This window comes from Drosophila pseudoobscura, chromosome 3 (genome assembly GCF_009870125.1).
Source record: "Drosophila pseudoobscura strain MV-25-SWS-2005 chromosome 3, UCI_Dpse_MV25, whole genome shotgun sequence".
NCBI lineage: Eukaryota > Metazoa > Arthropoda > Insecta > Diptera > Drosophilidae > Drosophila > Drosophila pseudoobscura.
In genome coordinates this window covers 9513221-9790116 of record NC_046680.1, presented here as the reverse complement: position 1 = coordinate 9790116, position 276896 = coordinate 9513221, and the positions used below count along the sequence as shown (strand labels likewise).

The window sequence follows — 276896 nt, the reverse complement described above, 5'->3', positions numbered from 1 at the left end:
TTTCCCGCCTTCCACATCCAATCCGAATAAAAGAGGAATTTGAAATGTAAAAATATTTAAACTCCAGTGTATTTGAAAACGCTGGCGTGAAATAGATAACTTCCAATGCATTTTTTATCCTCGAAAAAGTAAAAACCAACAACATGAAAGTCGGAAATGCGGGCTAGTCGAAACCGGGGATACTCTGTCAAAGGGATTTGCTATACAAATAATAGAAAACTAATTTTATTCATATTACTTTTCGCCAATTTTTTCCGCTTTTTCAACTTTTTCCACTAGAAATTAAAAACAGTAATTCCTCTGACATTCGCATGTCATCCTGCATAACAATGAATGACATTCAAATATAAACATTGTGCACGAGTAAGCTGAAAAATAAATTCCCTTTCAGCCAACAATTTTTGTATACATGTTACACGCCCTCCCAATGGCTGCTTGAGGGAGTACTGAGGAACACCTATGACTGGGGTCAGGGTACATTTCTAGCCAGACCTTTGGAAAAGCGAAGATTAAAATAGTTGCGCTTTTACGGGTTTTTGAATCCCAAAAGTGTGGAACGCGCAAAACGGAAAGAGCGTGTAAAAGCTGTAAACAAATATTGCCAATTTGGAAAATTGGGGAATTCTAATTCGAGTAAATATCTCGAAAAATATCTGAGCTTTGCCCGAAAATAACTAATTGCTTGATTATTGGGGCAATTAATAAATTTTAAGCCGATGTGGCAGAGAATGAATGCGGAGCTGTGGCAAGTGGAGAGCGGAGAGGGCTGTTTGTCCCGTAATAAAATATATGGTCCGGAATTGTTGGCTTTTAATTACTTTTGAGCAGCGTTGTCTACCAGCATACATCCACGTGCCAGGCGAATACGAGCATGCGTATATCTCTATATTTTCTTTAATGTCAGGGCGGAATGATAATAAATTTCCTCATACAATATCCTGCATTTAAATAACACTTCCTGCACCACCAACTCTAGGCCAAGGCATCCGTCGACGTAGTCCTCGCTGTCCATACGTCAGCCGCCGATGCGAAGCCCGACGTTTCCAGACAGTGAAATGAATTTATTTGCCAGTCGCACCAGCAACGGCAACAGCAACAGAAACAACAACTGCAATCTGGACTCCGGGACTGGGAGGGACTCAAGGACCAGTTGATTTCGCGCTGAATGGCGTGCGAAGGCACTTTGCTTCATTACTTTGTGTGTATCCATCCCCCCCATCCCCCATTACCCAGCTCACTCTTAATCCGGTACCCCGTATCCAGGATCCTTCGTATGCTATTGACGAGCCCGAAACTGTGCTATGGATTGTTGTTTACTCGGGCCTTGGGCCAGACTCCCCTACGAACCAGTCTAGTGATGATGCGAATGGTGGAGCGGGGGGACATCTTTACCACACAATAAAAATTTATGAGCCTTGTGCGTGTGTCCCTTTTTCGTGTGTGTGTGTGTGTGTGTATGCAGTAGTCAGCCCACTCCGCCACAACATTTGCGAGGTTCGCATAAATTTTATATGTGCCACAGAGCTTGACATGCTTTTTGCACAGACTACTACTTCCCCGGGCCCCCAGGCCCCCTGGGCCCCTGTTGGATGCCACTTGCCGCCGTGTTGCAGGTAATGCAGCAGCTGCAACACTCGGCACTCATCTCCGCCTCCTTGCATTATGCATGCTGCTGCCGTTGCAGCTTGCATCCTACAGTCGAGAGTGGGGCTGTGAGACGGTGTCAGGGTGTGGCATACCACTTTCGGCACTCCTCAATCAATTAGTCACAAAACTACAGCAGCCAGGTGGATGGAGGGGGTATGGAGATGAGCCCCCATAAAGGGCACACAACCCTTCATGCAACTTAACCGTGCTTCAAAAGATCTGAAGGAAAGTGAAACCCGAGAAGAATGTTTAAAGGTGCGCAAAATTTGGAAATCATTAAAGGCACATACACACTCTCTAACAAGTATAGTATGTACATTGTACATACAGATACATACATATATGTATGTATGCATGGTGGAAATATTGTTTATGTACAGCGGTATGTACCCCCGGCAGAGGCATGCCTCAAAGATTTGTGTGTCGGCCACGTGTGCGACGTGATTTCTTTTCTCATGCAAATAAACGTGAAACGAATGGAGGGGCATCCTTCCACCCGAATCATCGATGGGGTGGGGCACGGCCGGAGAGGAAAAGGGTCTGTACTCTGTACTCTGTACTCTGCACACACTGAATGAAAGTCAGTTAACCTTGGACTGTTCTGATTTTGGTTCAAGTTTTCACTATATTATAATGTCGTATGACATCAAAAAGATATGAATGCGGCGTGATCCAAAGCAGAAGATGTCAAATCTGAAGTATCTTGAGCTCCGGCATTATTTATTTATTTTTTGTATTCCCTTACAACTATGAGCTAATGAAAGTCCCATTGAATTCCTTACTTCAGATGAGGGACCTTCCGTCCTTTAACTGGTTAATATTTGGCGAGTGAAGGTGCAGGCCCCCTGAAGGGCCAGTTTGTGTGGCTGTCTGCCACCTGACATACGGACACAGAGCCGTGGCCCGACCGCAACCACTTCACACAAGTTGACGCCAGGCCGAGGCTTTTGATTAAAAATTTATTAATATCAAACTTTGTGAACGCTTCGTCGGCAGGGGGGAGCGGCCGCGGCAGCGTGGTGACCCCCCACAGCATCAACAATGTCCGACTAGCAGCTACTTTGCATAATTGCAAAAATAATCGGTCCAGACGGTGGACATTTTGGCGGATACAGGCGGGGCGGAAGGGGAGGATGTTGCAGGCTTAAATGAAGTTGTTAATATTAATGAGGAAAATTTTTGCCCTTCGGCAGTCTGATGTTTGATTTTCATTTTGTTATTAATCAGCTTTTAATGTATTTAATTAAGTTTTCTCCTCGGAGGCCATGCTAAATATGCTGAATATTTCAATAAACAGTCCGCTCTGACTCGTGCTCCCCTTGAGAGTAGGCACAGATTCCATCTCCGTGCTAGATGCGGCTAATAATCATTATTGAAAATAGCAATCCAACAGATTAAGCGAGCCAGCGCCCCAGGACTTGTTACTGTCGGTGGCGGGGGAGGAGGAGTTAAATATTATTACCATAGCGACCAAAAAACTTTTATCGACATTTAAAGCGTAGCCCAAAGTTTTCGGCTGAACCCAACACCAACCCCAGCCCATCAAAAACAAGAGCAGGAGAGAAGGAACAATATCTTCAGATACCCTTCTATATCCATCATCCTTATGGCCGCTACGAGTACGAGGCTTTAACACAAAAGACCATACATGTACATAAATATATTGTGATACGATCTGAGCGGCTTCAAGTTAGTTTGTGTGGAAAAAACAAGGGTCTGTGTCTCCCCAGCCTGAGGAAACAGTCAGAAGAACATGGCCATATCCTCGGCGATTCTCATCAGGAATAGAAATATATACTCTCTAGGGTCTTAGCTCCCTTCATCCCAGCATGGCATAGCAAAAATTTGATGATAATCGTAATATCCTTCGGAAGGGTATGAAAAGACGCAACGGGAATGGAATGGCAAAGTTTTTGCTTCGAAGGAATTTTTTTCAATTTGCTATTGGGGAATTTCTTTGTTGTATTTTATATTGCAAAGTTTTTGTCGAGAGCTTCATTGGCATAACCCTCAGGCGGACACCCTCCCCCGAATCCGCCTGTTCCAGTGCTCGTCCATATGTTTGACACTAACAGATGGGTGGGGGAGGGCGAGTGAGAGGAGGAGGTCCAGCTCCAGCTGCTGTTGGCTTCGATCATGGACGGTCACTTGTCATCTTGAGTGGTCGCTCATTTGTCTGCAGAGCTTTTGGAAATTCGCACTTTATTTACGCAACATGGTGTCCAGGGTGCTCTGGGTCGACCACTCGACGACTCCTCCGCTTGTGCCTCCTCCCCGGCCGCACACACGCACACAATTTTTCATCTTTGTCTTCCTGGCAGACCGTTTATCTTTTGATTTGTGTTTTGGCTTCCCTGCCGCCTGGTGGCTCTGACTCTGCCTCCGATTGACGTGCCCCGTGCCCCGTGCCCAGTACCGAGTGTTTACAAATGATTTTCTGCTGTCTTGCTTGTTATACTGTTGGATTTCAGGTTTTCTTTTTCTTTCCGTGGAAAACTTTCACAGTAGCAGGCACACCCAGACTGAAAGAGGGAAAACCCAAAATGGCTCCAGTGAGTTGCGCTTCCGGCTGTTTTGCAGCCTGTTAGCTTTGAACGTTTCAATTGAATCGACTGACTGAGGTGTGAACCCAGAACATGCCACGAGGCGAATCAGGCGCGAACCCCACTCATTTGCATTCGATTGAAGCTGGAAAAACGTATCGTTTTCCCCCTCGTTCCAGTGAGACGTTTTGGCCAGCTTTAAGCATACTTCTTGCCGCAGGGAATGGACAGCGCAAACTGCTTTTGGGACCCCTGCCAAGAGCGGGCCCCAAGTCCGAGTGGTCCCTGCCAAATCGTGGACATCAAAAATGTAAGGGCCTATAGTGCAGACGGTTTTGGCCTTCTTCCAGCCATTGTCATCTCATTTCATGGATGGAGACAGCCGGCGTCGAATGGTGGGCCTGGGATAAACCGCTTAATGTGGGTGCGCTCATGTTGACACTGGCGATAGCTGCCTGCCTGGAATCTGGCGCCTGGTGCTCGTAAAACCAGAATTGGTTGCACTGTTTCGCACAGCGGGTGGCGGGGAGCTGCCGGACTCTGGTGGGCTGGAGTGGGTGGGGTGGGGTGCATTTTGTGGCTGTGCACAATTAAATAAAATCGACTTGTGCATCCTCCTAGCCAGCCCCCATCGTCCAACCCCATCGCCCAGCCCCGATGGCCTTGCCTTGGCTTTGGTTGCCGACGGTCCTCCGTTCGTTGCCATACGCTTCCCTCAGGGTAGCCTAATTATTCCCTTAAGCCCAGCCAGGCACAGGCGGAATCATTTCTTGCTTAGAATGCCTTTGTCCTTTTACTCAAACTTTGTTGTCATTTTTTGAAGATAAGGAGTATACTCGGTTCTATAATAGCGGTAGGACCCTTCACTCAGTAACATCTGACGCCCTGATCGGAACGGCATAGCTTATAGCTGTTGTAGAAACGATCCCCGAAATCGTCGACCAATCAGGCGGTTAATTTTTGTTTGCTAGGATATTCCAGTCAACATAATGTAGTTATGGCCTGTACCGGACTTTCTAGGGTATTAGAGCCTTCAGGACGTCGGTGCTGGCCTTTACTTTCGTGTTGCCTTTGTTGTTGCTGCCTCTGCCGTTCAGGCTCTTGCCACGGTTCTGCACTCAATGTTTATGAACAGTTGCGCTCGGGAATTGTCGTTTTTACTACCAATGCCATGAAGTTTTAAGAGGCAGCCATTTGGATTGCAGTTGTTCTTCTGTTCGTTTACAAGGGGAGCTCCAACCCAGCCCTGGCCGAGTCCCAGCATGCGGTAAAGGGCAGGGTGCATATGCAAATCAATTGCTTGAGTCATGAGAACGAGTCCAACAATCACTCTGTTTGGCTTTCTACTCGTATGCCTCTTGGCAATGGCCTTACCTTAGCATATTTTCAGCCGAAGTTCAAGGCATTGATCTATGCACATGTGTGGGTTACTGTGTGGGTGGGTTGTGTGTTAGCCCGGCCAACAAATGGGAGCATGATGTGCGAATAAGTGTTGCCTCAAATGCGAATGGCCAGAATGGCAAAACAATGAACGTCCTTATGCCCGTTTTCATGGGGCGAGGTGCGATTGCTATTTATCTAGAGATAGGATAGGATGCGACAGATGTTATCAACTGTATGGGCTGTATGTTATCCGTTATCTCTTATTCTTTCGAGACTTCTGCTATCGACACATTGTTTTTCGATACATTTAATCGACTGCCGGTTAGGACTTCTGTCGGCTGTCGGCTATCCTTTTCCGGGTTCTTCATCGAACACCGCCACCCTGCCAATTCATCGAACGACTCTCGTAAAAAATTTCTATGCAGGCTCTGGTGTTTTATGTGCTAAACAATACAACAAAAAGCACACAGCTACAGTCACAGGCACACAGCACACTCATACACATACAGCCACACGGACATACACACCGACAAGCAGCGAAGCCATAACAAATGAAAAGCAAACTTGTGGCTTGACATTGATGAATGCACGATGAGATTTATGCTCTGTCCTGTGTCGGTATCCGCATCTGTATAACTGTATGCGTGTGTATCTCTGCTTATGGATGGATGTATGTGTGCGAGCACTCATTCTCGCACTCACCCACACTGTCTGGCAGAAATAAATGTTAAGTATACGCATAATAAGCGCTACACTATGTTGTTGTTTCATCGTAGTGCCCCTGGCCGTGTGCCCGATCCACCACTATGCGGCCACCTCCACGTCGCTCTTTGTCTGTGTCTATGTGTGTAGGTGTGTATTTTGCTCATTTACGCACTTAAAGTCCCCGTCTCCACACATGAGTGTGCCTGTGTGTGAGTGTGGGCTCCACTGTTATGTTTACCTGCCCGTCGGAGCCACTGGGAGAAGCCTGGAGAAAAAAACTACAGCTATAGAGGAAAAAGCTCTCATGGAAGCAAAGTATAGCAGAGCAGACACAACACTCATACGGCACGTTGACTGACATTCCTTCGCCTTCCCAACGCCCTACGCTATCCTCACCAGAGAGAGGGGAATAGTCGGGCTCAGTGACTATTCCGAGTGGCTTTGTCTGGCGATAAGCGTGGAATTACTGTGAATAGAGGCAGGAACTTTGCGCTAAGGGTATAGCCACTTCGTTGTGGATCTGCAGGGGGATTTTCCCCTCCTCCGAGTAGTTTCTGTTCTGGCGCTTTTCTTTTTAATTGTTTGTTTATTTGCTCGACATGGCCGCCGGCAATGGCCGTCGAGGATTGGGCTGGGAGACAGACAAAGAGTCGGAGAGCAGGCAGGGAGTGTTTTATTCTTGGCTTTAGCCAGCTTAGTGAATCTGCTGTCCTCTACTGGTCTCCTACTGGTCCTGTCTCAGGCCCTGGCCATTGCCACGTTTTAGGTTCTGGCTCTGATTCACCTGCTTATTGTTCTAGGAACTGCAACTGTTGCTCGAGCACTTGAACTGTGGCAGTTTTAATCGCATTAATGAATGTCGAATGTCAGGACCTTGACCGACCAGGTGCAAGTCCAAATCCAAATGGAATTCCTTGTGTTTGTTTTGTTCTAAAGGCCAATGAGAAAAAATTTTGCAGTGGTTTGGCCTGGGACCCGCCGCCTGAGATTAAAGTGGTTCTGTATTCGCATAACATTTATTCATGTTACGTAAACGATGTGCATTAAGAGTGCCTGCTTGTTACCTGGCCAAAGCAATTACCGCTTCTGCAGCTATTACATATGCAACAAATAAGTACACACAAGTGGAAAGGACCAGAAATTAATTAAAATGTAATTAATGCGGCACCTCCCCACTCCTCACGGCCCACTTCAACTTGTTTCTTTTTTAATGGTTTGTTTTTTAAAATGGCAGACTGCCAACAAAAACCCGAGTATAATTCAAATAAAATAGTAAAAAGAAACCCCGAGAAGGAACAGGGAGAGCCGCCCGACCACGAAGTGGTACTTACATTGCGCATACGCTGCGTATGCCAGTCGCTGAAGTTGGCAACATTTATTTGCATTACATTACCTGCTTCAGCTCCTGCTCCTGCTCCTGCTGCTGGTGTTGCCTCCACCTCCCCCGCACATTGGAGTGCACTTTGCTTAATTGATTATGCTGCTAAAGGGGGACTACCGCACAAAGTGCGAACGAATAAAACTGCGAAGCGCAACAGGGAAAAGGGAAAAGAGGGCACTCTCTATGGATGCTGGCTGTCAGTGGATGAAATGTTGTGGGTGTCAGGACTGTACGCTGTTATCCCTCAAGGATTTGGGGGTTAATAGAAGATGATAGATGCAGGATTTTTTTCTCAATGATATGATCATTCGATTTCCAAGTATCCCACTCTCCTCACAATCGAGGGTCACATCGTTTCGTTTTAGTTAGAAGACTTTCTTGTGCACCATCCTGAGTAGCTGTCCTTTAAAGGAAGCCTTCACTGTACTTTGGCTTTAATTGCAGCTGCCTCAAAGGGGTTCTCAATACGGGAACTCTTTCAAAAGCCACACAACAAATCATTTGAGTCGCACACAAATAAAGGGTTACAGCAGCGTCAAGGGAATGCGGCTCAAACGGAATGGCATGGGTGGTTAAAAGAGTGGGGACTTTGGGAGGGTTGGTAAGGTTACAGGCTGGATGGATGGATGGATGGATGGATGGATGCTGGGTGCGGATTGACTTTGGGCTTCCGTCATAAACAAGCTGTCCCCATTGAAGTGATGAAGTTGGGGTGTGCTTTTGAGGCTCTGTAGCTCTGGGGCGGGGCTTAGTTTTTGGGGCATCCAGCCTTTTGTGCTATTATTAAAATGTTTGCCTCTTCGTTGGTTTCATCTCTCACTCCCCGATCCGCGCTCTGTCTGTGTGTCTCTCACTCTTCGCTTTTATTTGGCTTAACTTCTCCGTTTATGTCAAGCAAACATGCTTTATGTCTTATTTTTCTCATGTGTTTGTGTATGGCGAATACATATACAAATCTGTGTATAGCTGCGTGTGTGTGTGTGTGCATTACGCGTATTTTAGGCAAACAATTCAAGCTGTGAGTTTTCCCTACCATTTTGGGTATATTTTCAGCTCGACTCTAGGGAAATTTTTTGCCTTCAGTTCCATGTTTTTTATCTGTTTTTTGAGGCTTCCTTTGATTATGTGCTCTGTGCGATGTTTGCTCTGTGCTCCCCGTTATGGATTATGTGGCCGTGGGGAGAGATGACTCGCTGCCGTCTCCGACTTCGACCCCGTCTCCCGTCTCCCTGTGAATGCTCACTTCTCACTTCGCTGTGGGGTCGCCAATGGCCGCCTGGGACCGCAATGATCTCGTTCCGACGAGAAACCGTCTCAAGTGCAAATACTTATAATTAAAAAATAAATTTCCGCCATTCTCCAAATGCCTGCGCCCAAGATATTCAAACACTTTGGAGCATTTCGACAAGTCAGCAAAAGAAAGTGAAAAAAACCCCCACGGCGACATCTCGGAATGTGTATTGTCAGGTGGGGTCTACAGGCATCTACAGTGCGAGGGGTGGCCTGTGTGCATGTGTGTCTCTTCCCCATTGGCCATAAAACGCAATAATAACGCACATGAAGCATATTTTACACATGTCTTTGTCGCATTTATCACAATCAGCACGGCGATGCCGCAGTAGAGGGGCTGCCGAACTCGACACCTACCCCTAGAGCCTGCTACGTCGCACTCTCTCGGCTCCATCTCCTACTCCTTCTCCTTCTCCTAACTGAAAAATACTTAAGCAAACACGTCGCATTTTGGGAACTTTTATTACATTTTTTAAGCCAGCCTTTCAAATGCTGCTCTTGCCAATTGTTTGTCCCTCTCCAGGCACCAGCCGGCCTCCTCTGCTGCTCTTCGCGTAATGTGCCAAAGTTTTAATAACTTGGCCTCTGTGTTCACGCACAGGTGAATAATAAACATGTTGACAGTCATAATGTCTTCTGAGGGGGCAACTGGTCGGGAGGGTTTCGGGTTCAACACATGTTGACATGTCACCCGAAATGATATCCCCAATGTGGAGCCAGAGGGGCCTTCCCATGTCAATGATCGAATGCGAATGGGAATGGCTTTTGACTAATCATAATCATAGTTAATGAATTTTCGCTTGAGTGCCTTGAGAATTGTTTCTCTGACAGGAGAACAGAAGAGTGGATTAAAGGAGCACATTAGAAGTGGTTGTTTGCTTGTTAGAACAGCTTTTCTATAGCTATTGCTTCTTCAATGAATTTCCATCTCAATCTTGGCTTATGTGCAGGATGTTTATGCATATTGAAACGATTGTCGACGGACAGATGAAGTTCTTGGCCATCGCATTTCGCATTCCCTAGCATTGATTGAGGTTTTCAATTCCCCTTAACACACATTCTCTCTCAATCTCTCCCCCTCTCTGTATGTTTCTGTGAGAAATCAATTGCAGTCAATGGGAATAGGCACGCACCCCAACACACCATGGACACACTCACGTGCACAGAAATTGCTCATACGCAACGTGTTACAGCCAATGGCCGGCTATGGCCGAACGCCGACAAACGCAATTTGCTCTTGCACTCTGATGCCGGGCTACATCTCAAAACGTATGAGTCTCTGCTATGGCTATATCTGTGGCTATGGCAAGTGCTATGTGCATGCAGTGAGGCCATGCAGTGAGAGATTGATTAGTTGCGTTGCCTGGAGGGATGGTGAAAAAAAAAGAGAAAAGAGACCGTCTGCCCCTGTGTGCATGGTGAAAGCACTTGGAACGCGTAAAGCAATTAACACGCAATTACCATTTCCACTTTGCCATGTCACAGTGTTGACATTTCACACGATTCACGGTCTGTCTATCTCCTCCCCTCCCCTTTTGTGTGTGTGTGTGTATCGTCTCCGCCGCTGTGTGCGTGTCTCTATCGGTGTCCTGTCTGCCAGTGTGTCTGGGTAATTGGCAATGTGGCTGCGCGGAAAAACGTTGCGGCCACGTTGTCGCAATACAACGAGCAAAAAACCAAAAACAAAATAGTATGGCGAGAAAAACGCTTTTGGTTGTAGCTATATGTCAAACTGAACAGATAACAAATGACAGAACACTTCCTCCCGCTGCTCAACCTCTTGGAGAGCCAAAGAGTGTTGGTCAAAATGATTTGCTGCCTCTCCTTGTCTGATTGTCCTGGCTCTGTGGCTATGTGGCTGAGTGGCTGTGTGTTGTTGGCCAAAGTGAAATCACTCAAATTGTCACTTGCCTCAATAATTAACATTAATGTGTGCCGCTGACGACCCAGAGGAACCTACATAAATAAGTTAAACAAAAGGCGTATCGCATCGTCGACATTTTCCAGCTGCTGGCGGGGCAGGAGAATGGATATATGTACGAGTATGTGGCTCGGATGGCATGAATGGAATGGGGCAGAGGATGATGGCCAAAAGCCGGAGGGAGATCATCAGCGTATTTGCTTTTTAATTAATTTGTTTACTCGCAGCCAAATCGAGGCATAATTAACTCAAATGTCTCCCGACTGTCGGGGCAATTAAAAGCAAAACTTTTCCCTGCCATTCGGTTCCAGACTGAATGCCAGACTTTGAAGTCGGACAAAGTTTCACCTGATCGAAAGCCACGCTCTGTGCCACTTGTTTAATGCTATAAATTTTGATTTTCCTACCCTGTAACACATAAAACGGGAGGGTGCGACATGTGGAAGGATACCAAGTAAATCTTTCAATTAAACATCAGGAATATACATTTTTATGCTAGGTAAATCCTATTGAGGATTCGGAAATGAAGAAGAGTCTATTCTGATAGCAAAACAATGTTTAGTTGAGCCGTTTAGCATGCTTCCCTTCTTGAGCGAGTCGTAGACTCCAACTAAAACGGGTATCTGTACTGTCGATAACCATTCTCTAGGATAACTTCGTTTCTGGTCTGCGTTTATCAGCCATACTTCTGGCAGGCCATAAAAAAGCGTAAAGTTTTGTTGACCATAAAACATCGTGGAGAAAGTTGTGTGTGCGTCCATAGAGGAGGACTAGAGGAGTCGGGCTCTGGCCATGATTTCATGGAGGAGCAGCCTGAGGAGACAAGGCTTTAATGGATGCAAAGGTAATGATGCCACAACCGAAATGCCATAGAAAAGATATGGTTGATGTGGCTGTAATTTGTGCCTCTAGTTTTGTTAATTTTATTGCTCCCCTTGGTCTCTCTCTCTCTCTGGATCTCTGTGGGTGTTGAGACCATTAAATTTTGACATATGCTGCAGATAGATGGAAGGTACAGCTCTCTCTCTCTCTCTCTCTCTATCTTTCGTTCACTCTCTCTCAGTCTTTGGACTGCACTTTACGAGCTTTTTGCTTTTTGGCCATTTTACATTTGGTAAAACAAACACGTTTCCATTAAAAAGTCTGCGTTTGATGCCAAGACAAGAAATTTGTGGTATGATGACGATGATGAGGTCTATGTAGGCGTTTGCCTTTCAAAAGGCGTGGCTGCACACACACATACGAGTGCTGTCGGTCTCTTCAAGGTTGCAAGCTTATGTCTGAAAATTTTCCCAAAATTAAAGATGGAACGGTGCTGCGAGGTGGTAGCGAGGTGGCTGCGAGGGGGGTAGCAGCTTTAGAGGAGGGCGAGCAGCACTTTTTGCATTTTTGATATGCTGTCAACGTGTGCAATGTGTTTCATCTCACCCGCACTAGATTTACCCCCCCCTATCCGTCTCCCTCTGTCACTCTTTTACACTATCCTGCTTTGAGCTTGTCCCCGCTAAAAAATTGATGATGAAAAATGCTGTGCATAGAAATAGGAATAGGAATTGCGGCTGGCGATGCCTCGTCCCTGAACAGGCGACAGAGCCACGCCGTCCCCCAATCTGCCACAAGAAGTGCTGCCTGTGCAGTTGTGTACTGTGTACTGGTGGCAAGCCAGGAGCACAGCAGCAGCAGCAGCAGCACTGCATAATACAGGCAATTACCTGTTGGCTACAATTAGACCTGGATTCGTAATCACCCCTATCATGTGTTCCCTCTGCTTCCCTTTAATTGGGAAAATCAATTATATGTACAATGTACGAGTACATACCTAATCCCGCAGTTAACTAATTGGGCGCTTGGCTCTGTCTTTGGCTCTGGCCTTGGCCCATGCTGAAGATTAACTTGAAGGAACATGGGTCAGCCGGAGGAACTCTTTAAAGAGGGCCCTGCGAAGTGGGCAACACTTTAAATTATGCATGAGAAATTCACACGGAAACACACCCACACAAATGCAGATGTCTTGGCAGCCCGCCGCTTGGTATGTGGGCGGGAGAAAGTCAAGACTTTGGACAAGTTCAAATCGCAGCAGATCCGTATTGAAATCCGCCTTTTCAGAGCTCTCCCCTGGCCATGTTTTCCTTTTCTTGTTTGGCACGAAGCAAACTGAATTTATTTTGTCATTTTGTATTCGCTTCTGCAAGCGTGTGTGTGTGTGTGTGTGTGTGTGTTTCTGGAGGTGATATCCATCCATAAGGTTCGGGTTAAGGCGTTCTCCGCATATTTCTCTGCAACTCAAACAATGTGGCCAAATGTTTGTCTGAGCACTTGACGAGAGTGCCCAAGAAGATGGGATTCTGACTAAGATTTGCAACTCGAATATTAAAGATTATCTGGGGCACTCTTTAGGGCATTCCAGCTTTGACAGTGTTTGCTGTAAAATGATTTTACTTGCCCTGGAAAATTATACGAAATTGGAAAATTGAATATGGCCGGGAAAACAAGTCTCTCACAGTCAGAGTTAGAGTCAAAGTCAAAGCAGAAGCAGAAGCTGCAAGAATGGGCGTTGCGGATTGGAAAATTTAATTTGCAACGGCCGAGGAAGTTTCTACAGCAACGAGAGAATAAAAAATAAAATACGGAAAGAAAAGGAAAAAAAGAAGAAAAAAAAAAACAAAATCAACTGACAAATCTCACAATACGACGACATTGTCATCCTGCTCATTGCTTTCGGCGCGATTCCCTCGCTCTACGTCTGTGTCTGAGGTTATTTCTTGAGGTTTTTTTTTACCATTCCTTCTTTTGGGGGTTTTAAAGGCTCGGTCGCCTCTGTCTTGTCTTGGCTCGGCTGTGGCCATCTTGCTGCTGCTCCTTTTGTTCTGGCATTCGTTCTCATTTGGCCAATTTTTTCATGGTTACTGCCGCTGCCACGCTGCTGCCGCAGCTAAACCAAATTTCAATTATTTTGTTTGTTGCCATTTTCATTACGTTTCGCCTTCATAGTTGCCGTTGCCTGTCAGCGTGTAACAAAGCGAAAAGCGAAAACTTCAAGAAGCAGAACTAAAAAGGGACAAAAAATGGAAAATTGCTTATATACAAACACACACACTGGCACAGACTGGCCAACACACTGGCATACACTGGCCAACACTCTGGCACAGGCACAATGTGGAGCGGAGCGGCCATTGTCCGCAGCCAGAACCCTTGCGGCTGACTAGGGGCAGGGCCTCTTCCCATTTTGTCCACATTTTGTGGCTTTGTTTCGCGCTGTTCTGTGGCAGCTACTCTTTAAACGACATTAAACTGTTCTAGTGGCATAATGAACTGAATTCTGGGTGCTGCTTGCTGCAGAGAGACCAGCAACAGCAACAGCAGCAGTAGCAGCAGCAGCAGCAGGACCATCGATGCGTGCAGCCTGTGCTTTTGATGTGTGTGTGGGCCAGCGTCCTGGCCGAGTTCCATGTCCTGCCCCGGCAGGCTGCCTCCTGTCAAATGCAGCCTTTTGTGTACATTTCGCTGGCTCTTTGTTGGCTCCTCGTTCTATTTCTATTTCTATTTCGCTTTCTGCTTCTATTTTTCTGTCGCTACTCAAACTCCCACTCACACTCCCGCCGGTCCTCTCTTCCAATTCGCTTCGAGCTTAGCTGAAAATTCCAGACACTGCGAGGTTGTTTTCACTGGAAATTGAAACTTGATTATGTACTCACAGTATCTCGGCGATAGTACTGGTCCAAGCACAATCACAAGCCCCGCGACCTATTCGCCTCTTCGCCCTACTGCGCTCTGCTGCAGTGTAAATATTTTGCTTAGCCGCGCTTAGACACCAGCTGACACGCAAACGCCCCGCCGGGCACGCAAAAAAAACAAATAAGTCGCAGCTTTGATAAACTAAGCTACACGAATATATTTGCCCAAATCCAGTCAGCCGAAGGACCCTCTTTAAAGTCAGCAAGGAAATGTGCAGGAAAGTTGGACAAAGATACATGTTCCGTTTCCACCTTTCGGGGGTGATAGTAGAGAGACTTTTTTGAGAGACTGAAACTCTGTAATTTGTTTATATTGGAACTGTCCGATTTTGTTCTCCCGTGAAACCTTTCCAATACACTGACATCTCTCACAGTGTTTACAGTGTTTTCGCTTTGTGCAGATCCCCAAGAATGGCTGTCAGTTTCCCCGCCGCCATTCACTGACTAAATACGCAACGCAGACAAATCCTTCTTAGAAAGGATATCAGCTGGAATTTCATATTGTTGGCAGCTTTTTCAGCCCGCTGGCTGACTCGAATACTCGTAAATTCACGTTCCAGTGTCAGTTGTTCAGTTTGTTCTCCCATTGCCACGCCGACAGCTGCCTTTCAAATGCAAAATATTATCGTATTTGTTCGCTTTTCGCATTTCGCATTTCGCATTTCTTTTTTTATTCGACTCTGTTTTGCTACTGCATTCAAATGGCGGGCGGACTCGGCCAAAACATTTATGCAAGAAATGTGTTTTTAATGAAGCCTTTAACCAGTCAGCTGGCCTGGCCAATAAAGAGTGGGTGGCGGCCTCCAGGCAGTCGCTCCGTGGTCGTCAACTGTTCGTCGTCAGGTCGTCAAGAGGCCGTCAGCCTTCGCAGCTCCGCTTTTGTTCAGTTTCGGTTTCTGTAGCCCTTTCCTCACCGGTGGGTCGGTCGGACGGGACTCGCTTTTTATGGCTTTTCGCCGTTTGCTTTTCTCTTTTCAATAAATCGCAAATGGCGAATGTGTCCCCGCCGCGGCAGAGGCAACTGGCTTCCAAGGAGTAGAAGCCTTGACGGCCAAAGTTTATGCAAAGTAGCTTTTAATATGTTTATGACTAAACATTTTTCGGCTGTTCCTGCTCCTTCGCCTGCTGCTGTCTCGCCGTCGCTGTTTCTGCTGCATGAGGTTAATGTCTGCTCTTCATCTGACTTCCTCCTGCCCGGCTGTCAGTCGGTGTCGCTGCCCTTTATTACACAATTTTTTAATAATTTTTCCCCATTTTAAAGGCAGAAATATAAAACTTTACGGCTGCCGGGGCACATTTTGCTGGCTGGCGCAGCCATTTGATTGTAATTTATTTCGTTGAAGTGGCTCCCAAAATTTGAATGGAGCACCAGCGAAAATTAAATGTTAATGGAGTCGGACGGCAGGAGATACGATTACGAGCAAGAGCAACGGCTCCAGTATCTTCTACGCCTACAAATGTTGACAATATCGTTTCCATTTCCACTGCCGCTCACACTTCCATTTCCTTTGCCTCTTCTGTTTTGGCTGTTTTCAAAAATTAATTAGCATTTAAGCTGCTTAAAAGCTTCTCAGGGCCAGTGCCAATTTTAATATTTCATATTTTCCATTGCGGCCACGGGGATAGCGACTTATGTAGCTTCTGTCGATACTTGAGAGTGGGCCCTGAGCGACGGCTCAGGGCATACTATGCGTATGCGTAATGTCCCGCTGGTCAATCGCATGGCCGGCAATTGTTTAATTTATGCCACAGCTTGTGGAACGAGAGCGTTTGATGGCTGCAGGGGCTTAATGCAGCTCTGCCTAACTGACTTACTGACATCCAAACGGACGGACGGACAGATCATAAAACTTGGCTCATTGCGGCATCTGCTTGGGCAATAAAAAATGTTTAAACCCTAAATTATGCGCATTGGGCCCTGGGCCCTGGGCCCATGCATTAGATTTGCGACCCGAAACCAGCGAAACTTTTAAACATTGTTCGCATATTATGTTCGGGTGAAGTGCGAAGGAGATGCGTTGGGCGACGCGGAACGCGGAACGTGCCACATTGCCACTTGATGTTGAATGAAACACCTCGGGCATGTGTGCGTCGTTGGCTGTACTGTGGCTCGGGCTTACGCTAAGGTTTCGGTTTCGGTGTCAGAATAGGATCTGCCCCCACTCCAATGGTTTTATGGGGCTCACTACTTTGAGCAACGTTAATCTTATTTGCCACGGGACGAGCCGTTTGGGCAGGGGGGCGGCACGGGCCGGGTTAGGTTGCGTGCGTAAATAAAAGTAACAAATGTCGCCCAGAAAAACTTAGCGCCAGAGGCGCATATTTTGTCTACTAAAAGCATGCCAGGGATTTGCCCATCTCCGTTTCCATCTACCAATAAAAGCGCTGTGGACCGAGCCAGAGCCCAAGCCAAAGCCAAAGTCAAAGCCAGAGCCATTGCCAGAGACCAATCCCAAGCCTTAGCTCGAACCAGAACCAGGGCCGGGGACAGAGTTCGGCTCATGTGTGTGTGGGCCAAGTTTTGGTGCGTGGATTGAATGCAAAACTCGAAAGTTAAATATTGCACGCTTGGCAGCCAAGGAAGGAAGGCATCATCCGGAGGAGGAAACTTTCCTTATTTTCTGTTGGCAGTCTCTTAAATTTAATTAAAGAGACAGCCCAACAAAATGCGATTACATCACAGAAAACTTTAAACTTTCATCCTTAGATGGGATTGGGAATGGGTACGGGTACGATAACGACAACTGCCAAATCTGATTCGCACAGTTTGAAGGATTAGCAAGCAGTAGGCAGTAGAGAGTATGGAGTAGCAGCTACTGGAGGTGCCTCCATCCATCCATCCATCCAATCCATTTCAAATCTGCGCCTGCAGCTGTCACTGGCTCACATAAATCTGAACATTCTCATGTTCAACACGCTGGCTGGCATGTCAGAGGCCGCCTGGTGAGATGCTACCTGTCCTGTCGCTGGCTGGCTCGGAGGTTGAGCCCTGTACAACATATCTTTGCATACTTGATGGCGCATAATGGCGCAAGAAATTCTTTGCATGCATAGAGCAACAAAAAATGATTTGCATTTGCATAATTTTTGACTTTTCATCTCGGAACGGTACGCATTTTTCTCGAGAATATTTTTTCAGACGCTGCTTTCTGCTTGTTGCTTGCTGCGTGTGCAATTTGATGGAAAAATTTCGTGGAACGAATTATGCTGCTGCTGCACAGAAAATGTATTTTAAAAACCAAATTAAAATCCATAAATACGAGAATATAGACGGAATCACAACTAAGCCCAACGAAAACCATAAAACCGTCTAATTAGCTGAAATTCTTTTGCAAAATACTCACTGATTTTTGTTGTCTCTTGTTTGTTTTATGTTTTCCGCAACAAATGGAAAACTTTGGGTTAAAATTTAATGGTTTTTTGTTGGGGATTTTTATATGAAAGTTTCGATGGGCTACGGCTACGGGTACGGGTACGTATTTTATAGTTGGAAATGCCGCCAAAACTTTCGGGCACCGGGCTCGTGCATCACACGCGTTGACAAGGGAGCGGTTCAGAGTTTGTTCGAAACACACACACTCATGATCGCACGCACGAACACACACCTCACACTCAGGGGCACACGCACGCCCACAGATGCACAACTGAGTCTCTGGTGGAGCACGCGAGTCGGGGCTGTTGGAGTCTCTGATCCGGGAGTACGTCCTGTCGCGCACTGTTCCATCGACACACTGATGATAAACGAAAACTGTTTATCAGAACCAAGCGTTGGCCAGGCCAGAAGCTCGCTGTCGGTGCCGCTGCCGGTGCCGCTGCCGCTGCCGACAGTGGCCGAGACTGCGGCAGAGACAGAGCCAGTAGCGCCAGCTTCAGCGTCGACAGAGTCTACGTCATAGCTGAGACCAGAGGCATCGGCACGAATTCCTCTTCGTCGGCTCTTGGCCAACACGAAGCAGCAACGTCGACGTCAGCTTTCTGCGTCTGGCGCTCTGTTGGCCCTGTGTGTAGAGTTTCGCTCTTGCTGGGAGAGCAAAGAGAACGTGGCAGTGGGCCTTTCTCTTAACCGCCTTATCAGTTGTTGGGATAGGCCCAATGGCCACTGATAGGCCTATTGACCAGCCAAAACTGGTTGAGGCCTTTACCACTGACCCACTGATAAAGCAGGGGCGGATGTCCAGTAACAGTCTCTATGCAAATGCCTGCATCCGCTCACGAAATTTCTTTTCAAAGGAGCTCCTTTTGGGGGTCTGGTCTGTCAAATATGTTAACAATAAACTAGGGAAATGCACACAAAGAAAGTCAACAGCAATTTATTAAGCAAAAACCCAGAATGCCATAAATAATACACATAAATCATAATGGAGTTAGATATATTTATACTCGTATGGGAAAATATCAGGAGAGAAGAACACAGAACCAGACGGCCTTAAAGGCAAATTTATATCTGAAAAGATTTAGTAAAAACCTAACACTGTTCCGTCTTGGTTCCGGGATGGTTGTGGAAAAAACTTTCTTCCTTTTCTTTTCGGTTAGTCTTTATTTTTGGCAGCCAATTGCTAATTGTGTTGCCAGACATAAGCTTCCGGTAGCCGTCATTTACTCTCTGGCTCTTCTCCATCTCCCGTCTCCACTTGGAGCTAATGGGCAATAACTAATTCATAATTTCTGCTCAGTTCTGTTACCCTCCCAGCGTCAATTCCTTCGCAATGCTAAAATATATAAAAACAGAAATCAAATAAAAGGGAAGCCAAATAAATAAATAGTGTACAATTTGGTGAGAGCGTGCCCGGAATATCTGGCATGCCCCATGCACCAGGCCTCACGTTGACTTATCAATTATGCCAACTGTCAGAATCAACTGGAAAAGCGGAAAAAGCAAGAGCGGCATGGGAAATTTTAAATTTAAAAAAAATATAATTTTTTGGCTACCTTTTCATCGGCTCTCTGCCATTTCTCCCATTTCATTGGCTATCAAAATAACTTTGACATGAACTGCATTTGACGGGGTGGTGGAGAGAGGAGACAGAGAGGAGAGGAAAAGCGGAAGAGAGCAGATGATGGAAGTTGACCATTTAAAATATGCATAATCACCTGTCCCGTAGTGGGACCCGGAGCCTCGCAAGGAGCAAGTTGGGGCAAATTTAATTTGTTGTAATTTGCTGCACTGACCAAGAAAAAGGATGAAGAATATGGCCAAGGCAGAGAAAACAGCAGGTGGCGTGGAGAAGAGAGAGCGAAGCAGACGTTGCCTGGCATCTTCATGAAAGACAAATTAAAATGCACTTAGCGAGCGCCAAAATGGGGGAAAAAAATGGTGAGAAAGTTACGAGCCAAGTCCCGGACCTGTCGGAAGTCCACAAACTGATGTGCGGTCACAGCCAAGTTGAGTGAGAGAGTGCTGCCAGTGGCAGAGTAGGTTACGTGGCAGCTTAAGCATTTTCCAGCCAACCACTTGACATATTTCTTTATTGAGTTTATCAACATTTGATGTCTGCAGAGAGGTGGTTCCGTAACCACCAAGGGCACCAGCGATCACGGCCAGACAAGAGCAGGCTCCTTCATATAGCAGAATATTAATCTGGGAGAAACACCTCTGACGTTCCAATGAAAACTCATTAAGGGGCCAAGTGTTAAGTTCTCATTGTGCGATTATTAATAATAATCGCCCCCAATAAACAATAAACAGTCCCATCCAGGCATACAGATGGAGAGACACAGGAACTCTGCTTATCTCTAGCTGGACGACAAATTCCCATTTAAATGTCCTGCCATTGAGTCAATTCAATGCTTGTGCTGGGTTCTGGCCAAGGACTGCGAGTGGGAGTGGGTGCTGTGCGGTTGGCCTGCACAGTAATCCAGCCAATGGTATTATTGTCGTCGTTGTGTTAGTTCTTCATGGTACAGTAAATAATGCTTAGGACCTGGCTCTCTCTCTCTCTCTTGCCCGCTGATAATCTTTGTTTATGCATGCAAATCGTGAGGGTTTTCCTCAATGGAGCTTGTTAGGGATATCCACATGGTCATTACGTATGATTCCTTGTGTCTGCATTTAGTTATGCTCTGTAAATTATTCTAGACATTCAGATGTTTATAGGCACTGGTTACTGTGGCTTGCGATTGCTCTGAGAAAATTCAATTTCCACAGAGACTACGAGGCAGGTCACTGGAGGCACTGGAGCTCAGACTCAGATTCTCCCAACAAATGGCCTTTGTATTTGGATTAAATTAAACAGCAGACTTGACATTTAATTGTTGTTTCCCAATGTATCTGGCTTCCAGGCCCCGAAAGTATGCCTGAAAAATGTGTCAATGTTCTATCGAAGGGGTGATAATATGGGGGAGGTAGTAGTCCTACTTGCCATACTGTCAGAACTGTATTCTGCTCGGCCCGCAGCAACATCTTTCAATTTGTCCTCTACAATGTGATTTATATGCCAACTGGTTTTTCGGGCCAATTTGTAGTTGTTGCTGTTTCGAATCCTGGCTGTAGCTTCAGTTTCTATAGATGTTTCTGTGGCTTCTTGTTTCAAGTAGAAGCGAGTTTTTTGCTGTTCGTGTTTTCGGTTTGTATTTTTGTTTTGTTTGTCATGCATGCATGATGGCACGCTGGTATTTGTTCCGCCTTGGCACTGCCACTGCCACTGCTCCGCTCCTCTGTTCCTCCTGCTACTTTCGGGTGTGGTTTGTATTGTGTGATGCGTGATGTGTGTATGTGTGTGTTTGGGTATGCATGCAAATGACTTGCCAGCTGACAACGGCAACAAGCAAAATTGCTGACCATGTTGGGGAGTGTATCTACATCTACACTCGCATTCGCATTCGCATTCGAACATGTGTGCGTGTGCGTATCTAGCCAAACCAGAAATTTGCACATAAAGTATCTCTGACAGCAAAGTTTTCACTTGTAAAACTTGCACGCCACATGGAGGCATTCTCAGGCTATTCATTCTTCTCTAACCCTGTCTTTTGCGGTTCTACTTGAAATAAATTTGACTTTGGAAACGAGTCAACAACTAGAGCAAAAACAAATTGCAATGACTCAATTATGTGCCACACTCAGGCGCACACAGTGAGGGGCACTTACCCCCCCACCCCCGCATCAATGCACCATCAATTGCCACTACGCATCGATGCCTCCTTAACAGGAACCTTCTTCCATTTTGTATAGAACTTTAAAGTGTGATCTGCTCATTGATTTTCCCCATTTTCAGCGTCTTTTCATCGCCACTTTGGCATGCAAAATAATCAACGTTGTTTCTGTAGCTCTTCGTGCTTATCCCTTCACTTTGCGATGTCTCTCTCTTTCTCTCTCTCTCTCTGTGTGTTTGTGTGTGTGGCATGCAATCGAAGGTGACACTGGAATTTGCATAATGCTATTGTCACATGACGCATTTTCCATGCACTATAGCCGCGAAAGGGCAATTCAGCGAAAAAACTGCCATGGATACAATCAATCCATAGAAGGGCATGAACAACATACGCTAGAGTCCTTACAAGCCTGGTAAAATACGAGTCGTATGGAATTTTAGAAGGTGTAACCTCATATATATCGTCAAAGCAGCTATCAGCAATTGAATTCCTTTAACCGATAAAAAAGGAATCCGAATTTGTAGTCCTGAGTTTATTTCTTTACTATTTAGCAAGAATTTCCGCCGCATATCTATCCCTTCAGACGTGAATTTAATGGCTTCTTAAAGCCATGCTGCCAGCAATCCTCCATCTTCATCTCTTGACGTTTGCTGACTCAACAGTTCAATTGAATTTGATGTTGTTGCTGCCCTTTGACTATGAAATCTAGATTACAACTTTTGTCAACAACTTGTGGCAGGCATAATTACAAGCTGCCAAATGACAACCATAACGTAAAACCAACAAACAACAACGACAGAGTGGCAGACAGACCCAGTGACTGACTGGCAATCTCCTGGCAACGTCTCGTCTTTGTTGTCCTCATAATGAAGTCATAAATTTTAAAAGGAAAAAGAGATTAGCAGAAGTGGTCGTGGTCTCGGTCTTGGTCTTGGTCTCGGTCTGTCCAAGTGTCTTGAATGCCGACTTGAAGGGCTTTCTCAGAATGTGTTTATTTATATTGCCTGAACTTAAACCAATTATTGAGACGCCTCTGGGGGCAACTGCGAAACTTCCTGCGAAAGTATGGCAAAAGTTAATGCACTTTCAATGCTGGCAGGGCCGTGGCATAAAGAGTCGAAGTGCTCTGCCCCAATAGCTGTCACGAGCATTTATTATTTACACTTTTAAATAAATATATATGTGCTGTTCCCCTGCTGTTCTGCTGCTCATGTGAATGGGGCGGGGGAGACGAAATGAGAGGGGTCACTTGCCCCAGAGAGTGGCACATACATTCACATTTACACTCCACTTAACACCCCAGGGATAGAAGTAGCAGCTACGCAATTTTCCGAATGCTGCGTTGCACTTTTCTACTTGCCACACACACACACACATACATACGAGAATCTAATGCAGTTTATATACACAGATTGTATACATAGATTTGTGAAGCAAATTTGTATTTATGTTGTTGGCCAAGCCCCCATGACACCCGCTCTGTCGTTTGGTTTGTCTTTCAATGCTCTTTCGACTTTCAACACATTATGTGCCCCATTTAATGTCTTTGTGTTTGTGACACATGCACACACACACACACGAGTCACGCACAGCGTACGTCAAGTGGCAATTTACATTAGTTTTATTGTATATGAAATTAGCAGCATTTAGCATCGACATCAGCAGCAGCAGCAGCAGCAGCAGCCGGCAAAACTTTTGCCTTTTGGATCCAATTACTCCGAAACCTACTACTACCGCTACGACCACTGGATATCCATGGGTGTGTGCGTGTTTGTTAGATTTGTTTCCTTATATGACTGCACTGTCGCACTCGGCATATCAATTTCGCCTTGGCAACGTGGCCCCAAACTCCAGCTCCTCTGGGACATTTCAAGGTAGACGGGGCCAAAAGCGAATCGATTTTCTTAATGAAAACGAAGGGAAACTTCAAGGGAAAATAGAAGAGTCGGGCCAGCAGGAAGGGGGCTCTGGTGAAGTGTGATACTTGCTCGAAAGTAACAGTTGCCAATCTCCATGATAATGGCATTCCTGAAGGTTTATTATGCAAGTTCTCGCTCTATTACCCGCTCGACCCTGAGTTCAATGGAGCAGCCTGAAAGTATGCTGCAAACATTTGCGAACACCTTGGAGGAGAACTGATTCCGAAGATTCCACCTACCACGTGCCACTTAATATGGATCTACGGATTGTTGTTGCATTTGGATATTTTCCAAGTATATCCCAGTGAATGAATTGTATAATTATCCTTCCCCATTCCACCCATTCAGTTCTTTCAATTTGAATGAATGCGTACGTTGCTTTTATTTTTTTCTTTCTTTTACCTTTCTACGCACGTATCCGATAACCTTTGTTGGCATTCAAAGTTTTGATACAAAAAACCGAAAATAATCTTCAAAAATATTTCAATAAATTGACTGACCGACAAAATTCCTAAACTAAACAAAAAACCCCCAATAAAAACTAAAGGGAAAAAATGAAAAACCTAACAATTTAGTTGCACCCCAGGCGTAAATCGAAATCTTTGCTACCTATAAACCTAATGTCCTACCGCTATACCTCGACCTAGAGATGTACTTATACAACATGACACTGCTCGACAATGACCACGTCGTCGTCGACTATTTTGCCGTTGAGATTGGCATGATGCTCGTGGTGGACGGGGCAGGAGATAACGATTTCGTCCTCCTTGCGGGTGGGTGCGACTGCAGCAGCTTCCTTGGTCTTGAGGTCGTCCATCTTGGAGGCATCCAGAGGCTTGCTCTTGTTGTCCTTCTTGCTTTTCTTATCCATTTTGTTGGCTTTGCCGTTCTTGGGTTTGTCCAGTTGGTCATCACTCTCGGGGTCCAAAGGATCCTCTTCGTCGATAGTTTCGCGATTGGTCTGCAGCGACAGCTCCACGGCGCCGTTGAGGAATTGAGACAAAGGTGAGTTCATGTGGCTGTTGTGCATCTTTAAGGCTGTCTGCAACATTGCGTCGGGCTGCATCAGTTGTTGCAACAAGTCTAATATCAGCGGGAGAGCATTCGAGGACTCGTACTCCGGATAGTACTTGGACGGGGTCATAATGTGGCCGCGGTGTGGTTTGCTTTCGGGGGTGTTCAAGAGGAGAGCTCCGGCCAAGTCCTGGTCCATCATTTCCGCTTCAGAGTCGAGTTCCTGCTGCACGTCCTCAGTAACCATGTTGGGGGACACCAGCTCGAAGTCCTTAATCTCGAAATTGCCATCCGGCGAGACCACCTTGTTATAGTACGCAAAGGGCGGCAGCAGAGGAACGGCGTCACCTAGAGAAAGCACAGCCGCAGCGGGGCGGTATTTGGGGCGAGGGTTAGCCGAACGAGGCTTTAGGGCATCATTCATCAGCGATATGCGGCGCTTGGGGCGAGTCAGCTCGGATAGTAAAGAGTCTACCAGTCCAGTCGATGGCCCCACGATTTTCGGTTCGGATCTGTGTGTTATGGTGGTGATTTTAAGGCCTTCTATGACGCCAGCTTTGTCGTTGTCCACGGCAGGCTCTTGTCGAGTGGATGATTTGACCACAGTTGGAGGATTAGCCGTGCTAGCGACTGTTGTCATTGCTTTGGCGGTTCCGGAAGTTGTGCCGTTGCCTGCTTGAGTTGCCATCAATGGTCCAGAAGTGGATGCCACAGCTGTAGCATTCAGCTGGACAGGCGAGCGCTTGATGCGCAGGCCCTGCCCCATCCAAGGCTGCATCAGCATCACGGCACCTACACCCACCCCACAATATTAGTTACGCTCATGAACAACTTCCGCGGTACCCCCATACTTACACCAGAAGATCACCAAAACATTAAACTTGGACATTATCAAAGATCAGGTAGGTTGTTATTGATTGAAGGCAGCTCTGCAAATAAAAGAAAAGAAAAACCAACTTTAATTAAAAGTAACGACAAAATTTTGACAGTTTTTTCACAAAATATTCCTCAAAACTATCACAGATTTTTTCAATTTTTAAATTTTTGTTTGGTTCTCACTTTTATTTTTATTTGGGACTGGGATATGTGCTCGACACAAGGTTGAACATAGGAATGATTCGAACTGCTTCCTGCCTCGTAGCGGCGTTTTGACAGGCAGCTGGGGAGCCCGGAAAAGGTTACTGGGAGTCGAAAAACGTAAATACCGATTTTCAAATTCTTTTTTCTTTTCTGATCAAATTTTCCATACGCGAACGCACACACGCCACTGCGAGGGGACCTTTTCAAGTGCTGCAAATGGCAGAAAAAGCAAAAAACAGAAAAAACGGCAACAAAAAAGTTTGTTTCGTGAGCCGCAAACAAAAGCAAACAGTGGAAAAAGTTTAGCTTATAAATTTCCAATCAATTTTTCGTGCAAAATTCAAACGCACACACAAGCAGAAACAGACACAGACACAGCGACGGGCACAAATACGAGTACGAGTGCTCACAGGCGGGTAGTCATGTGTGGATGTGTGCTGGTGTGCTGCAGTGCGTGTGTGTGCGAGTAGCTATTACTTGATTAATAAATATTAGCAGCTCATATCTCAAAATTGGAAAATTCTCAGCGAAGCGTAAAAAGGCAAACACAAAAACGGAAATGCGATACACTTTCGAAATGGCTGAAGAATTTTTCAAACACTCGCACCCACGCAGCAACGCACCCGAAAACACAATCGTACTAATAGTACCCCAATAGTAACGTCTTTCTAATTTTCATACTTGCCAACCTTCATATGCTAGAAGATGGTGGCACGTTGCATTCGTGCAAATGCCTCGAGCTATTTCTGATTAGGATGCGAATCGGGTACATCTGTTGTGCGTTTGTAGAATCATCAGCCCAAGAGGGCTGGGCTACTCTTCACAGAGATAGGATAAGTTCCTGCTTAAGAGATATGGCAGGTAATGGGTAACCAATAGTCCGTTCGATTGCGTGACCCGTGACCTTGATATTGGTGCCTTTTTCTTGGGCCTCTGTCGCCTTCGGCTGGAGGCATTAATAATGTAAAGTGCGTGCGTCAAATGTAAATTCCTTGCTGCCAGCTCACGCGATTTCATAAACTTGCGACATTCTGAACAAACAATTCTTTCGCCCCAATGTGTGTGTGGCGCGTATGGGGGGCAGGCTTCAAGGCGACTTAACGCTCAGGTGTGGGAGGGGGGAGGGCGAAGGCACTTTTGCTTATCAGCTTAAATGTAAATGCCAAGCGATTGCAGTGGGCGGTGTTCGGGGGGTCAGCTATAGGGGGCAGAGGCGGGATCTGTGCTGGGGCAGCCTGTGGGGCAACTGCTATGTGCTCTGCAGCTGCTGATGCTGCATTGGGGATTTGCACATTTCCTTTCGCATCTTGCCCCCCTCATACTGTTTTCCTCTCCCTTTTTTTAGGAAGTTGATTTTGCGAGTGTATTGAATAAGTCGATTTTCTCCTTACTGGATTTGCTGGTTCGACAAGGGTCTTAAATATTTAATATACATATCCCTTTTGCATATGCCAAGGAGCTGTCTGCTTCTCCGTCTCCGTCTGACTGTGTGTCTGCCCCACGATTACTCGTATCGGGGAGGGAATGCCTAAACCAATGCCTGAACTCCTTCAGCTGCCTTTGATGTATGCCTGGGCTTGGGCCCTGTCTTGGCTTATTAGGACCAACCCATATCCACAGTGCAGCGGCTGAGAGGGGATTTGCATGCAGACGGCATCTAATTGGCTCAGAAAAACATGCAGTGGGTCAAGTGTGGGCAAAGTTCGCTAGCTCTGGATTTACCCGAATTGAGCTTTGATCTAGGCCAACATCAGGTCTAAATCACTTACTGCGAACATTTATTAAATGTTTCGAATCGATTTGTTGGAGTTTCGAGGGAACGAGGGTCGGTTGAGAGCCCTCCACGCCTCCCCTTGGAAACTTTCATTAGCTGCCTCGTTAATATTCCAATTGTTGACACACAACAAGTGGCAGGGAGCCAGGGAGTCGCTCCTGGGAGGCGTCGTCTCTGGCTTAACCTGTGTATAAAGGAATTTAATTAATAACGTCCTTCGTTCTTTCAGCGTGTGCAGCGCGGCGGAAACTTAATTAAATGCGCAAGTGGCAAGTGGCAAATGACAAGTGGAGATGCACGAGCAGATGGGGGCCCGGCACGAGGCGATGGCAAGTAAAGGACGACAACATCAGGTGGTTCAGGAGCAGCATCCAATACATATGCGATTACGTACCCTGATATTCGTAGTTGTAAAAATGTGGCTTCCCCATAACAAGTCGTGGAGTGCCCCCCAAGAACTAGGGGTGTTCGCGTTTTACGGCTCGTGTTAATAGTGAAAAATGTGGCAACAAAGGAAAAAAATGATTGCCGACGCTTAGACAAAACCAGATGGCAATTCTCGTGCGGGTCGACCCAGTCAGTGCCTGTGGCAGCCATAAAACAACGAGTTGTGGTTCAGCGCCTTTAATGGGTTGCCATCTTCACGAGTTTTTAGTGCGCGGGGTTTATAACCTGTAACTGGGGGCAAAGTTTATTAAGTTTATGCAAAGTGCATATAATATGCAGACATTCCATGGGTCGGGCAGCGGGTGGGGGGCTGTTTAGCTTAACATAATCATTGGCATTGCTTATTGGCATTGCGTGGCATGCCAATCAGTCTTTGTGTGGCGTCAAGTATACGACAAGCTGTACGTCAATTTTATGAAACTTTACGAGTACTCGTACGGCAGTCAGTGCAACGGATAAATCAGTACAATATTTGTGCCAATTAGTTTCGTTATGAATACGGATGGCTGTCGTAGGTCAATCAGAGCTCAAATTGATATCAAATTGTGCAGAGCTGTGACATTTCTGTATCCCCTTATTCGGGTTCACCAGCATATCATATTCTGTTCTAAAGTGTTTGTATTTTCATCTCTTCCTTTCCCTCTTCCTCAAGTTGCAAAGGACATATCAAGTGTTGTTTTGCATTCGTGCTTCTATATCGGTCAGCTTCCATATCGGTGAACTTCCTCTGAATGGTTTTTTTTTTAAATGTTTCTCCATTTCGCTACATATCAATCAGATTCTTTCCATCAGAGCAGCCCCAAAAAGTCAAATGTCATATGAGAACTTTTTTCTTCATATACTCGGATGTACAGTATGTATGTATGTGTATGCCAACTTAAGCTGCAGTACTCACTCTTGCAGTCAAACAATGGTACTCAATCGACATACATTTTGGACTGTTTTCGCTACATACATACGTTTGACAGTCGACTACCGGATAGAGTGACGCCCCCGCCTCCGGTACTACGTAGACGAACGCGGCCATGCTGGAACTTGAAATCAATTTCAGTTGAACGCCTTTTGCCTGCCATTGATTTATGGCCACGTCAAAAGAAACATCTACTCGTATAACTGGAAAAATAAGAGCTGAAGAACAAGCAGGTAGGGAGGTAGGGAAGTAGGGGAAAAGATGTTAAAAACTTTTTGACAATTGACTTAAAAACTTTCTTCAGGCTGCCAGAAATTGACTGCCTTTTGTATACAAATAGGCCGAAATCTGCCAGGACACTGAAGGCCGTACCCACATACACATGACCGCGGAGGGGGGGTGGCAGCTGTAGGGCAAATGGTGCCGCTGCCATGAAGCGGAAGTAAACACATAAAACGGAAATGAAAATTCAATTATTTCGTTACGATAGCTCAACTTTTTTGTTGTTTTTCTCCAATATGTGTGTGTGTGTGTGTGTGTGTGTGTGTGTGGGTGGGTGGGTGTTGGTGTTCTCTTTTCCAAAGAAACGGAAACTGCCAGAAAAAGTTTAAAATTAAATTAACGTGCAACTCGCTCCGTGGGTCAGCAGAGCATGCAACTTTCGCTCGGTTTGGCCAAATTCAATTTAAGATGCCTTTTTTTGTGACATATGGCCCGAAACCGAAACGTTGTCCCAGCGGAAAAGCGCGCGGGCAGAGCGGTTCCGACCGAGTCGCGCATTTAAATCCGATTGTCCGCAGTTTCTTTACGCACAATTAGCCCAAATGCAGCTCGTCGAATCGATTCGCCCTGGAGGCCTCTCCTCGAATGGTCCGATGGTCCGAGCTCTGCCACAGTGAAGCCAAAGATGCCGAGCAAAGAGGTGGTCTTCTATGGCCTAATGGCTGCCATTGCCTGCGTGACGACAATCGTCACCCACCACAGACTGGCGGTGCAGCTGTTCGAGATGCAGTGGGCGCAGTCGGTGCATTCGCACACGGTGCTAGATACGTTTCACCAGCGAGTGGATCTTCGGTACTTTGCCGGACATGTGCTGGTTATCGTGAACATCGCCTCCCAGTGTGGATTGACGGGGCAACAGTATGCGGGCCTGACTCAGCTGCTGGCGAAGTACGGGGAGCGGGGCCTGCGAATCCTCAACTTTCCCTGCAACCAGTTTGGCCAGCAGATGCCGCAGTCGGATGGCCAAGAGATGATGGACCACCTGCGTCAGGAGAAGGCGAATATTGGTGATGTCTTTGCCAAGATCGAGGTGAATGGACCTGGGGCCGCACCGCTGTACAAACTGCTCACCCGAAACCGCAGCAACCTGCGGGGCGGAAAGATCGAGTGGAACTTTGTCAAGTTTCTGGTGGATCGTAGGGGCCACGTCTATGCTCGCTACGGGGCCCAAGCGGAGCCATCTGCACTTTCCGGTGACATTGAGCGGCTGCTGGGTGAAGGGTCCAAATAAATAACGCACTCTTTCGGGAAAAACTGACAATGTCGTGCGTTATCAATGGGGATTACTGCTGCTGCTGTTACTCTCACGTCCTGTCCCGATGTTGATGCTGATGCTGATGCGCAGTGCACATGCCAAGCGATTTTTTATTTTTCTTTTTTCTTTGACGTATGTACTTCCAACCACCTGGCCTTGCCAGTCCCCATTCCGTTTTGACTTCTGTCATCTCTGAATGCCCGAAGGCCAGCGACGGGGGGACGGTGGCGCGGGGTGGTGTCAGAGCGTGTGGGACGTCCTTTCGCGTAGCTGCGCTTGTCACTTCGCTTTATCAAATTGCAGTTGCAGCTACGCAGTTGCGACTTGGCCGAGGTCTTGTTAAGCATTCGCCCCCTGTGACACCATCGAAGGGGAATGCAGCAGTCAGCACTTGAACCCCATGAAAGCCAATCGAAGAGCGACACGTCTTCGAGAGAGCTCTCGCTTTGGGGTACCACTACATAAAGCGCACTGGAAACCATTAGTTAGCTCTGGTGTCAGTGAAGCTTCAGAGTTTCGTCTAGAATCTTCTTCTGAAAGTTAGCCACATATTTGTGTATTATTTAAAAATCTCAAAGATGACAAAGAATTCTTTATTAAAACTTCATAAAAATGTATGCATTCCTACAATTTTCACAGAGAAATGCACAGACTGGAATTTACTCGTATACTGGCTCCTGCAGCCCACTCCTGCGTCTCCGCCTCCGCCGTCAACTTCGACCGCAACGATTTCTATCCTCGGCTTTCCGGGTTTTTGCTCTTGGTTTGTCTGACGCTTGGTGGCATGCAAACAAGCCCTCGTTTGCCCCCTGCTGTGCTGCAACATAAAAACGTGCCGCTGCCTGCACATTTGCCACATGCTTATGCCCCTCTGTCCCTGTATAAGTGTGCTGTGGCAAGTCCGTGTCCCTCTGTGTGTCTGTGTCTCTGCGAGCGTGTGTGTGTGCAGCGTTGACAGTAACCGAAATTGCCACAATTTGCGGCTGTGTACAATTTGGCCACGCATCAATCTGTGCGCATGTTAACCAAAAAACCATTACAAACAAGGCAGACAATATCATGAAGGGGCAGTGAGCGAGAGGCTGGCTGCCAGAGAGCATTTCCGTTTCCGCTATCGCATATATTTCCCTTTCTGCGTGGCCGGGGGTGGGGGACAAGGAGAGCAGGGTGTAGTTCTTCAGGATGGAGAATCAGCTGGGTAATTTTATTTGATGAGCGCATTACTTTTGCATTTTATACGCGGGGCTGGCATGGCGTATGCGTAATAACTTGTGAATTGCTTCCCCCTAAACAACCCCCCGCTACCCCAGAGTATACCAATTTAATTTTTTAACAGAAGCGAACAGAAGAGAGTCGTCGTTGGGGTCCTCCTTCGCTCCACGCTCCACGCTACACGCACAACGCAGCGGAAAAAAGTTGGTTTGTTAGTTGGTTTGGCATTTGTTCGGTTGCCTGAGTTGAAACTTAATTAACATTTGATTGATAAAGGTTATACTCACACACACACTCATATAGAGTATCTATGGTGTGTGTGTGTGTGTGCGTGAGATGCCTGTCTGCATGCAAATGAAAATTTTCAATGCCAGAGGCGCATTCGACAGTGATTATTTATGCGTGTGTTTGTCTCTGTTTGTATGTGTGCGTGCTCCAAATTTTAATTAGTATTATAAATTATTGCCAACGGTGTAGTAATTAAATGCAGATGTGTGTGTGTGTGTGTATATGCGAGTATTTTGGGCAGCAACGAAGATAAAGGAGAATTTCAGCCAATTAAACTTGTATGACAGATACGTTCCCTCATCACACTCGTCCCCCTCTGGCATTGTCTGAACTCTGGGAAAATATTTCGCTTAAATTTGCATAAAAAAAATCAGAAAATTTTAGTGGCATTTGTCTGTGATTTGGCATTGATTTGACTTGATTTGATTTGGCAAACGTCAATTGAATTGGGCGATGTCTTTGGTTCAGCTGTGGCTAAGCAGCTTAGCTAAGCATGCCCCCCTATCACTTTCCCATTTCTCTTTGTTGCATATGTCTCACTTTCTCGGTGTGTGTGCAGTGAAAATTGCATTTTTCTTATCTGTTTTGCTAGCTATTCAAATGGTAAATGGCAGATGGCAGAAAGCGTGCAGAGGGACTCCCGAGTGGAGCACAAAGGGCACAGGCAAAGTAAAGCAAAACTGAATTCAATTTGTACCCGTATGCGTGTGAGTGTGAGTGGCTGTGGATGTGGGTGCATTGAAAGTGCTGAAAAATGGACAAAACTGAGAGGAAGAATGGCCGAGTGCCACAGCCAACTTGATCTGGATAAGCAACCCGAACTCAAAGCTCGATTTCAATCATCATTTGACTCACTTTATCATATTAAAAATTTATTGATATTCACCCAAAAGACCCATAAAATACTTCAACACATTTGCCGCCGAACCGACAAGAAAATCGAACCGTTGAAGAAAATTCAATAAATTGCTTGGCTCCACATAAAATAATGCTGCATTATAGACTTTGCCCGCCTGCGGGCCAAGTAACCGCCAAATGTTGCCCTGGAGAGCAACCAGCAACCAGCAACCAGCAACAACGAGAAGACAACGTGAAACATACGGCAACCTTAAGGGAGAAGTTCGAGTAAATATACCATGCTTCAATGTCTTTGCGAAGGATCCATTGGCTGTGTCAAGAGCTAAATTCGCCAGGAGGATCAGGAATCCAGTGGATTTCTGCAGAGAACATTCCACAGCGGCAGATCAACTTCATCTAAAATCATTGCACGAATATTTCCAAGAAATCTATATATGTTCTAACCAGATCTGTTTGCTATGGATAGCTCTGAGCTTACTGTACCATCCATGAAAATGGAAAGTGTATGCCAGCTTCACTAGGCTGCCTTCAATTTTTCCTTTATCTCTGCTACGGGTAATTCAAATTGTCGCCGACGAAACAATGACAATGCCGCAGTCTGAGACTTCTCCGAATGGGTCTCCGACTGGGACTGGGACTGCTACTGGGACCCCTTCACGAATCGATTTTTATTTATGTTTTATGAGACGTAAAATGATTGAGCCAAACGGAAGGCGGCAATCCAAAAAATGCCAAATAAAAGAGTCTGGAGGGGGGCCAGTGGAGGTGGAGGTGGAAGTGGGCCCGAGACAGCTGCAAAAGTTTATCGCCAAGGCAGACCGCATTAAATGCGGGACACACGCACATTTGGGCACTCTCCGTACATCCGCAACTTGACGTCAGATAAAGGCGTATCCGTGGCCGTGGCCACGGCTCCTAGGCTGGTAGGATGTCCGATATCGGGAAAAGCATTGCCTGACGTTGATGGAGGGCTGGGTTGGAAAAGCGTGTAAATTACATCCTCACTTTTTTGTGTGTGCGAGGCTGTTGGTGTGTGTTCCATTGTGTTTTTGGGTGTGGTGGGGAGGGGAGGGTAGGGGGCTCCACTTCTTGTCTTTGTATCTTGAAAAGTTTGGCGTGTGTTGTTGTCACAACGGCTATCATCTTGGCTTGATGTGGTGTTAAGGATTCTTCCTGTTGTTGCACTTGAAATGATGAACTGACATGTCTCTTCATCTACCTCATGCTTTTGTCTGTCGATGTGGCTTTAAGTTGCCTCGTGGTGGGCTTTAATTTGCCTCTTATGCTTTATGCTGGAGAGCTATTAAGCCCCGAAATCGTAATTGAAAATTCCGTTCCACTAATTAATCTTAATTAGTTAGTTCTGCCATGTCCTGTCCACATTCATCGATCAAACATTTCGCCCCCATCCGCCCACACATCCGACTTGGGTTATTGTAACGCTAATGACTAAATAATTGATCGAAAAGTAATCCTGTCTGAGGCAGAGGAGGAGGCCAGGAGCAAAGGAGGCGCCTCTGCCTTACGCAGTGCAGCATTTCACTTTGCTAGACCAAAAATGCCGCTAAGCGGCTTATGGCCCTGTATCCCGGCTCCAGGCCCCCAATTGAATATGTCCCTGCCTGTGGTGGGTCTCTCTCAGTGTGTGTCAGCGGCTAAGTGAATAAAAATCTTTCTGCACAATTCATTAAACGCAAATTATGCCCCAGAGATGGCCAAAAGGGAATGGTGTGAAGCGGGTGCATTGTTATTGCCTTTGGTTGGCTTTCTCTCTTATACATGTTATATTTTCTCCCGGCTGAGGCGAGGCACACGCGAGGCATACAAATTTAATGCGAGTATGAACCTCCACACACACACACACACACACACACACAGACAGACAAAAGGATTTGCACCCACACGCGCTTTTTTCGGTGTCTGGTCAAAGAGACAATGAACCCCAAAGGCAGCAGAAAAAGCGTCGGGAAAGGAGACTGGAGAGAGGAGTGAATCAAGGTAATAGAGTGCCTCCGGCGCCTAACAAAACTTTCACTCGTGCGCGCCCAGGAAATGGCTACGGTATACATAAATGTAGGCTGACAGCGCGATTTATTGTCACACTTACCGCAGCGGCCATTGTCATGCAGAACAGCTGCAGGCAGCAGCAGAAGAGACAACTTTTTCGCATTGCGTATACGCAACAATCGGAACGCATTCGCATTCGCATTCGCATTGACGTCACGTTGCAAGCAGCTGCGGGTGCCACGAGCAGGTGGCAGCTACGGCAGCTACGGTATCCGTTGAAGCAACAGTAGCTTGTGCTAGTCATTGTACGTACCCGTATACCCGCAACGGGCATTGCATCGGGCACGTGCTGGTGATAAGGAGTCTGCTCTGACTGGCAAGGACATGCAGTTTTTCTCTTGCTTTCTTCACTCGGGGTCTGTTCTCTGTGAGAAAGTGTTTGCTGAATCGTTTTATTGGGCACAAGCTGTGGAATATTTATAAGCTGATTGCTGGCAATCATAACCGAGAGAGTGGCCAGCAGCCGACACAATTACGCGAGCAATCCTTCACGCTGGCAGCTTCTACTCGTCTCCTCGGTAACTATTCTTCAACAGGTAAATCTTACCTGTCGGTGTGGGTCTCTGTGTGTTGTCTTTGCCTGTCAAAGGCGAACGACTGGGCCAAAGATACAAGATTAAATTGAAATTCCAATCGGGTTCCAGCACCCGGCATTCTCTGGATATGCATTCGCCATTGGTTTGCTTTTTTATGTACGAGTTTGTACGTATTCCTCCTTTTTTGCTGCTCTTGTTTATTGTAACAGCGGAGCAACAATAAATTTTGTAGCGCATACTTCAAATGTCAAATGCGGCAGCGATAAAAATTTCTTTATTGTACAAGACACACACAAGGAGCGCGGCAAGAATGGCCAAGAACAGGAATGGCTTTGGCCCATTGCATTCCCTTTTGGCCAGTCCCAGCCAAGCCAGGGCAGGCCAGGGCCGGACTCTGACTCCGACTCCGACTACCACTCCCACTCCCGCTCCAACTCGTATTCGGACGTGAACTTTTGCTGCTTGGATTTGACAGTTTTTGCAATTTATATTTATTTCAAGGGCTGCACAAAACACCGCATACGCATAAGTAATAGTACGTCCCCTACGCCAGACCGGACCCTGCATAAATTAAGATAATCGCGTTTAGTTTGCCTCGCTTCTGCTTCGGCTCTGGCTTTGCCCTGTTCTGCTGTCAGATACTTGGCTGCATAATTTATGGCCCCCGGGTAGTGTGCCGAAGCCTTTCAACTGCCCCAACAGCTTTAAGTTCGTGTAATTGAAACTCCATCCCACTATCCGGCGGTGGCTGTGCCATCAAAGTCTCCTGCATTCCATGGGCAGGCTGTGTGCTAATGAGTTAATGGCCAGGCGCCCCGTGGACAGCGAACAGCTGTGGTTCCTCAGGACTCGGAGACCGGAAATGATATGCAGTCATTAAGGTTCTGCTGAGCTGAAGCTACAATTCGATCATTTAACGAAACTTTGGACACTTATTAGCCTCATAAGAGCCAAGATTATTTGCATAAGTATGTGGCAGAGGCCACATGGGTCCGAGTCGAGTTGGGCGAGAGTCCTTTGGGGCACGTGCGACTCATATTAAGGCACACACAGGCATAGACATTGTACACTCGCCGTTTGACCTTAGCCGAAACTCTGCCGGACTCTGTCTGGCTTGGTCTGGTTATTATTTTAATGGCCATTTGAAGTTCCTGCTGCCTGTGGCTGTGGCTGTGGCTATGACTGCTGTTGTTATTGGCAATGACCAGGCCATGATTTTAATGCCAATTTAATATAATTTTTATGCCTGGACCTTGGCCAGCTCTAAATACGTGCCAAAGCGAACCAAATCGAATTGAATCGCTTCGGAATTGCCGCAATGATTCGACATATTTACTCGTAAGCCCAAGGAAAATGCTTTCATATCCTTTCCCCTGCTATTAAGCGGAAATCGATCGATGCCGATGGACAGGCAGGCAGGCAGAGAATAGAGAAAAGCCAGACAAGTCACACCCGATGAGCATTGGGTCAATCCAGACTCTGGTTGGTCTGTTTTATTTTTAATTTGCAAATTAAACTTTTTTCAGGCCTAATTTATGCAGAAAATTAATTTTTAAAGGCATCATTTTTGTCGTCAAGCAGGAATTGTCCCTTTTGCCTTCGGCATAAACCTAATTAAATGCAGCGAAAACAGATGTAACGTGGACTTCCCCGGGAGAAGCCGAATGCAAATTGACAAACTTTTCAGAAACTTTACAAGTGGCAACGGATGGACTGGGAACAGGGGAAACATGTGAAAAGCGGCATTTTTTAATTAAAATTATTTCACATAAGGGAAGGACTACGGCTGCTGATGATGCCGCCGTCCGTAGTAAGCTTTTACTATAATTAGTCGGGCTTTTATTCAGCAGCGATCCTCCTCCATCACAGGGTAACTTCTACGAGCAGGGACCTGGTTCCACAACTTTTCCACTCAGGCTGTAAGTATCTGCTCGTCAGTGCCATCCACCAGTCTCTCGTAGCCACTGTACACCACGTACATCATGCCAGACAGCACAGCTGCAATGTACAATCATATGTATGTATGAACGGGGGTTCCCTGACGGCCGTCTCAGACTCTCTGACTCACCTGCCGCACCCAATAGCGAGGCGGTAACTATGATCGATGTGGCGACATCTATTCTGTAGAACATCCAGAAACCCTCAAACATGTTGTAGAAAAGGCCGGCGACAAACAATAGGGTACTGATCAACCAGATCATCATGATCTTCGACTTGTGCAGATCCCGCTTCTTCATCAGCCCAAAGATGAGTAATCCCGAGGCCGTCAGCTCCAGGGCCCGTACAATGGCCAGTACCTTGGTCTGAACTGCAATGGGGGAGATTCTTCAGTAAAGGGCGGCAGACAGCTCCAATCCAGTCAACGCCTACGATTGTAGGGAATTCCCATTGTCGCCGAGGACACAATGATTCCCATCAGACCGATGGTAAATTGTACAAATCGCGAATTGAATATGGCCCTCATGTCGATTTTGCCCTCGCTCGCCTCAATGGTTCAGTACTAACTGACGCTTGCCGACCATTGAGTGATGTTATTTGTATTCTAATCTAATCGGCTTTCCTGATAAGGGTCGACGTTGTACACTTAAAGAAATATCTTCTGATATATATTGACATGCACACATTAATGTTGAACTCAAAGCACTTACATTTTTGTTTAGCAAAATATATGTATTTATGTGTATTATTTTTTAGGTGCACACATTTTTATCTCAGATTCGATAAGGTCTCAGAACCGCTCTTTGTTCGCAAATCCGAAAGCTTCAATAGCCGACTATGAATAGCCAAATCTATATACATACTCGTATAACAGTGCGTTTCATTTGCTTAGGACAACTGTAGATTCGTTTATTGGAAATAGCATGAAGAATGGATGTAATATACGAGTATTATATTGCCACCGAATGAATAAACAAATATAGCTCTGTTTCCACTCTACACTACCCTGACCACCGAGGCCTTTTCGTTATGTAGCGTTGGCTTTACAGTTGCTTCTTCAGGCGCCTCCTCCTTGCCCATGTTTGCCCGGTAGGTCCACAACACCGAAGGAAACATCACAGCTAAAAGAGGGCCAGATACCTTTGCAGTCATAGAGCATAATGCCCAAGTAGACGCATAATGCCCCTGTGCTGCGCCTCGGCCATGAGGGCCCCAAAGAGGAGCACCCCCGAGGCAGAACGCGTCCAAATTGCAAGCAGCTCGATGTTGCAAGAAAAGAGTTCTGTACCGATCCGATCTGGGGCACATACTTACCAAAAGTAGTAGTATTCAGGAGCTAGCAAAGAACATTAAATCTCTTATGCAAAAGGCGCCAACCTCAAGCCCTGGAAACTTGCCTCATATGCCAATTCATTTGACACCAACTGGCCACAAAAACCTATGAAAAGTTCATCAAACAAAATGAATGCATAACTAATTTAGACACACACTCACTGTGCATTCATGTTTATCTGATGTATGAACTTTTCGACACTTTGCGCATTTAAAACTTTTAGTAGTTTGCACTTTAGTGGCAATTATTTTTAAATTTAACCAGTTCGGGCTCTAAGCACTTCAGTTTCTGGGCCGAAAACAGGTACTGGTTGCGGATATTCGGATGGAAATTCTTAGGTTAAAAGTTTGCCAACTTGGAGTTTTAATTAAAATTTGTTTCCCCCCACTAGCACACCGAGCCGCAGATGGACGGACAGACACCAAATGCATCGTATAAGTCATAATAAATGAGGTGTGTTTTTTGGAAATTCCGTTTGAGCATTGAGTGGATAATTTATGAATATTTTGTAATTAACAGCTGAGAAATTTATCATAAATTTCCATCTAATTGCATTTTTATGGCATCAAAGTTGGGCCTTATTCACATTGCCATCATAAATAAGCGAAACGGTTGACAGGTGGCTGAGTAATTTGGTAACTTTCGGCTCCAAGAGCTTTCCGTTCTGCCATCTGCAGGTCACATCGTCCACGACCATGGCAGGGCATTTCCACTTCGTTATGGAAACTCTGCTGATTCCCTTTCAGTATTTTCTGTACGGGTCCACGGGTCCCGAGGACATATTTGATTCAAAAATTCCTGCCAAGACCTCCGCTCTTTGCAAAAGACTTTTCCACCGAGTGGTGATTGGTGGTATTTGTTAGTCGGGACATGTCCATCCAGCGGCTTCTTAATGTTTTGTTTAAACTTGTAGTGCAATCTTCTGCCTTTTGGCTGATTGTGTATTAATTTGGCAGTTTATTAGGCGTGAATATGAAAATAGCACGCAACTTTGACCATTAGACCAGAGACACAGAGCGAGAGGGAAAGAGAGATACTTGCTGCATGATTCACGGCCACAAAGTTCTAGTCACGCCCACTGCCGAGTGAGGCTGATGTATATAATTTAACCAATGCTGCCGCAAAGGCAAGGCCAGAACAAAGAGTCTTGTTGTCGGCGGCAGAGTGAGTGAGTGTCGTGAAATGTTGCTCATTTATTTCATTTAAATGCACATTTAAATCTATTTAAAACTCCACATGAGCCATTCCCAAAGCCGCACAGACACCAGGCACACGGCCCGGAGAGGAATCGGAAATGGAAACGGAGAGGCAAAAATAAAGGGCAAATAAAAGGCACGGCACGGCAAGGGACAGGAAACAGGACACGGGACACGGGACAGGACATGACATGAGCTCTCTCTTTCTCTATCTTCCAGCTTCTGCTGCCGACTCCGACTGGTATCTGTTTCTCTCTCTCTCAGCATGATTTAACGATAATGAAGGTATTTACGAGTTTAGCCTTAGCCTGAGTCCGGGTCTGGGTCTGGGTCTGGCTCTGACTCCGACTACGACTCTGGGCCCCTGTTTCGGGCTCAAGCTCGTGCTGGGATCGGGGGGGCTGGGCTCGTGGGCAAAAGTAAAAGCAAAACTCATCATAATGCCGACAAAAGGTTATCCAAAACACACACACACACAGACTCTGGGGCACTTGTTTCTACATGTGTCCCAGCACTTGTAAGATGCTTTTGCAAAACATTTTTGTTGACGCCGTTGATAAGGACAACGACAGCGATAACTACTGAAAGATGCTGCCAGCTGAGCCTCTGCCTCTGGCTCAGGGCAAAGATTTATATATATCGAAGGGTGTACTCGTGTAGGCTCTAGGTGTACAACTAGGCAGGGTGTCGGGGAAAGCCTTTACTTCTCTGCTATCCTCTCGACGCACATTGCATGCTAATAAAACTCAATCTGCCATAAAATTGTTTCACAGTCAACATAATTACATCAGCAGCAGGATCGCATCGTAGCCGCATAGCAGCAGAAGCAACAGCAACAACAGAATCAGGAGAATAATGAACTCCAGCCCGACGATGAATCTGATTTTCCAATTTATGATTAACGAGGAAACAATTTTTAGTGCCTTTTAATGGGTGTGTGGGGGGCAGGGGAAGGTACACAAAAATATGAATACCTAAGCGGGAAAATTAAATTTCATTTCAATGGCAAACACATTTCGTTTATGGCAGCCCCCTCATCGCGCTGTCTGATTTCCACTCACTTGCACTCACTTTCCAGCTCTCACCTGAGATCCACTTACCACAGCGCGGATTTTACTGTCCGACTCTGGTCTGCCCTTCATCATTCGAGTGGCAAAAGGTGAGTGGTAAAGGCCTGCTGCTAGTGGGCTAGTGGGCTAGCGGGCAAGAACAAAGACAGCTTAACCTGGCTGAAATCGGATTACACAGTGGTTGACTGGCGCTGCTTGCGGACGCTTTCGTTTCCACCGCTCCTCAAAGTGCACCTCGTCCGCAATTTGTCGCTGGAGAAACTTTGGAATTATGAAAGTGAAGTGGCAAGGGTCCGCAAGCGGAGGAATAGTTAATTGCAAGGCCTTGAGATGCACTTTCGATCGAAGTTCGTCCCTGCCACGGGGAGAAGGACTGGCAGCAAGGCGGCTGAATGAAAGGAAGTGTTCGTCGCCCTTCAAAAAAATTGAGCGAAAGATAAAGACAATGCGGCATGCTGGCTGTTGGCCAAAATGCATTTGGGCCAGGCAATCCCCTGCTGATTGCGGCTTGTATTATCAAAAATAATCGCCGCCACCTTGTTGGAGAGGAAGCTGCGGCTGGATGGATCTGTATCTGGGAATACCTGGCGATACGGGAGCTTGCCCGACCCGCAAGTATTCCATTCCATTTGTTTGTTCTCCGTCCGTGGCGCACACTTTCAATTATAATTATTAACAGATTGTTTGCTGCCTGACTTTGTGGCGGGCGCTGGGAAATTCTTTCTTTTGTGGTGTCTGTTTGTTCTTTCTGGAAATCACCTGAGTAATGCACTTGATGCCTGTGCAATTTCCTGCTCCTTCATCTGCGGGCCGGAACTGGGGCATCATTGTCCTTGCGTGTTCTTTTTTGTCTTTCAGTGTCCTGTCCTCCATTCTCCATCCTCCATCCTACCCTGCCTCTGCCGATGGTTGTAGTGCACTTGTAGTTTTGCTGCAACTGTTCGCCGCTCGCTGTTTTTCTCTCTATTTTGCCAAAGGCAACTTTTAACATTTAATGATGCTGCTTTGTGTTTTAATACGCTTTGCTTGCTTGCCAAGCTCATAGCTGCCACATGCCCCATCGCCCCCTCGCCCCTCGCCTTCCCTTTCTATACCTCCCTGCCACTCCGCACTGCTCTTCAGCCAGCACGTGCCATAAGCAGCGCTTTGAAAACTTTTAAGTAGACAAGCAATGTCCACCACCCACTAACCAGCCACCTAGCCACCCATCACCCTTCACCCATCAGCATGGCCCACTCCCAGTGTCCTCCTGCTGCCTGGAACATCTTATATTACTTGTTCTGCCTTTTGCGCTTTAAGTTGTCTACTCAGTTCCAATTTTTCCCATCTTCTGCTGCTTGCCAAGGTGTTTGAAGCAATTTGTGTCGCCCAGTCTCTCTGCCTCTCCCTCTCAGGCTCTGTACCTGTTCCTTTCTGTTTCCTGTCTCTCTGCTTAGTCCTTTTCTGGTCACCCATGGTCATGACAACTGCTCGGTAGAGTTTTGACTCTCTTACTCGTTGGCAACCAACAATTCTGGCCCGCTTCGTGGTGGCTTTCTCGTGGCGTGCGGTGAGCAGATTGTGCCAATCTAACCTGTTGCCTGGTACGGCCTGTTCTGGCCATCCAACAATCCATCTATTCTTCCATCTGCCCAGCCTGACTTGCTCATTTCCAGAGTGGCAAAGTTTCTGTCGCCTTCTGCTGTGAGCAAAGTGCAGCTCCCGACAGTGGGCGGAGCTTGCTATTAGGCGGAAATGACCTGCATGTGCTGGGCCTGCTTTCAATGCAATTCCAATTTAACTTGGCCACAGTTACCGTGCATTTCCAATCACATTCGAAACGGCACCCAGCCGAACCGAGCCGAACCAAACGAAACGAAACAAAACGAAATGAAATGAAAAGAAAAGTTTCGCTGCCACTTTCAAAATCACAAAGTGCAATTCGTAGAATTGGTGAACAATTTACGAAATTAAGTTCCGACAAAGTTGCAAAGGCTTTGCGACGCCCAATGGGGCGGACGGAGGTGACTTTCCGATGGGTGGTAGTGGAAACTTGCCGGGGCTTCGGCAACTTTCAGGGCAAGGCTTCATGGGAGCAAAGTTGCAAAATCCCGCTCATCTCCGTCAGCTGCTAGTTGGCGGGGTGGAGTGGGGGAGTGTGCCTTCTGACCTGTTTCATCTGATTGCCACTTGGCTGCTCGGGTCAATCTGCATCTGCAACATAAAATGAGGAAAGACACCCAGAAAGAGAGGCAGGGAGGGAGAGCGAGGGAGTGTGTGTGTGGGGGTGGCAGCTCTTTCGCAAATGCAAATGGCGCTGCATGGGACACATAGTCATTACAAATTAATTTCACACGTGAGCAAGTCGAAGCAGCAGCAGAAGACGACGAAAATCAGCCAAGACATCCGTGCAGAATGGCACAAGCCCGAGGGGAGCCTGGAGAGGGGACAGCTCACATAATGTCAGTCATATGACATTCAATTAGGGAAATTTGTTGCATCTTGATGAGTAAATGTGCCATGTGCGCCGCGCCCCGCCCCCCTCCCCATATGCTGCTGTTGCGTGTCTTGTCGTTGTCGCTGTCGTTGTCCTTGCCGATGATAGTAACGATGGATCTGTTGCACAAGTCAAGAAGCTGTAAAGTGGTTCGCTGGGGAACTAGTTCCTCCATGCAGCGTGACCAGCCCTCGCCCTGGCTCGTCCGCACTTCCGCTCACAAATCAATGGCGCTCAGGTGTTAGAGCGGGGAGAGTGTGTGGGTGGGATTGTACGGCATACTGGACAATGGCCGGTGCTAAAGCTGCTGGCAAATCTGCTTCACTCTCCTAAATTGCAAGAGCACTGGTGTCCTCCGGTTTTTCTCCTACTCCTCCTCCTTCTGTCCCATCGACTGTTCTGCTCCTCCTCCTGCTCCATCCACTTTTGCTGTGAGACCATTACAATGGCTGCTCTGTGGGGTGTTGGCTGGTAGCAGTGTCCTTGCTGAAATTTAATTGTTGCATTCGGTCAGGGACAGGATGTGCGTTAGTTGATGGCCAGACACCTGCTTAGCTGGCACTTCATCTATTTTGTACCCCCCCATTGCCACACCCTTCTGGTGCTGATGCTGCTGCTGCAACTCTCCTTCTGGCTGCATTTTGGCTCTAGTTCTGGCTCAATCAACTGGCAATTTTTTGTGTGCTGCTGCTGCTGCTGTTGGTGCTGATGAAGGGATTGCCGGGCAAAATGAAAATGCCAGGAATATATCCTCTCGTTAAATATTACACATCAACAGCAGAACGTACCCCAACCACACTTGCAACAGCTCCAGCTTCGGCTTCAGCGGAATTTCCAACCAATGAAAACAACGCGTATCGTTTTTATTAAAAATTTCATTTTCATTTGCCAAAGCGAAAATGGGAAAAGAGAGCAGGACCGAAAGTGTAGCTGAAGCAGGCGAAAATGTGGCAAATATGAAATATGAGCAATAAATGGGCGAACGTCCATCAGAGTCCTTGAGTTCTCTACTTCCATCTCCTTGACTTGCTCTTCAGCCCCATTCCATCCTATTCGATCCCCTTCAGCTGAATGGGACAGGACACCACTTGCAATAATGCTCTTGGCCGGCGGCTAAAAAAATACGAGCCAAAAAAGATAACGAAAATAAAATAAAGACAAATAAACGTTCAAGTTCGAAAAATTAAAATTATACCATTCAGTCGAAGAAAAATATGCGAAAGTTAAGGCCCAGTGGAAAAGAAAAGAGCAAGAAAATGATTGAATAGCAAAATAGATATCCAGCAGGAAGTTCTGGCCTCTTGATCCGCAGCATCCCCGGCCAGCAGGCCCCATCAAGGGCCCAAGGCCATAAGGAATTCGCACGAAATGAAATGAGCAAAGGGCGAGAGGAAAGCAATGGATCCGAGCTGAATCCTTGGCCAAGCAACTATTTAATATATAAACCTTAAATTGGAATAATTGTTGGAGTACTTTCCGCTATCCCCCTGCTAATTCGCAGAGCCACCGCTTCAAGGGTAGCTACATTTCGCCAAAGAAAGTACTATGGTAGTACAATTTTTGATTTATTTCCAGCTTCGGGGAGGGCACAGCTTCCGCTTCTCGCACACACACACACACACACACACATACACACACAGTACACAGTACAAATTCAGAGAGAGTGAGACAGAGTGAGAGAAGAAAGGGAAACTCGAGTGAGCTCGAAGCGCCAAGCACCGAGCACCGCGCACAGCGAACAGCGCAATTAGCCCCACAATGGACGAGCGCGTCGGGTGAGAGTGAGTGCCGCGGCAGAACGTCGCCAACAGGTAGCTACCGTCAGTCAATAGTTACTGCCTCCGTCCGGCACCATCACCAGCACCAAGCCCGAGCCCAACCCCATCCCAGAGGCAGACCAGCGTGGCACATACTCGGGCGGCACTTAAAATTTAAAGCGTTTCGAGTGTAATTGCGCGGTTGCCGTTAACGAGCCGCTTGTTTAAGTCCGGCCATGCCCCAAAAAAAGACGGAAAATGAAAAGAAAATGCTTTCAAAAGAGTGCGAAATATGGGGCACTCAGTTTTGTCTCAGTACCCTGCAGTTCTTCTGAAGATGGAACTGGATGGATGGACCAAAGGCAGACCCTGCTGCTTTTACTCCTTTTGCTAGCCTGCTACCCTGCAGAGGATAAAAGATGCTGGAACTGAGTACCGCTTAATCAGCTTTAAGTGGAATAAAGTGCATCGGATCAGGGCCGGCATCCTTTGGGGTCATTCAGAATTCACCTGGCTAACGGTGACCATCAGCATGGTCATAATGGCCCGCTCCCAGGCTTGGTCTTGGCGCTGCTTTTGTTGATGCCGCTGCTGCTGTTCTTTTCTGGGCATTAATTAACATTTAAATGGGTGGACCACCGCAGTGGAAGAATAATTTCATTGCATTTAACAGAACGACCTTAAAGTGGGGGCCCAGGCGAGCAGGCACGTGGAAAACGGGAATGAAGGAGCAGGGCAGTGCAGGCAGCGCCTCTGCGCATAATTCAACATTTTTTTTTCTGAGTGGAACAAAACCTCGGTGCGGAGAAGGCGGAGGAACGGGTAAGGGTGGGTAATATGAAATTTTGGCGCATGCAAGCCAGAAATGTGCAAGTTCAACGGAAACGGAAATTAAAGCACGGAGCCAGAAGCAGCTCCGGTCTATCTTCACTTCCCTCTGTCTTTCTTTCTCTCGCTCTGTCTCCCTCTTTCTGACCCTCTTTGGATGTCTCTTTCTGTGTGTATGTGAGCCTTTTTGTGCGTGTGTACTGAGTAATTCACAGTAATTTCACATATGAAAGCCACAGACTAAATGAAAGTGGAAAAGAGAAAAGAACTCGCACTACAAGGTCCGACTATTTTATACTCGTATAAAATAACAGGCAGATACACAGAGAACAAGAGAGTGACAAGAGGGAGAGATAGAAAAACTTGTGCGAATTAGTCACAAATTGGACTGGCTAATTGACACCTGGCCACATCAGAGCCCCGAGCAAAGTGCTCACAGGACAGCAGCCTAAACAAACAGAATATGAGACAAAACATTCGCCACAGATCCGGATAAAAATGTACAATGTGCAGCAGCATCAAAGGGTGCAAATGGAAGGCAAACAATGTTTATACTAAATCAACAAGGGTCTGGGTCTGGGTCCCTTGTCCGAAAGGGATCGAAGGGGGATGACGGAAAGATCAGCCTAATCGGAAGATTTTAAAGCTAGAGACCTGTGCAGTTGATTGATTGGCACATTGATGGATGCTTGAGTCGAGTGGAGTGGACTAGAGACACATTTATCCGAGCCCGAGAATTATCCCGCAGAGTAATTAATATTTACCTCTGTCATTGTTTGCCCTTTTCCCTTTTACTCCTGACGCCTGCCCCCAGCCTGGCTTTCCACTCCGGTGAGTTTTCCTTTCAACGCCTTTTCTTTTTTTCGTTTTCCTCAACTTACAAATTACGCACTAATTAAGCAGCGTTCTCCTGCTCCTGCAAAGCCGCGCCCATTTTTCAAAGTCATTCGCGCACTCGACGCGACATGGACGGGGGACATGGGGGACATGGGGGACTTGGGGGACTGGGACTTGGGTCACTCTCGGGATCAGCCTCTCCTCTCCTGTTCCACATTCTCCGAATGAGAATCAGTCTCACCTCAGTCAGAGAACTGGGAGCGCATTAAGCGGCAAAAGTTAATGTGCATAATTAATTCGCTTTTGCACTTTGCTCAGCCCTCATTTCATTTGTAGCGGTTTTCCTTTGTTTATCCCCACTCACACTCTCTCTCACTCTCGTCCCTCGCATAAATCAAATTGAAATGAAGAAAGTCGACAATATTCAAGGTCAGCGGCAGCGGCTATACGCCGAGAACAAATTATTCATCATTCGCCGGGTGTAACATTTTTTAATTGGCTGCGAAATGAAATTGGGTTTGTTCTTTGTTGCTGCTCCTGAAGTTTACACGCCCTCAGGGGCAAGGGATGCAAGGGCTGGGTCTCTCCCCGTAAGATGCAAATTCAATTGGCATAACATCATGCACAATAAACAACTTAATTTGCAATATTTACCACCAGATAATTGAATGGCTTCCACCAGAAGACGGAAAGAAGAGCGACAAGGGTCCCAGGCAGGCTTCACAGGACGAAGGCAGTGAGCAGGGGGCAGGGAGGCAGATGAGGCAGCAGCATCCCCTATTCACATACGCGACGAGTCGTCAAACATGCAAATGCCAAATTCAATAAACCGAATGGCAGGCAACAAATAGACCAAATTATTACAGAGCCGCACGCACAAGCACACGTGGCCGAGGAGAAGTCTGAAGAGTTGGGTTTTAGGGGCTGGCATTACCGGGCACCGACCCCCCATTGCGACAAGCCGCTGAGCTACTTAGGAGCTCCGACCGCCACACAAAAATGAACCCCACGCTAGGGAAAGCCAGAATTTTCCGAATTAAATTGAACGACAAAAGTGCGTGCAATTGGCAGCCATATTGCGATGCTTCCACCCCCCCCCATCCCTCCTGGAAGCCGCCCTTCGCTGAGTGGAATGTACTTCTACTTATTGCGGCCATAAGTCGCTGGGGTCCCATGCGTGATATGAGTGTAAGCAAAAATGGAAACAGAAACAGAAACCCCAAAGAAGTTTTCCTCCAAAGCCCCCCTTTAAAGCTGAATTCCCCCAGGGGATTCGATCATCAGTCCCTAGCAGATGGACCTAGATACAGTGCCCCTCCACGTACGCTCCCCTCCACATCAACGTGCAGCATCATCTATTTTTCACTTTAAACTCACATTTTTTTTCGTTATACTTATGGTACGGTGTGTCTTTGTCTCTTCCCTGTCTTTGCCTTACATTTCATTGTGGTGATTGCTTTTCTTTTGTTTCTGACCTCTCCGGGGATGGGGGCCATTAATAAATTTCTCAGTTGGGAATTAACATTTACAGTTAGCTGGCGGAGCAACTTTTGCCCGACAAAACTTCAATTGTGTGGCATTTATCAAGGGCGTGCGCCCCTCGGACGTCGTCATCGGCTGTTTAAGCATCGTCCAGGGAATTGGAGCCCGTTCTGGGATTGCTCTGATTTGTATACATACATATATACCTATATATGTACATATGTATATATTTATATTATATTATATATTATATTATATTATATATATATATTATATATATTTATATATCGAGAGTGGGTATAAAGAGAAGGCGAGCCCTGGCCTTAAGCTCTTTTCATGTTTTGACTGCGGTCGCCGATGCTGACGCTAACACTGTTGTTGCAACTCATAAATAATTCAAATAATTTACACGCTTACTTAAACGTTTCACAGCTCTGCGTATGTGTGCCTGCGCGTGTGCATGTGTGTGTATGGCACAGAGTGCCGCTGTGTTTGTGTGTGGGTGTGGGTACGCCGCATTATGTGGTTCATTGGTTTGGGCCAAAAACTGCAGCCAGCCACCAGAGCAATCAACTACGTCCGTTGCTGATGTTGCTCCCGTTGCTACTGCTCCTCCTACAGTTAACTAAACTGAACTCGACTAAACTTTTCACTATACCCACACCCACACCCACACCCACATACACACGCACACAGTAGCACCAACACCATCAACATATACTAGATATGGTGGTGTATGCATATATGTATATGTATGTAAAGGACTCTTGGTGGTTACTGTGGTTTGCATTTTCATATCGCTCTCTATAATATTTTACAACAAAATTCTGATGCTGTTGCTGTTGGCTTTTGTTGCTATTGTTGCTCTGGCAAATATAAAAAAGACAAGCTGCTGCATTTTATGCTGTCACGTTGGGCTTTAAGTGCCCCAAAGGGGGGCGATGGAAGAACAGGCACATGCTTATGCACATGGATATGTGGACACTAATACCAGTTCTCATCAGTTTATGGCTAATGCAAGCAAAAGAGAGAGAAAGGCTGAACACTTTCTTTCTTTCTCATATGTTTTTCCGTTTTAATTTTTGATCTACTAAATTTTAGAGCGAAAACAAACTACGAGTACTCCAATCTGGATACATATGCTTGGGCATATGTGATTCATGACCCCAAGGGGGGATCTCAGCAACCGATAACAGAGTTCCATGGAACTGGTGGTCAAGTGCGCGTGCCTTCTCTCCGTTCAGTCATTTCCGAGCTGTCGAGGCGACCGTTGCCCAAGATGGATGAAATTTACTTACAGTTTCTGCTGTGCCAGTGCGTGCTGAATCGGGCCGACTGGGGTCTGACCATTGGCTGCATCAATGTGATGTATTCCTTCATCCTGTTTAATTTCTGGGGAGTGGAGCTAGCCAGGACCTTACACGGTGAGCATATACGCAAATTCAGCTGATAGACTTATGCAGAATCGATTTCCAGACTACCCCGTCAAGTGGATGGTGCTGTACGGCTTCAATATCATGTTCAATATTATCACCATGATGCGTATCGTGAAGCGAGAGAGTATATCGGTCTTCTACTGGTTCTGCGAGACGGCCGCCCTGCTCTTGTTCCGCCTTTATTTCACGTACGCCCAAGCAGATTGCTTTTGGCTGACGGACAACCAATTGTTCTTTGCCCTCAATTTGGGAGTGGATGGTAGGTTGGACCGCAGATCGATGCAGTGCTACTTTTGTTGTTGTTGTTCTCCCCTAATTTCAGTTTACATATTCCTCTCGCTGCTGGTCATGATCTATGTGATGTGGGGTCTGCATTTGGAGCAGGCTCGACAGTTTCCCAAGGAGCAAATGCGTAACGATTACAAGTACGATCCGGAGGCGGCTGCAGCAAAAAAAGCTGCTGAGGAGAAGAATGATAGACTGGAGAGGCAGAGGAAGCGCGAGCTGGAAAAAGAAAAGCAGCTGGAAAAGGATAAATTCAATGAGGAGATAGAGATGGAGACAGTGTTCACGAATGACTGTGGCCACGAGGAGGAACAGGCTTACGACCCAAGCGCCCCAGAAGAGTCGAACCTCTATTCTGTCGCCATCTCCGAGCACAAGGTGGAGCATCTGCGTGCCCCTACCGCCCCTAACGAGAGCACACTCTTCATGGGTGACTATGCGTGGAATAGATTTTTTGAAATATACTTCGGAGGATAGATAGTACGAAGTAGAACAAGCAGTGCGAGTCTTCGTAGTGCGTAGGCGGGTTCCATTTCCGAACTGGCATAAACAATCCAAATGAAAGTAAAGAGCATTCTCACTTGACCCGAAAACGAGTCTGGCCGCAACTTTGGTCAAAGTCGGCAACAAAACCCCAAACTAAATAACAAACAAACAGATGAATGGAAGAGGAAAAACTTGACTTAACTTTGGGGGAGTGTGGAGTGTGGAGAGTCGGTGGGGTTCGGGGTGGGGTTTGTTGGAAAAGGGATTACGATCAAAGCGTTCGATTGAGTGTGTCAATAAATTCCTGCCAGTCGACCGAGTGTAGAACATTTGTCCAGCATCAGCGATAAATAGTTGCCACACGCTCGCCACACACCCAGCCCTGTCTCTCGGGAAAGAGGGATCGGATCCCTTTTGGCCAAAAAGTTTCGTGTGAATTTAGTGCGGCTCATTAAGCCGGACAGTGTCAGTCATGTGTGTGTTTGTGTGTGTGTGGCTGGCTGTGTCTGCGCGAGCGTGTGCCAATGGATTTTCATTCAAACTTCATTAAGTTGGAATTGATGAAGAGAGGAAATTGCTGGGGCCATTGTCATTCGCACTGTCATTGCAGCCAGAATTTTCAGTGCCTAACCATTGTTGTTGCCTCCATGTATAATAACGACCCGACAGGCATTTGTCAACGTTTTTCAGGGACCAGAACCAGAAGCGGGTTCAGGACTTGTACCACCACAACTAGGACCAAGTTGGTCTAGGCTTTAAATGAGCGCGCTCATTAAGAAAATTAATGTTTGGGATTCATTAAAAGTGTCAAAGTGCGCACATTAAAAATATATAAAATCCCAAGGACTTTTCCGGCGGGAGGAGCAGTGGCATAACGATGCCAACGTCTTTGTCGTTCGCCGATTTTATTAACAAACAAAACATTAAAGGCTCATAAAATGTTGATACAGCATGGCAACAGCCGCAGCGTCAGGATGGTGGATCCAAGGCTTTATTCTTGGCTGCTCATAAAACTGTCTCATATTGGCGGCTCAAGGACTGACATGCAGACACCCACATCAGTCTGTGTATATACATATGTACATATATGTATGTTCATATATTGTATATCTTGTCGGAGCATCTCATAAAACTAAACCGCAATTCATCAGTAAATTCTTTACTTCTTCTATTCTCTCTTTTTTTTGTTGGTCAGGACTCCGTTCATCCGCACGATGGATGTCTGTGAATATGCTACAATTTTATGCGCCCATAAAATGCGTAAAAATTGTTTTTATTATAATTATTATGTTATGCATGGTGACAAGGCAAGTTTATTGCACTGCCTCATAAAAGTGGAGACCTCTATGAAGTGATGATGCTGTCGAACTTTAGTCGCTTGTCGCTCACTCCCCCCAATGCTAACAGCATAGCCATTGCCGCTGCCGTTGCCGTTGCCGTTACCATTGCCATTGCTCGTTGCAGCTTATCTTTGCCACATTTATAATGGAAAATTATTTGAGATTTTCGCTTAACTTTGTGCCATTTGAAACAATGACAGTTCGGAGTCAACTGCAGAGTCAACAACCTTCTCCGCTGCAGATGCAGCCTGGCCTTGCCTTTCCTGCTTCGAGGGGTTGCATGTCACGCACTGGCAAATGCTTAACGCTCCCCAGCGCACATACACACACACACACACACACACACTAACGCAGAGAGAGGGAAAGATAGAGCGATGCACCATGGCAATCTTATGTGCTGGCAGGACGCAGAACGCTGGACGAGTCTCCAGTTAAAGTTTCTGGCTCATTAGTAGAATGCTTAAAATATATTAAATGTGTGCAACTTGAGGGTCCTTCCACGGTCGGTTGAGCCACCGCTTAAAGCACCATCAAGATAGTTCCAGTTATAGATATAAATTGCAGCTTTTGCTCACCCTCGTTGGCTGTGTTAATTTCCCAATCAGAGTCGTATGCGTAATGTGAGGCTGAGAAATGATTATGTACTGGTCATGCTGCTGCTCTGCTCCGGACAAGGCCTAGAAATTGCAACAATCAATATTTTATTGTTGTACAAATATAGAAGAAAAGGCGGAGTAGCTGATGGAAGGCGGGTGATTCATGCCCCACCCGCCATCCACATAATCCACATACCACAAGCCACAAAGGCAGCAACTTAAAAGGCAGTCGACAAAGCCGTAGCGTCGAGGGCTGGCCAGAACTGGGCAGAGCAGAGTCGAGCCAAGGCAAATAAATGAACGCCGTAATTATTGCTGATGCCGACGCCGGAACGGGGCCAAAATGTCACGTACTGGCAATAAACCGCTGCTAATTTACGATGCCCCGGACTGGTCCTGGTCCTGGGCCTGGTCCAGGTCTTGGTCCTGCTCCTGCTGCCTAGTTCGGAGTCCTATGCCTGATCCAGCGACATAACAAAAGGCAACGGAAGTCAAAAGGCAAACGGCAAACGGCAAACGCCTAAGCAGTTTGACCAACTCGAGAAGTTGTTGGCCGGACTACGGAATGTTTCACATTACGGCAGCTGCATAGAAATGGCCATCAAATTGAAGGCGGACCCATCGAAAATGCCAATAAGCAGACGCAGAGGAGGGCCTAATGCGCATTAGCCGAAAGACATCGTGTCCGTGCCCCCACCGCCTGCATTAGCGATATTAAAATGGAGCAGATCTTGCATTGTTCGGATTTCCCTTCGTTGTTTTGCATCCATTAGTCGAGCATCAGAAGCTCACTGATGCGGAACGAGCAGCAGATTTCCTCTTTTCCGTTAATTTTGAAAAACTAATCTCGTTGCAAACTCGACACTCAACAGGCAGCAAAGAGAGCCGAACAACGGCGGCTCTCTTAGCCAGCACGAGTGTAGACTTTCCACATGCCGTATAAGAGAGCAGAGGGAGCCGGCAAAGGCGCCTGCGTCAGTCGGTAAAGTCTACAAGAAAATCAGCTGCTTTCGGTTGTTCCTTCTGCTCGAAACGGCCACATTGAAGCAGTTTGTCAATAGTTACGCTTGGGTATAGGTTCAAGACGCGAGGCGCCGCGACTCGCGTGCCGCCAGTTTAAAGAAAAAGACAGACCCAGACCAGACCAATTGTCACTGAAATATTCGGGAATATCAAGACTGGATAGACTGAAAGTCACAGCCTTCCGATCCATAGCCGAAAGCTTCAACGATTCAAAGATTTTGAGGAAAAAGCACATTCCAATACTCAACTGCTGTTTAAAGCTGAGAGTTCTTATTTTTTGTGGTATACTCGTAATTGAATAACAAAAGTGAGCGAAAAACCCCGCATAATTAGGACGCAAACAAGAAAACCCCCCGAAATAAAAAAGATAAATAAAATCAACCATAGAATCCCATACAAACAAAACTGCGAGACGAAGGAGGCTGTCATTGTGTGTGCTCTCAGTATCTGTGTCTGTGTCTGTGGCTGCGTGTCAAGTGGGGGGTGAGAGACCACCATCATCATCATCATCCTCTCCAGGTCCAGGTCCGGGTCCGTCGCCGTCGCAGTCGCCGTCACCGTAGCTGTTGTCCGGTTCGTTGTCGTCATCGTTGGCGTTGCCACAACTCGGTATAAATATTCATTTTGACGAATCTACCTGCGGCTGAGTGGCGCTAATGAAGCGCACAAAATGAAAATGAAAGGACATAATTATGCTTATGTGTGAGTATAATGAATAAGAATTGTTCCATTCCCCCATCCACAAGGTCAGTCGTTGCTGGTAGACATGCTTTTTACAGTTCTAGCACACACTGATAATTTTGACAGTTTAAACACATACAGTCCCATTTTTGTTTGTGCAGTTGCATTGAATTGCTGGAGAAATACTTGTTATAGTTTTTGGGACTCGTTTTGGTCCTGGTCCCAGCCCACATCCTCTTCCTGTCTTACTACTGGCTCTGTTCTCGGTAAATCGTGTTGCCGGTTTCATTTTGCTGGCCTGTTTGGCTGCTGCTGCCTATTGTGCACTCGTCTGGTGGAAAATTGAATTGAAAATGTGACTCACAGCTTGATTCGTTCCATGAATGACCGTCCTACAGGCATGTCGACCCCAACATCGAGAGCAATTATAGTCCTGCATTAGGTTTCAGATTCCATTGTTACGGAAAGTTGCGCCTTGAGTGCAGACTGCTGTTCGATTGGCGGGTGGTATCATCTTCCTAAAGTTTCGCCCCCATAGGTCTATGAACTCCATCCATCCATGCAGGCATGGTTTCGGCTCTCCCGCTAACTGCAGGCCACTTACATGTATCCTCTGACAACTGGTAAAAGAATTATGTTGCAGAACATTGAACTCTTCTTCTAATTGGAGCATTGTACGAGTTTTCAGTTCAGCACTTTACACCGCTGCAGCGCGCTGCACTCTAGGCCAAGGCGAATAGCATCCAGATATGCTGGAAAGTGGGAGAAGTGAAAACGGAATGGACTAGGATGATCAAAACGAAATGTCTGCCAAAAGATTATGCTGACACAACGGCAACAGCAGCAGCAGCATTGGCAATGGGAATGGCAACAACAAAGGAGCCAGGCCAGTGCCAGCAGCAGACATTCAACAGAGCTTTTTGTATATTTATTAGAGTATGAATTAATTCAAGTATGTGTATGCGTGTTTGTGTGTGCATCTGTGAGATTGTGTAAGGGGTAAGAGTCGAGCCTTTGGGGCAGATTCTGATTCAGATTCGTGTAGGAAGCAACCGCAGCTCGACTCGATTTTTTCTGTCCTTCCGTTTCGACTATGCTATCCCCCAAAGCGAACTGTGATGCCGACGTTAGCACATATTCCTTGCCTCTTTCTTATGGGGCACACCCAACCCCTACCGACCGTACCCCGTATAGAACCAAAACAAAACAAAAAAAATGTATTAAAGCTCGAATTTTCTTTCATAATTAAGAAGACTAAAAAAGCTTCTGGAGTCACGAACGCAAGATACCACCTAAGATATATTCGATTTGGTTTATAGCCCCGTTTTTTTTTAATTATTTCAAACCTCTTAGTTAATGGATCCACAAACACAAATATTCTGTGGAAGTCCTACAGCTATACTAGATAGCGTGCATTCAAGATTGTATACACATGTACGAGAATGTATGCTCCAAGAGGGGCGAGGTACAACTGGAAGAAAATTTAAAAACCGAAAAGGAAAGCGAAACGCCAGAGAAAGGAACCCAGAACATTTTTAGTGCATTTATTAATAGCAAGGCGACGAGGACTACGACTACGACTATGACTATGCCTTGAGCTAGGCGGCGAACAGGGAAAGGGGCGGGACGGATGACGATTACCTTGACTATGAAAATATTTCTCACACATGAGCTGCTAGAGCGCATTGCATCGCATCGCTTCGCTCTTCCTCTTTCCGCTTTCGACGTTCTTATTAGCATATTTGCCAGTGTTCTCCGGGCCAAAACCAGCAACAGCTAAAACAACCGCAACGAGGGCTGCCCCAAGCGTTTCGGAAGGGAAATTGGGTCGGCGCTGGAGATAAAGTTGCCCCACCCATGGCTCGCCCTCTGACGGCTATCTATCAAGCAACCTTCGCCGTGAGTCGGGCTCTCCAGGCAGGTGTTGGCCCGAGGGACTGTTTCAGACTGGTTAACTGTTTTCACCTGGGTTCCAGCCGCCGTGGGACACCTTGACACAGACAAAGGTCACCTAATGTGTTGCAGTCTGTGTGTGGGGGCACGGCACACAAAGGCCAAGAGCCAACGACTCAACGCCCGACCAGCCCCATTCTCTGTGAGTGTTTGCTAGACGAGAATGGAAATTTTCAAGCTTTTCGCTTCTTTATTGCATTTTTCCCTCTAAAGAAGCATACCATTTTGCAACCGTTAGGCGGTGGGGATCTAGTTTTCTTTAGAAGATACAGAAACCAGGTTTTACTAGTGAACTGTTAGCTTTGATTGTTTCCTCGAATAGCAATTGAAAAGTGATCTGAGTTTAAAGGTTTAAAGGTACGAAAAACAATTTGTAAAAGAGTTTGCCCGATGGCGATGATTAATTAATGGGGGGACTCTCGAGGTAAACTGGGCGCAACGAGACGAAAATAATTAATCATGATGCGAACTCAATTTGCTGCACATATACTAAGTACATGTGAGTGCTGTCTCTCTAGAAATTGCAGTCTTTTGAGGATTAAATTATTTAATCTTAGCTGGAAAGCATTTCAGTATTGCAGTATTCTACGGTTATCGTATAAGTAAACACATTTTGTAAGGCTAAACCCAATGAAAATTAGATTAATATATTGAGAAAATTGTGTCTTCAAGGGTATCTAAAGCGTCGGCCTTGTAAGCGGATGAAAACTCCATTTTGATTTTGCTTTTGGTTAGGTTTTTTCATCGCTTTTGATGTGCTGCTGCCATTCATCGCTGACTACCCCTATTGACTCTCGAACCGCCCTGTATTTTGCAGTTTACGTGTTAAGTGCTTGGCAAGCACGATTAAGACGGTTTATCACCCGCAACAGCGGCAGCAACACGAGCGACAATCACAACATCAGCAGAGCCAACATCAGCGCCAACAGAGGCTACGGCAACTGAAACAGCAACAGAATCAACAGCAACAGCTGCGACGGCAGCATCAGGAACAAACGCGTTAGACACACTGACACGCCCCAAACAGTGTCACACAGATACACACTCACACATAGGCCGACACAAAGATATACACAGATATATTCACATAATGCTGAAAGCAATGACGACACCAGCTACATTGTCAGCAGAGTTCGCCGCTGCCGCTGCTGCTGCGATGGATGACGATGTCCCCACGAGCATTTTTGAAATAGAACTGCCTGCCATTTTGCTCAACGAGAGCCTCTTCATCGAGCTGAATGGCAATCTAACCCAGTTCGAAGGCACGACCACCAATTTGAGCCAAATCATTTGGAATCGCAGCGATGACAGTAGCAGTGGCAGTGCAAACGGAAACGGAAACGGAAATGGAAGCCCCATCTTCGGTCTGGACGAGCAGCGGCGGGTGGTCAGCGAGCGTGAGGCGGCCGAGTTCTGGCTGCTGGTCAAGATGATAGCCATGGCCGTCGTGCTGGGCCTGATGATACTCGTCACCATTATAGGCAAGTACTTAATCAAAATCAAATCCAAATTTAAATTTTGCTTCCCCCAACACAAACACAAACGATGGCGAGCAGGGCAGACAGTGCCAAGGGGGAAGGCATTAAATTATTCTCAAATTTATGCCGCTGGGATAAGAAAAGGAAAGGCCAAAGTTTCCATATCGCCGCCGAAGTGAACTGTAAATGAAGTGAAATTTATGATGCAGAAGATTTTTATTGCGCCCTCTTGGTGGATATTTATTGATTTTTTGGGGGCTTACAAAGATGATTTGCTGCCTCCACTAGGGGAGTGGCTGGCGGGCTGGCGGGCTGGCTGGCTGGCTGGCTGCTTGGTGGTGGTGGCAGATGATATATGAGGAGTTCCTTGTGCTGAGACGTTTAAGACCTCAACTGAGGTGGCTGCTGCCTGGCACAAACAATGTTCTCCGAAATGTCTGTGGCACGTGAAAAGCTATTAAAAACGCGCCAAGGCGTCAAATGGAAATTACGACAAACACACGGATACTCCGTACACTCGCACACAGATGGGAGGAGCACCTAAAACACACACACACACACACACGCACACAGAGATAACAGTTTGTCTACATTTGGTAGATGCGACGTAAACGCAACATATCCTTGGCAAGGCATATGCAAATGCAGTTGCTGGCATGGGCCAAGCGACGACAAAACGTTTTGACAACCTGCAGCCAAGACCGAGCTGTCTCAGCCGAGCCATAAGAGGAGGGAAAGTAGTGGGGAAACTGACGTGGTGTCACTTTTGTGCCTTTGGGGAGGTGTAGCAGAGAGGGTGCCACAGCGGCAATTACATTTTGCCAAGTTGCATGCGCTTAATCAAAGCCAGCAACGACAATGATGATGGCGACGTTGACTCTGAGCAAGCTGCCAGCCAGCTCTCATTTGCATCCCACAGAGAAGGAGAAGGAGCAGTAAAGAGTAGGAGACCTGTTAGGAGACAAGTCCCGAGGCTAAGAGCGCGAGGGGAAGCATTCCTGCTTCCACATGCACCATTGCCAGCAATTAGGCAAATAGCTGGAAACTCCTTTGAGATGACGCTTCTGCCACTGATTGATTCTGTCGAGCTCGATTTACTGTTCCCCGAATCGGCACCCAAAAGTTAATGACTCTGACTGGGGCTTGTGCTTGAGCTAATCCTACTCCTAATCCCCTACCCATTTATGCATCGTTTGCTGGATCAACTTATATCAGCGTTCATTCCGAGAGCTGCATTCTGAAATGGTCTTCCTTTTGTGTCCACAGGCAATGTGTTCGTTATTGCCGCCATCATACTGGAGAGAAACCTGCAGAATGTCGCCAATTACTTGGTTGCATCTCTGGCAGTCGCTGATTTATTTGTGGCCTGTCTTGTCATGCCGCTCGGCGCCGTCTACGAGGTAAGTGTCCATTATCGGTTCCATTGTGGTTGTCTCACTAACCTGACTACCCTAATGGAAGTCTGTGCGGAAAGTGATTGCCAATTAAATTAGGCGCCAAAGAGTTGGCTCTCTGCTGAAGTGCTCCATGGCTAATTGTTTCAATTGCATCATCACTGGCAAACAATGTGCTATCGACTACTTGTACTTTTCCTTTTCTTTAGATAAGCAATGGCTGGATATTGGGACCGGAACTTTGTGACATTTGGACGGCTTGTGACGTCCTTTGCTGCACAGCATCCATATTGCATCTGGTGGCCATTGCGGCGGACAGGTGAGTGTCAGAGTCGCCTTTCCCGGAGTGACGGAAGCAATTTCGCTTTTTTCCCTCGAAGATATTGGACGGTGACCAACATTGACTACAACAATCTGCGGACCCCGCGGCGCGTCTTCATGATGATATTCTGCGTCTGGTTTGCCGCCCTGATTGTGTCCCTGGCTCCGCAGTTTGGCTGGAAAGATCCGGATTATCTGAAGCGCATCGAGGAACAGCACTGCATGGTGTCGCAGGATGTGGCCTATCAGGTAAGAGATATTGATGGCAGTAATATCCAGCCATGGTCAATGACTTCCTCTATCTCTCTCTCTCGTTCTCTCTTTCGCTCTCTATCGTTGTTGCTTTTTCTCTTATAACCCATAGATATTTGCAACCTGTTGCACCTTCTATGTGCCTCTGCTGGTGATTCTATTTCTGTATTGGAAAATCTACATAATTGCCAGGAAGCGCATACAACGACGCACACAAAAGTCCTTCAATGTGACGTTGACGGAAACAGATGTAAGTGCAATCGAAATTTCCCCTCCACATCCACCTATTCCCTACTTCTAATCCCAGTGATAAATGTCAAGTGTCCACTTGGCCAGCCTCGTGGCAAGAAATAGTCGAAAAATTACGCATACGCCCGTCCTACATATGATGCTATTCTATTCAGTCCCCCTTTATTGGAGGGAGGCTGGCCGCGTGGATGTTGATGCTGCTTCAGAAGTGTATTTGCTTGCCTGCCATAATGAGTATGTCATTAGCAGAAACAATAATGCGAATGTGAATGGGCATGGGCGTGGGCGTGGGCGTGGGCATGACAGAAGTGGAGTCCTCGGCTGCTCATTAGAATGCCCAAGTGAGCACTCGATGCGAGCCCCAAGAGCCAAAAGCCAAACAAATGCCAACCGAGATTTATGATCAGTCCAATGTGGCCGTGCCTGTGTCCGTGTCCGTTCCCGTGCCCGTGCCCGTGTCCAGGGGAGTGGAAAATGCGTGGCATATGGGGAGTGCTAACTGAAATAATTACAGTTCCAGAGAAAGTTGATTTGATTATATTTCGTTGACAAGACACGAGCCAAATGCTGCTCAATGTTCTGCCAATAATTTGCCAAAGCACTTTTCATCGAGTCCATAAACAAACAAGCCATAAATAAGTCGAGTACCAGCTTCTCCCACCTCTTCGCCTCATTTCCTTTTCCCAGTGCGACTCGACAGTGCGTGAGTTGAAGAAGGAGCGGGGCAAGCGGCGCGTGGCAGAGCGGAAGCGGCAAGAGGCTGGCGACGAGATATCCGCTGGCGTAACCGAGCCGCAGGTGCAACAGCGGACGCGTAAGCGAATGCGGATCTGCTTTGGCCGCAACACGAACACGGCCGGCATCTGTGCCGGCTCGGAGGGAGCCGTTGCTCGATCCATGGCCGCCATAGCCGTGGATTTTGCCAGCCTGGCGATCACGCGGGAGGAGACGGAGTTCAGCACCAGCAACTACGACAACAAGAGCCACGCGGGCACCGAGCTGACGACAGTCTCCAGTGACGCGGACGATGTAAGTGCGATTAAACTCACGTGGCGGATGAGTAGCCCACCGAAGGCGCTAATTGTTTGCACACCTCTTTGTTCCACCTAATGGGGCCTTTGCCTTTGCCTTTGCCCTTTCCCTCGCAGTACCGCACCAGCAACGCTAATGAAATCATCACGCTGTCGCAGCAGGTGGCCAATGCCGCGCAGCATCATCAGATAGCCTCCCATCTGAATGCCATAACGCCGCTGGCCCAGTCCATTGCAATGGGCGCCAGCCACCTTACCACATCCACGGCTGGCATTCGGTCGGAGGAGGGCGCAGAAGCAGTGGGCGGAGGCAGCAGCCCCGGCAAGGCCGTGGGCATTGGAATGGGGACTGTGCTATCCAGCATTGCCAATCCACACCAGAAGCTGGCCAAGCGCCGGCAGCTGCTGGAGGCAAAGCGAGAGCGCAAGGCCGCCCAGACACTGGCCATCATCACAGGCGCCTTTGTCATCTGCTGGCTACCCTTCTTCGTGATGGCCCTGACAATGAGCCTGTGCAAGGAATGCGACATCCATCCGGCCATTGCCTCGCTATTCCTCTGGCTGGGCTACTTCAACTCCACCCTGAATCCGGTATGTAAATCCATGCGAGAGCACCGAACGGAACAACTTTTCTTCCTTTCTTCCCAAAGGACGTAACTATAGCCCTCGGTACTACTGCATCTCTTTCTCTATATGTTATTCGTATCTTTTCAAAGGTCATTTATACCGTGTTCAATCCGGAATTTCGAAGAGCCTTCAAGCGGATTCTCTTTGGCCGCGGCAATGCGGCGCGGGCTCGCAGTGCGAAAATTTGATTTCAACTGAAGGCCAACGAGGACCAGTATCTATAGTTAAGGTGAAACCTCATAAACAAAAGTCTGGCAGAGCCGTACTCGTGCTCGCAGGAGGAGAGGTCAGTATCGACATGCTATGGAATTGGCCCATCTATATAGCATGTAGATGGAATATGTTTTAGCAGCGACAATCTAAACTAGTTGTAAACAACCCACACACACACACACACACACACACACACCCATGTGTCCCAAAGACAAGAATCAGCAATCCGATGCAAAACGAAATTGTAGTCTTAAGTCAATGCTTCTTAGCGGATATACATATGGCATTATTGTAGATGATAGATACTCAGTAAATGTAAATTATGTAAATGCATATGCATATGCATATGATAGATACTTCTAGTCTTCCCTGTGTCTTAAAGAAACCCAAGTGAAGTAAAGTTTAAATATTAGCGCCCTAAGTAACCAGGTTGGGAATGATAATGATATCGGGGTAAGTGGTAAACAAGGCTGGGTCCAAGGAATTCGTATTTCTGTGTTAGTTGAATGTGTTTCGCTCTAGTTTAAGCATAATGCTCAATTATTTCCATCAGAATAGCTATAAGTCTAAGTGTATGTATCATGTGTGTATACAAGTCAATATCAAATTTTAACGAATTTACACGGCAAACATAAATTACTCTAGAGGATCTCCGCCACACATCAACAACATTGCATTGTATGTATAACAAGATAAAACCCAATTCACATGACACTCAAAAAACGCATCTAGCACGGCTTATAATCCAGGAAAATGAACTCAAGTGCAGAATGGAACGCTGAAACTTTCCCCAAAAGCCCCGTCTGCCCCGCAGCACACAGCACAGCACTTCTAATTGTTAACCGAAACCGCAGAACAGCAAAGTTGAAAACCAAAGCAGTTCTGGTTGGATCATGATATATGAGCTATACTCAAACGCACGCATACCATGCATACACATCCTCCAGTCGAATATGAGATATATGCATATGCATATGTATGTATGTGTGCTCATATACGAGTATATAGTGGTATATTTATGGTAAATTTTTGAAAAGTTTTCTTGTTAATAAATGGACTTACAGTTTTAGCAGATAGTCAACCAGAAACCACCCGGCAACAACAAAAGTAACAACAGAAACTTAGAATACTATATATGTACGAAGTAGCCATTAAGTCAATGCTTCAGTTGAAACATAATATTCTTCAAAGTGCAATATACATATGTGTTTATATATATTTGTGGGTGTATTTATGCAACTTCTCGATGTGTATTTGATGTCAAAATTATTAAAATTGTGTTTTATCCAAAGCGGTTGACCTGCCCTCGATATATTACATATTCATATTACTTTCAGATGCCGGTGGGGTGGTATGGGAGAAATGGGTGTTTCGTGGTCGGTCTCTCCTGTGCATTGGACAGTTTGAATGTTTCCTCTCACGTCGAAATTGACAAAGTTTTCAGGCCAAAGCAGGCCGCACGCACTGGCGTCTGTTTTGTATGTATTGTAGCTTAGCAAACTGGCCGCGTATTCAAATGTCAAAGTTCAAGTGCACACACAGAGAGCCTCATACGACAACACACTGCCTATGCGGATAGGTCGAGTGGTTGTGGGTGGTATAGTGGGGCTGGGGCTGGGACTGGGACTGGGGCTGGAGATGGATTACGCATTGGCATTATCAACACCGGAACAGGCAAAAGCCGACAAATGGTCCTGAATGGGCTGGCGCACTCTCCCACAGTGAGAGAGCGGAAATAACAACAAAAATCGATACTTCAGGCAAAACTCTGATACTATTAAATTTTCACCCTTCTCTGGAAGGAGACCATCAGACCCATTCTTATGTGCATTCTCTGAGGCTGCAGCCTAAGTGTCTCAAAACTGGCTGACTCCATAAACAGCTAATTACATTGGCCACCAGGAATTTGGGTCAAATGGGAACGCTTTCAGCTGATACAACGCCCTGGCCTCAGTAAGTCTTTCCTTTGTCATTTTTCTGCTTTCTGGCTTATAAAAACGCACATTATTTGCCAACACTTTTAATTTCCTGTTGGCCCAGGGGCTTCCACATACGAAAAGCATTCACAGAAATAACATTATACGGCTCCACTAAAAACGACACAAATTTGAGTAGAAAAGTTTTTGGGATATTGGCAAATTAAATACATAGACCTCTTGAGCAGTCAGGGTATGTAAAGAGCAATATTAAACCACTCGGTTTTTAAATGAAGCAAGAGTCGTCGAGTCATCCCGAGTGAGTATCGCAAATGTGTCACATCATTGATAACCCAATATCCATACATACATATACGTACATATATGCACATGTGTGCGTCCCTTTATTGGCCTAGTAGCATTATTAATTTCCTCTCTAGCACAGCAAAGGCAATAGCTGCAGGATAATGCCAATAAAATTCGTTTTATTAAAAAATTCTTAGGCAAAAATTCCATAAATCGAATAAATATCAAGTGGCACTCCACCACGATGGCTTGGTACCCTGCCAGAGGTAGCATCGGAGAGAGAGACCATGAGTGGAACAGGCGGCAGGCAGGATGGCAGGAAGGCAGAAAGGCAGGAGCAGGATCCAGCATCAGTTGGAGTATTAAATCCTGGTTTTGTTTGCTTGGGCATCAATTTTTGAAGGCTTCTTCAGCCACACGAAACGAACTTTTGGGCAAGCAATTCAAAAGGTATTAAAAGTATTAAAACTGAAATGAGTGTGGCCAAGCATCTATCAGTTGCTGCCCCAGCATCTACTCGTAAATCTCTCTATGTGTGTTCGGGGGTAACTTTTAATTGAATTGCTTTGGATGTGTGCAAATTGCTTGAAATGATTAAGGGCTTAAGGCATGAGTGTTGACTAACATCGAAGGAGCACACACGCAGCTCTGTTGGCCATTGTCCAGCTCTCCAACTCTCCAGCTCTTAAGGTACTTATAAACCAGTTGAAGCAGTGCTCTGTTCATTAAAGGACTTCACGCAAGGCAACTCGTAAAAACGCGTTACTGGAACCAAAGAAATGAAAATGAGGCAGGGAAAAAAACTCAAATAGAGTTGGAAAAGCAAACAAGTAACTTAAATATTTATGGCTCTGGCAGGACGATGCGATGGCGGCAACAAACTCATTGCGAAGTTGTTTAAACCACTCTCCCCTGGCCATTCAATGGACAGGTCCGAGCACAAAAGGAGACAGGACACTGGACACTCCACTCACGGAAGTTCGACTTTGTAAAGACTTTTTGCAAATTGCGGCCAAGTGCACTTTTCGTTGCCTTTCAGTCTGCTGGCGCATTGTGGTGACTTCTCCTCCAAGAGAAATGACAGGTCCAACAGAGCGGACCCAGCAAAAGTGTGGAGGGGCATTGAAGGGCAGGGGATGCTTGTAAAGCGGCACAGCAAATTGATGCCCGTCTGAACTAATTACAAAATAATTTAAATTATTATGTAAGCTGAGAGCACAATGAATTTAAAGTTCTGACGGGGCCAAAGTGCAGTCTATGGCCAGTTGCCGCTGAGCAACTGCACCTCGAGAGCCGGTTCCGAGATGGTATCCCGCAACAAACTGTACACTTTTGTGCTGATATCGCTAGGGGAGATTTGAACCAAGTTTGTTTCAAGTCTGCTATCGTGTCTGTGCAGCTTGTTCTTTTGGCCAGCAGCTTTTGGCGCTGACAACTAGCGCAAAATGCCAAAAAGGACACGTACACGTACGTAATGAACACAAACACGTACGAAGCGACGGCGACAACGTTCGAGAACAGATACGACCGGGCTTAAAGTTTCATCTCGCAAAGTTGGTGCAACAGCACAGATGAGCCGAGGGCCAGCCCACGGCTAAGAACGAAAAAACCATCTCCAACTTGCTGCAAAAGTTTCCCGTTGCAGCGGCTCGAAGGGTGTCCAGGCGTTGTTCGGCAATGGCCACGACGAAGGGTGAGGTCTTCGCTCAGTTTTTGTGGGATGTGCAGCCGGCGTGACGCTCAACGCTCAGCGGAAGTTGCCACCCCCCCGTCCTGTTGCATTTTCGGCGCTGCGAGGCTCGGAGCTAGGAAGCACTTGTCGTGTAGTTGTTGTTGCTGCTGTTGTTGCAAGTTACAAGTGCCGTTTGCTTAATTTTTATGCACATGTTGCTGTGTGCGCCAGAGAGTGTATACGAGACTGGCTCTGTGCGAGTGTGTTTGTGTAGTGCAGTTATTGCTCTTGTTGGTTTCTGCACACTTTACTCGGTGGCGGGTCGCAGAGACAGCAGGACAGCGGGACAGCGGGAGCCTAGCAGACAGAGGGAAAAAGGGAAAAACACTTGCGTAAACGAGGCTAGGACTCGGCCAAGTTTTCGCACAGTCGAAGGGAAAAGTTTTCACCAGGCGCACGGCCTTGGGTAAGTTCAGACACTGACATTGTGACTTCCTTGCCGCCGTGCCAGCCGCACACAGTCACGATAAATGAACATGAAATTGAAATTTAATGTACCATCGTCATCAGCAGCGGCCCAAACAGCAACATCTGCATTCGTTTGATTTGCATATGGTGCCCGGAGGAGGTGGATGCGGGTCCCAGAGCGAGTCGGGATCTGAAATTTTCTCCAGTTGCACTCTGGTGCCTCTGGAGCCATGTGGATTCAACAAAAGCCAGCCAAAAGCGCATAGAGATTAGAGCCGAGTACGTACATGGATTTACAGAAGTAAAAGAGGAAGTTTGTAGGCGCCCAGGGAGTACAAGCGAGTCGAGGAGTTACCAGCATGATCATAGAACCCTTTGGCAGGCGGAGCATGATCTCATGGCGGGTAGTGACTGGTCGTGAAACTTATCTGATTGGAGCACTGCTCCCTTGCATGTCGCGGCCACCTTTAACCACCACGCCTTTTTCGCACCTTTCTGGCTTAACCTTTTCCCGGTGCCGTGGCGTGCTTGTAACAATTTTGGTTTTCCCTTCGTTTCGGTGTCGTTTTCAGGCGGGTTCCTGCTTCGCTTCTCTGCTCGGAAAACTCTACACACCTAGGTTCTTTTCCTCTTCTGACTTTCTCCTTGCCTGTGGTTCTGTTTACCTTAGAAAGTGAAAATTATTGGCCATTTCTCAAGCCATGCCTCGCCTTTCCCTTGGGTCTTGCTCTCTCTTATACGCTTGCTCTTATACATTGCGTATACGCATACGAGTTCTGTAGAGTTTTTTGTAATCTTATCAGTTAGAACGGAAGTGCCGCTAGAGAGAGAGAAAGGTGCGTGTGTGTGTGTATGTGTAAATGCATTTTCCGGCTACCTTGTGGCGTCACGTTTATTTTGGCATCGACTGTAGCCGGCTTCCCTCATTATTACTAACTCTTTTCCTATCAAGTGCCTTTGGTCGTTTATCTCTTTCTCAATACCGTTGGCACTGCAAGTAAACTGAATCGAAGCACTCTTTCACACTACATATCGTATGTAGTCTGCGTATGTGTCTATCTGTTAATTAACAATTGGAGCTAAATGAAATGAAATTCTTCAAAGCGCCACTCCAGTCCTCCCTGTCGTTCGTTCACAGTGTCTGTCCTTCTGTTTCTACCGTTTTTGCGTTGGGTCGAGCGTTAATTAGCGGCTATAATATTTCTACGCGACTGCAGCGGACCAGCACCAGAGCAGGGCTGCACTCGTTTATTGGAATTTATGGCGTGCCACAGTCCTGACTTCTAACCAGCCCTGCCCTGCTCTGCCCTGCTCAGCCCTTCCTTGCCATGCCAGCAATCGAAATGAAAAGCAGAACTCGCACGCCAACTCCACTGGCATTTCCGGACAGGTCATGTCCAGCAGCAGGACCTGTCCAAAAATACACCCAGGCCATGGCCCGCGTCTGGCTTGGGCGTTGCGTGCCATTTAACCGAAAGCTGTCATTTTATTGTTAGCCAAATACAAATCAAAGTGCGCTAATAACAGTCAACAGCAGTGGCAGTGGCAGTCGCAGCTGCAAAGGCAGTAGGCGTGGTACCTCGTTCATGGCATGCAACTGAAAGTCCTCCTCCCCTGCCACACCCCCTAGTATATAGGAGGTGTGGCCGCAGCTCGGGGCGAGCTAATTCCTTTTGATTGCAGTGCAAAAGTGTGAAATCAAAATTCAGCGCGTGCTAAGCCCTCTGCTTCTCACAAACACAAGCACACAGGACTAGTTCTCTCACTCGCATTGTGTTTTCGGGCTTGTGTCTTGTGTGTTTTTGTGAGTGTTTGCTTGTTTTTGTGTATTGCTAAGTGGCACGACGGCCGCCGCCGCCGCCACCGCCTGCTGCTCCAAGTCCAGTGTGCTTCGTCCACTTTTTGGGAATTTGTTAATTTTTGGCACGTTCTCCGAGTGCCTCGCTGCATTTATCTCTTCATTTTTGGCTGCCACGGCCGTGCCATGGTAATGAAGTGACTAATGGCTGCCAAAGCGAACTTCGGGTGTCAAGCCAAATTGAAACAACAGCCAGCCAAGCAGCCTGAGAGTCAAGAGGTGGCGAGGGGGGGGGATCACCCACAGCAAGTGATTTAATTTCATTTCTCTCTGTGGTGGATTTCTTTCAACTCTAAGTAAAGAAACATCCCAATCCTTCAATCGAACAATTCCTTCAGCTGCAGCTCTCAATCGTGGAGTCCTCTTTACTTGATTATCGTTCAGCTAGAAGTGAAGACGGTTTTCCATATTTCATCTGTGCTTCAACGCAGCAATTACACATACTGAAAAATAAAAGAGATGGAAAGAAACCCAACCACACGCAGACATCTAGAGTTACAAAGGAATCCGACGGCTGCAGCTGTCGAGTGGGCCCCTCGCCAATATATCAAATGTCAGTTGGGCTTTGGCAGCATTTGAAATGTCCAGAGAGTTCAGAGTTCCCAGTGTATTCATAGTATCCAGACAGGACACACGAGTGCACGAACACGTATTGTATCTGCATGGCTCTTGCTCCCTCTCCCTGTCCCGTTCTCCCTCGTACCTCCTCCTTAATCCTGGCGAGGTTTCTGGTGTGATTGTGATGAATGCGAACAGGAGCGGCAGCAGCAGCCGCAGCCGCATCACCAGAGAAAGTATCATGTGTATGGCAGTGGCTGGGGCAAGGAGACACCAGGCTACCCCCGCCCCCGGGTAAAGGCAAAACAAATAGACGCAAAAGCCCAAATTAATTTGCAATGCTCGGACCGATCCCGGCCAGGTCCAAAGCCGGAGCCGTAGCCGGAGTCGGGCCTGGCCAGGCACATTTCTTGCACAATCAGACGGCCTAATAAATGGCAGTGCATATATCAGAGCCACACCACACCACAGGCCTCCTACTACATCCATCCATCCATCCATCCGGCTAATAAAATGCCCTCATTATGCAGGTAAACGGAGCGGCTCGAAGCAACGGCCCAAGTCCTTTTGATGTTTTTATGCCAGAGCATTTAATATCAATTTTCAGCTTAAACATGCAACAGGACTGAACATGAACCGGAACTGACCCCAGCACTGACCTCACCTCAAGTGTCGGGCACAACCTATGCCTCTGACAATCTGACTTTACCCCCAACTCTACGGGTACGAGTACGTGTGGCAGTTTCAATCGCTTTCGTGCGTCTAATCGCTAAATGGCCAAAACAAAGTAACAAAAGCAGAAATAATGCCTGCTCCAATTGTTGCACGCCACTTACATTACATTCCAGCCCCTGTTGCTGTTTCTGTTTCTGTCTCTGCCATGTCCACCTGCCACTGCACACTTGTATCCCCACATTACTAGCCGGCCAGCCACGCCCTCAAATTGCATGCTCTCACGATAATACCTTACTTTGCATACAAATTGTTGGCAGCGCCTCCAGCAGGGGAGAAGGAAGAGCTAAACGTAAGCCCAACCAAACCCAACCCAACCCAACCCAACTCAATCCAGCCATGGTTCAAAACTGCCACCGTCTCGTGCCAAAGTTGGCTATAAATTTGTAGTACATGCCAAGAGGCAGGCAGGGAAAAGAGGCATAGCTTTGGGACGGACAGGAGAAGGGTTACCCCTTACTTCGTACCTATCAATGTGTGTTCTACCAAACCATAAATTATGTCTGAGGTTATATTCTCATAACCGAAATATTGACAAGAGCTCGTAGTCTATTTTAATTGTTATGCATAACCAGAGGCAGTCCTTCCCTCTGGAATAGAGCCCACTGTGGCCAAGACCAAGATTAACTTCCCGCCGCCACCGACTAATGCAAAACCAAGCGGATTTGTCTCTGGTTAAAGTGCTTTTTAACTTATCGCCGGCGCCACGACCACAGAGCGAGTCAGAGGACTAAGCCGCGCCAGAACGGGGCCAGGACACAATGGGGAATTTCAATTTAACACCAAAGAACGCTCTATGATAAATTGCGGCAACGGATGCCGTCGATACAAAGAGTTATGAACACGGGACGACCTCCATGGCCATTTAAATATAAATCAAATGCTCGGAATGATCCAATGAAGATGGGCAACTACGGGTGTTCCTTCCAGACAAACGACCATTGTCAAGGTCATAGATGTGCTACTGCTCCTGATGTTGTAGCTGTTTCGGGCTTCCTGTTGCCGGCTGTCTGTCTGTTTTTATTAACATAACTAAAGGCAGAAACATGCCCTACGTGGGGAGTGGCGCTGGCGCTTTGATGAATCGCTGGACCCCGAAAATGGAAATAAATATCAATGCGATTTCTCTTCTGATTTGCACGAGCCTTTGTTTTTGTGCAGCAACAGGGGATCTCTATCCGTATTGGATTCAGAATCATAGCAGCAGTCGGAGTCGAAGACGGGGACGGAATCGGTCGTGTGATAAATGGATTTCTCGTGGCGCATGATAAATGTTAATTCGTCAACAAAAGCCAAGCAGCTGCTGCTGATACATTGACCTTTGGCAAATGCCAAATTCATGATATAGGTTACACACACAGGACCACATATGGCACGCATCGATATCGAGGCCAAGACTTTACCGCACTTGTGGGCTGGGTTGATGAATGTAATTACATAATGCAAGCCCTGAAAACATTCCCAGCCCATGGCCATAGATTGCGTAACTGCATTTTCAACGGCAGAAGCATCTTCTCAAGTAACTGAAGTAGAACAAGCGGGAACGTTGTGAGTCGCCGCAAGGGCCGCGGCTCTGCTTTTATAAACGGTTTTCAGTCATTCAGTAACTCAGTGAAAATATCTATTGTATATTCTATAATGACAATGGATAGGTGTAACACACATCCGCATCCCCCCAAAACCAATACAATTGTTAGCAATATTTTAGAGCTTCAAAATAATTGCACACTTGCACAATATTTTCTAATCCCATTAACTGCATCAGTAATCCTGCTAAAGATTTGAAATTGGCACTGGATGGATAATGGATGAAGATTTTCGTTTATTACAGAAACCCTCACAGGCACAGAATGTCAAAATCCATTTAATGCTCGAAACTGTAAGCAGCTTTTAGTTTGAAGTTCAATCTGCTCTTACTTTGATTTACACAAACTAAAAAGTACTTCACAATGCACCACCCACATTGCCATTCCCTACTCCGTACTTATCCGAAAGCTGGTGTGTGTGTGTGTGTGTGTGTGTGAGTACCTTCTTATCTGTTGCAGCGCTATTTACACAGGTTTCCCCCAGAGCTGGCTGGCACTACCTTTGGGGCCAGTGGAGCCTTTGTTCGAGGATTTCTGTTGTCAGTTCTGGGTGCTGCAAGTGTGCAGGCTCCAACTTCTGGTAGTTGGCGCTTGGCTATGACTATCTTCACTTTTTCAATGGGCTCTAAGCTCCAAATTTGGTGTGATTAGTCGAGTCTTTGGATTTAATTCTCTATTAACTTGGCCCATATGAATTTAGCTTGCCATTCTCGCACTCTGTCTAGGAGTGTCACCCCAAATATCAGTCGATTGGGTGGCCTGGTGGCCAGCCAGTCCCCTGACTGCAGGACAAATTGTAGCAGCTGTGGCCACGACTTGAGCTGACCATTTTATTTATTAAAATATTTATTCAAATGCATCCCAGCTGCCGGCTGAAAAACTCCTCTCCCGACTCTCCCACTCCAGCAATCTTTGTCCATGAAAACAAAGCAAGGTCCAAAATGGAAATAATAAAAGTTAAAACTTTACGTTGCTGCTGGATGCATATAAAAATGTCTGACACGTTGCTAAAAAACAACACGAAATATGCAAAAAAATGGAAAATAAAACAAAAAGGAAACTGATGGGCACAGGGGAGAAAAACTAACAAACGGCAGACAAATGGCAAGGCTAAGTCCAAATGAACACAGAAACAAATGCCGGGCACACACGACCACTGTAGCACCCACACGCATACACATGCATGTACACGTATACACGTATGTGCACTCTTCATTCTCACATATACATGTATGACTGCCTTGCTGGCCACGGTGGCCATAAAAAGTCACTCAAGTGGTATTAAATGTACCACCAAGTGTAGTCAGCATCGGGAAGTGGCAAGTGCCAGTTGAAGAGGGGGATACCCGAGAACAGGAGACGGGCAATGGACTACGGGCAACGGGCAGCGGGGTACAGGAAACAGGAAACAGGATGAGAACTTCGAGGAGCACCTGGCACAAAAGGTTAAGACCCAAGGCTACCCACACACACACATACACACACACACAGGCACTCCCTTCAAGTGTGTAGGATTGTGCGGCATATTAGAAATAGAGAAATCTTTTTGGTTGGAATCGAAATTGACTTTTTCTGTTTGCCGTGTAATTTTTTATTGAAACTGAGTGGCCCTTAGCCCTCCGCTACCGTCCACCAGAGCGCACTTCAGTTCACCTCACTTTCCACTCTGCTGGAATTCAAGATCTTATTTATTTGGAAACTTTCGGCCGAGAGGACAGTGTAGTGGAGCTGCGCCACTTCTGTACTCGGACTGCTGAAAGCACTAGGCATTCTTTTACACTTAACTGCCAAAAAGGTGTCCAGCTGTTGCTTCTAACCCACGGCCAACCCACGCAAAAGCGAAATGCCGAATTATGCCCCATCCCCATCTTTTTTCCATGACATTTTCGTGTGCAAGGGCACATCTACACACACACAACAATGAAATCAAACCCAACGGGAACTGCTGCATTCCCGCCGAAGAGTACCCTTACCAAAAAAGCACAAAATAAAAGTAATAAGCGAAAAGGGTTTTTTACTTTGGCCAACAGCAGAACGCAGCTGCCACCGGCAGCAGGGAAAACAACAATGAAAATGTTTTGAGATATTAAACCAAGACAGGACTATTGCGGTGCACCGAAGCCTGCAACGACCCTCAAAGGGTTGAAGCGCCAAGGGTCAGAATGGGAAGTGAAAATTGAAATACGTTCTGTCTGGGTACGACAGTCCCTAACTGGGTCACTACCTAACGTTGCTACCCATTTCTGATTCCTCAACATCAGTCGAATCGAGAATTCACGATTATTCATTTCTGGAAAGCAAACTAATTGTACAAAAAGTAACCATACCTACTTATCGGTTTCCTTTTGTCCAAACTATTGCCATTAAATGGAACCGGCAAGGAAAAACCAACAATGGAGGCAAAACAACTGCATAAATAATTGATTCTTTGGTTAATGCCTTTTAGACCACTAAATGAAGGATGCTTTCAGACTTGTTGAACAAGTTCGCTGTGTATATTTGCGGCACTCTGAGGCTCGTCAGTCTAGTGATTTATTCCTCTTCGGATTCGGCATTTTTGATGTGTCCATGCTAAATTTCTACAAAAATCCATTTCCCATTCCATTTACCATAAATATGCAACTATTTGGCACAGAAATGAAAGCCAAAGCCGAAAATGTCTGGCAAATATAAACAAAAGCGGCGCCCCTCCATATCCTGCCAATGCCCCATGCCCCTAGCCAACCCGCCTGCCCAGCACTTCAACAAATTTCCCTTTTATACAACTTTCATTTAAAGCGTAAACACACACAGAAAGGGGATGCGGAAAGGGAGGGGCTACATAAACTTTTACCAGCTCATAAAACGCTCAGAAACAAGCGAACAAAATCGAATGCTCATAAAAATTGCACTGCGGGGTCAGATTCAGCGCAAAGGAAACACTTCCAGTGGCAGCTGCACAGCCGGAATGGGGCACAGAACCCCTAGTTATATAGCCAGTTGGTCTGGTCTCTGCCACGTTGAGATTGTGTGGTCCAATGGATTGATTTCTTTTTCGGCGGCACAAAGAAAACGGGAACAGGCCATGGTCAAGTGCTGTCTTGATGCAAGTGCAAAAAGAAAAGCAAACGATAACCAAACACGGAGAAGTGAAAATCAAAAGTAACTGCTTTTTGACGCGGAGTACCTTCCAATCTACCCCACAAACCAGCCCAACAATCCTTTCCAAAACCTCGCACAGCGATAGTGAAATAGTTAAGCTTTGTCGAAAGTTGCCAGGCTTCCTATTCTCGCTCTCACTTTTCGGGCAGACTATTGAAAGTTTTCCAGTTTTCTGTTGCATACTTTATGGCCTCCGGGGCGGCTCCTTCTATGGCGTGGAATTCTTTTGCGGGACCTGCCATTTGGCTGTCGTAAAATAGCTGGCGGCAATCGCTTGATGGCAAACGTGTTCCAATTAAGCGAGATCCTACTGCCACCCCTCCAAAGTGTAGTTAATTTAAATGAAATTTGTAAATTTCTGTTGCAGGCACGTGACACATGCAAATATGGGAAATAAAAATTACATCTCATAAAAATTTACTTTTGCACAGCCACGGTCCACGTCATGGAAAAGAGCGACGAAAAAGAGCCAAAAGGTTGCTACTTGTAGCTATTTTCCAGCTGCCACGCCCATGCGAGAATGACAGGCAGCAATAAAATTGTGAAACAAAAAAAAAACATGAAAGGAAGGCTAGCTGGATGGGACGTCCTTTTTGATACCCTCGAAGGTGAAAGATTCGTGATTCAGGGGTCCATAGAGATGATTAAGAATATATATGCATATACATTATAGAAGGAAAATGTCTCATACATTTGCAAGAATACAATATACCCCTGAACTTTGGCAGTACTGAGCATACATACAGGAAGGAGAGAATATATGGGGCTACTTTAAAAAATGGTTGCTATGCCTTAAATTCTGCATGCAAAGCACACACATGTGAACACACACGCACGCACAAACTCGCGGTTAAATGTTGCGAATCCATGTTCCAATGAAGCGTAAAGTTGATTAAAATGTTGCAATTCCTTGCCACATTCATTGACCTCTAATTGAAAGGCAAAACTGTCGCATTACAAAGGTAATTGCCGCGCGAGGGTTAGGCATTTGGTTGGATGGTAGAGGTTATGCATTTCGCCTCATCGAATTTACTTCTAGTCAATCAAAGGTTAATTGCACATTGTTGCAAATCAAAGAATTTTATTATACACGCTGGCAGGGGTAAGGATGAACGAGCTGATTCAGAATTAGGGGTAGATATTGTAAGTAAGCCATAAACTTTCATAGCAGCTCAAACGAGTCCCACACTCACAATCACCCAGGCCCAGGCCCAAGCCCAGACCCCTCGCAACTCACATGCATTTTAATCACATAAACCCCACTTACGCTGGCAACATTCTGCGTAATTTGTATGAGCAAAGTGCGAATGCGATAGAAGGAGACGATGAATAAGGTAGGTCGGGGTATATCAGCTAGATATTGTATCAGTCAAACATCGAAGGGAAAGGATGCTCCAGTCAGTCTTTACCTCAGCAAAACGAAGTTCGAATGAATATTTTATAGTACGTAAAGAGTATTAGGACCGCCCAAAGTTGTCTTAGAGGATTTCCTTTTGCTTCTTAGTTTTTTTTAGCGTGCGCACATTTCAGTTGGAGTATGTGTAGTACATACATGGCGTATGCGCAACATTTGCTAGCAAACAAATTTATGCGGCAACATATAAATCCTGTAACAGTAGCTGCCACAGTTGCTGCCACAACGCAGTTGCCGGAACACACGCCACACACAGCTGTGAGCGGGTGGCAAATAGTTTATGCGAAAAAGCTTCCAAAAAAGTTTCCAATTTGCTGGCAAAGAACATCTTAATTTAATAAAGTGCCGGGGCCTCCAGAGGGGGGAGTAGGCGGCAGCAAATTCGGAAATTGTTGGTCTGCACACAGATAAATCTCAATTAGGCAATACTTGAATGCAGTAATAAACAGTTGGGTTCCCATTCAAAGGGAATGATAGAGGCGATGGACGGGATGGACCGGACTGGAAGTTGAAGAAGGAAAATGCGAGGTCTTTTCACTCAAACTCTGACGAGTTTTAGCTTTTTTATTCAAAGATTTATCTTTTTCGCTCTAATTTAACAAAAAGTATTTCGGTTTTCTTTTACTAATTGCTTTTTAGTTAATTGACAACATTTCTATGCATAGAAATAAAGACATTAAATTATTTGGCACTCGAAAGAAATGATAAATTCATTGTGAAACTTAAACAAAAATTAAAAACGAAATTAAAGGGAGATAATGCAAAGGACGGTTGTGGCCATGGCCTATTAGAAGACTTGGACACGATGATTCTCGCGATCGCAGACCAAGATGTTGCCATTCGACATGATGGCCACGCCCTCGAGTCCTTTGAACTCCGAGTCGCCGGAGCCCCAGGAGCCGAAGGTCTTCAGGAAGCTGCCATCCGGATTGAAGATCTGTATGCGATTGTTGCCCGAATCGGCCACAAATATATAGCCCTGGTCGTCCACGGCCACTCCGCTGCAGAAGAGGTTCAGAACACAAACCAAAGTTACCGCTTTGTCAATTAAAAATTGTAATTCGATTTACTCACCGTGGAAACTTGAATTGACCGTCGTCAGAGCCCTCGCCGCCCACCGTGGACAGCACCTTGCCGTTCACATCGAAAATCTGTGTGTGTGTGTGTGTGTGTGTGTGGATGGGGATGCGGATCCGGATGCGATTGGCAAAGGAGGAAGAGGTGACAGTAGACAGTAGATAATATACCAGGAGGGTCGGACAAGCCGAAGACGGAGAAAGAAGGTCAAATAAATTCGAATGAATCTCGACTGCGAGCATATTTTAATTAAAATTGTTCACATGGCCAGACAGCCATGAAGTTGGTTGCAGGAGGCATGTGATTGCGGATGGCTACGAGGGGTATTGGCTTACCTGAATCCTGTGGTTATTCGAATCGGAAACAATCACACGATTCGTATTCGATACGGCTATATAATGCGGATGCTCAAGTTGTCCTTCACCACGGCCGCAGGAACCAAATTTGCCAACGAAGGAACCATCGGATTGGAAAACCTGACGAATGCGAATTCGAGTATTCGATAAAAGTTGGCAAATTGAAATGGAAAAAGGATTCGCAAGAGGACAGCCAGAGGATTGGACGAGGCAGCATGGGCCAGGACCAGTACCAGAGACCAGGACATGAGCCTGGTGTGATGCCAGTAAAAAGTACACAAAAACTCGTCCATTGCAGTTAAGCTCATGAAAATTGTGGAGGAGGAGGAGGAGTATATGGTCACGAAGAGGCTCTGTACCAGCTCAAGTGTGACAAATTGGGCAAGGCTTCGCCTCTCGACCTCACCAGAGGAATATAAATATTTGCATGCAAATCGAGATGGTGGATGAGGCCTCACCTGCACTCTGTGGTTTTCCTTATCGCACACGTAAATGAAGCCGAGTGCATCGGTTGTTACTCCCCAAGGATAATTGAATTTGCCATCTGCGGTCCCCTGCGAACCAAATGCGCGCAGGAACCGTCCTTGCGGATCGAGCACTTGTATGCGGTGATTGTATCTGGAAGTAAAGAGTAGTAAAGAAGTGGATTAATGGGCGGGTGGTTCAAATGGCCAGCGAACGCATATTCCCATGTTAATTACGGGAAAAAAAGGAAAGTCGAGAGAGCTCTCATTATCCGGAAAGTACATTTGGGGGGCGGACCAAAGCTATTGCGAGGCGGTGCGACATTGAACCTGGCATTCGGAGTGGGGTGTTCAGTGTCGGGCTTAAGTCTAAGCCGCTTAACGTGCAAAATCAAAGTTGACTCACACAATGAGTCCCTGCCACCAGGTCCCTGCACGCGGTCTTCATCTCCCTGCCCGCCCCCTGTGTGCTTAACGAGATTTTGCGTCAAACAATGACAGCGGCAGATGGAGGCTGGAACTGGGATTGCTATCTAGATTGGCCATATGAAAAGGCTGGAGCAGAGCTATAATACGAGTATGCATGTGCTGAAGTAGGAGCACTGGCACATGTTTCTCATTAACGCGGCTATTATGCGCTTAGCCGTGCCAATTAGAGGCGGGTCTAAGTCCGAGAATTAATCATGCGCCTTTTGTCTCGACTTAATTCAACTGCAGAATGACCAAATGACCAGACGTTCGGACTCGCTGTACTCTAAGCCCTACGTTGTAGAGGCCTTGGAGGCCACTTACCTATCGGCAATGATGTATTGGCCGATTCGATTGACGGCCACGCCGGCCAGGCAATCGAATTCTCCCTCGCCGTTGCCATACTCTCCGAACTCCTTGACGAAGATGCCATTGGAGTCAAAGACCTGGACGCGATGGTTGCTGGAGTCCGCAACGACGATGCTATTGTCGGGACCGACGGCCAGGCCGCGCGGCCACGTAAAGGATCCGGGCTCGCTCCCCCGGCCCCCCAACTGGAACAGCTGCTGGCGCTTGCGCAGATACACCTGCTTAGGGATAGTACCTGCCACTCCGGTTATACCGGCTGCTGCCACTGCTGCTGCTACCGTAGGGGACGTAGGGGAGCCTAGCCCGTTTTTTGACCCATCGTCGTCGGAGGAGGCCAGCTCGTTGGCCTGCCGTAGCGGTAGGCCTAGGCTGAGGCGTCTCGACACCTCGCTGGCGGTGCTGCGGCCGCTGCCGCTGCTCCCAATGCCGTGCGCATGCGATGACGATGCCGCCGTGGAGCTGGTGGCATGCGAGTCGCGTGCACTTCCGGCACTGCTACTGGGCGTGTCCTTGCTACTCTTGTTCCCGTACTTGTTCTTGAGATAGCGCGCCCACGAGCTGAGGGCCTCCCCGTCCTTATTGTCCGTGGAGTTGCTGCCCAGCGCTCCAGCACGAGAGGATCCCGCACTGCGATCGGTGATGGGCGAATTGTCGCGCGACTTTAAGGCGTGCGAAGATCGGCTCCTGGACAGGTCGCTGCTACCATAGCCGCTGTATCTGCAAGGCAACAATTTCATTAGTGATCCACAGAGCGGAGGCTTGGGGGCTGAGGAGCTAAGAAAGGTGGAGTTCTATGGCTGATTTGTGCTGTTCTGATGGATGAGGCGTTCTACGGATCTAGATGGAACTGTGGAACTGTGGAACTATGGAACTGCATGAGAATTGGCGGTGTGGTGCTGCTTATGTACAAAGAGAGATAGAAAGAGAAGTGGGCAGTTGTTGTAGTTGGGAAATTTTGTGCATTTCCAGTTAATTTCGGTTAATTTCAAAACCCGCATAATTTTGTTTTTCTTCTCTTACCAATAAAAAAACAAAACAAAATATTACGGAAAAAAAAATTAAATTAAACCATTATAAAAAAGGTCAATTTAAAAAGTTGAATTAGTGTAGAGTGCAACATTAACGAGAACGAAACTTCGGACGTAGCACGCACAGGAACTCAACGAAAAAATAAAACTCACGTCAAATAAATTAAAAAGAAATTAAAAGGAACAAGGAAAATCATATAAAACGATTCCTCGGGACAGCACACGCACAATGAAAGCGCCCAGCGCACGACATATTAGAGATACTATGTATATATGTATATAGCGAGAGATATGTATATACATCTGATTACTGAGATTTCCATCTATGTATTTACAAAATTTTGTGGGTGTTCTGAAAGTTCTGGTATAGCTTTTATCGATAGATTTCTGTTATCTTTTTTAATTGATTATTCTTTTTGGTGTGCGCACCTTGAAGCCAAGTAAGCGGATGGCGAGACCGTGGTGGGGGATACCGGCTCATCCAGATCGTCGTCCTCGTTGCCAAACTGATGCGAGGAGCGACTGCGCGCCAGCCGGGTGCGGCGCTCCTTCATGGCCAGGTAACGGGAGCGGCCTGTCCCGTAGCGACTGTCCGAGTCGTCGCCCGTTCCGTTGGCGTCCTCGTCGAAGGAGGCGGTGGGCGTGGATAGCGAGGGTTGCGTTACAATGGCGCTGCTCTTGCTCTTGTTTAGAAAGCGGCTTGTGTAGCTGCAAAAATGTTGATTCGGTTCGGTTTGGTTTTTGGTTTTGTTTTGGTTTTGGTTGGGCTTGGATTTGGATTTGGATTTGATATGCTTTTGTTTTGCTCTTTGGTTATGTGTTTGTTTTTGTTTTTTTTTTCTTTACTTTGCTGTAGCTATAGCTGTGGATGTGTGTATTTTTTTAATTTTCTTTGTCATTGCCTTGTATCTCCTGTACCTGGTGTTGCTCTAATCCCATCCCATCCCAACCCCATTCCAACTGCCTGTGGAAAATCCGCGACCGCTTAATTAACTAACTTTCGACTAGCTTAAGTCCTTCACGCTGTTTCTGTGTGTGTCTGTGTGTCTCATTTATTAGGCAACAAAATTCAATTAAAATACACAGCGTGGACGAAAAAAAACAAAGCAACAAGGTTTCGGCAGAAAAGTTTCTAATTAAATTCACATTTCACATTATCGAAAGTTCAGCAAAGTAGTTGCGAAAAGTTTGGTTAAGTACAAGAAATTATGGCGCCAATTGGCGTTCACCTGGTGGGTTCGTCGTGTGTGTATGGGTGTGTGTGTGTGTGTGTGTATGTCAGTGTATTGGCATGGGGTTGGGAGGGTTAGGTCCTACGGAAAGAAGGGGCAAGGCAACATCGACAACAGCTACAACATGTACGATTACTCATACAAAAACAAAAATATACACGGAAAAAAACACATGAATTGAACGCTTACATGCTAAAGTGAGTAACACAAATACAACGAGATTGAAAAAGTTGAGAGCACAGGAGCGTAGGCGGGAGGAAGAGTGGTGGGAGAAATTGTGGTCATTTCTCGCTTTTCCCCTGCCATTGCAGGAGGTAAAGCCAGGCGTTGCACCATCTATTTGCACTGCTTAATTGTCAAAAAGAAAAAAGCAAAGCTTAAACAAGCGGAAGTGTTACAGTCGACGGCATCGACCATTAGCTACCTACTAAGCATAAATGCCTCCCTGTGGAACTCTTCCGAACAGAAACTCCAACAAAGTTACAAAGAAAACAGACCAAGAAAAACGGAGAATCACAGTCTCTCAAGACAGAGGGTTCCTGTTCCCTACAGAAAACGGACAAACGCCAAAGATTCGCCTTCAGTTCCTCATTGAAGCCGAAATATATGCAGTCTGAAATCCCCATCTCGGCCAGTGCAGCGCAGTCAGAGTCCATCCATTCATTCATCCTCACTTTCGAAATATCATACAAATAGCATAAATAAATACGAGTGCTCGCCGTACTGAATGGGAAATTCAGTAAGGATGGAAAACAGACGGATGGATGCCAGCAAACAGACTGATAGCAGATAGCAATTAGTATTGTTCCAGAGAGGTGAGAGAAGGTAGCGTCCGCTGTAATTACATTACGCAAGATTTGTTGCAGGCTAGGAAAAGGGGTGCAGGGGCGCCGAAAGGGTTCAATATTTGTTGTCGTGCAAAAGTAAAATTAAAGAAGTTTGTGTCGCCCAAGCACAAAGGCATTCAGGCCTTGAGTGGGCCGCATTGATCCCTTTGAAAAGGGTATTGACAGACAGGCGGACTGACGGACAAAGGGAGACAGACAAACGGTGAAGTAAAGTTAATTTCCAGCCCTTTGAGTGGCTCTTTGAAAGCAACATCATCGTCAACATCATCATCATCCTCCTCTGGAAGGAGGAGACTTCTGTAGCAGCTCCAAGTACTCAAAAATATGCTATGAAAGAGGAAGCTTGCACAGGTTTTTTTTTTTGCTTTCGTTGAAATATTTAAATATTTAATCAATAGTTCTTATCACTAATGGATTAGTGTTTCGATTGATTCGGAAGTTCTTTAGTCGGTTAGTGGGGAGCCGTGGGCCAAACTCAACTGTCGTTAGGGTTAACAAGTAATTGAACTATGAATTGAATAGAATTTCACATATGTATTTGTATATGTGTATATGTCTGTATATCTGGCTAGACATCGGCAAGACGCTTTCGGTAGCGGGCCCGGTTGGGTCTGCTTATGTACGGTATGCTAAAGGGCAGTGCACTGCAAAGATCAACACAGAGAGAGAGAGAGAACACAAAGAGAGAGTGATAGAAATGTGTAGAGTGTGTGTGTGTGTTTACCTATCTGGGGTTGGGTGTATGTCTTTGGTTTCTTTCTTTGGCTTATGTGAAGGTTATGAACTTGACAATTAGACGCCACACGAGTCGTATGAGCAACAAAATGGCCAATACCAGGTTAGCGCCAGCACGGAGCAATTGTACAAAGCTGCAGCGGCGGGAGCAGAGAACAGATACAAAAGAGAGTCGAAATAAGCACACATTAAAAGGCGTTCAACATGGGGAAGCTCGGGGAAACTCGGGGACTTCGGAACACAAAACGTGTTGCCTACTTTTCAGGGCAATGTATCGCAAACCAAAACCAACATGAAATCCATTATGCATTTCAATTAAAGCCAATCTGTGCGAGTATATAGATCTATTTCAAATTTAAATTATTGCAACAAAAATTAATTGCAGGCAGTTTGGTTAAGTGTAATTCAATTAGTTTTGACCCACAAAAAAACAGTAAAACAAATTACCGACCGAACATCAACAGCGATACTTGACACACAATCTATGCATGTTTATTCCGTGCTCATCAGATATGTATCTGTGCGGAGCGTGTATCTTTGTATCATCAGTAGCATATAAGCGTCTAGATTCAAGAGTGTGAGTGTGTGTATCGTGTTTGTGTCCTCATTAGCCATGCAAATTAGTCCAGTTATAGAAACTACAAAATGGCGGAACTGTGGCCCCCGGGAAGGAAATACCTGCTGCCAGTGCCGCTGCTGCTGCCATAACGGTCCTCGCTCTCTCCCGCATGATGTGGCGCGGGCACGGTGCGTGTGCGGGCGGTGCTGCTGCTCCCGCTGCCATAGCCGCTGCTCGAGGGCGTGGCATAAGTACTGCGCGATGCCGCCGCTAGCGCACTGTCGTCGCGGGAAGCACGCCGGGCTTCCAGGCGATCACGGTAGGAGCTGCCGCTGGTGGAGCTGCCGGTGGCCGCCGTTGTCGAGCTGGAGGCGCTGCTGGGCGTGGACTTGCTGGCACTGTTGCTGCTGCTGGTCGCACTGGCCTTGGGCTTGGTCTCCGGCTCCGACTCTGACTCGGACTCCGAGCTGGTCTCCTCCTCGCTGCTCGAGCTGGATTCGGCCTTCTTCTTGTCCGCCGTACCATTAGCGGTGGCCGGGGTGCTGTGCTGCGGCAGGAAGCGGCTAACGAAAGGCTTCTTCTCCGGCACTGCGGTGGTGGCTACCGAGTCTCGGGCACTCGAATGACGCGCCGTGCTGGGCGCCTTCTGCTGACTGCTGCTGCTGGGAGCCGCTGAGGCTGTCGCTGCTGCTGCAGCTGTGGCTGCTGCCCCAGAGCTGGCAGAGCTTTCGGTGGAGGCACTGCTGTCACTGCTGCCCGATCTCTGGGTCTTCTTCACGGCCGCAACTTGGGCCGAGACGGGCGGTTTCGACTGTTGGGTGGTAGGAGGAGTGGGAGTTGCATCAGAGTCTGTGGCGCTGGCTGTCTGTTAGTCGAAAGGGTCAAGCAACGAACGCAATTCAGATGCAGACAGAGAGAGAGAGAAACATGACGTTGAGGCATATGATGAACATGAAGATGATGGGAATATGCGTGTGACTGGATGCGAATAGGGATGGTTAGGCGGGAGTGCGGGCAGTGGAGGAATGAGGGAATGGCAGGCAAAATTAATTCCATTCTCAATGCAACATTCGATATTACTTTTCCCTCAATTATCATCTAACAATGTCCAATGCCCTTCATAACTCCGTCGCTCACTCATCATTGACTCGTTTTGTCATTTCCCTTTGATGTTTTCCTAATTGATCGAACAACCTTATCCTATTTCTTTCGGTAAATGCCAAAAACCAGACAAATATGCAGCTACTGTGCATATGTCCCTTTATAGCTCACACACACGTACCCGTCCTCTCACACAGATACTCCCATACTCACACTCATACATATAGAGAGCTGGAAACATTGTTAAACTGACGGAAGCAGCCGCATCGCTGACAGTAGCATGATTGTGAATTTTTCGCCATTGAACCCCAACTCAGGGTTGGCATTTTGTGGGCGTTTCGGGTGGGGCCAACGCAACAATGTGTCAATGAATGGGTGAATGAATGAGGGTACAGCAGAGGATGCGGGTGTTAAGAGGATAGAAAAAAAAACAGAAAAAAGATAGAAAGACATGTACAACAGAAATATTTACAGCGGACATCAGAAATTGAAAAACAACGATATAGCAACGCAAAAAAGGAATGAAACAAAGAATAAATATTCAGAATAATGACAGAGAGGCACTGGTAACAACGCGAGAGAGAGACAGAGGGGGTGAGAAAGAAAGACAGGAAGAAATGTCGCTTTGGTTGATTTGGGTCTGTGGTTTATGCAACTCGACAGCAATGACCAAATTTATTTAGTAAGATTTAAGCAAATTAGCATCACTACCACATCGCTTGTACACTTGCAAAAAGAAGAGAAAACAAACAGAGAAAGAGATAGAGAAGTAGGGTGTGCGAGAGAAACAGAATTGTAGGAAAATATTTGTTACATCCAAAACGAAAATTTTGTAAATTGATTTAGTTGTTTTATTCGTTGTAACCGCTGCCAGTCTCTAACTAACGATAAGGTAATAGATGTTAAACTACTAAAATAAAAAAATATATATATTTCTATATACGAGTATACATATACGATACATACATACATATATGCACACATATACATATAGTGATGAATGTCTACAATATTGTACAATTGACGATTTCTGATGTCCGAAGTTTTGGGCCGAAACTTTCTGCCCGGATATTCATGGGGACTTTCAAGCAAAAGGTTCTGACCCAAAACAGCATTAAGTGAAAGGCGCTCACGAGACATTAAAATGGGGGAAATGGAAAACAAGTACAACGGAAAATGGGGAAAACAATGAAATAAATGTAAATAAATGAACACCACAACTTAAAATACACTTAAACAAAAACCAAACAAACGAAATATGTATGAACAAAACATAAAGTAAAATAAAACAGAAAAGAGAGGAACGGAACGGAAAGGAAAATACCCAGGGAAATGTTTTGTTAAAGGAAATGGTAAGATTAACAGTAAGAGTAACGATAACAGTTAACGGTTAACGGCAAGTTTAAGTTTGCCCTCTCTGTTTCGAACGGTTCGACAAACACTTACGGAGCGGAGGGGAAGTGTGAACGATGGAGCACAAATAAAGAACGAAGCACACATGGCGTATACGTAATTAATTCTTTTAAATTTTCTTTTTTTCATTGGGGGATATGCAAACAGGGGAAATACTGTGCCGGAAAAACAGTGACAGCGAGATTTTATAGCGATTATCATGTCTCTTCTTCTTCCTGATCCTCATCCTCATCTTCTTCCTCGTCATCGGTCACTTCTATCTCCTCTTCTGTGTACTCTTCTTCGTCATCTTCCTCACTCTGATTGGATGTTAAATCCTCTTCTGGTTTCTCTGTCTGAACTTCATTTGGATGACTTATGATCGCGGCAGGACTTTCGTGAACTTTGCTGGACAGCTCTCCCTCTGGAGGCAGGACATTGATCACTGGCACCTCCTGGGGCTCTCCCTCAGGTACGGCCTCGACCACCACATCCTCTTCTTCATCGCTGCTTTCGGTGACTGTTACTTCTTCATATTCCGATGAATCTTCGGAGTCGTTTTCGACTTCCTCTACCTCTGCCTGCTGCTGCTGATCTTCCTCTTCTGCCCCCTGTTCCTCATTCTCCTCGTCTACCTCGCTGTCACTGCCACTGGCCACGCCTTCTTCTTCTGTATTTGCCTCATTCACACTTACCTCGGCTCGCGTCGCTGCTGTCGCTGTACGCACTGGAGATGACGCCTGATTGGAGCCACTGCCGTCGCTGTCCTCGCCACCGCGGGGACCCTTGAGGGTCGCCACCCGCTCGCTGTTGGGTCGCTGATCCTGGCCAGCCTCACTGGTGGCCGCCGAGGTGGCTGCTCCAGAGGAAGCAGCACTCTTGCGTTTCTGGCGCGCCAGTTCGTCCTCGTCAACTGCTGCCGCTGGTTGTTGGCTCTTCTGCTGTTGGCGCTGCATGGCCGCCTTCTGGGTCTGGATGGCTGCCTGGACGGCGGCCTGGGCCGCGGAGGCTGCGTCCGACTTCTTGTCCGACTTCTTCTCCTTGCCAATGTCGGCCAGCCGCTGAACGACGCGGGAGCAGTCGCTGAGGCGAATGATACCACTCAGCTGGCCACGCGACACATCCTCGCTGTCGAGGACGCGGTCCTTGCGCTCCTTCAGCTCCTGCTGACGCTGCTGCTGCTGCTGCTCGGTGTCCGAGTCGTCGTTCTGGTGCGAGCGAACAAAGCGTGACCGGAAGCGCGAGGACTTGCCTGTCCGTCCGGAAGTGGGCTCGTTCTCGTAATCGTTCTCGTAGTCATAGTCCGAGCGGCCGTAGCGGCTGCTCTCGCCATAGCGATCGCTGTTGGTGGCACTGCGCTGGGGACGCTCTCCGAACTTCCGGCCGCCAAGGACGGGCTCGTCGTTGTAGCCACCACGCTCCTCCTGCTGCCGGAACTGGGTGGCCAGGCGGTGGTCGCTCTTGGAGCGCATTAGTCCGGGCTGGAGGCCGCTGGGAGGGGCGAGGTGCGAGCTGCTCACCGAGCCGCCCGGCGTCGAGTGTGGCGCGATGTTGAGGTCGCCAAAGGTGGCCAGGTTCATCACCAGCTGGTTGGGATCGATGGAGACGAGGAATCGCACACGGCGACTGTAGTCGTTGTTCTCGTACTCGAAGTGCCGCAGGAACTCGACGGTCTTCAGGAAGATCTCCTTGGTGTCCATAAGCTCGCAGTCGTCCCACTCGACTGTTTCGTTCATGTACTTGTCGACAATGTCACAGTTGCTGCCGATGTTGGTGATCTCCAGGTCGAGATTCTCCTTGAGTGTTGTGAGGTTGCGCAGCTCCACGGCCAAGTAGCGGTCGATCTCGCCCTTTAGTTGGTCGGAGCGATCCTTGATAGCCTTGGTAATACGATGGTAGATCTCGTCGATCTCCTCCGTCACACTGATCGCGTTCGTCTGCAGACTCATGGTGTTCTTCTCGATGATGGCTAGGGAGTCCTGCAGTCGATGCAAGCTGCGGCGGATCTGAAGAGGGTATGAGGTGCGTAAGCAAAAGCCAATTGAAAGATCAGGTCCGGACTCACCTGTGAGTTGAAGCGCGTTATCTCACGGCGGAGTATGTCCATGTGGGCGCTCTTGCAGTCCTCGCAAATCTTCTTCTCGCAGTGCGCACAATGAGACAGATAGGCCTTCTCCGAGCAGACGCCACAACGTTCCATGATTTGACCTACGAAAGGAGAGACACACAATTATTAATCAGCTTTTTCCTCCCCCTATCTGTCTTCCGTTTGTAGCAGTCCTCCCAAAATACGCTTCCAAATGGGGCCCCAAATGACTTCCTGCCTGGCTCCCTTGAGTTGAACAATAAAATGCCAGCCATGCCAGCAGCTCATCAATTTGCACTCTTGGCAACAAATTCCTTCCACATTCCGTGTCTGCCATGCTGTAGGGGGGCAGGGCCGAAACAGACTCCGGGCTGGATGTCTGTTGCATTCACTAATGCGATTTCAAGAGCAAGAAATCAACTGCACCTAAGCGCCTGTTATGGATGTTTGTGTACATTATACACTTCTCAAGGAGGAGACTACTTACTCTCCATACTCCAGAGAAGAAGGGATTATGGATTAGTAGGATCTACTAACACAGAAAAGTAAATTGGGTATCTCTGACCGTTTATCAATATAAAGTTTTGAGAGTAAGTTTTGGGAGGAATCGCTTATCTACTTCGAGCATCCTATATTTAATTCGAAGGCACTCGCTATGTGCATAGATCAGGCAAAATTTCTCAACTACTGGCCACTATGGCTATCAGATGAGTGAAATATAAACTACTGTCTCCATGCAAAGCTCACAAGGGACACTTTTATGTGTTTCTTCATCATGCGCTCAGATATGATTTTAATTCTATTACTGGAAAAACAATTGAGGGTATTTATAGTTTCGTTGCTCCAGCAAGACCTTCCCTCTTGTTATCTCTGGGTGTGTGTGTGTGTGTGCCACATCCTTTGCCAAGGCAGTCCTGGCTCGTTGTCGATGGCTTGACTGTTGCAATGCAAATAACGAGCCGCCTCAGTTGCCTCAGTGGGGCAACAAAGCAAACACTGCGAAGATGTCGCTACTGCTGCACTCTCAGCTCGACAGCGTCAACTTTTCTGCATCAATTGCTGGCATTGGCAATGCCTGATGAACACTCCCCGCCTTACTCCTCAGCAGATCCGCCGGCCTGACAATAACTTGCCACTGAGGGGCAGACAGAAGGGCACATACATAGAGAGATATGTATGCATGTACAATGTACATAGAGCTGCCAGAATGCTGCATGCCAATATTTGGCTTCTGTATATTTTCTGTGTAATCATATGGAAAAGTGAATTTACAAATTCCACATGAAAGTTGTAGTCGTTGTCCCTGCCATATCCATAACACGAAACGAGGAGCACTGAAAGCCAAAAGGAATTCTTTTGTTTCACACATTTGCATACCCAAGAACCAAATTTATCCAAAAAATAAGAAACAAAAAAAAAAGAAAATACGAATGAAACCAAATGCTTTGTCTGCCTTATTAGCTCTTACCCCATGCCCCATGCCCCATGCCTCGTACTCGACTTAATGCTGATTGCAATTGAGAAGTTGCAATGCATTTGCATATTTCACTCACTTCGACAACTATCAACCTTGCCACTTGGAATATATATGTATATATTCTGATAGATACGCACAGTCATGCTGACAGCCCGATCCGCAATTTGTGGACCGGCAAAATGCAAATTGCTCAAACAAAATCAATTTGGCTTTGCTTAGTTTTAATTGCTGTCAGATGGCCGGGGAAAGTTTCTGACTTTTTAATTGGAAACCCAAACATTATGGCGAATGGCAATTTTTGTTCGACGAGCATAGTCGTACATTCGGCTGGCATACCCATAGCTTTTCCCATTGTTTTCCATTTCTTTTGTTTTCCCTTTTAGCGGAATTTAATTAAAGTTACACAAACGATTACATGGCAGCATTTTTTTTATTAATAACATTCCTTGCTTGCCTCTGCCGCCAGGATTTCTGATTTCTGATTTCTAATTACTGATTTCTGCACTCAAAGGATTCTGTTTTATTGCACAAATATTTTTGCTCAAATCGAATGAAGCAAAAGGGGAAAATTGCAGTTTGGAATTTGACCTTTTATATTAAATAAGGCGAGAGACCCTTCAAAGGCTTCTCCTCTATCGCTTTTCAGAGACTAGTAAAATCATTTTAATTGCTTGCATTCCTTACCTGATGTCGGATCGGGCAGCTCTCCGGTGATTTCGATGTGCAGCTCCAGGAAGCGCTGTAGCGTTACATTCGTTGGAAAGGCCTGCACGCCGTTGTAGGGTATGCGATGTTCGGCACGGCATTCTGGGCATTTCACCTGAGGATTGGAGGGTATTATCTGGATTAGTCTTGCTTATTCGCACGTAGAAAATTAATTGCATTAATTCAAAGCTTAAGATCAGATTTAATGAATGATTCTTTGAATCCTTTGAGCTACCTTAAGGCTATCGAAGGCTACTTGGCTCTTCCCCAACATTTCACTAAGATGTTAGTTATCTTTAATTGATATGCCTTAATCTTCTTGTACTAGCTGTGCGCAACCTTAAAAACCTTTCACATTTGTCCTGATTCATGTGAAGGCATCTTGAGTGCGTCTTTTCGTGAAGTTTCTTCATCTCCTGTCAGCCTTCAGCCACAAAAATCAATCTCTCTTTGCGGCTTTTGCAATTCGCATGACAGTTATTGCAACTCTCTTTCTACCTATCTATCTATCTAACTATGTACGAGTATCCGTGTGTGGTTGTCTGTATTTTACCGAGTAGGGCCAGCACAATGAAAATGCTTACCAATTATTTGCGTGGCGCTGGCTGAGAGCCAAAAACAGAATTTATAAATACACGCAGACAGAGACGTTCGAATCTGCGGAGACTATAAGTAGCGCAGTACACGGATATCTGTATGTACGAGCGTATATATAATTTTGTGTCTTTATGTATAATTTTTCAACAAGATATCTACGCAAATGCGCCTCAGGCAACGCGATAAATACTCAAAAAAACATTTTCGGGGGCGTCTTGCTGGGCGCCTTTTTGTTTTCATTCCCATTTCATCTGATTTTGCTCATGAGATTTTGTAGTTAAGCGGCCGCACAGTGATGTGTGACGTCGGCGAGGCATTAACCAAATTGCCACAGATACGAGTACATATGTATGTATGTACATATGTATACTGATTTGAATGATGATTAATGATGATGATATCCTTACCTGACGTCGCACATAGTCCACCAGTCCCTCCATGCAGGGCTCCATGCAGAAGGAGTGCTGACATGGCAGCAGCTTCGGTATGCGATACCTGTCCAGGCATACGCAGCACGTCAACAGCTGCTCAAATTGCTCCATGGCTCACTGTGTCCCCAAAAGGAAGCGAAGACACACGCACACATAGAAAGATAAAGGAAGAGAGACAATCATTAGACCTGATTCGATTAGACCACAAAGATGCTGTCAATTTGATATTCATATCATTATAAATTCACTTTCTCTCCCTCCTTAAGCTCATCATAAGACAACAGACAGAAAGACAGTCAGTCAGTCAGTCAGCCAGACACACAGTCAGGCCATCTGTCAGTCGGTAAGCTCGCTCCCAAAAAAATCCACGCCAAAAATCCGATTGGCAGGAAATTCTTGCATTTGAATGAACACAGCCGTGGCAGCCCCCAAAAGTCATACAATAAATTGACCATTTCGTTGTCGTATTGTAAGTCGCGGGCTGCCATCGGAGCTTGCCCCTCCCTGTCGTCGGGCTTCATTTGGCCCGGCCAAAATACACTAAGCCACAAATCTTCTTATGGCTGCTTCATTAAAAGCGGCTCCGACAAGTTTATTTACAAGAGACCGAAATTCTGCTGATGTTTCGGGTTGCGACCGGTTTAATACGCGCAGGAAACCTAATGCAAGCTCCACATACACTTTTCCACAAATAATGAATCTTACGACCCACTCGTTGAAATTGGTAGCCATAGATATAACACTTGAGAGACAGTTGCATTTCCTTTCAATTAAAACACATTTAATTTTAAATTTGAAGATAAACAAGGAAATATGAAATAAATACATTGCCCCGAAATCCTTTTTCAGGGCATATACTGCTAAATATGTATGCACCCTTGTTATTCTCTTTTTATTCAAAGCTCCTTTATAATTTTTTTCGAGCTTTAAGGCAGACAAATCCAGAATGAAGGACATGGCGGAGTTTTTTCTGTTACCTCTGCATGAAATTTACCAAGTTCTTCTATATTTATTTTCGGACAATTTTCTCAGGAAGCCCTTAAATTCATTCCTATGATATCGCTCTTCAATAAAGGATTTCCCCTTCTCGTAAGCTACAATTCCTCATAAGCTCGAGTGCGCTTTAGCCATGTCAATTGCTTTTAATACGTCTCTTCCTGCACCTCTTGCGTTGAGATTTTAATAATAAAAATGACACACATTTCTTAGAGAGAGAGGCAGGCAGCGCACAGCAGAGAAATTCTGCTCATACTCGTGTATACATATAATGTATAAATATAAATGCGATTTTGCGCTGACTGCCGGGGCGATGGGCGATATGCATCGCGCATACGCCGCGGTTGTCGTGCCCAAACCAGTGCGCACTTCCTGCTCGTAAATATACGTATGCTATGTGCCCAGATAGGGGTATTATTATGGAAGCATCTCTTTCTCTATTTCCCCATATCCATATCCATGTCGATGTCCATGTCCATGGCAGCCACTGCTAATTGTCGTGCGCCTGTTTCCCATTATTGTTGTATGTTTGTTGCTACGGAAATTTAAGTCATCAATTTAATGCGGCCAAAAGTTCAAAATATATGTGACACGCCTCTGCCACGAAAATTGTTGTGCTTGTATCCATACGTCCGACACACGGACATATGCGAAAGCTGTGCAATTAACTGGAAAATGCGCTTAAAATCAAATTGAATAGAAATTTTGTCGCTAGCACAAATTGTGCGTACAGCAGAGCGGGTCCTGAATAGAGGGTATACTGTGCGGCTGGCTGGGTAGGGAAGCGGAGGGGGGGATGTGTGGCAAAACTAATTTAGCCATTGCATTTGTGAATGGCCGCTGAAAGGATTAAAATGAATAGAGCAGAGCTCTGCTCTCCGGCATAATGGAAACAACCAGCGAACTCTTCTCCCGCCGCACTCTGGCAGACTCGAGCTCTGAGTTAAATTTTTCGGCGGTTCCCCCAGCTATGAAAAGAGTTCAGAATAGAGGGGAGGTCAGCTGGCATTGAAAAGCTGAAAGGTCTCCCATGATGCTCGTCTGTGGCTGAGCGCAGCCCGTATAAGTGTGTAAAATATCTGATAAAATTCCGTGCAACTCCAAAATGCTTTTAATACGCATCAAATTAGGCGGAAAGTGGATAGCGGACGACCGCAATGAATGTGTGGCATTGGATGACAAACCAAACGAATAGTTCCTCTAATTAGTCTATAGATGAACTTGTTTTCCTTTGTTTTCCTCGAGAGATTGATGGCCACAGTTGCTGGTACAAGAGAAAACAGCAAGAGATTCATTAACCTTGGGTGGGTTAAAATTAAATCGAGTTATGTGAGCAGTGTGTGCGCGCACGGTCAACGGGAAATGGAAAAGCGTTAAACGGTAGACACGAAACGGAAATGCGGCAAACACTTGACCCTCAACAAATTGGCATGGCTCACAATGCGCTGCCAAAAGAAAAACTGAAACTGACACAGACACAGAAATGGGTCAAACTCTTGGCGTCGAGTGACAGCGGACACAGAGCCATCATCACCATCGTCAGGAGCAGCAGCAGCAGCAGCACGCAGAAAACATTGAAAATTGAAATCAACACAAATAAATTGAAATGAATTCGATGAAATTTGGGTCACACTAAACCGCAGCCAAACAGCCAACTCGTCTAAAAACCCCACCAACAAAAAAAAAGAAAAGGCGGAGAAGGATAACTCACCAATAGAAAATGGAAAACTGCTGGGCAAGCGTTGCTGCTGGTGCTGTCAAAGCGGCACTCGAAGGCAATCATAAAATGCAATTGGTTTTTGGCAATGCGCGAAGCCTTAAAACTCAGTCGCTGAAAAATCGTTGCGAGTCCTCGTTTCTCGATCCGGGGCACTTTCATTAAATGTGTGCGCGACTTCCGATTGATTTATATTTGCTTAACTTTCAATAAATCTATATATAGTATATACAAGTTGTTTTCTTTTTTTTTTGGTTTCGTTAAAGTTTTGTTGGGCAACGCGCCTCGTAGAATTCGATTGGAAATGTAAAAAGCGACTGAAGGCAAGTGAAAATTGCCAAGCACATGAGCCAAGCAAAACAAGAGCAGTCTATAATATTTTAAATATATACAAATCGTCTCTCACTCGCTCTCACTTTCTCTCTCTTTCTCTGTGTATCTGCAGACGACCATGTATCCCGATATGAGAGAGAGAAGCAAAACAAAATGTGCGATCGTCAGAGAAACGCAAAAATATATATTCTTGGCAGCAATCGCCCCATGTCTTCGTGTGTGTATGTATCTGTGTATATCTATAGCTGCAGCCCATTAATGAGATACAGAAGATACAAATACTTTACATGTAAGAGTGCCTCTGTGCGTGTGGCTTGCGGTTTGTGGATTGGAGATGAAGTTCTCTCGAAGAAAGCATTTCTAAGTGCGGCCAACTTATTTGCTTATCCGTCGGATACCAATTGGTCCAACTCGTAGAATCTATGTACACACCGCTGGTTGACGTCATGAAATGAGCGTGTATTAATTTGGCCACACGCCGGCATTTTCCATCTATCCCATAGCTGCGGAACGGGCTATTTCTGCGTGCGCCTCTGTATCTCGCTGTAACAGGCCCTAAAAATAAACTTCATTGAAAATTGGAGCGAGCATTGGTCGGAGAAAATGCTCTACTCAGCATTCCACTTGTGCCACATACTACTAATCTCGAGTTGGCTAATTGAAAAGTTTTCACTTTCCCCGACACTTTCCCAGCACTCCCTTTTCGGGAGCAGGGGAAACCTTCGTTGAACAGCACAAATGTTGCTTCTCAAGGTCGGAACTTTGTCACGACTCCCGCTGCCAGTCTCCCTTTTGGGAGTGGAAATGTGTTGGCTAAAAATAGAAGCCCGCTAGCCCGGAATTCACTGGCTGCAGATTGCAGAGGGGATTCCAAAGATAGAAATGCAAAATATTTTCGTGCTATAAATAAGTGGAGCAGACAGATCCGAGCACAGATGCAATCGAAACTTCTGCAAAGGAGAAGAAATCAAGTGAAATTTCTACTCTTTGGATAACTTTAAATATTCAGAGCCGTTCAAATGGAACGATGGTCATCAACAATTACTTACATTTTCTGCGTTGTTTCTGCTTTAGCCTCTTCTTCGACTGGGCTTCCGGTATCCGAGGCGCCCTTGGGCGGGGCCCTGCTGTTTGGCTGTTAGCTCTGCTGTCTGCCAAAAAGAGAGAGGAGAGAGTGAGAAGTGGAACCGAATTAAAGCGATTGACAGTGCCAAATTTGATGATTAATCGACTGAGCTCTTGGCCGATGCTGTGCAGGAACCGAAACAGAAACAAAGGCCTGCTTCTGAATGATCAGTTCCATTTCGCCAATAATTTGGTACCTGCCCATTGATATGATGGGCATAAGCCGCATGGTGCCGACTTAATTATATTGCCACAAAGGCAGCCACAGTCAATGCGATAATGAATGCGTGTGGATGCGCACTGCACAGCGGTGGATTGTCAGCGGGTGCTCTATGAAAGTGCATAATGAAGTTGCGGCTGTGCTCAAAGCATTGTGCAGAGTGGCGGATAAGCGCCTTGAATGCACCCATGAATATGTCCAGGTTAATGAGCAAGCGACCAATGCGCAAATTTCATTCGCAACAATAGGCGTACAATCGTAGCAATGCCCATATGGCAGGTGTCATGGCGCCAGAGATGAGCTTAATTAACACCCAAGCAAAGGAGAAGGCGTGTTCAATTAAAGACAATAATGGAAGGCCGTTTGCAAGCTTGTAATACACTGCTTCCATTCTCCGAGGCACAATTCAAAAACAGATACATTTTGAGTCAATAATTTAATTAAAGTTCCGTTTTGGTTGTCAGAAGATTACCAAGAAAATTGAGAGAGTAGTTCTCTAATTTAACCCACAGGTTTAATCGGAAGTTGGCCAGCGACCTTGAACTTCCTCAGAAGCCATGACAACGAAGGAGAGAGTGGAATGAAAGAGGCGAGTGAGTGGTCACACTAAAGCATAATGAAAAAGCGTTGCCTGCTTTTCGGCTACCAACAAAAATCCATTGCCAAATGGCATTTCATCTTTTGCTCTTGTTTTTTACCTCTCGAAATGAAAAATGAAATGCAATTGCAGATTGCTGTACACAATTCATGGTGTATACTGAAAAAAGCGACACAAAGATATTAAAGGTGAAAATGAAGCCACAAGCAAATGGGAAATGGGGAAAAAGAGGGAACAGTGAAACAAAAGAAATCAAGACAATCGATGATAAGAGAGAGAAAGAGCGCAAAAGACAAACACAAAACACAAAACAGCAAACAGCTAGCGCAAAATAGAATCAGAAAAGCTCTGAAAATGTCGCTGATTGAATCGAACTATAAATAAGGCAACAACGCGGCGTATGAGCAATGTGGTGTCCCTCCCTGTGTGTGTGTGTGTGTTTACTCGTATCTGTGTGGGCAAATTATTGCTATGCTTTTTGATGAGCCCACTACACTACAAACACACACGCACACACACAGGGGGATCCTCATATAGCCATAGCCATCTATATATGTACATTATTTTGTCGAACTTAATAAATTTCAACGGCTACAAAAGATAGAAATTGCCAAGAACGCTACTGAAGAAATATGAAAATAAATTCTGACAGCTTTTCACGAATGTGGGCGAATGGTTATTGGCAACCAGGTGACATTTTCACGGCTTTCGTTCTCTATCATTCACACTTTCTTCATCCTCTCTCATTTGCACTCTTTTTCACTCGTTTTTTACATAATCAACGGGCATTGAATGCGCTCAGCTCATCTCCATTTGAATGGTTCTCCAAGAATGGTTTGGCATCAGGCATCAGCCATCACTCACTTGGTTTTCGCACTGCAATCTGAGGATGTGTCTCGTAACTTTTGCAAATTTATTCGCATGCCTTGGCGGCACTCTCCTTCGGGGTTGAAGAAATGCCTTTCACTGGCTTTACGTTCAAACGATTTTTGATTAGAAAAACACTCGCGCTTCGATTACGAACTATATTTTCACAGAGAGGTTGCAACCTCTCGCACCACGCGACAGGTGACAGATCTATGGATAGATCCTACCACCTCTCTATATGTATGGGCTTATATATGTAGTATATATAGAGGTATATCGAATTGGGCTATATCTATTATCGGCGTATCGGTCCGCACGTCCACTCGCGAGCGTGCCAGAAATGAAAATGAATGTTTGGCTCTGCGATGGCAAGCTCTCAGCCGCCAGTTGATGATCAGCCGTTCTTGAGGTGAATCTTTATAAATATAACCTGCAGAACAACAGCAAATATTTCTGTGTCTTCTTCCCACTTTCACACAGATCATTTTGTTGTATTTCAGCTTCACCCGACCCCAACGAACCTGTGTGGAAAATCTATATAAATTCTCTGTTGCTTCAGATACGCCAGCGCCTGTACAATAATTGTCTGTAGAAATTTATCGTTTTACAATGTCGCGTAGAAAGTCCAACAACATATATACATAAGTATAAACATGTAGTATATATATGTAGGAATGCAGAGCTCATTACTTGCTATTGTTCTGGCTTATTCCGCAGTTTCTTTCCTGACGACCATACCATGGAAATTTCTCTTTCCTGGGTCCAGCCACAGCGTCCATCCGAGCCCACGCACTCTCCTCAAGCATGAATCATTTTAGCAATTTTCATAAATATTTATAGAAATGAAAGGCATTTATTGATACTTATACGGAGGCTGGGAAAATTGATTCGCTAACGAATATATTGCGAGACTTATACTCATGCCGCAATTGAATGCTAATTGGTACAGGTATAATAGGATCATAGGATAAAAAATGAAATTAGCGAAAAGAAAATATCAGTTTTTTAGAGGGAAAAAGTGTGTTTTTATATTGTATTTTCCCCCTGATCAATATCGTATGGCAATATATTTGAATATTTCTCTCTGTCAGCACACTTTTTCTAATTGGTCTGCACTTTCTGCAGCTTTTTTCTTGCCAGACTGCCTGGTCTTTTGTCTGGTCATTCGCTTGTCCCCCACGACAGTCCACTGTCAATCAAACATGATGAAGCGAGTATGCGGTACAAAGATTTTCCGCCAACAGCCACGAATAACAGAGAAGCGCAATTCAAAAAGTCAAATAATTGCAATTTATGAGTGGACCAGGCGAAAGATGTCAACAACTGAAGCTGCTGATGGACTCTAGGTCATCCAATATCAACAGCATCAGCCTCAGCCTGCACAGCGTTCCTATTTCGTATTTCCATTTCCCACTTTTCCATTTCCATCATAGCCAAAATTCACGGCATTCAGTGGTCTCTTTGGGCAAAGCTCGAAGGTCTAATTGGAAATGAAATTGCGTTTTCGATGGAATGCATCGAGTGGATGCCACAAAGAACTCCTGAAACCGCCTGCCACATGCGACAATTGTCTCATATCCAACGAGACCAGCACCGTTAGGAGAGTGGTTGGATTGCAAATTTGAGAGGGAATCATTAGCCCGAAGCATGATTAATGACAATTCATGGAGGGCCAATTGACAGATGGCATAACGAGCGAACAGCCTCAAGGACCTCTTATTGATGGACATGCATGGAGATAGGGGCAGAGCCCAGAGTCGGACCAAGCCTGAGAGGCACTCCAGAAGGAGACACTCGGCATTGCCAGCCACGCCTGGGCTAATTGCCGAAGGCAGCTTAAAGGAGAGCCAGGACACGCGGAGAGGCGGAGGCGGAGGCTAATACGGGCAGATGGTGAATACAAGTTTCGGCAACGTGGTAAAGTGCCAATAATAACGAATTAGCAAACAATTTCAAGTATTAGACAGCCACAACTAACTAAGAGGGTGGCCACAAGAGTTGGTCAAAGATGGAAACTGCTTTAAGCTTTAAGGAGGGTTCCATTGTTACTATGTATTTTAAATTTTCAAGAACACAATTATATTTGTATAAGGTATTCTGTTGAACTTACCCTGGAGTGCCTTGGTAAATGATTTTGAATGCATATTCATTAGATCCAATGAATATGTAACATACTCAACTGATATTACGAGTTTTCGTTGTGCAGCTTAATGGTAATCACATCATGAGCCTTATCTATGTTCCCTCGGGTATTTCCTGGTACTGGGAACTCCTTTGGAACATCTCTCTAAAGGCAGGACTACCATTGGGGGGCAGGACAAACTATTGCCCGTCTGACAAATGGCGTTAAGCACATAATAACCAATTTCTCTAAATACGGCCATAATTATGAACGCCTACACACACACACAAGACACACTCTCGTCCCAGCACACACACTCACAACCAAGGATAGGCACTCGTAAGTGTTTTTCTTGTTGTTGGCTACTTCATTTGGGCGCGTTTGTTCTCGCGAACTAAGTCGGCCTTCAGAGAAGGAGTGGTAGCAAGAATGAGAGAGGAAAGGACGAAAGAGGGGGAAGGGGAAAGGGGAAAGCGGAAAGCTAGAGCGTTAAAGTAAAAGCGAGAGCGCTGTCTGGGTCTGGGGCAAGGATTTATCGTAATTAGGCATGCATGAGCATATGCTGTCGTCTAAGCTCAAGGATGACTCTGCGTCTACCTCCTCTCTTTTGCAATACAAACACAGACGGGGGCAAACACTGGTGAAAGAACGAAAGGGATCCAGGCAACGGGCACAGGGCAGAAGGGACGGGCAGGGACGGGCAGGGCCTCCCCCCAATGTACATAATTAATTGTGCTGCTGCGCTGGCAAACACGCGGCCGCCTCAAAGTAGGCAATACGCTTTTTTGGCCAAAACGTTCCGCCATAATTGATTGCCTCCTCATGCACGTCACAGCCAAAGCCAAAGCCAAAGCAATGTGTGGCTGTATGTGTGTGTGTGTGGGATATATCCTTCAGAGCTACAAGTATTTTTAAATGAATATATCTTTAATTAGTTCTCCGTTGCTGCTGCTTCTGCGGCTCAAAACGGATCTTGCCTGCCGAACTTCTAAAAGGCCCGGCCACAAAAGACTTGACCGCAAATAATAATGCACAAATGCTGCCACACCGCAAGTGTTTCCCAGCAACACACACACACACAGTAGAACATTTTCTTAAATTAACATTAGCAACATTTGGAGCTGCCATTAAGAGGGTCGGTTGCCTGGCTGCCAAGGCCAGAATCCCCTTTGGGCTCACTGCGAACTACGTTCAATGACCAGGCGCCAGGACCAAACAATGCCCTGGTCCCTCCTTTAACTGATGGCCGGGTAGAGCCAAGGACAGACCTAAGCAAACTAACTCCAACCTTAACTTTGGGACGGACCACTAGCAGTCACTTTTATTACCTGGCGCCAGTCAAATTAGCACGAGCATACAAAATTACGTATACGCCGCCCGGCCTTTTGGAACGGAGCCGACGCACGTGCTCATAACCCGTTGTCGCTTATGAAACAAAACGTCAAATGTTTCTGTAATGGCGGACATTAACATTTAACCTTGAAGCACAAATTACCGGATTCTTGTCACCTCCACACGCACAAAACAGAACAGAACAGAACACAGGGAAGGGAAGGGGAAAAGTAAGAAAAGTTTGTTTTCCACAACTTTCTACCTCAGCAGGCAGTCGTCGGACTGGCAGGGTTGGCTGGCAGGCGTACCCATAAAAAATCCTGTGGAGAGGCATCAACGGCTGCGAAACATATGCGCCTTCCCGGAGGCGTTCGAAACGCTCCACTTCTGAGGTGATAAGAGTGTGGCAGCCTGGCATTCTGGCACCGTGGCATCCTGGCAGCACCGCAGCATGACGTCGTTGTCCTTGTCGTCGTCGCCGACGCCTTGTGATAAATAGCTTGATTTTAAGCGAAAGGCGCGGGAGTAGATTTATGACACACGCATTTTCCGGGACTCTCCATCCAGCATCCCTCCCAATGAAAGTGAAAAGTCAGCTCTGTGTCGGGTAAAGAAAACACGAAGATCGAATATCATGCAACAGGCGGAAAGGAAAAGTATGATATCAAATAATATTCGATTTATGCCACATCACACAGTTTACTTGCATTTAAAATTAAATTTATATTTCTTTCCATTCTTAATCAGTATTTTATATCTGAATTTTGTGAAAAGCTCCTATGTTTCTCATTATTTTTGTTTAAATGAAACATAAAACCAACAATTAAATAAATAATGTTTAATGTTCATTCGAGTTGCGCATTTCATATGCATATGAAACTGCTACCTGCTATCTTTCATTATAGTTTTTAAATGCAATAAATAAGTTCACTTTAAATGGCAGTTAAATTTTTCATTGAGGATGCAATGCAGGATTTTCTATTTTAGTTTCCACTAGTTATACATTTGATTAGTCATCTTCCTCTGGCCCGTTTTATTGCCAAATTTATTTAAGCCATTTGATGCCAGAGATGCAGTCAGTGAATATATTTGTACTCCTAGATGCCATGACCATTTTATGGCCTTTTATCAATTCAGACCAGTCACCAAAGAACTCTCTAGATATCTACTAGCAAATGTACCTTTAGTATCTATCTGGTATGTGTGTATGTGTGAATGTTTCGAAAAGTTGCCCACAAAATTTAAGACGCGACAATTGTGCTGTGCGTAAGTTGATCCATTGCCCTGGGGCAGAGCAAAGTTTTGATTGAACATTTACAGAGACCGCGCGTATCGGTTGGGTATCGGGTTAGCGTCAGGCTTCGTTCTCGTCTCGCACTGCGATGGCATTTGTGCTAGCAATTTCCCCCACAGCGACAGCAGGCTGAAGGACTGTGCTGCTAAGCTGCTTACGCCCTGCCGTGATGGTGGAGCAACCTCAACAATTTCAACATCCGGCTTCCGTTGCAGTGTAATGGAAACTCAAGGCGAGTGCCGTGCCGCCATGCTGTGCCAACATATTAAAGTTGGCAAATGCCGAAAGCACCAGAACCAGCAGCAGAAACAGTGAAACAGAGCCGGAACCTAAAAGCGGAAGGCGGATAGAATCCAAAGGAGCTGGAAACTGACAAAGTGTCGGGTGCGGAAATCTAAGGCAGGAATAAAAACGAAAGTGACACATTGTGCAGCTGGATATCGAAAGGGATAAGGATAAGGTATACGACGCTCAGTGGAGGATGAAGGGATTGTCCGGGCTTTCTGGGCAGATGGCAGTGGACCTGATGATGGGTCTCGGGGGCGGCAGGTGGCCAGGAGCACACGGAATGGCGCCTGGTCACCCACATAAATCAGGGCCAGGACCAGGCCAAAAACCATTTCGGTTAAATGCGTTCTCATAACTCCCAGCACCGCATATCATTCAGCGGTATCCAAAGGGGATGCGTCCCTTGATTAATTGCTCACTGCGGCGAATGTGGAAATTATTTTAATTTTCCATCGCCTTGCGCATAATTTGAGATAAGCCCGAAACGAATCCAAGCTGGAACTCTCAACATTTACACGGGATAATTCGACGGCCCGTGTGGAGGGGGGGATGGCGCTAGGCGCCATGCCAATATATGAATATTTTAGGCGGACCGCGAATCATTTTCATGAAAATCGCATAAAGGCCAAAGATGATGGCGCCGGCGAAGGTAACGGGGCGTATACTTGATATCTGAAACGTTTAATTCAAGTCAGCGGCGCGGCGTAATTTTCAACTCAAACTTAAATTGTGGCAAGGAAACTACTTTTTGGTGGGATCCCTTTCTCCTCCTCTCCATCCTCTGACCATCTTGCCACAACTTGGCAATTGCCTCGCACGCCCCTTGGCCACACCTCCTTCTGACGCAACATCTTAAAATGCAATGCAAACGGAAGGAAAAAGTTTTGAAACGTTTCGCTTATATTTCTTGGGCTGCAACTTACGAATCCGTTAGCCGGGTGTCAGTCAAGTGGCTCAGAAAATGGAGGAGCAATGGAGATGTAGAACTGCGCTTGGTATCAGAAAGGGGACTGGCATTGGGATTGGGATTGGATAAGGCAAACCGAGTCAAGTCAGCAAGTTAAATAAAAAGTTTTTCGTCAACATTACGCAAATTAGTTTGTCAGCCGAGCAAAGGAAATGCAGCCGACGAAACCCTAATGACATTTAGACTAAAGGATAACTTTTCAGAGAAGGGATAAGTCGAAAGCCAAGGCCGGAAACTCCCCACAGCTTATAGAGTGAGCGATGATGAAGTCTCTCTCTCATCTATGTATCGTCCTTTTGCAGTGCGGGATCTCCATTAATGTCTGAAGTTTCCTTCGGCCGTGCTCCAGCTCCTGAATTCTAATCCTGATTTCCAGAGCCACGAAATGTCGAACGCTCAACGTTCTTAGCTTCATTCGATATGCATTAATGCTCCTTTGTACCGTCGAAATCATAAAATCAAATATGCATTGAATTACCGTGTACGGCAGGACAATTATATTATACCTTCTGCCAAAAGGAGCAGAAACCAAAGAGAAAAAATGAAAAAAAGGAATATTTAACTCAATTTGCTGGCCGTAAATTTGGTACCACAAGCAGCTGTGCCACCTGCCCCTCCCTGCTGCACGGTCCGACCTCACCAAACCCTAAATCGGCCGCATTTTTCACTCAACATTTTGCTGCCATCAGTTAACACTCCACACAGAGGGTATGGTAAGTTCTCCCAGCAGCTTGTCCCGCACAGGAGGCAGCAGTGCTAATCCTCAAAGGTACGTATCGTATGACTGGAACAGTATCTAGCATGATCTTCAGAGCTCAATCTGTTCTTTGCTGGAATCTACAAATTTGATTAATGTGATCAGAAATCATACTTTTCAACAAGGATTCTGATGATTGCAGATTATTATAATCCAAACAAATGTAGTTCTTTGGTTTGTTGTTGGTTTGGCTTTAATTTTCATACTTCTTTACAATAGTTTGTCAAATTACAATAATTTCTACTTGTTTTTCAAGCATCAGTCTTCGTTTACCATGTCTGCTTTTAATTTTTAAAATTTCAAATGTAAGTTCTGTAGGTAATCCCATCATATTTCTACTTGTTCTAGATAATCGTTTGACTAACTACAATTATTTCTGATTCTAATTTTGTACAAAATGTCCTGCAGGGGATTACCTGCAGATTTCATTGAGATTGAATTAAGCGAAGTGTTCGCCGAAACTGAAAGGGTATTTGTACATCGATGGTAATCGGTTCTTAATTTTTTTTTTGTTTTGTTCAAATTTTTTTTTTATTTCTTCTCTCGTTTATGCGCAAAAGTGCGTGTAATTCAATTTTTCATGCGCTGCCAACCAGCCGGGGCCCGGACTCGACGCCGTGTGACATGGGATAGAGGTGGAGCGGGGGCGTAGTGTGGCAGGAGCTACCTTTTTATTCTCGAAAAATTAAGACAAAGGACCGTGCCGTGTTGCGAAGCACAAAATATGCGTTGGAGGCATATTTGGTACACCGTTTTCTATGGTTCGCCCTTTTATTGATGGCCAATCCGTTTTCAGTTATCCAATACCGTCATGGTTACAGTTGCCATTCGGATGGGCGTTATCAATTTTTGATGAAGGGTCCTAGAGCCCTTTGTGCGTATTAATAATTTGGAATTCGTAGTGTTCGTTGTGTGTTATAGTATATGGGCTATTGCGAAGCAAACGAGATAATGAAATGTAATTATAACCAAAGATCGGGCTAGTCCCGACTGAACCTAGGAACTGCAATATTGGCCCAAGCTGCCTCGTGGTCAAGGGCGCCTCTGCGCGTGCGTCTAATAGAACCCGTAGAAGAAGCAGAATTAGCCAAAGTCCTTCGAGCTTCCAGCTCAGCCCGAACTGCCATCCAGTTCGGGAGCGTTCCCGAGGGCTGCGATGCCGGAAGCCAGCGCTGCAACCGCATCCGCTGACGATTGCCACCCACATCCAACACGCTCCTTGCTAGGGCCTCCTGCAAAGCAGGGTCCGAATGCTGCTGCTGCTGCTGCTGCTGCTGTGGCTGCTCTTGTATTGGCGACAGCTGTTGCGGTTCGGGCATCTGAGCATATCCAGCAGCCACCGCTTCCGAAAGGCCTATTAGCGCGGGACTGCTTCTCTGAGCCCTGCTGACGACCAACTCGTCTATGGCGTAGCAATCTTCTTCCTCGAGCTTCAAGTCCGCGTCGAAGCTAAGACAGTCATCGTTATTCATGCGAGTGGCGAACTCCACAAAGCTATGCCGCACTGCCCTCGCCTGTTCCTTTTTAAGAGCCTCCGCCGAGGTGCACGGCATTTCCACATCATTTCCATCATCCGGCACATCGTGCACAGCGCGATACTTTACGTTCAACTCGTAGGCGATGGGATCGTCGTACGGCGAGCGGGCAAAGTTGATCAGCTCGTGGATAAACTGATTTGTCTTGGGCCCAAAGAAGGTAAGCAAAGTGTTCTGGAACTCGGGGCTCTGCATGCTGACATGCGACAGCATGCCGTGCACCGCCTCGTAAGCTTTCACCATCTCCGCCTCGCTGCTGCGTACGACCACAGATGTATCGCGGTTCGCCCAGTCCATGATGCGATGAATCGCACACGGATCGTTTCTGTTGGCAAAAGTTGATCAAGAAGGGTGTCATTGGTCGCCATGGCGGACACTTACCTGAGCGCCTGAGGGCTCCACTCGCGGAAGCTGCGCGTCTGCCGTGGTGGCAGCGAGTACAAAGAATTGGCATACACGTAGATGCGCCACGAGATCACTTGACGCGTAGACATATTCCTGGCAAAATTCTGCTATTTGCTAAACCGAACTTTGCTGAGTCGATTCTCGATCCAAAGTGAAAAAAGTCTACTATTTTCTGCTGATAATGCCAGCTGCAGCTGCGCTTCCAATGCGCTTCTCGGCTTAAGTTCCACAAGCCTCTGAATCACAGAAGGGTAGGATTTATTTATTTATCCAGCGAAAACAACACACAGCCAGTTTACTTCAGTCTTCGCCCAGAAACAATTTTGCAAGTACTTGATTTCTTTTTTTGACAAGAAAATGGTGACGGCTTGTTCTTTAGTAATTAATTAGATGTGTACACACTGAAAATACCAGATATGGTGCAGTGTTGTCAAATAAAATGTAAATGTCTCCTTTCAAGTGAGTTTTTTTGTTTTTGAATATGTAGTACCTGATCTGATAGTAGATCTGATCTTAGCGGTTTCAAGTATACAGCAGGAACAGTGAATCCTGTACACAGTGCACACAAAATACCACGTTCCGGTTTTACTGTACTGCCGAAAAAAATCACTTAACACTACAGCCTCGAAAAAATTGATTTGATTATTCATTGATTATTCATTGATTATTTATTAATCCGATACGGACAGAAATAAACTGTGGAAAATCGCTGACTGGCTGGAGACTAGTTTACATTAATGCAGGTAGACAGATGCCACCGATTATTAAGAAAATATTTACAAACATCTGGAGAAACTATAGGCCCTTGGACAAACAACCCATTGCTCAAGAAATGTGAGTAATTTGACCCTTTATAACGACTCTTAATTCGAAACGACACCCGTCAAAATGGGAATAAATGGAAAATAAATTCATCCGTCCGTCCGTCTGTCCGTCCCTACTAGCGCCTAGTGCTCAAAGACTATAAGAGCTAGAGCGACGATGTTTTGGATTCAGACTTCTGTGATATATCACTGGTACAAGAATATTTCAAAACTTCGCTCCGCACACTTCCGCCCCCACAAAGGGCGAAAATCTGTGGCATCCACAGTTTTAAAGATACGAGAAAACCGTAGAGAATGGCCATCTCTTTTAGACTGCAGAATCTGAATTGGATCGTATCATTATTATAGCCAGCATCCACAAAACAATTTGATTTTTTCTCGCCTTGTCTCTCTCTAACACACACGTAGCACAGCCGGCTTTGCTTAGCGTAAAACATTAGATCTCAGAGGCTATAAAAGCTAGAGCAACCAAATTTGGTATTCACACTCCTGATATATCGGAACTTGACGAGTTTGTTTATAAATTTCGCCACACCCCCTTCCGCCACCGCAAAGGACGAAAATCTGGGGGTATCCACAAATCTCGGAGACTATTAACGCTAGAGTAACTAAATTTGGTATCCGCACTGCTGTTAGATCTCACTATAAAAAATAAAGGACGAAAATATGTTGCATCCACAAGAAAACTACAACCGCAGAATCATAGATAATGACCATATCTATCAGATTGCTGAATCCAGATTGATCTGGATCAAATTTGCAGTGACTACGCAGCGCCCGACGACACGCTCAGACTGATTTTCTGTCTCTCTCGCACGCACTCTTTGTCGCGTCGCTTAATATTAGCGGCGTTTGCCGGTGGAGAGCCATACTGACCAAGTATCGTTTTACAATAAATCTTTACATTTATTATTTGATTTTGTATTATAATTAATGTTTGTTCTTTTGTTTTGAGTACTAAATTTCATATCCGGCCACGCCATTAGGGGCGGGGCTTGTATCCAAAAACAATTTAACACTGTCTCCATATGATGCCAGATGCCTGTGTGCCAGAGCGGCGTTAGTTCTACGGTTCAAACTTTGAACTTTAGTTATTGTATGTATATAGATATTTTTAGATCCTCTTAAAAAACAAAATGTACAACATGTGCGGGGAAGGCTTGTGTTGGGTAGGGGACAATCTTCGGGATCAGGGATCACATATCGGATGGAGGATCCCATTGGGGACTGGATACATTAGTGGCGTGGGATAACATTATACAAATGTTGCTTATGCATAGGTAGGTAGGTAGGTATACAAACATATATGTAAAATAGGGGTATAGGGGGGGTTTAAATATTTACAACTTAACATGGCAACCTTAGGCCTAGGATAAAACTATTTGCTTACATTACAAATTAAATATTATATTATAATATATAGGGGACAAGGTCAACATATTTAAGGATTCAGAATAGGAGAAGACCATAATCTTTAAATACACTTTTCGAACAGTTTTTAGAGTAATAAACTGTTGAAGCTTATGCTAGAGACGCCAACGTCAAGGCAGCATCGAACATTGTATCGTTGCTCTGCTCCTCTCTCTAATCTTGCTAATCATCATCATCATCATCATCATCATCGTCGTCGTCGTCATCGTCGTCGTCCTCCTCATTGTCGTTATCATTGTCATTACCCTCATGATCATCATCGTCGTTCTCATAACATTTTAATAAATTTAGCTTATAGATAGGTAGGTTGGTATCATCATCGTCATCATCGTCGTCTTCATCCTCATCTTCATTTTCATTTTCATCATCATCATCGTCTTCATCTTCCTCCTGGTCTTCGGTGGCTGTGGCAGTATCCGCATCTGCTTCCACCAAAGGTTCCGCCCCAACCACATCGATGGCCGACTCCATCCGATATTGACTCTGTTCGTTGCTGACTTCTGCGTCCACGTCCGAGTACAGTCCCAGATGCACATTGTCCTCTAGGCTATTGGCAGTGTTAGGCAGAGCATGGCGTATAAAGCTAATCGCCTCCTCGACTCCACTCGACTGATCATTGAACAAGCCTCCACTGACGCCTCCGTCCACGTCCACGTCCACGTCTGCCCCGTCCCCGGCGTTTCCTTCATGCGTCAGCGTGGACAGTTCAATCAGTGAGTGGGCTATGTCGTGCACGTCGGTAGTGCCACTGCCCCGCACCAGAGGGTCACTCGCATAGCTCGTTGCCTGCCAGTTGAAGGAGCTCAGAGCCGAGCTGGAGCTGGCTGTGGTGCTGCTCGCTACGCTGGCACTGTGGCTGGACAGATTACTGTTGCTACAGCTGCGACGACGCTTCGGCGCACTGCACTCTGGCTGCGTTTCCTCCGACTGCTGATCCATAATCCCCTGTGGCACCTGTGGCGCCTGTGGGTGCTGTTCCTGCTCTCGCTCCTCCTCATGCGCCATATGCAGCTCCAGCTTGAGCGGCTTTCGATCCTCCAACACTGCCTCCGAACGCAAAGCGGCCCGCAAGGCGCTTAGCTGAAGATTTAATTCCGGGCTGCCATCGTCCGAGTCGTCACTGCTACTCTTTTTTTTGGGTTCTGCAAAAGATTTAACAGTATAAATATATATGAGAGCTAAAGAATGTTACTATTTGGTCAACATACCACTCGCTTGGCTACTGTCGCCTCCCGACTCATCATCGCTTGAACTATCATCGGAACTGCTTTCAGCCTCAGCCTCGGGCTCAGCCACCGGCTGCTTCTTCTCTTCCTCCTCGTCCTCCTCATCCTCCTCCTTTGGGGGACTTTGTTCCGGCGCCTGCTCCACCTGTCGCCTGCTGCGCTTTCGCGTTGTTCTCTTGAGCTTCTGTGGAGCCGGACGCTTGCGTGTAAAGGCTTTGCGGAGTCTTCTTTTGGCCTCCGCCAAAACGATTTCGCTGTTGCCACTGCTTTCACTGCTGTCGTCGCTGCTCGTGCTCCACTGGTGGGCACCCATTGGTGTGGCAGTGCTACTGCAGAAACTGCTGCTGCTGCTGCTCGAACTGCTGCTTTGGCTAACTGGGGGAATGAGACGAGGAGGATTGCTGGTGCGTTTGGGTCGTGTGGAGCCAGCGATGCGTAAAAGATCCTGACGACGTGCGTAGTCGTAGCACTGCTTCCAGTTTTTGCCTCTGCTGGCGGCAGCGCTTGTACTGGGACCCATGTATAGGCCATGATTGGCCGTTTGAGCCTCGTTCTCTTCCGCATCATTTACGGCTGCTGCTGTGGCTGACGGACGCTGGGTGGCCGACGCACTCTCATTCTCTTCATTCACAAATACAACGTCCGAGTCGCTGTTCGAGTCGAGGGTCACCTGCTCGGGGGTCCGCAAATGCGGCGGCTTCAGTTCCAGCACAAAGACACACTCATCATCCTCGCTGGAGTTGCTGCTGCTTTCCAGCTCAATGTGGGCACTAATCGGGATGCTGGCGCCGGCTTGGCGCCTGTTTGTGTTGCTGCCATCGTTGATCGCGGCCACCTCGGCATTGGCAGCGGCATCGCCGTCATCGATCTCGATCACTTCCGACTCGCTGGCCGGACGCCGCATGCTCAAGTTGATGGCCACCGTCTGGGAGCCGACGTTTGAGGTGGTGGCACGCCGTACTGAGATCCCTGGTAGCTCGCTGCCATCGCTGTCCATTGTCACGCTGAAGGAATGTGTGGCACCGGGATTGGTCACTATCACACTGGTGGACGGACGATCGTTGGGTGCGTTCCAGTCGTTGGAGGACTCGGCGTTCGCAGTCTCCCCATCGCCAACCTCCAAATGTAAGTCACTCTCGTTGGACGACTGCGTTTCGACCATGTCTAGCAGATCCACTTCCACCTCCTCCGCAACACGGGCCGAGTACTGGACCACATGATCGTACCCAATCATGTCGAATGGGGAGCGAGCGAAGTTGAACAGCTCGTGGATGAAGTGACTGGTCCGCTCGCCCAAGAACGGTGACAATCGGCGCCGGAATGTGGGTCCCAGTATGTTCGTCAAGGGCAGAATGTCGTGCATCAACTGCATCACGGTGCTGACACTGTGCGCGGCATTTCTCAGCAGGCACACAATGTCGCGGTGTATCCACGGCATCAGGCGATGCATCTGGGCAGGATTGTTTCTACAAGGATAAACTAAGTTTAGCCGCACTGTCTCGAGGCTGAACAGACAGTGGTTCTCACCTGTAGAAACGAGGACTCCACTCGCGGAAGTGGCCGGTGAGGCTATCACTGACTGGCAGAGCATATAGCTTGCGATCATAGACGTAGCGCCGCCAGAGCTGGCTCAGGGAACTGCCCGAGATGGCGGGATCCTGGTCGTGACGATAGAAATTCATCAACTCCATGCGGTACGGTTCGAAGCGATTGTACGAGTGGCGGCCACCCGACGATTCAGCAGTGGGCAGGCCATCCTGTGAACCATCACCAGCCGCCGCGCCGTCCAGGTCGTTCGTCATCGACGACTGGTTCTGCACCAGCGGCATGAACCTGGGACGTCGTACAATTTGAAAGCGCAGCGCTGGATGGTGATCTGGTATGGGCGGTGATGAGTTCTGAACCGGATAGCTGTCGAAGTCATCCAGTGTACGGACGTTGTGGATGATCGTCTTGAAGGGCTGCTTGCACAGCGGACACTCGGCTTTCACCTGTTATCAAATGTTTATCAAATTTCGTCCGCTCGCCTCTCCTACCATTACCGGCACAACTCACCTTGCTCCATTCGCAGAGGCACTTGAAGCAAAACTGATGCATGCACGAGTCGGTGAAGCATTTTCGCTTGCAGCGCGACAGGCAGATGGCACAGTTGGGCGGTGGCGAGGTCCGGCCACTGCCCGATGCACTGGTGCCCGGCTCCCCGTTGCCGTTGCTGTTGGCGTTGGCACTGCCATCGCCTTCGCCTTCACCGTCGCCGTCGCCACTTTCGCTGCCACTCTCTGTGAGATCGGCGAATTTCATAGCTGCCGGTGGAAGGGTTCTGCCCGTGCCATTGACAGTGAGGGGCAATCCTGTTACAGGCTCAACAATAACAGAAGCACCGACATCGTCCGCATATGAGGCGGCGGCTGCTGCGGGCAGCTCCTCTACCACCTCCGCCATATTGCGCGTTCAATCAAAATTGTTATCTTTTGAGCTGCTGACTCGTTCCGGATGAAGGGCGGAAGGTGAGAGCTCGCACCAGTTAATAATTTTGTTCGGAAATGGGCTCGGGCCCAGCACTAAGTTTTGTGTCTACTCTGGCAGTCCGTCGACACTTGCTATCTCGCTTGCACACAGACTATCATCTGGTTTTATCGCTCACAATACATGGTAAAAATTCACATGCGTCTTTTTTTTCGTCGCTTTTCCAGGCCAATGGCCGTATTCCACAATCTCCTGACTATTGCTTTAGGCAGCCAGAAGTTTGATGGTGGCCTTTTCACTGAAATTTGTTCTTAAAATGCACTTAAACTTTAATATTTTCAATATTTAACATCAAGACAAGCAAATTTGTTTGTCCGAGTTTCCACAAAATGAAACTAGTTTGCTACATGACGTACTACACAGCTATGTCATTATTAACAGAGCCACCTACTGACGAAACCGGCCAGAAAAGTTCTCAGAAAGTACTTCGTTAATTTTTTATCAAAGTGTTTTTTTTTTTTTTAAATCAAAAGGATCTGTAGCTCGATACTGATCTTGAATAAGATACTTATTCGATAAGACCTGTAACATGCCTCTTAATGGCATTTAGATATGATTTCTACATCGGGCTGGGTCTAAAAATATACCAAAAACTACTATTCAAACTACTATACATTATCTTAAATTATTTTAGCATCTACCTCAGATACATAATTAAAAGAATATTATTGATTTGATTTCATAAATTTTAAATTATGCTAAAATTTGATTTTTCGTATTTATCTTAAAGATAGAAAAACATCAATCTTTTCGACATGAAAGATGCGAGACAAGTATCGATAGTATCGATATCTTCGCGTCGTATGCTGTGGCGTCAATTTTTGTTTATATTTTGGAATTAAAATATAAAAACAAAAATATAAAAGTACACAGCTCAATGGCCAGACGAAATAAGCGCACCTCCTACGAGCAGTACCAGATTTACCTGAACATGATGGAGTCCAATCCTGTTTTGACAAACGGCAGAGCGACGCGCTACGACGACATCATGAAATGGAAAGAATTGAGCGATCAGCTAAACAAATCCAAAACCGGGCCTTGTCTCGAACCCGAGGAATGGCGAAAGGTAATCAGAGTTTTACTTTGTGTATCAAAGGCACGACTAACACTCTTCCCGCCTTTTGCAGCGCCTGAACGATTGGAAGAACACGACACGGTGTAAATATAGACGCATCATGTTGTCCCCGGGAACTAAGTTATCCCTCTCGCCACTGGAGACCAGAGCGCTGAGCATCTTTGGAGAGGTTTCGGACGTCGGTGCATTGGTCTTCGACGATAGCGCCGAATATTTAGAGGAGCACATCGATCAGGAGGAACCAGTGGATAACTATGCGGACTACCGCGAAGATCCGCCGCCGCCAAAATCTATCCGCATTAGCCCGCGCAAAGCTAAGCAGGTGACAGCGCAGTTTCCAGAGGAGTACACCGAACGTCCAGCCACCAAGATCATCAATGGACAACTTCCCGTAAAGCGGGTTCGCGTGCAGGTCCCCGAACAGCTTTATGAGGGTGAGTTTCATACATATGCCCCTTAAACTTTACACACTTTAAAGGTAATAATTCCCCCATTTCTTCCTGGGTTTAGTCAAGAGTTCACTGCAGCAAGACACAAGCGCCCAGGAGATTAAGAATCAGCTGGAACGAATCGCGGACATCCACAACGCCAGCCTTCAGTTTCAGGTTGCGTGTTTCAAGTACAGTAATCCCGGATTTGAGTACAGTCCGCCGGAGCTATAGCGCCATGGAACAAGCGAATTACAAGGAATTGCATATCGGTATTGTTTGTAACATATTATAGAATCATATAGGTCCTGTTAAGTTAAGTTTAAAAAGATATATCTTTATTAAATAAACTAAAAACAAAAAAAAAGAACTATCGTTTGAATCAATACATCGGCTCAATGAGTTTCCGCCAGATGTCGCTGTGAGTGCAACCCTATGCTTCGCAGTCGAAATTGCACTGAAAAACCCCAAGCGCGTTAAAATTGTTTGTGGACACTCTTCGCATTTTTGTGGCGTCGGCTTTTAAAATTACGATTTGCGTAAGAAAAACAATATCCAAGGCGCGTATTAACGGTGAATGTTGGGCAAAATGGACCGCAGAAAGAAGCGCACATCCTCTGAACAGTACCAGATGTACATAGACATGATGGAGGCCGACTCCATTTTCGCCACTGGACGGGTGCCGCGCGATTATGATCTTAACTATTTGACAAAAAAATGGAAGGAGCTTTCCGACAGGCTAAACAAATGCAGTTCGGGTCCCACACTGACGGCCGAGGAGTGGCGGAAGGTAATCGAAGTTTTATTTTGTAGATTAGAGTATCCCCTATAACACTCTTCCCGCCTTTTGCAGCGGCTGAACGATTGGAAGAACACCACAAGGTGCAAGTACAGACGCAGCCTGATGGCCACCGAGAAGGACATTTCGATGACGACGCTCGAGAACAGAGCCCTCGATCTGTTTGGCAAGGTGCCCAGCACAACGGGCGAGACGCTGCTGAATCTTAAGTCTGAGAAGGACGATGGCGATGATGAGATTGAGGAAATTGGACAGCGGACATCGGCCGCGTTTCAAAAGGAGCTCCAAGCTGCCGTCGAGGAGGCAATCAACGATGAAGTAGATGACGTAGATGATATGCTCGAAGAACACGTCGAACAGGAAGATATTATCGATGATAATCTGGCCGACAATAGCGGCGCCATGGAGAGTTCGAGTGCTGCCACAACTGCTGTAAATACGGGGGGTGGTACTTACCGCACAATCGTGGTTGACAACACGTCCTTTGAGCACGTGGAAGATCCGCATCCCGTTGAGTTTGTGACCGCCCGTCGTACGCCCGCTTCTAGCAATTCTAGCGTCCATGCAGTCATTAATTCCGGCCCCGTCGTGGAAACCAAGCTCATCAATGGCGAACTACCCGTGAAGCGATTACGCACCCAGACCCGGCCTGATCAGATCATCTACCATGGTAAATATATTCGTTGTTTCTTTGACTGAAGAGATTCCCCGACTTGTGTTCGTTCCGTTTTCAGTCAAGAATGCACCGAGGTGCATCTCAAACATACAGGACGTGCCGCCTCTGCTCAGTACCAAGGTCGAGAGAGATACCACAACATTGAGCGCCGCCCTTAGTAGCCAGGATGGCCAGCAGATAGCACACCAGCTGAAGCGTCTGGCCGACATCAACTACGAGACGCTGCAGTTCGAGATCGCGCGCTTCAAGTTCAACAATCCTGGTTTCCAATACAATCCGCCGTCCTTATAGTACTCCATGCTGGAGGAGACAGCAGTGACGGCTCAGGAATCCAGAAAGCCCCAGCAGTAGCCAGGGAAACGGCAGTTGCAGCAGTCTCATCCGTTAGTTGCCCGAGTCCCAACTCGAATGGCGTAGATATCTCTGACTCTGCTCTGCCCATCCGTGACAGAAATCAGCATAACTTATAGTAGCCACTTTAGATTAAAATTTATATAGATTTCTATTGCAAATATACAATATCATATTTCTCTTTTCAACAATTAAAACCCACACGTGTCACGCCCACGAGAGGCGTGCAAGAACTTAATTGGACAAAGTTATTTTAAAGGTGTTGTATGTATGTAAATGTAAAGAATAAAGTTTACCAATGATAAATACGCTGCTCAATGGAATCTGTATTCGCCAGCACCCGTGGTCGTGGTCTGGAGCAGAGTCCCATTCCCTGGCTGATGTTGATCTGCCGATGCCCATGTCGATGCATTTTGTTTGGTTTATTTATGACTCTGATGGTGAGGCGCGTTTGCTATGCCATCGATTGTAACACGAAAACTCCATTAATCATTTTTAGAGTCTCAAAATGGATGGCGTCGACAACGCAACGCAACGCATCGCATCGAATCGCATGCATTGTGTTGTTCTTCTTCGGGGTTCTGGGGTTTTGGGTCATTTAACCTGACCGCGAACTTGTGGGCGCACTTTGTAACTGTCAGGAGGGCCCTGCGGGCATGGAGGCGAGGCGGCTGCGCCAGGCAGTGGAGAGATGCCACATCCAAGGCGAAAGAAATCACTTTTAACTGTTATATTGCTGATGCAACAAGTGCCGATCCGATCCAAAGGCCAGCCCAAGCCTCTTGGGATAACTGCAATGGGCAATAGATCATTTGCACGCCGTGCGCTGCGAATCATAAATTACTGGGAGACCTCTACCCAAGTTCCAGGTTGCAGGCCCAATGGTCTAGGCGTCCATGTTTCGGGCTCTTATAGTACTTGCAACAGTCGACGACGCATGACGTTCCGTTAGGAATCATTGCCATCTCTTTGCGGCTGGCATTTCGGGTCGATGATAACTGCCAAACACGTCGTATGCTTAATCTGTTCTGCTTTCTGCACCGTCTACCCAACTCCCCAACTCCCCATCTCCAGAGGTTCGAGCTCCAGGCCTGGCAGCGTGTGGGTGCCGCTCGCTCTTTGATGAAAAGGCTGCCAGCAAAAGCTGATTAACGTACCATCACACAGGCAGACAGACACACTCGGTCCCAACCCGCGGATATGTCTGTCCGCTTGTACGTCAGCCCGGGCCCACAGATGTCTTCTTCTCACATGGCAATGAAACTGATGCGGCTGGAACTGAAGCTGGGCCTGAACCTCTGGACCAGGGACCTGGAATCTGGCTGCGGCCATGGCCTAGGCCGTGGCAGAGCAGAGAGTGCATGCCAAGTCCATTAAATAGTTCGTGTTGCACTCGTTTCGCGGAGCCCCAACTATGGGTCCATTGGATATGGCTATGGGTATGGGGTATGGGGTATGGGGTATGGCACACATGACAGCGTGCAGAATTGACCCCATAGGCGGGTGCTATAAAAACCCAGAAATAACAACAAAAAATGACTCGAAACGAAAGAGATCTGCAAAGGGTCGAGACTATAAATACCCTGCATTTAGGGCAGGACTTCTAGATGTGATTTTTGTGCGGCTTCTGGGGATCTGTGGACAATAAAAACATATGTTTTTATTCATTTAAATATTTGTGTCATAACGATTATAAGATTAGCTGAAAAGAGCAGGCCTATTAAGACCATCCCCTGTAAGTAGCTCCAGTCTTGTCTTACCAGGTGGCCAAACAGAGTTGTCTAATTATCATACCCCCAAGATGGGTATAAAGGTATGCGAAGACAAGAGAGTGTGAGAGACTGAAAGGAATCCCATCAATGTCCTGTCCCCAGGTATTGTATATTGAACGCATCAATGCCCTATCCCTTATCGAGTTTCAAGTACTATGTTCGACTCGTAGTATGCCAGACGCCACATATCGCTCAGTCTCAAGGATAACTTATATAATCTTACAGCTACCAATATACAATGAGTCGAATTCATATTATAATGCACTGTCCTGGCAAATCCCCAACCGATTTTCACTACTTCAAATCAAAGCCGCTGCGAAAGTTAAAGCAAGCATATGCCGACATCCATGGGCTGTGCCTGGACCGCCTAGTTTTTCGCGCTGGAGGGGAATTGGCTGGGGATAACGCTACGGCCAACAGCTTGTCGTTGCGCAACAATACTGTCATAGATGTCACCATTCGAGACGAGAGTTAGGACTCAAATATTCTCAATTTTTGTTATCCAAGCTAAAATGTACCATATCGTATGATTATATATAAAAGGCGGCACATGTGCTATACTGGAATCTGGAATCTGGGAACTGGTAACCCTCTTACCTTCCCCTTCCCCTTCCCCTTCGTTTTGGTTCGTTTGGGGCGCAAAAGTGCAAAGCGTTTTTATGCTGGCGATTATTACGCTTGATCCTGAAGCACCAAAGGGTCAATTGATGTTTGTGATGACGCTGAATTGAGCTGATGTTGCCCCCTGTCCGCTGTCCGCTGTCCGCTGTCTGCGCTGTCTGCTGCTACATGCAGCAACATCAACAACATTGTGGTTTGTGGCCCGCAATTTGCTTCGGAATTTTAAGCAGCACGGCCATCGTCATCCTCGTCATAGGCGAATATTCCCCCCTCCGCGTTTCTCCATTTTTTTTCCAGCATTTTTTTCTGTGTTTATGTTTTTGCTGCTGCTGCCAAAAATTGCATTTCTTTTGCTGGAAGCGATAAAGCTTCAGCTGCAATGCTCCTTTGTGGTCAAGCCATTTGATATATCACTGCACTGCCGCAGAGAGCCCCGGAACCCCATTTGTGCAGCACGGAACGGAACGGAACGGCACAGAGCCCACTCTGTGGCCTGGCTAATCAAGGCTGGAGCTGTGGGGCTTCATCGGCTGATCGGTGCGGTTCTCATGACGCTTTTGATATAGAAATTATTACAAATTTTGGAGGCTGGCTGGGAAAGTGATCGATTGAATTGATTGGAGATGGTAAAAGATGTCAAGAATTCCATATAATCCCGTGTGTTGCCCAAGAAAGACGCTTCTTTTTTCAAGTATTATAAATCAGAATCTTATTATTGAAGATTCTTCTAAAAATTAATGGTAAGTAAGTACTCAAGTTTATGCTATGATTGCTAGATGATTGTCCCATAAAATTCTGTACAATTCCAGGTTTAGTATGCCATATCGGCATCTTATTATAAAAGATAATACATCGCAAAGCAGAGAGTGTACCATTTTGTACAATTTAGGTACACTTTTTGCTGTCAGCAGTCGTAAATCTAAAGAGCTTTTGCTTAAAAGCTTAATTTCGATCAATTACCATCCATGCCCCCAACCTATCTTTCTCCATCTCTCTCTATCTCTGTCTGTCTGGCTCTGGTGTACCAGCGATCTCTTCCTCATATCATATTTGATGGGACCAGGCATTGGAGCTGGCCATGTTGCTGCTGTCCAGCATGTAATTATATTAGCATGATCTATGCCATTATGCACATACACATCCACATCGATATAGTGCAATTAGTGCATCAGCAGGAGGGGCAGCGAGGAGGAGCAAGCTGAACTATCGGCTAAAACAATATGGCCAGCGGGCGTTTATGGCCAACGACAGGCTATTATTGACGCCACTCGAATGGACTCGAGTGGACCAAGTGGATGGACAGGCACTGGCGCTGGCACTGGCACTGGCACTGGCGCTGGCCCTGGTCTAGGCCAAAACGGGACGCACTGGCCATCATCGGCTGCGTTGCGGCCCGATGTGGCTGATGTTGCATGCAAATTGTGCTGCAGCGTGACAGGAGGCTGATCGGGGCCAGAGGAGTGGCTAAAGTACAAAGAACATTGAGCGTTGAAATGGCGCCCTCTCCAGCTAGCTAGCAGTCATAAACACGCACTAATTGCAGCCATGATTTGTTGCACACTACATTAATGGCGCTCGCAGGACCCGCAGCAGCAACAGCAGCAACTCAAATCGAAGCCTAATTGCCTATAAATGGTAGCTTTCGTTGCAGCAGCAACAAAATGTGGCGACATCAAACGTAAAGCTTTCAACATCAAACAGAACAACAGAAGAACGGAACACAGCGTTAGCGACAGCCACACGAGCAGCATGTTGGCGACACCGCAGCCACATGAGAGACATCGGCCGACTGGGCAAAAGTCCGTTTGATTTACAAACAAAATTTAGCAAAAATACACAAGTTGAGGCACTACTCGTAAAAGTGATGTTGCTGCCGCTGTTCTCCACCGATGTGCCCATTGCTGCTGCTGCTGCTGCCACTGGTCTCCTCCAATGTTGCTGATGTTCCTTCTGGCCATACAATTAGGCGCGAGATGAATGTCTGGCCCTGTCCAGGCGGGGTGGTCCTCTGTGTCGCCAGCGTGGCGATCGATGGATGCATTGATATACAAATCGATTGCTTGATCTCTCACTTGCAGCAGCAACCGGGGCAAAAAAAAAGAGAGCAGCTCGCGTGGTCAGCGCCAATTACTTAGAGCATACTCGTATCAATTATATTACAGCAATGGATTTTAAAATAAATGGCCAGAATGATAGCCCGAGTCTGGCTCCAGGAGCCGAGTTCCATGGGGTTTTCGTTGCTGCACAGAAAGAAACGATTCCATAACCATATACCAAACCAGTTGTAGATTATGATTTGTTTGGATTCTTCTACATTTAATGGAAACTCGACTGAGATCTTCATACATACATATATGTATATTTTGTTCAGTGTAATCGTACTGCTGTAATTGAACTGCGCGTATTGCGAAATTATTATTTTGTGCATTTGCGATTGCCAGTGCCTACTGGAACTCCACTGCACTCCACTCCGCTCCGCTCCAGTCCAACTCAATCGAGCCCATCTCTGGCTCCTGCCCTACGAGCATACCATCCCGGGTCCCGCCCTGCGCCTCTGTTCATATGTTTTCATTACTTTTTTTTCCCCCCATTATGCGTGTACGTGACGCACAATTTGAAATTGCCAGAGCTTATAAGCCGGATACCGAGCGACCGAATGCACACAATTCCAACATTGACTTGCACCTCAGTGGTGCCTGCCGCCTGCTGCCTGAAGCCTGCAGCTTTGGCTGCTCCTCCATCTCCATCTTTTGGTGCTGCTTTTGAAGCTCCTCCCCAAGCCCGGTACCAGGTCCAACCCAGCCGTGGATCGTCGCGCCGTCTGTTTGTGGCTTTTGTTTGCTGTACAAGTTTACAATTTTAATACACTGCCACTTGACTGTTGACAGTGGTGCAACACGCCGGGCCGGGACGGGCCAAAACCAAAACGAAGCCGGGCCGAAGGCGAGTGTGCTGGCTTATTGATTTTATGCTCTGTACGTGCACCCAACCTTGCCGGTAGTCGCCCCTGGTGATGTTGCTGTGGTGGCTGCTGCATTTAGCCCTCATTTCGCACATGCCCCAAATGCATGTTTTAGCTTTCTGTGGAAGGAATCATCAGAGTGGAGAGTAAACGCCGATTCATAATGTCAAAGCATGTACAGGATATGCATTTAGATGATGGAGATACAGGAACCTCTTCCAGACTAAGATTGGATGCCACAACACGGGATGAGATCTTAAATTAGATAAAAATTTCAACATTTTCATTTTCTAATTAGACAAAAAGTACCTATTATTTTCAAAGTTGGCGTTGGAGTCGGTCGTTGGTCACTTCTATCTGATTGACCCACACTCCATTGCATTGAATCCATTACCCCGATTCTGGTGGCCCCCAAAAAAGGGCTAGCAAGAGATTCCTTTGACCACGTCGTTCGGGTGCAGCAATTGCGAGCACCTGGATATGATTGAAATTGAAGTACTCGAAGGTAACGAGGCAGCAACGAACATGGCCTCCATATCAAACGGGCATCAAACAATTTCAAATGGATCGAATGAGAAATCAACAGAGTTGGCCAATTGCTGGGATTGCTGTTGCTGCAGCTGGGATGTTGCTGTTGTTGCTTTGCTGCTTTGCTGCTTTGTATGCATGCAATGAACGTGATCGGTTGCAATTTCAGCGACTTGAGAACAAAGTGGGCAAATGCTGTTCCCGAGTCGATCGAGTAGCAGAGTGGAGCGGACAATGTTGCGCAGACGCACAGAAGCAACAAACAGCCTGCCGCTGAAGCTGAAGCTGACGCTGATGCCCGAGATGCTGCCACATTTCACTTGGTCCCCGTACCGATGATTGAAATTCTAAGACCAGGGACTGGTACTCCTCATTCTCTGGGACGATGACGGTGACGGTGACGGTGACGCGGAGACCGATTCGAAGACCAAGTCAAAGTCAAAGTCGAAGAGCAAGTCCAAGACCAAAGTTGTTTGAGGTTGAGTTGACCTTTTCGCATGAGAATCATCGATGATGGATGCACTGCCAGGCCAACTTGATCTGGACCTCAGAAAGAGATAGATAGAGGCAGTCTTGGTTGAAAAAAAGAGACAGCTTTAGCTGTCAGTACGTGCAAGCACCGTCATGGGGCAATTTAAGTGGAAGGAAAGTTTGTTTGTAGTACTCGTATTCGTCGTCTTCTATTTTTTGGGCCTTGCATACACATCTACACACATTCCCATCAATCGCCTGTCATGCCACAGTACAGTGGTAGCCCAGAATAGTGAAAATAACCTACAGCTAATAATGAGCATCAAAAAAAGCACACATTCCAATTGGTGGACTGTCAAAGGGCAGCGGTAGCCTTTACACAATATATTACTGTGAAATCTGCGTTTCCATTGAGTGCCCACTGTATGCACCACGCGACAGATAATTGCGATCACCTAGGTAGATTGAGAACGGGAGAGGGAAGGCAAAGGCAAGCCTGGAATCGAACTTCGTCAATGCTGTTCGTCGTCGTCGTCTTCGTTGTCGTTCCATCGTGGAATTTCACAGCAGAGCATGGAAATTTGTTCGATACCTTGTTGTCCTCTCCTCTCACCTGGCCCCTCCCCCTCCTGCTTAGCTACACTACGCTCTTCTGTCTTTCTACTGTTTGCACTTCCCTTCCCGATCACCTGATCAATCTTCCCTTTGCATTCTCTTTCCCTCGCACTGCTCGTACCCCATCGGTTTCTGTGTTTGTTTGATTTGGATTTGATTTGATTTCGCCAGCAACAGTTCTTCCTTCTTCTTCTGTTCCTCTCTGCTCCTCTCTGTTCATCTCCCCCTCCACCAGCCACCAGTGGCTTATTCAAATGCTCTCTGCACAGTTTCTTGACCTTTTCGCGTGCCGTGTGACGTGGACGCAGTCGTCGTCGCCGTCGCCGTCGCCGTCTACAATTGTAACTGCACATGCGCGCGCCTTGTTCCTCTGCTTCCTCTATTCCTTCTGCTACCTCTGTTCCGTTCCCGTTGCTGCTCTTCCTCCGCCCCCAAATTGGCAATTTTGCTGCTTTGGCAGCGCGTCCTTTCCTTCTCGCTCTCGCTCTCGCTGCCGAAGCTGCTGCTGTTGTTGCTGCTGCGGGAAATGCGATTGACGGTAATTGGTTGACGTTTGTCTTATTTAAATTTGTTTTCTTTGGGATTTTTTTCCCAACGTCGCTGCCGCTGCCGCTGCAGATTCTACTCCCGCTTGGTTCTTGCACGCTCTCATGACTGATGCCCTACCCACAACTGAGCATACCGATTTTTATAGGCTGGCTGGAAAGGAGATTAATCTGAGTTTCACATATGATACTAATTTTACAGAAATTTAACGATTGCCTGTTCAATTAATAATTCCATTTACATTCACACTGCTCCCTAGTGTAGCGCATCTAGTAATCGTTGTGGCTGCCAGAGTTCTTTCGGCTATTCTCGTTTCCTTTATGGACTCTTCTCCCGAGCTGCTGCTGCTCTCTGCTCTCGTCTGCAGTCCGTGGAGCGAGCGGCGTGCAGCTTTAATTGAAATGAAATGAGTTTCGTCGATTTGTGTTCTAGGAATTTGTTTTTTGATTGTTTTCTTGTAAATTTGAATGATTATCGAGGCAGTTGTAGCAGTTGTTTCTTCTGCAGTTGTTCCTGTTGCTGTGTTTGCAGCAGTTGCGCAATTGCCGCCGAAGAGAAGTAAACCAAACAAGTCGTTAAAGCACCCCCCCTCCCGCGCTCGTAATTGCAGATCAGATGGATCAAAGACCCCTACACACAGAAAAGACACATCATTGCAGGTACTATGTGTGAGTACAGTACGTCAAGAAAGTGTTGTACATATAATTTAGTATACTTACTGGACACACTGTACAGATAAACACGTGTAATTTGTTTGTGAAACTTATAGAGATGTCTCTTTTTCTCAATATCCTCCTCTATAGATTGCGTAATTGAGCGGCGGGAACTTTTAATTGCGGAAGCGTTTTCGAACTGGGCCACGATTTACCCAGAATCAAAAGAAGACAAAGATTAAGAGAAGCCGAACGCTGCAGCAGAATGGAAGGCAATTTGTTACCGCTATACCGATATCGCCACGCATCCCGTATATCGCGATAAAGCTGCACGCTAAACGAAGCCACTTCCTCAAAATAAACATTCGCTGGAGCACAGAAAGAGAGGGGAAACAGAAGAATAGCGAAGAGCAGCATGCAAGAGAGACAGAGAAAACACAGAGTCCATAGCTCTGGCAAGATTGAAACCGAAACTGATGCGTAGTTTAGGGCGATTTACACACAGTTTAAACAGACATCCAGATACAAATCGCCCAGAAGAGATCTTTCACAGGAGTGTTGGTATGGGGCAGCTGCTTGGATGCCGGTCCGGGGCCAGATGCAGTCTTCCTGGTGCCATAACTGTAGCAAATGGCTGGGCAACATGCAGGTCTCTTCCCGTCAGAGCCTCAGACAGAACCCGAGACTCTGTGGGACCCAAAGGTCTATGGCGTAGGCGTCTGTTGTTGTTATAAATTGCACATTTGATGAGCAGAGAATCGTTTATGGGTTGGTTTTGTTCTCCCTGCCCCACACCCTCCCCGACGGACCGCAGGCCCACAGCTGTGCGAGACGATCCACACTGTGTAGAGTTTGCTCTCTGTCCTCTGGTGTCCCTCTCCCCGGTTGCATGCGGCTGATTAATTGTGGCAACGTCATAAACGTGATGATATCGCAATGTAAGCGCATTTTTCATGTTATTCAATTCGTTGCCCCCAGCTCCAGCTCCAGCTCCAGATACAGTTCCTGCCACAGACACAGACACAGGCACAGCACCAGCATCAGCAAAAGCCCCAGCACCAGCATCGAATGGAGACTACAATGTATTTGCATATAGCATTACGAAAGATTTGAACAACGAACTCGCCTGCCGGAGTGGAGTCTCTCGATATTGCAACTAATTACGAGTATTAACGCAATTTGGTCTTCATAAAACATTCGGTTCCGCATTGCCACCATCCCCCCAACCCCAACCCCTACCCCGGGCAATTGAGATTTAATTTGATTCTTTGCCCAAACCCGGACAGGTGTCTATGAGGCAGGTGTTTCGCCTCATTGTCTCGGCCAGGAAGCATTTGGCATGCGTTCATTTATTTAAACTGATTTTGTTTTTCTCTCTACTTCGCTCTCCTTCGGATTTCCTTTTATTTTTAGAAAACTGCGCAATTTTCATTGATTTTGGTCAGACCGGGTCTGCTTTTTGTTGCTCAGATCGTTTACGACTTGGTACAAACAACAATAAGTACTATACAGAGTTATGTGTGATCACATCGTACAATATATTATAGAATTTCGTGTCGGGAATTTATAATTTCCATTCGCTTAGATTCTTTGAGCGGCAGGCACGTTTTGTAACCGAAAATCCATTTGATTTCAAATATTTATGGAAATTCCTATAGCTTTTTTTGGTGTGTTGTAAAGGTTTACCACCTTTGAGTGAGTAGGGGGTGATAATGCTGTTGAAGAGGCTTCTATGGTTTGAAAAATAGATCCCAAATCGGTTGAAGTTACTGTCTACCCTTTTTCTTCCTTTTTCACCTTTTGTAAGCATTCCGTAACACTTTTATAGCTCTTCAAATTTGATTCCAATGGGGTTTAATAAGTTCCTGTTTATAAGATATTCTTCCAAATCGGTTGAAGATACTATCTACCCCTTTTCTTCCTTTTTCACCTTCTGTGAGCATTCCGTAAGCCCCTTTTCAAAATAGATCCCAACGGGGTTTAATAAGTTCCTGTTTGTAAGATATTCTCCAAAATCGGTTAAAAATACTATCTACCCTTTTTCTTCCTTTTTCACGTTTTGTAAGCATTCCGCAATTCCCTTTATAGCTCTTCAAACTTGTTTTCAGCTCTTTGCACACTCTTTGAGCACCGTTTACATTGTTTTTCCATCGGTAAATGATAGAAATTCCCCTTCGTAATCGTTTTCACCTGCTGCTTGGGTCGCACACTTATGGTCCGATCTGGTAATTGTCGACTCGAATGGATTTCCAAACCATTTACCTTTCATTGGGGATAGTTTCGCCCGCCCACACGCCCAAATGGGCCTCGTATCCAGAGACAAGTCAACTTTCAACGTGCTTTGCTTTGCTTTGCATATACATTTATTTATCTGAGACATTTATTTAGACACAAATACAAGTTATATTTCTATAGTATATTGTATAGTATATGGTATTTATGGATACGCTCTATTTGTAGGCCATATAAGCTGCTGTTTGAATACAACTAAAATGTACAGACTAAACGACTAAGACAATGCGTTTTGCGATTTGCGATTTGCCAGCAGAGTGTGTGGTAAAAAGATGAAACTAATTGCTAAACGAGAGCTATTCGATTATATGTAATTGTGGATTGCATTCGATCAACAGTTTGCACAACATCTAAATTATGAGGAGGAAATCGATTGCATTAACTTATAAATTCATTTTAGCTACATTTTAGGTGTGTGTTTGTTTTTTTTCCACTAAATGATTACACGGTTATAATCGTAATCGTAATATTTCTTACTTTTTAGTTACACATTGACATTGCCATTCGGTTTTATACACATATATATCTATATATATATATATATACTCGTATATATAGTATGTTTAATCTTTATTTTGTGGCTTTTTTTTGTGAAATTTTCTTGTGTTTTTTTTCTCGTATTTGACTGATTTGCATGAATGGCTTTTCCATAAAATTAATAAAATTGGTTTTCCAAGTAATTATTAAATTAAACATAAAATTAAAATCACAATTTTATAGACTTGATGTGTGGGTGTGTGTGTGTGTGTGCGGTGTGTATATTGTTGCTGTGTGTTCTGTCAGCGTTTCTATACGATTCTTCCTTCAAACTCTCCTTTCAGGGGCTTCCTTCAATCATTCATTTAATCGTTTCTATTCCATTTAGATATATTCTTTTTGAATATTTCATTGGAACTTCGGTCGTTCTTGGGGCATAGCAGGGAAAGGCACAATTCAATGTTAATTAAAAATTGCTGCTGCAAGCTATTTAAATTGGTGAAAGCTGCCACAGAGAGAGAGGGAGAGAGGGAGAGAGGGAGAGAAATATTAGTTTTCCCAGTTTAATATTTGTTTAATTCAAGTCTCTAGTTTTTGCACGAATTTAATAAGGAAAAAAACAATCAAAACGCAGCACGATTTGCATTGCCACGCCTCCCCAGCAGCCGCCCACCCGTTTGGCACCCACCTGCAGGAACACACACAGCGTTCCAAATGATTGTAGTTTTCCATCTTATTGTTGGTTGGTTGGGTTGTATTTTGTAGATCTCTCTGTTGTTGGGGGTCGATGGCAGCTAGAAACGAGTTGGTAACGAATCATCATCATTAACATCATCTTCTGCTACTTCCTCATCATCCTCATCATCGTCATCATCTTTAGCTAGTTCTACATCATCATCATCATCATCATCATCACCGACAACATCTTAAAGATACAACGTCGCCTGCTGCCTCTGATCGAAATGATGTATATAGAGCTTCTTCTTGGACTTCTCTTTGGATGGCCGCAAGTCCCACACCAGATTCGACAGGCTCCTGGGCCGTGACAAGCGTCGCGTCTTCTTCTCCGGCAGCTTGTTCGAGTCGCCCGATGTCCGGCCGCCGCTACGCGACGAGTCCAGCGTCCCCTCGCGCGGATTGTGATGGTTGTTGCTGCTGGAGCTGCGGCTGTGCGGATGTGGCATCCCCAAAGCCGTGCCCGGTGCCCCCGACGACAGATAGCCGTGCGCGTTGAGGATGCTGCCGCACTTGAGCACCACATCGGGTGGTGTGCCGGGCGATGCGTTCGATGCCGGTACTGCCGCTGCCTTGCCATGGGCTGAGATCGTCGGCGGCGTCATGGGTGTATTATTGTTGTCCGGCGTCAACTGCAGGCTGCTGAGGCTCTTGTACCTACGGAGAGGAATGGATAGATTTCTTGTCTCCCTCGGGGATATCTGGGATGGTAAAAGCGCATCCTTACCTGATGTGAAACAGCGGCGATTGCGGTTCCAGCGCCTCCTTGGCTGGCAAATGATTGTTGGGCGTCAGCACCTTGCCGTGATGGGGATGCGGATGGGGATGCGCGTGCGGATGGGAGCTGTGCGAGTGGTTGTGCAAGGAGCCATGATGATGGGCAGCTGCCACCGCAGCAGCAGCCGCATTGGCCACAGCATTCGCCGTATTTCCATTGGGGGTCGTCGGCTGTTGTTGCATCTGCAACTGTTGCTGCTGCTGTTGCAGCTGCTGCGGATGGTTGTGACTGTGACTGTGACTATGGCTGTGACTGTGACTGTGACTGTGAGTGGTGGCGCTGCCGGTGCCGGTGCCGGTGCCCGTGGAGTTGCCGTTGCTGCTGCTGCCGGCACTGTGGGCATTGGCATTCTTGATGTAAAGCTTTGGTAGAGTGGGACGCTGACGCTTCTCCGCCGGCTTCTTGCCGGGTATCGTCTCAATCGGCGGCGGCACCGGCTTGATGTCCTCCTGTATATGGCTGTGGTGATAATGATTCACCATGTGATGGCCATGGCCATGCTGATGCGGATGTGGATGTGGATGCTGGTGCTGGTGCTGATGGGGATGCTGGTGGTGGCCGTTGCCTCCGTTGGCTCCATTGCTGCTGCTATGCTTGTTCGACTCCAGGCTGCTGTAGTTGTTGTTGGCGGAGGAGGAGGCGGCTTGCTGACTCGACTGCTGATGGGGGATGGGGGCACGGATGAGGCTGCAGTAGTTGCCGCTGCCGCTGTCCGTGTGGTGCGACTTGAGTGTGGGCGACTCGCAGATGGGCTCGAAGCGCGCCAGGCCCTTGGAGAGGGGCGTCAGGCCCCGCACATAGTCGTAAATGTGATCGATCTCGTTGTACTCCTCGGCGATCTCGCTGTTCAACGCCTGCTGGTGCTGCTTGGACCAGGAGTCGCAGCTGGCGCTCTTGCGCAGCACATAGCCGCTCTCCGCCAGTCCGCTGGCCATGCCCGCGGCCGAGGGCAGCATCACCACCGGCAGCCGATTGCCGCTGCCGTTCCGACTGTGGAACTTGGAGTCCTTCTTCTCCTTCTCGCTCAGCTTGAGATCGACGATCTGCAGGCGATCGCGCGCATCCGCCAGCAGGCGCTGGGCCTTTTCCAGGAAGCGCGTGTACTCGATAAAGTGCTCCAGCTGCTCCATGTTCTTGACCCGCTGCAGCTTGATTTTGGCGTTCAGCGGCACTGGCACCAGATCGGTGTCCTTCTGCAGGGGCAGGGCAAAGATCCGATCGATTTCCACGCATCCCAGCAGCCGCAGTTCGGGGACAAAGGGCTGCTTCAGTCCCTTGGGGGCACTGCCATGGACGAGTCTGTGTGTGTTTGGGGTCAAGGATTATAGTAGAGATCCTATGGGGAAGGGAAACCTGGAAGCCATTTACTCACCTCACAATGACTGGCATCCGCTTGAGGAGCAGATTCTTGACGGTGTGCACACCGCTAATGCTGTCCTCGCGCGCTATGGCCGAGAACTTGGCTTTGGTATCGAGTGGCAGATTGATGATCTCGTCCTTGATGTTGCGGCACTGCAGGTACTTGCCGTTGTCGTTCATCGTGGTCAGCAGCTCGCCCGCGTGGATGGTGCGGTTCATCTGCTGGCAGCGGAACGTCTCCCGCACAAGGACGCGGGCATTGCGGCGACGCGACAGCTCGAGGACCGAGTCGATGCAGCGCGTCGAGCGGCCATCCTCGCTGAGCAGCTCAAAGTAGCCGCCATAGGTCTCCGGTATGAGCACCTTGGCCCCCACATTGGTGGGCTTGCGACCCTCCTTGATCTTGATGGGTTGGGCGAGGATCTGGTACTTCTTGCCGGCGCTCAGGAACAGCGCCGTGCTCTGCAGCGAGGGGGCCGAGAGCGTGGGCACACCGAGGGCCTGGTGCTGGCCCTTGAGGATCTTGGCCACCGCCGGCAGGGGTTGCTTGGAGAAGTCGCGCAAGTAGACGGGCGTGGCATCGCCGAATCGGGAGGCGGCCAATATGATTTGGCCATCGGTGGCGGCCATGTCGCGGTTGAAGAACGAGAGCAGTTTGCTGCGCGCCAGTTGAACATTAAATGAGAGTAAATTTCATTGGACTGGCTGACGTAGCTGCTCTCCACCCACGGCTCCCTCCTCGGTTTCGCTTCCGTTGCCGCTGCCGCTCGCTTTGCTCTCGTCCTCCTCCTCTGGCTCCGATTCCAACTCCAACTCGTGGGCGTTGGCGTTGATCTGATCCTCGAGAGCGCGCCGCTTGGCCAGCTCCTGTTGGCGCTGTCTCAACAACTGGGCCCCTCGGCTGCAGCAGGCGTGTGCGATGTCTTCGTCGGTGGGCGTGGAGGTGGCAGCTGGCGCCCCCGCTGGATGCGGCTGATACTGATTCTGGTTGTGGTGGTTCTGGTTCGTCAGCAGTCGCGTGGATGTCTGCAGAGCGTAACTGAGATACTGCATTCGGTTCGATTTACTCTCCACCCGCTGGCCACAGTGTGCGAATTCTTCTACAAGCTGCTGCTGCTCTCAGAATCTCTAGCTCTCCAGCTGTTTCGATGTCAGCCTTGGTAGTGTCCTTTATTTGATCTTTGAGTTCTGCAATAGAGACGATTTAAAGAGGAAATTGATTAAAAATGCCGAAAAGAAATAAAATTCTATTGAAAAGCAAACCAAACGGTAAGTATGGCAATCGATCAATCGAGCTATCGATTTCCGGTATTTGCATATTTGGTATTTTTTACAATCAAAATAAAAACCCAAAGAAATCCCGCTTGCAGCTCTGCCGCGCTGCTGCTGCACGAATGGACATTAGTTGAATGAAATGTTGGTTACAATTTCCACTTTTGGCTCGAACTTAAAATATTTTCCCGTCTCTGCGGATCAGCAGAATCCGCATCAAGTTCTCACACTCGCAGGCGGACTCACACACACACAAGCACAGCGCACGGACAGGGTGTTATTTATGAGGCCCATAAAGTAAGGAGACGAAGACGACGACGACGACGACGAAGAAGAAGACGGCAAAGTGCACAAAATGAAAACGCAAGCAGCAAAATGCACACATACATACATATAGAATAGACAAGACGACTGCGACAATGCCCCAAACATCCCATTAACAACATTATGGAGGAGGGGCAGGTGGAGAGGCGAGGCGAGGCGAGCGACAGGAGTCGATATGGCCATGGGCCAACAGAGACCGCTGAACCGACCAACAAATGGCAAGACATTAAAAGTACTTAAAGGATATTTGCATATTTTATGGCCAAACATAAATGTGGCTGATTACAAGAGTCCCCAAGAAGAGGACAGACATCTGCTATGCTGCCATGCAATGCAGATAGAAGCGGCAGATGTGTGCGCGGGCGGCCCCCCGCCACCCGATCAATGTTGTGCCATTTGCGTATGGCATACAGGTATTACTGGGATATGGCCAGATTCACTCCAGCAAATTAGTTGGCAATTAGCAAAGTGGCCGGGCCGTCGCATCAGCTGGCCAATTGACTTTGGCTTTCGGCCCGGAAGAGCATCCATCTTCTAATTAATTTTCCATTTGAACTGAAACGTGCGTCTGTGGCCCGTCTATAGCCGGTAGCGGCTACCACAGGAATAACGATGGTAACATCGGGAGCAGTTACAGCATCAGCGGCAGCAGCAGCTGCCGTAGTGCCCATAAAGCGACGTTTGCTCATAAAGCATTTAACGAGCCCTCGAGCCTTGGGGGCAACCAAAAACCAGATGCATCTGGAATTAATATTGGCTCGTATAACCTGCAAAAATTTAGTTTGTCCGAAAAAGTTATTAAATCTTTTTTAGCCCCTGGCGTACAAACGCGACCATTAACAGGCAACGCGAAAAATTTCCTTAAGGCTGAAAATTTAATTGATTTTTTATGATTCGATTATCGCATACAACTCTGTGTTGGCCCCCAAGCAAGCCTAATCTAACCTCAAATGTTTGCTACACATTTCGCTACTCGTTTCCTTTTTATTTTGTATTTCTGTTTAGTGGATCTGCTTTCCAATTAATTGCCAGACAAAGGCTGAGACGCCAACACGGTCGGCAATTAATTTTCACCATGGAAAGTACCTTTTCCTGGACAGGAAAGCACATAGAGAGCGTCTAATACTTGGCAATTCTCACGCTCAACGTGGCCAAAAGCCTTTTGTAACTTATGTGGAAACGTGACATTTTCTCGGCTACTGGACAAAAATTGATGCCGCCGCCATCGTCTCGGCTGCCGAGCAGGAGAGGATTGGTATTGGTCCAGCAACAGCCATCGACCGACCGACCGGCCGACCGACCGACTTGTTTCCTGGCTTGTACGTGTCTGGATTTTTTTCCTGCTCGTTTCTGTTTTATTGTTGCTGCTGTTCTTCTTTCCTTTACTCTCCTTTTTTGCTGCTGCTGTTGTTGTTTGTAAGTTTTGATGTCACACAATGACACAGTTTCACGTGCGGAGTGCTCGTAATTTGTATTTGGCCTCGTCTCGCATTTACGTTGATCTCATCGAAAATGTCTTAATTAATTTGTGCGCTGAGGCGCCCCAACGGGAAAGTGGCACAACAGAGCAGAGCAGCCTGCCACCAGCCACCAGCCATCGACCGACCTGAAGATCCAAGCTGACAAAAAAAAAGAAGGAAATACAGGCGGCAGAGGAAGGGAAGAAACCCACTTAATTTATGACTGGCACGACACATACTCGAAAGATGACTTCGCATGAAGCCCCACAAAAGGCTTACAATTTTTTGCAGACGCTTTTTTTTTTGTTTTGCCTTTGCGGAATCCTTTTCAACATCCTGCTTGCCTGCCTGCCACAGTTTGATGGCCCCGAGTGTCGTCTGCCTGTTGCACTGTCTGCCACCAAGCCCCCGGGAGGAACTAGAGTCGACCCCAGGCGAAACACTTGAGCAAATGAAGCCCCCAAAGAGTCAATATGTGTAAGCGAGTGCTGCAGATCAGGGCAAAACAGGGAGAGTTATGCTTATGAAAGATATGTACACACATATGTATGTAACCCAAGACGCAGCCCGAGCACATAATGAGATACGCAACAGCTTCAAAAAATAAACCAAAAAGCAACAACAACTGCAAAAAGATGAGAACGAAACGGAAAGCAGTTGGAAAGAAAAGAAAAGGAAGCGGACAAGGATAAACGACTAGTCGATGCGCTGTAAAAGCATATCGATCATATCGATATGATCAATACAATACAAAATACTTATACTCGTTTCGCCATTTCACTATCGATGCATTCATAGAATATCGATATTAGTTTTGGGCTAATTTCTGGGATCAACAAGGGTCACACTATTGTCTTGTGCGCGCTTTGAACAACCGTTGCTCCCGTTGCGTCCCGCGTAAAATGCGAAAAAGTGAATACTGTGTTTTTTTTAATTGTGTCGAAATCCCGGACCAAATATAATAGCCTGGTGCTACCCTAGGGACACAGGCTGCAGGCGAAATAAAAGGAGTCGAAGGCAAGTGCGATAAAAGCAACGTCAAAAGGATTAGAGGGCTGTGCAGCTGTAAATCCACGTACGTATGTGGGCTTTTGCGAGTGTGCGGTTCTGTGTATGTGTGTGTGTGTGTGCAAACAGAACATGTCTGCGCATAGGTGGGTGGCGTGACATGGCTTGACGTTGCCTTCGGCTTTTGTTTGTCCCGAACAAAAGCCAGAACTAGCAAAAGCGGGAAGAAAGGCACAGCGGCTGCCGGGCGGGGCAAAGGAAGTAGAAAAGGAAAAGTGTAAGGAGCACGACCTGCTTGTAAGCCAAAGAGCTCATAAAAGGAAACACCCATACATGTACACACATGCTGGCACCGAGCCCGAGTGTGGGTTCGTGGGTGCATGTGTGTGTGTGTGTGTGTGTCACATTAATCACACTAAAGAGTTTTACAAAATGCAACCCAACTCCGTCGCTGACTGCACCGAAAAGGAGCACCAACAGATTTTGTAGCTGTAGTTGTAGTTGTAGCTGTAGCTGTAGCTGTAGCTTTTGCTGTTGTCACCACTTTAAGCTGCGGCTTAAGAAATTCTGCGCCCGTTTCAGGGAAGCCGCTTAGGCAACGCCAACGAGCCACCCAAGGCGTTTTTTTTTGGAAGGTGAGGCATCTCAAGAGTGCGCTCCCCACAACAGGTGCCTATTTTGATCCAATTGCGTGACAAAGAGAGCGCGCGAGTGCACCTTGATATGTATACCTCCTTCAGTGCTCTCCAATTATACTCCCCCTACAAGTCTTCACTCTCACTTTGCACTAAAACCCTCTCCACTCAGCACTCACCACTCTCCGCTCTCCACTTTCCGCCCTCCACTCTCCGCTCTTTGATATTCCTCCTGCATAAATGCACTATTCCTGCCAAGGCGACGCTTTTTATGCTTCTCTTTCTTCGTTTTTCTTTATTTGATTTCATTTCAGTTTTGTCAAGCATTTTTCTGTGGCGCAGAGGAGCACCTTCTTCAGCCAGAGCATCCACAGTGCTCCACTCCTTCCACTCTCGCAGCTCTCGACTCTCTCCGCTCCTACTCCGGCTCTCAGTCGCCTTATTATGCCGTTCTTAGCACTTTTGATTACTTTTTATCCGCTTTGGCCGCGGGTTTCATAGCTTACAGCTTTGTGGCTTATATTTATTCCCTATCCCACCCCACCTCCCTCTCTCGTTCTCTCTCTCTCTCGACGTGACTAATGACGTGCCGGACCCTGGACAACGCTTGAGTTTGTTTAGTCGCCATCTCCCTTCCTCTACCCCTTCGCCCTATCCATCGTCGTGATGTAAATAAATGAAATAATATTCCCTTGCCTGGTTGTCCCGCCATGAAAAATTAACGCCGACTTTTCCATTCTTGAGTGCTCTTTTTTTCTATTTTTCTTTTTCTTTCATTTGTCAAGTGTGGAAATCGTTATTGTTGCTCGCGTTTTCTGCCACATGTAGGTGGGGCATCAGATCTACGATCCTTTGGAATTGGTAATAGAAAAGCGCAGTAAATTATCCCATTTAGAGTATTACCAGCTACGGTCTTGCCCCAAGCCAGAAATACTTATAGAGTTTTCCCCGCGAGAATGGTTTTCTTTTATCACAATTCTGCGGGAATATAAAAGTGTTCAAGTGTGTGTGTGTGTGTGTGTGTGTTAGCCAAGTCTCTCGACAGTTGGTATTTGAAATGCATTAATCACCAACATCCCATAAAAATCCTAGTGCTTTAACTGGACGAAAAACAAGATAAATAGCCCATAAATAGATTTTCCCCCAGACGTAAATGTGGATCGAATGACAGAATGACGGGGAGGGGGGTGGGGGGCAAATAAAAATGTTCAGAATGATATATGTATGGAGGCAGCCATGCCCGGGGGGCGGTAAAGTTATTCACTTAAGGAATTTCTCGAATGATTAACCAAAAAATAAAAATAAAAAAAATTCCCATTTCAGTTGATGAAACGCAGTGCCCTCGATGGGGTAAAAACCAATGCGAAACAATGCGTATTCCATGGTCAATCGTTCCTCCATTCCCATTCATAGCCGTAAAATCGAGACTCTGGGAGAATACTCATCAGATAGTGCCCCCCACCCCCCACCACCCATGCAAAACTGGTATGTAAATGTTGTTTTGTTGTGGAACTATAGACATGGCCATCTGTTTATCAGATCTGTTATCAAACTGAATCAAATCAATGTAGAAACATATCCCACGTTCAGTCGTGCCTACATATAGCATCTATATTTGATTCCAAGCCAAAATCGAATGAACAATCACTGGAGACGCGCCCAATTCCTCAAAGTATCGACAGCGGGCGACTGGCAATTAAAATGCAAAGCCACAAAACCTCTCAAAGGGTACAAAAAACAACAAAAACAAAAACAAAAAAAAGATTATTATCGTTGATGAGGAGCTGCCTTTGCGGATGATGTGTGGTTTTTTATTGAAATGTCGACATGCTTACTAATCAACAAAACAAAATGAAACACAACGAAACGGTCAAAGAGTGGGGAAATATTTAATCAAGAAGTACGAGTAGAACTTGTCATACATTTCGTTCTTTGGGGAGGGGGAGCGGGGATCTTTTTCTTTTGATTAATCATGCGCTGAATGCACAAACGACAGAGGTGGCATGCCCCATACACAGGAAATCGAAACCGAAATGCAACTACAAATTTGGTTCGAAAGAGACCGCTTAGCCCATTTAAGACCCCCTCCCGTTGTCGTCAAAGAACCGTTGGCTGGGGTTCTTGGATTCCCTCGAAAAGCTTCATTGAGCATTCATTCAATCGCTGACTTCTTTAATTTATGGCCTACGAGTGTTTATTGTTTGCATATTCGTTTGCTGCCGACACTTTTCTTCTTCTTTCCAGGGGTCGTTCTTATAGCAATGAAAGTTTTCGGTAAAGGGAAATCCCTTTTTTGGTTTGGGGCAGAGCCAGAGCCAGAGCCCCGTTTTGGCGTTTTCTAGGGCTGGGCCGTATCTGGAACCGGGACTTGGGCTTGGCCCTCCATCCAGTGCGAGGATGGGCTCTCTATTGACCCAGAAAATGAGATACAATATGAAAATGTTGCGACCGCCTTTCTGTTTTGTTTTGTTTTGTAAGTGAAATTTTGAAATGTCTCTCGAAAATATAATGATGTTTTCCATGCGTTGGCGTCGGCTTTGGCTTTGGCTTTGGCTTTGAGTGATGCGGGAATTGCATCTGCCTTAAGCTGGGGGACGGGGGAGGCCTCATTTCATGACACCGATAATGAATGGGTCTTAAAAAAGGTATTCTATAGATTCTGGGGAAAAACTGTAAGGCAAAAGGTTTTCTTTCGATGGGAAAGTATTAGTTCTGAGATTCTTTGGGTATTAACAGGGTTATAGGGGTTATATAATTAAGCTTTTAACGTCTTTTAAAAAGGTATCTTAAGAACTGAATCATTTTAGCTTGTTTTTGCTATCTCTTGGGTTCTATTAAATCGAAAAACATTTACAATTTTCTTAAATTTTCGGCATTTTCAGAACTTCCGACTCTGAAATCTTTAACCCCCAATCAAGGGCCCATTTGACCCAATTTTTCTACACTCAAATCGATTACATCAGTGCCCCAAATCATCAAAAACGATTCACCGATCAATGCGACACCCAAAACGAAATAAATCTCTCTTCCAACCAAAAAAAAAAAAAACACTTTATTAATATCCAAACCCATATTTAACCCAATTTCCAGAGCATGACGCTAATTGTATTTTAAATATTATTGGTACCTCCATGGCTTACCTTTCGCGTATGTCCACAGAAAAATCGAAATCCACGAAATTTGCCGTTAAATTTGACACTTTTGTTGTAGATTTATCAATTAACACACACACACACAGACAAAGACACAGCATGGAAGAGTGAGCATAGAAGAACAGAAGACACACTCTTTTATTCCCTTTTCTGGCGCTTTCGTTGTAAAATTTGTATTTCGTAATATTTGCTGTAAATTTCTTTTGTTTTGCTCCAAAAGAATTCATTTACTTTCACACTGTGACGAAACGCTGCGAAATTTGCATAAAAAACGAAACGAGTAAAAGAGTATCCGCTCTCGCGTTGTGTGGGTAGACGACGCGCACGCGCACAAATATCTCTCTTCGGGTTTTTTGCTTTGTTTTTTTGTTTTTGTTTTTGTTTTGCTTTGTTGCCTTGGCCTTTGAGCACCGTACACGCTAGAGAAACCGAACCGGTCGGAGCGACGTGCTCCAAGCTAATGAAAAGCCAAGTTCTGACTCTGAGCCGAGAACCAGAGCTCTAAGCCGCAAAGCCTCTGCCTCTGCCGCTGCCGCTGCCTCAGCCTCAGCCGGCTTCGCTGTTAGCTCGCTGTTAACAGAGCTCAACTCTGTTGCAAATGTTGCTCTGTGAGAAGCAGAGATTCTACCGATCCCATAGACAGATAGGGAATGCCCTCCCGGATAAACAGTTGTTTAATAGTTTTCTTTGAAATTTGACCATTTTTTTCTGGTGGCTGTTTGCTGAGAAATGCGACTCTTTCCCCCTCCCCCGTTCATCTCTATTTTGTTTGTTGGTTAGCAGGTATTTAAATTTCATTAACATTGGTCCTTGGCTGCCCCCTGGTCTCTCCTCTCTCTCTCTCTCTCTCTGTGTGTGTGTGTGTCACCTTTCTGTGACTCTTTCTCTGCTTTGCCCTGTGGTGTGGTGCGTGTGAATCTTTTATGGTTCATTAAAATTAAAAGCAGAGTTTTGCCTTATACTCTCAGTATATTTATAGCAGCCGATTGGCATTTCGTCCGACTGTGGGAGAATTCCCCAATGACACCCCCCCCTAAACAGTTATGGGCCATGAAAGAACCATCAGCTGTCCCATGAAAATGATATCAAATGATATTTATCCCCGTGCGTCTCTCTTTGGCATACATTTTTGTTCAGTGTAGAACGATGTTCTGGGAGAGAGAGAAACTGTCACAGTCATGATTTACGATAACTTGGCTCAAGAATATTCAATCACAGAGCACACTCCTACCTCCTCCCTCCCCCTACCCCTACCCCGCCCGAACAGCAACCTTTTTTTCAAAAATGCCGCAAGGCCAGAGCCATCAAAAGACTCGTAAAAAAGGCAAAACCATGAAATATGAGCACAAATTATGAACAGACATCACGTCAAAGGATTAACAAGACCACAAAGATCTTTCTTTCTTGGTGTTGTTTTATGTTTTATTTTTTATGTATATTGCTGGAATTTCAAGGAAGTCCAGCCCGGGTCCGGCTTCGGCTTTGGCTTCGGACCAACCACGTGATAAAAATCTAACAAAGTTGGCTTTAACTCCTTTGCTGGGCGCGTTAAATGGTCAACACCCCAGAAATGTGGGCAAAAGGGCCCTTTGAAGTCGCCTCTTTTAAATGCAGATGATGTGCGTTGATTAAATATTGCTTTTTAATTTCTTTAATGCGCAAATGCATAGGAAAAGATTTGATTTGTTGTTTGGGAATGCCGGGCACGTAACGCTTGGTAATAAAAAAACAACATTAATAATATAGTGGGAATAGAAGGGTGGCTTTGGCCGAGAGACCAACTAGAGAAATACCCTATAGAAGGCAGAACTCCAGTAATAGGAAGGCTATTTCATTCGTTTCTTTTAACTTTTAAATTGTGGATGCTATCTGTATGTATTTGTACATGTTTAAGGCAGATACCCTTCTCCTCTATTGAAGAAGCCCGAAGAATTAAAGGCGTGGCCCTCACACGGAGACGAAGCGAAGGAAAGGGGGTAGGGGTGTGGGGTGGGGAGCCCTCTTTCTTGGCACTCTCTTATCAAATCAAGTTTGTTGCCTCGGTCTTTCGTCGTTCCTCTTTCCTCTGTGTTCTTATCAAATTTGTGGAAATCATTCGTGCTTATAACGGTTAAGGGGAGGGGTAAGGGTGAGGGTAAGGGTAAAGGTAAAGGGGAGGGGGATTTATCAGGAAACGGTTGTTGTCGGCAGATTTGCATAACACACACACACACAAAGAGAGAGAGAGAGAGAGAGAGACAAGGAAATAAATCTGCAAGCATTTTGCGTCTTTGTGCGTGCGCCCACACACTGCAGATCGTCATCAACATCAGTCTCTCTCCGCTCTCCCCCACCACTCTCTTGCACTCATGCAAATGAAGCAGAGCAAAGGAGAGACAGAGAGAGAGAGAGAGAGAGAGAGAGACGCAGACTGCGATCTAAAATTAGCTGCAACTTTTGTTAGGCTTCACCGACTTTGCCTGCACTTTGTCTCCTTTCCTCTTCCTCTTTTGCCCTGCCTTTCTTTGGAAAGCTTCTCTGTCCGCCCGTTGATTGATTGCCGTGAGCCGTGGGCCTACTGCAGATGCGGGCCGGGTCTTCCCTCTGGTGCGGGCCTAACCTTTGTGCACTCTCTTGCCCCTCTCTCTCCTTCTCCTTCTCCGTATCCATCTCCACTCTTTATCTTTGCTTTACATTCGACTGCGGCGGGGTTTCGGCTCTTTGCGTTTTACGCTTAATTTGGCTTTGATTGATGTTTTTACTGTTGGATTCAGACGAAAACTTAGTTAGTGCGGGGCGGGGTTCAGTGAACTTTCGAGCGCGCCACTGCATTGCCGCTGAAGCTTTTGAGCGCTTGAAAGCTTTCGGGCGAGGGCCCGTCGGGAAAGCAGCTGTTCCCTTCACCGACGCCCACGCTCATTATTTTCATAACTCTGGACATTCTTGGCGGCTCTGAATGTGTCTCTCGGTCCACCACACGTTTATTTATCAACCAAACAGCTGACCCACTTTGCCGCTGGAACTGTTGACTGCCCTTTTGTGATTTGGACACAGGTTGGCAAGCAATTAATTACATTACGACCCGAACAAGCCGACTCTGAGGCCCAGTACAGTACAATGAAATTGTTAACAGGCTCCAAAGTCAGGCGTCAATCAATCAGCCAACATTTTGGCCCCAGTCAATGGCCTCTCTCGCGGTGGAACTAGGTGGGGGTGGGGGGAATGGGAGTCCGACTTCACGCTCCAGGTGCCATTATCATTATTTATTTGGTGCGACAAACGTTTCGCCTCCAATTAGGGCAAGAAACGCGAACATTTTTCATTCTCCACGGGAACAGGAATGAGAAATGGCGGAAGAGGAGGAGGAGAAGGAGGAGGAGGAACATCTGAAAGTTGCCAATTTGGCTTTCGTTTTCGGTTCACTTATGGCCTCGTATAGCCATTGGGTGAAAAGTTCTCATGTGACTTTCGGTTCTACGACAGTCGTTAGACATATTTCATCCCATCTCCCATAGCCCTCTCTCTGTCTCTGTCTCTCGGTGAGAGCCCTAATAGGGCTGGAACAATGCCCTGTTATGGTTTCCCGGTAACAAGGATGATGGCAGTCTGAAAGGTGGATTTCGTATTCAAATGCGAGCAAACATGACCAGCATCCGCATCCTCCAAAAGAACAAGGAAAAAACCAAGGGCAGGCTCCACAAAACAAATACAAATTCGCAATAAAACTAAGAAGGCCAAAACGGAGCATTACGACTACAAGGATACCCATTAGAAAATATAACTACCCCATAGGGTTTTTTTTGTTGATTGTGAGAATCTTTCGACTCAGATCATGAATATACCTTTGGCACTTACAGCGGGGTATCACCAGAACTAAATCCTCCAGCAAAATAAACAAACGAAACGAAGCAACGACTTTTGGCATCACGTTTCACGAATTCGCAGCAGAACACGCCGCCTTCTGACTCCGATTCGCGGACTCCCGTCTCCTATTCCGACTTCTCGGCTGGCACATTAAAAGAAAACAAAAGCAGAGAAACACCCAAAAAGAAGAGCGAGAGAGGAATAGAGAGCCAAAGCAATAAGTAAAAGTTGCTGCCAGAAAAAGAAGATGAAGGCGAAGGAGAAGGAGAGGAAGAGGCTGCCGCGAAGCATCTCTCTGTAATGTATGCTGCTCCTCGACGCGATTCATTGTTTCCCCACCCTCCATCGCCCCCTCAGCCACTCTTCTTCTTACTCTGGTGCAGGCTCCCTCCCCCCTCCCCATGGCATGATCAGCAGTTTTGCACGCGCTCACGTTTGGGAGCAGCTATAAAACAGAAATATTGAGAGGAAAAAAAATAGGAGTATTAAGAATAGAAGAAAATATTTCGTTGGTGACTTACAAATGCCCTTGCAATAGCAGCGGTAACAGAATTTATACATATGTAAGTAGGAAAGAGAGAGAGCGCAGATGTGGCGAAGCTTTCCCGAAGCTCAATAGTAGAGAGAGCGACAAGGAGGTGCGCTTACACACGTTCAACGGAGAGCGCTTTGGTGCCGTGCCAGAGAGAGAGCAGATCGTTCTTGCTGTTCTTGCGTGAGCGGTGCTCTCTCTCTCTGGCAATGGAACGACAAAGAGAGAGAAGAGCAAGCAAAAGTCGAGAGGGATTTTGCTGGATATTCAGCTGCATAGGATTGTTTTTCCTTTTTTTTTTTTGTAAAGCACATCCACTCGGCGACTTATTCTTGAGCCGTTTCTCTTGATTTTTAATTTCTCTGCTGGATAAAGTGAAAATTCCTTATTGGCACTCCCCCCCCGCCCCCTCTCCCTGCTGCCTTTTGTGTATTCACTTTTTTGTTTTTTTTTTGTCGCCTTTCATTTCATGACATTTTGGCTGTCATGCACTTCCTTTTCCTTTTCTGCTAATTTATCGTTTGCGAAGGAGGTATGTGCATGCATGGACGTCTCTCTCTCTCTCTCTCTCTGTCTCTTTCGCTCTCTGTCCTTTGACTGTTCTGCTTTTGCTTCTCCTCTCGTGTGGCAGCTACTGACTGCAACTGCAGTTGCATTCTTATCGAAACCGCACAATCAGCAGTCGCCGGAGAGTTAGGCCGGAGAGGGGCTGGCAGCGGGGAAAAAGGCAATCACTGGCAATGATGATGCTGTTGCTGCTGCAGTTGCGGATGTGGATGTGCATGCGGATGCGGATGAGTGCAAAAGTTAAAATTTCAAAACAAATAAATTCAAGCTGCAGGCTAAAAAGGGCAGCCCCAAATCGACAGAGAACCCTGCCTCTGCCTCTCACTCCCTCTCACTCTCTCTCTCTCTCTAAAGTCTAAGCAAACAAATCAAGGAGCAACAGAGACACCAGCTGTGGACTCTTTTTAGCCTGGGGCTTCAACGAAATGGGGCTTGACTTCAATTGTTCTCCGGCTGCTGCTCCCCCCGCTGTAGGGGGGGGGGGGGGGATTGGGGGCACACAACAGAAGCAATTATAGCCAGACTCTCGTACAAACACACACACACACACAGGAAATCCTTGCTCTCTTCGCTGGTTGCCCCCTAGGCAGCTACAATAATAATTCCGAACGAACGCCCACAGCTTCTACCGCTCTCCCTCGCCCTCTCCCGCCTGTCTCTACCCTTCCGAAGAGAGGGTAGATGGATAGACAGAAGCCCTCAGAATCCCATGTCTAAAGGGCATTTTAAACTTCTACCTTCTTTGGATTCCATTCTGGTATTTGTTTACTCATTTGCTTATTTCCATGATGCTGCCAGTGTCGTGACTCCCTCAGCCTATCCCCCTCTCCCCCCCTCTCTCTTCCAATTCGGATTCCATGGACATCCATATGCATGTTTTGATTCCGTTTTCAATTTCATTTTCATTTGTAGGACTTCGCCAGACTGTCGTCTGTTTTTCTTGAATATTTGTTTAGTTTCTTTGATCTCAAGAAACCGCATCAGCCAGGACACAAAGGACATGGTTCTAGGCACCTGCTAACCCAGGATTGGGCCCTTTAGCCTTTGTTTTGATGAAACATTGTTGATGGCGGAGAAAGAGCGTCTAACCTTGAACTTGCGGGGTGCCGGCGGGGAGGTGGTGGGGCGCCGCAAGGTCAGCAGGCAAATTTCAGCTGAAATAAAACGAAACCAAACCAGTCGCTGGGCAACCCACTCTGGGGAGCAGCTGGAGCCCGAACAAAAGCTTAGACTAACGTAATTTAATAAAACGTTTAGCCGATTAGATACGTTCGGTGTATGCACTAAAATGTATCCATTAGATACGCTATCTGGCGAGGCACCACCAGTCCACAGATACAGATGCAGCCGCACAGAGTGCGGCAAGTGCAACGAACGTCTGAGGCAGCCAGAGCGTCTCCGAGCCAGCAGCAGCTGCAACGCTAACGAGACTTTGGCCACGCTCGGCTCTAGGCCCCAACTCCCAATCGGACTCTGTCCCTGGCCAGAGGTTCGCTCTTCGGGACGCTCCCTTTTACTGCGAGACGGTTTTACTTTTGCCCGGGCTCTCGGACTCTCGGGCTCTCGGGCTCTTGGCCATGGCATGCCGTGGCATGGCATGGTAAATCTGCGCTGCCAATCGCTAAAATTATTGCGCTCAATCTTTGTTATTAGATTAACTTCTATTTTGTTTTCCTATTTGACTTTGCCATAAAAGCGAATCGAGCCGTGGCCCCATCCTTGGCCGAAACCCAACTACCACAAGAGGGTATTTATGACTAGCTCATGATGTTTGGCCAAAGGAACGGCTTGGCAGCAGCCGTCCGAGCTGATTGGTCCTTGGCCCATGACGGGGCGCATTCGATGTTTGTGGCCTTAATGATGTTTGCCCATGAAATATGATCAGAAATGTTGTGGCTCTCTGGAAGAGAGGCCTGGAAGCGCATTCAGAGTGCGCCTATGCCGCCGCTCTATCTGCACTTTCTTGTTATCTTCTGCTGCTGTTGTCTTGGCCATTTGAAAACTGAAAGTGCGCGCCCGGCCAGCCGGCCAGCCAGCCAGCCAGCCAGCGAGCCAGCGAGAGGGTTACGGGTCTTAGTTATCCATTGCCATTGCATTAGCCATGGCACGGACATGGCCTCTGCCTTTGCCTCTGTATGGGCCAGACATCCACTTGGCTTTGGACACATTCGGTTTTGGCTTCATTTGTTTTTACTGCCTGGCATTTTGTAGTCAGGTCCATTACAAAAGGCTGCCTTCTGCCTGTTGGACTGCCTCTAATTCTGCTGCTTGCTGCACTGCCTGCCTGTACTGCACTGCCTGCCTGCACTGCCTGCCTGCACTGCCTGCCTGCTGCTTGTCTAGCTGCGGCTTGGCTAGCTGCTGATATACTCTCTTTGTTGCCTTGGCTGCCCCTTCTTTTATCAGTCGGATTTTTGCCTGTTTTGGGGCTTTTAAATTGGTTTTGTGTTCGGTTCGGCTGCCAAGCTTGTGGCGCATCAATTCCAATTGCAGAAGCGGCAGCAGCAACAAGCGCGGCATCTATTCTACATAACGTTTGCAACATTTCGAAAGGCACAACTTTCGTTGGCTGTGATGCAACTTTCGTTCGTTTTTGCTGATTGAAGGCGATGATGATGCTGCATACCACATTACATAATTAAGTAGCAGGTCTTCAGCAGCACAATCACTGGATGTTCATATGATTCTCGCGTTTCTCCTCTCACTCTCATTTCGTACCGTTCTTTTAATTGGAGTGCCCTGTGTGTGTGAGCGGCTAATGAATGAATGAAAGAAGGTAACTTTTACACGCTTCTGGGAAATGAGTTTTCAAGTTTAATGACAATGAGAAGCGTGGGGCGGAGGTGGCCGTTCAATGGTCTTTGAATGCATTGCTTTACGGTTGGAGCACTGCTTGCGGTGGTGATTCTGTTCTACTTAAGCATATATTATATGCACTGCTTACTTCCTTCATACTGCCACTAACCTTACTGTATGGTTAGTGATACTGCCAACTATATGCACAGCTTGAGCTTTGTTTTTGAAAGCTTCCCTTACCGCTGCACTGCTTAATTGATCTCTGTTGATCCTTTGCTATCTCTGCTCTGCCCACTGCTTGCTGTGGTGAATCTGTTATACTAATGCTTGTATGCACTGCTTCCTCCCGCATACTAAATATTTGTACCGTTTGAAACTTGCCCTTCCCGCTGCACTGCTTACTTGCTCTCTGTATATCGGCGGCACTCTCTATTATTCACATATTCTCACCGCTACCCTGCTTGATGATATTCCTAACATCTGCACTCTCTGTTATACGTTCTCACCGCGCTGCTTGTGACAAGTGCGTCGTAATTGAAGGAAATTAAAAAGAGGGAAAGAGATACACCGAAAAGGGCAGGCAAGGGAACGGACGACACAAAAGCTGCACAGCAGCACCGACGACAATGAAGTTGATAATGTTGATGATGATGGTAATGCGGTGCACGGAAGTGGGTTAAGCTGCTTGAATGTAATACCTGCTCCTTCCACCTTCCACCGTCTTCTGAGCGAAAAAGAAGCCACAGAACGAGAGGCAGCCAAGCAGAGGAGGAGGACGCACGCATCAAAATTAAACTGCCCCGCAATTAAAAGAAAGAAAGAAAGAAAGTGAATATACCCGTGCCCCACCGCCATCTGTGTGCTCTCTTTGAGATTTATCTCTCGACAACTTTTGATGGGCAATTTTTGGAGCTTTTACTCACGCGTGCCACGATTCTATTTGGGTTTATGGGGTCAGACCGTCTCGCACTTACCTGAAAAGAAACAACAAAAAATAGATAGAAATTCGAGATAAGCATAAGCAACATTTATGTATAATTTGTTTTAACAACTGCCCAAGAAAAAAAAGAACTCCAAGCAACTGATTTATAATGGTTGAACTAAATGTTTTATGTTTTTATTAAGTGAAAATTTTAATAACTTGTTTTTTTGTGGGTTTATTTTCGAGCACGTGAAGTGGAGCTGGAACTGGAGCTGGTAATCGTAAAAGAGCACATAAAAAACAGTTCCAATTCCTATAAGAAGTGCACAGAACGAGGAAGAGAGAGTCGTAAAAGTGACAATGGAACAAGGAATTGAATTGCTTCGAAAGGAGGTATAACTTTAAGGGAAGTAAATCCAAACTGAAAGCTGGAGAGTGGAGACGAATTAAAGCTGGAAGTTCCTGGATTGATTGGGGAATTAAAGTTGAAAAGAATGAGATCTTGGGTGAGAGTTTTACCTATGTAAATGGCTGGGAGGTAGGGAAGATGTGCTCTAAGCAGTGGATGGACTAAAGAGACCTTTTAATGGAATTAAGAGATATAAAGCTCTGGTTTATCCGAACCAAAATGTACTTTCCACATTTCCCCAACAGGTGGCGCCTATCAAAGCAAAGAAAAGCCAAGAAAAACAAAGAAAAAAGAACAAAACCCAACCGATACGAAACACGTTTGCCGCATTAATTTCCACTTTGAGTCTGGTCAGGTTTCTGTTCCGATCATCTCCATGAGGTCTAGACATCGCCGCAGATTCCTTAATGAAAAATTGGCGCCTGCTGTTGCCCCACCCCACCCCTCCTCCAAGAACCCCTCGCCTAGGCAGCGTGTCAAGTGTTTTAAATTGAAAATTTAATTAAAGAGCTCTCCCGGCACTCCAGTGGGGGATTCAGTGGGACCGTCCAGTCCATGGCATAAATTAGCCAAAACAAAAGCTTATTGAACCCAAAAATACACAACCGTAGCCCCACCGAGCCCCACTTCAGGGCCAAATCGCTGTCAATAAAAATCCAAAGAGCCGCAAACCAGACCGTCACAAAAGATTAATTTTTTGTTGTTGTTCATTCAAACTATGGCTATAATTTTTGTACATTTTTGCTTTTTTTTTTTTTTGATTCACACGCTTTTGATTCCAAACAATCGCGTCGGCGACAGCGTCAATGTCCCCCACAATCGTCCAGCTCCAGCTCCAGTTCCAGTTCGGACCCACTGTTCACGCTTATGGCCAACAAATTTGTCAAAACAAAATGGCAAGAAAAATTCCGAAAGCAAATGTAATAATGCCCTAAGGCCACATCAGGGGCGAGAGGAAGAGGGCGGGAGGGAGAGATTAACTAAAGCTAATACTGGAGTTGAATGCCCTGTGAAAAAGCAGTGCGGGAGTCCCATAGAACTGCTGATGGAAGGCCCCCAAGAAGCCATAGATGTTCCCAAAGGAAGGAAAGAGTAACGGGAACTAAGGGAGGTGCATATCTCCTAATATAAACATCTCTCGGAGGTAGGTAGCTATGGGAATGGTTGGACTGAGCTAATAGAACTGTGACTGTAAAACCTTCACAATTTACTCAGATATTCCTCTGAATTCCAGTACAAAATTATGCCTCCAAAATTGTATCTTTTATGTATTTGCTTTAAGTATTAAATTTCCATCTGGAACTGCTACTTTCAGCTACTGAATCTCTCTCCCGACATTCCTGCTACTTTTTCTCCCCAAAATAATGTCTTACCTCTTGGATTTGATAATTTTGATGGCCTCTAGCTATGTTTTTCCTAGGCATATCAATATTTTCCCTCAAAAACTCAACAGTTGTCAGGCAGGCCTATTATGTCTGATGGACGGACAGCGTATAGTTCGATATTGCCATTAAACTAAATGACATAAGCATAAAGATTAAGGCAGCGCCATCAAATGTTGTCAGGCAGTGTCAAATTTGTAATAAGACAAAAGTGTGCCCACACACACGGGGGATGCTGGCCACGCCCAGGTCTTTGAAATCGCTTTTGTTTAAAGAAGTTGTCACAGTTGTGCGTGGGTGTTCCCCCCCTCCCCCCATCTCCCCCATTTATTGGGTTCGGCGACTCTATTTGCATAGGGCCAGCCTTGAAGCGACTTCGTGCTCGTGTATTATTGTAAAGACTTTATATACCACATAGAAAAACCATAGTAATTGGGCGAGGGGGTGTAGAGGGAGGGGGGACAAAGCTCAATCGATGTGACCTTGCCTTGGTTCATAGAGAAATCTCTTTGATGGCAGCGGAACAATGGAACGACCGTCGAGCAGATTGCAGCAATAAAAAATTAATAATTTTCTCTTTTCAACAGAAAAAGACAAGAGACAAGAGACCCACGTGCAACGTTCAACCGGGAAGCAATTACCGTTATGTGTCGTCGAAAAAGCCATCAAGATATTAAACCATTCATATGGGTCGACAGTGCGGCTCCATAGCAGAGATCCCTGGCATTTCCAACAGAAATCAAACTTTATATAAACACATCCCTTAGTTGCCTTATACTAGTGTTCCGCACTGTACTATGCATATGCACTTGCGCTTAATGAGAGCCTGATTGTAGGCCCGGTTATGGGTGTGGGAGAGACAAACAGATACATCCATGAGCGTGGGAGTGGGCGGAGGATACATTAGAATAATGAATAACCAAAAAGGTCCAGCCTTAAGGTAACGTTTGAGCGGAGTGCCCTAGCCTTTGGGGCACCTAAAACTTGGCTTAAAGGCTTCAGGGCTTCAAGTGTGAAAACACACACCAAAAACCGATCCCAAAGAAAGGCTTCGAGGCTTCGACGGGCCCTTAGGATACCAGGGAGCCCTGTCTTTGGTTGCCGCCATAATTTTTGGCCAGCGTGGGCGGCAGCGGCGGCAACTCTCTTTTTGAAGCAGTCGGGGGGCAGCCCTGGCTGGCTCTGGCTTTTGGCTTAATTGCTGGTAACTGATTTTCGATTAAGTGTTGGGCAAATGAAGAAGACAAATGTTAAGTGCGAGACATTTTTGTCGGGCAATTAGCAGAGATGTTTGTTGTTCTTGCCGCTGCCGCTGCCGCCACAGCCGCGATGCTGTGCTGTGCTGTGCTGACAGTTAAATAATAGAAACGTGCCAAGTTGCAACTGCTTGTTGCAATTGTTGCTGTTGTGCCGCCAAGCACGTAACTCAATAATGCGCACATTCTAACAGCAACAACAACAACAATTAAGCTAACAATGTACCACACGGCTACTGCTGGAAAGAGATGGATGCCAGCGGATAGAAAGGGAGAGCGAGGGAGCAAGCAGTGGAAGTAAAAGTTGTTAGTGTCGACTCGACATAATGAAAATCTGCTGCCTCTTGTCTCTTGATACCCTCGAACCGAAGCCAGACAACGCATGCACTTATCCCCCATCCCCCTGTGCCCCCTGTGCCCCCCCCTAGCTGTCTCTCTCCATCTATTTCTGTTCCCCCCTTTTGGGAAATTGTCTAATGAAAAGCTGCTGTCGACACAAACGAAGCGTGGAAAAGAAGTCGACAAAAAAAAATAGCATTGAGAATTGCAATGGCAGCAATTTGGCTGAAAAAGAGTGATAGAGGGGGGGTTGGAGCGGGTTTGGTAGTACCGATTAAGCCTTAAACTTGATGCATCGCCGTCATCGTGTGTGAGTGTCATCGCTTGAGTGTCCAGCAAAAAGAGAGCCATGATGGAAAGCCTTTCGTTTAATTTGTTCTTTCTACAGAGAGAGCTGAAACATTAATCTACGTAGATACAGCAGTGCTTAAGAAGTTCAATTGAGAGTTAAAGCAGTCTAATAGTGGGGAGTGCTCCTTAAGCAGTGCAATCGAGAGCCCAAACAGCGGCTAAGCAGTGGTAAAGCGCACAGAATGGGTTTAGCAATGCCCAAGCAGTGCTCACATTGAAACCCCACAATTTTCATAGAATTGCCACTGAGAAGCAGTTCAAATGAGAGTGAAAGCATTAATTCTGGGGAATGAATAACAGCATCTTAAGCAGTTCATTCCAGAGTTAACGCAGTCCAATGCTGGGTACTGCACCTTAAGCAGTGCAATCGAGAGCCCAAACAGCGGCTAAGCAGTGGTAAAGCGTACAGAATGGGTTTAGCAATGCCCAAGCAGTGCTCACATTGAAACCCCACAATTTTCATAGAATTGCCACTGAGAAGCAGTTCAAATGAGAGTGAAAGCATTAATGCTGGGGAATGAATAACAGCATCTTAAGCAGTTCATTCCAGAGTTAACGCAGTCCAATGCTGGGTACTGCACCTTAAGCAGTTCAATTGAGAGCGTAAACAGTGGTTAAGCAGTTGTACAGCATACAGAATGGGCTAGAAGTGCTCACAGTGAAACCCCACAATTTTCATAAAATTGCCACTGAGAAGGCCAAAAGCATTAAAGGCCTCCCTCCGCAGTGTCATTCTGCCAAGTGTTAATTACATGCCTGGCACCGGGCCGCTCCCCCGAAAAACAGTTTGGTCTGAGGTTTCGATCAACAGTCGGGGCCACGACAATAGCATTCCAGAACTGATTCTTTTCCGAACTGAAATTGAGTTTGTTTTTTTTTGTTTTGGCCGGCTGGCCAATCCTCCTTCTGTCCCTCTGACTTATGTTGATGTTTTTCAATTTAAGCTAAACCCCTTTCTGTTGGCAATGAATTATAGAACATTACGAGGCGAGTTCCAGTTAACTGCGGAGACAGCAAATTACAGTTTGGCTTAAGGGGGCAGGGATTTGCTTGCGCTTATTTGTGGGCAAAGTTGCACAGGAACTGTCTTCGTCTTCGCCTTCGTATGCAAACAAGCCACGAGAGATGCGAGTCTGATGGGTTTGCGGGGGAGCACAAGCAAAGTTCTGGCTCAGAGGTGAGCTTAGAGTTGGGTCGTTGCACCCACAGACAGAGAGAGAGAGAGCAGGCGTTGGAAGAGCGCGAGAGGAAGAAGTGGCAGGCTTCTTCTCCTTCTGGCAGCTACAGCTACTCCTTGGAACGATAAATTGATTGATTTATGCCACAGAGCCAGCGATCTCTCTCGCTCTCTCTCTCTCTCTCTCTCTATCTCTTTTGGGTTGATTCTTCTCTCTCTTTCCCTCTGTCTGTCTTGTATATCCCGACTTATTGCTGCCTTGAGTTGGTCATGGTTTTATTGTGTATTTCTATGCTCTTTGAGAGGGTATCCCTGGTAAAGCAGTGGCTAAGCAGTGCTCTTACTGAGTTGCTGTAGAAGCAGTGCCATGGAGGGCTAAAGCAGTGCCTTGGAGGGCTAAAGGAGTGCCTTGAAGAGGTAAAGCAGGGCCATGGAGGGCTAAAGAAGTGTCTTGGAAGGCTAAAGCAGTGCCTTGGAGAGCCAAAACAGTGCCTTGGAAGGCTAAGGCAGTTAATTAGAGAGCTAAAGGTGCCTTGCAGGTATAAAGCAGTGCCATGGAGAGCTAAAGCAGTGCTATTTTTGTTAGTAATTCCCTTAGAATAATGATTTTAAGGGTATCTACTGCTTCGACTGTGGAATGAATAGCGCGCTTTTCTTGTTCTTGTTTTTTGTGCCCTGTTGGTGGTGTTGTGGTTCTTGTTGCTTTTAATTATGGGCGTTGCATGGCGAGAGATCCAGTAAGCAGTGGGGAGCAGGGGGGACGGAGGCACTGAAGGGCAGTATCTGCCCGCAAGCCATTAGCAATTTTAATTTATTTATGTATGCGACCAACTAACTCCGACGCCGACTCCGACTCCGACTCGGACTCCAACTCCTAGTCGACTCCAACTGGAGTCCACAAGGAGTGGAAGCCAGTCGGTTTTGGTGCTCGTCATGTCTTGGAACGAATGTTGGCATAAATTAATCTCAAATGCACACAAAACATGGTCCAGAACACAACCGACAGACGGCGAGACAGAGAGACGGAGAGACAGAGAGACGGAGATCGTACAGACCCGCCCAGAGACACGACCGACCCCCTAGTCCCCTATGTCCAAGCTCTTCTGCTGTTGATTTTAATTACAATTTACATTGCATTATCACGATGACTATCAAAGGGGGGCAACAATTTCATGCACTTGACCCTCGGGCGATCGCGCGTTGGCCAAATATTACGCATTCGCCGCTTAATTATAGCGTTAAAAAGTGAACACCGATGAAAGTGAAATATCCACAGCGAACCACCAATATTTGATGGTTTTTTGTCTTTGTTGCTGTTTGTGTCTGGTCGGCCTTGACTTGGTCAAGAGGCTGGCTTTATGTTCTTGCTAAAACGTGGCTCATAAGCTCATCAAAGCGATTATCTTTTGGCCATCATTCTCGGAGTCGTTCTGGCCATGGATTTGTGTATGTGTCTACGATCATTTGTGTTTTGTTATTAACTAATTTACATGTTGATTGCAATGGCTAAAACAGTCACGACCAAAAGCAAACACTCGTCTGTTTACTTGCTCAATCAATCTTTGATTTATGTTCTTCGGTTAAACATAAAGATATATATAGACGCGAAACACGGAACACGTGCCTCCGATGATGCATTCCTTTCCAGGCAATTACTCAACTTTTGTATGGGCCGCACAGCTTTCCCCCATTTTCTCCTTTTGTTCGTTGGCTGAGATTTGTAATCAATTATCATATGGCATGCTCAATCTTGAATGCATTTCAGCCTCGACAGAGGTCGGAACACGCCCCCACAGTGCAATTGAAACGTCCATTAGCTGTCTGTCTGTCTGGCAATCACACGGGAAAAGAGAAACCCATTTTTGGAGATCTTTAAGCTCTAAACTCCATCAAGATCGATGCCATCTCGCGGGACTACCACTGCGATGGGTTTCCCACAAGAGAAATACGTTTCCAGGGACTTCAAAGGGTCCTTGTGGACGCCAACGGAAAGCAAACGGAAGCAAACGAATATCTAAACCTGAGAATAGAAGACCTCTTTAAAGGGAAGTCCGATTGCTCTTAGATTCCTCTTCCAGTGGAATGCCTAGACGATTGTAACTCTATTAGAAGCCTTAAAAGAATGTCGGAATGGAACAGAACTGATAATTGGAATTTAGGAATGAAACAAACTGATGATGGGCATGTCGGACTGAGGAAAACTGATGATTGGAATGCCGGAATGGCACAAAATTGATAATTGGAATGTGGGAATGGAACAAAACTGATAATTGAAATGTGAGAGAAAAAAAGAGTGACCGATGGCGTGGGGAAAGCCAACCCATGTTCGAGCTTATACCACTCAGATCCATTAGATCGTTAAAGATGACTTCACTGACCTTGTCTGCCCCAGCCCCTGCCCCTGCCACATAGCGATGATGCCTTGACATTGGCCATCCCACTCCACTCCAAAGTCCATTAGAAAATTCTCCAACTTTAGAGTTATTTTATTGTTTAATAGTTACATCAATCCGGCAAGTCTCGTCCCGTCTGGCAATTAAGTGCCAAGTGCCTCGATAGACAATTACTGGCTGGCGATTGCCTTACCAAAAACATGTTTAACTTTTGTTCTTCTTTGTTGTTATTGTTGTTGCTAGTTTCAACTATTTTTAGCCATGTCTTAACGCTGTCTGCTGCATGATTGACTATTTGCACAGGCAAATGATGAAAATCTCTTGTTTTTTTTTTGATGCTTAAAAGGCAATTAATCAAAGTGAAAGATGCTGCCCCAAAGGATTCAAAGCCTTTTCTAGCCTTCAGGTGTTCGCCTGTTTATTTGCTCAACAAAGGCTTTTGTTTAATTGGGTCTAAATAAAGAAGAGCCCAGGCCTATTGTTGTGGGCGGTTTTGACGTTGTAATTGTTGGAATATAATTTTTGTAAATGCCCTTAAACACAGGAACACCCATTCAAATGGGGACTTCTGTGTTTTCTATGATTTGTTCATACTTTTTTGTTGGTATATTCCATTCTATAATCCATTACTGTGGCACGGCTTATCGTTTTTCCGACCAATCTCTTATTATTTATTCATTTCTGGGCTAGTTGTTGACCCATTGGCTTGCCTGTGTTTCTGGCCAATTAATTGGTATTTTTGTTTGGTTTTATGGGTCACTGGCACTCTCCTTCCCCCTTTCTCCTTCCCCTTCGGTCATGTGTCGCTTTGACCCGTTAACCATAATTGAGGATAATAACCAAAAGTTTGGGTCTCCCACCGTATCTTTGACATTAACCTCTGCCTCGGTGCCTGCCCTGCCCCACTGCCAAGTCCCTGCCTCGCCCGCATAGCTCTCTCACGTAGAGAGCTGCAAATAAAACGTACGAAAAATTTAATTCAATTTAATAAGCGAATATGTGGCGTGCCTTTGGGCCAGATGTGTGCCTTCCCTTTCCACTCTTGACGACGCACTCGTGCATGCCGCGCCTCCCCTTTTCTCTCTGTGTAGTCATGCGTGCCGCTAAGTGTCTGCCTCCAGGAGGAGCTCCTCCAAAGAGTTGAGAGAGTAAGAGGTGGCCTGCTCTGCGGCTCTGCGGCTACGCGGCTCTCTGGCCAAATGTGAAAATAATCGTAAAAGGCAATTAGCGCCAAATAGCTTTGACACTCATTCAAGTCAGTTGGCCATGTAGGTTACACGGCTCTAACTCGGGCTCTGTCTCTGCCACTGTCTCTGCCTCTGCCTCTGGCTTTGCTCTTGTTTTTGGCCAATTTACCTTGATATGCACACAATTTGGTTTCTTTTTTGTTGTTTTAATAATAAGATGTGGGTCAGGTCTGTGTGGTTTATGGCCAGGTATCGGATGCGGATGTCAGAGGCCCAGAACACCAGCTTTGGCCCCAAAGAGGCCTCCCTAAAAATTATATTTGCATGGAAAATTGCACAAAGACAAGAACTTTTCATCAGTCCATCAATCAAGGCCCCAGCCACCCCCCTTCCACCCCTCCCCCCCTACCCAGTCTTGTATGGAGTAATCTTTTGAATATTTCATACCCGTTTCGATGGAGGGTCTCGGCTTTGATTGCGACCCAACTTGAACCTGAGTCATGCGCCACGACTGCCGCCTCCGGCTGCTGCTGCTGCTGCTGCTGGGGCACCTTCAACAGTGTCATAGTCATGCAACAAAATTGGGCCTGTTCCGTTTTGCTGTGTCGTGGCTCCATGTGTGCAGCGGCAGCGGTGGCACACCTGGGCACCCAACAATCGCTGGCAATGACATGGTCGATGCCAGAGCCTGGATAACCGATTACTCAATCCGCGATACCCACCCTCCCCCCCCCTCCGCCTCACACCCCCCTAGAGAGCAAACAAAAACAAAGGCTTGTAAAAATTGATAGCGTCCGGTGAATGATTTTTTTTTCGTTTGTTTTTTCCTGCTATTGATTTTGATTTTTGATTTTTATTGAAATGTTTTCGTTGTTTTTTGCCCAGAGACCCAGGGCTGACATATTTATGGCTGCTGGCCGCCGCATCCTCTGCCTCCTACACCCCCCGGAAAGTTGCATTTGAATGCATGGCATAAATCACGAGGTGCGCCCCAAAAGGCCCCAACAACAACAGCACACCTTTTAACACATTTTTTGACCATTTTCGGGTAATGAATGGATGTCAAGAGCCTGAGTCCTGAACTGAACCCCTCGACCACTGGCACGAAATGCCTAAATAAATTAATTCTCGTGTCTGTCTGCCTTCCTGGGCCCCCCACGCCCATTAATTATCAAGGAAGGAAGCAGGAACAAAATAAACACAATTTATAACGATGATAATCTGATTCATTTGGGATTGAAACTAGCCCAGGAACCCTCTTGAAATGAGAGAAAAAGGGGATTTTAAGGAGCATTTCGGTGTACCGAGTGGTCCAAAATTCCACTATTGTATTTATTTGGGGAATATTTTTAAAGAGAAGCTAGCAAATATAAAGCCATCCAATGGGGGTAGCTATTTCTCATACAGAAATTACAGAATTTACTTTAATATTTCATAAAAAAACACCTTTTTTTAGGCAGCCACAAAACACTTTCATACAAATTCTAAGACCTTTATAACACTCATCTTTTTTATTATTTTTTATATTTTAATTAAAATTTTTGTACAATTTTTTTTGTTCATTATAATTTTGTTTTTATTATAGTTTTTTTAAAATCATTGTAATTTTTCTTAACACTTTTTTCCAAAACACTTTCATACAAATTCTTCAAGCTTGATGACATGCATTTTTGTTTATTATTATTTTTTATTTTAATTTTTTTTTTATTAAAATATTTTTTTATTTATAATTTTTCTTTTTTAAATTATTGCAATTTTTCATTATTTGTATCTGTGATATTATTTTATAATCAAAAATACAAAATACAATCCTAATTATAAAAAAAAATCAAATATTTCATTACTTATACAATATTGTATTATTATTTGAGAATATTGATAGAAAAAAAAACCAGAAAATATAAAGCCATGGGGGATCTATGTTTTCACACACAGAAATGCCTTTAATATTCCCCGAAAAAAACCCCTTTTTTAGGGAGCCACCAAACCCTTTCCTCTGTCGAAAGTACCCGCATAGTGCAGGGTATTTAAAAATATGGATTCGTATACATTTGACAACTTCTATATGGGCGTCTTGGGGGCCCCAATATAGGCGTATAAATCAATGGCAATGTCGACTGGCGGGCAGGGTGGTGGGTGGAGGGGGAAATACAGGTATATTGCCTTTTGGGTTGACAATTCACGCGAAAACTATGTTTCAACCGGCGAACCCAACGAATTTATGTTTTTTTATTTTTCAGCCACACACACACACACACGGGGCACACACACACACACAGGCATGGACTGGACACCCACCTGGGTGGAAAATGTTTATGGCCAGGCTAAGGCCCAGACACCAGGCTGGCAGCAAATAATGAAAATGTTTTCCATTTCGATTGGCAATTTCCGCAATTTTCAAACGTGGCTGCCGTTGTTGCCTCTGGGCTCCTGCGGTGGCTGTGGCATGGCATGGCGTTGCATGAAATTATTGAAATTGACTGCTCAAATATGTCGCACACACAGGCTCCCATACGGTGGCTCCTTTCGAACCGTTTCCATTTCCATTTCATTTGCTGCCTCGTATTTGTGGTCTGCTGCTGCTGCCTTTTTTCCATGGGAATGGCATGCGGTTGAACGACAAAGAAAGTTGATATTAGAAATAGCTCGAAGGGAGGGACTGGACTCTGGAAATTCCACAACTTAAGACAGCTTTGCCACTGCCACTGCCCCTGGGTGTTCCCGGGGAGAATCCACTGCTTGCTTGGGCTAGAGTGCTGGCTTCGGCTTACTCATGCCCGACTGCTTGCTCCTGCCTGATTGTTCGCCTCTGACTGACTGCTTGCCCCTGGCTGAGTGCTTTCACCTGCCTACTGCTTTCTTATTCCTCTCTGCTTGCCCCAGATTGCTTGATCCTTCCTGCCTGCTTGCTCCTGCCTGATTGTTCGCCTCTGCCTTTCTGCTTGACCCTGTCTACTGCTTTCTCCTTCCTCCCTGCTTGCCCCTACCAAAGTGCTTACTCTTACCCGACTGCTTGCTCTTGCCCCTGACTGCTTGCTCCTGCCCGTTTGTTCGCCCCTTCCGACTGCTTGCTCCTTCCCAACTGTTTTCCCCTGCCCGACTGCTTGCTCCATCTTCTACTCTCGCGGCGCTATGGAATGTGGCAATTATGTCTGTGGTCTGCTTATGGCAGCGCTACTCTTGAGGGTGTGGGGGGGGGGGGGGGTTCCTTTCGCCATCTTATTATCGCCCGTGAAGCATTTATTCCGCTTTAATTAATTTTCCTCTCAGGCTTTTGTGCATGTGGCATGTGGCATGTGTGGATCGTATTGATGAGCGGTTGCCGTGGTACTGCCTCTGCATATGGCATCGGTTGCATCCTTGGATGCCACCACTAACGCTGTCACGTTTGCCAGTGCCTCCTACGCAGCCTTCGATGCGGTTTCCTGCTGCCCTCCTGCCTCCTGTCTCTCCCTCCTGTCCCTGCCCCTGTCTCTGCCTACTGCCTCTGCCTCCTCCCTCTCTTGCCTCTCCACAGTTAATGAGCGTTACATATGTAGGAGCTCCGACAACACAAGACGCAAAACTCCAGCCAAAAACCCAGCATCATTCAACTGCTGGAAAGCCTAAAAACCACAAAAGACAGCAACAGACGAGAGACAGAGAGAGGGAGGAGAGAGGAGAGATGTGGAGAGGTGGGGAGAGAGACTGATATTGTGGCAGAAAATGGCCGCCAGGCTTGTGAAATTTCTTAGCCGTTCCCCTTGCCCCGTGCCCCGTGCCCCGTCGTCTCCGTCGTCGCCGCCGTTGTCTGTCTGTCTGCGGCTAAATTGAACAATGCCACTCAAAAAGTTAAAGTTCTGTGGGTCAGTAGAATTTTCTCAGGCCGCAATCAGCGCAAGAGTGGCCGACTGAGTCGACCGACTGGCCACCGGCTTCATATCCATGCCCCAAGTGGAATACGCATGCGCGCGGGCCCAGTGGCGGGGAGGGGGAGAGGAGAAGGGGAGCATCCATGTGTGTGTGTGTGTGTGTGTGTGCTACTAATGAAACCATAAAAATCAACCGCAGACTGAGAGAAGAAAAGAGATGAGATGAGAAGAGATGTGCCTATGTTTTGTGCCCCCGATGCCCCTGTTGCCCCTGTTCCTCCTCTTCCCCCTGTGCCCCTGTGTCCCGTGCATGTTTTTTATACCCTAGAAGGGGGTATGACGATTGATAGAGGATCTCCTCTCCTCATTCGCAACGCTTCTGCAGAGGGTATCAAAAGTGTCGGCCTTCTCTGGCTTCTTGTTGCTGTTTTGAACGGGGTGTGGGGGGGAAGGGGGACTCTGCTCTGTTCGGGTCAGAATGTATGGGTAATTTGAGTATGGGGCCGGGCCGGCGTCGGGGCCAGGGCCTTAATGCTGACCACAAAATGACTTACACGAGAAGAAGTTGCATGCAAATAATTACCCCAAAAGGAAACAGAAACAGTAACAGATACAGATACAGATACAATGCCGTGGCACATGGGGTTTTCTGGCACTGAGATTGAATATTTCCTGCGTGTCGTCTGTCATCCAAAAAAGTGAAATCTGTCGCTCTTCGCTCTGTTGAAACGAGTAATTAAGCCTAATTAGAGTGTACAACTATGAGAACTATGCTTCGTTGACAGCGGCACGACCTCCCACATACTCCCCCCCACATCCCTCCCTGCCGTCCCGGATATGAAATGAGGCTAATATGTGTACTTCGTACTCCCCACAGCCCCCCTATAGCCTCATTTTCACTTTTTTGTTGGTGCTGTCACCCGTTCTGGGGGCTTAACTTTTGCTTTCTTTGGCTTCGGTTTGCGGTGACATAATTTTTGTGGCACTGCAGCTCTCGGGCCGCCACTGAAGGGGGGTCACAAAGGATCAGCAGGGCGGGGGCCTTGCCCTTCGAATTCCCTCAGATTCTTAGTCTGCATCAAGGGCACGTCCAACACTTGGCTTCCCTCCCTCCCTCCCGCTCTCTCTGAGGTCCCTGTCCTCGGGTTGGGGCTGGGGCTGGGGCCTGCCACATCAATGGATAATTTACAAGTCACGTGTGTGTATGAAATTGAAACAAAATGCGCATAAATTTCTGCCAAGAAGCGAACGTCAAGACAGGCATCCTGGAGGCACAACTCCGCTGTGCCGCTGCGCCTCTGTGCCCCTCCCCAGTCCCCATTGCCATTCTCGGCCGGAGGGGCTTGTCTACGGCCCAGGCATTTAATATTAATGAGTTATAGCACATGGCCTGGTCTATATGTTTGACGATGCGCCTCTCGTGTGTCCCCCTGCCCCGTGCCCCTGCCCCCTGCCCCCTGCTCAAGTGGGAGCAGCACCAACTGACAGACTGACTGCTCGACTAACTCTTGGCCATTAAAGGATGCTGTCTCCTTGGGGGCTCTCGTTTCGTATCGTTTCGTTTCGTTTCGATTTCCATTCCTGATCCATAACATCCACACCCGGGAGGCACTGCGGCGAGTCATTTCCGTGACATACTTCGAACTTTTGTAACTTTTACTCTTTGGGTTCTTTGGCTGGCAGAGGCCTCGGGCAGCGGATGGCATTAAGCCAGAAATCGTGTATTAATCGGCTGCCCATTTCAGATGGAAGTAAACTTGTGTGGCAACCCTCGCTGCCGCCTCCCCCCGCCCGCCAGCCGTCTCCCGTCTTGAGTTTGGCGACAACTGGCAGACATGTCAGGCCAGAGCCAGCGAGTGGCTTTGGCCATGGCTAAGAGTCGTTGCAGGTTTGTCAAGTCCGACTGCAGTTCAGCAGTTTGTCAGACAGGCGGAGAAGGAGAGGGACAGGCCAGAGACAGAGAGGGGGGAGGGGGAGACAGAGACAAAGAGGGAGGGGGACACAGACAGAGAGAGGCAGATAAGCGACAGGCAGCCGCAGCGACGACGTAATTGACACAATTTGAATTTATATATTTTCAATGCGACAAAATGCCAAGCCACTCCGTGCCACTGCAAGCCACTGCAAGCCCCTTCAAGCGGTGGCAAGGTGACCACCGTCCTGCCTGTCCTTCGAGGCCCTACACCCAAAGAAAGGCCTTTCTTTTCACCAAACAAAAAACAATGAACGCCCCCCCGCCTCGCGAAAGATGAGCCAAAGGGCAGTGTGTCAGATACAGAGATACAGATACAGCTATCGATTACAGATACAGAGATACATCTACAGAACATGCAAATGCGGCGTGAAGCCCATTAATGGTGCAAGTTAATTTCCCCTTTTCTTCTTTTTCGAACAATTGAATTGTAACGCTTCAATTTCGGCGAACCATGGGGCCAATGGAGCCAATGGAGCCAATGGAGCCATGCGGCAGAATAGAAAGGTGTTAAATTGGCAACAGCAAGAAACCCATCAAATGGCCGCTCGGAGTGGGCGTGTGCGTGGGCGTGCCACTCACTCCCCGAAAGCCAGGGAAAAGAAAAAGGTCATTCACTTGTGGTCGCTGCAAAGGCAAATGCTACCCGGCACTCCAGGGGTGACCCCTCTCTGCCCAGCGGTTTGCCCCTCTGTGTGTGATATGCCCCCTGTGCCCCAGCCTCTATCCATCCTCTGTTTGTCCCCCATCAATCCTCTCTCTGGCTATCCATCTATTTATATGTATCTGTATCTGTATCTGTCACTCGATTGTCCAGTGAAAGTGTCATGTGGATCAACGGGCACTAATTGTGGCAACAATCGCTGCCGCATGGACAAAAGCATATTCATTGAACTACTTTTGTTTGATTGATTGATTGATGGCTATGCACGCTTTAATTTCTTTAAATTTATTCTATTTCGTTGGAGGAATTTTTAATTTTCTATTTTGTATTTTATTTCTTTGTTTCCCTTTGTTTATTTCCCCAAAACGTGCCCCAAATGTGCAGATTTTATTCAAACGAATGGTCTATCATTTTGCCACATGCCACACACATACACATGCACGCTGTGGCACCTCCTGTGTGTGTGTGTTTGTGTTTGTTTTTCAATTGTTTTCTGGTTTTTCGTTTATTTTCTGTTTTTCGATTGTTATTTATGCGCATTTTTGGGCCTGTTATTTTTTAATCACATGCCCCTCCTTCCTGATGTCTCTGTTCATCCCCTTCTGGGTGTGCACACACCCCACCCCCCGCCAACCTATTTTTGTGTTTATTTTTAATGAATATATTTTTTGCACCCTTGATGGCCCTCTCCCCTCACCCTCTCTGGTGTTTTTTTTTTGCTATTTTAAATCACTTATTAATCAATGCTGCTTCGATCTGTATCTGTATCTTTGCCGAGCGCGACCTAGTTAACAATTAAAATTGTGGCAGCCAAAACACACACCGCTGGCCGGCCGCCTGTTTGATGTTTCCGCTTTTCGGTTGTGGGATACTCTTTCCCAGGGAATGGAGTATTTCCCACAGCACACAGTGGGCGACAGGGGGCTCCAAAGCTGCCAGAGGGAGAGGGAGAGGAGGGACTCCTTAGTGCAGGAGCGCCCCAGTGATGCCCAATTTCTGTTCGTGTTCCATGAATATTTTTATATTTATTTGTATACAAAAAATAAATATAAATAAATAACAAAATAAAAACAAAAAATTATAAAAGAAAAAATAAATAATGAATAAATAAAAAAAATAATAAACGAACAAAAAGAAATACAAGTATTAAAATAAATTAATTCATTTAAAAAAAATATATATGAAATAAAAAATAAATAAATAAAAAAAAAAATAATGAATAACTAAAAAAATAAATAATGTATATATAAAAAAAATAAATACAGAATATACCAATATATAAAAAAATGATAAATAAATAAAAACATAAAAAATACAAGAAAAATTCAATAATTAAAAAAAATAAATTAATTAAAAATAATCAAATACAAAAAAAAAAATTTTAAATAAAAATAAAAAAATGAATGAATAAATAAAAAAAATCAAAAAATTAACCAATCAATAAAAAAATATTAATAAATAAAAAAATACAAGTATTAAAATAAATAAATTAGTTAAAAATAAATAATTACAAAAAGTCAATATTAAATAAAACAAAAATTAAATAAAAAATAAAAATAAATGAAAAAATCTTGTTTCTTGTTCAAATCTTCCATTTGAAAAATCTCTGTAACTGCATTTTTCCCTGGCCTGTTTTTTAAGTCGCTTCATATTTCATATAAGAATTTTGTTATTTGATTTATTTTTTTTATTCTAAAAAAAGTTTACCTACTGCAATCCCCGCCAACAATCGCCCTGAGAGTGTATCTTTATCCGCGACTTTGTATCTTTTTGCGTCTGTTTTTTGGGGGGCTCCCTCGCGACTAATGAAATGCTATTAAAAATTAATATTTAATATGTGAAACGAGCTGTGCGGCTCGGGGCGTTGGCTGCAGCGACTACAGCGACTACGTTTTGGCTGAGCTCTGGCCTAATTATAGCCGCCAGCTCTGGGCCTTGATTAATGGCAGACAATTGATTTAGACACCATTATTTTCTGCTCGAGAGTAGGTCATGTGGCGGGGCCACTCAAGGGGCCGTATCTCGATGCATCGTAGAGCTTCCTGCCACCGAGTGACACACTGGTGTTGCGCCTCCTCCTGCTGCTCCTCCTCCTGCTCCTCCTTCTCTTTAGCATATAAATCGAGGAGCTCCTTAGTCAATCAGTCTTTTAACTCCACAGCTCCACAGTTCCTCTGCTCCTCCTCTGGTCCTCCTCTACTCCTCCGCACCTCCTCCGCATCTCTCGATTGTAATAAAGACATGGCAATCGAGCGGTGAACAGAGATCGGCGTGCAACGCCCGCGCCATGTCAGTCCGATGTCAACGTTTTTGACGACTCCGAAAACCAATCAACTCTCAAACTAAATCAAAAATCATAAAATATTCCCGCAGAGGCGGTGTGCACTCGGTGGATGGCACACATGAGGAGGCATGCAGCTGACAGCAGCCTGAGGGGGAGTTTAAAGGAGCGACTGTATCGATGACGGGCTCATTGGGGAAGGGGGATGGGGGAGGGTGGATGGTGGAGGGGGGGAGGGACCGAGCACAGCCTCTGCCTCTTTTGCCTTTTATAAATAAAATTTGCATAAATTTAATAAACCCTCGAAGACCACAAAAGGCGCAGAGATATCGAAAATGGGAAAGAGATGGAGAGACACAGAGAGACAGAGAGAGAGAGAGAGAGAGAGAGAGAGAGAGAGAGAGAGAGAGAGAGAGAGAGACGCACTTGTTGGAGGAAAGGAGATTATTCTGTGATTTACCGATATAATCCACAGGCACCCGTTGAAACGGGTTTTTGTCGCCAAAAAAAAACAAAAAACCGGAAAGAAAACCTAAAGAAAACTCTTTAACAGGGAGGAAAATCTAGGAAAATTCTAGGGAGTTTCAGATTTCTTGGAAGAATCGAAAGCTATGGCCGGTGACCTTTCCTGGAGCAATCTCCACGGCTCTCTACAGATATGTATATCTGTGGCAAAAGTGCAGACTCCATAAGGCAGGAAACCTCCGTTGTTTCACCCAAAGACCCATAAATAACAGAAAACCAAAGCGTTGCCCAGTCGGAGTCAGTGGCACAAATAATGATGTGACATGTGGACCCGGTAGTGCATCAGAAGAGGAGCACTGGAGGAGGAGAAGAGGAGCAGAAGAGGAGCAAAGGAGGAGCAGCAGAAGAGCAGTCGAGGAGCAGCAGAGGAGGAGAAGAGGAGCAGCAGTAGAGGCTCAGAAGAGGAGCCATCGAGGAGCATCACCAGAGGAGCCCCAGAAAACCTGCGCCTCCTCTCCAGGGCAATCTCTACGCCCGGCCCACAGTCTCATCATCATTTCTGCACGCATAAATCGATTGCAGCTTGTTAGTTGTGTGCCCCCCTCCCCCCACCCCCAAAAAAAATGACAATGGAGCCCCAGCGGATGCTCTTTTGCATATGGAAAGATGAATGATGAATGCTCTTTGCTGGCTCCGGGCTCTGGGCTCTGGGCCCGGGCCACTTCCTGGTCTAGTCAACTGGCGGCAGCCACACAAATTAATGTCAAAGTCAAAAGGAAAATGGCATGTGGCAAGCGAGCCCAAGGCAGACGGCAGTCGGTAGACGGCAGCCTGCGGCATGCAACTTGCTCACAAATCGCGCCATAAATTTCCAGTGAGCGCGCAACAAACGGCTAAAAGGAGAAAAATGACAGAAATGCGTTTATTGACCAAATGTGCAACATACTCATCGATTACACGAGGCCGGTGCCGTGGGCAGGGGCAGGGGGACTGCCTTGACCATAGGCCGGCCCGTGTTGCCTTTTGGGAAAACTCCACACAGACACACACCGCGTATACGTAATATGTGGCAGCCAGTGCTGCGTGTGCCACAGATACTGCCGCAAATTATTTGTAAACATTTTCCCTGCTATTTGGCAAGAGTGTTGCGGGTTTTAGCGGGTTTTCAGACCTCCTCCAATTACTGTCCAATTATGGCCGAAAAATGCCAAAAGATTTCTTCGGAAAGTTTTTCCCTCCCTAAAATCTGTCTCGCTTTTGTCTTTTGTGTTTTTCTCCTCAATTATTAAAACATTTATTCGAGTATTTTCTTAGCTCAGATTCTCTGGCGGTAGTGCCAAAAACGGGTATATCTCTGGTCTGTGGAACCCTGGTCCCTGGTCCCTGGTCCCCGGTCTGTGGCTCAGGCTATTTCTGTGACTGCCAAGCGCTAAATGTGTGTTACTTCCGAGCGTCGTGTCGTGCGGCAGCAACAGCAACAGCAACAGCCTCGGGGGCCCCCAGTGACAGGGTACAAGACATGGGGCAGGGGCAGGAGGCAGGCTCTGGCTCTGTCTCTGTCTCTGTGTTTGAGGCAGAGCCAGCAGGCGACTCTAATGCATGATTTATAGTAAAATATTTATTTTTACTGTTAAGTATATGCCACAGTCGGTAGTCAGCGAGTGGGGCACGGGGCACGGGGCACGGGGCACAGGGGGGGTCGCATCTCTTGGGGTGGGTGCCCGCTGCTGCCACATACGGAATGGGACAGGTTGCCACAGCCACTGCCACTGCCACTGATGTGTGCCTCGCTGTGGCAAGTACCACTGTCATTGTTTGTGGCCTTATCAGCGTGCATGCAAAAGGAATGGGACGACGACGACGACGACGACGACGACGAGTTCTAACTGTTTTCTGCTCTGTAGATGGCAGCTTGTTAGCTGGGGGATTCCCGCTAATGTCACTCATACGACACGTTGCCAGCACACACACACAACGAAATATGAATGCCCGAAACCTCTGGCTCATATAAATCAGAATGCTATCAGCTGATGACCCCATTTCCCGGGCAGAGTGCCCCTCGATTCGGCTCCATGGCTTTTCAATAAAGCGTGTCAGGCATAAATCATTCAACTTATCTCAATCTCAACAAAGGGAGGCGGCCGGAGAGGCTAGGGGCCGCGATAAGGATCGCGCATCCCCACTCTATTGATTTTGCATAGGTCTAGGGTCTGTCGAGCGGGGGGAGGGGGGCTGGGCCTTCAACAAAAGTGTCGTAAATCTTGACACACTCGGAAAGAAGAATGCCACACGGAGTGGAAAGCCCTGCCACAGAGCTGCTGCATCGATACACGCCACTAATGCACGTAATGCCCCGCCACTCGAATTGTTAACAATTGGTACTCGTGGCAGTGGCAAAACCCCTCCCCCCGCCTCCCCCCCCTCCCTGGCCAGCCACCAAGTTCGAGTGTGCGGACGTGTGGCAGGCACAAGGAATGCCACAAAGCAAAGATCCTTGCGGCAGCAGGCCCTTGATATATGAAACATTGATGGAGACCCAACCATCGACCCTGTCCATGTACAGGGGACTTCCTGCCCCATCCAACAGAGGTGGCGGGTGGAGGGGGGTTGAAGATTAATGACCAACAGAAATTTGCGCTCAATGTCGCATTAATTGAGGCAATGAGCGCTTGAATAAATACACAAAAAAACCACAAAAAAACAAAGACAATGACAGGCCAGGTGCCAAGGTTGCTTACAGGGGGGGATGGTAGGGGGCAGGGGGCAGGGGGCAGGGGGAAGAGCTTATGCCAGAGGCGCCCCAAGAAAAGGCGCCCCAAGAAAAGGCGCCCAGGAGATGCCCTTTAAAGACACATATCCGCCCCCCTCCCCAAAGGTCAGAGTTGACACTTGACCCCCCCCCCTCGCCACTGCCCCTGCCACATTTGGCGCGTGTGACGCGAGGCGTTGGCCGGGATTAAGTGTGGCCAAAATCGGTTAGCGGTTTGGTCAGCCGCCGCTCCAGGCTGCCACACACTCGTAGCCCCGCCCGCCCCCTACCCCGCCCTGCCCGCAGCACGGCCCCAAACACACCCAATTTGGCTTACGGGGGCCTCTGACGCTGCCTATTAGCCGGGTTATGGGCAAATTACGGGAGCGCCAAGCACCACAGAGAAACCTATGACGGAATGGTCGGAGCAAAAAAGAAACTAATTGCACCGCAAAGCTGGTTATTGGTGCCCCATGCTCTGTGGCAGCGGCTGATGGCCTGGCCCGATGGCTGGCCCGATGCGATGATGGTGGTGGTGGTTTATGGCGGCAGAGTGCGGCCTACGCGGCCTGCGGTCGTTGTTTAATATGCAACAAATCAACGCGCAAATTGTGGCATAAAATATTTACATTTGCCCCCACTGCCTGCGGGGCAGCCGCAGCCGCAGCCACCACGTGCCTCCGCCCCCCTCGCCAGGTAGGTCCCACTCCCTGGCTGTACTTTAAGCTTTAATTTTGCTGGAAATTCGATTTAGTTTTCCAAAGAGCTCCAGACCATGGCCTTCCTGTGGCATCCCCTTCTCCCCGCCCCCTTTCTCCCTCTCTTATCAGCCCTGCCTCTGGTTTTGTTTATTGCGTTTAATTTGCGCATTGTTTGTGCGGCTTTCCGGGGATAATTGCAGGCATCAGTGGCACCCACACACACCGCAGTGAGTGGCAGTGGCCAACCGCAGTGGCTGTGGCAGTTGCATCACTGGACAGACAATCAGATTGCCACAGACGACTCCTGGTAGCTGTGGCTCCACCAAATCGTTCACTTCTTTGGCAACTGTATAATCTAAGCCAACGCCCCCCCTCCGCCCCCTTTGGGCCACGCTTTCGATTTGTTTGCTTTGGGTCCAGGGTACAGCTGCTTCGACCCCTTGAAAGGAGTATTTTTCTTTGGGATTTTTGTGCCCTGCCCAGGCCGAGTGTGTGATTAATCTCCCACCATGCCACAGCCACGCCGTGGAGCGTAGAACCCAAAAACAAAAACAAAGCCAAAGAAATGATTTCCCACTGTTATTGATGATGTGTTGATTAGGTTCTGACAAAAGCCCCGCCGTCCTCCATCCGCCATCGCGGTCATGTGAACCAGCAATCAAAATACAGAATTTCACTTTGAACTCGTGCCGCTTTCGGGGGGACTAAAGGGGCGTGGGGAGTCTGACGCCCTGCTGTGGGGGTGGGACGTAGTGCAGCGTGCCTCAGTGCCTCAGTGCCTGTGCGGTCATAATCAAAATTTGGGTCATGTTTGCCCATATTGCCAAAAGCCGTGGCAAGATACCCTAAACCGAAATCATGCAAAGCAGCGTGTGTTTAATGAATTGCCATCCATTCCCTCCATATGTGGATGGTGGACGGTGGACGGTGGCTGGTGGATGGTGGATGGTGGACGGTGGATGGTGGCTGGGAGACCCTGTCCATGTCCAGGTGTGTTGCAAGGCCCCACTGCTGGCCACTGCAGCCACTGGGCCTCTTTTGTAATGACCAATTGCCGCCGTGGCTGGAATTACGCAAAGCGTCCATCGACTGTCTGTCAATTTCTGGATATTTATGGAACATAAATCCCAGCTGAAGGGTCAGACACACACACAGCTAATTGGGGGGGTTTTTTCATGGGTCTTGGGGGGTCGGTGAGTCAGAATTGTGGGGAAAAGACCTGAGCTCTGGATTCTCTTGACTTCTGCATAGACCTGTTCTTTAAGTATTGTATGTGGAGTTCCAGAAACCTACCTAATAATACCCTCAGTGATGGAGTTTACTTCCTAGGCTATTTCGCTATTATGTTGTCCAGCCAATGACCTTTGATTTACCCTGAATCAAATATAATTAAATTTGAATACAAACTAAACTTCCGTAACGGCCCTCTTGTTTGAGAAGCGAATGATCTTTGGGCTCTTGTAATTTCATGGCAGAATTCCTCAATAAATTGATATGTCTATGGGGGAGGGGGCGGGCCACGCCTCCTTAGCCCGTCAGTTCAGAGTCGACTAATGGCCTGGCCAATTGTCGCAAATTAGTGGAGGCCAGATCCACACGCACGGGCAGAGCGAGCGAGCGAGCAGCGAGCAGGTGAAGTCGAGACAAGAACGGACAAGTCGAGACAAGAACGGACAAGACAAACACCTAAAGCCAAAGCACATGAGCAGCCAAGCTAACGGTACTCCCAACAGAAACACACACGCACGCACACACACACATCAAAGAAGGGAGAGAGCACACAAATCAAAGAAGGGAGAGCATAGCCAGAGGGAGCACACAAATCAAAGCAGGTAGAGCACATCCAGAGAGAGAGAGTACACAAATCAAAGCAGGGAGAGCACACACATCAAAGCTAGCCAGAGGGAGAGAGCACACAAATCGAAGCACACAAGTAAAGCAAGAGAGTAGAACCGCAAGAAGAATCCGACGCGAGCGAGAGAGAGAGAGTCAGCAGATAAGCAGTTCAAGGCAGAACAGCAGAGAGAAGCATCAGCAGCAGCAGCAGCTCAAGCAGAAGAGCGAAAGAACAGCTACAAGCGTATGAAAAAAAGTTTACTGCTACAATTGGCAAATTGAAAATTGCTCGCTGGTGGCGGCAGGCGCTGGAATTGGAAGCTCAAGCTGAGGTTGAGGCTGAGGCTGAGTCTGAGTCTCTGTCTGGTGTATATTGAACCCAGGCCAAGGCGGAAGCTTTGCTCAGACCCTGAGCAGGCCCCGTCCCGAAACCGCCGAGATGCGTTCCGTCTGGCGCGATAAGCTGACATCCACAACGTGCCACAGACGATGATGCACAACACACCAGACATAGACGTTTCAATTTCAAAGCCAGTCAGAGCGGTGCAACAAGAGGATACCCTGCAGACCGCTGCACACCACTTGAGAGAAAGAATTTCACATTAAAACCGATATACCCCTCGAGGCCCTACACAAATGCCAGGGTGCATACAAAAACAAAACGGTTTTGGCCAGGCCAATCTTCGAGGCAGACATTTTAATGAAGCCGCCGTCAGGCAGCATTTGAGGCGGCCTCCTGCCATCGGCCCGTGTAACGGTGCCAAGTCCACGCACTGTCTGCGGCCGAAACGAATGACTTAAGCGCCGAACCTGATGAGCCTCACTAATGCGTAAGAGCCAAGATTACCTAAGACCCAAGACCCATTAGACGGAGAATATACATACATACATGCTATGCTATGTACTTTTGTCACTTTCGACTTTCGCTACCAGTTTTCCCCCCGTCATCTGCGGCAGTTCTTGACCCGTTTCTGGGGCTACACCCACGCCCCATGGCCGAGAGTCGGCTAGGGTGCTCTATAATTAAAAAAGAAACGAAATGAAATGATTGAAAGGGAGGGACAGAGAGACAGAGAGAGAGAGACGTGCTGCTGGGGGTCGGGCCTTGTGTCTGTTTAGGCGTTAATTATGGGTTCTGGCAAATTACAGGCCGCCTCATGAGATGCACTTTCTCTTTGCCGAAAAAGTGAGTCGCCAGATTCCGTCGAAACGCGAGCGAGGGCGTCTGCTGCTGTTTTGGAGGGATTTCTTACCTTTTGTTATGTCTTCTAATTGCTTCCAGAACAGGCCGATCACATTACCTCTGCAAAAGAAAGGGGGGATGGTGAAAACGGTACGCACGTACATTGAGTGGCCAAAAGAGAAATGCAAATTAGTTTATGAAAATACTCGAAAATACAATAACCCCCAGAAATGGCCAAAACTCTTGAAAAGACTCTTCAAAATCGCCTTTGCCTTCAGCTACAAATTGACATTGTTTAGAGGAGTAAATGTGTTTTATTTATGGACTGGAACACGTGTCCGACATTTGTTCAACCATTTTGCAGTTCTTTAACTGGCTTTGATATTTCTTTTGATTTATTGCCTGCAATTGTCGCACTGCCACTCGTAAAAGTGAGTAAAAGTTTCCCTCCCGGGGGGCTTAATTTTTGTACACTTTTGCTTTCGAAACTTTCAATTTGGTGACTTAATTTCTTCGGGGCTCTAATGAAATCGAACTGCCGCCCCGCACAATGGCCAATTGGCCGGGCCAAAACGCCCATTGTCAGACGGCTTCGGTTTGCCAAAGAAATTATCAAGTGCACTTTTACTTTCATTGTTGGCGGTGGAGCAGGAGGTGGAGAAGTGCTAACGAACATTTTATGGCCGCCTTCGAGTACAATTTTCCCTCGAGTTTCGGTTATTTTCCTTTTAGCATTGGCTAATGAGCCGTACATTCCGTTTACAAAGAGTTTCAGTCTCTGAGTCTCTGAGCCGTTTCGTTGGAAATTACCAAACAATTTGTGCCCCGCTTCGATTTGTATGGGAAAATGTTTTCTTTTTCGGTTGAACTGAAACGAAATGACTCTGGGTTCATCTTTTGCTTATATAAAGCGATTCCCCCCGCAACAAAAACAATGGCCATAAGGCTTGTCAAACTAAATCAAATTGTGTTGGTCTTTATTGAAACTTAATTCGATGCTAAGCAAAGCAGAAACAAAACGAATTGGTTTTTAATTTTGTGGATTTTGCAATATTCCCAAGGAAATACCCGCCAAGAAAACATTACAAAAGGGTGTTAACAGCTGTAACAGGGCAACGGCGCTGTTAGCAGCCCATTCTAACAGCCTGTTAACGCTGCTGGGTACCGGTCGTTCGCCCTCTGCCTCGCTATCTAACAGCCTGTTAACGCTGCTGTTTATCGTTCGCTCAGTTAACAGTCGCCCTCTGCCTCGCTCTCGGTGTGTTCCGCGTAACAGCTGTAACAGGGCCCATGCTAACAGTCTGTTAACGTGCTCAGTTAACAGCCAGTTGCATCGCCCTCTGCCGCGCTCTCGCTCACGCTCTCTCGGTTCTGTGCGCACGTCGCTCACCGTTAAGCTAGAATCAGTTTCGATTCCATTCGCTTTTCAGCCGGCCGACATTTCTTATTTCTCATTTCTTCTAACGACGAGTTCTTGGAGTCTTGGTGTTGTTCTCCCCCCACCTCTTCACAAAATTAAGAACTACAGCAAATATTTCCCAATTTTTTTATGTGTTTTCCTAATGGTTTCTGCTTTTATTATAAAATTTAAATAAAAACAAACCATTTCCTGCAGATAAACCAATCTTTACAAATGTCTGGCTTTATTTATGCATGAATTTTGATAGAAATTCCCATCAGACTCGTAAAATTAAACGATCATCGAATGGTATCATTATGGTATTTTTATGGTATTTTCTTTGTGTGTTTTGTCCACAAATCGTTGGAGGGGAGAATATTTTCTAGTTTGTGGCGGAGAATCTGTAAGAGAGAGAGAGGAAAGAGATATGTACTTCCCACAATTTCAGTGCAAGTCCGATGTTGTTTCCCACCGTTCCCCATGTGTCTTTGTTCACTGTAGCGTGGCAGAGGCCTTCGGTGTGGGCGTGGCCTGGGCTGCAACTGCAACGAGCTTGCATGCAAAGCCTGGCATTATCTTCGGTCGGAGATCTCAGGCCCGGGCCGCTCTTGGCCATGTTTGCTACTCGAATTGAATAGGCCACAATGGGAGAGAAAAACAAACGTATCAATTAGCAGGAGACAAAAGCCCGAGTCCGAGCCCGAGCCCGAGCCCGAGCCAGAAACCGAAAATCAAACAGAGCAGGCCCCGAAACATTTATATATTAGGATAGATAGATCTATTTTTTTTGGTATTTTCTTAGTCAGTTTTCGATCATGGCCAAAGCGTTTTTCCGCAGCGAGGAAATGGAGCTGTGCCAGCTGCTGCTGCACACGGAGAACGCCTTCGACTGCCTCATGGAGCTGGGCCACCACGGGGGCCTGCAGTTCAACAACGTCTACGACGAGGATTGCCAGCTGAACGGGATGTACACCAAGAAGGTGTCGCTGTGCAACGAGCTGATCCGCATCACGACCAGTCTGCAGCAGCAGATGGTGGAGCTGCAGATCAAAGTGTACTTCTATCCGGACGTGGACCTGGAGCACCGGCTGCGCGAGCGGGACCTCAAGGAGTACGGCGAGCGGCTGCGGCGGCTGCACGTGGAGACCAGTGCCGTCATGGAGCACTACCAGGCCCTGGATCGTCGCCGCTACCGGATGATCGAGCACCGATACGCGATCAACAAGGCCGACAAGTACTTCGCCAGCGATCAGGGCAGCGAGCTGCTCTACACGGAGAGCACGCTGATGTCCCTGATCAAGGACGCCACCGACGAGGGTCCGGCCCACCGGCAGCTCAACTATATGATCGGCAGCATACGGGCGGACAAGTTCGAGAGCTTCGAGCTGCTGTGCTACCGCCTGTTCGGGTTCAATCTGGTGGTGCGCTTCGCGGAGATCCCCACGCTGATGGTGGACTACTATGGCCACCGGGTGGAGAAGGTGCGCAAGTTCTCGCTGCTGCTGCTCACCAACTCGACCCTGATCTGGCCAAAGGTCACCAGGCTCTGTCACGCCTACCACGTGACCATCTACGAGTGCCCCGAGACGAGCACGCTGCGCATGGCGAAGGTCGACGAGCTGAGCTCGGAGATCACCAGCCTGGAGCGGATCCTCGAGGAGTCGCAGCGCATTCGCATACAGATCCTGGAGGTGACCGCCCGGGATCTGTATCTGTTGCGCGTGAATCTGAGCAAGGCCGTGATGGTCTACGATCTGCTGAATCGCCTGCGGCCGGTGGGGGGCCTGCAGCATCACAAGTATCTGCAGGCCGAGTGCTTTGTGCCCGTCTCGGAGCTCGAGGATGTACGCGGGGCCCTGACGAAGGGAACGCGGATGAAGGGCGGCGCGGATAGGCAGGAGGAGGAGCAGCTAGAGCAGGAACTCGATCCGGATGATGAGCCGAAACTGAGTCCCCCCAAACAGGGCACCGAGGAGGAGTCGCATGCCCCCGTGCTGCTCAAGAAGAACCGCCAATCCAGCCACATTCCGCCCACCTACTTTCGGCTGAACAAGTTCACGCAGGGATTCCAGAACCTGATCGACTCGTACGGCATCTCGGACTACAGGGAGATCAATCCGGCACCGTACACGATCATCACGTTTCCGTTTCTGTTCGCCGTGATGTTCGGCGACTTTGGCCACGGCATCCTGGTGACCCTGTTCGCCCTCCTGCTGATCTGGAAGGAGAAGAACATCGCGGAGAGCCAGCAGGCCGCCAAGGAGGAGAACGAGATACTCAACATCCTCTTCGCCGGACGCTACATAGTCCTGCTGATGGGCCTGTTCTCCATCTACATGGGCCTGATCTACAACGACGCTCTGTCCAAGTCGCTCAACTTGTTCGGCTCCAGCTGGAGCTGCCGCTACAACTCCTCGACGCTGGACCACATGAGCGGGCAGCTCAATCTGGATCCATCGGATGGCAACTTCTTCTCGGGCGATCCCTATCCCTTTGGCGTCGATCCGGTGTGGAAGGTGTGCGGCGAGGACTCGATCACCACCTTCAACTCGCTGAAAATGAAGCTGGCCATCATCTTGGGCATTGCCCAGATGATGTTCGGCCTCTCGCTGTCGGCCGTCAACTGTCTCATCCTCGACCGGAGGGCAGATCTCTTCCTGGTCGTTGTGCCGCAGTTCATCTTCATGATCTGCCTCTTTTGCTACCTCGTCTTCCTCATCTTCCTCAAGTGGCTGCTGTACGGGGGCCTGAAGAGTGCCCCCTACAACACGGCCTGTGCCCCGTCCGTGCTGATCACCTTCATCGACATGATGCTGATGAAGAACACCCAGCTGGACGATCCGCAGTGCAAAAACGAGATGTTCAAGGGCGAACGTCTGCTCGAGTATGTCCTTGTGTGTGTGGCCTTCCTGGCGGTGCCCGTTCTGCTGGCCGGCAAGCCCATCTATCTGCAGCGGCGCCAGAAGAAGCTGAAGAAGGAGCGCCAGGAGCGCGACATGAGCGAACTGAAGCAGGATGGCCGCGAGACCCTCAATGAGATGCGCTCCTCGCGGCGCTACTCCTTCGACTCCCAGGAGGACGTCGTCAACGAGAGGCGCGCCTCCAAGACGGACCATCCCAGGGCCGACCATGCCGAGGAGTTTGATCTGTCCGAGATCTGGATCCACTCGGGCATACACACCATCGAGACGGTCCTGGGCTCCGTTTCGCACACGGCCTCCTATCTGCGCCTGTGGGCCCTCTCCCTGGCCCACGATCAGCTGTCCCATGTGCTGTGGCACATGGTCCTAAGCAAGGGTCTGAAGAGCAGCTCCCCCCTCTACGTGTCCGTGCCGATGCTGGCCTGCTCCTTCCTGTTCTGGGCCGTGCTCACCGTGGCCATTCTGGTGGGCATGGAGGGGCTGTCCGCCTTCCTGCACACGCTCCGCCTCCACTGGGTGGAGTTCCAGTCGAAGTTCTACAGCGGCTCCGGCGAACCCTTTCGCCCCTTCAAGTTTGCGGCCTCCAGCCAAAGGACCTAGGAGACACTTGGTCTCTCTCTGGGCCACCAATCGCCAGCAAAAGGCCATAAAGCAAAGCTAACTTTAAACAATTTCCATTTGTTTGCTTTATGCCACTCCGAAACGACGGCCATTGCCAGCTGCCACTGCCACAACCACTACCATTACCACTGTTGCAGTTGCCTCTGTTGCAGTTGCCTCTGTTGCTGTGGCAGGCTTCCTTCCTCCGATGCGGGCGCTTTTGGTGTCGTCGACCCTTTAGTGTTGTTGTCTCTGAGCTCCGGTCTGTTGTGGCAGTACACGTACACGTACACGTCCACGTCCACGTACTCTGCTGTATTGCTGCTGCTGTTCGTTCTTGTCTCGTAGTTGTTCAGCTTGTTTTCTAGCCACACAGCTGAGTATTTTGTTGCTGTGCCGCTCTGTTTGCCATTAACACCCACGCCGCCAAGTTTTGGCTCCAGCTACAGCTACAGCTCCAGCTCCAGATCCCGAGGCCCCGAGTCTTGGCATAAATTATGAACAGCAACCGATGACGCATGCAGGCCTAAGTAGACCGGCTCGTGCATAAATAACTTTCGTTAGAGCCACATGGCCCGACTTGACTTGACTTTATTAGATCTCAGAGACAACAGCAGCCCCAAGAACTATCAGAAGACCTGCACTGGGGATACTCTTTTCAAGAACCCACAGACCTTCAATGGGTAAATGTTTGCCTTCTTGAATGCCCTTCCTCTCCGGCCTTTTGCCATATCGAGTGTACCCTGTGTAGCGTAAGAGAACTCCCCATGTAATGCCTGTAATGCAGCATTTTCATGACCAGAGCAGGTTTAGGCCAAGTCTACGCAATAGCTTTGGCCAAAACAGGCTTTGGCTCTGGCTATAACTTTAAACCGCAGCACGCGCCATTGTTTAGGTGCTGCTGCTGCTGCAGAGCAAAGGAGGAATGTAGGGTGGGGTTTTGTCTGTGCCTCTGCCACTGAGAGGGGGCGGGGCGGGGGGGAGAGGAGATTCACGTATGCCGCCTAAGTCTTTTGTTAATACTTTCGTTGTGGCTGTGGCTGTGCCTTTGGCCTGTGCGTTGCTCTAATGTTGGGCCCACAAATGGCCAACTGCTTAGCACTTTTATGCCAACAATTGTCAAGTCTCCCAGGGGTAACCAGATTGCATCCATTACAGGCCCAGTCCCATCCCCAGCCCCATCCCCAGCCCCATCCCCAGCCCCGTACACTGCAAGAAATGCAAGGTCACGTTGTCGCCGAGGGAGATTCAATTTGAAACTTAAATGTTGATGATTCCCCTTTGGTTTGTCGCTTGTCAGTCACGTTCCACTGTTTCCACAGTCTGCTGGCTGGGTCATCAGTTTTTTGAGTGCATTGCCGCCGCTGTCCTTTAAAGGGCTGCTACTCGATGTTGCAACAATGACAGCAGCAGCAGCAGCAGCAGCAACCATTGTTGGCACAGGGACAAGGGACTGCGACTGGGACTCTGTCTAGTTCTGCTTTTGGGCCTTTACATGCCGGGGGCATAACAAAAAAGGTGTTAAATTCAACTCATGGCAGCAGCTCCTCTCCATCGAGCCACTCCAAAAGCCAAAGCAAATGTCAATGCACGCTCAAGAATTTCGCTTGTACTGCAGAAGGACATCTCTTGGACCCCCGACTCGGTCCCGGGCTCGGGCTTGGGCTCTGGGGAGGGGGAGGGGGGGACAGTAGACGGTGGAGGCTTCAACGTCACTTTTGCATGATGAAAAGATTCAGACACAGACAATACATTTTTATTCGGGCCGTAAAGATCTGTGAATGCGAAACGGTTGAGGCAATTAATTCACTTTGTGTCAAGTGGAAAAATGCCATTTAATTTGCCACAAATTGTGCATTGTTTTGTGTATTTTTAATTAAAATTAAATCTCTTTTGTTCATCTTCTTTTTTTCTTCTCTGTTTTGCACTCGTTTTTTTGCCTTTCCTTGGGGCAGAACGGAAGCTGACAATTGACCATTAAAATAAACAAGCCAGAGATCTCACAAGTTCGAGAAATGGTGGGGGGTGGGGGGCGAAAACTTTCACTCAACAAAATGTTTTAATTAAAAATTTGCAAACAAAATCCCAACTAGAAGATGAACAAAAAGAAATTAATTTAAACTAGATATTGTGCGTGTGTGTGTGTGTGTAACCGGTTGGGGGGCGGGGGAAAAGTGAAATTTCACATCGGGATGGACGGTGGGACGCCATTTTTTGGCATTTAGCAGTTCATTAGCAACAAAATATGCATAAAATTAATCAGATAATGCCAAATATGGACCACAGAGGCGGAAAGTGAAAGACCACGATGAATATTTGTGAATTCTTTTGGGGTTAGAGGTGAAGAAACGTGAATGTCCAAGAGGAGGCAATAAAATATCAAGAGAGAGAAGCTCTAGTGGAAAGCCTCCCCACCTTCACAAGGTGCCGCTAGACCACAGCTTGGCCTCACCTTTTTATGCCGACACCTTTGGATCGGCTCTCGCAGAATGCAGTTTGCTGGCAGATGCAGGCGAGCGAAAGAGAGCGAGTGTCAGCAGAGAGAGAGAGAGAGAGAGTTCTGAATGCCTGAGAAAAAGCTCCACACGCTCAACAGTTACCGTTGCGATAAATGGTTTCTTTTTGTGACAAGTAGATCGAGAAGCTTTGAACTGATAAAGCTCGTCCAGCTGTGGTCCTCATTAAGAATGAGTTCCACATACACAGCCACCTTTGATCTCCCAGCGACGACCACACACACGCACACATTCACACACTCATTCAATTACTCAGAGAACGAATGCGCTGTGCTCTGTGGATTCTTTTCTCTTTCCTTTGGTCTTTTGTTCTGCCTGTATACACTTTGTAGTATATTATATACCCCGATATACCCCGTGAATATATGTCAATTACAGCACGATCTTTTGGCACATTTCTGTTCAGTGCCGCTGCCGCTGCCGCTGGCTGACACATTTCCCGTGTCCGATACCCGATGCCGATATTTATGTCAACGGCGACAATAAATTTGTCAGCTTTTTGTTAACCGTTAAGTAAACGCAATGCATGATTTGTGTTTTGTAATGAGGGCGAAAGCCACAGACAGAGAATGGAATGGATTGCGAAAGACACGGAGCAAATGGAACCAGTCTCTCTCTCTCTCTCTCTCTCAGCTCATAAAATATTCATGATATGCCAAAATCTTTTTGTTTTATTTCATTTTCGGTTTTGTTTTTGGGGCTTCGCGGTGTGTCAAGCGAAATTTCTGAAGATTGAGTCATGTTTGGGCATCAATATTCAACATTGCAATGGATCGAATAGATTATAAATTCCCCTAAATATATTCCCCAAAGGTGGCCTCATTTTACACTTCAAGAAGTAGAGAATTACGTTTGAATTTCTTTTCGGAATGGAAAACAAAATTATTTTTATTTTTTTTTTCTAATAATATCTAAAAATTAAATTTTAATACAAGTTATTTTTCTTTCAAAAAATTAATTAGTTTTTGTGCGTCTATTCTAGTGACCAAGAAAATAGTACCCTATTTAACACAGTTTTAGGAAATTGTTTAAAAAAATTATTTTGCTTAATTTCTCTACTTTTTCGAATAACATACTTTTTTTCCATTATTTAAAAAAAAAGTTATAATTCAAATTTTAATGCAGAAATGCGTCTAACCCATTGACGAGCAGTGTATATCATAATTCCACTTGTATTTAACAGCTGATAAGTGTTGATTTTTGTTGTTAAATTGTTTTATATATTCCACCTTCAAAATTGTGGCGTGGGTTCCCCCATCACTTACAATCTCCCAAATATTTACACAATTTTCCCTGCACCTCCACGAAAACAATACACCCTCCCACTGGGCAAGGTACAGGGTATTCAAAGCCCTCGACCGCAAAGGCGACATTGACCACTCGAGTGCTCAAATTCGATGGCTCTCAACACATTGTTTCAATCACTTTGCTAATGCAACAGCAACGGCACCATCGATTGTTTGACCTTCAGTTTTGGGGCACTTCAACAACAAGAGGCAACTGGCGCTGCCACACAGCTTCTGCTACGGACACGAACTTTGTTCGTTTGGCTGTCAGCCATTTGAGTGACTGACATGCAACAGCAGCTCCATGCTCCATGCGCCATGCTCCATGCCCCATGCCCCATGCCACTGACACAATAGCGTGCAACGGACAGACAACCCGAAAACACCAATTGGTGTCAAAGCAACAAAATGCTACCGAATTGCAAGCGGCAAAAAGGGAATTTCTGGCAATAAATCAAAGATTGCCAGACTAATTTCTCCAAGGGAAAAGCGAGGAGGAGAAGGAGGAGGAGGAGCAGCACTTTGCAACCGTTTTGGCTGTCTGTATCTGTATCTGTTGTATATGTAAATGGAACGCGAATGGGAATGGGAATGGGAACAACAGTCAAAAGAGCAAACGCTCGCTGCCTACGCCACTCGAGAGCGGCAGCCAGCAGCCGGCAGCCAGCCGCCACTCACATAAATAAGTCACCATCAGAGTCAGATTCAGATTTAGATTGAGAATGAGCATAGCTTACACACACACACACAGCCACACACACAGCCACACATGGGGCTATAAATCTCCAAAGGCGTGGGCCCGTCCGCAGACGTCAGCGGGAAATAAGGCCACGCCTTAATAAACCAGCTCAAACACCACACATTTAATGGCCGGGAAGGCACATACCTAGAGACCTTCTCCTCGGCAACGCATCGGTGAAAAACCCATCGTGTGGCAGAGCGCCCCAGCATCGAGTGCGTATTAAAAAGAGTCGCTCAAGAGTCGCTCAATAATCAAGCTAATGCCATCTTATGAGTCAACTTGAATTCGAATCGGGCTTCCTTCTCCACCGGCAAATGGCTAATGGCCTGACAAGAAGCCAATAAAAGTGAGCGCTGGAATATGGCTGATAATCTAGGCCTCATTAACATATGGGCCCGCAGTGCAGACATAAATAAAATCTGTCCGAGAGTTTGCCGTTAGACCAACGCACTCAACACCGACTGAGAGGCTTCAGGAGCGGAGCAGGAGCAAGAGGACTCTGCAAATTGATTGGTGGTTAGGCCACAAGATAACGTTTGAGTCGCTCAAAGAACTACTGAAACTCCTGTTGGAATATGCAGGAACTCACCAGAACAAACACCTCGTCGCAAGTCGCTATGGCAAAAGCAATTCGGAAGCTCTTTCTGTAATGAGACAGGGTGAGAACAGGGAAATATATGGTTAGTAAATCAAACAGCAAACAGTAAACAAAAATTCGGCCTCTCGTATTTCAACAGCATTCAGTCACGTCACATGTTTTGACTTTAATTATCACTTGAATCTGATGTACGGGCTGTTTGGTGCACAAACACTTTCTATGACAAATTTGTGGCAACCAGAATGCGACTTGCAAGAGCACACAACCAAAGCTACAACAACAACAACAACAAGACCAACAACAGCTACAAGTACAAGCCACAAGCGGCACACATGTAGTGCGGCCAGAGCTTGTTAACTCATCCAAAAAGTAAACCACATTCTTGAGAGCATTAGAAAAAAAAACCATATAAACTACAGACATGAGCACAAAAAACAGAAGAGGAAGAAGAAAAAAAGCGAAAAACATGCTCGGCGCGTGTTGTAGAAGCAACAACAACAGCAGAAACTTCAACAACAACAACAACAAAAGCCTCTAAAACTACAAAATGTTCAACAAGAACAACAACAACAGACAGTGAAATACAAAAGAAACAACAACAGCAACCGCAAGTACTGCCACAACAATAACAACAACAACAACAGCCACAAATACTGCTATAACAACAACAACACCAACAACAGCCTCAAATACTACCACAACAACAACAAAAGATACAACAACAACAGCCGTAAATACTGAAATAACAACAGCAACAACAGCCACAAATACTGCCCCAACAACAGCCGCAAATACTGAAACAACAACAGCAACAACAGCCACAAATACTGCCACAACAACAACAACAACAACAACAACAGCCACAAATACTGCTATAACAACAACAACACCAACAACAGCCTCAAATACTACCACAACAACAACAAAAGATACAACAACAACAGCAACAACAGCCACAAATACTGCCTCAACAACAGCCACAAATACTGCCACAACAACAACAACAAAAGCTACAACAACAACAATAACAACAACAGGCGTTGTGGGCGGCATTAGGCGTGGCTCGAGTGCAAAATGCAAAACAACATTGAAGACGAGAAAATCTGGCTACTGTAATTTGTCTGCCCACCAAAGACACGACGACGCTCGTCGCTCGTCGCTCTCTCTCTCTCTGTCTCGCATGCCCCATGCCCCACAGTCTCTTCCCCTACGCCCTCCCTCCTCCCCTGTGCTGGCCGTTGATCGCATTTGTTGCTGCTGCTCTGGTCTTGGGGGCCAGTTTGCAATTGCTGCTCCACTTTTGAGTGTGTGTTGCCCCGAGCCCCTGCCCCCTCCCCCCTCCTCATTCTTTTGAATGTTGCATTTGCTTCCTAAAGTTGCCGTTGCCGTTGCCATCGTCGTTTGGCCGCCTTTTGTCGCTGAGGTCAATTTTTATGTTGCAGCCATTTTTCAACAGCAACAACGAAAAAAAACTGAACCCCAAATAGAAAAATTGGTTTTATTTTCTTTTGTGGGGTTACTTTTTGGTTTTTTTTTTTTTGTATATTTCTCCGGGGGAAGGAAACCGAGGCGAAGCGCAGCCTCTTCTTGGCCATAAAGTGCTCTTCTTGGCAGCATAAAGCAACGCGCTGATAAAGCCATTTGCTGGAATTGAATTTGGGCAAAGAAGAGGCTAGTGGATCTCCGATTAAACTGCAGTAAAAACTGCCATAGGAATAAAACATCTAACGTAGGAAAAAGCTCCTTAAAAAATAAGCAAATAGAGCAAACCCCAACACGAAATACATATCGTAGGGCCTGGAAAGAGATATTTAGAACCGAAATCAGTCGAGTGGCCTTAGTTTCAGGGGCTTGAACTGCCCTGAAGCCCTATATCCCCAGTCGATGTGCCATCCAGGGTAGAACCTACGTCGAATCGAAGCTGCCTGCTGCCTCTGCCACTCGTTTTTGTAAATTGCTCATGTTTTCTGCTGTTCTTAAAGTTACGTATACGTTATACGAGTGTGTTTTCTGTGGGGGTCTACGGCTGCTGGCTTTGTGGCAGGCAAACTTTTTGCAACCTGCCACTTGAACCGAGAGGGCACTGAGTGTTGCAGCAGAAACGCAGAGAGCCACCAGCCTGACACTTTCAGTTGGTAATTAGTTTTGCGGCCATGCATGTAAAGTGCAATTTTTGTGTCTCTCAAGTGTTGCAAGCGATTTTCATAGTCAATCAATGCGGCGGCGGCGACGGGGGGGCGCGGGGGCAATTGTGTTTACTTGCAACCTTGAACGGGTCTCGTGTGGCAGAGTCTTTCGAGTGTCTGTCAATCAGCTGCAATCGGAATTAAATCATTGACAAATAACAATAATCAACAATAACAATAGCAAGGTTCCCTTGCAGCGATTGTTGCATGTGGCATGCAATGAAAAGTGAAAATTCTTGCTGGCAAACTTTTAGTCCATATATATTCTGCCCCTGTGCCACATTTTGCTGAGCATGCGGCATGCGGCATGTGGCATGCGGCATCAGAGCATAAATATGTGAAAAATGCATAAACAACTAGAACAACCGAAAGGGGGCTGCCCCACTGCCGCATGTTGCATGCAAAAAGCATCCGAAATACGGGAGTAAATATGCACATTGACTGCGAAAAGTTTGCGCACAGGTAATTACACCTGGAGCTCCCCCAAGTTTTCTTTTGTGGCATGCATCTGCTGCACTGTCGAGTTCTATTTTGGGGGTAAATAACATCCCCCACCGGTGGCTCTTTCGAGTTTACTTTAATTAAATTCTTCTCGCACACACACAATCAGCAAAGAGGGGGGGGGGGTGTTGCATGCCCCCCAGTGGCAAACAATTTTCAAATGTTCTTTGAGTCCAAGTTTCAATTCAGAATATGAAAGCCGGCAGACTAAACAAAGAAATGAAATGGAGCCCGACCGATGGCAAAGAACTGCAGATGAAAGCGAAAAAAAAAAAAACTTTGCAAAGAAGCGGAAAGCAATTCCGGACAGGACTGCAAGTACGGGTACTTGTACAAACTTTATCAAAGATGCAATAATCAAAAGAATGAAATAATATTTCCATCACGCTTGACACTACAGTGCCGGTCGCAACAGTAAGGCAAAGTGTGGAAAATTGGCAAATCGCCTTTGAAGAAACTTTTCCATGTTATAAGGGGAAAAGCTGGAAATAAAAAGTCATTAAAGCATGAGTAGAAGGACGTTTATTCTAGGTTTCTATTTCGAAAGGAAAATAGTCAATTTTTTCTAGGATTAAAAGCACTTCGAAACCCCAAGGGAAATCGCCTTTGAAGACTCTTTTCTATGATAAATCTGGATATAAAAACTCCTTAAAGAATGAGACGTTTCTACTGATTCTATTTTGAAAGGAAAATGGTACTTGTTTTCCCCGATTTAGAGAAGAAAATTGCCTTTTCTATGACATGTGAAATGTTTGCTTTTGATCCAAAAAATCTACAAATAAAATTCTTTAAAAAATGAGAACGTTCCATCTCGGATTCTATTTCGAAAGGAAAATGGTACTTCTTCTCTAGGATTTAGAGAAAATTAAATGCTGTTCGAAATCTCATGGGAAATCAGAAGCAGTTCGAAACCCTAAGGGAAATCGCTTTTGAAGACTCTTTTCTTTGATAAATCTGGGTATAAAAACTCCTTAAAGAATGAGAAGTTTCTACTGAAGAAGGACGTTCCATCTCGGATTCTATTTCGAAAGGAAAATGGTCTTTCTTTTTTAGGATTTAGAGAAAATCAAATGCTGTTCGAAACACCAAGGCAAATCTGGATATAAAAACTCCCTGAAGAATGAGAAGTTTTTACTGAAGAAGGACGTTCCATCTGGTACCTTCCATGGTACTTCTTTTCTGCTATTTAGAGTGATTTTTGGATGCATTATACCTCTATGTTTTATCTGAAAGACACATCTTTAAGGGAATATTTATTCAATATATATTTTTCCCTGCATTTTTCCTTTCGCCTCTAAAATCGCGCCCACTGATGTACTCCTTTGTTCCTTTGTTGTGCTGATACTTATGTCGGCCACTGTCTAACCCAAATACCCAAATATACCAACAAGTAGCTGCTGCCAGGCTAAAGGGCAAAGCAGACGGAGAAAAAATGGGGTGAAAAATATTGGGGAAAACGGAAAGCATTTTCACAGTTGCCACAAAAGTTCATCAAAAGTGGCATGGCTGCAGCTTGCAGCCGCCCACCCACTCGAAGCCGGTAAATAGGCCAGATCCGCGGGGGTCTAAAAGGGGGGGGGGGGCAACAATGCATATGACAAACTTTTGTCAATTTATTAAGAAGCGGAGGAGCGGCAGCGGCAGCGGCGGCGGAGAAGTTAACCTGATTCCCAGGAGAATAGCTGTGGCTGTGCGGCATGCAACCTGGTCAGCCGGAGGAAGAGCTTCCTAGTGGACTCCCGGTCCTGGTTGCCTCGTTACCGGGTCCCAGCGACGTCGACGACGACGACGACAACTTTCGTTCGCATAAATTGATGATAACAAAAGGCATCTGGAATCAAAGTTGCAACCAAAACTGGTTGCTGCGGCGGCAGTGGCAGCTAACTGATGTTGTTGCCACTGCAGCAGTTATGAATTATGTCAAATGGCATAATTGCCAAGTCCAAGCTGCCACAGGCCCCTCCCCCCCCCCCCCTAATCCCCCTCCCAACTTGAGCAGCTGCTGCTGCTTTTTGGCATTCGAGCGAGCGAGCGAGCAGGAAGCAATAAATTCTATGCATTGCACTCGATACAATTTGTAGCTGATAGATACGGGGGCCAGCCAGATAGTTAGCCATAAGGCTAGATGGCTAGATGGCTAGATGGCTGGATAGTTGGCTGGCTGGCTGGCATAGATGGTCGCGGAAATGCCGATAGTTGGATGTCCGCCTGGGCCGCGGCCTACCCTCGAACGGTGGGTATTTCTGGCCGGGCTCCAGCTTCGATCTCGTTTCGTTCCATTGTGGCTCCTCTTGAACGGTTCTCTGGCTGAAATTGTTAGTAATTTGCCTGCTCGCTGCCGGATCATCAATTTGTTTGCATTTATCTCTTTACAGTTATGGCACGCATCCCACCCCACCCCACCCCCTCTGGCCCTCTTGCACGGCCTTCTGTTTGGGCCGCACTTTCCCTTGCTCGCTGGAGCCTTTCAAGCAGATTTTTACTCTAATTATTAGCAGGCCTCATGAGCTCTGCAGGTGGTTAATATTTCACACTACCACCCCCCTCCCCCTCCCCCTTTCGCCCTCCTCTCTGGGGCTCGTCATGCATTTGCCTCTGAGAACGGAACTGCTGTGAAAAGTGAAACCGAAAAGGGAAAACTCTTCGAGAAACATGAGAACCCCCCGAAGACTTTTACCCTGGCGGAGAGGCTACCAACAAAGATGGCCAAGTGGAGGGGGAGTGGGGTGTGGGGGGGGGCAGTAGATCTCATATTGAGGTTATTAGCAACAAGGCCACGCCACAAACTAGGGGGAGGGGGGCCTGTGTGCCCACAAAAATAATAATTCATGTCTCGTATATTTGAATACAATCGAAACTCAACTGCAGCTGCAAAAAGATTTTCCAAAATTTTCAATTTCCCTTGTTCAGCGCCCAGCCATACTCAGATACATATGTATCTTTCGGTTTCGCTCAGTGTTGTTGCAGCATTTGGCAGGCGGTTTCCAAAACAAGAAGCAAGAAACAAAGACAGTGCGGTACTAAAGTGTAAGTGCAATTAGCTTTCAAAAATGGTATTCGAAAAGTTGCAACTAAAAGACAAAATTTAATGGGAAATTATTGAAAACTTATCTACAAAGATGGAATTTTTAAAGGGGAATTACAGGATTTAGGTGGGGAAAAACCTTCTAGGAATTATGCTTCTAAAATTAATACAAAGAAATATGTCAAACCATCATTAAAAGACCCCGAACCCTACTCAAACTAAATTCCCAGACAGATGTACATATCTCTATATGATCGAAACGCACTGTAGCTCTACCCTACACGTTTGCAAGCTGTCTCTCTCTCTCTCTCTCTTTGTCTCTGACATGACTTCACATTATGACATCAGCGGCAGAGGCAGAGGCGGAGGCGAAGTTAGAGGTGAATTCTTGGCGATTCTTTGGGGCCGGCCCCCCCACCCATCCCCCATCCGACGATACGGGGAATGACAATCAAAAAGATCCATAATTAAACAAAATTAGCGGCTTATAACAATAATACAACAGAGACAACAAACACTAAAAACATACACACACACACAGCAAACAACAAACAAAAGATGCAGCAAAAAACAATGTAAAAGGAACGATTACGACTACAAGATACCCTCTGATTGGGTTTTGTGCAAAGAAACCAAGAAAAAGTATGCTCACGACTCTACAAGATACCCTCTAATGGGGTTTTCTGGAAAAAAAGAACAATTCAAATAGAATTCTCTTCTTGATTGGGTTTTCTGCAATTTTTATTGGATAAAAGATGGTAATTTATAGAAAATTATACATTGCCTTTCTGCTTCAAGCAAAAAACTAACCGTTTGCGATGATTTTTGGTTGAATAAAATACCGAAAATATCTTCTAAATTGTATTTATGTATTTCAACTGTAGAAGTTTTTGATTGAATAATGCAATAAACACGCGGAATAGCAGAAGACAGGTGATGGAATCCAACAAGATAATGAAAATGTGCGTGTGAGCACGACGCAATGGCGTGAATAAATGAAAATAGAATGCTAGACAACGCCAAAAAATACATCCCCTTTGCTCCATCGTCTCTAATTGGAGTATGAACCAATTATCGAATATTCCGCTCATCCAAAAGTACTGATTTTTGCCGATGGTAGGCAACGCCCACAAGTATCTCGTGGATTCGTCTCGAGTTCGAGTACAAGCCAAATAGTGAATATTTCACTCATTTGAAAGTCAAAAAATGTCCCTATTTTCATAACTCAAGAACGCCTGGAGGATGGTTGTTCGGCAAATCGAAAATGTACTATTTTTTAATGAATATTTTTAACAGTATCCCGGGGTCAAGCATACGGCATATTCCGCTCATCCGAAAGCGCTGATTGTCGTGCTTCCTGCTTCCGTCTATCCCCCCAGATTTCCAGGGTATCCCAACGCAAGTATATATTTCGCATTCGATGAAGAAAAAACCTCGTGGAATCAAAAGGGAGGCAGCCTAAAACAATACGTAAAAAATGATATCAAAATTGTAGTTAATTTGCATGTTTCCAGGGCGTTTCGCAAGAAACCCGAAAGCCCAGCCACAAAGCAAATAAATTATGCTCGAAAATATTTTCAAAAGAACAAACTTCGGCGGCGGACCCGTAAGAACCGCAAACACCGGACCGCGACGGCGACGGCGACACGCCCACCATCAAGGCCAAATACCTTTTTATTTATTTATTTTTGCTGTCCCCCCTCCCCTCCCCGCCCCTCCCTTCCCCCGTCGTATAGCCATTGAGAATTTATTACGAAATTGATGCGGCTTGTTGCAATTTGGTTTTCAGGGCTGTGCAGCAAACTTAAAGCTTTGCTTTTGACGCAAACATTTAATTACAATGCAACAAAAAAAATGGGGAAAAAGGGAAAAGGGAAGTACACCGTCGCGACCTGCAATAAATTTGGTTTCGGTTCCTGGCCGCAGGGCCCTTCGGAGACGCCTGCCCCGGAGCCCTCGCTGTGCCTTTTGTTCTTCATGGCCGTCCAAAAGGATCATCCTTATCCTTGGTCTTAGCCTTGCATAAATATGTTTTTATTTATAAGATGGCGGGGGGGCGGGGGCGGGTTCGGGTGCCGCAACAAAGGGGGCCAACAGAATTTGTAGCCCTGGCCAGGGTCCCGGGTCTTTCACCCTTCCCCACCCCCCACTCATCACCCCTTTTCGCATAAAGAGAAAGAGCTTACAACAGGCTGGGCGTTGGGGGGGAGGGGGGGAAAGAACTGTAACTGAAACTTTTGTTGCCGCTTGGTTTCCCCTTTTTTCTGTGGGGCAGCCGCGTTGCTGTTAACAGAATTTATTTTACTCTTTCAGCGTCCTTCTGCGGCGCCCCCGACAGCACTTTAAGCGGCGTTCAAGCTGCAAGTTGCAAGTTGCAGGTTGCACCAAGGAGAGGAGAATAGAGAGTGCCGATGTGGAGGACTGACCGACCAGCTAGGGCTTTAATCGGATCATCATCAGCGTGGCTTTGGCTCTCTTAATCAGACACTCTTGAGGGGATTACCCCGAATGAGGGTTTGATAAGCACATAGCGGAAGGGAGAGAGGGCCGGAGGGCGAGCTAAATGAGAGGAAAGGTCAAGCGGGAAAGGAGTCATGCTCAGGGCATGAAAATGGTGTCGAAGAGGGCCAAAAATCGGACAAAAATAAGATTACTTGGCGGGGAATGTGGAATACTTTGATGCGAATAAAAGAAAGCAGCACTTAACGAAAGTAATCTATATACAGTGTCGGTCATAGGTGTGGGCACAGTCCACACATTTCACTTTACAGCTGTTTTGAGCCGTTTTCCTTAGCGATTTTCAAAAGAAATAAAATGTTATGGGATAAATTCAACAATTTTCTATAGGATTCTTATTCTATTTCTTATAAGAAGCGAAATTTTATGTACAGTTTTTTAAACCAGCAAAGGGGTAAATTAGGCTCTACTTTAAGCCTTTTTTTTGGACAAGGATTCAGAATTAGTTATAGTCCAATATTCAATCTCAAAATACCAATAATGATCGTCAAAGTGGTAAAAAAAATGAGAGGAAAATCTCCGAGGAAAATCATATTGTGGAAACAAACAGAGATACTGTCGGTGTACCGATACAAAACTGCCTCAAAGCTATAGCCTAAGGCTTAATCTCATCTTTGAATCCATTGGTATTATCAAAAGCCTGAAGTTAATCCAAAAACATCTTCCAAAGCAAGATTTGGACGGTCCGGAGGGACCCAAATCAAAGGATTCTAGGGACCATGTACTCCAATCTTTTATTCTTTCCAAACAGAAGAACTGGCAGGCCAGAACTCCACTTAAAGGTGGATATATATTCCAACCGATCCCCCACTTATGACCCACCTATATCTTCAATATCTACAGGCCTAGAAGGCCAGGCGTGGGAATTCACGAAGAGGCCAATGGAGGAAGCCTCCAGCCAGGAAAAAAGGAAAAGGAGGCCTCCCTGACAGCTCCTTAGGATCTCTGGGTTTGAGTACTCCCAAAAAAATATGTCACACTCCATGGGGGGCATTTATTAGCGCCAGTGCAAAACGACAACAAACAGAAGGATGGCCGAAACCACGATCAGCAGAATATTGGAACTGAGCGCCGGGCCACAGCCCGACCGGAGCTGATTCAGAACCACCTCGATATCGGCGTAGTACAGGGCCGAGAATCTGTTCGGAGGCACCCTGGCGCTCGAGCAGTGCTCGACCAGCTCGTCCACCAAGTGGAAGGCATACTGGACACACACCAGATGGCTGTGGCCAATGGTGATGGTCTGCTGGCCTCCGCGCCTGTCGACGCACTCGAACTCGTGCATTGACTGGATCCGCAGGATCTTGCAGAGCGCGACCGCCCGGCTGCGAAAGACGGCCAGGAGGCTGTCCGGCTCGACCTGGGAGCGAAACACCGCATAGCGATCGCCGGCGGCGACCAGCCTGCCGTCGTACCGGATCAGTGCGTCCAGGGGATAGCCGCCGCTGCAGATGAGGTTCCACGTGCCGCTGAGGATCTGCGTGCAGCGGGTCGTAATCGTGTCGTAGTGACTGATCACAATCCGGGTGTCCTGCTTCGCATTTGGACTGGACATTTTACGATTATCCACGTAGAATTTTATTTATTTGTTATTCCAATGGCAATGTGTCAAAGTTTTTGAGAGGAGAATCTACAGGAGAATCCACTCGGAAATATGGGGAGCCACCTCTATTGATGGTGGACCCTGGAACGGGTCCCAAAGACCTGTGAGGGCTGAAGGGTATTACGGTGTTAGTTCTACCACAAATTCACGGGATTCTAGTCGAGGAAGAGACGGTACACTCAGCTCTCAGCAAAAGAAGGCTTGGGCGCGCCCTTCCTAACCGACATTCCAAAGAGATCGGAAACCTTTGAAGAGCCTCCACAATGCAGGAAAGGGAAGATTGCGGCCCAAGTATGAAGGGCACCTAGAGAGCCTTCGCCTGACCTAACCCAGTCGGGTTTATTCCAGTCTTCCAGTACGCTGTGCAGCAAGAATGGAAACTCCAACCAAGGCAGGGTCATATGATCCAGTTCAATACCCATTGAAGGGAAGGTCTGTTGGGGGGTCCAACGACAGGTTTATCACTTCTTTTATAAAATACCTTTTTTAGGAGAAGAAATGAATAGCTGATCTTCAGCTCAATGAATTGGTAGGGGGATCGATTGATCATCTATTGATCTACAGACCTGCGACGACATCTTCCTTCATTCGTTTCAATCAGTCGGAGTTACGATCAGACTAGTACATCCTTCTACTACTCTACTTGTTTGGGGAGCCCTTACGCTCAAGATGCACTCCGAAAAGGCCCATTGAAATGCATCATATCGAAATGGGAACTATCTGTGTCTTATACTCACTCTAAAGTATATGTGAGGGCCTTCGATTGGTAAAGTAAGAAAAATCCCTATAAGAAAAGGGTATCCCCGATTCATAGCCCTTCTTATATGTACATATCTACCAATTCACTTGATCAGACCCTCAGCCACTCAAAGGAGAACCCATCCAATCAACATTTTCCCCACTTATTACCGCAACTCATTCCCGTTTCCATTCCACTGCCACTTCATTGTTGGCTGTTTGTCAGCCGTCGACCTGTAATTGCATTTCGGCCGCAGAATCCATATTTCGCTGGCGAGCATTACAATTCCGTATTAAAACATTCCGTGAATGGTTCGGCCACTGGCCTGCACTCTCGCTCTCGTTTCTCCGCCGTACTGCTTAATTTCATTTTAATTAAAACACCGAAAGTACAGGGAGAGTCGAGGCATATATGTACCTGCCGACTTGCTGAGGCGACAATGGGGCCCCGGTGGCGCATACTTAATGTGTCTGGGCTGGCCATTACTCCGGCGCGGGGCACGTCATTTGGGTGACCAAAAACTTATGCCACTTCGTTTTGTTACCTTTTTCGAGGGTCCCTTGACTGGCACGGAAAGAAACAACACGAACAACTCCACATAATACTCGTCTCAATCGGTTTTCTGTGCACCTTCGGGTTCCCTCAAATTCCACTTCCAGAAGCTAGAACTCTGGTGCTTTCCCTCCATGTTTTGGGGCTCCCTTAAGCTCTACTGCTCATCCCTCTTTCTCTAGCTCTTTCACACTCTCTAAACTCGAGTCCTCGCCTGGGCTCTTAGGCACTTTAATCTAGTGCCCGGTGAAGAGGAGCGGCAGAGACAGAAGGAGGAGCAGCAGGAGGAGGAGGAGGAGCAGCAGCGGCCAGAGGAGGAGTCGCTTTATCGGGGTCTGTGCGTCATCCATGTTGTGTGCATGTTTATGGCCACAAAGGGCGAGGAGGAGGAGCGAGGCAAGAAAGGGCTACAAAAGTGAGTTTGCATGCTTTGGTTTCTGCCGGGGCTTACCCTCTGATGTCAGGCCAAAGTTTCATATGTCATAATTTTATCAGGCAACTGATGCGGCCTGTGTGTGTGTGTGTGTTTGTGGCAAGTGGAAACATTGCGATGCCATTCATGACACGCAGGCATTAAGCTCTCTGCCACAGACAACAGACAACAGAAGGAGCCACAGAGGCAAAGCCAACCTCAACCTCAGCCCAGAGTCAAAGGCAGGTGCAGCTGCATGTATGTGTGGCATGTGTGTTGCATGCTAACAGGTACAAGCCCCCCCCCCCCCCTCCCCTCCCTCTTCGCTTCGAGAGAGAGCGAGAGCGAGAGAGCTGCCACTTAAAGTTCTGGCATTTTATTAACTATTAGCCGCACAGCCCTACCGCCCTGCCCCCTGGCCCCTGGTTGCACGCAAACTTGCAACACATTTCTTCAATTTCAGGAGGCGGGGGGGTGGGGGGTTGGGGGAAAGATGATGTTATTTTTAACACACTGAAAGCGTGTGGAAAAGCTATTTTTAGATAGATGCGGCCAAAGCCGCAGGAAAGCGAAGGAAAAACGAGAGAAGGAAAGAAAATAAGTAGAAGCGGCAGACGTTCAACAAATTGGTGCAAGTTGTGCTGTGCAACTGGGAACCAAAAACCGCAACTGGCGATGCTGGCTTTTAATATTTCTCCATTTTCTATCCCCCCCCATCCCAAACCCCGCCCCCTTTTCCCCGCAGTGTCCTTCATGTTTTATCATAAATATGGCCAATAAATTGCTCCGCTCGGAGTGTCCTTTTTAGCGGGAAATTGCTGTTTGAGACAAGCTTTTCCACCGAGTTGATTTTCTTGAAATTCAATCAACAGCCAGCGTCCTTTTCCGTGCCAAACGCCGTCGTCCTGTGGCCTAAATCGGTTGCCCGAGTGTGCCCCTCCGTGTTTCCCCATTAAATGTGGCACTTCCTGTTGGGCAAATATTTATTTAAAGATATTTGTATTTATTCAACATATGATTCGATTTTTCGCAGCTTAAAGCTCGGCAAACAGTGCCGCAAACACGTTGCACAAACATTGCCGCTGCAGCAGCTTGTGACAATCCCCCCCCCCACCCCCCTTCGACCCAAAAAAAATATAGAAATAAAACTTCAACCGCAAATGCATTTCGGCAAAGTTTTAGTGCTGCGGGGCGTGTTGCACATAGGAGAATAAGGGGAGGTGGCAAGGGAGGCAGGCGGGGTGGCAGGGAGTTGAGATCAAAGTGTGGCATGTTTTTGGGAAAGCAACAGGGAACTGGCTGTGGCAGTGGCAACGCTTAACGCATATTAAAACACAGACACAAATCGACGAGAGAGAGAGAGAGAGAGCGCCAGAGACATTGATTTGTTTTCCCATCGACTGCGGCAGGGACTCACTCCCCAAGATAAAGGTGCATGCAGCAGCAGCAAAAACACACACAGATTTCAACGGAATTTACGACTCTAAATATTGGAAAAAAAACACAAAAAAACACAAAAAAATTCAAGAATGTGGATTTTTAGGGGGAAATAGTGAGGGACTGCCACAGCAACCAAAAGATGCAACGAAACAGACAAATAAGAGTCCGAATTGCTACGATTAGAGCCACACTTTGTGCTACCCTGTAAAGGGCATCTTTCCTCTTCGAAAAACGCTCCAACTACAGAGAGAGAGAGCCAGAGCCATTGCCCCCTTCATTATATTTCCCATTCACTTTTCATTATCCCTGGCTTTCACTTCCCTCAAGGATCGGCTATCCTGCTATCCTGCCTGGCCATAATTCATTGTAATCGAAAACCCAGAGCGGCAAGGCCGCAGCAACAAAAAAAAGAAGGTTTTTCACACTTAATTGGTTACACAAGCCGACATAAGTGTATGTACACCGAAATTCAGAGCGAGCGAGCAATAAATTAATGAGTGGCCGCTGGCCGAGTGGGAGAGAACCGACCCACGGATTGCCCAACTTCGGGCCAGAGAAAACCCGTTTGAGCGCCCCACACCCCTCCCCCCCCCCCCTCCCACCGCTGTGCATAGATTTCAGCGAAATATTTCAGTAATTTAAAAACGGAATATTTGAAGCCAAGTGTCGTTCAGATTGCGGCAGGTCAGTGGATTTGATTCGATGGGAGATTCGAGCAAATATTTGGCTATGGAAAATGCGATTTTGGGGGAAAACAAGAGAGTGATCCATGGAGGTATCCCTGGATAAATAAACCCGATTTCTCCTCCCCTCGCCTGCCACAAACATTGTTGCATAATGGCATTTAAATGCCCCAGACGCATAAATGTCACAAAATGCTACAAATTGCTGTACCAAATGAACATCAATAAAAGCACTTAATGTGGCAAGTCACTTACGGACACAGATGCAGGGGCACTCACTCGCCTTGGCAGCTAAGTAGCCAGGAGAAGGAGTGGAAGAGTGGAGGAGGGGAGGAGGGAGAGAGACAGCTGGCCTGGTCAACAAACATGGCCAACATGTCTATTCAGCATTAAGCACAGGACACAAAAAAAGGGTTGGGCCCAGGGAGGGGCAGGCAAAATGGAAATGTAGGCAAAACCTGGTCCTGGTCCTGGTCCTGGTCCATGGCCAGAACCAGAACCAAATGGAACGCAACGAAACGAAACTCAATCAATGATCAGTGAAAAAGGGCCAGGAGCGGATACTGCTGCCACCAGGGGAAAAGGGAGGGGGAGGCAGTGGCAGGCTTTGGGATTTTTGCCTCTTGGCGGCATTTAACATTTCCGTTGTTCGGAGAGCTCCATGGGGAGGCCACAACAGAACAGATGCTGACTGCCTGCGGAAGCTGACGAGCGAGCGGATGTCACTTGCCACTTGCCACAAGAGCCCCGCCCCCGCTTGCGCCCCTCTTTTTCCCCTCTCTCACTTGATTAATTCAGTTTTGTTTTCAGCCATGGCAAATATTTTTATTGCTCTCGAATGCTTTTGCTTCTGTCTGCCACTGCCACTGCTCTCTGCCACTGCCACTGCCCCTGCCCCTGCCACTTCCCCTGCCACTTCCCCTGCTTCCTCGACATAAACTAATCGCTTTGGCTTAATGCAAATTTGTGCGAGTGCTAGAGAGGGGGGTCCTTGATTCTCTCCTCTGTTGGCTTTTATAAATGGCTATATCCATGGCTGATTAGCCAGAGCTGCTGGCCCTGGACTTGATTGTGACCAGTTGGACTGCCACATGCTACAGCTGTAAATATGTAATTAATTGGAGCTCTCTGGCATCTCTTTCTGCCCGCTGGCCAATTGCCAACTTCCTGCACTCATATGGCTTACAAATTATGAGCCAACTGGCAAACAGGCCAAGAGCCTGCCATTTGTGTCCCTCAGATGCGACTCCCAGGAGCAAAGGGGAGTGATTGGAGGCCTCCAATCGAATAGCTGGTTCCCATGGAACGGGCCTGCGATGCAGAAGGGACTTCCCATAGAGCAGCAGTGGCTTCCAGTTTCGTTTGGGCCACAATAAATATCTGCAAATTAGGCCACTGCTCGAAAAATGTCCAACCGACTGGCAATTAGTGATTAAATCTCAATTGCGTGGAGTGGCATTTGTGTTACGAGTGTTTGTTGCAGTCCCAGAGGATGATACAGTCCCATTTGTTTGTACAGAGATTTTTATAAAGGACACTCACTTCTATCACGCCGATATGAGTCAAATATCGAACCCAAAGCCTTCTTTAGCGACTAAAACCATGTTAATAAATTCAGAAAAATATTTAAAAATTTAAGATGGGTTTATTGATATTATTAAAACTAAAATAAACAAGAAAATATTTAATCTCCAGACATAAACAATTGCACCGTTCATCAGGGAAGCCCCCAAGCCAAAGGAAACTGCAAATATTTTTCAATATATTCCATCAGGTCTAGTCAAGCTGTTGTTTCATTTATGCAAACAGAACTGTCAAAATGTTCCAGGGGTTCCAATAGAACTGTCAGTAATCCTTTCTCTCCCCCCCACTTCTGCTTTCTCTATTTTGCTTGAGGTGTTCGCACCCACACGCTCGCACACACTCACGATGGTCGTATAGCCTGCCAGAGAAATCCCTAAGCAATAGGGTAGCAACTGTTCGGCACTCCTTCGTGTGCAAATACGGGGCATGGGTCCCGCGGGCAATGCTGTGTGGCAAACACCTGCTGGAAAACATAATACCCGCATGGATTTCGATGGGGAGAAGAGAGGCAAAAATTTCATCAGACAGTGACAGCTGCTCGGGAGCTAAGCTGCGATTCACAGGCAAAACGGACAGTAGTGTTGTTGCTAGCTCTTCGTTTTTTCTTCGTGCACTGCGAAATATGAAAAACCGCAAGAAATGTTTGCCCTCTTGCTCTCGCCCGTGGTCGACGCTGCTGCGCTGCTCTTGAACTTGAGGCGATAAGGCGGCAGCGGCCGCGAAGCAGAAACCGAAGCCGAAGAAGGAAACAACAAATGTTGCCTGGCATGTTGACAGTGCGAATAACTCTCTTGCTCTCTGCGCCTCTCTTTGACCTTAAACTTCACCGCCAAGCGAGAGCGAGAGCGAGATGGAGATGGCGACAAGACGAGACACGCAAAGTCAGGCAAAGGCAAATAGCCGGCAGCTTCAGCGAAGCTTGATGCGATCGTTGGCTGCCTCCCCTCCCCTCTCCCCGCCAAAAGACATGAGCAATTAAAAATTTGCTAAATTAATTTTTTCTTCAGCCCTCCTCTTTGGGTTTTTTTAATACCCTGCGCTGGTGGAGCGCAAAGGGTATGTTTGTTTTGCACCTTTTACTACAAGGAACTCCGCTTAAAGGGTATCCAATAGCCGCAATCTTCGACTGTGTCGCTATTACGTGTTTTTTGTTTTTCGCTGAATAATTATTCATTCGTTTCGCTCTCCCGCATTTGGTGTAATTCATTAGGAACGCTCCTCCACAGCTCTGTTCTCTCCTTCCTTTTGTTTCAACTCTTCGTCTCCATCTCCATCTCTATTACCACTCCCCCCCCCCCCTCCCATATGGTATCTCTTTCTGGTTTGTTTCAATCTTTTTTGGTGCTCCTTCCGTTTATTGCTACACTTGACATTTTGTCAGCAGTTGTGGAATATTTAATTTCATTTCGTTTTTATTAAATGCGGGCTCAGTGGCAGAGGGTGCACAGAGGGGGGGGAGGGAGGAACGCTTCTAAGTTGACATTTATTTGTGCACATTGCGTATACGACATGCATGCCAGCAGGAACACGAACACGAGCCCCAGACCCAGGCAACTCTCCGTCATGGCGGTTAGCCAAGTTTGTGACAAGTTCTGGCAACAGACCACGCCCCCCTGCCCCACCAGCTACATACGTCCTCCTGCCAAGCATGTGCCTGAATATTGTGTATTTATGTATGTTCAATTTTGAAACATTTTGGCCAAGAGAGCGTCAAGTTTTGGGACGGCCCTGTCGAATTTGTAATTAATTTAAGAAAATCATCCTACATACATATACATATGTATGTCTGGTCTTGGCCAGGAAATGACCTGCAGATTAAACGGGATTCGGGCACGACCCTAGAACTAATGAGGAAATTAGAAAACTGAGAAAACTAAGAAAACTGGCCACTCAGAACTGGGATTTCCCAGGGAAATTGGATAACTGAGAACTGGGCAATCGGGAAATCGGGAAATTGGGGAAAAGCCTGACAGCACGACTTAGTGACAGCCGAAAAGGGCCAAGAAGGAATTATTATTATGAATAATATCTGCAGGCTGCAGCTGGGCTCGTTGACAGTTGGCCCGGACTCCGGTCTCCGGACTCCCGAGCCGGCTTTGGCTATGGTCTTGGCCAAATTGAAGTCGATTTCTAGCCCCCGGCAGCGGTCGCATTCCATGAAGAACAATAACAATAACAAAAACAAAAAAAACTCCAATGAAAATTGCGGGCATCGATCACGATCTGACAGACAGACTGACAGACTGACATCACCCTCGCGGCAGTTTGATTTTTGATTGTGCCCCAACCTTTGGCTGGGGTCTCCCTAAGGTCGCTTGCATAAGGGCCAGAAAATTTGTGAGTACCCGCCACACAAGCCCGCCTTTTGTTGGGCTTTTCCTTCTTCTCTCCGTGGTGCAATTAAAACTGGAAAATTAATTCAGCTTATGCTCCACACAATTGACAATAATTTCTAACGGCAAGCGGCAAGCGGCAGGCGGCAGGGGCACACGAAACGAGCAGCAAACAATTGCCACATGCAGTCGAAAAAGTTGAGTCACTTTTTAAACCGATTATCAGCAGCGAAAAAAAAAACCAAAAAACCAAAACCAAAAATGCTTTCAAACAAACAGAGTTTCAGCCGCAGAGCCGCACAGCCGGTACGGGCCCGGCCCCGGTCCCGGCCCCGGTCTCGGCCCCGGCCGGACTCCCAGTCAAACAATTAAACAATTGCAGTCTCTTGGCCGGCCACAGAAATTTATGAGCAACTTATTTCTTTTATTTCCGAGATAAGCATAAAGTTTCCTGCCATATGGTGGGGGGCCGAGCGGCAATTAAGTTTTATTTGTTGTCCCATTGAAAAACCGCACAACATGTCAAATGTCATTTGTGTGGCAATCACGATACGATCCCATTAGATACATAACTCCGAATCGAAGCTCAGAGAGTGGGCCCACCGAAATCAATCATTCAATCAATTAAAGTTATGCAAATCCTAAATCGCTGATTGGATTGGAAGACCTTCTTTCTTGGCCTTCTTTCTTGTGAAATTTGTTGAAAACTTATAGCATTACTCGTCTGCCATAAGCTCAAATCAATTGCGGAAAGCCTCACCCTTGGGGGCACTGCACTGCGCTTTCTTGCCCCATAGCCCTTTATGCGTCTATTCCCTGCAGCAAATGGCTGAAAAATCATTTGGCACTGGTTTTTTTTTGGCTCAAATGTTGCCTTTCGGCATTTGGCCGCTGCGGTTGCCATTGTGGCATGTGCCAGCCGACATTTCTGAGCCCCCCCCCCCTCCCCCCATATGTCGTCTGGCAGCGTCTACAGTCTGGCCCTGTCCATCGATTGTGGCATGGATTACCTCTACCTGTCTCGCTCTCTGCTGTCTGTTCTGTATCGAGGTATTTGTCACTCTGTTCGGGCCAATTGTTGGTGTCGCTGCCAATGCAGTTGGCCATTTTTCACACACATAACCCTACCCCTCCTTCCCCACCTTCCCCTCCTCGCCCTCCTCCTCTTTGGCAATCTCTCTGTGGGCGCGTGCCCCAAATTGCAGCCCATGTGTCCGGTTTTACATATATTTAAACTCGATTTATAGCTTGAACAAACCAAAAACAAAAAATATTTCTTTTCGTTTCTGCAGCAACTACATAATTAAATTATTCACTTCACCTGAGAGCAGAGCCCCCTTAAAAGCTCATCTTTATTTATTTTTTTGTGTAAATCTATTTATATTAATTGATGTATTTAAAGTTGGGACAGCGCAAAGCCCTTTCCAACAATGTCCCTTCAATGAGAAGCAAAATAATTGAATTTTACGAGCACTAAAAAACCTGGAAAAAGGCAGGGAAATACTTGGAAATTGCCAGCCGAAAATAGCCACGATTTGGGCCTCAATATTACAAAATAATTTCAATAGTTGAGGAAATTCAAAATTGAATTGTTTGAGAGTCGAAAATTATGTAAAAAAAACCAATAGAGAAATGTCCAGGCTTGAAGAGTCGTAGCTTTAGATACTCTTACAGCTGGACCCTCCTCCTGCCTATGGCAGGGAGCCAATGGTTTTTCTGTGGCATCGTAGCGGAAACTTCTGGGGGGAAAAGACCTGCAGTACCCTCTGGAAAGGGTATACAAAATCCACAGAAATTCGTGCACAAGTCATTTCCCCATACCCCTATAGATAGTTTTCGCTGCTATCCCTCCACCAGCTCATCCCCGTTCTAGCCCTTTGGAGGACTGTCACCAATTTGCCTTTGTCTTTAGGACTTTATTATTGCCGCTACCCCTGCTTTTCATAACTTTAAAACCGATTGGAATGCGGTTTGTTGGAGACTCCATTTTCAAAGTTTGAAAGTTTTGCGGGCCACCATTTCCTGTGGCCTATTATCTGGTGAAAATTTCAATTGTAAATTATGCAAAATGCGGGAAAAGTTTCATAAAAGGGCATACTTTACATACTTGGTCTTCGGTTGAGGGATATTTTTATATTTTATCCTTTAGATACACAAAAAAAAAACATAAAAAAACTCAAAATTCGATCTCCCACCGATTCTTGAGCGTTTAATTATGGAACGTACTGTCTCCATAAATACTCCATAAATTCTCTCTCTCTCTCTCTCTCTCTCTCTGTATATCTCCTATCTCTTCCATTGTATCTGTATCTTTTAATTTGTGCACAAACTTCTTGAAGTTTTCCCCACTTGTTCCTGTTTCTATTCCGTTTCTGTGCCAATTTGTGGGCCATAATTGTTTTGCTGGGATCTCGATATGGAAACATGTAATTGAAATATAATTTGTGGCCATCGATGGCCGATTTGGCGATTGACGATGACCTGAATCGAAAAGCCGGACACAATTTTTGGCCCCAGTTTTGGATTTGGAAGCCCTTATGTATTCTGTTCTCTCTCTCTTTCGCTCTTTCTGGTCTGTATTTCCTGGCAAAAGCTGAAAATTCATTATCATTGCCGGAGGCCACTCGAAGAAGGGCGCGGTGGGGGAGGGGGGGGAGGCACCTTGGAGGAAGGCATTATTTTTTGTGCTCTGCCACGACGAAGACGAAGAACTTCACGATCCGGCAACAACAACAACAACAACAACGACATACTTGCCACATGCAACATGTTATTTAAGCGTAAATCATTTCTCAACGTTGCCCACAGAACAGCAACAGCAACAGCAACAACGTTGTGGCAAGTTGCAATTGGAATTTCGATTTTTCACAAGTTCACATGTTGCTTGGAGTCCGCCTTCGAGTGCGTTGCGCCTTGACCGTGGCAGAGGGGCACAGTCAGAGGCAAGGAGTGCAGAAGGTGGCCAGTGGAGCGAGACCATGCCACAGATGATGATGAAGCCGCCAACGCCGCCGCCGCAGCAGCAACAACTTCATGGCAAGAAGATTTTCCATTTTCATTTTCACACGCGGTCATTAGAGTTGAACCCACTTAAGAAGAGAGTGAGACTGAGGGACGGGGAGACGGGGGGCTGCAACTCCTCTTTTGGCCATTTTTCACACAGCAACAACAACAACAACAGCCAGAACTCCTCTTGAAGGCCCGGCCATGGCTGTAGAAATAAATTAAATTTAACTTGCATTTCCCCCCCCCCCCCCCCCCCCCCACTACCCCTGGAGGAGCCCCAAAGACTCGTACTCCTACTCAAACTACGATTCCTACGATTCCTACGATTCCTCCGATTCCTACGATTCCACGATCTCCAATTCTTGAGCTATGGCTCTGCTCGAGCGCGTTCTGCCATATGCAAATTAAAATTAAAAGCCTTTTTGTACTGCTGCAGCCACTCGACTCGACTCGACTCGACTCGTCTTGTCTCGTCTCGTCTTTTTGCCTATGACTTTACAATTTGTTTGGCTTTCTGCGGCCGCCGATAGGGCTCTCTGAAGTGTGAAAGAGCAGGCCAGACCAGACCAGATACAGATACAGATACAACTCGGCACAGAAATGGACTGCGGACGACGACGAGTCGACGTCCAAGTCTTGGCCTGTCATTCCTCCCCCTCCCACCGTTCCCCCTCCTCCGTTTTCTGGCCAACTCTGACTTCATTGGCGCTGAACTTCTTGAAGCGGAAGTTCAAGGCGTTCACTCAATTGTATCGTGTAATGAAATGTTTTATAACACCAGACAACAGATAGGGGAGGGGAGGAGGCGGATGTTGGCCTTCTGGAGATTCTATCAAATCGTCATTTCATTTCACTGTTTGGGTCATTGGCTTCTGGCTTCGTAATCGCCAGTGATTTGAGGCCTCATTAGCATGAAGATATCCAATATTTATGCTAATATTTACACTCACAGATAGACAGTTAGCCAGATACAGATACAGTGGACTCTGGGGCGAACTTCTGTGGGTTCTCATCATTTGTCATCAGGCAAAGCAATCAGTTTATGGCCAATAATCAAACCCCAGCGAAAAGAGTGGCCACAGAGCTCTGAATACCCTTTTGTGATGGGTTTTATGGGAGTAAGGCCTGACCCTTCGTGAAGGGTATTTGGGAAGACATTTGGGGAAAAAACATCTGCCATATCACAAATGTTGAAGTGACAGCCAGGCAGCCAGCTCTTGGCCAAGGTTGTAGACCTTCAGAAGAAGAAAAAAACACACAGAGCCCCAACAACAGGAAGGGGAATCGGAGTACGAAATGGTGGAGACATAGGGAGAACAAAAAATAATGATAAAGTGTTCCAAAGGCCAGAACCAGACGCACACCGAAAATTGACGTAACTTATTCGCATTTATATCACTCCACTCATCGGCAGGGCATCGAAAAGAGTCGGGGCAAAAGATACAGATACAGATACAGATACCATCATCAGTGTCGGCTCACGCAACATCCACGAACAGCCAGCGTGGGGCAACATGGGGCAGCATTCGCGTCAAAATTAATACGTTTTTAAATGCCAAAGCCACGCAGCTTCCTGTGGAGAGAGAGGGAGAGGGAGAGAGAGAGGGAGCGGCACCGGGGCTGATCTTTGGACGGGGCTCTGAGCGGGCCAAAGTCTTACGCACATGCGTGTAATTGTTTTTTCTCCATTCTGAGCCCAGGTCGCGCCTTCAGAGTTTTTTTTTTTTTGACGAGGGTAGTGGGAGAAGTTCTGCCGAGCCAATGAGAGAATTATATCTAGAATTTTGGACCCTGCTTCGAGGGATTTGGGCCCAAATCCAATACAAATTCCCCAAAGATTTCCCACTTTTCCCGGCTCTGCCTTCAACTCTTTGGGGCACCCTCGCACCCACTTAATGATGTATGCAAAAGCCGCAACCCAGCGCGAACCCTTAAAAAAAAGCGAAACCGAAATGTAAATTGAATTTTAAAAGGCAATTTAAAGTGCGCGTTTGGGCCGATGCCGATTGTGGCCATAATTAAAAATTATCTTCAATTTAACAGTCGCGCCTGGAAATGCTTCAATTTCTGCGCGATCTACGCAATTGATTCATTTTCATTACAAAAGTAATTAAGTAAAGACCCGGCCCGTATTACGTATTGTTTTTGGTAAATATGTATATTCCATTGAACAAATTGCATTAAAATTAATGCCAAATTAATTAGCTGCAAAAGGGGAGCCCGTTTTCCGAGGGCTTCGGCAACATTTAGTGGATTTTAATTGAATTTTTGTCCTGGCTTTTCCAGGCGGTCTCTCTCTCTCCCTTCTGGATTACAACAGGATTATGTGGGGGGTGGGGGCAAATATTTCTTTACAAGATTTACTCTTTCAAATTAAATTGAAATTGTTTTTGTATAAAAGATTTATTTATAGGCCTTTTCCTGCCCTTCTCTGCCCCGGCGGCTGGCAATCAAAAACTGCATTTTAATCTCTATGCTCGATTATTATTGCTGAAACGATTTCCATTTGCATAAATCAAAAGTTGATTTTGTTTTCAGTACGATTGTGTGTGTGTGCCCCCCACAGGCTGCAACATTTGTCCGAGTATTTGGGGGAAGAACCCCACATCAGATACTACACGGATGCCACGCACCTTACATACCTCCCATAGATAGATATTGCTGCCGAATAATTGTGTCGCTTGAAATGTAACGCCTTTTTTATGATTAATTTGCTGTCATTTAATTGCCACAAAATGCGAGGAAAACCAAAAAAAAAAATACAGATCAAACGGGCCCCATTTGCATTTTGTTGCAAGTGAATTGGCTTTTTGAATAATCGAAGCATGAAATGATAAAAGCCCCCATATCGGCGAGAAGAGGCGCCACTTGCCGCAGTTTATGCAAATGCTGCCCCACGATTGTTGACATTTGTTTAACGTGTGAGAGTGAGAAAGAAAACAGTTAGTGGCTCGTTAAATGGAAGAAACTCAAGCAGCACTAAAATGGGATCACCTGGCGTATGGGTAATATTTATGTACTGCAGAGGAGGGGCGGGGTTTTGTATGCAAAACAATTCAAATTAATTGCAAATTGAAATTTGAGAAATTTGTGTGGCAGGCGATTCTCAGGGGACCAATAAGTGGAATGAAGGCCCATAAATATGTTAATTTGTTGATGAGAAATTTAATTAATTACGGATAAGGAATTTCTAAGTCTCACATCACAGGCAAAGGGGGGAGAAAGCATTTTCCAGGGTCATAGGAAAATGTATCTATTATCAAAATACATTTAGCTAAGACTTGCAACTATTTCTGCTTCATTGAAGCATAGATTTTATAGATAAAAACATTTCTAGGACTATTTTCTCACCTTTCAGATAGTATCTCTGTATCTACGCCCATTCATGGGTTAGGATACCCTTTTTTTTTTTGTAAATTGTAATTCATTCTTTAATAATGCACAAAAATTAACACAAAAACGGAACAAACTTTTGAAAGTAAAAGAGAGGCGCACTATTCAAACAAAAACACATCAATATTTATAAGCCGTTTGCCCACTCCTTTTTCACATTCATTTATGAAACACAAACAAGAAATTTAGGTGGAAAAATATATGAATTTAAACCGTATAAAGCATATTATGAAATTCTTGATTTATTAACTTTTTGCTTTCTATTTTTTTTTCCAACAAGTTATGGGCAAAAAATGCTGCAAAGAAAAGAAAAACAAAATATAAAAATTAATTAAATAAAATTACATAAGAAAAAAGGAAAAAAATTTAAATTAAACAAAAAAAAAAGGAAAAACAAAGTAAGGCAAGGTAAATTCTAGATGGAAGTATTTATATATATTATATATATATTATTTATATTATATATATATATATAAGTATACCCTTCCAGATATTTTTTTTTACTATGAAAATCATTGTTCCATTCCATTCCATTCATACAGGAACTATGATCGCCTGTGATCCGATCTTGATTCTCTTTGTATTTGGGTATCTTCTAGTGCCCCTCTCATCTTTTAGGGTAGCCTTAAAACTCAAATATGAAAAGATGCAACTTTTTGGGGACTTGGTTTATACGGGAAATACCCGTCGCATGGCTTGCTAAAGTAGAAGCGGAAACAAGACAAACATTTGCCGGCAAACAAATGTCTGCGAAAGTCCACTCTGCCCCCCTCTGTCCCCTCGTAGCTCCCTTCTGCTTCTGGCTTTTGGGGCGGAGGTTTTGGGCTTAGACACGGGTCTGTTGTGCCGTGGCAGCGGGAGGAGGGGGAGGGGGAGGGGGAGGACAGTGGCTACCACTAAAACTGTCTCAAGTTAATCGCTTTTATTTATTTTCGCCCTGTTCCAAGCCAAACACACTCGCACTCACACACACACACACACAGAGACACGGAGGAAGACCAACTGCAACCGGTTTTTCCACTCACACACACACACATGAATAGGGCTTTTTTTTTGCGCGCTTTTAGCTATTTTTCTTTTTTGTTTTTTTCTTCTTTTTAATATAAAGTTTTTTTGTTGTTTGGCTGTTGAAGAATTTATGAAAATCATAAAACAAAAGCGAATTTCATTTCACATGAGTGTACGTGTGTGTGTGTGCATAGCTCTCTCCCTCCGCGTGTGTGTGTGTGTGTGTGCGCGAGTGTGGAAGCGCTTAAGTTGCAGTTGCAACAGATAGATACCACAAGCTTTCAAGTCTAGCTGCCGCTGCTGCTGCTGCTGCTGTTGCTCTTGGCCAGGTTAACACGCCAAAACCTGGCGACGTCATAAAGTCAGCTGCCGCTTCTGTTTTCCTTTTGTTGTGGCAGCCAGCAACTATTCGGTTGACAGTGCAGCAGTGGCAGTGGCAGGGGCAGCAGAGGCTGTGCGACAGCTTTCAAGGCTGTTTAGAAGGCAGAGCACAGACAGACACACACTCTCTCTGTGCAGCACTCAAACACTATTCTCGTACATATCTTAGCCGTGTTTCTTCCAGATTTATTTTCGAATATTTTCCTTATATTTTATAAAAGTTTTTTCTGGGATATTCCGGGGGGGGTTCTTAAACATTTTCTTGGTCTTTTTTGGTTTTGGTTTTGTTGTCTTTTTTTAGTGGTTTTTTTTAAATTACCGTTTTTCAATGTGCGGGAGTTAAAAACGTGTTTTCTTGATTTTGTTTTGGCTGCGGCTTGCGGCGGCTGTGGCTGTGGCTTCTGTGGCTGTTGCTTCTTTTGCTTTCCGTACTACCGCGGACACGAACCACTTCTGACGGACACTACTCTGGCAACAGTTCGGACGGGGGCGCACGTCGTCGTCGTCGTTATCGGCTTGGCAGGCAAAGCTCAACTGAATGCATGCCAGCCAGCCAGCCAGCCAGCCAGCTAGCCCCGAAACCCGATGATGATGATGACGACGAACTGGTTTCGGCTTCGGCTTCGGCTGTGGCTTTGTCTTCGGCTTCGGCGAACTGGTCGTGCCTTGGCATTGTTGCTTTTTATACCCGATACTCAAAATGGGTATTGGGGTATATTCGATTTGCGGTGAAAATGGATGTTTGGAAGGAATCGTTTCCGACCCCTTAAAGTGTACATATATATTCTTGATCAGCATTAATAGCCGAGTCGATTGAGCCCTGTCTGTCTGTCCGTCACTATGAGACGTCCCTATAAGAGCTAGAGCAACGACATTTTGTATATCCAGACTTCTGTAATATGTCACTGTTAGAAAACTTCGCCCTGCCCCCTTCCGCCCCCAAAAAGGGGCCACAAAGATACGAGAAAATAGAAAACTCAGAATCGCAGGGAATGACTATATCTTTTAGACTGCAGAATCTGAACCAGATCGTATTAATACCAGAAGCCAGAATAAAGAAAACAATTTCATTTTCTCTCGCTCTGTCTCTCTCTAACACACAGGTTTCATGGTCGGCTCTGCCTATTGCTAAAAGTGAGTTCCCAGATCTCAGGGACTATAAAAGCTAGAGCAACCAAAGTTAGATATCCATACTCCTGTTAGATATCACCATAAAACGTGTATTTCAATATTTCGCCACAACCCCTTCCGCCCCCACACGCCCCCGACGGCACGCTCAGACTGATTTTCTGTCTCTCTCGCACGCACTCTTTATCGTTTCGTTCAATGTCTGCGCCGTCTGCCGGCGGAGAGCCATACCGACTAAGTATCGGGTATAAATGTAGAGTTGCGGTCGCCGCAGCAACTCACAACGTTCCCCCTCGTTCCTTTTTGGCTTGTAGAAATAGTAGTAGAAAATAGTAGTAGATGAATGTATGAGACAGTGGCGGGGGCTGGCAAAGGGTGAGGTTGGTATAGGGTTAGGCAGGAGCACAGTCCGGGCAGGAACAGGGCCTGGACAGGAAGAAGGCCATTGCCATGACAGGAATTCATTTGTGGCCAACATTCAAATAAATGAAGGCAATTACATAGCCAAGGAGTAGTGTTACGGACAAGCCAAATGGTTGTAGGCCCCCCACACCCCCCACTTGGCTCTTCCACCAGATGACTTTGCTCTTTTTTCCCCACGGCCTAAGCCTCTCTTCGCGGGCGCTCGCTCTCTTTGGTGCTCCGCACTTAACGGAAGTAAAGCGGCAAACAGAACAACAACAGCAACACTGTTTTCGGGGACCAGCCGGTTTGTTTACCTTTTTTCTGTCGCCGCTCAGCTGTTATACTGTTATACCGGCTAAACAGCTGTGGCGGAGGTAAACACACACGCACACAATCGAGGCACTTCCGTGGGCTGTTTTCATACCCTGTTATCGATGAATGGAAGGGTATGGTATGGGCTGGTATGGCATGGTAAACTCTCATATATTTCTTGGGTTTTTTGTTCTAGAATTCCACAAAAAAAACCTTTAAGTGCAGTACCTTCTCTGCTCTTCTGGTTATAACTCTGCATAGTAGAGGGTATCTTATAGTCGATTTGATCGACTTTCAGTTTTTTTCCAGATAATAGTGGGCATGGGCGTGGGCGTGGGTGGGTGGTTGCCATGGCGTGTTGACAAATAAGCAAATAAATAAATAAACAGTTTCAAGTGTTTTCCCAAATTGAGTCAAATTTCCACTCTTCCTCATTTTGTGGTGCCACTTGCTTTGACTGTTGTTGTTGGCGGACTGCATTGAAATAAATGGAAATACTTTTAGCCAGATTGATGGCTTCATTAAGTGCAAGTGCAACAATTAACCGAAAGTTTTGATTGGATTCAAGTGTTTTGTCCCCAAAGCTTTGCAGAAATCACTTACCCTAACAGATCCATAGATTGTGGCTTGACCCACTAAAACTACGACAAACGTATGTTTATCTTTTATCTGACCCTCCCCCACACCGCTCTCTGTCTCTGTCTCTATCTCTATCTCTCTCTTGAATCGTTAACCTCAATTATTGCCACAAATTGTAATTACTTCATCGATACAATTGAATTGTTTTCCGACTACTGTTTGGCCCCCACTCAACACTCCACACCCAGAAATACAGCTCTAGCCGCGCCCCTCCCCGCCCGCTCACCTGTACACTGGGCCACCAAAATCAATTGTGAACCTTTTTCTTAGCCATTTTGGTGATTTCATAACTTTATTAATTCATTTGTTCATTGTTTCTCCATGGATCTGCGGAGGGTCGTTGTGTTTTTTGTTCGCTGTTTACGGGTGCCAATTCAAGCGCGACAAAAGACAAGAAGCTGGAGCCAGACCCCAACTATAATTCCAATTCCATTTCAGGTTGCGGCTGCCACAAGCCCCGGGAGTCGGGTGCGGACCAAAGAAATTCCAATTAATGAAAATGAGTCTAAACAGGCGAGCGGCTGGGATGGCGGGAAACAGGCAATAAAATTATGCAAACAGCAGGTGTTACCCATTAGCTTTTCCAGTCTTTTGCTGCAGTCACCAATTTGGGTCATTAGCAGGTGTTGTCATCGCTCCTCCACGTTGGAGCTGTCTTTTGTGTACACCCTGGAAGAGAGGAAAAGACAGATCCCTTGATATAGGGTGCACTCAATAAATTGGATATATAATTGGTAGATCTTGGACCAACATATGTACCCTATCCGTTCTGTAGTGTCTTGACCCCCTCTACATTTTGTTGGGGTGCCGCGCAACCAATCAAAGTTTTTAAAACAAAAGAGAAGCCGGCTGAGGGTCTGTTTTTCTTTTTGTTTTCTGTTGACCGGCGCTCCAAACTGTAGAAAATTTAATTAACTGATAAATTAAATACACTTTTCGGCTCTCAACTTTGTTCTGTTCTACCTCTGATTCTGTTTCGTGTTGGCCTGCTGCGGCTCCCCAAAGAGACCACAACCACAACCAGAGCTAGAACGCTGCCACGAGAAGGGGCAGGGGGGGGAGGGGGGGCCTCCACCCGCATTGGAGCGTCCAGTGTTGCCCGCTCTGGTTGTCGTTGTTTGCTGCAGTGCGTCGGAAGTTGTCGCCGGCAAATCAACAAACCATAACGCACAACAAGCCAACGGTACTCGGGTCCCAGTGAAAACATTTAACGCCGCTTCAGACTCGACTTCTTTTGTTCCGAATAAGAAAAAGAATAAAGAAATGCAGTAAAATTTCGTTGGCCAAGCGCTCAACAAATTAGCCCAGGCCTGATAAGTGGCCAGCACATAATAATTACGACCACAAATGGGTTTTCGGGCCCCCGCAAAAATCACTTTAAATGCATAAATTGCCCATAAAAAGTAATTATTTCGAAAATGAGGTAACAACTGATATATTTACATAATTTAATCGGAAATAAAAAAAACGGAATATTGTGTATGTATAAACCACATTTAATTGAACACAAAATAAAATAATTAAAGTGATTAATTTCGATTTTAAAGAGATGCTAGAAAAAACATATTTAAATTTGTTTATCTCTGTTTTTTCTTTTTTTTTTCTTTTGTATATGTACCATATCCTGTTGAATAGCCTGCCGATTTTAATCAACCTCAATATTTAATACCCACTAAATGTCCATCCGCTTTATTTAGTTTGATTAGCCAACTAATTTATAACTAACGACGCGATCTGAGCCAATTTATCGATGGTTATGAATCGGTTTTGGCTGTCTATAGAATTTGCTTGGCTTTTGTTGGTGCTCTTGTAGTTTTTTCAATTTCCTAGCCATAAGCTGTCAATTTTATGGGCAAAAACGGCGCTTCTCTTTACGAGTTTCAACACCCATTCCACACATTATGCCCCCCTTCGTGCACCCCTCAGGGCCCCGACCCCCCGAAACGCACTAAAACAGAATTTATGTTGATGATTTTTTGTGTGCGGCCTATTGCCATAGTCACGAGGCAGTCGCAGAGACGGAGAACCGGAGAGCCAGATCCAGAGCCAAGGTGTAATGTAGGTGGTGTACTCTTCGAGTAGCATATTGTACTTTTGGCACTCTCGCGTGTTCGAACTCTTTTGTTTCGCACATAGCGCCCATTAAAACTATCGAGGCTACTATTGAGAGCCAGCCAAACCCTATCAAAATATACCTTGGGCAAAGCCATCGTCGCAGTCAGGGTTATAGGCTCTCTGCCCCCCTCCCCCTCTAAGGCTGGCGGCGCACGCAGTCTTCGCGAGACTCAAATTGGAGTTGGCGTCGGGGGCAGGGAGGCAGAGGCCAGACAATGCAGTGACTGCTGCGGCTGTGGCCTCGGACCGCGGTCAATGGACTGCACTGCCCACCCAAAAAGGCGGCACTAAATTGCTTTGAAATGCCGTTAGAACAATAATTGCGCGCACACCAACACACACACACACACACACACCCATGCATACGCTGGAAACATATGATTGGAGCGAAAAGATAGGCGATAGGAGGAGAGCTTTTGCCAATTTATTGAGTTGTAAAACGGCCACTGGCCGGCAGGGGAACGGGGGAGAGGGATGCACGGCAGCGTATTAAAAATAAATAAATTAAAGTGAGGCTTTGTGAGAGGAGCATTGCTTGCTCATTAGAAGGAAGCAGAAGGAGAAGGAGCAGAACAGAGCGGGTGCACAAAAGTTAGGTTACGTTCCCGTCCAGACTAATTGCTCAGCATAAATAAAAGGAGGAGAGGAAGGAAAACGAGAAGCATTCGCACGACTGACGAGAGCCGCTGCTGTGCTTTCAGACATTGACGAATGCCACTTCCTTATTGCAAGGTCAGCTGTCGGCGGCTAAAGCGGCTGCTCGTTACACGGTCCGATATTCACCGACGGAGTTCCACCCGAATGCAAGAAGAGCCCGACTAGCCTACTGTAAGAAAGGTGACGTGTGAGAGCAGCTCTCTTCCTCAGTCCACACTTCTGCTCTCCCACACGCTTGTTCTGACTAACTCCCGCGCTCCGACTCTTCGGCTCTACCGCTCTGCCTCTCCCTCTCTGCCATTCTCATTGATTGATGCTCTGCCAGCTGCCGTTAGTCGTCGGCCAAATGCAAAACTTCACACCAAATTGGAGGAGCCTAATCTGTCCCAGGCCCAGCTCCATGTCCGGGCCAACATCCACGTCCCGGTCCAAAAATAGTCAGCAAAGCCAATTGCAAATTTTTTACTCCAACAATAAACATAAATTAATGAAATGCTCTGGCGGCACCGCATTCGAAAGAGCGAGACATGTTTATGGGAACTTCTGCGAGGCTTTCTACCTCTCCCTCTCGCACAGGGCAGGGAGCGACACTCTGAGCCTCTATCTGCTTCTATCTCTGCTTTACCTTGTTAGGGGACATTTTTGCGTGTGTGTGTGTGGCCATTTTTGGGTAATTTGTGGAATTCTCCCATTTAATGTGAGGGAATTTTTGTGTTCTGCTTTTTGCGGTACTTTTGCGATACAATTAAAATATCCCCCGAAACGCATGGCGCAAGAGGGAAAAGGAGGGCAACAAAGGAATTTTAACGACTCAATAAAGAGATGCAAACAAATGACACCTGTGGCCCCTCCCCACTTCTCTGAGCCATGCAAATCATTAGAATGTTCTGCCCAAGCCGAGGAGGAGTCATTCACAGGAGGAGGAACAAGATTCCAGCGGCAGCACAGTAGTCGAAGCTCATCATTTGGATGTGATTAACTTAAGTACACAAGACATAAATATTTAAACGCTTGCGGCACTGGACAGATGGATGTGTAGACGGATGGACTCACGTCGAAAGCACAGCAGTCGAGTCCCCCCCCCTGCCGTCCCTCGACCGGCCAAATGAAGCGTGTTAAGTGCGGTCCAGGGGTGCAGCAAGGAGGGGCCGAGAGTCAAGGCATAAAATTGCTTTTAGCTGGCACAACGGTTAAACAACTTTATGCAAATGCCCGACCAACCTAACCAGAAGAGGAATAGCTAGAAGAACTATGAACTAGAGAATACCCTGTGCAAAGACTCATAAATCGACGTCGGAATTTAGTCGAATATACCCTACAAATGCCAGTCGCAGCGAGGGTAACCCGGGGTGCAAAGAAGATGCAAAAGTCTTTGTCATGATGGCAGGGCCTCCGCCGACCATGGCCGATTGTGGCACCTTGTTGATCAATAATTGCCACACGACAGCTAAATGGGCTTTAATGCCATGTTGGCAGCAGCCCAGGCAGGCATCATCAGCCGCCTCCCAAGGAAATGCAAATCAAATTCTAATGATGTTGTAATGCAGACACCCCGCGAAGGTAGTTGTGGCCCGGAGAGGGCCGAACCGTTTAGACAATGCCCCAACACGCAAATATTTCTGCAGCACCGCTAAAAACCAGAGGAGAAGATTATATTATTACAATTAAACATGCAATCTGACAAGTGTTTCGTCCAGCAGCGGCGAGGCAACAGAATCGTTTCCTGGTCTGCCCATATTCTTGACCAGGCTAATTGCCCGGGCATAAACATAAACTCTGCACGGCCATGGCCATCGTCATCGTCGTCGTCGTCGTCATCATGGGCGATTTATGATTGCATTTCCTGTGACGGCAGGCCAAAAGCCGAAACGAGTATCGATCGCTTGAACACCGTTGCTTTGTCGCCCCTGGTGGCACCATCAGACAGACCCATGAGATCCGTTCGTACAACGGAAATGCCACAGAAGTCGGTTTCATTCTCATTGGTATTCCATAGAGACGGATTCTGTAGGTCCGTCTCTCTCTGTCCGTCTGTCCCTCTGTGACGACGACCCTTGACTAATAAGGTATTAATAAGTTTTTGCCTTGGCCAAGACCAGACAATTGCCGTTGCATTCTTGGGCCTCTTTGTTGGCTGCTGGCTGTTGTTCTTGTCGATCGTGCTGCTGAATTTCAAATGCATGATTAACAATCCACACTAGACATCGCAACTGCGATGGTATATGGATTTCGAAATATGGTACTGATAGAGGCACCTGCCTGGGTGGGCCTGCTTGCCATTGCCCTAGACTCCTTTTATCAGCAGCCAATTTACGGAGAGATTTCTCTCTTAACCACTCCAAGAGCTCCTTTTGATTGATGCACATTTGAAGAGCACTTTGTTGATGAGAAATCCCCCAAAAGGTTCTCCCCCAAACAGGTTGTGGTTTCATCATCGCTTTGTTGATTAGTGTAGACCCAAGACAATGACACATGCAACACAACCAGCCAACCACTGACTGATGCAACAAGCTAAAATTAACGTATGAATGTCAGAGACTTGCCTCTGCTGCTGTTGCAACAAAGGTCAGTCAGCGCGTGCTGTGGATGGCTGGTTGAAAGTTGACGTGACCCGTTGGGGCTGCGGTGATTAATCAGACTCATGACAAAGATGCGTCAGGTTATGGGAATCGAAGAGAGACTATGACCTTAGCCAAGACTCTGGACAATGTCAGAATGCCATGCAGCAGAGCTGCCGGGAGGGGGAGGGGAGGGTACCAGAAGTCCACTTGTGGCAACTTGTGACACACTCGGACGGGTGTACGTGAGGCTTAGTGGCAGAGACAGTGCTGCAGTCCCTGGACCTGAGCCCGGACTACGACCAGATGCCAATCGAAAGATAACCACACACACAGATACGAACACACACACTGGCATACAATTTCAATACAATATTTGAAATAATTGGCTACAAATCGTCATTACAATGCTGTTGTTGTTGCTGCAGTTGCAGTTGCAGTTGCAGTGGAGACCGAAGCTGGAGCTGGAGCTGGGTAGCCTGCTGCATCGATGCCATGTCCTAGGCCACAAATTGCAGTTGGCTTAAACTGCCGCAATCGTAGCTGCCGTTTCTCCCGTTGCTGCTGCTGCTGCTGCTGCCTGACCTACGACACCATCATGCGGCAGCCAGCCTCCTCCCCCGAAAAGCGGCTTCAAATTACTATTGATACTGATAGCAACTGCTGATGCTGCAACCGGCAATTGCAGCTTACAGCTTGCAGCTTGCAACTCCACTTTTGTTCTTGTTCTCTCAATGCGTTACGGTAAATATTTTTGTCTTCATTTTTACTGTTAAGATCGAGATGAAGTTGAGGCATCATTCCCGCCCGTTGGGCAGCCCGGACCTGGACTCCAATTAGCCAAAAGCACTCCTCATGCACTCGCATGCGGGTTCTCTGGGTGGGCGAGAAGGGGGCCTGGTGTGGCTGGCGGAGACCTGGCCAGGTGCCAAGAACTCAATCATTGCATTTGCTGGCTTTGTTGGAACAATTGACGGTCTCTTAATGTGCAAAACGTGAGGCCAATTTGCATGACAACGGCCAACAGTCTCTGCCACAACAGCCTGCTGCCCGGCAACCTTCATTAGGAAGTAAAAGAATAAGTACTCCCCGTCGTACTCTCTGTTGAATGATTTTTCCAGCATTTGATGTCGATTTGTTTTAAATCAAAGTGCAACAATTTATTAAACAATTGTTCGTCCGCAGCGATGTGTGCGTGATGGCGCACGGACCATTGTAATGGTCCTTAATTCGTCTTTCTACAGATTCTCTAGCCCCATCTGGGGCTCCATTCCATATTGATATATGATTCCTTCTGGCATTGGTATCTATTTCAGTCCTTAAGGGTGGCCTTCCTTTCCTTTGGTGTTCCCCAAAACCATTCTCTAGCCGTGTTTCGTGTCACACTGCCATCTCCGGCGGTCCTCCTGCTGCCGCGGCTGCTCCACTCCATAGGTCACGTGTTTCGTCGTGTGTCTGGCCAAAATATCAGCAATTGAACTATAGACATTTTGGCCAAATGCAGTAGGCAGGCCAAAATGCCGCGATCCCGCTTTGTCTATAGGGAGTGGAGGCGGCGGCGGCAGAGTGGCGGCGCGGGATGTTGCAGTTGCAGTTGCAGCTAAGCGCATCTTGCCCAAATGTCAAATGCAAATGCGAAAAGCCAAAAGTCTGCTCTCTGCTGTCTGCAGTCTGGCACCTGCTAACTTTTGCACTTTTCATTTTGGCCATTTCTTTACAGCTTCCACTCTCTCTCTCTCTCTCTCTCTGAGTTCTCTGCTTTTGCCGGCCAGTCAGTCATAATTAATACTCTTAACTTGAGTTACTTAGCCTCACTTTAAGCTGACAAAATGTCCCACTTCTCTGGGGCTTCATTAAAAAGCCATTAGATGGGGTCTCCCTCTCTCCTCCCGCCCCCATCTTTCCTTGTGGCCCAAAACCTCATTAGAAACTTCTATTATGGAGAGCATAAATCTCAGGCATGTTTGTTCGGCGGTGCCCGATACAATCGAAGACAAGACTCTGAGTGTTGAGTGTGTCAAACAATTTAACTTGCGGCAATCTTGAGAGTCGTTCCCCGGTCCTCGGTCCTCCGTCCTCTGTCCTCCGTCCTCGGAGCGGGGCCCCAAAGGCAAGTTTGCGTGGGAAATGCCGTCGATCGTCACGATCAGAGCCAGACAGGAAAACTTCACCGTCAACTTTTGGCCGCAGGGGGAAAATGCAAAGCTGATTTTATCGTTTGGCTCTAACTCTGGTTCCCTAGTTCCCTGGTTCCCTGTTTCACTCTCTGTCGTCGCTGTTGCTGTTGCTGTCTCTGGCCTAAACTGATTTGCCACTTGACAAATGAGTTGACTGCCACATGTGCAATTTGGAAAATAAATCCACACACCCACCCATCCACCCAGCCATACACCAGCCGCACACAATTTCCCTCCACTGCGATAAAAGAAAAACAAAGGAAACTCTCTCGCTTTGACTTTTGACAATTTGTGCATTGATTTGGAAAATAGCTCTTTCACAGAATCGGTGCACTCTCCATATGAAAATGACATGGAAAGCGGAGAAACAAAAGAGAAAAGCGCAGCAGCCAAGTCCCATGAAACAGCACATCTCTCCGTATATTCGGTACACCACTGGCCGGAGTGTAAGTATAACCAGGAAAATTGGCCAGCAAAAGACCAAGCTCCAAGGCAAAGGCAAAGGCAGAGCAGTGCTATTTGTTGCTGGGTGGGGGGGATGGTGGAGAAAAAGTCATCATAGCCTGACCTTCATTGTTGTGCTGCTTCTAACATTTAAATTTGTTTTTCCTCTTTTGTTTTTTTTGTTCATCTTTGTGCCGCTTTTCGGTTTGGTTTCATTCGATTTCAACAGAAAACGTGCCAAATTTTGGCTGCCAGTTGCACGTTCAACATATTTAATACAGTTCAACTGGGTTTGGCTTTGGCTTTGGCTTTGGCATGGCTCGACCTGGTCGGGTCTGCTCTGTGAGCTCTTGACACACATCCGAGCAACCGAACAGGGCCTTATCAGGGCCTTATCAGCTGGGGGGGGAGAACCTAAACACAGGCAAACCGAGACAGAGACAGAGAGTAAGTAGCAATCAATGTCAGGGCGCAGTTTCAGTTGAGTTCAGCATCTCTCTGAGAAATGTTCGCCCCAATGATTCTCTGGCTTATTCTGTATTTGATTGGCCTGATCCAAGGCCGCTCCATTGTGCGAGACAGCCAGGAGGTGAGCTCATTGCCAGAAGGCTGCTCTTTAATGTCTGTTTTGTATCCCCATTTCTCAGTGGCCGACACCCCAGCCAGATCCCACCATCTTTGAGTACCCGCCGACCGAAAAGCAGGAGCTCTTTTTAGATGAATCGTTTTTAATGTGAATTGTAATTAAATAAAATAAATTTCGATGGATTGATCTATCAAATTCGTTAGAATCTAAACGTGTACTGTCCTCCGGCTCCCCACTGGGGACGACTGTTGCCGTAGGGTCCGCCCAAGTGCTGGCCGTAGTGGCCCGTGGCATCGAAGGAGTGTCGGCCGTTCGGGCTCTGCCACACGGGGGCACGGCCGTTCAGGCTGAGGTCGAAGCCCTGGCGAGGGCTGCCGCCGCCGCCTCCCTGAAGCTGCAACTGGCGACGCACTCGCGGATGGTCCACCTCCACATCAAGGAAATCGGGGAAAAACTATCGAATTCAGGACCATTAGATGCTATACTTCTGCAGTTCTTTCTCTGGATTGCTTACCTCCGAGGGCTCCACATAGACCAAATGCTGTTCATCTGCCGGATAGGCAGCGGCGGGGGCACAGAGGCAGGCGCAGGCACAGGCCAGGCTCAACAGCAGGAGGCTTGAACTGAATTCCATATCTTGGCTTCTCTTGGAGAACTGAATGCTGGACAGAGACAAGCTGCCTTCTTTTATACCTCGGATCTGGGTCTTATCAATTGATTCCCCCCATCAGGGAATCCCATCGGAGAGGCAGAACAACCTGGTTCAGTGGTTCACAAGTAGATCCCCCGCATCTGCCAGCCGACCGCTGATTGATAAGAAATATGATCTATCTCTCTAGGCGGAAAAGTGAATCCCAGAACAGCAACAATAAAAGAGGTACACAATTATTCATGCTATGAATAAATCTTAAGGTATATTTTCTGAACCTTCTGATGAACGGACAGCACGTACTAGGCATATCATGGATAGAGTATAGCTTCAACTATTCAGATACTGAAAGCTCTGTTCCAATGGCAGCCTCTCCGCTTACCCTAAGAGGATTTCCTACCAAACCAATCCGAACTAGACAAATACATACTTCCCCCATCGATTTATCATGGGCCAAGGTCGACTCGGCTTCCGATTAATGATGTGAAAAGCTTTTGGTAATCCCCAAACATGGCTAAGAATTAAAAGAGAGCTTAGAACAAGCCTCATCATGAATCATTTGTCAAAGAAAAATGAATCTGCTTCGCTTTCGTTGGGGATGGCGTAATATTCTCTAGAGTTTTGGGCTTGTGGCATGATGAATTTCCATTGAAGGTTCTCTTGACAGTTTATGCAATAAATCCAATTAGCCAAAAACATTTTGTCTTGGCAGGTTTCATTAAGACGCCTGTCATCGTCTTTGGCATCGCTTAATTGGTTATTACCCACCAGAATTGCCCAAAAAGATGTATCCACAATTAGCCAAACTGCAAGATCATCTCCGTCTGCGACCCAAACCCTGTCTCTGGCCGCATGTTCCGGGGTAGACGAACATCGCCAAGGACTTATATGCCATAAACCCCAGTTTCAGATAAAGAACTCGTATATGTTTCGATGTATGTATGTATATTTTTTAATAATTCAAAGGTACTAGGGCAATACAAAGGTGGTCGGTCTACCATCTGTAGCGGTAGTTGGTGCCAACGTTGTAGCTCGGCTCCGAGTTGCCCCACTGTCCGCCCAAACGCTGGGAATATCCGCCGTTCACGTCGATCTCGTGCCGCCCGTTGTCGCTCCTCCACACGTTCTCGCTGCCACGCAGTCCAAAGTTGAATCCTTCGCGCTCCTGGGCCCCGCCGCCGCCCTGCAAGTTGAGGGGATAGCGAGGAGATGGCGTCGAGGGCATCGTCATGTCTTCGGCCGGATATGCCACCACAGCACCGACAATGCAGCAGAGCAGAGCGAGGACGATTGTAGACTGCATCTTGATTGGAGTGGCTTCGTTAACTGATACCTTCTCTGCCGGCCCACTGCTCCTTTATATAGTCCGGATTGTGGTCCCTGCCCCACAGGGGGGACGGCAGGTCAACCCACCGATATCTGCCGTGTGCATCCCCCAGCGGGGATTTCGCGCATTTTATTTGCCTCAACGATTAGCAGAGTCTATATACTCTACAAGAAAGTGAAGGGATATCCCATTGAGATTCCATATTTTCATTCGGAATCCTTTAAAAAAAACTGCAATGGAAACCACTAATCCTTCGAATAATTTCCCTCATAATTGAATATAGTATTTAACAATTAATCTACATATAAACCATTTCAAGATCCCATCTTTAAAACCACTAGATGGAACAAACACAGTACTCTGTGCTCTATCTGTCATCATTATTCATTCGAATTTTTCGCTCTCTGGCAAGCGGCAGAATCAGATAGTCACTGCGACAAATGTAAATACGAGTGAAAATATAAATTGTTCGTATTTTTTCAATTGATTAAAAGTGTAGCGTCGTCAACGTCAACAGGAAAACAGTTGCTCAACAGCCACCGCGAGAGTCAGTGACAGTGACAGAGAGGGACCGTACAATATGTGGATACAATCGATATTCCTGCGAGCATTGACCATTTTATTGGTCGGTTGGGTAAGTCGAGACCACAGCAACAGATATCCGTATGAACTGTATCCTTTTGCAGCTGGGACACGTCATCTGCCAGTCGGATGACCATCATCTGCTGACCTTTGGACAGTCGGGCGAGGGACCGCCGGGCAAAATCGAGTTTCCCGTCTGGGACGATGCCCAGGGAGAGTGGCCGGGCCTGTCGGATCATTACTAGAGATGCATTCTTGGGTGCCAAACAAAACATATAACACACAGCACACTGACATTTTGTCCAACGATGCAAAGCATTTATGGCTCCGCGCAAACGTATGCAACGCTTTTTGGGTCGCGTCGAGTCGTTGCAGAATTTCGTAGCATACTTTTAGCGAGAATAAAATAATCATAACAATTACAATTTCTTTTTTAAATGGTAGTAAAAAATAGTGCAATAACAGTACTTTATTTACTTTCATTTTTTATTGGATAAAATTGTAGATGTGGTCTTTTAAAATTCGAACAAGATGGCTGGAGTATCATAGCTGCCATCCATTTTCTGTGGGGTATCACAGCTACAATCCATCTTCTGTCGTTAGATGATATGATAGATGATCCGTCCTGTAAACCGCAAACAGCATTTGTAGATCTGTCTGGCTTGCAGCTGTTTTATTTCGGTCATTGACAGGAATCCCAGCAAAGTGGCGGCATGCCAGCACCCCTGGCAATATTTACTCGTAACTGGGGAAAAAAGGCGTACCTGTGGCAGCCAATTCGAAGTTCAATTTCCTGTCAATCCCGAATTTGAGAGGAAAGGTTGTCTGGCGAAAAGGCTTCGTTAAGACCCTCGAAATGGTCGGTAAACGACGGGTATACCTCCTTTTGGCTGGCAGATCCTTGACGGAATAGAGTGACGAATACCTTGGATCATTCAGATTGAAGTAAAAAATCTTCCTAGAAACTTGTAGAACTTTGCCCTGGAAAACTCTTTAAATCGTTTAGAGGCAGAAAATGGAAATCAATTTTGCCACAGTTCAATGGACTTTTACGACAAGTGCGTGTCAGTTGAATGAAAAAATAATTGCGACCATTAAAAGCCAGCCCGCAATCAAGGTGAGGTTGCCATGCCCCTACCAGTAACTGGATCAACCCCCAGCCCCCAGTCGCCGTTCCTGAGTTCCAATTCCAGTCCTAGGCACTCAATGAAATGGGAATTAGCCAGGAACTGTGCTCGCATTAATGGCCGCCGATTGAGTCCCTGGAATCAGGGCTATGCCTCGAGCAGGAATCGAGGAGGTGGCAGCTTTGACACGCTTCCAAGTGCCGTCTCCGCCGCCGCCGCCGCCGCCGCCACCGCCCTGTGCCTCTGCCTAAGCACTATCAATGCGATTTGGCCCTGGCACGCGAGGAAACTTTTCCGCTGCAGTGCATCGGCTATGGGAATCGAGTCCTTTGACTGCGGCATGGTAATTGCGTTAATTTTGCTCGAATTACGTTTCACATCATCAAATTGTTTCTGCCACCAGCCACGCCTCCTCCAGTGGTGTGTTTCCAGTCTCTAACGGGCTTGCATGTTTGGCGGCACTTTTGAGGATCTGTGCCCCACTTTGCCCCCGCCTGCGGCAGTTGCATGTCGACAACATAATTGTTTCGCCTTACAATTTTACACAAATTAAAGCAGGCTCGCGTCTTTCGTTTGATATGACAAGTGCATGTCACCCGACAAGTTCCAGTCACCCTCAAGCACCCGCCAGCCGCTGACTCACCCAGCCATCCCACTGGCTCACCCAACCATCCACTGAGAGTCCATTGACCCAGCTTCAGTAATTACACATAATGCGCGGCTTCGACCAACGTGCTTGACCCTCAGTGCGACTGATGACATGGAAAGTCCTCCCCCAAGAAGGGTCTAGGATCGCCCCAGCAATAAAGTATGGGCATAGCGCCACGTCAGAGCCAGAAAGGCCAAGAACAAAAGTTATGGATGGACATATATTTTTAATATTTTAGAAATAGTTCGGTAATACAAAGGTGGAGGAGAGGGAGATGTCTACCATCTGTAGCGGTAGTTGGTGCCAAAGCTGTAGCTCGGCTCCGAGTTGCCCCACTGTCCGCCCAGACGCTGGGCATATCCGCCGTTCACGTCGATCTCGTGCCGCCCGTTGTCGCTCCTCCACACGTTCTCGCTGCCACGCACTCCAAAGTTGAATCCCTCGCGCTCCTGGGCCCCGCCGCCGCCCTGCAAGTTGAGGGGATAGCGAGGAGATGGCGTCGAGGGCATCGTCATGTCTTCGGCCGGATATGCCACCACAGCACCGACAATGCAGCAGAGCAGAGCGAGGACGATTGTAGACTGCATCTTGATTGGAGTGGCTTCGTTAACTGATACCTTCTCTGCCGGCCCACTGCTCCTTTATATAGTCCGGATTGTGGTCCCTGCCCCACGGGTGGGTCATCCGCAGGTCATCCCACTGATATCTGACGTGTGCATCCCCCAACGGGGATTTCGCTCATTTTATTTGCCTCAACGATTAGCAGACTCTTTATCAGACTCTACAAATAAAAGCAAGGGAGATCCCATTGAGATTCCATATATGCATTCGCATCGCATATGAAAAAACGGAAATGGAAACTACTAATCCTTCGGATAATTTCGCTCCTAATTTAAGAGAATGAAGAAAGTACATCGGAAAAGTAATCCAAATGTCTACGAGTATCTGCCATAAGAGGGCTGTCTCGAGTACCTACCAATTATTGAAACGAGTAGTATCCACGTGGCCCACTGATCGGCCGGACACACGAATTCATTCAGTTTTCGCTCTACCCGCAACGGCCACATCAGCGGCGGCAGCAGGGCTGAGATTTATGATCATTTGCCGGCACAGCGCTTACCAATAAATAGGTGGGCTCCCAGATAAGATATGACTTGCTTATAAGTAGCTGAGACTACTCCCGATTCTCCCACAGATACACGTACTATGTATCTGCAAGTGTGTGGGTCAGCGTATCTCGCAGTCAAATCAATGGCCCATTCAAGGTGCAGACGTGTGCAAGTGGAAGACGAACCCCAATCGCACCTTGGTGTGGAGCTATTAAAAGGCTACCTTACGAGTATTCTGAAATACATCCTAACAAGAAGATATATCCGAAACGATTCACGATACAATGATGGGTTGTATATTAAACCGACTGAAGGAGCAAGAGAATTAATCTCTTAGAATAAGTGTATGCAACTAATAATATCTGAGACTTCGCCTATTGACATGTGGCCTAAGGCCAGCCACTCACTTAGCTGAGTAAAAGTGTAAACAGTCAATAGCCGCAGAGCTCGGAGATCAAAGATCAGGGAGAAAGGTCGAACCTAGTCCCACTGTACCTGGCTTTATCAAATTTATTATTAGTTTATAGTATAAGGAGAGAGACATTACGTTTTGATAGAGCTTTGGACATCGACGAGGAATGGAGCCGGGTCTCCGCTAGTCAGTTCAATATCGACTCTCTGGGAGTGCGGTTGTGCCAGCTACGACGTGGATTTAGGTCGTTATCTGTGAGGTGCTCGAAGCTCATTTGAATTCAAGCCAAGAGCTAATTGCGGCAGTGGGCAGAAATGAAGTGCCTGATAGTGTTCGGGGTGATTGTGGCCGTGTTCGGAGCCTTTGTCGGCTACGGCTACTTGGTGTTTTCGGAGCTGACACGTCCGCTACCGAAGCCGGAGTTCAGCGACAGCACGTACTGGGGTCCCGGCGAGGCCAAAAGCTATGTGCCCGACAAGAAGATCTACGAGTTCCGTCTGGACGTGCCACAGGCGGAGATCGAGGATCTGCGCCAGCAGCTGAATCGCACCCTGCGGCTCGCCGAGCCACTCGACGGCATCTCGTTCGAGTACGGTTTCAACTCCTATGCCTTGGACCAGTTTGTTGAGTACTGGCGCGACAAGTATCTGACCAAATGGGATGAGCGCCAGGAGCTGTTCAACAAATTCAAGCAGTACACCACCGAGATCCAGGGGTTCGTATGTCGCTTGTTCTGCGTTGTACTTTAATTTGATTTTTCATTCTGTGCAGCCTGAATATTCACTTTATTCGCGAGAAGGCTAGCGCGGAGGCAGCCGCCAAGAAGCATGTCTATCCTCTGCTGCTGCTGCACGGCTGGCCGGGATCGGTGCGTGAGTTCTACGACATTATTCCCATGCTGACCAACGACCAGAACGTGACGGACTATGCCTTCGAGGTGGTGGCTCCCTCCCTGGTGGGCTACGGATGGTCTGATGTAAGCTCCTTTTGCTCCCAACCAGCGATATACCCTTGCTGATGCTTTGTTCTATACCCGTGCGTAGGCTGCCACTCGTCCCGGATTCAATGCCGCCGAAATGGCCACCGTGATGAGGAACCTGATGCTGCGTCTGGGCCACAAGAAGTTCTTCATTCAGGGCGGCGACTGGGGCAGCATCATCGGCAGCAACCTGGCCACCCTCTATCCGGAGAACGTGATCGGCTATCACTCCAACATGTGCGTCCTCAACTCGCCATTGGCCATCCTCAAGGGAATCTATGGCACCTACTTCTCGGAAAAGATTATTCCCTCGCGCTTCTTCTACGACCACCACTTCCCCGTGTGGGACAAGTACGCGGACCTGCTGCGGGAGAGCGGCTACTTCCACATCCAGGCCACCAAGCCGGACACCATTGGTGCTGCCCTCGCCACCAGCCCGGTAGGCCTGGCCGCCTACATCCTCGAGAAGTTCCAGTACTGCACCAATCCCGGCATGCAGCAGGACTTTGGGGCCATCGTCACCGTCTTTGGCCTCGAGCCGGTGCTGGACAACCTGATGGTCTATTACCTGACCAACTCGATCACCACTTCGGTCCGTTTCTACGCGGAGAACGTGTCCAAGGCGTACCGCGATCTGCAGCTGGACCGAGTGCCCACGCCCGTGCCCATGGGCTGCTCCCGTTTCCGCTACGATCTGCCCTCCGTCACGGACTGGCAGCTGCGCGACAAGTTCCCCAACCTGAAGCACTCCATGTACTTCCAGCAGGGCAGCCACTTTGCCGCCATGGAGATGCCTGCCATGCTGTACCAGGATTTCACCGCCTTCGTTGGCAAGATCGGTCTCCACGGTGAGAAGCCAAAATAAAGTAGTTTTTTTGTATGATTAGCAAAGATATGGAGATTAATTTTGGAAGGGGTGTACGGGTTTGTTTCTCGGAGAAACGTTCTCTTAATTGATCATGGAATTCCATCAGAATCATTACTTCAATTGGTTCGATCCTAAGCGAAGTTCTTATGCACCGAATTCCACAAAATATTTACGATCAAACAAAAATAAACAATTTGTTGGCAATGCTCGTAAAAGCTGATATCAAAAACAGCTGTGATCGCCTTTTGTACGGGTGTATCGTTTCGTTGTCTGGAACGAGAGCTTTTCACTGTTGATAATTCAAATTGTTGGTGATCATAGTCCACCCATGGACAAACGGGTAGGGCCGGCACACAGTGCCAATTGATAATTCAACTGCTAGATCGTCATCATGTAGAACACATTTATATTTCATAGAGATATCCATTAACATTCTAAGCATGAATCGCCAGCGCTCAATTGAGATCCAAAGCTTTTGGAACAATATCGCCTCGTCATGCTCGCTTCGCAGTGTGCAGCTGTGATTGCAAAGCTTAAAACAGAAGCCAAAAGCGCGCCGGCGAAAGCTTTCGTGCGCTGTGAGTTTGGCAAACCAAAATTAATTCTGTCTGGTATTTCGAGCCGATCGGCTGCAATTGAAATAAAGTTAAATAGTATACAAAAATTGCGCATCATGTCGAATGTATTTGTCCGATTTTTGATCGGAGGCCTGGCTCTGCTGGTCGCCGTTGGCTACAAGAACTACCGCGATCTGGCGGCGCCCGGCAAGCGGCCCGACCTCGACAACAATGCCTACTGGGGACCAAAGCTAGGCAAGCAGATCTACAAGGAGAACAAGGCCATCTTGCCGTATGACATCACCGTCAATCCAGAGGTAAGGGACAATTCATCTGTTGTACTTCTAAGTGATCTGATGATGATGCTTTGTTCCCCAGGTAATAGCCGATCTGAAGAGCCAACTGAGTCGTCCTCTGAAGCTGCAGGAACCGCTGGAGGGTGTGGGCTTTGAGTACGGATTCAATGCGAATGAGCTGCGCCAGGTGGTGAAATACTGGCGAGATACCTATCTGACCAACTGGAGCGAGCGCGAGCAGTATCTGAAGAAACTGGATCACTTCCAAACCGAGATACAGGGGTGAGTAGATGAAGGCGCAGCTGCTCAGCTCATTCACCTCATTCTTCGTATTGAGAGTTCTAACGAATGAAAACGAGTTCTCGGTTCATGCATATTTAGTTTGCCATTTGGAACGCATTAACAATTGACATTGGTAACCTCCTGCTAACCCCTGTTGCACCTTTTTGCAGATTGAAAATTCACTTTATTCATGCCAAGCCGAGCAAGGAGGCCGGAAAGCAGGGCAAGAAGGTGCTGCCCCTGCTCTTGATGCACGGCTGGCCGGGCACCGTTCGCGAATTCTACGATTTCATTCCCCTGCTGACCACGCCGAGCGACAAGAGCGACTACGTCTTCGAGGTGATTGCGCCCAGCCTGCCGGGCTATGGATGGTCTCAGGTAGGTCTAAGATGAAAACGCTTTTCACGGGACATCCCATCAGTAACATGACTGCTTCTCCTCCTTCTGCTATTAGGGATCTTCAAAGACTGGCTTTGGAGTGGCCCAAGTGGCAGTGGTGATGCGTAATCTGATGCTGCGTCTGGGCTTTGAGAAGTTTCTCGTCCAGGGCGGTGACTGGGGCTCGCTGATAGGCTCCAATGTGGCCGGGCTTTTCCCGGAGAATGTGCTCGGCTATCACTCGAACATGTGCGGCAACAACAGTCCCATGGGCAACCTGAAGCTGGTCCTGTCCTTTGTCTTTCCCAGCTGGTTCGTCGACGGCCAGTTCGCGCATTTCTACAGGGGCGCTGGTGGCCTCTTCAAGACCATCATGGAGGAGATGGGCTATGCCCACATCCAGGCCACCAAGCCGGACACTGTGGGCAATGCTCTGATCGATAACCCTATTGGGCTGGCCTCCTACATCCTGGAAAAGTTCTCCACGTGGACGAATCCCGCGTTCATGGCACTACCAGATGGCGGCCTTACCAAGCGCTTTACCTACGACCAGCTCCTGGACAACGTCATGATCTACTATGTGACCAACTCGATCACCACCTCCATGCGCCTGTACTCCGAGTCGATGAACAAGGCACAATCTTCCCTGGCTGTCGACTCGGTGCCCATTACGGCCAAGACTGGATGCACTCGATTCGCCCATGAAATCGCACACACCCCCGATGCCATTCTGGCCAACAAATTCCCCAATCTGGTGCACAGCACCTATTTCGAGGACGGCGGACATTTTCCGGCCTTCGAGCTACCGGAGCAGCTGTACGCAGACTTCACGGCCTTTGTGCAGAAAGCCGATCTCTAATCGAATTTCGTATTCGCTTGGAATGCAATAAATACGCTTATGTTTCTCTCTGTTTAAACAATCGCATTCACCGCTATTAAGAATGGCGATATCTGTTTTGAAAATTAAAATAAACCCAAACTATATGATAACACTGGTCTTATCTTATGTGAAAACCGAAAGTTGAAGAGCTACGCATACTACAAGAGTCCCTACGAATACATATATGTACATATATATTTATCAGAGCTCAGACAACTCTTACATAATATGTGGAGATCAGAATACCTTAGCAACGGTTGCGCATTGTATACCCTCTATCAAAGCTTTTTTCACATCGAAATACCCCCAAGCCAGTTCCTAATAAGAGAGCAGAAGCTTAGGCTACCTGTGGGACTGGGGGTACGTCTACGTTTCAGCTGCGTCGCAAAATATATCATTTAACGACGACCCTCTCCATGATCACTCTCGCCCAAAAACACGCCCCAGACTTTAACGATCCGGAGAGCCCCTACAGAGTTTCAAGTAGATCCAAAGTACACCCCACGATATGCCTTAACTGATCAACTCTTCGGGGCCGGCGTAGGGCATTAGTTTGTCAAACAAAAATGCTTATCATCATGAGTTAAATGTTCGAGAGCTGCGCCCACCACAATAATACTCATTTCTGGGACAGAGCTGCAGTCTAGGAGAATTGATAGTCAGCATGCCATTTGCTATAGTCCGATTGGGCGACGGCGGGACCGGTCATTGTGAGTTGAACTCTGGCGGTATAAGGTAATCGCTTCGTTATGTCCGTCACACTGAAAATTCTGGTGCTGGTGTTGGCCATTGGCGGCGGCCTAATCTATAAGAATGTCAGCCAGCTCTGGGCAGATTTGCCTGCCCCGAAACTGGATCCGCAGGAATGGTGGGGCGATGAGGCCCAGCCCAAGGACTATGCAGCCTATCTGGCCAACAGCTCGGAGGTGATTGGCAATCGGCTCAGCTATCCGGAGAAGGTAAGCTTCTAAGAAAAGTATGAAGTACATTCTGACCGTGCCTTCCGTAGACCGTCACGGATTTGTTTACTCGCTTGAATCGCACTCTGCGCCTCACTCCCCCACTGGAGGGTGTGGCCTTTGAGTACGGATTCAACACGGACTATCTTAAGGAAGTGGTGGAGTACTGGAGAGACGATTACCTGCCGCGTTGGCGCGAACGTGAAGTCTTCCTTTGGCAATTCAATCACTTCACCACCGATATTCAGGGGTGAGGCGATAAGCTCTTATCAGCCACCAGAGCGAGTCGAATGATAGTGTTGATTGACAATTTCAGGCTACGCATGCACTTCCTCCACCTGATGGTCTACGACGAGAACAAGGTGGGCAAGCAGCACTATCCGGTGCTCCTGCTGCACGGCTGGCCGGGATCGGTCCGCGAGTTCTACGATCTGATTCACCTGCTCCATCAGTCCAATCTGGATAAGAACAACAAGTACATCTTCGACGTGATTGTGCCCAGTTTGCCAGGCTATGGCTGGTCCCAGGTAGGTTTATATTAAAACCATAATAATCTCCATGTAACTATCTCACTGTTCCCCCCACAGGGCACGTCACGTAAGGGGCTTGGACCTGCCCAAGTGGCCGTGATAATGAGCAACCTTATGGCACGCCTGGGGTACGATAAGTACTTCATTCAGGGCGGCGATTGGGGCAGCATCATTGGCAGCCACATGGCCACCCTCTACCCGGAGAAGGTCCTCGGCTATCACTCCAATATGTGCACCAGCATGAGCCCCAAGTCCCATGTAATGGGTGCGCTGGCCGGGCTATGGCCCAGTCTCTTTGTGCCCAGTGGCTTCGAGGACCTATTCTTCCCAAAGTCGCGCCAGCTGAGCTATCTGATTGAGGAGAGCGGTTACTTCCACTTGCAGGCCACCAAGCCGGACACCGTTGGCGCAGCCCTCACCGATAACCCAGTCGGCCTGGCCGCCTATATTCTGGAAAAGTTCTCCACGTGGACCAATCCCAGCTACCGGTCCCTGGCCGATGGCGGCATCACGAAGCGCTACACGATGGACGCCCTGCTGGACAACGTGATGATCTACTATCTGACCAACTCAATCACCACCTCGCAGCGCCTGTACGCCGAGGCCTACAGCAAGGAGCAGCGTGGACTGCTGCTGGAGCGCGTCCCCACCCCGGTACCAACTGGGTGTGCCCGCTTCAAGAGCGATATCATGCATTTCCTGGATATTCAGCTGAAGGATAAGTTCCCGAACCTGATACACAGCACGTATCACAAACAGGGCGGACACTTTGCTGCCCTCGAGGTGCCCAAAGTGCTGCACAAGGATTTCCTAGAGTTCGTCAAGAAGGTTGAACAGAAGTTTAATATTAAGCCACTGTAGTTTTATTTTTTTAAGTTAAATAAAAAGGCCCGCTCTGCTGATATCGATAGCTCCGATCGATAGCACGAATATCATATCCCTGCACGTCTCTACATCCTGGAATGGAAGCATTGGAAATGGTCGGACAATCGAAAAGTGGCGGCAGAAAGTAAGGACAAAGGAAACAAACGATAGTAGAGCAAAGGAAAACTGAACAAATTTACGTGTAGAGTAGGCAGGCCTCGCTCCACATACATAAGTTTGACTTTCCGAAAATCAATCAGCAGTCAATTTTCCGTTTGAAACTCAAGCGGTCTAGCCCAAAAAATCTTTCAGTGGACATAAACGGTAATATCGCACAATGAGTGACCTTAAATTGACCGTAGCCCTAACCAGCAGCAACGGAGAGAACATGTCGCGCCATGACATGCTGCAATGGGTCAATACCATGGTGCAGGGCCACTTCAAAAAGATCGAAGAGCTGAGCTCAGGTAAGATACTGCGTGCGCACGCTGGCGATGTTCTTACTTAGGGCCAATGCTCTTCTCTTAGGTGTTGCCTACTGCCAAATGATGGAGCTGATCTTCCCCAACTGCATCAACCTGAAGCGCGTGAAGATGAGCGCAAAGCTGGAGCACGAATGCCTCCACAATCTCAAGTTGTTTCAGAGCGCCTTTACCCGCCTCAAGCTGGACAAAGCAGTGCCCATCGATCGCTTGATCAAGGGCCGCTTCCAGGACAACTTTGAGTTTCTGCAGTGGTTCAAGAAGTTCTTCGACTCGCAGGCTCCGGGCTTGGAGAACATCAAATCGGCTGCCAATGCGCCCATTCCGAAACCAATAAAGCCGCGCGGCTTCGCTAAGGAACTAGCCAAAGCAGTGTCGCCACCATCTAACGGAACGGGCGCAGAGGAAGATCTCACCACAAGGGACCTGATGAGCGAGATGCAGACCTTGAGCATCAAGATCGACGGTGCCATAGTAACACGCGACGAGTGCTACAACAAGCTGCTCCAAATCGAACGCCTGATGGACGACGTGACAAACAGCAACAATCACGCGGAGTTCTGCAGCCGCATCTATACCGTGCTTTATAAGACCATGGATGGCCAGCCCTCTGCAGAAATTCAAGGAATCAATGGAAATGCCGTCTCCAATAGTGAAATGGTCGAGCCGGAGGCTGATGGAGAGTATTGAGGTGTTTATAATGTCATTGTTGTTCTTATTTTATTTTGTATTATTAAATCTACATATTGTGCATTAACTGTTGGAGTCATTATCCGAGGAGGAGTAGTCGCCCACCAGACTCAAGGACTTTGCAGGCGGTGATGGAGCTTCTTCGGACTGGTCAGATTGTTTGCGCCGGATGCCCAAATCCTGGACCTGCAGCTGTGTGTTGAGAACCTTTTGCCGCTTCAGGCCGCCGAAGGTTGTCGCTGTGGCTCCTGGCAATGCCGGTTGCATGAGTAGATCGAGACGCTGCTCTGATTCCCGCTCAATGGCCGATTTGGTTTGAAGCTTCATCAAGGCCGCCATTTGCCTGTCCTGATCTGTTTCCGGCAGAAGGGCAACGTCTAGACTGCTCTTAGCCAGCAGCTGGCGATCCAGTTCCTGCTGGCCCTTTAGCTCCTTCTTTTGATGCCGGAACTCGGACCGAAGGCGGCAGTTGGCTTCGTAGGTGTCGTCCCACACGCTCTGGTTGCGCTCGAACAGTTTCTGGAGCACAGGTTTGGCATCGGCGGCAGCTTTAGCATCCTTGGCCTGGTGCTCCAGCTTGTACATGGCGTCGTCGAAGAGCCGCTTCTGCACCTCCTTCGTCTCCGGCACAACCTGCTCATTCTGCAGCGGATCCCAGCGGTTCTCCTGCCGTCGCGCCCCAGAGAGAATGGTATAGTCGAGATTGCCTGGATCCGTTTGGATCTCGAAGTGATTGTCGCACAAGTGGCATTTCATGCGAAACTTGTAGATCGGTGTGGTGTAGTACATTCCCACCTTGGTCTTCTCCGCATTGTAGCGCACACCCATCCCGATGTGGTTCTTGCAGCCGTCGCACCAGATATTGTAGGGCATCTCAAAGCGGATGATAATGATGCCCAGGTGGATCTTCCGGGCACGTTCCCGCAGGGCATGCGTGCCCTGAAATTTATTGAGTCCGCCCTTCTTTGGATCATAGTCGGGCGGGTAATACTTATTTTGTCCCTTGCGCTCGCCCATTTCGTCCGAATTTGTAAATAAAACTTGGCTGAACTTGGATTCAGCAGTAAACAGCTGTTTTCACCTCTGCACAACAACAGCTGTTAAAACTACTTGTGAACGCTGACGATTTCGCTTTTTTCCCGTCTCATCTGGTATTTTTTTAAGGTCAACTGCGGGGAAATTTTTTAAAAATGTTTCTAATCCACAAAGTTTCTTTGCGACATGAATGATGATGATGATTTATGAACTGGCACATCTTGGCACTTGGCACTACATAATTAAAATATCAATCGGATACTGATGAAACTTGAAGTATTTTAGAGCAGCTCAGGTAAAAAACACGAAATGATTTGTCATATTTTTCACTCAGCGAAGAGTGTGACCAGATGTGCATGCTCTCCGTACTGTTTTGTGTTTGTTTACAAATGTTACAGTTAAGAATTCAAATTATTTGTAAGCGATGTGACGCTGGAGGACGAGGACCAAGCTGGAATTAAGCCCAATTACACCATCAAATGAGCATGGCTGCGTTTCTATATATGGCAATAGAGTTTCCATGGAGTGAAGGAAGCTACAGAAAATCTCTACAACTTTCCCTTCCGCCCTCTAGTTTTATTAATTTTCGCACTTTTGATCCTTCTTCTCAACTGGAAATGGCATATAGACCCAGCAAGAAAGTCAAATGTGTCTCAGCATTGAGGATCGATTCTGGAAACTATAAATGAACGTGCGGAACGGGAAAGAAAAGAAGAATAATTTTTCCATGTTTAACAAGCACAAACTAAAACAAAATAAATCGCTAACCGACAATCATGAGGAAGCCCGAGAATACGAAAACACCTATCAACAAATATCAATTACATACGGATAATCGTCAGTCGGAAATCGCGTTGGTACATCACACGGCTGAAAACGCTCGGTCCATGTTGCCACGGAAGGCCTGCGGGAAAAACCATTATAAATCATTGCAAAAGTGTTCAAGTGACCATTAAACTATTGGCAACAAGCTCTACAGCAGCGGAACTTAGAATATGTTAAATAAATTCCGTGTTGTGCACAATAAACTGCGATTATATAAGAATTTTGAATTGCTCGGACAGAAGGCAGCGATCGAATTCACATTGCCCAGCGTCAGCTTCTGCACGCCGCACTTGGCGTATATAGGCACGGAAAGGAGCATGGTGATGATAGCTTCGGCAGGTAGGATTTCGAAACACATCTTGCCAAGAAACGATGTCTTGTTATTTTGTTCACAAATTATTATTTTAAATTTAAAGTATGCTGGCAGTATGGCCGCAGATTTATTGATAAGATGTATAGTCGGACCCTCAGAAATTTACCGAAATATATCGACTAATTTTAAAAATATACCGTAAATATACCAGTGCTTTTTCGCGGTTTGCTCAAGTTGTTCCCCTGTTTAAATAGAAGGGGTTACGTGGGTTAAGTTCTTTCACTCACTCATTATTTATGGTATATTAATGGTATATTAAATTTCATTTTCAAAGCTATATAGAAATACAATAAGAGTAAGTGTTTAAAATAAGCCAGTCGATTACAAAATAGGTTCATAAAATTATGTGGGCTTATAATATTTAACGGAACATCAAAATTAAGCAATATGGTTTCCAATCCTTGTCGGTGAACGATTAACCCATTATAAGCCAAGGGAGTATTTCAATTTTCCAGACATTTACCTCAAGTAGTTGAACTATTTAAATATACGGGGGCTTAAGTGGGCTAAGTTGGATTTTTCATCATACGGCTATATCGTTGTATATAAAAACAGCAACAACGCGACAGTTTCGAGAACACGGTGAGAACAGCAATAAATTCGAAAATATGAGTATGGCTACAAGCGGAATTGTCGAGTCATTTCCTACGGGTGCCCTGGTGCCCAAGGCGGAGACAGGAGTGCTAAATTTTCTGCAAAAGTATCCCGAATACGACGGCAAAGATGTAACCATTGCCATATTTGATTCCGGTGTGGATCCTCGGGCTACCGGACTTGAGGTGAGTTGGCATTTTTAATTGGCGGTGTCATGGATTTCCATTTCACATTTCGCTCGATGAACTTGTGTGCATATCTTCAGACGCTTGTCGATGGCAAAACGATTAAAGTGATTGAGCGCTACGACTGCTCGGGATGCGGCGACGTAGATATGAAGAAGAAGGTAACACCAGATGAAAATGGAACCCTGAAGGGTTTGTCTGGCACCACATTGACGCTCAGTCCCGAGCTGCTGGCTCTGAACACTGACACTGACAAGGCGGTTCGCGTGGGCCTCAAGTGCTTCGGTGATCTGGTGCCCTCCAAGGTGCGCGATAACATTGTAGCCCAGGCCAAGCTGAAGCACTGGGATAAGCCCCACAAGATTGCCACGGCCAACGCCAGTCGCAAGATATCTGAATTCGAGTCGCAAAATACAGGTACGTTAGCCAAAAGCCGACTGCAGAGAAAATCGGGTCGCTAAATACATACATATGCATATCCTTATTTCAGGTGAAGCCCCCAAACTGCCGTGGGACAAGAAAATCATCAAAGAGAACCTAGACTTTGAGCTGGAGATGCTCAATAGCTATGAGAAGGTCTACAACGACGTTAAGACCTCGTACGACTGTGTCCTCTTTCCCACGGCCAACGGATGGCTAACCCTCATTGACACCACCGAGCAGGGCAACCTGGATGGGGCCCTGCGCATTGGCGAGTACTCAAAGACGCACGAGACGCAGAACGTAGATGACTTCCTGTCGATATCAGTAAACGTCCACGATGAGGGCGATGTTCTGGAAATCGTCGGCATGTGCTCGCCCCATGGCACGCACGTCTCGTCGATAGCCAGTGGCAACCACAGCTCCAGAGACGTTGACGGCGTAGCACCGAATGCCAAAATCGTGTCCATGACCATCGGAGATGGCCGCCTGGGGTCCATGGAGACTGGCACCGCTCTGGTTCGGGCCATGACGAAGGTAATGGAGCTGTGCCGCGAGGGAAGACGCATCGACGTGATCAACATGAGCTATGGCGAGCATGCCAACTGGTCGAATTCCGGGTAAGCTAGTCTGAGTGGCCTAATGGAAGCTAACCCAAAAGTGCCTGTTTCTTTAGCGAGTTTGGTGATAAACGTCGAAAGGTAAAGAAGAATAGTGGGTGTTCGAGGTACGTTCAAGAACCCACACAATCTACACTCCATTCCTCTTTTTCTCCGACATCTGACATCAGATAAACACGCTACAGCAAGCATTTTCCTGTGATATCAATTAAATTTAATCTCTGCCTCTCTGCCTAATTTATTTCAGCCGCGTTGGCGACCTAATGAACGAGATCGTAAACAAGTATGGCGTTGTCTGGGTAGCTTCCGCGGGCAACCATGGACCAGCGCTCAGCACTGTTGGCACACCGCCGGATATCAGTCAGCCCAGCCTGATTGGCGTGGGTGCCTATGTCTCGCCCCAAATGATGGAGGCAGAGTATGCCATGCGGGACAAGCTGCCCGGCAATGTGTACACATGGACCTCGCGCGATCCCTGCATCGATGGCGGCCAGGGCGTTACGGTCTGTGCTCCCGGGGGGGCCATTGCGTCCGTACCACAGTTCACCATGAGCAAGTCGCAGCTGATGAATGGCACCAGCATGGCCGCACCCCATGTGGCCGGTGCTGTGGCCCTGCTTATCTCCGGACTCAAGCAGCAAAACATTGAGTATTCGCCGTACAGTATTAAGCGTGCCCTGAGCGTCACTGCCACCAAACTGAGCTATGTGGATCCCTTTGCCCAGGGTCACGGACTGCTGAATGTGGAGAAGGCCTTCGAGCATTTGGTGGAGAATCGTCAGTCCAAGGATAATATGTTGCGGTGGGTCCCAGCCCCATTGGGTGTCTCCGATTGGAGTATAGAATGTTTTGTATGCAATATTTCAGGTTCTCGGTTCGCGTGGGCAACAACCAGGCCAAGGGCATCCACGTACGGCAAGGCGTCCTCCGTAATTTCATCGATTTCAATGTCAACATCGAGCCGGTCTTCTTCAACGACAAGGAGACGGGTTAGTATCCAAACAGCATCCAAGAAGCACTCACTAAGCTGTTTTCCCCTTACAGATCCCAAGGATAAGTTTAACTTTAATGTGCGTTTGAATCTGATAAGCTCCCAGACCTGGGCGCAGTGTGGCTCCTTTCTGGATCTCAGCTATGGCACTCGCTCCATTGTCGTCCGCATCGACCCCACAGGACTTCCTCCCGGCGTACACAGCGCTGTGTAAGCAGTCCTCCCCCCCCTAATTGTCCTTTGTTTACACCTATCTATGTTTCAGGATTCGAGCCTACGACACGGACTGCGTCACCAAGGGCCCTCTCTTTGAGATCCCTGTGACTGTGGTGCAGCCCCATGTCCTGGAGTCTGATCTGAACACACCAATCTTCGAGCCAGCCTCCTCCAAGGGGGACAACAGCGTTGAGTTCCAGCCCAATACCATTCAGCGGGACTTTATCTTGGTCCCAGACCGTGCCACCTGGGCAGGTGAGAGCTCAGCAGCGTTCTATTGTTCAGTTTCGGTATAAAATGAAATTTTTTCGTGTTTTTACAGTGCTGCGCATGCGCATCACCGATCCCAATCGTGGCAAGGACACAGGAAAATTCTTCCTACACACCAATCAGTTGCTGCCAAAGCAGTCCTGCCGAAAGAACGAGACCATGAAGATCATTTCCGTCAGCTCGGACCATGAAACGACCACGACCTTTAGGGTAAAGGCTGGCAAGATTCTGGAGCTGTGCATAGCCAAGTATTGGTCCAACTATGGCCAGAGTCACTTGAAGTACAGCCTGGAATTCCGTGGCGTTGAAGCCTCCAATCCCAATGCATGTGAGTCGCCATCGATAGCGAGTCCTGCTCCTTTGGTCCACTAATCCACGCTAATCCTTTCCAGATGTTATGCATGCTGGCAAAGGCATTCACAAACTGGAAATCGAGGCCCTGGTGGCGGAGGATATCCTGCCACAGCTGCAACTGAAGACTGCCGCCGTTGTGCTGAAGCCCACTGAGGCAAAGATCTCGCCATTGAGCGCCACCCGTGATGTCATACCAGAGGGTCGACAGGTATACCAGAACCTATTTGTGTACAATCTGAATGTGGCCAAGGCGGCGGAGGTGTCCCTCCATGCTCCTATTTTCAATGATTCGCTGTACGAGTCGGAGTTCGAATCCCAGATGTGGATGCTGTACGATGGAAATAAGGCCTTGGTGGCCACCGGCGATGCACACTCGCAGAATTTCTTCACAAAGCTAGAGAAGGGCGAATATACAATTCGCCTGCAGGTGCGTCACGAGAAACGCGATCTGCTGGAAAAGATTTCGGACGCCAATCTGGTGGCCTCGTTCAAGCTTGTCAATATCCTCAACCTCGACTTCTACGAGAACTACAATCATTGCATTGTAGGAGGGCGCAAGCTGGCTGCCGCTGTGGTGCGGCGATCCACGCGAGTGGTGTACATTGCCCCCATTAGCCAGGAGCGTCTGAACAAGGCCAATCTCCCGGCTCAGTGTGCCTGGCTGTCCGGCAACCTGGTCTTCCCCAAGGACGAGGCAGGCCGTCGTGTGGCGCTACATTCATTCACTTATATCCTCAATCCTGCCGAGAAGAAGACAAATTCATCTGGAAACGGCAACAGCTCTGCAAATGCCTCGGTAGCAGCAGCAGCACCCGCTGCCGTCAGCGCCAATACAACCAAGCCAAAGGCTCCGGCCACGCCGCCGGCAGCCACGTCCGTCAATCCGGCCAATTCAGCCGCCGGCGATGGAGTCGCCACGCAGACCGACACGTCATCGGAGGGCAATGGCAGTCCCGCCTCGCCCAAGAAGGGGAAAACAAATTCGGATGAATATAGCGAGATTTTGCGTGACTTCCAGTGCACGCACATTGTCAAGTGTGGTAAGAGATTACCCATATCCATCTATTGATTGACTTATTGAAATGCCTTTTCTTGCAGAACCGGAGATGGCCGAGAAGATATACAACGAGGTGGTGGAAGCCCATCCCAAGCATTTACAGGCACATCTGCTGCTCATCCAGAACATCGAGGCAGCTCAGTTGAAGTCTGCTTTTCCGCTGACCTTTACAAATGGTCAAAAGAGCGAGAATCCTGTGGGAGAGAATGCCGACCAGCAGAATGAAGAACAGAAGAAGCTGCGAAGTGCCCTGGAACGCGTGATCAAGCTGGCCGAGAATGTGATTGTGGAAACCGATGCAGAGGCATTGCTATCCTACTACGGGCTCAAGAACGACACTCGTCCCGATGCGGCCAAGATTAAGACGTATGTGAATGAAAGTTGATACAATTTGATCGATTGACTGTACAACTAACTTTAATTTTCAGTAACATGGACAAGCAGCGAAACAATCTCATCGAAGCCCTCAGCAAGAAGGGCATAGCCATTGCCAAGTTGGCTGTCCTAGATGACAGTCTCAAGGATCGCCTGGCCGATATAAACGATGTGTACACGCATATTATCAAGTTTGTGGACGCCAACGACTCGAAGGCAATACAGTTTGCATTGTGGCATGCCTACGCCCATGCCCACTACGGACGCATGTACAAGTACATTGTGAAGCTGATTGAAGACAAGCGCACACGCGAGCAATACGACGAACTGGCCGCCATCAACAGTGCCTTGGGGCACGAGCACATTACAGCAGTTATTAAACGCATGACTGTCTCCTCTTTCCCAAGCACATACCGTCTGTTCTAAAACTCTGCTCAAATAATAGGAAGCATGTTCACAAACGCACTAATGCGGTTACCATTTTGTTTTATATCTAAATTAACCAATATGTCTATGAATAAACCACAAATGTAACGTATCTTTTTTGAATCTGTGCCTTGCGGTCTCACTCACTACTGCAGTCTCAAGAATATTCCAACACTGGCCCAGCCAAGCATTCGGTATTTTTGCCGCTTTCGTCTTTGGTCTCACTAATTGCAGCAAAAAAACAAAAAACAATGCAGACGCGCACGGATTAAAATGGGTAAGTTTGACAGAAAAAATGCAAATCAATTGTGAAAAGTGATCTTATTGTCAACACCAAAGTGATTTTTAATGGGTGTATTGAAAAATATCAATCGAAATGCAGCTAAAACATTATTTTCCCTGCTACGCAGTTGTGCATTTGTGTTGGTGTGCTGTGTGTTTTGTGTGTATTGGCCGATCGATTTTATTTTGCATATTCAAGGACAAGCGTAATCCTGCGGGAAAGGCCTCCATCCTGAATGGGGGCGGCTCCAGATAATGTGCAACATTGAAAGGGAAATCACAATTTCACCGTTGAATGAATGTCGTCGCAGCGCCTGGCATCCGCCGATGACTCAAATCGCAAATCCCGGTCCACCGACGAGGGGGTTGACGTTGACCTGACGGCTATTATCAGCCCCACACAGCAGAGAACAGCAATTCTGCTGCTGTGTACATACATTTGTTGCTTGCGCTGCTTCCCTTGCATGCAGTATGCAGCGGTGAGTGAGTGAGTTGGTGGGTGGGGGGCGCTCTCTTGCAGCAAACAAAAGGTGACAGCGGCAAGGCGATGCGTGGCGGATGACAAATGCGGGTGCAGCAGGCAGGGCAGCAAGGCAATCAGAATTCTGTGTCAATGTGCTCACGCATGGGAGAGGGCTGGTGTGCGAGTTTGTGTTTGTGTGTGTGTGTGAGTGTGGGAGTGTGTACGTGGGAAAGGAGGGAGTGGGAAAAGAGCTCCAAGCTAAATGAGATTTTTACATTCTGGAGAGGGCGCCCCTGGAGCAAACGAAATCACTGGGGAAGTGCGTTGGCGTTGGTGTGCTGTTGCTGTCGCTGTCGCTGTCCCGACCAGGGCCGGATTTGCTTTGGATGGATGGATGGGTACCATCGTTAAAGTGCTTATTTATTGCCACATCCTCTCCCTCCGCGGAGCAATAAAAACATCAAAGATAAGGCCCTGATCTCAGGGGCATTTCGCTGCGCTCCTGCGTGCGGGCTAGTGCCAGATTATGGACTTGAGAATTTAATGTGTTTATTTTTAAACTAAATTTTCCGCTCCGCTCTGTTCTGTTCCGTTTCCAGAGTATCCACAAATTGATTTATACGAATTCCTCACAGAGTCCGAACTGCAACAGTACTACAATGCCGTCAAGTGAGTGACCCAGAAATTGAATGTGGTTCCCCCCAAAACTCATCCTCCTCTTCCTACTCCACCACATCCACCCCTTCTCTTCCCTCAGAAATGAATTGAAAATAACGAACGCGGCTCAATTTAAATATGCAGCGGATGAGGATCTGCGTTTCATTGGCCTCTCGAGGCCGGAAATCCGAAGACTCCGCAAATACTACGAGAAGCACTTTCCCCACAGTTATCTCAGCAAGATCAAGCGTCTGCTGCAGACCCCCACCACGATGGTGAGACGGGAGGATGGGGCCGGGTCGGCCCAAGTGTCCCCCGATGGAAGTCCAGCTGCGTCGCAGGCGACCAAGAACGGTTCCACATCGCCCAGCAAGGTGCCCAACAACAAGCACATAATACCGGCCGACTCGATCAGCGTCAACAAGCAGCTGGGCACCGGGGAGTTTGGCATTGTGCAGCAGGGCGTCTGGACAAATGGCAGCGAAAGGGTGAGTAGCAGTGGGCAGTGAGTAGCACCGCAAACGATGATACATTGATTGTTCCCCTCCGCAGATCCAAGTGGCCATCAAGTGCCTCTGTCGCGAGCGGATGCAGTCGAATCCCATGGAGTTTCTGAAGGAGGCGGCCATCATGCATTCCATCGAGCACGAGAACATTGTGCGGCTGTACGGTGTGGTCCTGGCCACAGATTCGCTCATGCTGGTCACTGAATTGGCGCACCTGCGCTCCCTGCTCGAGTGCCTCAAGGACTCTGGGCTTCGCGTCAGTTTCCTCACGATTCCGACGCTCTGCGAGTTTGCCCTGCAGATATGCAATGGAATGCGTTACCTCGAACAGAAGCGCCTCATACACAGGGACCTCGCCGCAAGGAACATTCTGGTATTCAGCAAGGACAAGGTGAAGATCTCAGACTTCGGGCTGTCGCGGGCTTTGGGTGTTGGCAAGGACTACTACAAGACCAACTTCAATGTGAACCTAAAGCTGCCGATTGCCTGGTGTGCTCCCGAGTGCATTAACTACTTGCGCTTCACCAACGCCTCCGATGTGTGGGCCTACGGCGTCTGTCTGTGGGAGATGTTCTCGTACGGGTTCCAGCCCTGGGCCGCCCTAACCGGACTCCAGATACTGGAGGCCATCGATGCCCCCAACTTTCAGCGCCTGGAGCAGCCCGACTGCTGCCCCAGTGAGTACTACACTTTGATGATGAAGTGCTGGCAGGACGACGCGGCCAAGCGACCCAAGTTCGGGGAGATCTACGACCAGCTGCCGGACATGAAGCCCGAGCAGCTCAAGGCGGTCGTCAACTGCACGGAGCCGAAGAAGGATCACCTGATGTACCGCCAGGGCGACATCATCAGCGTCCTGGACCGCAATACGGGCTCACCCTTCTGGAAGGGAGTGCTTACCACCGGCAAGACCGGCTACTTCAACCCCTCGAACACGGTGGCTTTCCTCGAGGGCCTGCCCTCCAGCTCCAATCGCGACTCGTTCAGCCGGGCGAGCGACCATCGCATCAGCAAGCGCAAGCTGCGCACGGAGATGATTTCAAAGCCGCAGAACGATTTCAAGCACACCGGACATGTGGGCATCGATGGAGCCACCTTCGGCGACATTGCCTTCCTGGGAAGCTCTCAAAATGTAAGCAGAGATGTTCTTCCGTCTCATCCACGGCTTATCTCTTTATGTTTCCACACATTTCGCAGTACAATCATGTGCCCAAGCAGATAGTCACACCGTACAAGCCGTCGGAGGATATTGAACAGACGCCACTGCTGCTGCCACCCACGCCCACGAGCCCCGACTCGCTGCAGACGGCCAGTGGCTACTTCCCCGAGGGGGCCGGCACCAACAGCTTGAATCCCACATTCATTCCCTCCGCCGAGCACACGCCCAAGCTGATCGCCACCAACGGCCAGAGCTCGTTTGATTTTGCCGCCAGCGGCTCCACCAATCCCTTCTTCCTCAACAAAGTGGAAGACGAGCAGCTGGTGTTCGCCCTCCAGCAGCAGCAGAACAACAACATGCTGTCGAGGGGGGGCTCCCGCAATGTCCTGCAGGATGATCCGCACGAGTATCACGAGATATCAGACGATGAGATGGTCGCTGATAAGCTGGACTTTGGGCCCTCGCTGCTGGACGAAATCAACTCGATGTTCGGGTCGATAAGTGGAGCCTCTGGGGGCCAGCCCAAGTCGCCGGGATTCGAGCAGGTGAACAGCAAGAACGAGTTTGCTGAGCTGTCGGTGAAGCTGGGCCAGAAGCCGGGCGATTCCAATGGCAACAAGCATGGCCATGGCCACGGCCTCCTGTCCAAAAAGAAGACCTCGGGGACTGTAAAGCCCATATCTGTCAAGGACGAAAAGATGCTCAACCATGCCATCGAAATAGCCAACGAGATAAGCGCCAGGTGAGCGGGTAGTCAGCCTCAGCCTAAGAGGGTCCACATTTCTGTCTTTCCTTGTGTTTCAGGTCGATGATTGACCTGGTCTCGGACCAGGCCCCGGCCACCCACAGCCCCAAGCGCAAGTTTAGCTTCCGATTCCCGCATTTGAGCAACAACAGCAGCGGCGACAAAGCGCAGAGCTTTGGGGGCGCCGGCGGCGGCTCGGCCGGCGGATCTGGGCATACGCCCACCCATGCCGGCAGTGCCTCGCCCTTCTCCAAGAAGAAGAACTTCACCGAGGAGCTGCAGAGCATTCCGGACATACAGGTGAGGCGCAGCTTGGGTCCCACGAGTTTGCTAGCAGTCGATATCTTGGTCTGGAGATTCTAATCCACGAGTTTTCGTCTACACTTTGCTCTTTCTCTTTGCTCTCCTGCTCCTACTCCTCCTGCTCACGATCGTTGTCCCCTGTTCATTTCCCTGTTTTCGTTTGGCATTTTCTTTTGGTTGTTTCGTTTGCTCCTCCATCGCCCCATCGCGCAGCGCTTCCGCTCGCTGAGCGAGATCAAGAACGGCGCTGATCTGCGCGTGCCCATCTTTGATAAGGAGAGCTCCGACTTTCTGTTCGAAAAGTCGCGGGAGATACTGAGCCGTCCCCTCAACCTGGACAGCTCCCTGGAGGGAGCTCCAGAGGATCGGCAGCAGCCGAAGAGCATCACCGACAACATCATGGACATTGAGAACACCCTGAAGGCGCTCAATCTGGACTTTATGCACACCTACACGGAGCTGGACAAGAGCGACTCGAACGACACGATCCTCAACGATCAGCAGCTGCCGCAGCTGATCAGCCTGGACGATGGCATCAGCAGTGCCACCGGCAGCCTCAAGTCGGCCGTCTACAGCTACAGCAACGGGGTCCAGACCATGTTCGACTTCAATGCGGCCACCAGCCACCTGGACAAGCATCTCCAGTACATGCACAACCAGGCTCAGATTAGTGCCGCCGCTGCGGCGGGCGGGCCGGAGCCCAAGCTGATGGAGGACAAGCGTTCGAGCACTCCGGACACGGGCTTTGCCTCGCGGGACACCAACATTTCGTTGTCACGTCGCAGCAGCCAGAAGTCCAGCTACAGTCCACAGGAGAGCTACTTTCCCATCAAGACCGAGGTCCTCTTCAGTGCCCCGCCCGTGATCATGACCAGTGGTGGCTATCCAAGCCTCAAGGACGAACTGGGTGGCTACGAGCGATTTGGAAACGGCGCCACAAAGCAAATGCTGGCCTCTGCCTCGCCCATCAAGTCGGGCACGGGCTCAGGCCTGGGCAGCAGCAACTCCGTCTACATGGCCTCCAAGAACTACCGCCAGCGCTCGACCTCCTTCAACGAGAGTTTCCACCCCATCTCCCCTGTGCTCTCTGAGCCGCCACAGAGGGTCGTCATGCAGCGACAGGTCAGCAGACCAGAGCAGCCGCAACAGCAACAGCCCTCTGCTCCCCTGCCGCGTCGCACGGCTTCCTACAAGCCGCGCTCCATCCGGGCCCGGACCATGCGGCGGCTCAGCTACAACCCCATGACCCTGTACTCCAGCTCCTCCAGCGGCGAGGAGGAGGAGGACACCAAGCCCAGTCTGGCCCGCTCCGAGTGCGACATACGCGCCAGAGTGGTGGGCGGTTCGAATACTTCGATGAGCAGACGTCGACGGGCGGCTCTCATCCGCCAGGTGCAGTCTGCCTGTCACGACGAGCGGGACGCCATCATATCGCCGCGTCAGATCTACGGCTCCAACTCGAGCATCAAGTCTGCGCCCCACTACAACTTTGGAGGACAGCGACGCAGCTTCCACCGGGGCGGGTCCGCACACGGCCATGGCGGCGGCGGCTATGAGCAGTTCCAGTACGAAGAGAGGATCTACGACTTTGGTGGACGTGGTCCGGGCAACAATTACTGCAGCGGGCTTCCAGGCTATCTAATGGCCTATCAGAAGCCCATGTGCGCGCCAAACGGAACGGATTTGGGACCGGGATCGGGATCGGGCTCCTCCTCGGCAGCCTCGTCGGCCGTGCATGCCACCTACAGACCTACCGGCACCGGCACCGGATCCGCGGGAGGAGTCACCCTACAGCGACCCATGAGTGGGGGAGCTGCCCTCCATGAGTTCGACATTAGCAGGCTCACTGGCAAGAGTCCCACATCAACCAATTTTTTGGGAAGCTCACCGGAGGAACTCAAGCAGCGACAGCTATCGATGGGCTCTCTGCTGACGCCTGGGGCGACTGGAAAGCCGAATCCGAAGCACCAGCGGCCCACTGAATTCCATTGGCCAGAGAAGATTCACGCTTCGTCAGTGAAGCAGCACGAGATGCACTGGAGGCAGGGGCAGCAGCAGCAACAGTCGCAGCCACAGAAGCAGAAGCTGCATGCGACGGTACCGCTTATAAACTCGGTGGGAGCCGGCCGAAGGGGAGCAGGATCCAGCGATAGCTCCTCTTCCTCGAGCACAGAGAGCGGCGACGAGTTTCAATTTCGTCGGGAGTCGGAGCTCAATGCACCACGGATTCCGCCCAGCCCGGCTCCATAACTAAGGAAAATGCTGAAATATGTTCTCAATTTACTGTTTGGCAATGTTCTGTCCGATTAGGGTTCAGTTCTATAGGATCGATCGATAACATGGAATGGAATAGATGGATCCCGGGAGCCAAGGCCCAGGGAGGGGAGGGTATCGTGTATGTGTCAGTATTAGTGTCAGTGTGTTGAGTGTGCTGAGTGTGTGTGATTGAGTGAGTGTGGGTGAGTGGGTGCTAAAGAAGGATATGAAGGATGGGCGGTCGGTTGATTCGTGGAGCGGTCCGGAAGTAGAGCGGAAAGTAAATTGAAGAAATATTTACAGCGATAAATACGTATATTTTTTGGAATTTGAATTTTTTGAATCGATATGAATGAGAGTAGAGTGTGCCTTACAGGAAAACACCGCAAGACCTCTCAAAACAGATAATAATGTGCAGAGCAGCAGAACTAGCAGCATACCTACATACAGGCTTCCATTCCATTTCATTAACCATTATCCATCCGTTGTATTATCCACCGCATCATCATACATCATACATCAGCGGTGGTCATGTCGTGCTCCTCCCATCGCTCCCACACAAGCGAATGGCCAAATATATAAAAACAACGCACATTTCGTGTGAATGACGAGGCAGACTGATCTTCGGCTCGAGTTTCGATAGCAAAAATCCTGCCCACCGCTGTCATAGATCATCAGATCAATAGATCGCTTTCATCAATGCACCGAATCACTTCACCCAATATTTCGAAGAAACAGGAAATAGAGAATAACTAAACCAAAAACCAATATTGCGAAACAGAGAGTAACGAAAAGGCTTGGCTTGCAAATCGAATAGGAAAACGGAAACTGAAAGAGATATTTTTTTTGTAAACCCCAAAAGCTTTTGGTTGACGGAAACAGTATTACAAGGCAAAGCGAGGTACACACTGGAAAATATACTCACAGAGGTAGAGAGACCTCCTACTAGACAACAGGGTATTACCATTTACCAATTACCAATGGGTTCTTCAATTGTTTTCGAACCTTTTTGAGAGATAACTATAAGTCAGACTTACACACACACACACACCCACACACACTAGAGATCTGCGGGGCTACACTCAGAACAAAAGTCCAAAAGAGTGCATTCGAATCTGTGCACTCATCGAAAGGTCCCCATTCTTGCAGACCTCTAACACACAGACATAGGAAGATACACACAACACAGACACATACCCTTTGGCAATCGTCAGAAATATAGAAAAACAAAACAAAACGACAACAGAACAGAACAGAAAATTGTCCACACCAAGAGGTACTACTACTCGCGAAAGCCATATTATGTGCCATATCCTGAAGCTTGCATTTCTATGAAACCAAAAGAGAAGCGGAACCCCCAAAAACCTAACACAAAATAGAAGCATTTAAAGCTGACTTTAAACTACAAACTAAACCAAAAGCGCGAAAGCCCTAGAATATCGTATGAGACGTGGAATTATTTGCCTACTAAACTTACTAAATAAAAACAAAAAAACCAAAAAATCAAAAAAGAAAACCCCTCAAAAAGAAAACGAACAAAAAATTAACTTCAAATGCATGGGAATGGATATAAATGTCCAAAATTTTTGATAACCTCACAAAGAACCTACTCGTATATTATATGGATTATACTTATTACAAGATTTTCGCATTCTATGCATTTATGGATTAACTCAAATCGATATTATACGAGATATATACATATACAGATTATATATACACCTACTTAAATCTAACTCTAAATCTAAATCTAAATCAACCTAAACTATACTATATATGTATACACTTATATACTATATGACATAAATGATATTCTAAACTATGCGTTTAAAGCGTTTCAACCCCAAAATATACTCGAGTATTATAATATTATACAAGAACCGGAATCCCCAAACCTCAACCCCAAACCCCAAAAACGAAACGAAACCTAACTAAAAAAACGATCGAAAACAAAGAGTTTGAGTTTGTTTGGATTCCAAGAACCAAACAAGTTAATTGGTAATCAAAAACAAAGAAAAACGTTGTGCATATTTAAAGGGATTCAATAAACGAAAACTAAATGTGAAATTCAATGCGGGGGGTCGCACTTCCGAGGGTCGATTAGAACAGCCACACCCAGACCACCTCTAAAGCTCTAACTGTACTCTACTATACCATCCATTCCTTTTTCGTTTATCATTTAAATTATTTTGTATACTTTTTTATTGAATTCGATTCTCCCCCCCCCGCCGCGCAAACACAGGCGCTCATTGGCAAGGAGGGACTGGAGGCCTACAACAGCCTGATCGAGCGCAAGGGAATGCTGGACATCGGACCCAGTCCGGCGGCTACCCTGCTGCGGCACATGGACACCGACGAGTTCGACCTGCAGAGTCTGCACCAGGCCGCACGACCCATGACCCTGCCTACGCGCGGAGCAGCCCAGCGAGTGCGCAAAATGGAGCTGGCCACCGCCACGCTGGGCAGGCACAACGATGAGAACTCGAACTCGCTGGACGCCTGCGAGAGTCCCAGCTACATGAGTCACAGCACCTACAAGTTCCCAGAGGCAGCGGAGACAGCGCAGGCAGCCAATCCGAGTCCGAATCCCATTCCCCTGCCGCCGCGCGAGGGCAAGAAGCAGGTGAAGACCAGCACCAAGAGGCACGTGCGAAAGTATCCCCTGATCATTCCGGCCAACGGCCTGCAGCGGACGCTCAGCAAGCTGGCTGACTTTGGAGAGTCAGGCGAAGAGCCAGGCAGGAGTGCCCAGGCCTCGGGCCAGCACCAGCATTCGCAGCCAGGCACGTCCATCGAGGTGGTGGCCGCCGTCCGACCATGCAGCTTGAGGCGCCAGGTGCGCCCCTCGGAAAGGGAATACGAGAACATGCCGGCCGTGGGCAGCGAGCCGGCTCACACCTACCAGAACCTGGACAAGCTGCTGCCGGCCGATGCAGCTGGTCTGACGGACACGGCATCGCTGCAGTTCGAGTCCATTCTGGAGGCTGACTCCGGCAAGGAGAGCGCCCTGCAGTCGCCCGATGTCACCGATGGCTTCTATAACTTTTCCATTCAAAAAGAGCATTACAAGGGCAAGGATACAGAGTTCGAGGCCACCCAGATCTCCGGTCGCACCGGCCTCTATGTTAACGACGACGAGCTGCGTAACCTGGACATTGAGAGCGGTCCATTGAAGGCGACCAGCTCCAGTGCACTCGAGTCGTCGGAGGGGCAGAGGCAGCAGGAGGCGTCACCAGATGTCGCCCTAGAAACAAGTCGTCGCGCTTCCAGTGCAGACAACGAGCTGGCAGGGAATGCTCTGTTCAGGAAGGTAAGAGCTTCCGTCAATCTGGCCATGAGTCGCAACTCCATTGGCGATACTGGCGCTTCTGGCAGTCAAGGCGGAAGCGGCTCTAGCAAACCCCAAACCGAGGCCGAGTACTTTGCAGCCACGGTAGCACGGCTGGCCGACTCGAACTCTGTCAGCTGCGAGGATCTGCTGGAGTTCTCCGACAAGAAGCCGAAAGGATGCGAGCGGGGCGTGGACTCCGACGAAGTGAGGATAATGGTGAAAGTCCTGGGAAAGGATGTGAGTCGAATGGTCACTTTGGTAGCCAGAAAATGCAATTTGAATCACACTTACGATTATCCATTACAGAGCACGCCCAACCGTTGCCTGGGCGCCCTGGAGTTCATCAACTGGGACGTCCACAAGTCCATCAAGCTGATTAAGCTGCAGAACCTGGTCAGCGAGGCCAATCTCAGCCTGGAAGCCTCTTTCGAGGCCCTGCAGCAGTACGAATGGGATCTGCACACGACGGCCCACAAACTGAATGGCCCTAAACTATAGACACATCCCATCCAGCCTTTACTGTCCTTTCCTGTTCTAAACGATCGCCGTGGCCTTAATCTCGTAATCCTTGTCGCCAATTCAACTCGTATTTTAAGCATTTGTAGCGTTAAGAACGATCTATCCTAACTCAACCATTGCTCGCAATCGATACAACATCTCCTTCATTATTTTACTGATTCGTAAGGTATCGATCGAATCTCAGCATGTACTTATTTATCCATGCGCAGCCTGCGTGAAGATCAACATGACCCACGTCAATATAAATTTATATAAATATACACACCTCTTTATGGATATATTCAATAAATTATAAACTTTTTTATAAAGACAACTTTATTCTTACATTTAACAATGGTTACAGTGGACGCCCCTTTCGAGACTGAACTGCGTGAGCGTTGATATAATGACGCTGTAAGATTCCAAGCTTCCGTGTTCCCTTGCATGCTCACCTGGAAAATGTTAATCTTAATCTGGCTTAAATTACTCAACGATTTGTTAATATTTCTATCTAATTTACACATATTATACACAAAACCAATGCACATAAAACTCGAATCCGTTCCGGAAACGGAACGAAAAGCACAGAATGCAAATGATTCTTGGATTAGCTATTTCCGCCTGCTGCTGCTGCGAGTGCCGCTGCCTTCAGTGGCAGGCTGAACTACGACTCGCGTCATACGCTTGGGCGTGGACATCTTCAGCTTTCCACCGCTCAGATTCATTTCGAGGGACATTCTTTTGCGTGTCATGCACATGCTGCTAATCCTCTCCTTTTGTGCCGCACGGCGTGTTGTCACCCTGGGGGTACTTGAGGACAGAGTTTTAGTCAAGTAAATCGCCGATGATTGCCTAGAGGTCGATGGCTCCGATTCCGATACGGACTCTGCCTCTGACTGCGTTTCTGGCGGTCTGGCTATCACTGCCACTGGAACTCGATTCTCTTTCACCGAGGACGTGCTGTCCGTGGGGCTGCCTGTGTTCTGCGACACCAGCTCTCTCCTCGGCGTCTTTTCATCGACGCGGGGCTGTTTTCTCGAGGGCGACTCCAACGAATTGCTGGAACGCTGGCTGGATTTCCTTTGATCGGAAGGCGTCCGTCTTATGACGCGCTTGCGTCCATTACGCAGCGGAGTCTCAAGATGCAGGACCTTGCGAACCTTGAGAACAAAACGAAAGGAAAAAAAATACCAAAAAAATTGTAACAAACTTAAGCGAAATTAAAATGCCAGTCGAACCCATTGTGAAATAGGATTATTATGCTAATTGGCTAGTTCTATCAGATATTAGATGACGATATGAGATGCTTCAAAGGATCTACCATCGAACAGGTGGGGGGGGGGGGGGGGGTTCTTCAGTCTATAGACAATGATGTAATGATACAAAGAAACAGCGTGCGGCATTTAAAGGAAACAACATGTTTGGGTTTCAGTTTTATAAACATTGTTGATAGATTGCAGTTTTCGGCTTAAACTAAAAAATTGTGTACTCTCGTAAAGAGTAACCTCATTGATTGTCTTGCGGTGCGTATCTCCCTGCTTCAGTGCCTAGAGCTGCAGGCGCAGGCGCAGGCGCGAGGTACTCACTTTGCTAGCTGTGGGGGCAGTGAAGGATGTTGAGGTGGATGCTGTTACGGCAGCGGATCTGGTGCGCAACGAGCGCAGGCGCAGGTGGCTGGCATTGCGTGCCGTCGCGTTTTTGGGTGATTCGGAAGTGGGCGAGGCCTCAATTACCTCAGATGTGTCCGACTATAAGGAGAGAAATCGAATTATGTATTTACTATTCCCAGATGTACAATTGCCAGAAAGGGCCTGGGCCGTTCAACACATACCGTGTCTGCCCGGGCAGGACTTTGTTGAGATTCATTTCTATCAGATTCGTGTGAACTCTCATGGACGTCCTGCTCTTGCGGCTGCTTCTCCGGTGTCGTGGAAGCCCTCGCCAATGCCAGCTCTAGACGTCGCTTCATCTGCGGCCGACGGAGATTTCTTCTGGATGTTTCAGCCGCCTCCGTTTCCACTGTTTCCCCGAGTGTGGCACTATCACTGGAGCATCTCGAGTTATATAGAGAGCGACGCAGGAAACGTTGTCCTACTCGATTCTCAGTGCCGAAAGTGGTTAAGATAGGCTCTGAAACTTGCGTTGCAGTTGGTGCTATTGCCGATGCTTCAGCCTGTGGATCAGATGCATTTGTCAGGGTTTGTTCGGTCGCAGATTTTTCAGGATTTGGGACTGACACCTGCTCTGACTGCACTACATTTTCAGATGCCACAGTCGCAGTGTCGCACTCCTCGTCGCTGTCCAACAGGTCTCGCGCCTCACGTGATGGTGGATTAAAGCTACCGTCGACCATCGTCTTAAAGACTTGAATGTTCTTGACCACACGCGGCTCTAGTTCGCTCTGAAAACCGAACCAAACGAATGATATAGCGCTTCCGCAATGGATATTCATAATAAGTTCTCACCGTGATCAGTTTGTCTGCCATCTCCAACATTTCAGTCTTGACTTCCAGTCCGTTGAGCACGTTAACAGTTAGATTGGTGAGCTCTTTGGCCAGCAGGCGACACATTTCCCTGCGCTCGGTGAAATAGTTCTGTATGTAGTGCAGGAAGCTCAGAGCGATCCTGTTGTGTATGTTGCTCTTCGGGGAGCTGGCTTCCTGAGTCGTCAAATCGATGAAGAACTTGACCACGTAATCGGGCTGAACGGCGTTCAGCGGCGAGTCGAAGCTGCAGTTCATGACGGTCCACAGAGTGGGCAAAAGGCAGGGTTGCAGAAGCGCCTGCTTCTTGAGGCGGACAAGGTTCTCAAAGAACATGCCCAGGACCTGGCTGATGATTGGCTCTGCGTTGGGATTGAAGTAGCGTTTGAGCAGCTGCTCGAGCACCTCGGGCCGATCGTCGATGTGGCCGCGCAGGACCAAGCGACAAAGGCCTCGCACTATGGCCAGGCTCACGCCCTTGTCGGCCACCATTTCCATATAGCGGCCCATCGCCATAATGATGTCGACGCTATGCTCGCTGTTCTGCACTGTCTGATCGCCATCCTCCTCCCCGTCGTATGTATCCTGCACGGTATAGAGCTGGCGGCGATTGGACGTCTTAGACCCCAGCCCCCCAGCACCTATCTTCCGGCTCAACTTGTCGATATAGTCGATGCCATAGTGATCCATCAGCTCGAGAAGACAGCTGACAGAGGTCTCGCACACACGGACCTCCTTGCTTTTGTAGAACTGTTGGTATACAACCTGGAACACCGTCTTGGTGTATGCCTCATAGAACATACTGTAGGCGTTGCCGCATTTGATGGCCCATTCGAAGATATCCACATCCGAGGAGTGGAGATGGCGGCAAATGAAGTCCTTGTACAGCTTACATATGCTGGGAGTGAGCTTCTGGACATGCGGAGAGGCCACCATATAGTATGAGGTAAACAGGCCTTTCAGGACACGCTCCTTGTTGGAGAGCTTCGGACGGGCGGGCATGTCCAGAAAGCCGTGCTTCACCAGCAGCGGTTTGATCAGCTCCGTGTACTCCTCTGTGACAGCCATCTTCTCCTCATTCACGGACTGCGCCTGTATGTACTCCTTCTGGCGCCCAAAGTTATCCTCCTGTTCCTCCAGCTCTAAGATCTTCACCTTCAATGAGGATATCTTCATCTTCGAGGGGGTGTCCAAGTCGTCCAGCAACTTACTGATCAGATTGCGATCGTGCACTAGCTCGTTTTGCTTGGTATTAAGGTCACACGTCTCGTAGATAATCTCAATGAAGAACTGCATCCGGTCATTAAGGTCGGGGATCAGCTTCTCCATGCAACGCACCAGCACGCGGACGATCTTGTGGTCTAGCAGACAGTCCTTCAATAGATTTTTGATCAACGTCTTCATATTGCTACGCCCAATCTCGTCGCCCAGGTCGTACGAGTCCAGGATTTCCACCAGCGAGAGCAACATGTTCTGGAACTCTATCTGGGCGAACTTGTCCATGTCCGGTTTCTGGCTCTCACAGAACCTGCAATGGATAGCAGTCACTTACTGTTTGGATTTCGTTTGGGTCTCATTCAACTCACTTGTTCACATAGGTGCAGAAGACACTCAGTTCGGGCAGCACCTGGTCGCTTTCGTCCGCCTGCGTGCTCTCCAGATAGTCGGCGAGGCACTGCCAATAGAGCAACAGCTCCACGTTGAGACATTCCAGCGGTACACATCGATGCAGCTCACAGTCGTCACCGAGGGGCAGTTGTGCCATCAGTTGCTGATTGTCGGTCTGCTCGAAGATTTCACGCAACATTTGCTTGGTCACACTCCGGAAACGCATCAGCTCCTCCTCGCTGGAGTCCAGCTTGAGGGCCGCTATCAGAGCCACATAGTTCTGTTGGTAGGATTCGATCCAGGCCTTAAGCATGATGTTTACCACCGTCTTTTTAACGTTGGCCGAGCTATCGTTCAGACCTTGCTCCAGTAGGGTCAGGCGCTGCGCCACCTTGTAGGCGCGCACTGGATAGTTGCACATGTTGACGTACGTATGGCGGCGCACCTTCTCGTCCACGTCCCACAGACGCTGCAGTATGTAGGGCACCGTGATGTAGTTGCGGCCCATACAGGTGATAATGCACTGGCGCACGCTGGACGAGGGATCCGCTGACAGATGGAACTGATAGGCGCAGACAACTGGATCGACGGGATTGTCCGGAATCTGGAGACGCTGCATGGCCAGGACTGCTTGCTTGCGCACACCGGCCGACACGTCCTTCACGCGCTCCAGCATAGTCTCGAGAATCTCGTCGCACTGCGTGTCGTCCAGTGCCGCATTGGGTCCCAATTTCTCAAGTATCAGATTCACAAAGTAGCAAATCCGATAGCGAACGTACGGGCTGCTGGAATATGTCTGGGAAAAACAAACAAACAAACGCATTTAATTGAAATGCAATGGTAAAGTACAGTAGACCCTTACAGTCAACAGCCAGTGGAATGTTTCAGTCATCATGGGGTGCGTCTTCTCCGACTCGAAGCTGGTCACGAATTTCGCGCAAAAGGACAGGGCCTTGTTACCGTTCTCGTTGCTCTCCTCCGCCTCGAGTACAGTCTTCAGCACATTGATGAATGTGTTCAGAAACTCTTGGTGGCCCATCTGCAAGGCAATTGATAATTCACAGTTGGATTCGACGAGTTCTAATCGGCTGAGCCAGCTGGCTAGCCAAGTGACGCTGTTCCTTACCCTTGAGTACAGTTGCTGCAGCTCCTTTTCGTAGCGCTTGTGGAGTGATTCCTTGAATTCCGCGTGACGCATTATTGTGTACATGGATTCCGCGCCTCCTCTGCATTGTTCCCGGATGGGAACGGAGGTCGGATCACTGATCTCCATTTCGTTTTCCTTTTCGGCCGAAACGGCATTGTTGTTCTTGGTCGCCTCCTTTTTTGATGCGGCCGCTGTCGCCGCTTTGGATTTTGGCTTCGCTTTTGCCTTTGGTTTGGGCATTTCGTGATTTGTTTTGCTTTTATTTTTTTCAATTTAATTTGCTAACACACTGTCACTAACTTAATAGATTACTTTATACTGTACAATTTGTAAAATTTTCGTGCGTGTACGATGGAACACAAACAAGCGCAGCGTTGTTGCTCATTCTTCTTTTTCACCCCCATTCGCTTGTTAATTTCAAAAAGAACGCTACGCGTGCGGCAATATTAGTGCATTTTAGACTGATGCTAGGGATGTTACATATATATCGATACATATCGCATCGTTATTCTGATTCCTCTTTTCAACCTATTCGCGTGTAAATTTAAAAAAATTACCAACAAATAGCTATTTTAATTTATTGTCTGGTGCTAGGGATGTAGGGATACTTTTGTTTTCTTGCTAATGATACTGTTTAAAAATGAAAAAAATAAATAAAGTGATCTGTGAGAAAAATGTAGTACACAAAAAAATTCCGTTACAACACGGCAGCAAAATATTTAACAAAAATGTCTAAAGTAACGAAGAAAGTTTACGAAGCTCGCTCCATTTACCCGGACCGCACAAAGTCCGAGGAGAAGTCATTCACCGAGGTTAATGTCCTCGTCAAGACTTTGGACACGGCGCTGCTGCTGCTCAGCTCCAAGGAGGAATGCGTCCTGTTGACTGTCTTCAGTCACATAATGGACTTTGCGCGGCGCCAGGACGAGAATGTACTGGAGCTGAAGGAGCATAAAATGCTGGAAGTGCTGCTGGAGAAGCAAATCTTCATTGATTCGGAGAACGTTATCATCCGACGCTTTGCCTTGTACCTCATGAACGCCTTAATGGACAACACGGACATGAAAACGCTCGAGCCCGAGACGACTGAAGGCATCCTGGAGGTGGCCTATAGTTTCTACCTGCAGGAAACTGACGATTTCTGCATAGAATATCTCTCGCACCTGCTAAACATGTGCCTGCGCGATCCCAAAGTGGCCCAGGGAATTGTGGAGAACTTGGAGCTCTTGCAGAAGTTCAAGGCAGTGATTGCCACCTCCGAGAATCCCGACACCATTCATAACTCCATCGAGGCCGTTCACAAGATCCTTCTGATCCAGAGTGCAGAGGAGATGTTGGAGTTCACCACTCTTCCCGACTTTCCCATCGATCGCATTATCTGCGAGGTGACCAGCAAATACCAGGAGATTCGGCTTGCGGCCCTGAAAGTCTTGAAGACCCTCCTGGTGGACACCGGCGACCAGAGTGCGTTTGAGCCGCTGCATCGCTGCTTCCATGTCCTGGAGCAGCTAGTCAAAGCATTTTGCGAAGATCCGCAAGGACCGGATGCGGTCGAGATCATTGAGGTGCTGGCCACGGCTCTCCGGTCGGAGAAGATGACCAAGCTGTTCTTCGAGCATAACCTCTTCGACCTTATTGTCGAGCACCTGAAGGACCAAATCGATATCCTGTCCCTTGAGCTGCGCTGCACCATCATATCCATCTTCGCGGAAACTGCGAAGTACGTGCAGTATCTGGTGAGGATGCACACTGCCGAGATCACGGACATGTTCCTCGGCTGCCTCATGGAGAACGACCCGGCACCGGCCACCTTCGTGATCCTCGGGCTCAACCGCATGGCTGATAATCCGGACGCACTGCGTCGAATTGTGACCGAGTTTGATGAGGGGGCTCTGCAGAAGCTAGTGTCCATTTTCCAGTCCCCGGAGGTGATCATCAAGACCCGGGAGCAGGCAGCCGAGTTTATCAATCGCCTCCTGACCGGAGCCTATCGTGACACGGCTGGAGAGCTGATGGACTTGGACATTCCAGGAGTCCTGACCACCACCATTCAGCAGGGCCTGCCTAATCTCTCCATTGATTTGATCCTCTCTCTGCTGGTAATCGTCGAGAGTTTGGCCCAGAACGAGGAGTACCGAACAGTCCTGGGCCAGCATCGTCCGCTCACCGAGCAGATTGCTCAACTTCTGATGGTAATGCCAGTCTCAGGAAGCACTCTCATTCTGTGGTGCCTTGGCATCTATAACGCATTTTTCACCCACTTCCACAGCGCTCCTATGCCCATTCCATTCTCGTGAACAACATCTTCCGTTGCCTGTGCACCATCGTCGATGAGCAGGATGTTCGTGAGGTGCTGCTTGAGAACTACATTGTGTCCTCCATCAAGCGGGCTCTGAAGTCGCTCTCTAATCTGGTCAAGACGGCGGTGACCAACTTCATTCTGCAGACCACGCGCTTTAGCGAATTCATCGACGCCTACATAGATCGCGGCATTCTGGAAGTGTAAGCGGCTCCCAACTACTCCCACCCCCCTGCATTATCATATTTCTATCCCAATCCCGATCTTAGCCTGATGCTGTTCCAGAAACACGCCTTCTGCGTGTCCACCTGGGGACCGGCAATCGAGAGCATCCTCTCTAAGTGCCCCACGATGAAGTTCTGCATTAGAAACTGCCTAACCTTCACCGACATCACTGCCGGCAAGGACTTTTATGTGTCCAGAAAGAAGTTTGACGACTTTCGCACATTCCAGGACATTCTACGCAACGACTGCTCTCCTCTGGAGGCCGTTCTAGTGGTCAATTTTGACCGATTGGAGGCGGATGAGGCGGATCTGATGAGAGTTCCGTCGTTCTGCCTTCCGATGTCCGATGGTGCCGGTGACCATACTTGGTGCTACTGCAAGCGTCCTGCCGATCCCCATCTACCCAAATATCTGGAGACGCTTAATCAAACCCTAATGGTGGGTCTATTCCATCTTATCCTTAACAAACTGCTAACCATGTCCCTTCTGATGACTCACAGATGCACGGCCTGGTGGAGAATCCGCCAAAGGTGCGCAGCGCCATCGATTTTGATAACGTGGCTAAGCGCACCAAGATCATTGCCGAGGTCGTGCACAATGTGATGAACGATAACCTCAAGATCCTCGACCTCAACTCGACGGAGGAGTGTTCCCGCCACGCGGTGCGATGCCACCTTCAGGAACTGCGCTACGTCTACCACACTAACTTCATACCCCTGGGCGTGGTGCACAGTGGCTGCCAGTTTGAGCGCGCCATTCTCTTCAAGGCCCTAGCCGATCAGATCGGCCTGCCCTGCACCCTGGAGCGCAGTGTCGACGGCCGGATGCTGTACAACGAGGTGCCGATGCCGCTGGAGATCGACAAGGATGTTCACTGCGACAAGAAGACCCTCCAGTTTATGCCCTGGCGCATGCTGCGCCCCACCCACGTCGTCGATCTCATGTACAACGTGGGCGACCTGTATCCGATGCAGAGTCGCCAGGCACTGCAGTATCTGCGCCTCTATTGATCACTGAGATTTTTGTACTTAATCTTTTTTCCAGCTTCCATTTCAAAATTTCCTGTCGCACCATTTATCGAATGGGCTTGTAATCGAGTTTATTAAAGGGGCCCAAGAATCAGTAGTTTTGGTCTCAGCTAGTCCTATCCACAGTTCACTGCGCATGTCCTCGTCCACTGCGTCTTCGCCTGGCATTCGTCCTGGCGACACATGTACATAACAAGCAAGCGACTGGGATTGTAAATTTTAAAAAATATCGTATATCGATATATTAAATTTTTTAATTTTAGTATCGCCGTATCGCACATATCAATTTTAAAATATCGATAAATCGGAAAAATTCAAACATTTTTATTGAATTTTGAGAGGGAGCTGTGAAATATTTGGGTACTCTTCCTTCTTGGAATATAGGCAATTGCCTACAGTCTAGATATTTCTAGTAATCTAATCGTCGAAAAAAATATCGTACCCAAAATATAACACATGCAAAGCGTTGCTCTACTGGCTGGCTCATAATGTGCCAAATAACCTGGGATTTAGTTTTCTGCGATACGTTTGATGTATGAAATGGCACATCCTTATAATAGAAGGTCCCATATCGATATATCGATAAAATATCAACAAACATGCAAGCGACTGTTGGAGGAGCATTTGGAACACCAGCGTAGATTAAATAGAAGCTGGTGGCTTGCACCATGTGCCGAGTGCTCCTCACGCTCGCCTACTTCCTCCTGACCATCTCGTCCATTGTGTTTACGGCCTGCGTCAACAATGGTGAGTGTGTGTGCTCCTTGGAGCGATGTGACCTTGTTCACAAGCAGCCGCAGAAGAGAAAAATCAATAATCTTTAAAATTCCTGCATTCCCGGACAGTCACGGGCACCAGTTCACCCGGGTCTGGGTCCAGCACCTCCCTGACGGGACACATCCACCGCACTGCGGCGGCCATCGAGCGGGTGAACAAGCTCTGGTGCTACGCCTGCCACACGATGGACGATGGCGAGTCCTGCGTGGACGTGGCGGTGCGCAATGATTCGTCTCTGTTTAAGAAGTGCCAAGGCGAGGAGTTCATCTGCATGGTGAGTGACAGTCCCAGAAGAGAGCCATTAAACAGACAACACTACATGTCTATTGCCTCAGGTCAAGCGGTTCTCCTATACCACCAGCACAGAGAACTCCACGAGCTCTCCGAAGATGTGGTCCTTGGATCGCCGATGTGTCGCCAACTGCGAGCCTGGCTGCATCATCATCGGGGAGCGGACCAAGCTCTACGCCTGCACCTCCTGTTGCGAGGAGTCCTTCTGCAATACGGGCCGCGGTGCTGCCTCGGGCATCTTTCATCGCGAGGCCACTGGCATTGGCACGCGTATGTTCTGGCTAGCTGCTCCTTTTCTGATCAACATATCGCTGGTCCTGTACAAGAGGCACTCCGGTCACGTCCTCATCAAGCAGCACTAGTTCCGGGCGTGTAGCGTAGCCCGTAGATCTGCGCGGTACAACCTCAATGAATTTACTCAACGAACCCAATGTTGCTCAAATCTACTATTATCTTTAATTTCCTAGCCAAGTAGATTTCGGATCCTGTAAGCTAACGTATGCTATACGTTTTATGAATGTATGTAGATAGTACAATCCATGATCTTTCCGTGTGATAATAAATGATTATTTTGTCACTACAGTGTGAGCTCATGGACACACTGTTCTCACCTCAGATCTCGTGGTTTTTTTTTGTAGTGAACCCATGCATATGCATACTCTGATATATGTATATACATATGTATAAAGTCAAAAGCGCGTATATTAACGCAGTGACATAAAAAACTATTATTTATGTTAAACATTCCTTTTGAAGAGCGTCATGATCAGCCTCTTGAGCGCGGATCATCTAACAGGCAGAACCCAAACGCACTCATACTGAGGCTTTAGGGTCTCTTACAATAAGCCACTCAATGCTGATCATCCATTTCCGTAGACCCAGGCAGAGACCACTGATTTGTTGTATAATACATTTTTCAAATCCAAGCGAATTACAACATTCAGCTCAGTACAATATTTGAGCAGTACGAGAAGAAGATGGTAGGAATGATCTAGTCCAACAGAAGCTATGCAATCAATGAGTGCTAAAACCAAATTTCGTACTTCTTGTTTAAATTTTAAATTGGAAAAAGCCATCAGAAAATACGGGTAAAGATGAAGAAACATTAAAAATGATAGAAAACTTCTAGCTTGAGTCGCTATATCCTCCGGTATATTAATTTCATCGACACGAATTAAAAATTTTTGTGAAATTACGCGCTTTTTTCTTTTCCACACATTAGTTTATGTGAATATCTGCAATGAAAATGCCGACTACAAATTATAAAAGCGCGCAAAGTCATCAAAGGGTGTACATTGCAATTTCTAGGTATAAGGAAGCGATCTACTTTAGGCTAGGTCTACAATTAAATGACTGACGCACGGAGTAACAGCTAGGATAGATATCCTGTTGAAACATGATTATGTTTACTGGGCGGCAAGGGGCATGCAAATATATAATTCATGTAGCAGTGCGAGCTATTGTATCGAATGGCAACCAAAGTCTCTAATTGAATGAATGTAGGCAACCTCGTCTATTGTTTTAGCTTATCCACTGGTAAATTGTTAATGGAATATTTTGCATTACAATTGCCCATTAAGATTGTACTTACGCACAAAATTCCAGGACCTACCCACCTCGGCCTTCCCAGCAGGTGTTATCCCACATTTTCGTAAGCAACTCCTAGGCCCTGGCCCTGCCTTTGGTTTGTTTCTGGTCCATGCCCCTGTAGGCATGCATTAAACCATTCATTTGCTTCGTGAATTGCATTACGTTTCCGTTTCCACACACAGCTTCCTCTGTCTGCATCCGCATTAGCCTTGTGTCCGGCTCTGCAGGGGGGGCGGATGGAGATGGAGAACAGCCACACACTCCTTTGCGGGCTCTTCTGGGCAGACATGAATTATTTATTGGACAAGCATTCGGAGCATCGGAAGAGTACTCATAAGCAGAGGCAGAAGCAGAGGCAGATGGCGGGGCCGAAACAGGCTTATCCTGGCTGCCACCTAATCAGGATGGAGCAGCCTCCACGTCTAATAGTGCTGCCATTAAAAACAGATACTCACATGGGGCATGTAGGATGTGTGTGCGAGCTTTTGTTTCACTCTTCTTTTTCGGACTACCATCATGCACCACCACGCCACGCCCACTAATTTGGGAGCGCCAACACACACAGAGTCGCCTCGTTAACGCCCATGAATTGCATAGAATGTGCTGGCTGGGTACTTACCAGAATATGCCCTGCCCCTGGAGGCACATTTGGACGGGGCTAAAATGTTGCCGGGATGCTTGGATGCTTGGATGCCTGGCCTGCCTCCTAGATGAACTCCCTCGCCGCGGCTCCTAGGCTCCTACATCTTGGCTAATAAACCCGAGACAAATCTCTTCATTTTGAGCTTAATTTTCTTAGCAAATTTACATAAATGGCCGAGGGGAGAACGGGAGAATGGCCGCCCAGAAGTCGGATAGGGTTCACATTCACCCGACCAGCCATGCACATCCATCATGGCCTGGCCCCGACAACAGGGGTTTGGGGTGGTGGCTCTGGGATGGAGGGAGGTTGCTGTGGGTTGAGTAACCTTGCGCTTTGTTGCTTTATATGGCCTTCGTGTATTTGGCGTTTATTTTTGCGGCTTCCATGTCGTAAATCTTCATCAGACGGCAAATTACGTGGTTTCCATCGTCCTGGTCCTCCGACATCCTTCGCATTCGGGGGCACTTTTCGAAATGTGGCGGAACGTATCCGGCAAACAATAAAGTGACCGCAACGGGAGCCGAGCGGTCTCATCCTCCGTCACCCCACCTCAAAGGTGGATGGGGGCGGTGTTCTGGAAACAATAAACGGTGACAAAAAGTCAAACAGGATATGGCCATAAAAACGACGCTAACAAAGGGCAGAGCCACGGAGAGAGCGGCATCCGCGATGGACAACAAAAAGAGGCGTCTGTATCCCAACCATTGACAACAGTTTCATTTATGAAAAATAATGGCAACAGCAATATGCAAAATTTATTATTATATTTGCGTTGAGCCGCAAAAATGCGACGGATTTCACGAGCCACGACCATCGACCAACGACCCACGACCCAAGGCCCAAAGGCGGATGGGAATGTCAATTTGCATAAAAAGAGACAGCTTTTGAATACCCTTTAATTGCCAGCAACTGAGGTCACATTAAACATACTATGCGGTGAAGGGGGAATGGGAATGGGAATTCCTATGGTCTGATTAAAGACTCCTTAATATTACAAAAATTACAAAAATTGGAGCAAAATCGGTGACAGATTCGGCTGACTCTGCTCTATTACTACGAGTACTGCCGTTTTCCATTTCTTTCATTTTGCTGTCCGCTTTATTCATTCATTTTTATGTATTGCCACTTTGGCATTGTCATGTCCTTGTTTGCCTTGTGATTGCACCCGACACTGTTTTATTTGCTCCTTTTTTGCCATCATTCGGGGCTCTCGTTAGTGTTGCTGCTGCTGCTGCTGCTGCTGCACGGGTGTCGCGCCAAGTTCACACAGAAATTTCAATTAAAATGCAACAATGGCGCACTCCATCATCCACGCGGCAAACTGACATACCCCCGTTGCATGCCCCTCCCATATTTGGCAGACAAAAAGTCGACTCGAGTCGCAGCGTCTCGCCAGTGGCTGGCAAATGACTCTTCACTGGGATGCGGGCTGTTGGCAATGTTCGGAGGTTCCAATAATGTCTTATGGAAAATAAACTACTTAAAATTGGGTTTAAAATCGTAGGATTCCAGTCAAAAAAGCCATCCAGTCAAAAAAGGACACTAAAAAGCTGCGGTTAAACGTTTATAGAACAATGCTTAAATTTAAGAATTAATGTGGCATCTGGCTAAACTTTGAAAGAATTTCCACGCACACAGAACAAGAGGGTTTCGTTCATAATAGGCTTTGAAAATTTGCCAAAAATAATTAGTGCAATATTGTGCGCTTTCCTTCGTGGTTGTTCTCTTTCTTCTCCTTCCTCACCGCAGTCTCCAGTATGTGCACGCGGTGATAAATCCTTGTCGCTGAATAAACAGGATGCACATGCAAAATAGACCACACCAACAGCCAGCCGTGAACAGGGTCGAGAGCACGGATCAACAGACACTGGCAGGACCCAGGACAAGAGATGCTCGATTTTGGACTCGGACTGGATTCTGGTCCCAGTCCTACTTTCATTGGCAGCCCAAAAATGCTAGTGGCCTTGTAGACAGTTGTTTCCCAGGCAACCAGGCCTCTCCCTGCTCCCTCTTCAGACTGCTACCTCCTTTGGCTCCTCCTGGGAGTCAACGGCAACGACTGTGTAATTAAAACTTTGAGCAACAGCCACGGAAACTACAATTGACTGACTGCCTGACATCCTGGGGCCTTGTAGCGTAGGAGTTTGTGGCAGGGGGCAGGGGGCACGGGACACGGGTCGGAGTCTAAGTTGCGCCCCAAAGCTGTCAGTTTGGCGCCACTTTGGGTGCGAAGAGTTTTCCTTTTTTAATAAACTTTCACCAAGCTGCTGCCAGCTCATCCCTTATTGGATTTGCCACTCTCTGAATGAGTGATGTTGAAGGAAGCCGAACGGGAAAGAAAGGGAATAGTGGCGATGGCAGCTCGGGAAAAGCTCTCCCATTAAATGCGTTCTCTGCTTCTCCGATTTGCGTAAACGATTTTGATAGATTTGATGGGATTTCGGTTTCAGTACGTCTCCATCCTGCATCCCGCGTCCCGCCTCCCGCATCCTTCCAGCATCCAGCGCTGTGGCAGACCTTGGTCACAGCTCCAACTTTCTCGCTGTCTGGCTAAGTCCTTTTTCCTTGACAGCTTGTGGCTTTAATTCTTGCCATTTTGGCACGACACGGAAATGCACTAAACTCAAATTAGAGTGTGAACCTCCTCGCTCGTGTTGGGAAATTGATTTTCTCGTGTCTTTACTTTTTTCCTCCATCCCAACCCATCCAATCCATCCAACCCATCCTCCTGTAGCCGTCGTAATTTGTGCACACAGCCAGCCGGGCACACACAAAATGTTTCTCTGCTCACGTTTAATGCCGTACATGAATTTGCATATTAATCTTGGGTCCCGTTCACCTTTCTCCGCACGGCAGGGGGCCCGGCCTGCCTTCTATCTTTCCGTCGTTCCTTCTTCGGTCTCCGGGTCTCCGACCATTCTGAAATTACATGGAACTACACATTTTGGTTTGTCACCTCGGCATTACCACGGCACGTAGAACGAAAAACGTAATCAGCTGTGTGTGCAAAAGCTTTCGGGAGTCCATCCCCATCGGCCCACTGCCACCCCCTCGGCGTATGCAAATGGAGGCCCGGCCAGCGATGTTGCCAGCTGCTCTCAAGGCGACTTAACGCCTGCTTAATGAACATAAATTAGTCAGGTGTCACACCGGGAGACCCCTCTCGGTACCCCCCTCCCCCGCCGTGGGGATTGAGGCGCGGCACAGCATGCGTTTATATTTCAATTTCGGCGCTCGTTACTTCCGCTGTGGGGCACGAGCCTCCCGTGAGACTTGTAGTTTAGGGATCCTTTAATCAAGGACGCTGCCTGACATTTACTCTTACGATTGAGATCGAGATTATCACTTATTAATTCAGCGATATGACAGTAGAGTCCAGCGAGCTCAATTGCCTACGAGCGACGATTGCCGAGGCATCGATTTCATGTCCATTTATGTATGTTTCAAAGGAGCATTTAGATGACTGCGACCAGCGGTTGTCCGCCGTTCTAATTGACATTTCAGTGGAAGAGCTAGTCACACACTCGTTGTCCTGTCGAATGGGCTAGATTTCCGACCATGGACCACTCAGAGCCATGTGACCCAGTTATCGAGTCCGCTCGTTAGGGAAACTCTTGCCTTCAATTACTGTTTGCTAATCATAGCCATACCATTGCGCCATTTCGCTTGACAGTCCGCTTAAGTGCAGGAGGCAGCCCACCATCCGCCAGCCGCCAGCTGCCATCTGCCAGGAAGAGCGATTAATACCAGCTGTTACGCTCGTAGCCACTTGACCGCAAATTAAACCAGTGGGAGGGTCCTGCTATTCCTCACAGCCAGCCACAGTCCAGGGTCTGGTCAAATGGTTAAGTGCGAAAACCGCGGCATCCCGCTGGGGCAGAACTATGCCTGATTATGTGGCCTGCCCCATACATCCGGCACAGACCCTCAGCATCCGCCACTCGACCCCGTCCAGCGGCATCCGATTGTCTCTCCTGCGGCTGACAGGAAGCAATCAATAGTGTAATGCCAGACAGAGCCATCCGCCGCAGTTTGCCTGCCACCGACCTGACCGAAGGACACCTCACAGACGCGATGAAAATGCAGGAAATGCAGGAAATGGGAACCAAAAAAATCGACTAACGCTCGGGTAATTTGTCACCTTCTAGCGACTTCTTTTGTTCATCGGGTTGATGGGGCCAACGTTAACCCCTTGGAGGCGGCACCTGTCCTGTCCGGCCACATACCACGACACCCATTAACTGTCTTTCCGTTGTCTCCATCCATTCCATTCCGTTTCCATAAAGCTTTTGTGGCAAATGTAAATAATGCGTTTTAATCAAAAAGAACAGCAGTGGAAAATCCATTAACGGAGTACGTGCCGCCAGATTCTACTGGGGATTGGGGATTGGGGACTCACCCTCCTCCTTGATAACTCCACTGGCGGTGGTGCTTGACTTTGCCCCATGCGGCGCGCGTCATTTGCAGGTTGATTTACAAATTTCTTTAATGGGGCGACGACAACAATTTTAATTAGCACCTGCTCTGGGTCTACTGCCTCCTCCTGCCATTTGCTGATCCAGTAATCTCCATAAAACACCGCGACATGCTCCAACCTCCATGGAAATTAATTTCCAACTTTCCTTTGCGCTTTTCTCTCTCTCTCGCGCTTTGTGCTCCCTCACGCACTTGGAAAACTTTTGCTTTAATGATGCCATTCAAATGCGGCGCATGGCGTCCTCCCGTCCTTGTCGTTGACTCCTCCTTAACCCATTTCTGCCCTCAGACGCTGGGTACTCCTTCCCGCTCTTCGCTCTGATTCCCGTTCTCAAGTAACCACCGAAGAGGCAACATCTTGGGCTGCTCTTCCGATTCAATATCCTAATGCCTCTTCCTAGAAATTTATTCTGTTTGCAGTGCTGTTTGCTTGGTGCCTCTGCATATGGTGTCTGCTCCACCACCCTCTGCTCCCCCTCCCCACCCTACTTTGTATATACCCCCCTGGGGCTCTCTTTTCGTGGGGCAGCAATAATATTTTGCAAGTGTTTCTAAACAAGCACAAAGCCATGTTTCAACAGCTGTAGCCTGTAGTCCGTAGTCGGAGTGTGGTTCTGGTTCTGGTTTCGCTGCCGTTTTTATTGTTATGTTCCACTACTATTACTCCACCCTCTCCACCACCCCCCCTTCCTTTGTTAGAAGCTCCCCTTGCACCCGCTGCCGTTTGGTAAACTTTTGCTGCACATTAAAGCAATTTGGCCAACATTTATAGACTGATTTAATAGAATCTAAGGGAGTGGTTTGTCAGAGGGGGGTGCAGTGGAGCAGCAAGGAGAGGGCTCCACTCCACACACAAATGAGATATTTCCACACAACTGAACAGAGCAGACTCTGTGTGTCTGTGTGCATTTGGATATAATTGTTTGACTAAATGAGTGCGCTCCATCCCCATCGCCACTCCCTACTCTATATGTTTGTGCCCCCAAATTGTGCTACACTTCGCTTAACGCTCACACATATGTATGTGCAGAGTGGAGAGTGGAGAGGGGAGATTGGGGAGGCCACTGAATGGGGAACAGAACAACAATAATTATGGCAAGCACCCTCAGACCCCAACCGCATCTCCATCTCCATGCCACATCCCAAACGCATCTCCCCTCTACGTTTAGGCGAATTACAGGGCTGTGAGTGGGGGCTAGGATGGGGGCAAGGGAATTCATTTAATTCCCTGTCGTCTGCTTCGATGCGTGCGTCCCTCCACTGTGAGGGGATAGAGCCAAATTGATATGACTCTTGGCATTGTGCGCTACCAGATAGCCATGTAAGCTCCTTCTTCTCTCGAAGCTGTTCCCATAACGAGGATGAAATTGAAGTCTAAACAAACAGAAATCATTGAGCAAACAGGAGCTGGAGGATGCGGGCAAAGATCAGGCCAAGGAACAGCGCCCCGAACAGAGCACATAAAAATAAAAGTCCCCGCGAGTCTCCATGGAAATTGAATATTTAATTATGCGTCGATGGAAATGGCGTCGGAACTTGGTGACGAAAATGGGCCCAGACATCATGAGGATAATGAGGAGAGGGAGGAGGACGCTAAGATACGAGGCTGGAGCGAGTCGAATTTCTAGCAGAAGTCAGAGTCGGGGCTGGAAAAGTCTGAGGAATGTTTACAAGGACAACAATTGCGAGACTGCTAAATAATTTATTCCAATTTCGGAGAGATTTTCACAAAACCAAAAAGTTAACTTTCCCAAAAGAAATGCTAATGTTTTCCCTAGAGGGAGAGAGGAGGAGGACATTAGACATCGGGTCACAGACATCCGATGGGAGGGGGCTATTTCTCGGTTCATTTTGAGGGAAAACTAAGGGATTTATTGGGTAGATAAGTGAGGTTCTGATGGCTGTTTGGGTTAGTTTGGATTCAGTTCTGCTCGAGGGAAAACGACGAAGGGCGGGCCCGTGGGTGGCAGTCGCTGGATTTGAAACAAAAGCAAAGATACCGAGGAGCGGCAGACTGTCTGCGTCTGCCTCTGCCTCCATGGAGCACCTTTCGCTTATCTAAACAGTGACCTTCTCCTCATCTCCAGCACTCTCTGTGCTCCACTCTCCAGTTACCCACACGGGACTACTCCCATCACATCCTTCACCTCTCCAGGCACTGGGTTTCTGTGTCGTCTGTGTGTGTACTGCCCTGCCGCCCCCTCGTCCACGCCCCACATGAGGTATGCACCGGTACGTGAGTGCCACACAGAACTTGCCCCAGCCAAAGGGGACAGAGACGCAGCAACCAGACATCTTTGAAGGGTGTGGGGGAGGGGGAGGCAGGGAAAGCCGCATATTTATGAATGGCTCTGCTCTTGTTTCGAGTTAACGCACTACGGGAGCTTTATCAGCTCGTAAATATAAATTAGAATTTAATTTTTATCGTCGAGGAAAGGTGGCTGAAGCGGGATGCGCCCTCCTCCCCTGCCTGGGGAGCAATCGTGTGGTGCTTGGGACAAATTAGAGTGGAGTAGCGCCATGGCGACCCCGCAAGGAGACTCTGCTTCAACGGGATTCATTTCCATCTCCATTTGGCTGCCACGTGCCGCAATATTTCAAAGGCTTTGATTTACCCGTGGGCAGCTCGCAGCTCGCAGTCCCTGTCCGATCCCGATCCCAGTCCGAATCCCATTTTCAATCCCAATCAACCCCCTTGGGGCTGTTAATGGGGATAGTTCTCTATCGGTTCTCACCTGGGTCAGCGTCAGCTGCGAGGAGGCGTAGTAGGATATCCTCGAGGGACAGATCGACTCTGGCTTCGAGTAGATTGTTTCTCCGGCCTGCGTCTGGTCCCCCATCGGCAGCAAGGCGGTGGCGTAGGGCGTCGGGATGGGGGAGCTGCGGAAACCTGTAGAGTGGATGCGTTAGGACAGGGGTTAGGATAGTGGCCAGTGGTGGGTGGAAAGGGGGGCACGGGGCTGGGATAACTCACGGTCGAAGATGCTGCACGACTTCTTGGTCTCCCCGGGGTATTTGTTGAGGCTGGCGATGGTCGCGTAGGAGCCGGTGGCACTCGGTGGCCGTCCGAGCGGGTCGAGGCGGATGAAAACGTTCTGGTGGCTGCCATAGGCCGCGGTGGTGAAGCTTGTGCTGTGGAGAAGGCAGAGGAGGAGGTGTTAATGTTGAGGAGAGAGAGTAATGGAGGGGTTAGCTTACTGAAGCGAGTCCTGGCGAAGCTGCTTGCGAGCCCGCAAATACATCATGCTGGCCACGAGACCCACGGCCAGGACCAGGCCGACGGCACAGGCTGCGGCACTCAGCAAGGCAGGGCCCTGGGAGGGGGCATGGGCGGGGGCCGGCGATTGGTTCGGTTCGGGTGAGATGCCTGTTGATTGGAGGAGATGGATGGTGATGGATGAGATGCATGTGATCCCTGTGGCAGTGCGAGCGATGGTGAGACCTACCCTTGGCACAGATCTTGTTGCGCTTGAAGTGGAGCCTGGTGTCGTTGAAGCGCGGGGGTCCTCGCACCACCATGTTGACGTTGACGGGCAGCTGAAGGCTGGCGTTGCCCGTGCACGGGAGGTACACCAGGAAGGACTCGATCTCCTGCGGCACTAGGCCCTTGTGGGGGATGCTCAGCGTCGGGGTGCCCAGGGCGTCCTGGTCGTTGGCGTACTCGATGCTGATGGCGTAGGGCAGCTGTGTGGGGAGGGCGAGGGTTCCACCAGTTAGATTTGGATGGGTGGCGGTGGATGGTGGTGCCTGGTGTCAGGTCAGGTGTCTTACCGGATAGGCGATGAGGCTCTGCCAGGAGAACTCCAGCTCGTGGACGTCCGCGGGCACCGGGACGGTGAAGTGCATCGCGTATGTGTTAATGGATCCCTCGTGCACGTAGAACAGATCCGCCTCGAGTCCTGCGGAGGATGAAAGAAGCGAGAGAATCAGAAGCAGAATCAGAATGAGCGTGGGGGATGCGGATGCGGATGCAGTGCAGACATAAAGGGAAAGTTTCCTCGCAATTTGCTTTGGCACACCCCCTCCATTAGCGCGGCCTTCATCCTGGCTCCAGGACTCCCCCCCGCCCACCACCACCCCCTGCTGAGCAAACTTTGTGCATTTGCTGTTTACTCGCCCCTCAAGTCCCTTGCCAGCGCCCTTGAGCGGAAATTGATTTTCTCTTCAACACAATGGAACGGGCGAAGGGTGGAGGAAAAGGTGGCAAGGAAGAGGGGGGATGGAGTGCTGCACTAGGTGACAACACTGGCGGGTAAACAAAACCCAAAGCCCAAGACACAATAATAATCGAAATCGAATCCGTCACCAGCAGACGACGATGCGGGTCGCGGCGCAGGATCTGGGATTCCGCCAAATGAGAGAAGGGAAGGCATACTGGGGCAAGGGCTGGCCAGGGAGGGTAGGGTGTATTAAAAGGTGTCAAATGCTGTCCTAGCTCGACTCCGACAGCGACTCCCGCCACTTCATCGAGAGGTGGAATCATCTTTCATTGGGCAGGGGCGTCCTGAAGAGTTCTGGCCTCAATCCGGAACGCTTTCCAATCCTCTCGCCATCCTGCCTAACCCCCCGCTGGCAATGAAAGACGAGCTGCTTGAGTTAAAACGACGTGAAATTAAATTTCTTCATCCGCTTTCATTGTTGCTCCTCCTGTTCCTCATCCCCTGCTCTGCTCTGCTTATCCCCCCGCCCCATTGTGGTGCATTATTTACTCCCGAGTATCAGAATAAGCTTCGTCCTCTCACGCTTTTCAGGGATGCAGGGCGAGTGGTGTTTGGTCTCTTCAACTTTCCGCTACTTCTGCTCCTGGCTGTGCCTCCGCCTCCGCCTCAGACTCCGCCGGATGTTGAATGTTGCCATTCCGCTTCCGGCAGAGGCAGCGGCAGTGGCGGGGGGTAAAAGGAGTGTAGTGTGCTCTTGGAATAGAACAAAGCGCACTCCGTGCTGCTTAAAACAATTTTAAATCCAATTACAGACCAAGAAAAGCGCTTTTCGTTCGCTTTCATCCTTCAACTTGGCCTCTCCTTAAAGCATCTCCATCTTCCGACTGATCCAGCGCTCCAGCTCCATCTCCAGCCCTTCTTCTGTTTCTACTCCTATTTCCATTTCAGTTTGGATTCGTTTTAGAGTCCCAAATTGCTTTACCCCCCACAGCGTACGCTGCTCTGATGTTGCCCCAGACTCTGTGGCAGAGTGGGACAAGTGTGGCACTTTCCTTTGGCTTTGACGATGGGCGAGTGCGAGTCCTTCAGTCACCTGGTAGCTGTTTATTCCCTTTCCCAGGGAATGATCTGTCCTATCAAAACCCAAACATAGCCCACAAGTGACTCCACTGCCATCAAATATGCACTAACAGGCCAAAAGGACAGTTCCACTCAGTCATTTCTTGTCAAAGGACAAGCCCCACAAACCGTTCTGCAGAGGGTGGAAGGGTGCAAGGGGTAGGGGTTGCACTTGCGACAGCCTCAATTAATTCAGCTCCCTCATCTCGATTGGCCTCTTTGGGACAACAATCCTCAACTGCGCTTTGAGCATCCCGAATTGGCATTCCCACCTACACCTCCCCCTCTCCTATCTCCTCCTGCAAGTGTCTCCCTACCCCCCCGTTGGCCGTGTCGAAACTTTGCTCGTCTTTCATATCACGCGCTTTTCCTTCGCCCTCGACTTCCCCTTCCTGCCGTTCCTGCCAGTCGCTGCTGAACTTTTCCTGCGAAAGTTTTCCTCGCTTATGATTCCCCTCCTGGGCGGATCCCCCTTTACCATAATTATAATACCTGCGATTGCAATTGTCTGAATGACTCCGCCGCACACACGTGACGCTGCAACCGCAGCTTGGATGCAGGGAAGGGAGCGAGGAGAAGACTTGGCTGGAGCTGGAGACTAGAGAGGATTGGCTGGAGACTGCTGGAACATAGTTCTGGCAGAGCCCAGAGCACAGACACAAAATTTACATAAAAGATTAAGAGGATAATTAGTGTCATTAGTGCGGAGACAGCATCCCACTTAACCCCTCTCCCCTCCTCACTCTCTGGGGATTGCAGTGGCACCTTGTCGCTGATTAAAGCTCCCTGTGATTGTGATTGTCCTTCGAATCAGAGGCGAGAACCGCCCAATTGGCACAGATTTCGAGGCCCTCCCGCCACACCCAGCCATGCAAGGAAATCGTGATGGATCCCAAGTGTCGAGCCACCCCTGGAATGGACCTGTGAGGGATCTTATGGACCCAGAGGGTGGAGCGGGGCGGGGGCATATTAATGTGGAGATTTTCGGACTGTTTTCTATTCATTAAAAATAATTTTCTTTTGCATTAACTTTTCATTTGAGGGGAAATTTCCTCCGTTCACTCTCTGAAGGTTGAGGTCTGCGCAAAGGGGGTGCGGTGTGGGCTGAGGGGAAGCTGGTCCGAGGGGGGACGCAGGAAAAAGGAAAAGTGTGCACATCAAAGCGAAACTTGTTGAAATTGCATTTTTACGCACCCTTGAACCGGGAAAGTCTTGAAGAGATGGAAGGGAGGGGGATGGGGAGTGGGTGTTGGTGTGGGTGACGGTGTCGGTGTCGCTGGCAACGAATGCGGAAAAGAGGAAAATGCTCACGTTGCTGGGACAACAGAAGAGAACAGAAATTGAACTCAGAGGCGAAAAATCTTCAACAAAAGCGTAAGAAATATTTAATTTTTATGTTGTCGTCACTTCATAGAAGATGGGTGTGGAAGGGGCATACCATGCCACGCCCAGAGGGAGCAGGAATCGGGGAATCGAGAGACGGACTGAGGCAATCGTCGAACTTTGCTTACAGTTCCATGGCAGTGGCAGACACCGAGGCTGGAGAAGCCTCAAGGGATGCAACATATTGCTGTAGGGAGTCCTTGGTCCCATTTTCATGCAACAAGATGGTTTTGGTGCGACCAGGAGGTAGCTGGAGATGGAACTGAATGTGGGGTTGGAGCTGAGTGGAGCTGGGTCCTCGTGCAACCATGACGAGCCGTCCTTCTACTTGAACGATCTCCACATGGAGCCAGGGGGGATTGAAATGGTGGAGGTGATGGTAGGGGTTGTGTGGGTCAGTTTGTTTGATTTCAAGCTGCTTCTTAAATTTCCTCCCCAAACGAGGCCAAAAGGGAGGGGTGTTAACTGGTAGTTAAAAACATAACGAGCCATCGCCAGGGGTAAGGGATGAAAAATCGAAAAGGAGCTTCGGGTTGGAGTTGGAGTGCGACAAGGCGGAAAGAGAGGAAAACTCCGAGCAATCGAGCAGTGGAAATTCCAAAGAGCAACAAACAAAGTGGAAAATCTTTTGAGTTGTCGCTAATGAAATTCGATTTGCATGGACGGTCAGCGGTAGGGAGTGGGTGGGGGTGGGCGTGGAGAGGTGGCTCTTTGTGAGCCGCAGTTGACAGGAAGGTGCCTGTATTCATGCCCCATCGGCCTCGAATGCAATTGAAAGCCTTCAAAAGAGGGTGGAGGGGAGTGGTTGCATTCAGGAGGCGGTGCAAGTAGACGAGGGCATCAGCAGGAGCTGGAGCAGGAGTCGGTGGAGAGCCGCTCATTCATTCATCCATCAATCAAGTATCCATCTCCTTATCCATTTCCATTCCCACTTGATGTTGATGTGGATTATTTTTGGGCCATCAACTAATTGAAGTGCCTCTGATTCGGCAACTAGGAAACGGAGGGTAAGTGGCACAGGCGGGGGCGGGGGCGGGGGCGGGGCACAGCCGAAGCCTGCATAATGAGATGGAAGCCTTTATGCTCCAATTACAGTTAAGTGCCGGAAAATGCTGTGACCAGCTAAGCGACGAATGATGGACTGGCGGCCAGGAACTAGGCCACCTCTCCTCTCCACTTCTGCCCACTCCCCGCCTTTGCTCGCAATTTGGGAGTCCCACTTGCTTCTCCCTCTCCCAATTTCCATTCCGATTCCGATTCCTGTGATCCATTAATCAACCTGAGGAGCAGGAAAATCGCGAGCCAAACGACAGGCACGGCCAGGAGGCCATTCCGCTGTGGCACGTCGAATGATTCCTGCTATGTCTATGGCCGGATAACGAAGAGGGAGGTGCAGAGGAGAGGCCGTCTTGGCCTTGGCTCGATCTGGAGCCGGCGCCATCAATAACGGGAATTCGCGTGAAGCAACAAACGGGAAAACAAGAAAACAAACAAACGGAACGAAACAGCAAAACAACATGGAAAGTGGGCTGGAGAGGGTGATGGAGTGTGGGGTGTGGGGTGGCTAAGCAGGGTGGTGGCAGGAGGGGAAGGAGGCAGGAAAAGCTACTTGCAGCTGTCAGCGAGGCGGGGGTACGGCGAACGGAAATCGATTTGTGTGCGATTTGTTCTGTTTTCCCACTTCCATGCACTGCTCCAGCTAAACCTACACCTCCCACTGCTCCCCCCTTACACCCTCTCTGGTCAAGTATAATTTCAGAACTATTAATGACTGTGTTGGTATAGTGTCTTCTTGCTCGGGGATCAATGAATGTGTCCTGTTGCACTTTGTCCCCCAACTATTAATCATCGCTCAGGGTGGGAGCGGTGGTGGAAGGGGGCGTGTCAGTTTGAGGTTTGTCCCCAAATCGAAAGGTGGTTCCATTAAGGTTAGTAGGGGACTGGAACTGGAACAGCACCTCGTGGTGGCTGATGAAAATGTTCAGATGGCCGCTGACCAAAGGCGTCCGCCAAAAGGCCAACGAGAGGCAGAGGAGCAGCGTCGGCAGGGAACGGGAACGGGCTCTGAAGCAGGCCATAACTATGCGGAGGAGGCATCCTGCCTTGTGGAGCTGGGAGCAGTTCATAAATTGTCAGGGCATGTGCCCAGAATTTCAACAGCTCCACTCCGTCCTCCCTCGGGTGCACTCTTTGGCAGCCAATCTCAGTGTGTGCCCATTGAAGCCTCGGCGGTGGGTGGAGGAGACACTTCCGCTTCCGCTCCAGGGATATTGTCCTGCTGTGGCTGATTTGAATCCAGTTGCCTCTGCTGCGGATGGTGTTGCCACAAACGGCAGCAGCACAGGCGACGCGGCTCTGAAAGAAGCGTTAAAATCAAATTTTAACTGCTGCTAACAGTTACGGATGGAATTGCGGGGGATGGGATGGTATGGGATGGCAGGACCATGGCTGTCTGACGAAATTTTTAACTTTTCAGCATCCCCATCTCTCTCCTCTCCTGTTATGGGGTTTTTCAGCTCCCTCCTCGACTCCTCTCAACTTTCCTGTTTTGTTTTGCTTGCGGTTGCTGCTGTTCCCCTCTTTCTGGCTCTTCCTGCTGCTTCAGCTCCTCCTCCGCTGTCTGGAATCGCCTGTCGCCCCCAAGCCGCATCAGCGTGTCCACCACATTCGTATCTGGCAGAGTTTTGCTGGACTTTTATTGGCTGAGCTTCTGTCAACTGCCCTTGATCCTGCTCTTCCTTGTCCTGTCTACTCTGGTCTGTGGTGTTGTTGGTAGCTCCTGTCACTCCTGGCCACTCGATGGCGTAGAACACCTGGCTCTTCCCCGCTTCCGGCGTACCTTCTCCGTGTATTCCATGTTAAAGTCCTGTTCCTCTTAAATTGAAAGTGATTAAGTTTAGTTTGAGGCGAGAAGCTGCAACAGAAGTTGCAAATATTGTGGAAGAAGCTGCGGAAGGAGGCAGATTGGGAGGGACTAGGAGGGGCGAGTGCGTGGTCCTGTGGTTGAGTGATTCCCTTCCAGAGTCAACAATTTGTAAATGCGAATTTTAGAGAATTTCAGGGAATAAAAACTTTTTCCGGTGTGCTAAAGTAATTATAAACTTGAGGGGAGATTAACAGATTCCCGCATTCTGGAGGGGCGGCATCCGGGGGCGACTCCGTCAGAATTCACTTACATCACACACACACACACACATTTGTGGCATATGGAGGAAGGGGGAGATCGGGAGCTGCCTTAATAAATTTGAGGTAATATTTATGTGTTTGTTTGGCATAAATTATGAACTGGAAAAAGGGAAAAACTTTTGGCATTCGTAATGTTTGTGGCTCAAGTGGTTGGCCCTTGCCCTCTATCCCCGCTTCCCCGCTACCCCGCCACCGCTCTCTGGCACTGTTTATTCAGCTGTTTCTGCCACCGCTGCTGCCCCTCAATCCCTGCTAGTTGCGTGTGCAGGTAGCTCGAGTGGAATTCCAACTGCAACATGGGGCAGCTTGGAGGGTGGAACAGGGGGCAGCCTACGCTGTAGGCATGACAATGGAACAGTCGAGTGGCTCCAAAATGAAATTGTTGCCAAGAAGCAGCAGCAATTGCTCCACTTGCCCCAGTCTCCACGGGAATGCTCTCCTCTTCTGCATCTCTTTCTCCACTTTAATTCCTTCTCTTCCTTTTTCTAGCCGCAATAAAAATCGAAATCGGAAAAGTTTGTAGCCTTCGCTTGCCCATTTCCCATTTGCCATTTCCCTAGTCTCTTTTCTGGCTCTGAACATTTTGGAATTTTAAAGTTTTACAAGCGGAAGATAGTTGTGGCAGTGGGCGGAAAGGGGGTGGGGCGTAGCCTTCGAATTCTGCGGCCATTTTAATTAAACTTATCTGCGGCCAACAAGCGCCGCAGGATGCCAAGAAGGCACTTGATTAAGAGGCAGATCAACATCAGCATCACCATCACCATCTCCATCATCGTCATCATCATCATATTCCAGAGACGGATAAGGAAAAGGATTCACGTCTGCAGAAGGGGGACGAATCCTTCGGCATTCGAAGCCATTCAACGAATGCATTCATTAATAATTCAAAAGACAAACAGACGCAGGCGAATGTGAATGGGAATGCGAATGGAAAGGGGGAAAGTGGGTCTGCCATGTGTATGTTTGCTTTGGGGGGAGTCTCTGTAATGTTTTAAGTGGAGCAGCAGACAAACAGCCAGCAGGGCGCACTTCCAAGAACAGCTCGCGAGGAAAAGCGGGAAACGCGAGGTCCCCTTTGCGGGTAGCGGGTAGATCCAATCTTAGTCAATAACATACTCGTTGTACCGACTTCGACTCAATCATAATCAAAGGAGGGTACGACAAGGAGTACAGCAGAAGTTACTGTCGAACATTTTCTGCTTAGTCACAAGCATCGCCTGGCAGTCTGCCACGCCCCCATCTCCATCTCCAGCTGCAGCTCCGATTCCAGATTCCATCTCTCTGCGGATCCAGCAAGTGACAAATTGAGCATTCGGCATGCGAATGGAGATGATGAGATGAGATGAGCAGAAAATGAGGCAAGAATGGGGCTGTTGGGCATGTTGGGGATGGTGGAAAACTTTTCAATTACTTGCCAGTAACTGAAGCAGGAGCTGGGGAGTAGGAGCTTGAGCAGTGGAATGGGAGTGGAATTCTAATGAATAATAATCTTTGCAGCCGTAGCCACTCTCCAAACCTTTTCCATCCATTAGTCAACACGTTCTGCTCGTTGGACGATTGCTCGCAGGAACAATATTTACTTTACTCATGCCGAGATTCCCCCACTGGCGGCAGGCAATTAAAAGGACATCGATGGACTGCCCTATGACCTCCTTCTTTCAATTGCCAAGTGGCTTTCGTTTCTAATTGAATCGTAAGCCCGAGTCCATTCCGGTTAATACTCTATTCCTCCTCGGCACTCCACTGTGTTTGCTCTTAGTTTTCCTCCTTGCAAGGAGTTCATGAACTCTGCTCCGACCGGGGGAATGTTTACTTTGAATGATTAACTGCTTTCTCAGCTCATTTCGTACTCAGGAAACTTTGGACCGTCTCAAAAATAGCAGAAAACACTGTCCCCAGAAGAGCCAGAAGAAAAGTGTGACGAGTATGTGGATACAAGTACAAGATACAAGTCGAAGGGTATAATTCGCTTCTGAAGGAAGAGACCTATTTTAAATATTAAATTTATTAGATATATAAATAAAATTAAATATTTGTGTGACCCTTCAATGTGTGCCTGGTCAAGTGCCCAATTTGTCCGCTATGAAAAGTGCTGTTCAGTGAACAAATTACAAATTGTCAGTACAAATTAGCTGCGAAAACAGAAATACATCGATTTAGGCCTCCGCCGCGGCCACCGTTGCCCTGGAAAAACAATCGCAATCATTTCCCATTTACAGGGACAACAAAAGGAAATGTCGCTCGTTATTTTTAATCAGCTATCAAAATTTATTGCTGAAAATTTGTCTGGCCGTTGGGCAGGTGTTTGCCCCTGGCCCAGGGCTCCCCTGCGTTCCCCTGCGCTCCCCTGCGCTCCATTGTGCTCGACCGTACTCCGCTTTCAGTTCTGGCTTCCTATTACAGGTTCATTATAATTTGCGCGGAGTGGAAATATTTTACGCGAATTTAATAATGTTGGGGAATTGGGCAGCCACATTAAAGCTAATGGATCTGATACGGGATGTTAGTTATGCTTTCCGTGTTTTTCCTTGTTGCGGATGGGATGTATCGGATGTATCGGATGTATCGGATGTGCGACCGAAATGAATATTTGATGGGGATTTTGGCTCAGTCAGAGGCACTGAGGCAAAAGCTGAATTCGGTTTTTGCATTTGATTAAAGATGGTTTTAATGTGGATTTAAACATGTAGCTTTAGGGCCAGAAAATGTGCTATCATTCCATTTAAAACTGGTCTACAGGAACCAACTTTAAACACACAATTTTGATAGAGACATACAAAAGAATTTATAAATATCTGTATACATTGGGAACTTGCTTTATTCTCAGTCGAAATGTCTCAGGCATTGGACCATAATCATTGATTTATGGCCTTTCCTTTACAGTCAAGTATATTCTTTTCTTTATAAAGAACAAACAAAATGGCCATCAAACCTCAGAGCTCTGCCTCTCTGGCTGTCTCCCCTCCATTCGTACTGGTGGATAAATGTTCCATCTCCTTGATTTCATGAGGACCCTGACTAATCTATGCATATTTCTCCAGCACTTGCAGGCAAAGACTTATTCCAGGAGTCTCATTGTAGTTTGGTCCTCCGTTGTTGTTCATATTGTCCCTTGCTGTTGCGCCTGCTGGCGTTGTTGTTGGTGGTCCAAAAGCACTTAGTGGCCATTCAATCAAGAATCCACTAAGTGGAGCTAGTGGACAGGCTCAATGGCCATAACGAAAGCACGACCAAAGGAGCGTCTGGGTCTGGGTCTGGGTCTGGGTATGGGTCTGGGTATGGGTCTCCTCCACTGAAAAGTGTCCGAGCGTAACATCGGATTTGCATAATATTCTTTTATGGCGCTTACGTTTGCGGTCGTGAAACCGAACCCGGACAGCCGAGTGGGTGCTTGTTTGAGGGGTCATTGGCTTGGGGGGCGTTTATTGAGTGGCTCTTAATCCATGGCATATTTCAATTAGTGTCAACTTTTTTCTGATTTCTCCTCCCGTCTTCCACCCTTACCCCTTATCATTTCTTTACTTTGCATTGCTCTAATCTGTGTATCCACAAACACTCACACACAGACACATAAGTACGAGGCGTTGTGCATGAGGGTTGGTCACGCAAGGCTGCGGTGGCAAAAAAATAATGTTCGAAGAGACTGTAAATCTGCCGGCGCGTGTGTCACATCTTAGCTGCTGACTTACGACTGGCAGTGTACCGTGGAAATTGTATTTTATTCTGAATCTGAGTAGAATTAAGTTTTGAAGTAAAATTTTATCCGTTTTCTCTTCTCGAACGATAAGTGTACTGAGAGAAAAATGGACTCATAATTAGTAAAACACACAAAAATGTTCGGTTTTAAAATAAAAGAATAGTGAAATACAATAT

The 276896-nt window shown here is 47.3% G+C and overlaps 27 protein-coding genes across 42 annotated transcripts in view; 15 read left to right on the top strand and 12 right to left on the bottom strand.

The window, feature by feature from the left end:
- Window positions 1-23975: 23975 nt before the first annotated feature.
- LOC4804072 (uncharacterized) lies at window positions 23976-25818 on the bottom strand. The gene is made up of 3 exons (XM_001360653.3): window positions 25686-25818; window positions 25482-25555; window positions 23976-25418 (listed from the first exon to the last, which is right to left on the bottom strand). The coding sequence occupies exons 2-3, from the start codon at window positions 25513-25515 to the stop codon at window positions 24268-24270; spliced, it is 1185 nt and encodes a 394-aa protein (XP_001360690.3). The 5' UTR covers window positions 25516-25555; window positions 25686-25818; the 3' UTR covers window positions 23976-24267.
- Window positions 25819-29722: 3904 nt separating this feature from the next.
- Window positions 29723-30380, top strand: Gpxl (Glutathione peroxidase-like). The gene has a single exon (XM_001360652.4). The coding sequence runs from the start codon at window positions 29745-29747 to the stop codon at window positions 30348-30350; it is 606 nt and encodes a 201-aa protein (XP_001360689.2). The 5' UTR covers window positions 29723-29744; the 3' UTR covers window positions 30351-30380.
- A 6666-nt stretch (window positions 30381-37046) lies between these two features.
- Window positions 37047-37851, bottom strand: LOC6898355 (uncharacterized). Its single transcript, XM_002138372.3, has 3 exons — window positions 37706-37851; window positions 37404-37643; window positions 37047-37333 (listed from the first exon to the last, which is right to left on the bottom strand). Exons 1-3 carry the CDS (start codon window positions 37797-37799, stop codon window positions 37248-37250), a joined length of 420 nt encoding a protein of 139 aa, XP_002138408.2. The 5' UTR covers window positions 37800-37851; the 3' UTR covers window positions 37047-37247.
- A 10748-nt stretch (window positions 37852-48599) lies between these two features.
- On the top strand, window positions 48600-50661 carry LOC6898354 (uncharacterized). Its single transcript, XM_002138371.3, has 4 exons — window positions 48600-48690; window positions 49354-49676; window positions 49729-49947; window positions 50011-50661. The coding sequence occupies exons 2-4, from the start codon at window positions 49532-49534 to the stop codon at window positions 50448-50450; spliced, it is 804 nt and encodes a 267-aa protein (XP_002138407.2). The 5' UTR covers window positions 48600-48690; window positions 49354-49531; the 3' UTR covers window positions 50451-50661.
- Window positions 50662-53946: 3285 nt separating this feature from the next.
- Window positions 53947-62029, top strand: 5-HT1B (5-hydroxytryptamine (serotonin) receptor 1B). The gene is made up of 9 exons (XM_001360651.4): window positions 53947-54120; window positions 56870-57533; window positions 58797-58930; window positions 59134-59243; window positions 59305-59494; window positions 59610-59747; window positions 60434-60775; window positions 60895-61368; window positions 61494-62029. Exons 2-9 carry the CDS (start codon window positions 57143-57145, stop codon window positions 61590-61592), a joined length of 1878 nt encoding a protein of 625 aa, XP_001360688.4. The 5' UTR covers window positions 53947-54120; window positions 56870-57142; the 3' UTR covers window positions 61593-62029.
- A 13833-nt stretch (window positions 62030-75862) lies between these two features.
- tn (tripartite motif containing protein thin) lies at window positions 75863-96427 on the bottom strand. 10 transcript variants are annotated; one of them, XM_015184095.2, is made up of 13 exons: window positions 96047-96427; window positions 94289-94390; window positions 90170-90310; window positions 89145-89280; window positions 86963-87105; window positions 85173-86903; window positions 82524-83215; window positions 79460-79738; window positions 77958-78719; window positions 77160-77319; window positions 76681-76821; window positions 76343-76419; window positions 75863-76269 (listed from the first exon to the last, which is right to left on the bottom strand). In XM_015184095.2, exons 3-13 carry the CDS (start codon window positions 90302-90304, stop codon window positions 76056-76058), a joined length of 4470 nt encoding a protein of 1489 aa, XP_015039581.2. In that variant the 5' UTR covers window positions 90305-90310; window positions 94289-94390; window positions 96047-96427; the 3' UTR covers window positions 75863-76055. The 10 variants fall into 10 exon arrangements, with proteins under 10 accessions (XP_015039581.2, XP_015039585.2, XP_001360687.3 ...); XM_015184099.2 differs by having other exon boundaries at window positions 82524-83269; window positions 85593-86903; window positions 96047-96425; XM_001360650.4 differs by having other exon boundaries at window positions 85593-86903; window positions 96047-96423.
- A 6635-nt stretch (window positions 96428-103062) lies between these two features.
- Window positions 103063-105207, bottom strand: LOC4804066 (uncharacterized). Its single transcript, XM_015184091.2, has 3 exons — window positions 105049-105207; window positions 104726-104985; window positions 103063-104669 (listed from the first exon to the last, which is right to left on the bottom strand). The coding sequence occupies exons 2-3, from the start codon at window positions 104836-104838 to the stop codon at window positions 103790-103792; spliced, it is 993 nt and encodes a 330-aa protein (XP_015039577.2). The 5' UTR covers window positions 104839-104985; window positions 105049-105207; the 3' UTR covers window positions 103063-103789.
- Window positions 105208-106518: 1311 nt separating this feature from the next.
- Topors (Topoisomerase I-interacting protein) lies at window positions 106519-111135 on the bottom strand. The gene is made up of 4 exons (XM_033377515.1): window positions 110286-111135; window positions 109758-110221; window positions 108213-109696; window positions 106519-108146 (listed from the first exon to the last, which is right to left on the bottom strand). The coding sequence occupies exons 1-4, from the start codon at window positions 110670-110672 to the stop codon at window positions 107167-107169; spliced, it is 3315 nt and encodes a 1104-aa protein (XP_033233406.1). The 5' UTR covers window positions 110673-111135; the 3' UTR covers window positions 106519-107166.
- Window positions 111136-111511: 376 nt separating this feature from the next.
- LOC6898353 (uncharacterized) lies at window positions 111512-112624 on the top strand. The gene is made up of 3 exons (XM_002138370.3): window positions 111512-111822; window positions 111884-112265; window positions 112342-112624. The coding sequence occupies exons 1-3, from the start codon at window positions 111634-111636 to the stop codon at window positions 112491-112493; spliced, it is 723 nt and encodes a 240-aa protein (XP_002138406.1). The 5' UTR covers window positions 111512-111633; the 3' UTR covers window positions 112494-112624.
- A 60-nt stretch (window positions 112625-112684) lies between these two features.
- On the top strand, window positions 112685-114393 carry prod (proliferation disrupter). The gene is made up of 3 exons (XM_001360647.4): window positions 112685-113049; window positions 113113-113728; window positions 113793-114393. Exons 1-3 carry the CDS (start codon window positions 112837-112839, stop codon window positions 114023-114025), a joined length of 1062 nt encoding a protein of 353 aa, XP_001360684.3. The 5' UTR covers window positions 112685-112836; the 3' UTR covers window positions 114026-114393.
- Window positions 114394-124590: 10197 nt separating this feature from the next.
- Window positions 124591-204573, bottom strand: sano (CABIT domain-containing protein serrano). 3 transcript variants are annotated; one of them, XM_033377372.1, is made up of 8 exons: window positions 204346-204573; window positions 202596-202933; window positions 178655-178709; window positions 168672-168721; window positions 127908-129082; window positions 126485-127834; window positions 125711-126414; window positions 124591-125527 (listed from the first exon to the last, which is right to left on the bottom strand). In XM_033377372.1, the coding sequence occupies exons 5-7, from the start codon at window positions 128522-128524 to the stop codon at window positions 125949-125951; spliced, it is 2433 nt and encodes an 810-aa protein (XP_033233263.1). In that variant the 5' UTR covers window positions 128525-129082; window positions 168672-168721; window positions 178655-178709; window positions 202596-202933; window positions 204346-204573; the 3' UTR covers window positions 124591-125527; window positions 125711-125948. The 3 variants fall into 3 exon arrangements, with proteins under 3 accessions (XP_033233263.1, XP_033233265.1, XP_001360683.4); XM_033377374.1 differs by lacking the exon at window positions 202596-202933; XM_001360646.4 differs by lacking the exons at window positions 168672-168721; window positions 178655-178709; window positions 202596-202933; window positions 204346-204573 and adding an exon at window positions 135734-136237.
- Vha100-3 (Vacuolar H[+] ATPase 100kD subunit 3) lies at window positions 170734-173593 on the top strand. The gene has a single exon (XM_001360645.4). The coding sequence runs from the start codon at window positions 170816-170818 to the stop codon at window positions 173519-173521; it is 2706 nt and encodes a 901-aa protein (XP_001360682.3). The 5' UTR covers window positions 170734-170815; the 3' UTR covers window positions 173522-173593.
- Window positions 204574-214928: 10355 nt separating the features above from the next.
- On the top strand, window positions 214929-215252 carry LOC26533439 (uncharacterized). The gene is made up of 2 exons (XM_015184090.2): window positions 214929-215050; window positions 215109-215252. The coding sequence occupies exons 1-2, from the start codon at window positions 214967-214969 to the stop codon at window positions 215196-215198; spliced, it is 174 nt and encodes a 57-aa protein (XP_015039576.2). The 5' UTR covers window positions 214929-214966; the 3' UTR covers window positions 215199-215252.
- Window positions 215170-215699, bottom strand: DptB (Diptericin B). Its single transcript, XM_001360644.4, has 2 exons — window positions 215562-215699; window positions 215170-215501 (listed from the first exon to the last, which is right to left on the bottom strand). The coding sequence occupies exons 1-2, from the start codon at window positions 215679-215681 to the stop codon at window positions 215247-215249; spliced, it is 375 nt and encodes a 124-aa protein (XP_001360681.3). The 5' UTR covers window positions 215682-215699; the 3' UTR covers window positions 215170-215246.
- A 925-nt stretch (window positions 215700-216624) lies between these two features.
- On the bottom strand, window positions 216625-217049 carry DptA (Diptericin A). The gene has a single exon (XM_001360643.4). The coding sequence runs from the start codon at window positions 216997-216999 to the stop codon at window positions 216691-216693; it is 309 nt and encodes a 102-aa protein (XP_001360680.2). The 5' UTR covers window positions 217000-217049; the 3' UTR covers window positions 216625-216690.
- Window positions 217050-219587: 2538 nt separating this feature from the next.
- LOC6898349 (diptericin A-like) lies at window positions 219588-220010 on the bottom strand. Its single transcript, XM_002138366.3, has one exon. It carries the CDS (start codon window positions 219966-219968, stop codon window positions 219660-219662), a length of 309 nt encoding a protein of 102 aa, XP_002138402.2. The 5' UTR covers window positions 219969-220010; the 3' UTR covers window positions 219588-219659.
- A 1051-nt stretch (window positions 220011-221061) lies between these two features.
- On the top strand, window positions 221062-222772 carry Jheh3 (Juvenile hormone epoxide hydrolase 3). Its single transcript, XM_001360641.4, has 3 exons — window positions 221062-221617; window positions 221674-221878; window positions 221946-222772. Exons 1-3 carry the CDS (start codon window positions 221217-221219, stop codon window positions 222744-222746), a joined length of 1407 nt encoding a protein of 468 aa, XP_001360678.2. The 5' UTR covers window positions 221062-221216; the 3' UTR covers window positions 222747-222772.
- Window positions 222773-223314: 542 nt separating this feature from the next.
- On the top strand, window positions 223315-225247 carry Jheh2 (Juvenile hormone epoxide hydrolase 2). The gene is made up of 4 exons (XM_001360642.4): window positions 223315-223623; window positions 223685-223884; window positions 224055-224262; window positions 224339-225247. Exons 1-4 carry the CDS (start codon window positions 223423-223425, stop codon window positions 225119-225121), a joined length of 1392 nt encoding a protein of 463 aa, XP_001360679.3. The 5' UTR covers window positions 223315-223422; the 3' UTR covers window positions 225122-225247.
- Window positions 225248-225824: 577 nt separating this feature from the next.
- Window positions 225825-227541, top strand: Jheh1 (Juvenile hormone epoxide hydrolase 1). The gene is made up of 4 exons (XM_001360640.4): window positions 225825-226101; window positions 226152-226351; window positions 226418-226628; window positions 226689-227541. The coding sequence occupies exons 1-4, from the start codon at window positions 225892-225894 to the stop codon at window positions 227490-227492; spliced, it is 1425 nt and encodes a 474-aa protein (XP_001360677.2). The 5' UTR covers window positions 225825-225891; the 3' UTR covers window positions 227493-227541.
- A 109-nt stretch (window positions 227542-227650) lies between these two features.
- On the top strand, window positions 227651-228734 carry LOC4804055 (microtubule-associated protein RP/EB family member 2). 2 transcript variants are annotated; one of them, XM_015184086.2, is made up of 3 exons: window positions 227651-227819; window positions 227871-227962; window positions 228024-228734. In XM_015184086.2, exons 2-3 carry the CDS (start codon window positions 227884-227886, stop codon window positions 228665-228667), a joined length of 723 nt encoding a protein of 240 aa, XP_015039572.1. In that variant the 5' UTR covers window positions 227651-227819; window positions 227871-227883; the 3' UTR covers window positions 228668-228734. The 2 variants fall into 2 exon arrangements, with proteins under 2 accessions (XP_015039572.1, XP_001360676.2); XM_001360639.4 differs by having other exon boundaries at window positions 227663-227962.
- Window positions 228672-229779, bottom strand: LOC4804054 (coiled-coil domain-containing protein 130 homolog). The gene has a single exon (XM_001360638.4). The coding sequence runs from the start codon at window positions 229682-229684 to the stop codon at window positions 228731-228733; it is 954 nt and encodes a 317-aa protein (XP_001360675.2). The 5' UTR covers window positions 229685-229779; the 3' UTR covers window positions 228672-228730.
- Window positions 229780-230158: 379 nt separating this feature from the next.
- Window positions 230159-236520, top strand: TppII (Tripeptidyl-peptidase II). 2 transcript variants are annotated; one of them, XM_015184084.2, is made up of 13 exons: window positions 230160-230866; window positions 231456-231679; window positions 231760-232096; window positions 232170-232719; window positions 232776-232826; window positions 232967-233521; window positions 233587-233708; window positions 233764-233920; window positions 233976-234181; window positions 234249-234524; window positions 234589-235590; window positions 235649-235973; window positions 236036-236520. In XM_015184084.2, exons 1-13 carry the CDS (start codon window positions 230698-230700, stop codon window positions 236406-236408), a joined length of 4347 nt encoding a protein of 1448 aa, XP_015039570.2. In that variant the 5' UTR covers window positions 230160-230697; the 3' UTR covers window positions 236409-236520. The 2 variants fall into 2 exon arrangements, with proteins under 2 accessions (XP_001360674.2, XP_015039570.2); XM_001360637.4 differs by lacking the exon at window positions 232776-232826 and having other exon boundaries at window positions 230159-230866.
- Window positions 236521-236541: 21 nt separating this feature from the next.
- Ack-like (activated Cdc42 kinase-like) lies at window positions 236542-246942 on the top strand. 2 transcript variants are annotated; one of them, XM_033377371.1, is made up of 8 exons: window positions 236544-236685; window positions 237753-237822; window positions 237911-238298; window positions 238363-239448; window positions 239514-240217; window positions 240280-240520; window positions 245022-246347; window positions 246417-246942. In XM_033377371.1, the coding sequence occupies exons 1-8, from the start codon at window positions 236682-236684 to the stop codon at window positions 246606-246608; spliced, it is 4011 nt and encodes a 1336-aa protein (XP_033233262.1). In that variant the 5' UTR covers window positions 236544-236681; the 3' UTR covers window positions 246609-246942. The 2 variants fall into 2 exon arrangements, with proteins under 2 accessions (XP_033233261.1, XP_033233262.1); XM_033377370.1 differs by lacking the exons at window positions 245022-246347; window positions 246417-246942 and adding an exon at window positions 240737-244851 and having other exon boundaries at window positions 236542-236685.
- Window positions 246927-252423, bottom strand: Cap-G (Chromosome associated protein G). 2 transcript variants are annotated; one of them, XM_002138364.3, is made up of 7 exons: window positions 251826-252423; window positions 251562-251738; window positions 250678-251495; window positions 249074-250619; window positions 248440-249009; window positions 248195-248356; window positions 246927-247768 (listed from the first exon to the last, which is right to left on the bottom strand). In XM_002138364.3, exons 1-7 carry the CDS (start codon window positions 252084-252086, stop codon window positions 247220-247222), a joined length of 4083 nt encoding a protein of 1360 aa, XP_002138400.2. In that variant the 5' UTR covers window positions 252087-252423; the 3' UTR covers window positions 246927-247219. The 2 variants fall into 2 exon arrangements, with proteins under 2 accessions (XP_002138400.2, XP_015039568.2); XM_015184082.2 differs by lacking the exons at window positions 246927-247768; window positions 248195-248356 and having other exon boundaries at window positions 248623-248781; window positions 248846-249009; window positions 251826-252422.
- Window positions 252424-252574: 151 nt separating this feature from the next.
- On the top strand, window positions 252575-255495 carry LOC4804049 (uncharacterized). The gene is made up of 4 exons (XM_001360635.4): window positions 252575-254038; window positions 254116-254348; window positions 254415-254808; window positions 254871-255495. Exons 1-4 carry the CDS (start codon window positions 252575-252577, stop codon window positions 255378-255380), a joined length of 2601 nt encoding a protein of 866 aa, XP_001360672.2. The 3' UTR covers window positions 255381-255495.
- A 420-nt stretch (window positions 255496-255915) lies between these two features.
- On the top strand, window positions 255916-257081 carry LOC26532346 (uncharacterized). Its single transcript, XM_033377375.1, has 3 exons — window positions 255916-256145; window positions 256244-256449; window positions 256511-257081. The coding sequence occupies exons 1-3, from the start codon at window positions 256067-256069 to the stop codon at window positions 256826-256828; spliced, it is 603 nt and encodes a 200-aa protein (XP_033233266.1). The 5' UTR covers window positions 255916-256066; the 3' UTR covers window positions 256829-257081.
- A 7268-nt stretch (window positions 257082-264349) lies between these two features.
- Window positions 264350-276896, bottom strand: part of LOC117183524 (inactive tyrosine-protein kinase RYK-like) — a 15038-nt gene continuing 2491 nt past the window's right edge. The window contains exons 2-7 of the mRNA XM_033377541.1: window positions 266947-267074; window positions 266622-266859; window positions 266374-266542; window positions 266150-266307; window positions 265911-266065; window positions 264350-264370 (exon numbers count right to left, since the gene is read on the bottom strand). Coding sequence (XP_033233432.1) covers window positions 264350-264370; window positions 265911-266065; window positions 266150-266307; window positions 266374-266542; window positions 266622-266859; window positions 266947-267074 — 869 coding nt within the window. The remainder of the gene's footprint in view (window positions 264371-265910; window positions 266066-266149; window positions 266308-266373; window positions 266543-266621; window positions 266860-266946; window positions 267075-276896) is intronic.

What these genes read in the sequence shown, in the direction of transcription:
- Jheh1 (XM_001360640.4), top strand. Translation starts at nt 225,892, where the DNA reads ATGTCCGTCACACTGAAAATTCTGGTGCTGGTGTTGGCCATTGGCGGC. An exon ending in GGCTCAGCTATCCGGAGAAG is followed by an intron (nt 226,102 to 226,151) that starts GTAAGCTTCTAA and finishes TGCCTTCCGTAG; the next exon opens with ACCGTCACGGATTTGTTTAC. An exon ending in CAGGCTATGGCTGGTCCCAG is followed by an intron (nt 226,629 to 226,688) that starts GTAGGTTTATAT and finishes TTCCCCCCACAG; the next exon opens with GGCACGTCACGTAAGGGGCT.
- LOC4804066 (XM_015184091.2), bottom strand. Translation starts at nt 104,838, where the DNA reads ATGTCTACGCGTCAAGTGATCTCGTGGCGCATCTACGTGTATGCCAAT. An exon ending in TGGAGCCCTCAGGCGCTCAG is followed by an intron (nt 104,670 to 104,725) that starts GTAAGTGTCCGC and finishes TTTTGCCAACAG; the next exon opens with AAACGATCCGTGTGCGATTC.
- 5-HT1B (XM_001360651.4), top strand. Translation starts at nt 57,143, where the DNA reads ATGCTGAAAGCAATGACGACACCAGCTACATTGTCAGCAGAGTTCGCC. An exon ending in TCTCCAGTGACGCGGACGAT is followed by an intron (nt 60,776 to 60,894) that starts GTAAGTGCGATT and finishes TTTCCCTCGCAG; the next exon opens with TACCGCACCAGCAACGCTAA. An exon ending in TCAACTCCACCCTGAATCCG is followed by an intron (nt 61,369 to 61,493) that starts GTATGTAAATCC and finishes ATCTTTTCAAAG; the next exon opens with GTCATTTATACCGTGTTCAA.
- Jheh2 (XM_001360642.4), top strand. Translation starts at nt 223,423, where the DNA reads ATGTCGAATGTATTTGTCCGATTTTTGATCGGAGGCCTGGCTCTGCTG. An exon ending in ACATCACCGTCAATCCAGAG is followed by an intron (nt 223,624 to 223,684) that starts GTAAGGGACAAT and finishes TTTGTTCCCCAG; the next exon opens with GTAATAGCCGATCTGAAGAG. An exon ending in TTCCAAACCGAGATACAGGG is followed by an intron (nt 223,885 to 224,054) that starts GTGAGTAGATGA and finishes ACCTTTTTGCAG; the next exon opens with ATTGAAAATTCACTTTATTC.
- Cap-G (XM_002138364.3), bottom strand. Translation starts at nt 252,086, where the DNA reads ATGCCCAAACCAAAGGCAAAAGCGAAGCCAAAATCCAAAGCGGCGACA. An exon ending in TGCAGCAACTGTACTCAAGG is followed by an intron (nt 251,739 to 251,825) that starts GTAAGGAACAGC and finishes ATTGCCTTGCAG; the next exon opens with ATGGGCCACCAAGAGTTTCT. An exon ending in GTCCTGCCCGGGCAGACACG is followed by an intron (nt 248,357 to 248,439) that starts GTATGTGTTGAA and finishes CTCTCCTTATAG; the next exon opens with TCGGACACATCTGAGGTAAT.
- prod (XM_001360647.4), top strand. Translation starts at nt 112,837, where the DNA reads ATGTTGGGCAAAATGGACCGCAGAAAGAAGCGCACATCCTCTGAACAG. An exon ending in CGGCCGAGGAGTGGCGGAAG is followed by an intron (nt 113,050 to 113,112) that starts GTAATCGAAGTT and finishes CGCCTTTTGCAG; the next exon opens with CGGCTGAACGATTGGAAGAA. An exon ending in TGATCAGATCATCTACCATG is followed by an intron (nt 113,729 to 113,792) that starts GTAAATATATTC and finishes TTCCGTTTTCAG; the next exon opens with TCAAGAATGCACCGAGGTGC.
- Vha100-3 (XM_001360645.4), top strand. Translation starts at nt 170,816, where the DNA reads ATGGCCAAAGCGTTTTTCCGCAGCGAGGAAATGGAGCTGTGCCAGCTG.
- DptA (XM_001360643.4), bottom strand. Translation starts at nt 216,999, where the DNA reads ATGCAGTCTACAATCGTCCTCGCTCTGCTCTGCTGCATTGTCGGTGCT.
- Jheh3 (XM_001360641.4), top strand. Translation starts at nt 221,217, where the DNA reads ATGAAGTGCCTGATAGTGTTCGGGGTGATTGTGGCCGTGTTCGGAGCC. An exon ending in TACACCACCGAGATCCAGGG is followed by an intron (nt 221,618 to 221,673) that starts GTTCGTATGTCG and finishes CATTCTGTGCAG; the next exon opens with CCTGAATATTCACTTTATTC. An exon ending in TGGGCTACGGATGGTCTGAT is followed by an intron (nt 221,879 to 221,945) that starts GTAAGCTCCTTT and finishes ACCCGTGCGTAG; the next exon opens with GCTGCCACTCGTCCCGGATT.
- DptB (XM_001360644.4), bottom strand. Translation starts at nt 215,681, where the DNA reads ATGGAATTCAGTTCAAGCCTCCTGCTGTTGAGCCTGGCCTGTGCCTGC. An exon ending in TCTATGTGGAGCCCTCGGAG is followed by an intron (nt 215,502 to 215,561) that starts GTAAGCAATCCA and finishes TGAATTCGATAG; the next exon opens with TTTTTCCCCGATTTCCTTGA.
- Gpxl (XM_001360652.4), top strand. Translation starts at nt 29,745, where the DNA reads ATGCCGAGCAAAGAGGTGGTCTTCTATGGCCTAATGGCTGCCATTGCC.
- TppII (XM_015184084.2), top strand. Translation starts at nt 230,698, where the DNA reads ATGTTAAATAAATTCCGTGTTGTGCACAATAAACTGCGATTATATAAG. An exon ending in CACGCACATTGTCAAGTGTG is followed by an intron (nt 235,591 to 235,648) that starts GTAAGAGATTAC and finishes CTTTTCTTGCAG; the next exon opens with AACCGGAGATGGCCGAGAAG. An exon ending in GATGCGGCCAAGATTAAGAC is followed by an intron (nt 235,974 to 236,035) that starts GTATGTGAATGA and finishes TTTAATTTTCAG; the next exon opens with TAACATGGACAAGCAGCGAA.
- LOC26532346 (XM_033377375.1), top strand. Translation starts at nt 256,067, where the DNA reads ATGTGCCGAGTGCTCCTCACGCTCGCCTACTTCCTCCTGACCATCTCG. An exon ending in TACGGCCTGCGTCAACAATG is followed by an intron (nt 256,146 to 256,243) that starts GTGAGTGTGTGT and finishes ATTCCCGGACAG; the next exon opens with TCACGGGCACCAGTTCACCC. An exon ending in GCGAGGAGTTCATCTGCATG is followed by an intron (nt 256,450 to 256,510) that starts GTGAGTGACAGT and finishes CTATTGCCTCAG; the next exon opens with GTCAAGCGGTTCTCCTATAC.
- LOC6898355 (XM_002138372.3), bottom strand. Translation starts at nt 37,799, where the DNA reads ATGAGGGCCATATTCAATTCGCGATTTGTACAATTTACCATCGGTCTG. An exon ending in AATGGGAATTCCCTACAATC is followed by an intron (nt 37,644 to 37,705) that starts GTAGGCGTTGAC and finishes CCCCCATTGCAG; the next exon opens with TTCAGACCAAGGTACTGGCC. An exon ending in CTCGCTATTGGGTGCGGCAG is followed by an intron (nt 37,334 to 37,403) that starts GTGAGTCAGAGA and finishes TGTACATTGCAG; the next exon opens with CTGTGCTGTCTGGCATGATG.
- LOC4804072 (XM_001360653.3), bottom strand. Translation starts at nt 25,515, where the DNA reads ATGTCCAAGTTTAATGTTTTGGTGATCTTCTGGT. An exon ending in TGTTTTGGTGATCTTCTGGT is followed by an intron (nt 25,419 to 25,481) that starts GTAAGTATGGGG and finishes GGGTGGGTGTAG; the next exon opens with GTGCCGTGATGCTGATGCAG.
- LOC26533439 (XM_015184090.2), top strand. Translation starts at nt 214,967, where the DNA reads ATGTTCGCCCCAATGATTCTCTGGCTTATTCTGTATTTGATTGGCCTG. An exon ending in TTGTGCGAGACAGCCAGGAG is followed by an intron (nt 215,051 to 215,108) that starts GTGAGCTCATTG and finishes CCCATTTCTCAG; the next exon opens with TGGCCGACACCCCAGCCAGA.
- LOC6898354 (XM_002138371.3), top strand. Translation starts at nt 49,532, where the DNA reads ATGGATGAAATTTACTTACAGTTTCTGCTGTGCCAGTGCGTGCTGAAT. An exon ending in GCTAGCCAGGACCTTACACG is followed by an intron (nt 49,677 to 49,728) that starts GTGAGCATATAC and finishes ATCGATTTCCAG; the next exon opens with ACTACCCCGTCAAGTGGATG. An exon ending in CCTCAATTTGGGAGTGGATG is followed by an intron (nt 49,948 to 50,010) that starts GTAGGTTGGACC and finishes CCCTAATTTCAG; the next exon opens with TTTACATATTCCTCTCGCTG.
- LOC4804055 (XM_001360639.4), top strand. Translation starts at nt 227,833, where the DNA reads ATGAGTGACCTTAAATTGACCGTAGCCCTAACCAGCAGCAACGGAGAG. An exon ending in GATCGAAGAGCTGAGCTCAG is followed by an intron (nt 227,963 to 228,023) that starts GTAAGATACTGC and finishes CTCTTCTCTTAG; the next exon opens with GTGTTGCCTACTGCCAAATG.
- sano (XM_033377372.1), bottom strand. Translation starts at nt 128,524, where the DNA reads ATGGCCGCCACCGATGGCCAAATCATATTGGCCGCCTCCCGATTCGGC. An exon ending in CGGATGCCAGTCATTGTGAG is followed by an intron (nt 127,835 to 127,907) that starts GTGAGTAAATGG and finishes AAACACACACAG; the next exon opens with ACTCGTCCATGGCAGTGCCC. An exon ending in TCGCCGCTGTTTCACATCAG is followed by an intron (nt 126,415 to 126,484) that starts GTAAGGATGCGC and finishes TCCTCTCCGTAG; the next exon opens with GTACAAGAGCCTCAGCAGCC.
- Topors (XM_033377515.1), bottom strand. Translation starts at nt 110,672, where the DNA reads ATGGCGGAGGTGGTAGAGGAGCTGCCCGCAGCAGCCGCCGCCTCATAT. An exon ending in TGGAGTCCTCGTTTCTACAG is followed by an intron (nt 109,697 to 109,757) that starts GTGAGAACCACT and finishes TTATCCTTGTAG; the next exon opens with AAACAATCCTGCCCAGATGC. An exon ending in CGACAGTAGCCAAGCGAGTG is followed by an intron (nt 108,147 to 108,212) that starts GTATGTTGACCA and finishes AATCTTTTGCAG; the next exon opens with AACCCAAAAAAAAGAGTAGC.
- Ack-like (XM_033377370.1), top strand. An exon ending in CAGTACTACAATGCCGTCAA is followed by an intron (nt 237,823 to 237,910) that starts GTGAGTGACCCA and finishes CTCTTCCCTCAG; the next exon opens with AAATGAATTGAAAATAACGA. An exon ending in GCCAACGAGATAAGCGCCAG is followed by an intron (nt 240,218 to 240,279) that starts GTGAGCGGGTAG and finishes CTTGTGTTTCAG; the next exon opens with GTCGATGATTGACCTGGTCT.
- LOC6898353 (XM_002138370.3), top strand. Translation starts at nt 111,634, where the DNA reads ATGGCCAGACGAAATAAGCGCACCTCCTACGAGCAGTACCAGATTTAC. An exon ending in AACCCGAGGAATGGCGAAAG is followed by an intron (nt 111,823 to 111,883) that starts GTAATCAGAGTT and finishes CGCCTTTTGCAG; the next exon opens with CGCCTGAACGATTGGAAGAA. An exon ending in CCCCGAACAGCTTTATGAGG is followed by an intron (nt 112,266 to 112,341) that starts GTGAGTTTCATA and finishes TCCTGGGTTTAG; the next exon opens with TCAAGAGTTCACTGCAGCAA.
- tn (XM_015184095.2), bottom strand. Translation starts at nt 90,304, where the DNA reads ATGGAGCAATTTGAGCAGCTGTTGACGTGCTGCGTATGCCTGGACAGG. An exon ending in ACACAGAAGAGGAGATAGAA is followed by an intron (nt 83,216 to 85,172) that starts GTGACCGATGAC and finishes ACCACCCAACAG; the next exon opens with TCGAAACCGCCCGTCTCGGC. An exon ending in AGGAAAACCACAGAGTGCAG is followed by an intron (nt 76,822 to 77,159) that starts GTGAGGCCTCAT and finishes CGCATTCGTCAG; the next exon opens with GTTTTCCAATCCGATGGTTC.
- LOC6898349 (XM_002138366.3), bottom strand. Translation starts at nt 219,968, where the DNA reads ATGCAGTCTACAATCGTCCTCGCTCTGCTCTGCTGCATTGTCGGTGCT.
- LOC4804049 (XM_001360635.4), top strand. Translation starts at nt 252,575, where the DNA reads ATGTCTAAAGTAACGAAGAAAGTTTACGAAGCTCGCTCCATTTACCCG. An exon ending in AGATTGCTCAACTTCTGATG is followed by an intron (nt 254,039 to 254,115) that starts GTAATGCCAGTC and finishes CCACTTCCACAG; the next exon opens with CGCTCCTATGCCCATTCCAT. An exon ending in CGCTTAATCAAACCCTAATG is followed by an intron (nt 254,809 to 254,870) that starts GTGGGTCTATTC and finishes GATGACTCACAG; the next exon opens with ATGCACGGCCTGGTGGAGAA.
- LOC4804054 (XM_001360638.4), bottom strand. Translation starts at nt 229,684, where the DNA reads ATGGGCGAGCGCAAGGGACAAAATAAGTATTACCCGCCCGACTATGAT.